This window comes from Schistocerca americana, chromosome 3, assembly GCF_021461395.2.
Source record: "Schistocerca americana isolate TAMUIC-IGC-003095 chromosome 3, iqSchAmer2.1, whole genome shotgun sequence".
Lineage (NCBI taxonomy): Eukaryota > Metazoa > Arthropoda > Insecta > Orthoptera > Acrididae > Schistocerca > Schistocerca americana.
Genome location: NC_060121.1, coordinates 987,893,464 through 988,181,821, shown reverse-complemented (window position 1 = coordinate 988,181,821; position 288,358 = coordinate 987,893,464). Strand labels below are relative to the sequence as shown.

The 288,358-nt window shown below is 43.5% G+C and overlaps 1 protein-coding gene across 1 annotated transcript; it reads left to right on the top strand.

The window, feature by feature from the left end:
• Positions 1–51,965: 51,965 nt before the first annotated feature.
• On the top strand, positions 51,966–269,117 carry LOC124605772. The gene is made up of 2 exons (XM_047137656.1): positions 51,966–52,077; positions 267,224–269,117. The coding sequence occupies exons 1-2, from the start codon at positions 52,049–52,051 to the stop codon at positions 268,803–268,805; spliced, it is 1,611 nt and encodes a 536-aa protein (XP_046993612.1). The 5' UTR covers positions 51,966–52,048; the 3' UTR covers positions 268,806–269,117.
• Positions 269,118–288,358: the final 19,241 nt, after the last annotated feature.

The following is a 288,358-nucleotide window of genomic DNA, read 5'->3' as shown; positions in this document are numbered from 1 at the left end:
CTGTATTTGTTATCACGCCATTTAGTTTCCGGTAAAGTCGTATGTAATTTTAGCGATGTGCCGTATGAGTATCAACGGCTCTTTTTTAAAAAACTTCTCGAAAACATAAAGCGCAATATGTTTCTCACCGGTAAATCATGCCTTCCTTTCGTTGCTGAGTACCAAGGAACATCACACATACGAATGACCAAATAGGCCTCTGTGCGTCATTCGCGCTATACTAGCAACAAAATACCTAATGTGTAATTAGGACCTACTTGTAGTTGCATTACAACACCCGTAAATGTGCAGCGTGGAGGACGACCAGTGGCTGAATCTGCGTTCGTTTACGCTAAGGCTCAACTATGGAGGACAAAAAGTAATCACCGCAAATCGAACCGTGGACCTCTCATTAGAAGCCAGCAATGCTAACTTGTAGACCACGGACACGGGCTACAGCGGGGTATGGCCTAGTTCACATAAGTGGTAGAGCCGGCTTTGAAGCAACGCTGTAGTGTAAGTAGGTGGTTTAAAACAACCCTGACAGATTCAAACTCGGTACCGAACCGGCACACGAACCTAGAACATTGGTAGTCTCTCACAGTGGTAGTATCTCAGTATGTCTCAAGACAGGGCGAATTTCACTACAAAGTGAAAGATTCTTTCTGGAAACGACCCCTAAGCAGCGAGTTGGTCATATCATTTCCTATAGCGCTCTAGTCCTGCGAGATTTGCAAGAAATCTGTAATGACTGAAAAGTAGGATATGAATTTTCACGGTAAATGATGACAGCCAAACAGTAGTTAAAATTAAAACGTGCTTGACACAAGGACACAGGCAAACTGGTGTTCATATTTTCAATTGTATATAAGTGTTTTAAATGGTTCTGATATGTTTTATTTATTAAGACAGAGGGTTTGAATTGGCACACCCTTAAAATTTTGACGCGCATGAATATTTATCCCTGGGTTTTAATGTGCGCGAGTGTCTCGCGCATACCATAAGTGCCCTCTCTCGGTGAATCTGTCTGCCCTAGGGCTTCCACACCCTCTTCACGCTGGTTCACAGGCTAAGTACTGACGATATGCCGTGTTCGCATCGACCATCTCTTTATAACTACACTCCTGGAAATGGAAAAAAGAACACATACACCGGTGTGTCAGACCCACCATACTTGCTCCGGACACTGCGAGAGGGCTGTACAAGCAATGATCACACGCACGGCACAGCGGACACACCAGGAACCGCGGTGTTGGCCGTCGAATGGCGCTAGCTGCGCAGCATTTGTGCACCGCCGCCGTCAGTGTCAGCCAGTTTGCCGTGGCATACGGAGCTCCATCGCAGTCTTTAACACTGGTAGCATGCCGCGACAGCGTGGACGTGAACCGTATGTGCAGTTGACGGACTTTGAGCGAGGGCGTATAGTGGGCATGCGGGAGGCCGGGTGGACGTACCGCCGAATTGCTCAACACGTGGGGCGTGAGGTCTCCACAGTACATCGATGTTGTCGCCAGTGGTCGGCGGAAGGTGCACGTGCCCGTCGACCTGGGACCGGACCGCAGCGACGCACGGATGCACGCCAAGACCGTGGGATCCTACGCAGTGCCGTAGGGGACCGCACCGCCACTTCCCAGCAAATTAGGGACACTGTTGCTCCTGGGGTATCGGCGAGGACCATTCGCAACCGTCTCCATGAAGCTGGGCTACGGTCCCGCACACCGTTAGGCCGTCTTCCGCTCACGCCCCAACATCGTGCAGCCCGCCTCCAGTGGTGTCGCGACAGGCGTGAATGGAGGGACGAATGGAGACGTGTCGTCTTCAGCGATGAGAGTCGCTTCTGCCTTGGTGCCAATGATGGTCGTATGCGTGTTTGGCGCCGTGCAGGTGAGCGCCACAATCAGGACTGCATACGACCGAGGCACACAGGGCCAACACCCGGCATCATGGTGTGGGGAGCGATCTCCTACACTGGCCGTACACCACTGGTGATCGTCGAGGGGACACTGAATAGTGCACGGTACATCCAAACCGTCATCGAACCCATCGTTCTACCATTCCTAGACCGGCAAGGGAACTTGCTGTTCCAACAGGACAATGCACGTCCGCATGTATCCCGTGCCACCCAACGTGCTCTAGAAGGTGTAAGTCAACTGCCCTGGCCAGCAAGATCTCCGGATCTGTCCCCCATTGAGCATGTTTGGGACTGGATGAAGCGTCGTCTCACGCGGTCTGCACGTCCAGCACGAACGCTGGTCCAACTGAGGCGCCAGGTGGAAATGGCATGGCAAGCCGTTCCACAGGACTACATCCAGCATCTCTACGATCGTCTCCATGGGAGAATAGCAGCCTGCATTGCTGCGAAAGGTGGATATACGCTGTACTAGTGCCGACATTGTGCATGCTCTGTTGCCTGTGTCTATGTGCCTGTGGTTCTGTCAGTGTGATCATGTGATGTATCTGACCCCAGGAATGTGTCAATAAAGTTTCCCCTTCCTGGGACAATGAATTCACGGTGTTCTTATTTCAATTTCCAGGAGTGTATGCTGTACAGATGGAGGTGATATTTTAATTTTAATGTAACTTCGGCACGATTGTTTTATGCATCTCCACTGCAGAATGTGATTTTAGTAAGTGACTGAAAGTTTTTTTGCTTCTAATACTTTGTTAATTTTCGTGGTTACTTAAAGACCTAAGTCGAAACAAGGCCACGAGAGTAGACAACATTCCATTACAACTACTGATAGCCTTGGGAGAGCCAGTCCTCACAAAACTCTACCATCTGGTGAGCAAGATGTATGAGACAGGCGAAATTCCCTCAGACTTCAAGAAGAATATAATAATTCCAATCCTAAAGAAAGCAGGTGTTGACAGATGTGAAAATTACCGAACTATCAGTTTAATAAGTCACAGCTGCAAAATACTAACGCGAATTCTTTACAGACGAATGGAAAAACTGGTAGAAGCGGACCTCGGGGAAGATCAGTTTGGATTCCGTAGAAATGTTGCAACACGTGAGGCAATACTGACCCTACGACTTATCTTAGAAGATAGATTAAGGAAAGGCAAACCAACGTTCCTAGCATTTGTAGACTTAGAGAAAGCTTTTGACAATGTTGACTGGAATACTCTCTTTCAAATTCTGAAGATGGCAGGAGTAAAATACAGGGAGCGAAAGGTTATTTACAATTTGTACAGAAACCAGATGGCAGTTATAAGAGTCGAGGGGTATGAAAGGGAAGCAGTGGTTCGGAAGGGAGTGAGACAGGGTTGTAGCCTATCGCCGATGTTATTCAATCTGTATATTGAGCAAGCAGTAAAGGAAACAAAAGAAAAATTCGGAGCAGGTATTAAAATCCATGAAGAAGAAGTAAAAACTTTGAGGTTCTCCGATGACATTGTAATTCTGTCAGAGACAGCAAAGGACTTGGAAGAGCAGTTGAACGGAATGGACAGTGTCTTGAAAGGAGGATATAAGATGAACATCAACAAAAGCAAAACGACGATAATGGAATGTAGTCGAATTAAGTCAGGTGATTCTGAGGGAATTGGATTAGAAAATGAGACACTTAAAGTAGTAAAGGAGTTTTGCTATTTGGGGAGCAAAATAACTGATGATGGTCGAAGTAGAGAGGATATAAAATGTAGACTGGCAATGCGAAAGAAAGCGTTTCTGAAGAAGAGAAATTTGTTAACATCGAGTATTGATTTAAGTGTCAGGAAGTCGTTTCTCAAAGTATTTGTACGGAGTGTAGCCATGTATGGAAGCGAAACATGGACGATAAATAGTTTAGACAAGAAGAGAATAGAAGCTTTCGAAATGTCGTGCTACAGAAGAATGCTGAAAATTAGATGAGTAGATCACGTAACTAATGAGGAGGTATTGAATAGGATTAGGGAGAAGAAGAGTTTGTGGCACAACTTGACAAGAAGAAGGAACCGGTTGGTAGGTCATGTTCTGAGGTATCGAGGGATCACAAATTTAGCATTGGAGGGCAGCGTGGAGGGTAAAAATCGTAGAGGGAGACCAAGAGATGAATACACTAAGCAGATTCAGAAAGATGTTGGTTGCAGTAGGTAGTGGGAGATGAAGAAGCTTGCACAGGATCGAGTAGCATGGAGAGCCGCATCAAACCAGTCTCAGGACTGAAGACAACAACAACAACAACAACTGAAAGCTATAAGTGTTTGTTTTGTTGTTCTATGTCAGTTATGTTGCAAAGTTTTTTGCTGATCAAGATGTCTTCCTGTTCAGGTGTATTTTTGCTTCTGATGAAGGTAAATTAAGATATACCGAAACCGTGATCAAGGATTTCAATAAATGTTTATCCTGCAACTGTTTGGCTGTTATCATTTACCGTGAAGATTTTCAACAGTTGCTGCTTCAGCCATGTCTAAAATTTTGAAATAGGAGACGAATGCTGGCACGATTGAAGCAGTGAGGAAAATTTCAAAACACCGCACATGGTGTTTCCGAGTGAAAGATTCACTCTGCCCCGGTAGCAGCTCTACTTCGCAGCCTCCTGTGTGAGGCGGCGTGACGTAACAGGAGGGACCTTGGACCGCTGGCGTGGGGAGGAGGGCAGCCATAATCCCTGGCAGATGTTTTTGAAGTCGATGCGGCAAACGTATCGACTACACTGAGTGCTGCGGAGTGCGGGCTCTGCTCCAGAATCCGCTGACCGTGGCGTAATGCGGCGTTTCTCCAGGCTGCGCTAGCGACTGCTTGCTGCTCCTGTTGCTTCTATGGTTAGCGTCTTACCGTCTGTCGGTGCATCACATCCACGCCCGCTAATTTTCGCTCTGTGATGTAGGCTGCTGGCAGCACCGACACGGGTCAGTGCCTGCAGCGAACAGCTAGGGGCCTAAAGAGAGACTTCTCAAAAGTACACTACTGGCCATTCAAATTGCTACACCACGAAGATGACGTGCTAGAGACGCGAAATTTAACCGACAGGAAGAAGATACTGTGACATGCAAATGATTAGCGTTTCTGAGCATTCACACAAGGTTGGCGCCGGTGGCGACACCTACAACATCCTGACATGAGGAAAGTTCCCAACTGATTTCTCATACACAAGCAGCGGTTGACCGGCGTTGCCTGGTGAAACGTCGTTGTGATGCCTCGTGTAAGGAGGAGAAATGCGTACCATCACGTCTCCGACTTTGATAAAGGTCGGATTGTAGCCTATCGCGATTGCGGTTTATCGTATCGCGACATTGCTGCTCGTGTTGGTCGAGATCCAATGACTGTTAGCAGAACATGGAATCGGTGGGTTCAGGAGGGTAACACGGAACGCCGTGCTGGATCCCAACGGCCTCGTTTCACTAGGATTCGAGATGACAGGCATCTTATCCGCATGGCAGTAACGGATCGTGCAGCAACGTCTCGATCCCTGAGTCGACAGATGGGGACGTTTGCAAGACAACAACCATCTGCACGAACAGTTCGACGACGTTTGCAGCAGCAGGGACTATCAGCTCGGAGACCATGTCTGCAGTTACCCTTGACGCTGCATCACAGACAGGAGCGCCTGCGATGGTGTACTCAACGACGAACCTGGGTGCACGAATGGGAAAACGGCATTTTTTTTTCGGATGAATCCAGGTTCTGTTTACAGCATAATGATTCTCGCATCCGTGTTCGGCGACATCGCGGTGAACGCACATTGGAAGCGTGTATTCGTCATCGCCATACTGGCGTATCACCCGGCGTGATGGTATGGGGTGCCATTGGTCACACGTCTCGGTCACCTCTTGTTCGCACTGACGGCACTTTGAACAGTGGACGTTACATTTCAGCTGTGTTACGACCCGTGGCTCTACCCTTCATTCGATCCCTGCGAAACCCTACATTTCAGCAGGATAATGCACGACCGCATGTTGCAGGTCCTGTACGGGCCTTTCTGGACACAGAAAATGTTCGACTGCTCCCCTGGCCTGCACATTCTCCAGATCTCTCACCAACTGAAAATGTCTGGTCAATGGTGGCCGAGCAACTGGCTCGTCACAATACGCCAGTCACTACTCTTGATCAACTGTGGTATCGTGTTGAAGCTGCGTGGGCAGCTGTACATGTACACGCCATCCAAGCTGTGTTTGACTCAATGCCGAGGCGTACCAAGGCCGTTATTACGGCCAGAGGTGGTTGTTCTGGGTACTGATTTCTCAGGATCTATGCACCCAAATTGCGTGAAAATGTAATCACATGTCAGTTCTAGTATAATATATTTGTCCAATGAACACCCGTTTATCATTTGAATTTCTGCTTGGTGTAGCAATTTTAATGGCCAGCTTGTTCCTTAGCTCTGTCACATACAGGGGCTGGACAAAAATATGGAAACTCCGCGAGAAACGCAGGTTTGAACACAAACGCAGATTCTAGCCAAGCAAGTTGTATTTCACCACGAACAGCACCTGTGCAATGTTCTCAGTATTTTGTGTCAGCCGTGGTGAGGACAGCGTTTTGCGCAGTTGTGAGTGCATTACGTCGCAACTGAGCGAATTGCAATCTGGGCAAATTGTTTGTGCTCTTATGATGGGTACTTTGGTAACCAAAGGAACCGAAGTGTTCGGTGTTTCAAGACGCACCATATCAAAGATTTATCACACATAGGAGGAGCGGAAGAAACACCATCCACTAAGTTACAACGCGAGCGAAAGTTTGCGGATTCAGTGGTTGTGATGAACGGTCATTGAAGGAAACTCTGACCGAAAAATAAGACGGCGACAGCTCCAAGAGTCACTGTAGAACTGAATGTCGCACTCGCGAACACAGTCAGCACCGAAACAATACGGACGGAGCTCCATAAGCAGGAAACTGTAGGGCGAGCTGGAATTCGAAAACCACTCATCACTGTTGCAAATGCCGATACAGGAAAACGTATACCTTGGACTATGGAGCAATGGAAGAAAGTAACTTGGTCGGATCCGTCTTGTTTTACAGCGTTTCCAGCTCATGGGCTAGTTTATGTCCCGAGAGTTGGTGGGCCTTCGGTGATGGATTGCGCAGCCATGTCGTGCTGTTCCATGGACAACTTGGTTACTCTCAAAAGGTCGTATTACTGCTAAGAATCATGTGACCATTCTGGCTGACCAGGTCCACCCCGTGGCACAATCTACAACTCTATCTACGAGATGTGTTAAAAAAGTAAGGCGACATTATATTTTTTGCAAAAATATTTATTTATTCATCAATATTGTCCCCTTCAAAGCAATCCACCTGAAGGCTTCTTCCAATCCTTAAAGCACTTCCCATAACCACGTTTTGGTACAGCCTTGAGTGCTTCCAGTGATACAGTTTTTTTATTTCCTCAATCGTAGAAAATCTTCTTCCTTTCATAGGTCTCTTCAGTTTTGGGAACAGGAAAAAGTTGCACGGGGCCAAATCCGGTGAATATGGTAACCGAGGCATCTTGCTGTGTTGTTTTTGGCCAAAAAAACTCTCACAACCAACAATGAATGAACAAGTACATTGTCGTGAAGCAAAAGCATTAATTGTTTTTCCACAGTTCCAGCCTTTTTTTCGTAATGCTTCTTGCAAACGGCGCATAACGTCAAATGATGCACAGTGCCACGGTAATTTAAAAAAACAGTGAGCAAAACTTTGACATTTTATCTAAAATGGCGCGCTTTTTTGGGTCTTGGCTGTCCAGGATGCTTCCATTGGGTCGACTGGGCTTTGCTTTCGACGTCATAACCCTAAACCCGTGTTTCGTCGGCAGTTATGACCCTTTTCAGGAAACCAGGATCATGACTGACGTCATTCAAGAGCTGCTGAGCGATGCCCAAAACTTCTCTGACACACGTCTCATGCCCAAAACATCTGAAAAAAATTCCATGAGGCGATCCGACTGATATCCAGACATCCTTAGCAACTACTCTTATGGTAATTCGACGATTTTCCAAAACCATTTTCTTCACAGCTACGACGTCATCATCTGTTGTTGACGTGATGGGACGTCCAGAGCGGGTTCGTCATTAGCATTTTCTCGGCCATCTTGGAAGCGCTTGTACCACTTGTAAGCATTTTTTTTTTTTACTTAGAACAGACTCACCGTATGTCACTATGAACATTTCATCTGTTTTAGAGCACTTGATTCCATTTTTCACACAAAATTCGATGAAAATTCTTTGCTCCATTTTTTATAATAATCGAAAATCACCGAGCACACTAAAACACATCTAATCATTCTGTTAAAAACAAGCGAAATATGCTGTACACTTGGATTTTAACTCGTTGCTTGAAACTGTGAACATATGTTCGGGACACGTGTACCAACATAACAAAAAAAAAATGCTCGATAATCCGATGTAAGTTGCCCGCCCGATGTAAGTTGCCCGCGCAATTTGAAAACTTACCTTACTTTTTGAATAGTATGAGGTGACAGGCTTTGGAGGACGGATGGGAAACAGCAGTTTCCGCAGTAAAAATCGCGGCAAAGTGGCGGTCGAGAATCTGGCGTGTTTACATCTAAGGTGTGTGTGTGTCAGCCGTCTTGACACCAGCAGAATCGTCCTAGTTTCGGCACTGACCGGCAGATGGCGGGACTTCAAAATGAGTACGGCCAATATGGCGTCCGGCCACGTGACGGGGAAACTCAACGGCCGGCACGCCGGCTCATGGCGGGCTTTCTCCGGGCCGCTTTTAGCATAGAGCTGAGCGGAATGTATGATGTAGAAATAAATAAAAACTTATCCCAGCGTGGCACAAAGGAGCTTGTAGGCTCATTTTAAAACAGAAAATTAGCCGGTTGTGCTCTTATAAACGCGCCTCCAGTCGCTCTGGTAGTTTTTTAATTATAATAAATTGAATATTTTAATAACTAAGTAAGATTGTAAATTGGACATCTTGGAGATGCTTTGACAAAATTTTACGAATGTGGAGTCAAATGATAGGTCTGAATGAGTAGTATTAAGATATCTATGTAACTTTTTTTTACATGTTTTAAAAATGCAAATGAGGAGCTGGAATGCTGTTTTCGTGATTAAAAATGCAGTATTTTGATAAATAAAAAACATGAACTATGAAGACAGCGGCAGTACGGAAAAGTAGACATAAGGAAATAGGTAATACAATTATAATATCAGTTATTTATGCATTGAAAGTATTTTACATAATGAAAAGTTCTATACGGAGAATACATAAATTTTAATAATATGAGAATAAGATCCGGTACGGAAGTTCTGATGGCGAATCTGAATTCAGAAAATTTCTGTCTGAACAGAAGTGTTACCTACATTTTATTGTATCTGTATTAAGTGTAAAACTAAATTGTATGTGCAAACAAACTTGATTTGACTTCAGAGTGTTCAAAACCAGGGCTTTTAAGGACAGCCATTTTCTGTGGTGGGGACAGTCATTCAGTGGAGCTGAAATGGATAGCATGTGTGACTCGAAAGTCCGTGCACGTATTGGACTTAGAATATTTTCGGACCGCTAAGTCGTGTGGAACTTGTGGTTTTCAACAGTTGGCTGCTGCTGGACTTCGAAGAATTCTCGTTGGTGTGTTTGCGAGACTTGTTGAAAATTTCGCGCACGAGTTGAACTTAAAATATTTTCGTACCGCGAAATCGTGTCGAACTTTGACCCTGAACAACTGCTGGGGGACATAGTGATTGCAGCTTACGGTTGGACTTCGGATTGTGTTTGGTTTATTATTATCTTTCGAGAAGTAATCTCCGCTCGGAATTTTATTCATCTTGGGGTTTCAGCTATTTAAAAAAAACATTAAGTGAATAGTTGCTGAATGATTGTGAACAATACGCTACTGGCCATTAGAAGAAATCCAAATGATAAACGGGCATTCATTGGACAAATATATTATACTAGAACTGACATGTGATTACATTTTCACGCAGTTTGGAGGCATAGATCCTGAGAAATCAGTACCCAGAACAACCACCTCTGGCCGTAATAACGGCCTTGGTACGCCTCGGCATTGAGTCAAACACAGCTTGGATGGCGTGTACATGTACAGCTGCCCACGCAGCTTCAACACGATACCACAGTTGATCAAGAGTAGTGACTGGCGTATTGTGACGAGCCAGTTGTTCGGCCACCATTGACCAGACGTTTTCAATTGGTGAGACATCTGGAGAATGTGCTGGCCAGGGCAACAGTCGAACATTTTCTGTATCCAAAAAGGTCCATGCAGGACCTGCAACATGCGGTCGTGCATTATCCTGCTGAAATGTAGGGTTTCGCAGGGATCGAATGAAGGGTAGAGCCACGGGTCGTAACACATCTGAAATGTAACGTCCACTGTTCAAAGTGCCGTCAATGCGAACAAGAGGTGACCGAGACGTGTAACCAATGGCACCCCATACCATCACGCCGGGTGATACGCCAGTATGGCGATGACGAATACACGCTTCCAATGTGCGTTCACCGCGATGTCGCCGAACACGGAAGCGAGCATCATTATGCTGTAAACAGAACCTGGATTCATCCGAAAAAAATGCCGTTTTCCCATTCGTGCACCCAGGTTCGTCGTTGAGTACACCATCGCAGGCGCTCCTGTCTGTGATGCAGCATCAAGGGTAACCGCAGCCACGGTCTCCGAGCTGATAGTCCATGCTGCTGCAAACGTCGTCGAACTGTTCGTGCAGATGGTTGTTGTCTTGCAAACGTCCCCATCTGTTGACTCAGGGATCGACACGTGGCTGCACGATCCGTTACAGGCATGCGTCATCTCGACTGCTAGTGACACCAGGCCGTTGGGATCCAGCACGGCGTTCCGTATTACCCTCCTGAACCCACCGATTCAATATTCTGCTATCAGTCATTAGATCTCGACCAACGCGAGCAGCAATGTCCCGATACGATAAACCGCAATCGCGATAGGCTACAATCCGACCTTTATCAAAGTCGGAAACGTGATGGTACGCATTTCTCCTCCTTACACGAGGCATCACAACAACGTTTCACCAGGCAACGCCGGTCAACTGCTGTTTGTGCATGAGAAATCGGTTGGAAACTTTCCTCATGTCAGCACGTTTAGGTGTCGCCACCGACGCCAACCTTGTGTGAATGCTCTGAAAAGCTAATCATTTGCATATCACAGCATGTTCTTCCTGTCGGTTAAATTTCGCGTCTGTAGCACGTCATCTTCGTGGTGTAGCAATTTTAATGGCTAGTAGTGTATTTGAATGACGCTGTTGACGGAGCTCAGTAAATATCTGAGGTCGAAGCAAGAACACTTAACAGTATTTCAGTCAAATCAGTCCTGAACAAGCTAAAATAAACTCCAGTTAGTTAAAACTGCGTTGTGTTCACTAAAAATTATTCCTGACCGCTAATATTTGTTTTTATTAACTTGACATTAATTTAAAATTACTGGGGATTATGCAGCGGATGTGGGTGGCAGCCCTCAGACCTAACGTAGCCAATTTTATTAAGAAGTCCAACCACATTTCACGGAACCGCAAGGGGACGTATGCTATGTAGGTGCTTGGGTGATAATCGTTTTCTTTGTTGTTTTTTTTTTTCGTGCAGAAGCACGTGGGGGCTCGAGCCATCTAGCTTTACTAGATAAGTGACTTTGAACTAAAATTATTGTGATCACCCTGTGCAAACAGTGTGTTTCTCCCGATCTAGCGCATAGAGAGAAACCGTAGCACGTCGCAAATGGGTATCTCGACCCATTGAAGCTCGCAAATGGGCATTTCTCGTCCGTAGTAGCTCGCAACAGCCCTCGTACAGCTACACAGATACTCTGCAAATCACACACAAGTACCCGGCAGGGGAACACCTTCTCAATAATTCTCTATTATATGAATCCTGAACAGCGCGTGGATAAAAACAAACACCTATATCTTCCCGTGCGAGCTCTGATTTCCCTTATTTTATTATGAAGATCGTTCCACCCTATGTAGACCAACGATAACAAAATATTTTGCATTCGGAGGAGAAAGTTGTTGACTGAAATTTCGTGAGAAGGTTCCGCCACAACGAGAAACGCCTTTATTTTAATTATGTCCACCCCCAATCCTGTATCATGTCGTTGACGCTCTCTCCCCTATTTCTAGACAATACAAATCGTACTGCTCTTCTTTGATCTTTCTCGATTTACTCCGTTAACCCTGTCTGGTAAGGATCACAACCCACGCAGCAGTACTCCAAAAGAGAACGAACAAGCGTAGTGCAGGCAGTCTCTTTAGTAGATCTGTTGCAGCTTGCGTTACGCCAATAAAACGCGTTCTCCACAACATTTTCTATGTGTTCTTTCCAATGTAAGTTGTTCGTAATTGTAATTCCTAGGTATTTAGTTGAATTTAAGGCATTTAGACTTGATTGATTTATCGAGTAATTGAAGTTTAACGGATTCCTTTTAGCGCTCATGTGGATTACCGCCGGCCATTGTGACCGAGCGGTTCTAGGCACTTCTGTCCGGAACCGCGCTGCTGCTACGGTTCAGATTCGAATCCTGCCTCGGGCATGGATGTGTGTGATTTGCTTAGGTTAGTTAGGTTTAAGTAGTTACAAGTCTAGGGGACTGATGACCTCAGATGTTAAGTCCCATAGTGCTTAGAGCCATTTGAACCATTTTTTGTGGGTTACCTTACTCTTTTCAATATTTGGAGGCAACTGCCAATTTTCGCACCATTCAGGCATATTTTATAAATAGTACTGCAATTTGTTTTGACCTTCTGACGACTTTACTATATGATAAACGACTGCTGAAACTGTCTCCCAAATCTTTTACGTAGTTAAGGAACAGCGGAGGGTGTATAATACTTCCTTTGGGAACGCCACGTATTAATTCTGTTTTATTCGATGACTTTCCTTTAGTTATTACGAAGTGTAACCTCTCTGACAGGAAATTACGAGTCCAGTCACACAACTGAGAAGGTACTCCATAGACGTGCAATTTAATTAAATTCGCTTGTGAGGGACATTGTCAAAAGCCTTCTGGACATGTAAAAATATGGAATCAATTCTACGTCCCCTGTCGAAAGCACTCTTTACTTCATGAGAATAAAGAGGTAGTTGTGCTTCACAAGAACGATATTTTGTGAATGCGTGTTGGCTGTGTGTCAGTAAATCGTTTTCTTCGAGGTACTTCATAATGTTCGAACACAGTACATGTTCCAAAACCCTACTGCAAATCGACGTTAGTGATATGAGCGATATGAGTCTGTAATTCAACGGATTACTCCTATTTACTTTCTTGTGACTTGTGCAACTTTCCAGTCTTTGGTTACGTATCTTTCCACGAGCGCGATAGATAGATAGAGAGAGATTGAGAGAGAAAGAGAAATGTAATAGTTCGACGTGTCACGTGATATGTTACTTCTGCATATCTCATCTGAAGCTGAGCCTTAAAGGGTCGAAAACAAGTTAATGGAAATAGATAAGTACACTGACGGTAGTGGTATGCGTTATGCGTTCCTCCATGAACACCTTGATTGAAAGCTACCATGTGGAATATCTTGATTAAAGTGTCACCCTCATCAATTTTTTTTTTTTTTCAGTACAGAAAATAGACTTTGTTAAAGGTGAAGAATGGTATGAGTACATTATGTCCGTCGGGTGTGTCTACCATTACTGGAAATTTCCAGGTGGACACTGCAACACAACACAGGAAGAGAACGTTCACGTGCACCTTTTAAGCTTAGACGCAGGTCAAATCAGGGATATGGGAGCATCATACCAACACATCGTGCAGCTCGTTGTGTAAAAGATAAAAGCTCTTGTGGGGTTGATGGAATTTCAAACACAATTCTGAAAAGTTGTTCCAAATTAATAAGTAATGTCCTTAGTGATACGAGGCCAAGTCAATTATTATCCGCAATGTAGTTATATTTTTGTTTATTTTGGTAGTACTGTCGTTTTACGTTGATGACGCATGCTTTGTTCATTTGTTGTTATATCTTTGCAATTTTCAAGCTGCTTGCTGATAATCATGGCTGAACCGATGTCTATTTGCACCAAAGTAGAGCAACGTTCGGTGATCCGTTTTTTCTACATCGACATCTACATCCATACTCCGCAAGCCACCTGACGGTGTGTGGCGGAGGGTACCTTCAGTACCTCTATCGGTTCTCCCTTCTATTCCAGTCTCGTATTGTTCGTGGAAAGAAGGATTGTCGGTATGCCTCTGTGTGGGCTCTAATCTCTCTGATTTTATCCTCATGGTCTCTTCGCGAGATATACGTAGGAGGGAGCAATATACTGCTTGACTCTTCGGTGAAGGTATGTTCTCGTAACTTTGACAAAAGCCGGTACCGAGCTACTGAGCGTCTCTCCTGCAGAGTCTTCCACTGGAGTTTATCTATCATCTCCGTAACGCTTTCGCGATTATTAAATGATCCTGTAACGAAGCGCGCTGCTCTGCGTTGGATCGTCTCTATGTCTTGTATCAACCCTATCTGGTACGGATCCCACACTGCTGAGCAGTTTTCAAGCAGTGGGCGAACAAGCGTACTGTACCCTACTTCCTTTGTTTTCGGATTGCATTTCCTTAGGAGTCTTCCAATGAATCTCAGTCTGGCATCTGCTTTACCGACGATTAATTTTGTATAGTCATTCCATTTTAAATCTCTCCTAATGCGTACTCTCAGATAATTTATGGTATTAACTGCTTCCAGTTGCTGACTTGCTATTTTGTAGCTAAATGATAAAGGATCTATCTTTCTGTGTATTCGCAGCACATTACACTTGTCTACATTGAGATTCAATTGCCATTCCCTGCACCATGCGTCAATTCGCTGCAGATCCTCCTGCATTTCAGTACAATTTTCCATTGTTACAACCTCTCGATACACCACAGCATCCTCTGCAAAAAGCCTCAGTGAACTTCCGATGTCATCCACCAGGTCTTTTATGTATATTGTGAATAGCAACGGTCGGAAGGCGTATCAGGGGCCGAAATTCATCGACGACTTTCGGTACAGTACGGGAACAGTGTTCTGCCACAACAGTGTGTCTACGAATGGATTGAAAAATTCCAAAATGGTCGCACAAGTGTTACGCACGATGAAGGAGACGGACGACCGTTTACCGCCACGAATGAAGAAGCCATTGAGCGTTCACGTGAAATGATTCTCTTAGACAGATGATTAACTATTGACAAAGTGGCACATCTTCTGCAAATAGTCACGATTCTGCCTACGAAATCATCCACAACAGACTTGGGTTTCATAAAGTTTGGGTCTCAAAACAACTCACCGAGTTGCATGAACAAACGCGCTTGGACATCTGCAAAAAAACATTTGGATCGCTATGGGAACGAAGGGGACAATTTCTTAGACAGTATCATTACTGGTGACGAAACATGGATCCACCATTACGAGCCGGAGAATAAACGGCAGAGTATGGAATGGAAAGATCCAAATTCGCCGGGCAAGAAAAAGTTCAAGACCCAACCGTCCGCAGGAGAATTGATACTTACTGTGTTTTGGGACGCACAAAGTCCAGTACTGGAACATTATGGGGAAAGGGGCACAACAATAAACAGCGTGCGTTACAGTGAGATGCTCACTGCCAGGCTAAAGACTGCAATTCGAAGCAAACGCCGAGGATTGCTGTCAAAAGATGTTATGTCGTTGCACGGCAGTGCCCATCGGCATACTGCTGCCCACACTGCTGAAACGCTCCAGAAACTCAAATTTGAAGTACTGGATCATCCTCCATATAGTCCCGATCTGCCCCTTCTATCACTTGTTTGGTGCACTCATACAGGCATTAAGGGGCAGCCGATTTGCCTCGGACGAAGCAGTGAAAGAAGCGGTGCATTCCTGGCTAGCAGCTCAACCGAGAACCTTCTTTTATGAGGGCATCGGGAAGCTTGTACAACGATGGACCAAGTGAGTTGAAACGCAAGTCTATGTCGAAAAATTATGTTCTCGTAAACTTCCTGTTTGATTACAATAAAATTTTATAAGTACTTTGGGGATAATAATTGACTTACCCTCGTACATGCAATGCATCACTGGCACTTAAAGTTTCCCCAGACAGATTAAAATATGCAATTGTGAAACCACTTCATAAGAAAGGTGCAAGACAGTCTTAAACAATTATCGTCCAATTCCCTTACTAACATCTTTTTCCAAAAGTTTGCTCCACTGAGAATGTTGCTTATACATTTACTCATCAAATAGTACAAGGGAAACATTCCCTTAGAAAAATTTATGAATGACACTGCTGGTAAACCCCTTACGTTATATGATTTTCAAACAGCTGAGCAAAACTGAACGTACTCAGACATTACTCTCTTTACTTATACTGATCAACACTAAACTGACACACAATATTTTTAGCGCAACGCAATCTGACTTTCAAAAATCCCTACAAAAGAATGGCCCTGACTAACAATAACCTATACCTTTCATGAATCACTTACCTCACAAAAATCTTCGTTACTCCAACTACTGCAATACAGCGAGCGCCACTACTGCCAGCTAAATAAAAGATTCTAATTACTGAAGGCACTAACTACTGATAGGCATAGTTAGCAAATGAAAGATTTTGATAGAGAACAAACAATGTATTTACCTTAATAGTGTTCAAAAGTCATAATATATATATCAGTTCATGATATCCAGTATTACAAATTTACTCCTTCTGACGGACACACGTCCAGATCGTCCGCTCTTAAAATTCTGCCATCTCTCTCCCCACATCCACCACTGTTGGCGGCTCACCTCCAACTGCACAACGCTACGCGCTGTTCACATCCAACTGCCCAACACTACAATAGCGAATATTTCAACAATGCCAACCAGCCACAGACTGCACACAGCATAGTCAGTGATTTTCATACAGAGTGCTACGTGGCGTTACCGACGTAAAAACCTAAACAGCCTACTTACACAAGCCTTACATAATAATATATCTCCAGATTTTTTTTGTTATCTTTTCAAGGCTTTCGATTGTGTGGATGATGATACTCTCTTAGAAAAAATCACGTTTTATGGAACTGATGGTGTCACGGCGTAACGTCAGCGCCGGCACGCCAGTCGGGAACGGAAGAGAAGAGAAGGCTGTGAGAAGAGGTCAGCCAATGGCGCGCTGACCGACCTCCTTCCAAGACGACAACGCGACGGCAGCGGCCCCTATGCGAAGAGGACATGAGCGCCGCGCCCGGCTGGTGGCGGCTCACTTGGGCAGCAGCGTCAACGTCAGCCACTTCGTTAGGAATCTCTTTGTAGCAATGACTTGTGTTTCTCTATTCAGAAGAAGACTGATTATTTTGAATGTCGCCCTTTGCTTGCGACACATATCATAGTTCAGTATCGTAATTGTCTTATTGTAATAAATCTCACTAATACGAGTTGTTTGATTATTTGTCTAGCGAACCGAATATGCAGAATTCTTAGACACATAGATGGTTTGAATCATACTTGACAAACAGAATGTAGAAGGTCGTGCTGAATAGTTCAGGCAATGTTGGAAAGGTAGAAAATTTCCGTGATTGGGGTAAAATCAGAAATCAGAAAGGGAGTGCTACAGAGTTCAATTTTCGGTTAACTTCTATTCTTAATATATGTGAATGACCTTCCACTTCACATTTATCAAGCAAAATTGGTACTCGTACTTTTTGCAGCCTATACTAGTGCTATAATAAATCCCATTACAGAGAAAGAAACAGAAGAGTTAGTAAATGATTTTTTACAAAGAATTATGACGTGGTTCTCGGAAAATAGTTTCTCCCTAAATTTTGACAAAACACACTACATTCAGTTCTGTACAACAGACAGAGTCATAGCAACACCTGATGTAGCACGTCAGCGGGAGACAGTAAATGGGATGGAATGCTCCAAATTTTAAGGTGAACGTGTTGATGAAAACTTGATATGGAAAAACTTGAACTGGAAGAAGCATATTAGTGATCTCCTCAAGCAGTCCAGCCACGCTTGCTAATCTTGGAAACAAACACTCCGTCTCCTGACTTATTCTGCATATTTCCACTCAATAATGTCGTACGGGATAATTTTCTGGGGTAACTCATCACTTACAAGGGAACCTCCCCATCGCACCCCCCTCAGATTTAGTTATACGTTGGCACAGTGGATAGGCCTTGAAAAACTGAACACAGATCAATCGAGAAAACAGGAAGAAGTTGTGTGGAACTATGAAAAAAATAAGCAAAATATACAAACTGAGTAATCCATGCGCAAGGTAGGTAACATTAAGGAGTATTTGAGCCAAGAAGCGCCATGGTCTCGTGGTTAGCATGAGCAGCTGCGGCATGAGAAGTCCATGGTTCAAGTCTTCCCTCGAGTGAAAAGTTTACTTTCTTTATTTTCGCAAAGTTATTATCTGTCCGTTCGTTCATTGACGTCTCTGTTCACTGTAATGAGTTTAGTGTCTGTGTTTTGCTACCTCACCGCAAAACCGTGCGATTAGTAGATGAAAAGACGTGCCGCTCCAATGGGAACCGGAAATATTTGATCGCAAGGTCATATGTCAACCGATTCCTCCACAGGAAAACACGTCTGATATATTCTATACGACACTGATGACGGCATGTGCGTCACATGACAGGAATACGTTGTCGACCCACCTAACTTGTACACTAGGCGAATGGGTAAAAAGATTCTTCTACCTTGCCCCATTTAGGTGTTCTTGTGGATGTGATAATCACTCCCAAAAAAGTGATGAAAACATAAGAGTTTGTCACATAAACTGCAACAAATGAATGCAACAGTTTCACAGTCGCACAGTTTTCCCTGTGCTCTGTCGAAACATATGTTTTTAACGTTATCAAATTTTTCCGTGTGTAGACCGTCAAATCCTGCATATGTCGAAGAAAATCTGAACATGTCCTAGAAGTCTGGAGAGCGAAGTTGATTATGTGTGAGTGCCTGAACTTTGATAATTGTGTCAAAATAAAAAATTAAAATTTTCGCTCGAGGGGAGCCTTTAACCAAGGACTTCTCGTTCCGCGGCTTATCGCGCTAACCACGGGACCACAGCACACCTGAGCTCAAACAGTCCTTGTTGTGGCCTATGATGCGCATGGACTACTCAGTTTGTATATTTTGCTTATTTTTTTCGTAGTTCCACACAACTTCTTCCTGTTTTCTCGATTGATCTGTGTTCAGTTTTTCAAGGTCTATCCACTGTGCCAACTTATAACTAAATCTGAGGGGGGGTGCGATGGGGGGGTTCCCTTGTTAGAAAGAAAGTATTGATTCCACAAAAGCGAGCAGTAAGAATATTATGTAGGTCCCTCTTAAAGGAGCAAGGCATTTTAACTGCGCCGTAGCGATACATTTACTCGCTAATGAAATTCGTGGTAAATAATCCATCACAATTTGAGAAGAACAATGATGGCCATACGTACAACACTAGAGCGAAGAATGACCTTTATTATCCAATGTTAAGGCCATCAGCGGCTCAGAAAGGAACTCAATGTGCAGAAATAAATATTTTTGATCATTTACCCAATAACATAAAATGGTTGACAGGCAGCGAAACAAGTTTTAAATCTGATTTAAAAGAATTCCTCCTGGACAACTCCTATTCCACTGAAGAGATACTATTTAAAAACTGGTAGCCAGGAGGACTGGACTATACGATGAGATCGTAGGACTGTCTGACTGCGTCTGAGGTACAAACAGAAATCTGGGCATACGTTAATAGCACAATATCGCCACGAACCACTGGAAAAAGATTACTGGAAGTTGATTAAGTTTTCATAACTGGGATTCACGGTCACGTGAAATTTCAAGAAAGACATCATGTGTGTTCGCACTACTTAGCAGCGTTACGAATGTATGTAACAGCAAATGACGACGACATATAAATGTGTCAGCTTGTATAAAGTAGATATGGCTTAAAGCCAAATATCTGCACTTGATAATGGCCTTAGGCCGAAATTGCAGTAGTGGAAATAAAAAGTTTAACGGTCACTGGCGTAAACATGACGACTTTCAAGAAATTACTGGAAGTTGGTTGGGACCTTGAGTTGCCATGAGCCGATTACCGCTGACACTGTACAACAGACAGCAAAGACTGTAGAAGTCCGTGTCAATTAGGATACCGAGTGGCATTCTGTGGCGTCCAGCTCCTGAATGTGGCGGTCAGATGGACATTAACATATCCGTATACGACCTACTGTAAGGTCACAGGGCAGCAGCGATTCTCGAGGCTTGTACCTGTACATCCCTTGAGATAGCGGTGTAGGGAGTTATTCGATATGTCAAAAGGACTGATTTCGTAATTGCTGATGGGAGGCTGTGGCAAGAAATGGTAAATTCCGCTATCATACCCTTCATGATGAGGGTACCAGATGGCATATTTCAGCAGTACAATGCTGACCGGTCATGTTCATACAACAAACGCCTTTAGGACTATATGGAAGCCCGCATCTCGTGGTCGTGCGGTAGCGTTCTCGCTTCCCACGCCCGGGTTCCCGGGTTCGATTCCCGGCGGGGTCAGGGATTTTCTCTGCCTCGTGATGACTGTGTGTTGTGTGCTGTCCTTAGGTTAGTTAGGTTTAAGTAGTTCTAAGTTCTAGGGGACTTATGACCACAGCAGTTGAGTCCCATAGTGCTCAGAGCCATTTGAACCATTTTTTGACTATATGGATGCTTGGATAATATGTCTCGTGTCCTGATTTGTCACCCACTGAGCATGAGTGGAATGCGATGGAAAGACGTGTTCTTCCACACCGGCGTCCATTTGGCAAGGAGTGCTGTTCACTTTCGTAACACAATGAATAGAAGAGCGTATTCGTGCTCGTGGAGGTCCCACCTCACTCCGATGTTTATGATGGCATCAGTTCCACATGGGTGGGAAGTTTAATCAAATTATCAAACATTTATGGAGTTCCAACAAAATGTAGGCGCAAGGACCAGCAACTAGGATTACCAAATTTTATTGTATCTCATGAAACAATATGGTTCCAGAGGTCTTTTCAAGTCTCAAACATCTACGATGTATATAAGCATATTGAAGCGACGTATTAAAATTTGTACCAAGTTCGGGATTTGAACCCGGATCTTCCGCTCACTAGGCAGATGTGCTAACCTCTATGCCACACTGGCACGTGACTGAAGTTCCTGTGCCTGGGTTTCGGCAGGATCCTCCGTTTCGTACGACGCTGCTGTGCTACTCCAATACAGTTGGAGAGCCTGCACAGTGCTGTTCGAGTTTCGAGGAAACACCAAGTGGGCCGAGGCGTGGATGGGAATTTGGATCGCGGAAAGAGCCGTGCTAGGGTAGTCCAACCAGTCGTGCAAAGTCACTGTGCCAGGGTGGTGTGCTCGTCATTGAATCACCCTAGTCAGCAGGAAACACCATTTCTAATCCTGACCTTGGTACAAAGTTTCATTCGTCAGTTCCGTATGCATATATATATTATCTATTTTCTCACTTTCCATTACAGCTGCGTTCAAACATTTTTATGTATGGTGATTAGGTTTGGACTACGATGTCCATTCTCAACCCACAGCCCCCATAGCTGTTAGTTTAATTTTTTTTCCTTTATTGTTATTTCATGCCTCAGATGAGGGGGGCCGGCGGCAGCCTACATATGCCACTCTTCGGCCAATAGACACAACATATAGGCATAGAACATAAAAAGCATGGTACTACATGATGAACATTACACGATATATTAGAAGCTGTTCGATGGAAAGCACGGTACACAAAGGGCGTCACCAGTACAACAGACAAAGACATCCAGATGGAGATGCGAACGTAAGACAACACCGATGAAAACACAACAGAGAAATACTGATGCACGGAAACACTGGACACTCACAAACACACTGATGAAGGGGGGGGGGGGGCTGCCTCCAGATGGAAGGAGAGGTGGGAGTGCGGGAAGGAGGGGGTGGAGCCAGTCGAGAAAGAAGGAAGAGTGGGGGAGGGGAGAGGTGAGGGGGGTGGAAGCGGGAGATGTGGGAGAGAGGAGGGGGGAAGAAGGAAGGTGAGGAGGGAAAGGGAGCTCCGGGGGAAAAGGGGGGGTATGGGAGCTGGTAGGAAGGATAGATGGGCGAAACAAGGACATCACCAGGGAGGGGGAGTTGGTGGAAGCCACCTTGGGTAAACGTTACGTACCTTCGCTTTCAATGTTATCACACATTTACACCATTTCACACACATACAATAGCCATAACAGGGATTTTTACAGGTACACATTAGTAATGCTTATTCTGAATCCAATAACTTCAGAAAGACAAGTATTGAAAGATCCGTTGAGAAGTTTGTGATATACTGACAGTCCACACTAAGACCATGTCAAAGGAAACTCGATAGAGGTCGCTAGTGGCTACATGTGATATTACGTGCTTCATGCTTTTACAGTGGTAATCACCTGCTTTACATTAATAGCTATAATCCAAGTACAAATTTGTCGACACCTAATACAACCTGCTAAATAATTATAACGTACTAATTAAAACTGCCAAAGTTCAGGAAGCATACACGCATACAACAGCCGTAATGAGGTGTGATCAAACGTCTGAATCGGCTGTAAGCCGTGATCAAAACGTAACTCTAAGAAATTGAAAAATAAATATTATAATGAGCAGTCTGAGTTCAAATATAACAGTCACTTTGCCCTTTTCAGAAAAAAAAAATCAATCGAATCTACACTTTCGTGGACAAATAAAATTCATTTATAATGACTTATTATCTTCATGTACTGGAAATAACTCTGCATTTTTATAATTATTTTTTTTGTCACAGATATTTTACATTAAATTTTTTTTTTTTAAGTTTTAAATAGCGAATATAAATCTGTTGTCGCAAACATGACAGTAATATGCCATTAGCATGGCATGTTGTAATGCATCAGTCTATCCGTTACTGACTATGCGCCATTTTTATACATATATATATATATATATATATATATATATATATATATATACTGATGCATTACAACATGCCATGCTAATGGCATATTACTGTCATGTTTGCGACAACAGATTTATATTCGCTATTTAAAACTTTAAAAAATAATTTTTTAATGTAAAATATCTGTGACATATATATATATTAGTTTTTAGAGCCGCCTTTTGATCATGGCTTACAGCCACTTTAAATGTTTCATCTCATTATGGCGCTGTATTTTTAATGCTTCATGACAAAATGGTTCAAATGGCTCTGAGCACTACGGGACTTAACTTCTGAGGCTATCAGTCCCCTAGAACTTAGTACTAATTAAACCTAACTAACCTACGGACATCACACACATCCATGCCCGAGGCAGGATTCGAACCTGCGACCGCAGCGGTGGCGCGGTTCCAACTTCATGACATTTAACAGCTTTAATTAGTACATTATAATTTTACTGGGTGTCATCAGATTTGTACTTGGATTTGTGCTATTAATGTACAGCGGAGGATTACCACTGTACAAGTATGGAGTAAGTAAGCTTCGCAGGGCGTAGGAAAATCACATGTAGCCACCAGCGACATCTGTTGAGTTCACTTTGACATGGTCACAGCATGGACCACCCGTATACCACATACTTTAGTAGAGAGATTTCAGTACTTGTCTTTGTGAAGCTACTGGATCCAGAGTAAGCATGGTGCGAGCTTTCAAAAAAAAAATTAATGGTGGCCCTCAACTATGTATCCTCAGACTCAGAGTTCAAATATTAAAAGTTTTGGCTGGTTTTGTTGTCAAGGGGCTGAGATACGTAGTTGCTGCATTACAAGCCAAATACTGCTGAGTCTGCATATGTGGTGTCACCGCCAGACACCACACTTGCTAGGTGGTAGCCTTTAAATCGGCGGCGGTCCGTTAGTATACGTCGGACCCGCGTGTCGCCACTATCAGTGATTGCAGACCGAGCGCCGCCACACGGCAGGTCTAGAGAGACTTACTAGCACTCGCCCCAGTTGTACAGCCGACTTTGCTAGCTATGGTTCACTGTCTACATACGCTCTCATTTGCCGAGACGACAGTTTAGCATAGCCTTCACCTACGTCATTTGCTACGACCTAGCAAGCCGCCATATTCAGTTACTCGCAGAATGTATTCTGAACAGATAATATTGTGAATCATGTAACGTCAAGAGCGACGTTCATCATTAATGGATTAAAGTTAAGTATCAAACTAATTACGTCCGCTTTCTGAATTATCATTCCTTGTCATGTTCCAGACCTCACATCAGTATAGTCCTTCCCTCCTCACGCCATCCTGTTGGAGCTAAAACGCGTGCATTTCGGCCCCCACTAGTAACACGGTGTTGGCTCTTCTGCCAACACTACAGTATACACTATGAATATACACATGAACCAAATGGTCGAAGGTTCCAATCACTTAGCAATTGCATTTTTGAATGTAACATAGAAATTTATAAATGAAAGATTGCAATTAAATAATACCTTCAAGTCGTATTTTAACGACATTAAATGATGAATACGACAGCAGAAGTACCTTTAATCATGATGTTTATTACTGCAAAACACTTACTGGTGTCGATGGCCCAGCAATTAAATAAAATATAAGTTGAATAACAGGGAAACAACAGAAGCCTACTTCACGTAATTAGTTATGAACAACAACGTAGCTCGTGAGATATTCACTTCTAAACACATACTACGTCTTCACTGCAGAAGCCACAGAAATCTCACAAGTGTACAAGTCGGCACTATGAAATATTTCTATCTCCCGCGACCACGCGCAAACTGCTCAACTCTCTCCAAGTATTTCCTGCGACTGTCCATCGTGTTTCCCGTCCAGCACACTCTCCCGTGTCGTGTGCGACCCCCCCCCCCCCCCCACTTCCATACAGTCTCACCTACCATAATAACGAGCGCTGTGATTGGCTAGAGCTCTCCCGCCATGTCTCCAAGCCAACGGACGCCCACAAACATATTGAAACACGAAATACTGGATTTACATTTAAATAACTTGAAATTAGATAAGTATTCGTACAGCTGAACCATGAATACGTTCTAACACACAGTATTAAACACATAAACAAAAAAAAAATAAACATATATCAAAGGAATAGAAACAGAAGTAGGCCAGTAGCGTAATGTCTCTGTGCTTTCAAAACACAGTAAATATTTGACCAATTTCTTCATGAATGGTATATATCGGATATAAACAAAGACATAGATGATAAACATATTTATAAGCATGCTGCTACCGTTTTTTCGTGTAACTGTGGAGTGTTTATGGCCTGACGTGATCAATAGTAATTGGCCACTTTGACCCCCAATAACTCATGTACTATTCAAGTTAAATGCCTGTAATTCATACCAATTTAGGTTTACACTAATAGCTTTCTAAAGACACGTCGATCGACAAAATCGGATTAACCGATTAGATTTTGGAAATTGGTTGCTGGGTGTTACTTGTATAATTTACAGTCAGATGCTAAATTTTAAACTAATAAAGATATCGAAAATGTGATTAGACCATCAGAATCTTCGTGCAAATAATGGTAATGTACATGTCACAACAAGGAAGAAGAATAGGCCAAATGTGGATATAACTTGTGGAGGGGAAAAGCTACAAGTAGTAGGGGACTTCAAGTACCTGGGAAGCATGATTGAAAGTAAGGGGGGAAACGCAATGGAAATAAATGAAAGGTACAGAAAAGGAGGGCAGTTCTACAAATGCATTAGGGGGCTTATTTGGAGCAAGGAGGTGCCACAGAAATCCAAGGGAATCATATACCGAACCTACCTTGTCCCCATATTGGCATACGGAAGTGAGACATGGGTAATGCACAAAAGCGACAAAAGTAGAATACAGGCTAGTGAAATGAAGTTCCAGAAGAGCAGGTTGAGTGTAACAAGACGAGACAGATTGCGAAATGTGTATGTGAGGGAAAGACTAAAGGAGGAACCAGTACAGGACAGGATAGAAAAATCAAGACTGCAGTGGTATGGTCACATGAAGAGAATGGATGAGGGAAGAATTCCAAAGAGGATGTTTGATCTGCAACTGGAGGGGAAGAGGCCCAGAGGAAGACCAAGAGATAGATGGGTGAAGGGAGTGAATGAATGTGTGACGAGAAGAGGAGAGAACTGGACGAAGGTGGAAGAGGGGGAATGGTGGAAAGACAGAACACGATGGAGAGGCTTGTGTTCCCGACAGACCCAGCCAGTGGCTGGAAACTGTCCAAGATGATGATGATGATTATTCCTCTGGCTACTATTAATTTGTACATGAACTGTGAAATGTGTGCCATTGTGGTTTCACAAAGTCCGCCATCTTTGGCATCCCCAGCATACAAACCTCCTTCATCGACACAAAGCACCGTCCTCGACACAGCTCAACACGGAATGTTCAGCCACGCGGTCGGCCTGGACCACCCCTCTTCCTCCGGCTGATGTTCAGTTCAACCACGCGGTCGCTGACGAGCACCCGTCTTGCCGAGCACGCCCACTCCGAACTTGGAGTATTTTCAGCGCGCCACAGCTCGTCCGTTACCTCACAATGGCTGATGTAAATACGTTAAAATACCATTTAGGGCTATTGCATGTGTCTGCAGTGGTGAAAATTTATGTAAGCTTTTACAAGGAAGGTAAGTAATGTTGATTACTCTAATGAACGTTGTCTAATTTTCTGGAATGTAATTTATTTCAAAGATTACACTAACAGCTATGTACTGTTTGTAGGCTATTGTTTGAGAATCGACAACGTAGCCCGAAACTACTCATCACAAATAAAAATTTTTGAGCGCATCTGTGATGGTAACTGAAAAATAACACCTGTTGTGTGATGAACATCTCCACAAAGTGTGATAAATACTGGTGCTTCAAGGTTTACGAGTTTTCAGTTCTATCACTGCATTTCATAAGTGACTGGTCACAGTTGTCTGTATTTATATTCAGTTTTAGTGGTCCTCTTCATACGTGACAACCAGGAAGTAGGTTATATAAAAGTTACTACATTGATAATCAGGCGCGGATTCTGGTTTTAAGTATGGGGGAGGGAAGCCACAGTTTGTTACTATCTCTGTCTCCCTATCCTCTTTCTCCCGATCTTTTCCCGTGTCTACATATACGTCTAAATCTACACGGCTACACTTCAATTAACGCTGAACTGCCTGGCAGAGGGTTCACTGAATCATATTCAGGCTATTTCTCTACCGTTTCACTCTCAGACACCGCGTGGGAAAAACGAACACTTAAATCTTTTAGTGCGAACTCTGATTTTATTATGATGATCATCAAAATGATTCAAATGGCTCTGAGCACTTTGGGACTTAACATCTGAGGCCATCAGTCCTCTAGACCTTAGAACTACTTAAACCTAACTAACCTAAGGACATCACACAGATCCATGCCCGAGGCAGGATTCGAACCTGCGACCGTAGCAGTCGCGCGGTTCCAGACTGTAGCGCCTAGAACTGCTCGGCCAGCGCGGCTGGCTGATGATCATCTCTTCCTATGTAGGCTGGTGCCAATAAAATATTTTTGCTTCGACAAGAGAAAGTTTGACTGAAATTTCGTGAAAAGGACTCACCGCCATCTCATTTCACTTACCATATCCGTGGTTCTCCCTCCCCCATTTCGCGATAATATAAAACGACCTGCCTATCTTTGAACTTTTTCTATGTTCTCCGTCAATCCTATCTGGTACGGATCCCAAACGCACAGCAATAATCTATCAGAGTGTAGGGAAGCAGCCTACTCACGCCCTATAAAATTCACATCAGTCTTTCCATTGTGTGCCAGCCTAGTCCGCTGTAACTAGCTCTGACGTCATAAATGTTGCACAATACTTTAAAAATCAAGTAAATGACCTGAAACGTTTCTAGCATGTCATGAGTAATACTAAATCAGTATGTGTTGAATATCAGTTCAATAACTTTAACCATTTTCGAAATTTGGATGTTTTTTCTGTAAAAATCTTTGGCGCAACAGAAAAGAGCTAGAAACTTAAAAATTTGTATTTAGATTCCTTTTGCATAATAATTTAGTAGAAACAGTATTCTGGATCTCACAAATTAAAATTTGTGTTTAAATTCATGATTTTCTGGTTTTTGTCTCAGAAATTAAGGAAGCAAGATAGATTAAGTAGGCTAATAAATAAGGCTAGGGTGTTTAAATTTAAGTAGAAGGGAGATCCGCTATAATCATAAAGATGTGAGAACTTTCAATTCAATAACTATAAAACTATAGCGATAGCGTATCTCAAAAGGGCAAGTTCAGAGCTCGTCTACTGCGTGTAGTGTAATTAAATTAATTCTCTCGCCCAAAATATTTGACTTAGTCACGTCAGACTTTTATTATGATTACTTACCTGTCTGCTGAATGCACATTTAAATTGAGAGCTTCATCGGCCATCAGCAAAGGAAGCGATGATTTATTCAATAACTAAAAGTGGTGCATTACTAGCCCAGCGGCTAGGCGGGAGAGCCGATTTGATCAGGCGTTCCCTTAGCCGTCCGCACCGCGGCTTTATATATAAGAACGCTGCGCGAGAGAAGGAAGGCCCCAGTTCTCTTCAGACGCAGAATAGCGTACCACCTGTGCTGGGAGTCGCGTCGCGTCGGTATCATTGCTATAAACTAGAGATAGGCAAACTGAAACACCTAACTGTTTCGAAACAAATGAAACAGTACAATGTAATGTTTCGAAACAGTGAAACAGTTTTTGTCTTATAATAGTATAGGCCATCACATTATATAATCTTGAGTCTCTACTGGATAAATATTGTCATAAAAACACAAATGAGGTGCGAGACCGCCAATCATACCGCAGAAAGTGTGAAACTTTCACTTAGGCGTCTTTGCAGTTCCATATTTCGTGTAGCAGCAAATGCACTGCTTTCGTGTCATGTGACTTTCATACTTTCCAATTGGTCGAGGTCAGACTTAATATGTTTGACATAACAGATTTTGCCAAACTCGTTTCCCTGTATTCTAGTGCATAATTTTGATAGGTTTTATGAGTGATAATCTGTATGTGCTCTTGAAAAGGCTTATCATGAGATATAATTTATTGAGATAACATCCTGGAAGCGAGGCACTGAATTAACATTTATGAGCATGCCACTCACACTTTTACTACGCGCAGATAAATTTTCCATTGTTTGTCACACAGAGCAGGATGCAAAGTGACTGATGCACACAGATCAAAAATTTACCGTAACAGACTGGAGGATATAGCGCAATGGTCAAGTATGGCAGTTTCTCATCAAACATTCACAAGTTAGCTGGATACATCTCATAGTAAGAACACTTGATAGAGTAGGAAAACATTTCAAGGTAACTGAAATGCAGAGATTCGTATGTTTCTTTGAAGTATAAAATCCAGACGAAAATTTATAGCAGTTCCTACAGTGTAATGCCTTTGTTATACATGTATCATGGCAAATCTGCCTCTACACGACTTATAGTTCTTGCTAAAGAAGTTTGTTTGAGGTACAGGTACATGGAGTTCCCTCAAGTAGTCACAGCAAGCAGATGTATTACCATTTTATTATATACTTGCCCAGGAAATCAGAGATGAAATTACGTTGTTGTAGAAATGCAATTTTTATCACAGTATCTGAACGCCAAAAACAAAAGTATCGAAGTACAATTGTTCATTTGCCTGAGAATTTTTTATCATACACAAGTGTCAAGATGCCTATAGTGTAATAACCAAACACAGCACATTTACAAAAATATACACACAAACATATACATACACAAATCAGATAATTATTCTCAAACACATAAATGAATAAACAACATACTAAAAAAAATTAAACTCACTGAATGGTGAGCAAAAACGTGTCTTCTGTGTGCAACAAATTTGAGAAAAATGTTCTTGTAAGGTAGCTACATGCACAGTTTAGTGGACTAAACAAAATACAATCAAATATAAATTCAGTGCACTCTGTCCAGAGAAGAACAAAATCAATTGAAATTTTCCTGTTTCATTTCTGAGTAGATCTGCTGTGCCTATTCTAAGTTGTAGTTTAGAAATATCATTTTTGATACTTTTTCGCTTGAAAGACGGGATCGTCTGTCTGTTACTGTTTGCGCTCACATGGAACAGAGGTGTCCATTATACAAAGACGTCGTTTCATTATTTCAAACAGTGTAGGAAACAACACACGATTTTCTTTCCACCACAGCAATGGATCTTGTGATCTGTGTATCAGTGGCATCTTCATATATTTATCAAGCTCGACTATACTTGCAGCACGTGGATTGTCTACACTTTGGATCAGGCCACCTACAGCTTGGTCAAAATCTTGCCAAATCTTGCCACTGCTAGAAGTGAATGTGCTCACGTCAACTGGTTTGGCTGGTGGCGGATTTTCTGTAGAACACCGAGTGGGTTGCTGTCGTATTGCACAGCACTTGTTAATTATGGCATCTTTTGTTTCTTTTAATCGATGCCCAGTTTTTGGAAAACCATGCCCCCTGAAGCGAGGATCCAGTAATGTTGCCTCACAAGCAATTGCTTTATCTGCAAACTTTTGAACGAGGCGGGTACAGATTCCGTCCTCAAGTTCAGCAATTACTGTATTAGTGGCTTCATTGCTGTGATCTGAGTCTTTTAGTCTCAGACAATGACTTTGTAAACCTTTGTTTAATAAGACAACTTTTGACAAGGTTACATTTCTTTCACTGCTAATTTCTGTTGTGACTTGTTCAAAAGGAGATAGTATTTCACAAGATTTTTCAATAACTGACCAGTCTTCATTGGACAGTTTTGTCTGTGAATCGACACTGAGAATGGCAAGGGTTCTTTGCAAAGGCTCTTTGATTTTCAAAAGCCTGTCAAACATTTCATATGTGGAATTCCATCTCGTAGAGCAATCTTGTTTCGGTGTTAAAATAGGAACGCCCATTTGCTTCTGAATATTGTGTAATTTCTCAAGTGCTCGAGGACTTCTTTTGAAAAATTCCACTATTGACTTCACCTTTGCCCTTGTGTCTGTAATTGGTTCAAGGCTTGCTTGCACGATTAAATTCAGTGTATGTGCAAAACAAGGTACATGCCACCATTTGCACATCATCACTGCCTTCACCATATTAGGTGCGTTACCTGTAGTGCAAGCTACAATTTTATTGGTGATACCCCAAGTTGAAGTCACATTTTGTAATTCATTGGAAATGTTTTCTGCTGTATGCTTGTCATGGAATTTAAAACTAGATAACAAATATGACTTCAGATTGCAGTTTTCACCAATGAAATGAGCAGTCACTGCAATATAATTCTCATTTTTCACAGATGTCCATCCATCAGTTGTAATGCAGATGTAGGATGCAGCTTGCACTGCAGATCTTACTCGCGCTAGTGCGCTGTCGAACACTTGAGAGAGTAAACTCTGGGAGAGTGTTTTTCTACTAGGTGGTACATAGTTTTCGTTTAATAAATAAGTCATTTTTCTAAACTCTACACTCCCAACTACATTAAATGGAAGGTATTCTTTAACAACAAGTCTTAAAATCTGTTCGTCTCTTTTGGCTCGTTTGGATGAAGGAACTGGTCTTGATGCAAATCCAGTAATCTTTGTTTGTCTACCACACCTACCCAGAACTGAACTCGTGGAAGTGCTGGTATTTCTGGCACAGATTGTTCATCTTGACGCACAGGCACTGGAATGGCAGATTCCTCAACAGTTGCTGTGGAAACTGAACTGGTTTCGTCACTGCCCCGATTCATAAAAACTGATTTCGAACGAGTTTCACTTAAATTAACTGTTGGATGCTTATGTCGCAAGTGTCAGTTTAAGCAAGGAGTTGAACTACTTTTAAACGACAACACTGCCGAGCACAAGTTACATTTAATTTTCTCAGGATTTATCTTCATAAAATAATCCCACACCGGGCTTCGTAACGCCATAGCTGAAGACAGAAGAACCAACACGAACTGTACTGGAGGCTGGAAAAAACTGCAGAAACAATGGATACGCTACTGGGATTCCCACATTTCGTTAGTATGGATAATATATGTATAAGCGGCCTGCTAATATCCATGCACACAAAAGAAATCATTGTGGAGAATAGGCACATTGACTATAGACTCACAAATAAAGCCACATAATTCGAATAAATGACAAAATATAAGAGAAAAAAATTTTTGTCCCTTAAGGTGTTTCGAATCATTACTATAAATCCACCATGCTTCTCAGCCCTTCCCGTTCACCATTACATCATCAATGATCCGTCAATCATATTGCTTTTCAAGTGCATCCAATTTACGTATATGTCTAAAAATTGCCACTCTAAGCCTTTTCTAATTCTAAATTTTGTAGGTTTACTTGAGTTTTTGAATATGATTACTGTACATCATCAGCAGATAAGCATATGTTATAGGAGATGTGTAATTTAACTGAATGTTTTTCACACTTTTATTATTTTGAATGCGAATAGCGTGCTTTATTTTATTGTTTGTTAGTGTTTGTAAAGTATATATTACGCCATTTCGGAATAGAGCAGTCAATTAGAAACGAAGCTTTATTTTCGGAAATCTTAATCTTCATGCTGTTGTGTGTCAAAAGGATTTCGACACTCTTGAAAGAGTTCGATGAAGTAGAATATTAAACGTATTTCCGTATCTGTGCCGTGCCCGAATCTCGTCCGAGACAAAGCGAAATGAAACGTCACTGTTTCGATACAGTTAGTACGTTCCAAGCACAAGTGGTCTGAAACAGCGTTATTTTGAAACAACGATACAGTTTCTGTGGCTGGCTCGAGATCGAATCAGGTCCCGTTATCCGACACAGAGCGGAATGAAACACCACTGTTTCGAAACAGTGAAACATAGCCGTTTCGAAACACTGAAACAGTTCCACGTATCGATACACTGTTCCGAAACATAGAAACAGTAGCCAAGTCTACTATAAAGAGCCTCGGATGCCGTAATAAGTTACTCGGGATACGCGTAACCATGAAATCATTTTCGAGTAAAGTGTTAATTCTGGGATGACTTTAACGATCTATGTCCAGTTTGCGTATGTCGTATTTTCACGTGCCGTCGCGGGACAGGAGTTCTACCATTACATAGCGTGGCGTTTGATGAACATTATCATCAAATTATGGCGAGCATTCACTTAAACATTTAATTTGAACAGTTATAGTTGCATCAGCGCATTAGACTCTGAACTGCTCTGGTAGTTGGATTGTGTGGATTCTTTTTGGTTTGTGACTTTCAGAATATAGTGAACCTTTTATAGAGAATCGTTTTTGATTATGAATCCCAGACAATCTCCTAATTCCTCAGAGCTATAAGCTGTAACTATAAGTGTATTTCTCAGACGAAGTGAGCACTAGGAATTCTAATTACAGGCTTAACGTTTTGCTAATCACTTTCTGGTTGCCAATATTGTAGTTAGAGAGCCAGTGTTGAGAACGGCAAAAGACTGCATAAATAATAGGAACATTTTTATAACAATTAATTCCACCCGCCGCCCCACATATGGTTAATCGGCCGGGAAATGCATCTTTTCTACTTTACATTCTACATATATTAACAAATAAGTTCAACCCGCCGCTCCACAAGAGGACGGACAAGAGTAGTGTTTAGAGTATCTTCACTACACTGTTGTATCTTGTATGTGTTCTTTGGTTAGCCTTATTTTCTGTGTGATGGTTTCACTTCAGGTTGTTCGTAGTAAGTTGTCATTCCTAGGTATTTCAGTGAATTAATAGCCTTTAGATTTGTGTGACTTATGGTGTAACTGAGATTTAAGAGATTTCTATTAGTACTCACGTGAACGAGCTCACACTTTCCCTTACTTTGAGTCAACGGCATTTTTCGCACCATACAGTTATCGTGTCTAAGTCATTTTGCAATTTGTTTTGGTCTTCTAATGATTTTACTAGACGGTAAATTAGAGCATCATCTGCAGACAAGGAAAGAGGACTGCTCACATTGCCGGCCGCTGTGGCCGAGTGGTTCTAGGCGCTTCAGTCCGGAACCGCGCGACTGCTACGGGCACAGGTTCGAATCCTGCCTCGGACATGGATGTGTGTGATGTCCTTAGGTTAGTTAGGTTTAAGTAGTTCTAAGTTCTAGGGGACTGATTACCTCAGATGTTGAGTCCCATAGTGCTCAGAGCCATTCTTGAACTGCTCACATTATCTCTAAATCGTTTATATGGATTGGCAATACCAGAGGGCCTATAGGAATTCTTTGGGGAACGCCATGTATCACTTGTGTTTTATATGAGCCGCAGGTAAGCAATTTGATTAGATGTCTCTTGTGAGAAACGCTGTCAAAAGCCTTCTGGAAATCTAGAAATATGAAATCAATTTGAGCTCCCCTGTTGATAGCACTTCGCTACAATTTTGCAGCGCTGCAATTTTCTGTATACAACAGCATCACCTGTGAATAGCTCACGGAACACCGGACGTTATGTACTAGGTAATTTATTGTATATTGTGAAAAGTAAAGGTTCTATAAAACTCCCTTGTAACACGTTCGAAATTACTTTTACGCCTGAAAATGTCTCTCCATTCAGAATGACATGCTGTGTTCTGTTCCCTAGTAACGCTTCATTCCACTCACCAGCTGAAGTAATATTCCGTACACTCGTATTTTGTTCGTTACGCGACAGTGCGAAACTATCAGTACAACGAAAAACCAGTCCAAAGTTGCAAATTTTATTTTTTTGTTCGCTCCATGACTAGCTTCGGGCGGAGACCCAGTTTCGCATTATCGTGAAATAGCCAAAAATAGTATTTCCTAAGATGAAAAAACCATGTGAAAAATGTACAATTAACAGTTACAGCGCATATAGATAACGGCCAAGATACTAAACGTCTTTTTCCAAACTTGTTTTACAGTGAAGATCGCACTGCATTTCCTCCTTTAAATCTTCGCACGGACTGAAAAATGGCTGTATGCGCTGTAACCGTTTGTATCACATTTTTGACATGGTTTTCACATCTTCGGAAATACCATGTTTGACTATGTTACCGCGATTTGAAAATGGGTCTCGTCCAGAAACTAGTCATTGAGTGAATAAAAAAGTAAAATTTGCAACTTTGGACTGGTGTTTCGTTGTACTGGTTAACAGAAGTTGCCGACCAACAGCTATTCCAGCATGATGAAAGCTCGTATAAAATGCGAAACTATATCGAATGCCTTACGGAAGCCAAGGAACATCTACTGCTTTCTGAGTCTCGCAGACGAACACAGCGAGCTGGCTTTCACACGATCGTTGTTTTCGGAATCCATGAGGAGATTTACGGTCTCCAGAAATGTCATAATAAGCGAGCATAAATCACAATGGTGAGCAAGATGTATCAAACAGGCGAAATACCCTCAGACTTCAAGAAGAATATAATAATTCCAATCCCAAAGAAAGCAGGTGTTGACAGATGTGAGAATTACCGAACAATCAGTTTAATAAGCCACAGCTGCAAAATACTAACACGAATTCTTTACAGACGAAAGGAAAAACTAGTAGAAGCCGACCTCGGGGAAGATCAGTTTGGATTCCGTAGAAATACTGGAACACGTGAGGCAATACTGACCTTACGACTTATCTTAGAAGAAAGATTAAGGAAAGGCAAACCTACGTTTCTAGCATTTGTAGACTTAGAGAAAGCTTTTGACAATGTTGACTGGAATACTCTCTTTCAAATTCTAAAGGTGGCAGGGGTAAAATACAGGGAGCGAAAGGCTATTCACAATTTGTACAGAAACCAGATGGCAGTTATAAAAGTCGATGGGCGTGAAATGCAAGCAGTGGTTCGGAAGGGTGTGAGACAGGGTTGTAGCCTATCCCCGATGCTATTCAATCTGTATATTGAGCAAGCAGTAAAGGAAACAAAAGAAAAATTTGGAGTAGGTATTAAAATCCATGGAGAAGAAATAACAACTTTGAGGTTCGCCGATGACATTGTAATTCTGTCAGAGACAGCAAAAGACTTGGGAAAGCAATTGAACGGAATGGATGGTGTCTTGAAGGGAGGATATAAGATGAACGTCAACAAAAGCAAAACGAGGATAATGGAATGTAGTCGAATTAAGTCGGGTGATGTTGAGGGTATTAGATTAGGAAATGAGACACTTAAAGTAGTAAAGGAGTTTTGCTATTTGGGGAGCAAAATAACTGATGATGGTCGAAGCAGAGAGGATATAAAATGTAGACTGGCAATGGCAAGGAAAGCGTTTCTGAAGAAGAGAAATTTGTTTACATCGAGTATAGATTTAAGTGTCAGGAAGTCATTTCTGAAAGTATTTGTATGGAGTGTAGCCATGTATGGAAGTGAAACATGGATGGTAAATAGTTTGGACAAGAAGAGAATAGAAGCTTTCGAAATGTGGTGCTACAGAAGAATGCTGAAGATTAGATGGGTAGGTCACATAACTAATGAGGAGGTACTGAATAGGATTGGGGAGAAGAGGAGTTTGTGGCACAACTTGACCAGAAGAAGGGATCGGTTGGTAGGACATGTTCTGAGGCATCAAGGGATCACCAGTTTAGTATTGGAGGGCAGCGTGGAGGGTAAAAATCGTAGGGGGAGACTAAGAGATGAATACACTAAGCAGATTCAGAAGGATGTAGGTTGCAGTAGGTACTGGGAGATGAAGAAGCTTGCACAGGATAGGGTAGCATGGAGAGCTGCATCAAACCAGTCTCAGGACAGAAGACCACAACAGCAACAAATCACAATCAAAAATCCTACCACAAACGGACCTCAGAGATAAAGGTCTATATTTTTGTGCGTCTGTTCCACAACCCTTCTTGAAAACGGGAATAACCTGAGCTTGTTTTCAATGATCAGAAACGCTTCGCTCCTCCAGAGAACTGCGGCACACAGCTGCTAGAAGAGAAGCGTACTGCACGTAGAATCGAATTGGCATCCCGTCAGGTACAGTGGCCTCTCCTCTGTTGAGTGATTTCTGTTGGCTTTCTATCGCGAGGTCAGCTATTTCTATGTCAGCCATTTGACAATTTAAAGGAGGACCTGCAGTGTGACCTCAATGTGTGAAATAATTTTGCAAAAATATGTGTAGTATTCGGCTGTTTCTGTGTCGTCCTCTGTTTCAGTGCCATTATGCTCACAGTGTTTGAACAGATAGTTTCGATCCGATTAGTGATTTAACGTAAGAGCAGAACATCTTAGGATTTTCTGTCAAGCTGGCAGATACAGTATTATTTTAGTATTCGTAGAACGCTTCATGCGTAGCGCTCCTTACGCTGATGACGGCGTCGTTGAAGTTTTGTTTGTGAGGCTTTGGCTACGTTTAAATATACAGTGAAGATCTCTTTGTTTCCGTAGCAGTTTCCAAACAAGGTCGTTGAACCACGGAAGGTCTTTTCCGTCCCTCACAATTTTTCTCGGAATATACTCGTCTAAAGCGTATTGTACGATGCTCTTGAACTTTGTTCGTTGGTGCCCAAAATTGTCTGTGCTGGAGACGAAATCTTCGTGATGACCTGTCAGGTAATCTGAGATCTGCCTTTTTTTGTCGCTGTAGCTAATCAGCAAAATCATCCTGCCTTTCTTTGTATTGTAATTTAGAGCCCGCATTCAGCAATGCTGTAATGGCCTTATCATCACTGATTTCCTGTTCTACACTGATTCGAAAACATCGGGTCCGTTTTTCACGAGCAGGTTTAAGATCTTATCTTCATCAGTCGGTTCTCCAATTGACTGCTCAAGATAATTTTTGGATAAGGCACTTAAAGCAATGTCACAAGGGTCTCATTTCCTGCCACATGTCCTAATTACTTGAGTTCCCAGTCTATAACTGGTAAGTTAAAATATACAAGTAAAACTATAACACGACCAGGAAATTTACGTGAAATATTCAAGTTTCTCCTCAACTGTTCCGCCACTACTGCTGCTCAGGCAAGGGTTATACAAAAACACCCGAAGACCATGTTTGATCCACATTTAACACTTATCTCCACCCAAATTATTTCGCATTCTGAATCTGTACAAATCTCTCTCGTATTTTTTATTGCTTTAAGCTCTCCTCCACCACCACTGTTCAACCTATCTTTGCGATAAACATTCCAGTCGGAGATTAGAATTTCACTGCTGTAAACCTCTAGTTTTTGCGAACCAAAAATGGTTCAAATGGTTCTGAGCACTATGGGACTTAACATCTGTGGTCATCAGTCCCCTAGAACTTAGAACTACTTAAACCTAACTAACCTAAGGACATGACACACATCCATGCCCGAGGCAGGATTCGAACCTGCGACCGTAGCGGTCACGCGGTTCCAAACTGAAGCGCCTAGAACCGCACGGCCACACCGGCCGGCTTTTGCGAACTGTCCCTAATACAGTGCAGGCGTTGTTACCGTTCATAAGCGAGAGTAGTTCAGGAACCTCTTCGTAGACGCTCCTGCTGTTAACTAATACGATGTTAACGTTTTCTTTCTCCGATCTGCTATGACGAATGCTAGCCTGTCTGGACCCTTAACGCATCATATCGAGCCTGTGGAGGGATTTCTCTATCTTAAAAACCCTGTATGTGCACACCACACCTACTCCCCTACGCTAGTATTTGTTTGCTGCGTTAAGTGCACTCCTGACCTATTAAGGGAGATCCTACATTTCTCCACCGAGGAGCGGAGGTCGAGAAATCCCCATCCGAGATCGTAACGGAATGTCTGCTGATTCTGTGAGTAAAGCATGTTATCGTGGAAGAACTTCATTGGTTTTCAGCTTAAAATATGTTCTAGTATCCTGTAACAGACGGACATTGGCGATTTTGAGCTATAATTCTAGTGATGGGAAAAAGCGACCGGTTAAAATCGATACCTGTATAGTAGTTGTGAATAACCGGTGCTTTTCAATATTTGCTCGGTCTAGGTTGTAACAGACTTCTCTTTCCATTTTTCACTAATAACTGGCTAAAAAAAAAACCGGCATATCAATTGGCCATAGCAACAGAGCTGCTTCTTTATTTTTTAAAAAAAAAAGCGAGTAGTGTTTATTCGCAAAATTTTTATTGCTTTGAAAGACTGGGTTTTTAAAGAAACTGGGAAAAGCGAATGGTGTTGTTATAATATCAGGTCTGACAAAAAGGAGCAACATACGAATCGGTATAGGAGTGCTGAGAAAACGCTGCATGTGTTGATGGTAGCCGGCCGCGGTGGCTGTGCGGTTCTGGCGCTGCAGTCCGGAACCGCGGGACTGCTACGGTCGCAGGTTCGAATCCTGCCTCGGGCATGGGTGTGTGTGATGTCCTTAGGTTAGTTAGGTTTAAGTAGTTCTAAGTTCTAGGGGACTTATGGCCTAAGATGTTGAGTCCCATAGTGCTCAGAGCCATTTGAACCATTTTTTTTGTGTTGATGGTCCGGGTTTACGTGGAATGTACAAGACATGTGCCGACCTGGTCTAGGCGATAGTTTGTCGCTGTCATCGACGGACATCGGTTGTATTTCAGAACGACATTTCCCTAGTCTGGAAGTATTTTACGAAGTGCGGTAGCAATGATGATGATGATGATGGGGTCCCAGGAGCGTAGGGGACGATGCGGGAGACCCACAGCGCCATACTAGGCAAGGTGCTAGCGGAGGTGGTTCGCCATTGCCTTCCTCCGACCGTAATAGGGATGGATGATGATGAAGATGACACAACTGAAATGTGTATTCTTCTAGGACAACTATCCAAGGAGTTGCACCCAATAATATCGAAACAGAAGACTCTGTACACAATTTATTAAAATGCCAATAGTAAACTCTTTTAAATAACAACAAATACATATAACTCACAGAACTTAACAAACTGTTAAAAGAGTGAGCTTTCAAAACAATAACGGCGGCTTAGCACCATAAAATCAAAGAACCTTTTACAATAGTGCTTTTAGAGTCTACCCAAAAGACAAAATCCAATAATAAGTTAACTTGGCATTACAATTTAAAATGATTTATATAAAAGAAAAACTTTGAGAAAGATAATGCCGCTTGGCACCATAAAATGAAAGAAGCGCAACACACAACCAATAAATATAATAACAGAATAATAATTTGATACAACCAAAGGGCGAGGGCAACTCCCAACGCAATCACAGACGAGAGAGCTCTCAACACTTGGGAGCCTTCCCACCAGAAACGGTCCTCGAAATAAACCGCTGAGAGCTCCCCGACATGCCTCCCACAACTGCCCATCACTTACGCACCTTGGTTATGTTCCGTAACACACGGCAGATAATATCAACACAAGATAGAATTCAAAAATCAAATAACAATATAACATCCCGACAGCACATGATAACCACGGCTCCGTTAACTCGGGTGCCGGAAGCCAACACACAAAAATCTTAATAAACAATTCTCGCTTCTTAAAACAAAACAATAAAAGCCAAGCGCACATGAATAGTCAAACCACAGTCTTAGAAGAGCCTTAACGACACCAAACGTGACTATTCCACCAAGTTAATAATAACACAGTGAGAAAAATACAGAACATACTACCAAATGCTGTTACACAACCAAATTGACGAGATTGTGTTGTTCAGGTCCCAGAAGACCACATATACCAAGCAGCAGTAATGTACTATGTATATACTGTACAAAACCGCCTTTCTTAGGCAGACTTTACCTAACACATCAAACGCCAAATATACCATACATGAACGCCGCCGCGCGGGATTAGCCGAGCGGTCTAGGGCGCTGCAGCCATGGACTGTGCGGCAGGTCCCGGCGGAGGTTCGAGTCCTCCCTCGAGCATGGGGGTGCGTGTGTTTGTCCTTAGGATAATTTAGGTTAAGTAGTGTGTAAGCTTAGGGACTGATGACCTTAGCAGCTAAGTCCCATAAGATTTCACACACACACACACACACACACACACACACGAACGCAACTCCGGGCATGACTCCAGTTGAGCAAATAAACTAGTACCAACAAATATCGTAACGAGTCACACACACACACACACACACACACACACACACAGCAAAAAGTTCCAACAACGCCGTCCCACATCAGAATGAAGTTCAGAAACCGCTGCTGGAGCTTCCAGGGGTAAATCTGACTAGCCAAACGAGCCCACACCCTAACCTGGCAGACGACTCCAAAATTCAGCAACTAGTTGTCTCCGGGCCAAAGTATCACAGGACCCCACCGGACCTCCACATCAGACAGGCAGGCAGAACAAGTACGCCGACTCCAATTAATCACCACCGCATGGCCAGCACAGCGGCGAGTCGCCTCCGCCCCAGACCACTCTGCTCATGTAGCGAGGCACAACAACCTTAGCGCTAGTCACCACCAGGTCAGGCAGAGCGAACTTCACGTTCCGTGCAGTACCCGGAAAACCGACTACCGTCTCGCTTTCCGCCGGCCACCGCAAACACACGCCAGTGACATCATACCAAATCGCCACCGGAGCGTCACCCGCACCAGGACAGCGAACTATAATCGGTTACAGTGCGCGCTGTGAAGAAGATCACAGGATAGCGGCGCGCGCCATATTAACAACAATACCCAGTCATGTCGAGGCACGGAAATCCCTGACCCCGCCGGGAATCGTACCCGGGACCCCGTGCGCGGGAAGTGAGAACGCTACCTCAAGACCACGAGCTGGGGACGGTAGCAATGAAGCGTTTGTTTTAAAAGATTGAAAACGGGGGGAGGGGGGGGGGGCACATCATACCTGCGACATAATACACTGAAGAGTCAAAGAAACTGGTACATCTGCCTAATATAGTGTATGGCCCCCGAGAGCACGCAAAAGTACTGCAAAACAACGTGGCATGGACTCCACTATTGTCTGAACTAGAGCTGGAGGGAGTTGACGCCATGACTCCTGCAGGGCTGAGTCATAAATCCGTAACAGTACGAAAGGGTGGAGATCTCTTGTGAACAGCATGTTGCAAAGCATCCCAGATATAATCAATAACGTTCATGTCTGGGCAGTTTGGTGCCCAGCCGAAGTGTTCAAAGTCAGAAGAGTGTTCCTAGAGCCAGTCTGTAGCAATACTGGACGTGCGGGGTGCCGCATTGTCCTGCTGGAATTGACCAAGTCCATCGGAATGCACAATGGACATGAATGGATGCAGGTGATCAGACAGGATGGTTACGTACGTGATCACTCCAACTGCACACGCCCCACACCATTACAGAGCCTCCACCAGCTTGATCAGTCCCCTGCTGACATGCAGGGTCCGTGGATTCATGAGGTTGTCTCCGTACCCGTACACGTCCATCCACTCGATACAATTTGAAACAAGATTCGTCCGACAAGGGAATGTGTTTCCTGTCACCAACAGTGCAATGTCGGTGTTGGCGGGCCCAGGCGATGCGTAAAGCTTTGTGTCGTGCAGTCATCAAGGGTACAGGAGCGGGCCTTTGGCTCCGAAAACCCATATCATATCGGTGGTGTTTCGTTGAATGGTTCGCACGCTAACACTGGCTGATGGCGCAGCATTGAAATCTGCAGCAATTTGCGGAAGGGTTGCACTTCTGTCACGTTGAACTATTCTCTTCAGTCGTCTTTCTTACAGGATCTTTTTCCAGCCGCAGCGATGTCGGAGATTTGATGTTCTACCGGATTCCTGATATTCACGGTACACTCGTGAAACGGTCGTACGGGAAAACCGCAACTTCATCGCTACCTCGGATATGCTGTATCCCATCGCTCGTGCGCTGACTGTAACACCACGTTCAAACTCAATTAAATGTTGATGACCTGCCATTGTAGCTGCAGTAACCGATCTAACAACTGCGCCAGACACTTGTGTTACATAGGCGTTGCCGACCGCAGCGCCGTATTCCGCCTGTTTCCATATCTCTGTATTTGAATAAGCATGCCTATACCAGTTTCTTTGGCGCTTCAGTGTAATTCTGTGTAACATATCTACTCTTCTCTTTGGGTTCCGTTCCTCACTGTAAAAATGGAACCTTACAGGATCGTTCTGTTACAGTCTGTCTGCTTCTCTATCTGTCTGTCCGACTCTTGAGAACCCTTTTTCTCAGGAAAGGGTCGAGTGTCAAGTTCAAATTTACTTCACATAGTGAGCTCTATGGTGTCTTGGCAGGGTAAGAATTTGAAGCTTCTAAGTCACCTCAGTAAAAGATATGGCCATAAATGTCATCTATTTTGATATTGGGAAACTAATTCAGCAAAACCTATAGGCTGCTTCTCCATTGAAGTTGAATCATGATATTTGGCAAGAAGCAAAGTTTCACAGTACACTTAAAGGGCAAAAAATCAGGGAATCGTCAATTAGTAATTATATCACAAGAAAATTTATTTGTCTTTCGTTATCATATTGTCTGTCTGCCCATTCGTCTTTTAAGACCGATTTTTTTCAGGAACAGCTAAACGTATGAAGTCGAAATTTATGACACATACTAAGATCTGTCTATGGTCGCTTGGCACTATAATAAACGTTAGCTACTAAGTCAATACCGTCAAAAGATACGGCCTTTCATGCAACATATTTTGATACTCGCAAACTCATCAAAATATAGAAGGCACTTCCTGTTGGCCTAGAATCATGAAATTGGGCAAGAAGCAAGGTTTCACTGTACAAGAACAGGAAAAAATTGGAAAACAGTTAATTTGTAATTTTATCACACGAAAAAATAATTATTATGACTTGTTATCCACCATCGAACTTGAAATTAAGACATTCACCAAAGACTTGGAATAACTGGGACCGATATCTTGGCAGTATTAATGTCGATAACTGGCGAAACTTGTCGAGTTTCTCGGTTCCCGACATGGATGAATTGTCTAGATACATAATTAAGTTTATTATTATTATTATTATTATTATATTGGTTAACATCGAGTACAAATTTAACCCATTTCTGCCTAGCATAACACATATGTCATGGAACAGCCTGTCATTGTTTTCTCTCATTGGCAACAATGCCTGCGTTTGGAGTGGCTATTGTTGTATGGCTTTCAGATAAGGAGGCTTTGTTGTTCATGTTTAGGTAGGTTTCAGTCAGTTGCAAGCATTAAGTGGTCAGTGACTGGTGCTTCAAGTACAGAAGACTTTTCTGAGTAAGATTATGTCTTGGAATAAGAAGTAAGTACCATTTTTTGTCGTAAATTATAGTAAAATTTGCTTAAATTATGGTTGATTATAATGTTAAAAGTACTGAAATTTATGTTAATGGTTATCTACAAAATGCAATTCTTATTTTTGTGGCTCCAAATACAGTAGCATATATGTCACGCTAGGCAAAACAGTGAAAATAACGATTCGTTCACTTGAGAGGTCTATCTCTCCATGAGATCCTGACTATTCTTGAAGGGGAAGAAGAAGATGCAACAGATGTATTTATTGAACCTCCTGAAGCTAATGTGGATTCGGATGAAGATTCTGGGGAAGAAGATGGGGGAGGAAGCGTCGATAATCTTGGATCAAGGCAACTCCAGGCTGGTGCAGAAGTGGTTTTAGCAAGTAAAAACGGGTTAGGTAGTGAACCTGAGATTAATTTCTCTCCTGATGATAAACCAGATGAACAGGAAAAGTCACAGATGTTAAAAACTGTAATCAGAGATTGGAAAAAAGACGATCTGCGTAGTGTTAGTTCTGTATTTCCTGACAGTGATTATAGTAAATACAGAAACTTGTCTCCAGTTCGGTGCTTCGAATTATTTTGGAACGACGAAGTAACTGAATTTCTTGTCACTGAATCGACAAAGTATGCTTTGTACAAGAACTGCTCAGATCCAAAAATAATATATGAAGAGATAAAAGGTTTTCTAGGAATTCTAATTCTTTCTGGCTATAACCCTTCACCTTACTGGGATTCTATATTGGACATGAGAAATGAAATGGTCCACAGCACGATGAGAAGGGACAGGTTTGAAACAATTATGAGATTCATTCACTCGTGTTGTGACAACACAAAAATAGATGCTAATGATAGAATGTGGAAACTTCGCCCATTAATAAATATGCTAAAAAAAATTTTTGCTCCTCACTTTCAGCCTGAGCAGTGATAAAGTATTTTAGCAGACATGGATGTAAACAGTTTCTGAAAGGTAAGCCCATTAGATTTGGGTACAAGGCATGGGGTCTAAACACAACCATGGGTTATCTAGTGGACTTTCAAATATACCAAGGAACTGATCCTCAGAGGAATGAAAAATATGAGAAAGCATTTGGAAAATGTGCTGCTCCTTTGGTTCAAATGATCGATTCTCTTCCTGAAAAGAACAAACATCTTCCCTACAGGTTTTATTTTGACAACCTGTTTACATCACAAACATTGTTGATTCACCTTAAGCAACGAGGTTTTGGTGCAACTGGGACCATTCGTGAAAATCGTCTGCCTAAAGAGTGTCATCTCATACCTTCTAACACTGTGTCCAAAAGGAATAAGAGAGGAGATTTTTATTACAAGAGCAGCAAGGAAAGTGGAATAATCGTTGCCAGATGGCTAGATAACTCTACAGTAACAATTGCTTCCACAAGCCATGGTATCAGTCCAGTCAGCACCGTTGTCCGATACTCAAGACAAGAGAAGAAAAGAATACCTGTACCTTGACCTAATGTGATTGGAGAATACAACAAAAAATATGGGAGGAACTGACCAAATGGATGAAAATGTAGCGTTATATAGAGTGAGTGTCAGAGGAAAGAAATGGTGGTGGCCAATTTTTACATGGCTTCTAGATATCTCTATACATAATGGGTGGCTTCTTCATAGAAAGACTGGTATAAATATGCCTCAGCTGCACTTCCGGCGCTACATTGTGAAATGTTACGTGACTTCCAATGCTGCAGTACCAAGAGGTCCTGGACGCCCTGCAGGTAATTATAACCAAGGCAGAGTGCTGCATGCTATTATATATGATGAAAAAGATCATCTGATAGCCATGGTGCCACAGAAAGAAAGAAGACGCTCAGCGGCTGAAACCTGCAAAGGAACCCCAAGAACAAAAATGGCTCTGAGCACTATGGGACTCAACCTCTGAGGTCATTAGTCCCCTAGAACTTAGAACTAGTTAAACCTAACTAACCTAACGACATCACACACATCCATGCCCGAGGCAGGATTCGAACCTGCGACCGTAGCGGTCTCGCGGTTGCAGACTGCAGCGCCTAGAACCGCACGTCTACTTCGGCCGGCGAACCCCAAGAACAATGTGCTGCAAATGTGATGTTGGTTTGTGCATAGAATGTTTTGTGCCATATCACAGATAGTGAGTACTGTCGCCTGAACTTGATGTAAGTCACATACAGTGTATTATTTTACTTGCTGTCATATTTTCTGCCTAAAATGTATGTTCTGCCTAGAGTGACATATATGTTACGCCCTTTTTTGTTTCAATTATTGATTATTTTTTTGTTTTGATTGTTGTATTGCTTTTCTTTGATGACAATAAACGTATAAATATCTAATTTGTAGAAATCGGAAGAAAAAAATAATTCAGGCAGAAATGGGTTAAGTGTCAGGAAGTCTTTTCTGAAAGTATTTGTACGGATTGTAGCGATGTATGAGTGTGAAACATGGATGATAAACACTTTAGACAAGAAGAGAATAGGAGATTTTGTAATGTGGTGCTACAGAGGAATGCTGAAGATTAGATGGGCAGATCACTTAACTAATGAGGAGGTACTGCATAGAATTGAGGAGAAGAGGAATTTCTGGTATAATCTGACTAGAAGAAGGGATCGGTTGGTAGGAGACATCCCGAGGCTTAAAGGGATCACCAGTTTAGTGTTGGAGGGAACCGTGGAGGGTAAACATCGTAGAAGGAGACCAGGAGATGAATAGACTAAACAGGTTCAGAAGGATGTAGGTGTCAGCAGTTATTCGGAGATAAAGAGGCTTGCACAGGTTGGAGCAGCATGGAGAGCTACAACAAACCAGTCTCTGAACTGACGACCCCAACAACGAGATAATTAAGTTTGTACGAAACCCGCAGTGTCTGAGTCCTACTCCCAATTTTTTAAATGGGACTGACCTGTGGTCTTATAGAGCCGCACGGGACTGTTCTCTGCGCTAGCGAGTCTCGATAAATATGAGCTAGGAAAGGAGCTAATCCGGTGACGCTCTCAAAACAAAATGGAACTGCAAATCGCCAGCACCTGTCACCTTGGTACCGTTAAGAAATTTTAATTATGCTTATCCATTACGCATATTTTAGAACCGTGACTGTATACTGAATGTAAATAAGTTATACAAAACTGCAACCAGCCCCTTTTTTGAATAATTATGTTTTATTCCATGGACCGGTTTTCGAACCTTTTCAGGTTCATCTTCAGATGGTTTCAGGAAGTTACATCATTATTGCTAGCATAATTATGGGTGCTGGCTCTATGACAAAAAGATGGGACACACTAAAATGTATCGCCACGACTGTAGCATATCTGTGGATATGGATGTAAATTTAGTTTTTTACTTACTGCGACAGTATAGGTGGCTTTTTTCGGTTAGTGTCCATCTGTCTACCTCCATTTTGATGTCTAGTTGTTGTATCACTACACACTTATTAATATAGTTTGTGTGGAACTGTGTGTAATGGAAGTGCGTGGAAGTGTGTGTAGTGATACAACAACTGGACATCAAAATGGAGGCAGACAGATGAACACTAACCGAAAAAAGCCGCCTATATTGTCGCAGTAAGTAAAAACTTAATTTACACCCATAATGCTGGGTACTGGCTCTATGACAAAAAGATGGAACACACTTAAATGTATCGCCATGACTATAGCTTATCTGTCGATATGGATGCAAATTTAGTTTCTTACTTAGTGCGACTGTATAGGTGGCTTTTTTCGGTTAGTGTCCATCTGTCTACCTCCATTGTGATGTCCAGTTGTTGTATCACTGCTCACTTATTAATATAGTTTGCGTGAAAGTGTGTGTAGTGGAAGTGTGTGAGGTGATACAACAGCGGGACATCAGAATGGAGGCAGACAGATGGACACTCATCATGATCATCATCAGAGTTCTGTCAAAAGGCAGGTTTCCACATGGTAGTTCTCCAGGTTGTCCGGTCTTCTGCCATCCTCTTCAGGTCTGCATAATTTCCTCTTCCCTTTATGTCGTCTATCACCTTGTATCTCCTTCTTCTCTCAGTCTTCTCCCACAAACCGATCCTTCCAAAGCACCTGCTAGCAAACACTCCCTTCTCAGTGAATGTCCCAACAAGTTCTTTTTCCTTTCTCTCACAACCTTCAGCAGACATCTTCTCTCACCAACCCTTTCCAATACTCTTTCATTACTCACTCTTCCCATCCAGCTTATTCTCTCCATTCTCCTCCACATCCTCATCTCAAATGCTTCTAACCTTTTTCATCCTCTCGTCTCAGTGTCCATGTTTCTGCCCCATACAGTGCCACACTCCAGACAAAACACTTACCAAGCCTTTTCCTTAGTCCTTTATCTGATTTGCCACATAAGAGTCTCCTCTTTCTGTTGAATGCCTCCTTCGCTATGGCAATTCGAGATTTCACCTCCTGGTGACATCTCGATTATTCAGTTATTGTGCTTCCGAGATATTTAAATTCACTTACTTGGCTAATGGTAGTTCGTCCTATTTTAATATTGGACAGTCTGCGTCTTGCACTGATGACATTACTCTTTGTCTTTGCTGTGTTTATTTGCATCCCATATTCCGCACAAGCTTCATTCAGATCTTTGAGCATGTTATTCACTGCCCGCTCACTTTCTGCCACTAGTACCATGTCATCAGCAAATCTTATACATTCTATTCTCTTTCCACCAACACATATTCCTCTTTTCCCATCTAAACGTTTCGCAATAATCTCTTCAAGGTATACGTTAAACAACAGTGGGGAAAGGTAACAACCTTGCCTAACACCTCGTCCAATGCTGCTTCCTTCTGACATTTCATTTCCAACCTTTATCCTCAATTTCTAGTGTAAATATAGATTCTGTATCAGTCGTCTCTCTTTCCAATCTACTCCTTTCCTCTTCAAGATATCCATCAGCTTGTTCCACTGAACTCTGTCAAAAGCCTTTTCTAAATCTATAAAAACAGCAAAGATTTCTCCACCCTTTTCCGTATATCTTTCCCCTATAGTTCTTAGCAGGCCAATAGCATCTCTTGTTCCTTTTCCTCTTCTAAATCCGAACTGCACATCTGCAATCCCTCTATCCGGCTTGCCATATAACCTTCTATTCAACACTCTCAGCAAGACTTTAGCTGCATGAGAAATTAGACTGATGGTGCGGTGCTCTTCACATTTTTTAGTATTTCTCTTTTCCTCTACTGGTATCATAACTGTAGCAGCGAAGTCCTCAGGCCATTCCCCTTTGTCATATATCTCGTTACAGAGGTAGACTATTTCTTTTCTTGCCTTGTTTCTCAGGCACTAACCGAAAAAAGCCGCCTATACTGTCTCAGTAAGTAAAAAGTAAATTTAATCCATATCGAAAAATAATTCCAATCCCAAAGAAAGCAGGCGTTGACAGATGTGAAAATTACCGAACTATCAGTTTAATAAGTCACGGCTGCAAAATACTAACGCGAATTCTTTACTGACTAATGGAAAAACAGGTAGAAGCTGACCTCGGGGAAGATCAGTTTGGATTCCGTAGAAATATGGGAACTCGTGAGGCAATACTGACTCTACGACTTATTTTAGAAGCTAGATTAAGAAAAGGCAAACCTACGTTTGTAGCATTTGCAGACTTGGAGAAAGCTTTTGACAATGTTGACTGGAATACTCTCTTTCAAATTCTGAAGGTGGCAGGGATAAAAGACAGGGAGAGAAAGGCTATTTACAGTTTGAACATAAACCAGATGGCAGTTATAAGAGTCGAGGGACATGAAAGGGAAGCAGTGGTTGGGAAGGGAGTGATACAGGGTTGTAGCCTCTCCCCAATGTTGCTCAATCTGTATATTGAGCAAGCAGTAAAGGAAACAAAAGAAAAATTCGGAGTAGGTATTAAAATCCATGGAGATGAAATAAAAACTTTAAGGTTCGGCGATGACATTGTAATTCTGTCAGAGACAGCAAAGGACTTGGAAGAGCAGTTGAACGGAATGGACAGTGTCTTGAAAGGAGGATATAAGATGAACATCAACAAAAGGAAAACGAGGAGAATGGAATGTAGTCTAGTTAAGTCGGGTGATGCTGAGGGAATTAGATTAGGAAATGAGACACTTAAAGTAGTAAAGGAGTTTTGCTATCGGGGGAGCAAAATAACTGATGATGGTCGAAGTAGAGAGGATATAAAATGTAGACTGGCAATGGGAAGGAAAGCGTTTCTGAAGAATAGAAATTTGTTAACATCAAGTATAGATTGAAGTGTCAGGAAGTCGTTTCTGAAAGTATTTGTGTGGAGTGTAGCCATGTATGGAAGTGAAATAGAAGCTTTCGAAACGTGGTGCTACAGAAGAATGCTGAAGATTAAATGGGTAGATCACATAACTAATGAGGAGTTATTGAATAGAATTGGGGAGAAGAGAAGTTTGTGGCACAACTTGACTAGAAGAAGGGATCGCTTGGTAGGACATATTCCGAGGCATCAAGGGATCATCATCTTAGTATTGGAGGGCATCGTGGAGGGTAAAAATCGTAGAGGGAGACCAATAGATAAATACACCAAGAAGATTCAGAAGGATGTTGGTTGCAGTAGGTACTGGGAGATGAAGAAGCATGCACAGGATAGAGTAGGATGGAGCGCTGAAGCAAACCTGTCTCATGACTGAAGACCACAACAACAACAATTATATCACAAGAAATGTTTTTTGTCTTTTGCTATCAGATTGTCTGTCTGCCATTCGTCTTTTAAGCCGTTTTTTTCTCAGGAACGGCTAAAAGTATAAGTCGAAATTTATGACACATATTAAGGTCTGTCTATGGTCCCTTGGCAGTATAATAAACGTTAGCCTTTAAGTCAATACAGTCAAAAGATACGGCCTTTCATGCGACTTATTTTGATACTCGCAAACTCATCAAAGTCTAGAAGGCACTTCCTGTTGGCCTAGAATCATGAAGTCGGACAAGAAGGAAGGTTTCACTGTACAAGTACAGTAAAAAATTGGAAAACTGTTAATTTGTAATTTTATCTCACGAGAAAATAATTCTTATCATTTGTTATCCAACATCGAACTCGAAATTAAGACATGCACGAAAGACGTGGAATACGTGGGACCGATATATTGCCAGTATTAATGTCGACAGCAGGCAAAAATTGTCGAGATTGTCGGTTCCCGGCATGGATGAATTGTCTAGATACATAATTAAGTTTATTGTTACTATTATTATACTTGTTAATGTCGAGTATGAAATTGAGTGTCAGGAAGTCTTTTCTGAAAGTATCTTTATGGAGTGTAGCCATGTATGGGTGTGAAACATGGATCATAAACCCTTTAGACAAGAAGAGAATAGAAGCTCTTGGAATGTGGTGCTACAGGAGAATGCTGAAGATTAGATGGGTAGATCACGTAAATAATGAAGAGGTACTGAACAGAATAGGGGAGAAGAGGAATTTGTGGCGCAACTTGACTAGAAGAAGGGATCGGTTGGGAGGACACGTTCTGCAGCATCAAGGGATCACGAATGTAGTACTGGAGGGCAGCGTGGAGGGTAAAAATCGTAGAGGGAGACCAAGAGATGAATACACTAAGCAGATAGAGAAGGTGTAGGCTGCAGTACGTACTGGGAGATGAAGAGGCTTGCACAGGACAGATTAGCATGGAGAGCTGCATCAAACCAGTCTCTGGACTGAAGACCACAACAACAACATCGACAGATAAGCTATAGTCATGGCGATACATTTAAGTGTGTTCCATCATAGAGCATTATGCTAGCAATAATGATGTAACTTCCTGAAACCATCTGAAGATGAACCTGAAAAGGTTCGAAAAGCGGTTCATGGAATAAAACATAATTATTCAGAAAAGTGACTGGTTGCAGTTTTGTAATTTTAATTGTTTTTCAATGTCTCCTCTACTTTTGTGTGGTGGTGGAGGTAGTGGTAGATGGATAGGGGGAGGGGAGGGTGTTCGTGACCTCTATGACATCCCCGTCGCATCGGATCCGCGCCTGTCGATAATCGATCAAACGCTTTCCCCTGCTGGGGGCGGCGGCGGCGGCAGCTGCGCTCCCGGCGACAGGAAGCGCAGTGGGGGCGCATCGGCGGCGGGCAGCGGCCGCTCCGACCGAAATAGCAGCAGCGGCGGCAGCGGCAGAGCCAAGCTGTGGCGCAGGGCGGGCCGCGTGACGTCACGGCTGGTGCAGCGCGGCGCGCCGCCGCCCGGCCAGTCTGGCGCGCGCCGGCCCCGCGGCAGCAGCAGCAGCAGCGGAACAGCAGACAGCAGACAGCGGCTGCAGCATGGCGCTGTTCGCGGCGCGGGTTCCCAGGTGAGAGGCCGGAAGCCCCGCACCCCGCCCTGCTATTGATCAGCAGCAGCGCGCCCACGTGCCCGGCGCCCCCTGGCGCAGCGGCGAGAGCAACAGGCGAGCCAACCCCGGCGCCGCTGCTTCCGCCCGAGGACGGCGCCGCGATTCGCCGGTAGTCGCGCCGGCAACCGGCCTCGCGAGTGCTGTAATTGAGTGCTAAACGTGCCAAACGATCCAAGTTGCTCCCAGTTTAGAGGCCGCTCCCTTCCCGAACCGTCTGCAAATGCGCGTCTCGGCGTATACTGTTCACTGTACCGCGTGACAAGTGCCTATTTATATTTTATGGAGTGAGGGGTGCAAAACACGACGATCTCAAACTGGTGCATATATTGGCCAATTAGCGCGCGTGTGCAGATGCGTGTGCGTACTCACTCGCCAGTTTACAAGTCACAAGTAGCGCCTCAAGTGTCGAGACTACGTATTCAGAATTCGTGGTTCCATTCGAGTTCGATGCTAACACCTTTTTCTACCTTCCACCAACTGCGACCAAATCGCGTATACAAAAAGTGATCCAATACTGTAAAATGCTTTTTTATTCCAGTCTCTGATCACAATATCAGTTCTCAAGACGATGACCGGTTTCGGTCCGTAATGACCATCCTCAGATCTTTTTTGCACCATGTCCTAACGTAATACGACCACAATGGCATCGTCAAAACGTATAATCAGCGCAGCATCGTCACATAAATCTAAAATAAGGTGTAGAATAGGCCACATCGTCCACATACTGATTATTGCAACTAGCCATCGGTCATCGTCTAAAGAACTGATATTGTGATCAGAGACTGAAATAAAAAAGCATCTTTTTCTACCGTTTACCACCATGTCCATCTCTAGAAGCGCTTTGTGTTGTGAGCAATACCATGGCGCATTACGGATTCCACATTACAAGTACCCGCTAAAGTTACTTGACAGAGTAACTAAAAGACCCAGTAGGACGAATGTTAGTAAAATACTGTGCTGGGCTCCACAGTCCCAATAAATTTGAAGAAGGACGTTATTCCACCAAGCTGTGTTTAAAATTATTTTATTTACTTTACTAGTTTCGGGTACTGCCCACTCGCAAGCAGCAGATGTTGATACATCGTCCTCGGTTGATCAAAAAATCACATCCAATGCGTATTTGTGCACAGCAGGGTCTCCAAAGGCCCTCATGTTGTAATGTTTACTACAAATCACTCTACACACACTTGTGCACAAATATGCATGGCACCTGATTTTTTGACGAAACGAAGACGATGTCTCCTCGTCTGTTGCTGTAGATGCTTTTTGAGAATGGTCAGTTCTCGAAACTAGTGGTGCAGATAAAATAATGTGAAACGCAGACTGTTGGAATAATGTTCTTCTTGAAAAGAATAATAGCTCTTTGTCTGTCCGTCTAGTCTGAGCCTAACTGCTTGTATGTCGTTGCGTGAGTTACGTTTTAAATAGTATGTAATAATTTTCAAACGATATGTCAATATGCGAACACAGCGTGTTCATTGCAGTCAACGTTCGTTTAAGTCATTACTAGTCCTGAAGCCCGTTTCAAATTAAAATCAAATGCAGCTATCGAAGGGCGCGCTAAATCGATTGTTACCAATAATGGCGAAAGAAAAATGTTTGTTTTATTGTAAGTGGATCACATCATTTTAAAATAGCGCTATATAATGATTTGTTACTGACAGACGTCCGTGGGTGAATGAGTAGGCCTAGTCAATGCGTAATTAAAAACTGTCGGCTTCCTTGCGGTTAGCAATGAATGCGAGAACAACCGTCTAACAATCGCCAAAAAATGCTCATTATGGCTTAGTCAAAGATAATCTGCCAGACAACAATTTTTTGGCCACATGTAAGTGTTATGCGATGGAATGAAACAAAACACGGTCGGAAGCATTTGTGCGATGACTATTTCCAAGCTTTACACTGCAATAGGGCAAATATTTGTTAATATGGCCCCCCCCCCTCCAATGTGTAATGACCTGGCTGTGGCAAACTGTGTAGTTAATACACTCACCGAGTTCGATCCACCGAATAAATATAAAGTGTATAAACTTTCTGAAACTAATTGTGTCCTCTCCTAGGGCATCGTCCGGTCACGATCTTCGATATCTTTCTGGCACATTGCAGTGAGTCAAGTAGAATAGACAGCCCCAATGTTGCTCTTGTCTTTACACGTTTCTTATCCCTTGTTAGCCCGCCCAGATACGTACGTAACTTACGGCGGTACGTCGCAAACCGAGTTTACGAGGAGTCTTTTCTCAGGAAGAGCTGACGGTGAACGAGAGCCTGCCGCTGCTTCATTCAGAACCAACTTCTAACCCACCCACGTAACCGGCTCCAGCATGGAGCCAGAGAAAATGTGATGCCAGTGATGAAAGACAGTCAGCTTCGAAATTTTTCAGATGACGTGAGGGAAACTCAGACATCCTAATCGGCAGCGCTCGGACGAAATTTCACGAGAAATTAATAATAAAAAAAAAACTGTGAACAAGCTATCTTCAGGGAGGTGCAGAATTTGCCGTCATCTAGAACCTGTTTCCAGAAATTTGGCGATGAAATGAAACACAGCACGGGCAGAAGCATCCGTGCGATGACTATTTCGAAACTTTTGCTTTCGATAATGCGACGGGACAAATATTTGTTAATGCTGGCGTCCCCTGCAACGTGCATTGACATGGCTATGTCAAATTGTCTGCCGTGATTAAAAACTGGCTGCAATTACAAATTTCGAACGAGTCAATCGCTTATACTTCAGCGATTACATACTAACAATACTATTTGCTTTAATGTGAAATATTACTGGCACGAATAAACTGCTATTGTTAAGTCTTCTGGCAATAATACTGATGGTTCCTACCAACGACTACCGAACACGACCAGTAAGAATCGTTGTACCTTCCTCAAAAACAATTACCAGATCCAACAGTTCTATGTTTTTCTTATTTTTTCTCACGCTGGGCGAAATATTTGATTAACTTGATGTGCTAAATATAACACACTAGGGGTTATCAGTCAGAGAAAAGCAGATATCCTTCAAACATTCTTCCTAGCAGACGGACTTAAAGATTACAGCAACAGGTGGCTTCCGCTTTGCAGACCTTACCTAAGGTATTGAATACCTGCGTAGGTCGCTTTCGTTTACGCTAGTGCCTCCGATTCTACAGAGAACGCGGCGGGAATTCGTGGGTTTTGTAACTAACAGCAGGCTGGAAACTTAGGTACCCAACGCAAGTGAATTGTAATGCAGAACTGTCGACGATTTACATAGTGTCGTGAAGATTGTCGAAAACAGCCGATGTAACTTTTGTAGGGAAATTTCTTTTCGCTTAAATCTACACTGCTCATAGAAGAAAATTCTTAACGCGGTGGATGCGTAAATAGTTTCCGTGGACTAACTTACCTAAAGAGCTCCACTACACGCAGAACTCTAGGAGCGGATGTTTTCATCACCTAACTGGTGTTATCCTTTCTTTCTTTCGGCATAGTCTTTGACAGAATTTCCGTATAAATAAATTTGTTTGCTGTTCGTCTACATGTTGTCGCGCTCTCCATCACATTTTTCTTGTCGAGAAAGGCCACTTTTCACTAGGTGAATACAGCATTCATTACCAGTTAAGGTAGTCACGACGCTTTAGTAGAATGCTGCAATCTCCAAGTGCCTAAACAAGTCTTTTACGTTGAACTCCATATATCCAAAGCACACACCTTGCTTTCAAAAGTGATATTTTTGCCTGATGGGTCACTTAGATAATGTGACGACATAATTCCACCTCTACCCAATAATATAGAAGCATCTAAGTCAATATTTTGAGTCATTGCTTATTTCGACAACAAATTTTAGGTAAAATCGTCTCCTTGCGTTTACTGCAGATGGCGTAAGGATTTTACTAAATAGTAGTTGTGAAAACAAGCACTGTTTCGACACAGGCATGTAGATATTACTATTCCTTAAGGAATCGAACCCTCATGTATACAACAGTTAATATGTTAAATATTTTATGCCAAGCATGTGAGCCAGTAAAGTTTAAAAAAAAAGGTTTGAAATTATATTTAAATATTTTTGAAAGCCGCCAAGAGCTCTCATTATCGAATACTGGATGACTGCGGTTCGCGTAATACCTGTAAGCACTCGGTTTCAAGCAAAAACTAGTTTTTCACGCATGTCATTGTTTATGACGTCCTATCTCCTGAGCTATGTATCGTACAATGATATAATTTTGCAGATACATTCAGTGGTATGTATGCGTACTGTGTGTACAATATGTTACGAATAGAGTTAGTAGTAAAGAAGTAATAAATTGAAACGTTGTTCCTGATGCTGAAGATTTACTGCTCGGACAGCCAATGAGGAAAAGTTTGATAAAGGTTTGAAATTGCGTGTAAAGTTTGTTGGGAGTCGATAAGGCCTTTCATTCTTAAATACCGGACGAATATAATCTCTAATTCGCGCGTCGAGAGCCTTTTTAGTGCATTACTTATGTTACTTTATTAAACCTTTAACATAACACTGTACTCCTTAATGAGTGGATGATGATAGTACCTTAAATTCAGCCAGTAATTACGTAAACGAAACACTGAAGATATTAGGAAAAGCATAGATTGCTACTCACCGTAAAGATAACCCGTGGAGTTGCAGACAGACACAACCAAAACACTGTTGCACATTCTGGGCCTTCAGCCAAAACCTTCTGTAGCAAAGAAAACCTACAGACATTGTCACAGGCATACATGACCACTGCCACCGGCAGCTCCAACTGAATGTGTAGTGGTGGAAATGATATGTTTTCACGAGCTACCATTTAGTCAAACTTTTGCTTCTCACATAGCGAGATTTTCAGGTCACGAATACAGAAGTTACAAAAGAAACATGTGTAGCTCATGCAGTCTTATTGCATTCCCAATAATATAGCAATTACTTTTATATTCATTGATTTTTCCAACTCTGATTGGTAGAACAACTTTATATCATTAAATGAAAGGCATTAAACTGTGATAATATCTCATTTTACTAAGGTTTGAAGCTCCTCTTTTCGTAGTAGCAGATTAAGACACCAGCCAGGGACACGAAACAGGACGGAAAATGTAAGTACAGAAACTTACATAACCTCTACCCTCGAATCAACTCTCCACAAATATGCAGTAATTTTCTTCAAGGTTAGTATTCAGATGACACGCTGTCAAAAGAACAACGAAAACGAGCACTAAGATCAGTGTACAATAATACAGTTCAATTAGCGATGTAATTTTAAGGTGAGTGTGCAAACAAAACGAAGCAAATTGCAAATATTGTATTTCTTAGGCCTACAGTAGTTAAATTATTACAAATGTGACCTTGTACTTTACAGAAACCAAGATTTAACCTACAGAAGATGACACATTGGTGTGAAAACATGTCTGGGGAAATATAAAAATAAGCTAATTGTGTTTGCATAAGGCTGATTTCCAAAACAACCCAGTGATAATATCTTGTAAGCCAAAAATTGGTTACCTAAATAAACTGATACTGCAGGACATTCACATTTTTTGTTCCTCATTTGCAAAAATTACGCGAATAAATACAGTAGTCAGCCACTTTTTCTGTCGCTTTATTTATGCGTTTCGGGCCTTGGCCCATCTTCATTTATATCTTCCACAATATAACATTTTTGTAGACTGCATTTTGAGCACAGTAACTGTCTTTTTCCCCGACTTCTTTCGACGCAAGAATAAAAAGTCTCAACGCTTATAGGAACCGTAGCCCTGACGACGAAACGATATACATACTGACGGAAAAAAAGCCGCAACGCTAAGAAGGAGTTGGGCCACTTAGATAATGTCACGACATAATTCGATCTAGAAGGTGGTGTCTATTCAAATCTGGCGCTAGACGCATAAGAGTGGCGCTAGAAGCGCCATTATGAGGATGCCGATCAGATCTGCTTTAAATATACGCTGTAACGATCGTGAGCTTCATTTGCCTTTGAGCTTGGCCGTGGTGACTTTATGGTAGTCAAGAACGCCTTAAAGGCGACAAAGACACCGTTATCAGCACCTTACTGAGTTTGAACGAGGTCGTGTAATAGGGCTACAACCGGCTGGATGTTCCTTCTGTGATGTTACAGAAAAACTTGGCAGGAATGTAGCCACTGGACACGTGTGCCCACGAGAATGTACGGTCGCAAGAAGACCGGGCTACAGACGGCCAAGGGGTAATGCCGAGATGGAAGACCATCGTGTTCGGCGTATGACAATGGCGCATCGTGCAGCATCTCAGACAAAAAGCAGTTGGCACAACGAACTGTTACCAATAGGTTACTTCAAGGACAGCTCCGACGTACACACCCTGTAGAGAGTATTCCACTGATTCCAAACCACCACCATTCGTGACTTCAGTGGTGACAAGAGAGAGCCCATTGGAAGGCTGGTGGTCTCAGATGAAAGCTGGTGCCAGTCATGGTCGTGTGTTGGTTGGAAGGGGGCCAGTTGAGGGTTTGCATCCAACATGTCTGTGTGATGGACAGACACACCTTGGAGCTACAGTCTGGGTGCGATTTTGTATGATGGCAGTATCACTCTCGTGGTTATCCCACAATCGACATGTTGTCTCGGACTGCTCAATCACCAGATCTGTCTCCAATCCAGCACGTATGGGACATCATCGGAGGACAAATCTACAAACAGCCTTAGCCGTCCCTGTAATGGCCGACCAAGTGCAACAAGCATGGAACTCCATCCCACAAAGTGACAACCGGCAACTGTACAACACAACGCATGCACGTTTGCATGCTTAAATTCAACATTCTGGTGGATACACCGGTTATTAATGTACCATAATTTCACAATAGCAATGGCTTATCTCGCGCTTACATTAACGTGTCATCTTCCAGTAAATGAAATGAAATGTCGTGTGGCTAAGGCCCCCCCCCCCTCCCCCCGTCGGGTAGACCGTTCGCCTGGTGCAGGTCTTTCGATTTGACGCCACTTCGGCGACCTGCGCGTCGATGGTGATGAAATGATGATGATTAGGACAACACAACACCCAGTCCCATAGCGGAGAAAATCTCCGACCCAGCCGGGAATCGAACCCGGGACCTTAGGATTGACATTCCGTCACGCTGACCACTCAGCTACCGGGGCCGGACTTCCAGTAAATGGAAACGAGCGTTTGGCGTCATTGGTCTGGAGGCCCCTTGCGGGGCAGGTCCGGCCGCCTTGGTGCAGCTCTTATTACATTCAATGCCTCATTGGGGGACCTGCGCGCCGGATGGGGATGAAGACAAAACAACACCCAGTCCCTGAGCGGAGAAAATCTCCGACCCAACCGAGAATCGAACCCGGGCCCGTAGGACGGCAATCCATCACGTTGACCACTCAGCTATCGGTTCCAGTGTTGAGTACTAAGTATGGTGCCTAGACAAATGTATTCCCGAAATTTCATTACGCCGCATTAATTATTATTTCGGTGTTGCGATTTTTTTCCGTCAACGTATATTTAAGTTTTCGATGATTAATTTGTTTAGAATCCCAAAGTTTCATATCAGAAATAATATAATTAGTAATCGTAGTGCACACATCCCTCACGGATTATGCCATAGGTCTGTTCCGACTGTCGCATACAAGGCAGTACGAGGTGCGATCTATGGTCGTGGGAAACGTGATCAGCATTTTGCCAACGGTACATCCAGATGGGTACTCTGCAAACCACACTTAATTGCCTAGCAGTGTGTTCGTCGAACTACCTTCACAATAATCTCTATTATTCCACTTTCGAAGAGGCCGGGAAAAAAACACCTATATCTTCCCGTGGGAGCTCTGATTTCCCTCATTTTATTATGATGATCGTTTCTCCCTAAGTAGGACGGCATCAACAAGATATTTTCGCATTCGGAGGAGAAAGTTGGTGATCGAAGTTTCGTGACAAGATTCAGCCGCAACGAGAAACATCTTTGTTTTCATGATGTCCACCCAAAGCCCTGTATCATGTCCGTGACACTATTTCCCCCATTTCTCGCTAATCCAAAACGTGCTGCTCTTTTTTCGAACTTTCTCGATGTACTCCGTTAATCCTATCTGGTGAGGATCCGACACCACGCAGCACCACTCCAGAAGAGGACGGACAAGCGTACTGCAGGCAGCCTCTCTAGTAGATCTGTTGTATCTTCTAAGTGTCCTGCCAACAAAACACGGTCTTCGGTTCGCCTTCCCCACAACATTTTCTATGTGCTCATTCCATAGTTGTTCGTAATTGTAATTCTTAGGTATTTAATTGAATGTACGGCGTCGATTGGTTTCTCGTGTAACCGAAGTACCGGGTGATCAGAAAGTCAGTATAAATTTGAAAACTTAATAAACCACGGAATAATGTAGAAAGAGAGGTAAAAATTGACACACATGCTTGGAATGACATGGGGTTTTATTAGGATGGCGCTCCACCCCATATTGCTAGACGCGTGAAAGATCTCTTGCGCGCGTCGTTTGGTGATGATCGTGTGCTCAGCCGCCACTTTCGTCATGCTTGGCCTGCCAGGTCCCCAGTCCTCAGTCCGTGCGCTTATTGGCTTTGGGGTTACCTGAAGTCGCAAGTATATCGTGATCGACCGACATCTCTAAGGATGCTGAAAGACAACATCCGACGCCAATGCCTCACCATAACTCCGGACATGCTTTGCAGTGCTGTTCACAACATTATTCCTCGACTACAGCTATTGTTGAGGAATGATGGTGGACATATTGAACGTTTCCTGTAAAGAACATCATCTTTGCTTTGTCTTACTTTGTTAGGCTAATTATTGCTATTCTGATGAGATGAAGCACCATCTGTCGGACATTTTTTGAACTTTTGCATTTTTTTTCTTTTTTTTACGGATATCTTTCCTAAATCTTTTAGCAGTTTGTTTTGATCTTCTGATGACGTTACTAGACGATAAACGACAGCGTCATTTGCAAACTACCTGCGACGGCTGCTCCACCAGCTACTACCAGTAGATGAATCCTGGTGACGTCACTTCTTCTATATTACAGCATCTCCTCGTGTAGAAAACCCTGTCTAGTTCGAGAAGGCGCCTTGAATCGAATCCGGTTCCTTCGGCACCGAAGCCACGCTAACAATTCTGCCATTCGTAAATAAATATTAACCCTTAAACAAGCAAATTATCCTGCAACTGTAGTAACTACAAGCGATTTCTTATTTGATCAGCCGGCCAGGATGGCCGAGCGGTTCTAGGTGCTACAGTTTGGAACTGCGCGACCGCTACGGACGCAGGTTCGAATCCTGCCTCGGGCATGGATTTGTGTGATGTCCTTAGGTTAATTAGGTTTAAGTAGTTCTAAGTTCTAGGGGACTGATGACCTCAGCAGTAAAGTCCCATAGTGCTCAGAGCCATTTTTTTATTTGATCAAAATTACAAAATTTATCACTGAATTCTGGGCATACAGCACGGTCACAAAGCGAGGCCTTGCGCAGATACTGCGAGCGGGACATCCCTGTCTGGACGCGTTATCAAGTGAGCAAAGAGCTTAGGACCACAGCCCTCCCCCCCCCCCCCCCCCCCTTACTGTTTCGCGTAGTGTGGCAGGGACAAGATCGTCTTATCGGGCGCGCTATCTTATCTTCACGAATTTCTATCCCGATAAAGCCTTCCCCTCGGGATTTGCTGGCTGCTGGCCGAGGTGCGTATCTGCATAGCCCAAAAAGACGCCGTTCTTATCATTTCAAGTGCGAAGCCTTACTGCTGGCGTGTTCCACTGGATAAAACTTTTGCACGTGCACGAAATCAGGTGACATCCGAAATGAACGTATAAAACACGTTGATCTATTTCGTAAGGTGGCGCTTTCATTTTCCATCATTCGATTACCAGCCCAGTTTCCTTATTCGAAAGCGAGAGTTAATGTACGTCTGTCAAAAGAATTTCAGTTGGTGCTGTTTGTCTTAAATTTGCACGTGTACCACTTTGCAGACGGCTGGTCACAAATCAGATCAAGATTTCTCGTTTTACGTGTCAGTGACTCTATTATCCTCCTAGATCGTAGTGCGCAATCGATTTTCTGATCGCAACTGGGCTAGCCAGCTGTGACAGATGGCTTCAGTCGGCGGCTTAAAGCAGCACCTCATCGATCGCCGGCTGAATCCACGATTCAGCTTCAGATATTTCCTGAAGGTAGAATGTGATGCCGGAGGCGACAGACTCATTCTAGATATTGTATACAGTCGATTATAGAGAGATCTGTTGTCCGAATGTAATCCGCAAGTTTTTTATACACACCGCGCGGATATCAAAATTTTCTAAACACTTTAACGTCGTACTTGTACGGCTACGTCTCAAGATACGTCACAAGCCACTGTAGAGTGCGTGGCGGAGGGTACCCTGTACCACTATGTGTCATTTCTTTCCTGTTCCACTCGCAAATACAGCGAGGGAAAAACGACTCTGTATATGCCTCCATATCAGCCCTAACTTTTCGTATCTTATCTTCGTGGTCCTTTCGCAGGGTGTATGTTGGCGACAGTAGAATCGTTTCGCTGTCAGCTTCAAATGCCGGTTCTTTAAATTTTCTCAACAGCGTGTCTCGAAAAGAACGTCGTGTTCCCCCCAGAAATTCCCCTTTCAGTTCCCGAAGCATCTTCGTAACAAATGGTTCAAATGCCTCTGAGCACTATGGGACTTAACTTCTGCGGTCATCAGTCCCCTAGAACTTAGAACTACTTAAACCTAACTAACCTAAGGACATCACACATATCGATGCCCGAGGCAGGATTCGAACCTGAGACCGTAGCGGTCGCGCGGTTCCAGACTGTAGCGCCTAGAACCGCTCGGCCACTCCGGCAGGCCATCTTCGTAACACTTACGTGTTGTTTGAATCTACTGGTAACAAATCTAGCAACCCGCCCCCGGATTGCTTCGACGTCTTCCATCAATCCGACGTGGTACGGATCCAAAACACACGACCAGTACTCAAGAATAGGTCGAAACAGCGTCCTACTCTTTCCCAAAATCGTCCCAATAAACCAAAGTCGACCTACCACAGTTCTGACATGTTCGATCCACATCGCTTTGCCAATATTTGACAGCGTCAAGCAGAACACTAGTAACACCGTATCATACCATTAAAGGTTTGATCTTCTTACTCATCCACGTTAAGTTACATTCTTGCACATTTAGGACTAGCTGCCATTCATCGCACCAACGGGAAATTTTTACTAACTCGTCTTGTACCATCCTACAGTCATTCAACTTCGACACCTTACCGCACACTACTCCATCATCAGCTAAAAACCACAGATTGCTGCCCGCCCTGTTCGCCAAATCATTTATGTACAGGGCTATTACAAATGATTGAAGCGATTTCATAAATTCACTGTAGCTCCACTCATTGACATACGGTCACGACACACTACAGATACGTAGAAAAACTCATAAAGTTTTGTTCGGCTGAAGCCGCACTTCAGGTTTCTGTCGCCAGAGCGCTCGAGAGCGCAGTGAGACAAAATGGCGACAGGAGCCGAGAAACCGTATGTCGTGCTTGAAATGCACTCACATCAGTCAGTCATAACAGTGCAACGACACTTCAGGACCAAGTTCAACAAAGATCCACCAACTGCTAACTCCATTCGGCGATGGTATGCGCAGTTTAAAGCTTCTGGATGCCTCTGTAAGGGGAAATCAACGGGTCGGCCTGCAGTGAGCGAAGAAACGGTTGAACGCGTGCGGGCAAGTTTCACGCGTAGCCCGCGGAAGTCGACGAATAAATTGGCTCATGCCACAACTGGAGACCGACAGCGCCGACTTCATCTTTCAACAGGATGGAGCTCCACCACACTTCCATCATGATGTTCGGCATTTCTTAAACAGGAGAATGGAAAACCGATGGATCGGTCGTGGTGGAGATCATGATCAGCAATTCATGTCATGGCCTCCACGCTCTCCCGACTTAACCCCATGCGATTTCTTTCTGTGAGGTTATGCGAAAGATTCAGTGTTTAAACCTCCTCTACCAAGAAACGTGCCAGAACTGCGAGCTCGCATCAACGATGCTTTCGGACTCATTGATGGGAACATGCTGCACCGAGTGTGGGAGGAACTCGATTGTCGGCTTGATGTCTGCCGAATCACTAAAGGGGCAAATATCGAACATTTGTGAATGCCTAAAAAAACTTTTTGAGTTTTTGTATGTGTGTGCAAAGCATTGTGAAAATATCTCAAATAATAAAGTTATTGTAAAGCTGTGAAATCGCTTCAATCATTTGTAATAACCCTGTATATAGAGAACACACATCCGTGGAGCACTTCTGACGATACCCTTGTCTCTGATGAAGACACGCCGTCAAGGACAACGTACTGGGTTCTATTGCTGAAGAAGTGTTCGAGCCACTCACATATCTGTGAACTTATTCCATGTGCTCGTATCTTTGTTAACAGCCTGCTTTATGGAACTCTAGAAATACGGAATCGCTGTTGCCCTTCATAGTTCTCGTATATCATCTAAGAGAAGGGCAAGCTCACTTTCGCACGAGCGGTGCTTTCTGAAACCATGCCGATTCGTGGACATAAGCTTTTCAGTCCCAAGAAAGTTTATTACAAAGGATTCCGGAGCAAACAGAAGTTAAGCGATATTGATCTGTAATTTTGCTGGTCCATTCTATTACCCTTCTCGCATACTGGAGTCACCTCCGGTATTTTTTTCCCACTCGCTTCGGACTTTGTCAACGAGAGATTCACGATAAATGCAAGCTACGTAAACAGCCAGTGGCGACGAATATTCTTCGTAAAATCGAACTGGGATTCCATCCGGACCTGGTGATTTATTTGCTCTGAAATCTTTCAGTTGTTTCTCTACACCAGATATGCTAATTACTTTCCGATGTGATGCAGGCTTATGCCAGACCTGAATCTTTGTTTGCTGAGGCCGCACTTCGTCATTCTATGAGGGCCACGTCTTAAGACAAAAACCTGTCGTACGCTTATACGTTCAATACGTTACCGCTTTCTTAGGAAACGGAAACGTATTTTGTGACTTTTTTTGCAGAACATTTCAGCTCCATTGAGGAGTCAAATGAAGTCGAGTAACAAGTTAGATGAGAAATCTTACAAATTGTCAGATGATATCAGAATTTTACCAATATATGTGGTAATTCACCATAATGTTCAACCATGTTAACTGGCTACATTCATCTGTGTGTTAATTGTTGTATTGTGTACTTGGAAGTATATTTCAGAGAAACGTTGACAGATTCACTGTCTTTATACCAAATATTAGTTGTGTCATAAGACGTAAAGCCAGATAGCGAATCAAAGTTTCGAGTGGATAGTGTTTTCTAGAACAACTTTCATGTCGCTTGGTAGCAGCTTCGCAAATAGAGTAAATAGCCTCTGTTTCTGTAAACGAAACAGAAATGGCACAGAGCTAAGGCCGCTGCTGGTCTTATGGAAAGAGGATAAGCGTGTGCAGTTGTGGTAAGCCGCGCGGGGTAGCCGCGCGGTCATGGGCGCCTTTTCACGGTTCGCGCGGCTCCCTTCGTCGAACGTTTGACTCCTCCCTCGGGCATGGGTGCGTGTGTGTGCGTTATCCTTGGCGTAAGTTAGTTTCAGCTAGATTAAGTAGTGTGTAAGCTTAATGACCGATGACCTCGGCAGTTTGGTCCCATAAGACCTTAGCACAAATTTCCAACTGTGGTAAATGAGGAAGGACGACTCGCCAGCATCTTTTGCCTTTGCAAATGTCAGAGACGGAATTCTCTTCTCCTGCCTCACTGCTGACTCAAGGCAATTAGGGGAAGGCTCTTCCGAATGTTTAATTATTATCTACTGCGTGTAACACAAGTACACGAGGATCGTAGGTCTAACATTATCCTTTAACTTTCACCCACAAAGAGACTATTACAGCTGATATCCGTGCCCATGTAGACCTCTATGCAGCTGTCTGCCCGAAAGTGATGTTCGTTTTCACGTACGACGTACATCTGGAGCGTTTTCGCGTACGACGTACTTCTGGAGAATGCTGGCTCGTAGAGTGCACTCGTCGAGGATACATTGGCCCCATCACAGTCCTTAGGGTCTTGGGTGCTATAAACTACGTCTTTCGTTCATGTTTTGATGATTCTAGAGGGGACGCTAACCAGCTCTCGGCACGTGCAGAATGTCGTTATATTGTTTCTTTTGCTGTTCTTGCAGTATGGTTAATATTCCAACCTGGAGTTTCCATTGTTTAAATACAGGAAGTCAAATGTTTGTTGTAGAGATGGGCAAACTGAAACACATAACTGTTTCGAAACAAATGAAACAACACAATGTAATGTTTCGAAACGCTGTTTCGAAACAGTGAAACAGTTTGTGTTTTGTAATAGTACTGGAGGCGGGAACAAACTGCAGAAACAACGGATACGCTACTGGGATTCCCAAATTTCGTTAGTATGGATAATATATATCCGGCCTGCTAATATTCATGCACACATTGTGGAGAATAGGCACATTGACTATAGAGTCATGAATAAAGCCACATAATTCGAAAAAATAACGAAATATAAGAGAAAAAAATTTTTGTCCCTCAAGGTGTTTCAAATTATTACTATAAATCCACCATGCTTCCCAGCCCTTCCCGTTCACCATTATATCATCAATGATCCGTCAATCACATTGCTTGAAAGTACATCCAATTTACGTATATGTCTAAAAACTGCCACACTACGCCTTTTCTAATTCAAAATGTTGTAGGTTTACTTGAGTTTTTTTAATGTGATTACTGTACGTGAACAGAGAAGCATATTTTATAGGAGATGTGTAATTTAACTGAATGTTTTTCACACTTTTATTATTTTGAATGCGAATAGTGTGCTTTATTTTATTGTTTGTTAGTGTTTATAAAGCATATATTACGCCATTTCGGAATAGAGCAGTCAATTAGAAACGAAACTTTATTTTCGGAAATCTTAAGCATCATGCTGTTGTGTGTCAAAAGGATTTCGACACTCTTGAAAGAGCTCGATGAAGTAGTATATTAAACGTATTTCCGTATCTGTGCCGTGCCCGAATCTCGTCGGAGACAAAGTGAAATGAAGCATCACTGTTTCGATACAGTTAGTCCGTTCCAAGCACAAGAGGACTGAAACAGCCTTATTTTGAAACAACGATACAGTTTCTGTGGCTGGCTCGAGATCGAATCTGGTCCCGTTATCCGACACAGAGCGGAATGAAACACCACTGTTTCGAAACAATGAAACATAGCCGTTTCGAAACAGTGAAACAGTTCCACGTATCGATACACTGTATCGAAACATAGAAACAGTGGCCAAGGCTAGTTTGCTGCCCCTGGATGCCGTTAGACAGCCAATCGTACACCAGGTTAGTGTGGCAATACAGATATTACGTCTCTCCTTTTAATGACCAACAACTCTACAAAACGTCTCTTCCTATCAACATTAATGATAGGAACTGGGATAGGACTGGGATGCGGTCATCTTGTACATAACCTTAGTGGTACATTAACAAATAATTATACCGCGATTACAGACATTTAATGCAATTTAAAATATTTGGACTGCATCTGAAGGTGGCACATTATCGCTAAAATACGGAGTGTCAATATTAAATGAAAGAGACGACTCTGTTGTACCGAGCTAATATGATTCCTTGTTTACAGTCACAGAACTCTGTTACTATCTAAAGAGAGGATCAATAAAGAATAAGGTCGTTTTGCTAAGTCTTTGCTATTATTCCACTATGTGCCGGCATGGACGTCCAGAATATCGTCTATGGGTGCGTGAATGCTCGCGTGACCACTGATAGCAGCATCGTTGCACGTCTGACACAACACATTCAATTTGGGTGACAATTCTCCAACAGGACCACGCCGCCACTCGGAAGACCACAGTTCTTTTCAAATTCGGTGAGTTGTCTGTAGGAAGCACGAGTGCGTCTCCGTGGCATGACTGCCGGCTTGCTTCACACGTCTGCTCCCTCTGTGCTTCCTCGCGGCCAGCATTCTCTATTAAATAGTAGACACAGACGGCCCTCTGGTAGCTATGCAACTACGTCATCCGTTGGCGACGGCGTTGAAACTATTACCAGTACGTCTACTATGCTCCACAAAATCGACGTCGTCTTTCCAGACGTACTTTTGTTTTCTGGCAGTGTATGTACTGATTTGACCGGCAGAGCTAAATGCAGTCCGAAGATGTTAGCGTCGCCGTGCGAGTATCTGGTCGTTACTCGCTGAATCAGAGTTCGACCAATATTTCTTATCCCCCGTCATGGTAGGTGTCAACGGCCTTTCTGTGGCAACTTCTCCTGTCTAGGAGAGTACAACAAATGTGCGTATTATTTGCAGTGTTTAAGAGAGTTATTGTATTCGATCTAGCATAAACCGTTTCACAAAACTCACAAAATGTTAAAGTTCATCCAAGTTATTTGAAAGACATTCATTTTAGAGAATATTTTTGAGGAGTAAGTGATTTTAGGTCAATTAGACTTCCAGCAAAACATTATATTTTTTTTACGAAACTCGTATTTCAAATGTAGGAGAGCTTAATTAACGAATAATCATCAGATGCCTTGGCACGGTCCGCAGCTCGTGGTCTCGCGGTAGCGTTCTCGCTTCCCGCGCACGGGCTTCCGGGTTCGATTCCCGGCGGGGCGAGGGATTTTTTTCTGCCTCGTGATGACTGGGTGTAGTGTGTCTTTCATCGTCATTTCATCCCCATCGACATGCAAGTCGCCGAAGTGGCGTCAACTCGAAAGACTTGCACCAGGCGAACGGTCTACCCGACGGGAGGCCCTAGCCACACGGCATTTCCTTGGCACGAATGAAACTGGTAATGATGTACTTCTTTTTTCGAATGATGCACTCCAATGTAAGCGCCAGGCTCAACAGCAACTCTTTTGCCCTTTTATTAGGGAACACTGACAGTCACTATCACACTCAGTTTTGCAAGGAATCAGGTACGAAATTAAGTTAAAAAAGAGAAAGTTTTGATCGTATGCGTAAAACTACACTCCTGGAAATTGAAATAAGAACACCGTGAATTCATTGTCCCAGGAAGGGGAAACTTTATTGACACATTCCTGCGGTCAGATACATCACATGATCACACTGACAGAACCACAGGCACATAGACACAGGCAACAGAGCATGCACAATGTCGGCACTAGTACAGTGTATATCCACCTTTCGCAGCAATGCAGGCTGCTATTCTCCCATGGAGACGATCGTAGAGATGCTGGATGTAGTCCTGTGGAACGGCTTGCCATGCCATTTCCACCTGGCGCCTCAGTTGGACCAGCGTTCGTGCTGGACGTGCAGACCGCGTGAGACGACGCTTCATCCAGTCCCAAACATGCTCAATGGGGGACAGATCCGGAGATCTTGCTGGCCAGGGTAGTTGACTTACACCTTGTAGAGCACGTTTGGTGGCACGGGATACATGCGGACGTGCCTTGTCCTGTTGGAACAGCAAGTTCCCTTGCCGGTCTAGGAATGGTAGAACGATGGGTTCGATGACGGTTTGGATGTACCGTGCATTATTCAGTGTCCCCTCGACGATCACCAGTGGTGTACGGCCAGTGTAGGAGATCGCTCCCCACACCATGATCCCGGGTGTTGGCCCTGTGTGCCTCGGTCGTATGCAGTCCTGATAGTGGCGCTCACCTGCACGGCGCCAAACACGCATACGACCATCATTGGCACCAAGGCAGAAGCGACTCTCATCGCTGAAGACGACACGTCTCCATTCGTCCCTCCATTCACGCCTGTCGCGACACCACTGGAGGCGGGCTGCACGATGTTGGGGCGTGAGCGGAAGACGGCCTAACGGTGTGCGGGACCGTAGCCCAGCTTCATGGAGACGGTTGCGAATGGTCCTTGCCGATACCCCAGGAGCAACAGTGTCCCTAATTTGCTGGGAAGTGGCGGTGCGGTCCCCTACGGCACTGCGTAGGATCTTACGGTCTTGGCGTGCATCCTTGCGTCGCTGCGGTCCGGTCCCAGGTCGACGGGCACGTGCACCTTCCGCCGACCACTGGCGACAACATCGATGTACTGTGGAGACCTCACGCCCCACGTGTTGAGCAATTCGGCGGTACCTCCACCTGGCCTCCCGCATGCCCACTATACCCCTCGCTCAAAGTCCGTCAACTGCACATACGGTTCACGTCCACGCTGTCGCGGCATGCTACCAGTGTTAAAGACTGCGATGGAGCTGCGTATGCCACGGCAAACTGGCTGACACTGACGGCGGCGGTGCACAAATGCTGCGCAGCTAGCGCCATTCGACGGCCAACACCGCGGTTCCTGGTGTGTCCGCTGTGCCGTGCGTGTGATCATTGCTTGTACAGCCCTCTCGCAGTGTCCGGAGGAAGTATGGTGGGTCTGACACACCGGTGTCAATGTGTTCTTTTTTCCATTTCCAGGAGTGTATTCACAGAAGCAGCAGACAAAACGGGAAAGCATGTGCAGAAGAAAAAAAGCATCAAAATGAAATTGAGTAAGAGGGAACCAATGTCTGACGACGAACTTAGAAATGTTGGTCTCGAAGTAAATTTACAAATACCCTGGGAAAAAATAAGTTCAGCCATTCAACGTAATGGGACTGAACAAGACATTTAAACTCCGTCAGAAAATATTTATGAAGATCTGGTTGGACGTGTATAATGATCCTAAAGAGATGAGCAGGTTAAGAATTGAAAGGACAAGCGTGGAGAATGGTTATCCAACGTAAAGTATGGTACTTTACTCCGTGCCGGCCGGTGTGGCCGAGCGGTTCTAGGCGCTTCAGTCTGGAACCGCGCGACCGCTACGGTCGCAGGTTCGAATCCTGCCTCGGGCATGGATGTGTGTGGTGTCCTTAGGTTAGTTAGGTTTAAGTAGTTCTAAGTTCTAGGGGACTGATGACCTCAGATGTTAAGTCGCATAGTGCTCAGAGCCATTTGAACCACTTTACTCCGTAATTTGCAAGGAAATAGAACCCAACAGTGTAGGTGGCTGGAGGTATGAAACTAGAGATGCTAGATGACGGATGCAATGCTATTTGCATTACCGTAATTAGCACGGAATTTCAGAAAAATGACTATATGTTCTAATTTGACATAGCTTTTCATTTACCCAAAAGATACTATCATTACTGAAAAGGATTTTGAATATACAGGAAAGGTGCGTATTACGGGAGAGTTCGCTAATGTGAGACAGCTAGATTCTGTTTAAAGTAAATGCTCAGCTTTATTGGGAGATGCCAGAACTTGGTTCTCACAGTGCATGAGGCGTAACAGTAAGACCATTGCGGACCTGGATATTGTGGAGAATTCTTGATTGTAAAAATGTTGGAATCGAAGTTTCTTGAGCGTATGTGTCTGTAGAGCTTTAATGACAGAAATTGGGGAGCTGCTGCAGCAGTATTCATATCCCTGTATTTTTCACAAAGTACTCTTTCGTTCACTATAGTGAATTGCCCGGCAAACAGAGTAACGTAACTAGGGCACTGGGTTCCTACTGTAAGACGGCTTACTTCAAATATGCAATAACGGCATTCGCTGACAACAGCAATTCCATTAGGCAGTTTTGTCAAATGAAGACACAGTTGGACAGTGGCGGATATACATATGGGGGGGGGGGGGGGCGAGTAGTTGTACTTTCCTATGTAGCACGCGCGTCCTCGTCATCGTACTTTAAACTAATGAGAGAGATTCTTGAATACAATCTAACAGGTATAAACGCCCTTTATGATCGTTATTCTGTTGTGCAAGCGTTGTCTGTTTATGGTTCAAATCAAATGGCTCTGAGCACTATGGGACTCAACTGCTGACGTCATTAGTCCCCTAGAACTTAGAACTAGTTAAACCTAACTAATCTAAGGACATCACAAACATCCATGCCCGAGGCAGGATTCGAATCTGCGACCGTAGCGGTCTTGCGGTTCCAGACTGCAGCGCCTTTAACCGCACGGCCACTTCGGCCGGCTTCTGTTTATATTTGTTTGGCTATTTTCATGTATTGCTACAGTAGAAAGTTTTTCAACGTTGCGGCGTACAAAAACATGGCTGAGGTCGACAATGAAGGAGGATCAACTTACAATTTGCCAGGAACAATAGGCGCATAGAATTCATCATTTAAGGAAGAGAACCAGAATTGTAACTTTTTTATATCATAAGATGGCATTGTCTTGTATACGTGTATAATCAGTTTAAATAAAACTTTCTTACACTTTACATGTGACTTGACTATGGTAAAAGTAAAGGTAGCTCGAAATATCTTTAGCGTCCCCTCCTTGAGGTTTTTCTGTATCCGCCATTGGTTGGAGACCGTGGCTGTTATGTGAAACAAACGCAGACCAACGCAACGTATAGTGAAAATACGAACATGTTTGAGAATGTGTTTGGTTTGGAGAAAAATGCTTAAACAAATGCACCAGTTGGACGTTTTACGTAAGTTGCAGTCTCACACAAGTCTGTACCGCACCCATTGTTGTGACACGTTCGTGGCTGTGAGTTATCGTTAACCGTGCGGCAAATCACAGAAAATCAACGTATCATTTGTTTCGATGAAAGCCACCTTATGATGAATTGCGAAAAATTTGAAACCGGTAACGGTACTTTTTGAATAAAGTAACCTATAACTAATTTGTGGCTGGTTGCTGTACTCCCTCAACAACTTATTTAATTCCGCAAGGGCTTGAAACCGTCTGACTTAGAAAAGGCACGAGATTCTACGACATTTCCTCCCATCCGCCGGAGAGGGGGCCATTAACTTTGAGCGTGGGTCGCTGACATCAATAAGGGGTCTCCGTACACGGTCCCTCTTTAGCCCAACGACGCAACATATTAAAGTTAATACTAAAGCCTTACAGTAGCGAATAATTTAATATAAGATGTACTGAGGTTGCATCTGTTCGTTGAAATCCCGAAGGATAGTAACATTGCTCAAAACATATTAGTTTTAACTTTGAGCCGGCCAAAGTAGCCGCGCGGTTCTGGCGCTGCAGTCTGGAACCGCGAGACCGCTACGGTCGCAGGTTCGAATCCTGCCTCGGGCATGGATGTGTGTAATGTCCTTAGGTTAGTTAGGTTTAACTAGTTCTAAGTTCTAGGGGACTAATGACCTCAGCAGTTGAGTCCCATAGTGCTCAGAGCCATTTGAACCATTTTTTTTAACTTTGATATAAATCCCTTTCATCTTTTAGAGAAACACAACGTACGCGAATGGTGGCCACATACAAATAATTCATTCAATAACTGTTCAGTACCACCTGAGCAAATTTCGGTATTACTTTGTGCAGACTTAGCATTTACAGCCAGCAGCATGCGCTAAATAATGAAGTGCAAGTCCCCGTACACGAAAACATCATTCGCGGCATATGTACCGGCTCCAGACCTCGCTTACACTCCAGATGCAAGACGACAGTCCAAATACCACGAGTTCTGCCTTGTCGCTTGTCTAAAGCTTCGGTCACACGACCATTCCTCGATTCAGCGCAGATACTTTTATCCTGACCATCGTTCGTAATTTTCATAATAATTTCGTATAAATACTTATGATAAGAACCACGAACATCTTTCCAGTCATTTTGCAATCTCTTAATAAGCTCACTTGTATATTATTTCAAAGATTTTAAACAAATCTCAGATACACAAATCGCCACATCCTTCACTCTAGTCAATACATTAACTTGACCTGTATTTATAAATCACAACTACAGTTAAAGGCACATCGAAAGTTACTGGAATGTTAAAGAAGGAAACCCATGCTGAAAACATCATTTGAGTCTCTGTAGATGATTTAATAGTTGTGGCACAATTTACGTAATCAAACTAAACTATTTACAACATTCTTTTTATATCTGTTTAATCAGAAAAATAATCTGTTCATCGTATTGTAGGCATTATCCTTGTTCATTTGATGTATCGCATGTGTGGCTTTCTTGATGGATTCGAGTGTTACAGTTTGTTATAAACAATAATGGTAACAATGTTAATAACTTTTCGACTGTTGAATATTCAAACATGGATTTAAGTTCAATGAGCTCGTCCCATTGCTGCGGATCGAAAACTGTCATCAGTTTTTCTCTAGTACACTTGCATCTCATTTTACGTACTTTCATTACTTTTATGTTACTGACGACGTTTCAAGTCACAGGTCCCTCCTTGTTAAGCCGACTTCACTCGTTGAATAATATTGTCAAACAGTCAATATATTCCAGAATGAGATTTTCACTCTGCAGCGGAGTGTGCGCTGATATGAAACTTCCTGGCAGATTAAAACTGTGTGCCCGACCGAGACTCGAACTCGGGACCTTTGCCTTTCGCGGGCAAGTGCTCTACCAACTGAGCTACCGAAGCACGACTCACGCCCGGTACTCACAGCTTTACTTCTGCCAGTACCTCGTCTCCTACCTTCCAAACTTTACAGAAGCTCTCCTCGCGAGGAGAGCTTCTGTAAAGTTTGGAAGGTAGGAGACGAGGTACTGGCAGAAGTAAAGCTGTGAGTACCGGGCGTGAGTCGTGCTTCGGTAGCTCAGTTGGTAGAGCACTTGCCCGCGAAAGGCAAAGGTCCCGAGTTCGAGTCTCGGTCGGGCACACAGTTTTAATCTGCCAGGAAGTTTCAGTCAATATATTGACTGTCCGAGGGCGCGTATTGGCACATTGTCAATACTAGGAATATTGATGAGCGGTATTGATGGACCTCAAAGTATTCTCATTATTGTCAATGCATACTGAACGTGTGAGGTCAAATATTGACGGTTCGACAATATTCTGCATTCAGATGTCGACAGAGCTTCAGGAAACGGTAACGCGGCGTTAGTATGCACTATTTATTTTGTTCAATTCGCCGTTGTGTATATAATACCTCAGATTCTATTTTTAAGGAGTCTTTCAGCACAAAATAATTTTAATGGGTCCATGCAAGGGTAGTCATTGTAATGCCACTTTAGGACGATTAACTGAGGATTCTCTACGACATTGCTTGCTTCATTAATTTGAAATCGTAGTATATTTTGTTACACAGCGGTTTTGGAAAACGGTCCCGACCCGAAAAATACGTCGTGTATCTGCAATGACTAATAGGAGGTCTGAGAAATGATTGTCAGTTTCACCAAATTATCAAAAAGTGTAAAAAAACTGTTTTACGCTAATTTCCTGAACAGTTGCTTGCCAGGCAGATGTAACTGCTTCACAGGTTTCAATGTAATTTTACTGATTATGTTTGCTGGTATTACAGAACTAAACTTCGAGCATTAGAATGACTTATCAGTTGCCAAACATCTCGAATTGACTCCTAATCTCTTGTCGAATGCGACTACCTCTTTCAGTAACGTATTTTGTTTCTCTATTTTAGCCGGTCCTTGTGGCCGTGCGGTTCTAGGCGCTTCAGTCTTGAACCGCGTGACCGGTACGGTCGCAGGTTCGAATCCTGCCTCCGGCATGGACGTGTGTGATGTCCTTAGGTTAGTTAGGTTTAAGTAGTTCTAAGTTCTAGGGGACTGATGTCCTCATAGTCCCACAGTGCTCAGAGCCATTTGAACCATTTTCTCTATTTTATCCCCTATCAATAATAATAACTTGTCGGACGATGCAGAACTGATCGAAAAATAATATATGAAATCTTTCGGGTCCGTGATTCTGATTTCAGTGAGACAATTAACACGTTATCAGCCTGGGGCCCATTCCCTCTTCTTCGTTGTTTCCTGTTGCTTGCAAGCTGTAGTTAATATCAAAAATTTTGTACATGGCTGCACGTTCAGAGACTTTGAATAGCTACAATTGAAAGAAAAACAGGCCTCGGTCACTATTTTTAACACATTAAGTTGGTTTCAACACTGCTAGGAGTGTCTTCCTCAGAATTTAAAACAGAGAATGGTCTGTATTCTATAACATGGTTACAGAATTATGACTAAAAATGTATGACAGGGTATAAGTACGGAATCATCGTTAAAGACTGGCAGTACTTATATATATGTCATTTATAAAAAATAAATATACCAAAGCGGCGTTAGTAGTTCATATAACTGCCGCACACGCTTCGTCTTGGGTATTCGACATTTTAACCTTGTACAGTCGAGTTGTCAAGTGACAGATTTTGTCAATGTTACTGATATGTTCAGGTCGCTTCAGTATACTGAAAGTTCGACAAGATAGTATTGTCAATAAATACTGAACGCGTGCACGCCCCTTTTTCTCGTCCCGCTACAGAGCACACCCCACTTTCCGCCTGGTAGAGCGCCGGGGGCCCCGTGGCTTATTGGCCGCCTCTACTTCCTCTCAGCTCCAGCTCGCCTGCCCCACTCCGTATGACAGCTGGCCGCTCCAACAAACATTCACGCCGGCCCACAGCCGACCTATCAGATCCAGTCCGTTCTGTGGCAGTCGCTTCTAACGTTACATCTCGCCTCAAATCCCTGTCGGTTAAGATCGAGTCACTGCCACTGCTCTTACGCCGTGGTAGATGACGTTCTTTGTACACGCGTTGGACAGTCCGTGTTGACACCCCAACAAATAGAGTGGTTACAAACCCGACAGCTCTTTTCTGCCACTTACTGACACGGCCCTATGCAGATGTTTGTTACTGCACTGGAGCTACACAACCGACTGGCACGTACACACCAATTCACGGCCGTGACTTGTTTCCGTGTTTGACCTGCCTGCTCCAGATTTGCACATCGTACAGCGTTCCAAACTGACCACTGTGGTCGCTTAAGTGGATGACTAGTATTTCGTGCGGTGAGCTTAAAAAAATGTGTGTGAAATCTTATGGGACTTAACTACTAAGGTCATCAGTCCCTAAGCTTACACACTTTTTTTTTGTTTTTTTTCTTTTTTGTCATCAGTCTACTGACTGGTTTGATGCGGCCCGCCACGAATTCCTTTCCTGTGCTAACCTCTTCATCTCAGAGTAGCACTTGCAACCTACGTCCTCAATTATTTGCTTGACGTATTCCAATCTCTGTCTTCCTCTACGGTTTTTGCCCTCTACAGCTCCCTCTAGTACCATGGAAGTCATTCCCTCATGTCTTAGCAGATGTCCTATCATCCTGTCCCTTCTCCTTATCAGTGTTTTCCACATATTCCTTTCCTCCCCGATTCTGCGTAGAACCTCCTCATTCCTTACCTTATCAGTCCACCTAATTTTCAACATTCGTCTATAGCACCACATCTCAAATGCTTCGATTCTCTTCTGTTCCGGTTTTCCCACAGTCCATGTTTCACTACCATACAATGCTGTACTCCAGACGTACATCCTCACTACTTAACCTAAATTATCCTAAGGACAAATACACACGCCCATGCCCGAGGGAGGACTCGAACCTCCGCCGGAACCAGCCGCACAGTCCATGACTGCAGCGCCCCAGACCGCTCGGTTAATCCCTTGCGGCGCGGTGATCTTATGTACGCGGTATGTTCAGGTAGTAATCATCATGACACGTGATGGGCAGTCAAGTGAATTCAATCGAAAATAACAGATTACTGCAGGAATCTCAGGGGGAAAAAAAAATAAAAAAAAAATACGCGTGACTGTTTAAAACATTGTACATTTTCTCATGTTAATTTTACTGCTTTATTACTGTAAATGTCCCAGTGGCTGTTCATAACGAGTGATTTTTCTCTTAAATCTACTTTCACATTGCCTCCAAATGGGTATTACAAAGTTTAATAACTTATTTATGCAGAGTAATTTGGTAAGCATCCAAGAGTGAAAAGACGGCCTATATACAGGGCGGACAGTAATAAAACTGACAAACTGCAGGGACGGGTGACTGGAAATGGAGGATAAAAGGTCCTACGAACGTGTGTCCGGAAATGGATGGTGTGCGTGCAACGACAATGAATCGATCCGGAACACGGAACAGAACCGCATCGCACCCACGTCACAACAGATGTTCAGAGTGGCCTCCATGGGGTTGCAGGTGACAGCGGTAGTAGAGGTAGTCATGCAGGATACACGTAATCGTACTTAAAGGCTCACACCATGTCGGCGCGCCACTTGGCTAATACTAGGGTTCGTCTCAACATCCTGCAGAACCCGGTCCTTCAGATCTGGCGTACGCACACTGCCGCCTCCCTGCACGTTCTTCTGCCTGTAAGGACCCGTGATCACATAAAAGCCCATAAAGGGCTTGAAATGTTGTGTGGTGTGGTTGGTGTCTGTGAGGGTAGCTGTTTTGGTACACCCGTGCTGTCTCTCGACCGTTCCCGTCTACTTGGCCGTATACAAACAACACATCGGCTTGTTCCCGAAGTGAATACCCGACCATTCTGCTGCATACAGTACGCTCCGTCAACCACGGAGCCTGCAGCACACAAAGAACACACGGCACTCGATCATAGGAACTGTAATTCATCAGCGACATCTACAGCGGCAACGATACGTTTCCGGACAAATGTTCGTAGCACCCTTCTTCCTCCATTTCGTGGACGGTTCTACGTATCGCAACGAGGTCTTCGGCAAATGACAGTACGCTAAGGAAATGTACTTTGGTACGCGATAATGTGTCTTAACTCTTCTATCGATCGAGATGATGAAGCAAGTGTATATATATATATATATATATATATATATATATATATATATATATATATATATATAGAATTATGTAGTTACGTTAACGGCATCCGAAAGCGCTTGAAAAATGGTTCAAATGGCTCTGAGCACTATGGGACTTAACATCTATGGTCATCAGTCCCCTAGAACTTAGAACTACGTAAACCTAACTAACCTAAGGACAGCACACAACACCCAGTCATCACGAGGCAGAGAAAATCCCTGACCCCGCCGGGAATCGAACCCGGGAACCCGAGCGTGGGAAGCGAGAACGCTACCGCACGACCACGAGCTGCGGACGAAAGCACTTGAAAAGGCAAGTAGAGTGATATAACGCTCGTCAATGTTGAGGTTGAAACCATTCGCAAAAGAATCCGAGAAATGTACCAAAACTGGAAATTTATGCGGCCAGAGGCAGCGACTGCGATATAAACACCGCCAAGCATAGCTCCTGTGGTTATATGCGGCAAGACAGGCCTAAGCTACTGAGACAAAACCTCATTTCCTATACGACGTAGATTCAGGATAAGCTATGATTCTTGAAAATGGAACTTGAGCATACGTTAGCTTCTGATGCATCAGATGGGGCTCAGGAAAACTATTTCAAATGTATGTGTGTTTTAAGGTTTTTTGTCGGAACAACTGCAGTTTCGTCAGGCAGTTATCCATTCAAACCCTACTCGTTGCTGCTTACTTGTCAATGCCGAAACAGAAACGTTGGTCATTTATAATTCATACCGACAAAGAGCCCTCTTCAAGGAAAAAAGGAAGCTATTGTATAAACTTTTTTAGATTTGAAAATAATAATAATAATAATAATAATAGCTGATCTGTCTTTTCCGGGGGACGCCTGAATGCTTCTTAAAGTAAACAACCTGCTGTCGGTCAAATGTGTCTATAAGTACTATTCGAAATTGTAATTAGACGAAATACACTTTAAATAAACAGTTTATTCACACTTGACAGATGACATGTCACCCACAAAATAAATACTTTTCTTAACGAGACGTAGTTTTACACTTCACTTAAGTACCATCGACTGCAAGGCATATTTGCAATCACCGTTCGAGAGGTAGATGAACTGACGGAAGTTCATTGGATGATGTGCCGTTGCATGCTGTGGCGATTCGACGGCGCATACCGTCTGGCGTAATTGGGGCTTCATAATAGACTGCATCTTTCAGTGCTCCCCACAGAAAAAAATCAAGAGGAGTCACGTAAAGAGAACTGTCCAGCTATTGTAGTGCAGCATTCCGTCCTATCCAAGAGCCAGGGAACTTTTTATTAAGTATTTGCGTTGCAGCACGGAAAGGGTGAGCTGGACAGCCATAATGCTGGAACCCCATACACTGTCGCTTATCCAGTGGTACCTCTGCTAGAAGAACGGACAGAATGTTCGTCAGAAAGCGTGCATTCGTGTGTCCCATCCCTGGGATGAATTACGGCCCCACAGTACAATTTCCTACGACGCAGCACCATAACTTTACGCTTCACTGTCGCTGCTGTCGTACCTGACGAAGCTAGCGTCCATTCTCAGCTGTCCCGTGGTGCATGTTGCGTAAATTTACACTACCGTAGTTCGTAAACGTTGCTTTGTCTTTTAAAGAGCACACGTTGAAAAGCGCTAGTGTCGTTTCACAAGCGATGGAAAGCGAACCAACAAAATTACATACGACTTCCGAAATCACGGCCTCCGAATGTCTGACGTAGAGACAGATGATAACGGTGGAATGTATGTTCACGCAAGATGCGAACGACGTGCCTCTGTGTGAAGCCACATTCCTTGGAGATACGCCTCGTACCACCATTCACCATATAGAAGTAGCGATGTTTAACTTATCCTCAATGGTGTACATTTCTGCATACAAGGAATGCTGAAGCAGATATTATATTCCGATAGGCTACTCAATTCCTGCTAGTTCTGCACTCCAGACAAGTAAACTGTCTAAAGGCTTGATACAACGACGTAGGCTGGCATGAGCGTGTTTACAACGCTATACCCGATTCCGGCCGACTTCCTTTCAGCTTTAGAATATTTTTGTGACTATTTTGCGAAGAGCCTCAACCTCGATATTAACAAGTATTACAGCACTATACTCGTCTTTTCAAGCGCTTTTGGATGCTATTAAAAAACTATATCATTCCATTTAAAATAATCATACTTGCTGGAACATTCGATCAATGTTAGAGTTAAAGACTCTTTATCATATACCAAAATACATGCCTCTTAGCGTACTATCATTTGTCGAAAACCTCGTTTCGATATCTGGAACCGTTCACGAAATAAAAGGGGTGTTACATCTTACGTGAGTCACCCTGTAGATGAGGAAATCTTGTCTACGTTAACGTTTATAGGTAAGGCATTTACGTGATAGTTGGCTTTCTTTAACTTTTAGGATAGGCACAAGGAGCTTAATATGTTCATTTACGTTGAGAAACAAACTACTCGATGAAAAGCTAGTAAATTAAAATAAATGGCGAGGTTATATAACATGTCGTACGCTTCAGTATGAAGATAAACAGTGGAAATACCAGTTGTGTAAGAGAAAGTTGCTCCATAATATTCACAGAACGAAAAAATGGCAACATCACACGTGTTGATTGCCTTGCTGAGCACGTGTATCGCATTGCTGTCCAAATGAGTAATTTATGTAAATATAAATCAATTGCCGTATGTATGGAAGATCACCATCTGAGAATGGTTTGATCGATTTGGTTGATTTTTTTGTTGTTTTGTTCGTTATTGTGAGGACAAAACCTGTATTAAACAAGATTTGGAAAATACTCCGGAAAAGCCGAAAATCAAAATCAATTATGTAAGATCATTACTTGAGACCTCCTCGACCAATTTGGTTGATTTTTTTTTTTCGTAGTGGTGGATCCTATGAAGAAGAAAATAAAAGAAATTTTGCGTTCAGTTTGACAGTTCTGCTGTCACATGTTTTCATAACAAAAAATAATCAGTTGAATAGTTATATATAACGCATAAATACCTATGTAATACATAAACGGGTAACGTTGGAAAGGTTGTCACCGAAAGTCTCGAAAATATCTTTACGAATTTACTTGAAATTTTTACACGATATTCTACTTAACATTCAGATGGTAATGGACATAGTGGAGATGGAGGACGTTATAAATGGAGAAATGGCAGAAGGAGACGTACAGGAAGAAAGGGAGTGGTGAGAAGGTGGGCAGAGGGAGAGGCCAAGAAATTTAGGATGTATATGCAATTCCCGTACGTATTTAGCAGTTGCAAAGCATTGCCGGGTTCACTAGTATGCAATAGAGAACACATTGTTATGAACTGTCGTCATTTGCTAACTTGTGCAGCTGAAACATTGTGTTGGGAAAACAAATACATATTTGCCAATGTTAACAGCATTAAATAAACAAGGCAAACAGCATTGACAAACAATGGGCATTAAACACTGTCTCAGACAAGTGGAATATGCTCACAAATTCTTCCACAGTTTGGTGGTTGTTGCCTAAAGATGCAGTCGTTAGAATTTTGTCTATATTACGAAATGGCTAATCTGAGGTACTGTCCAAGTTGCAGGTTGCCTATCTACCAGCTTCCAGATGTAACAAAAATTTGGCCTTCAGTATTTCAGACGGATATGACCGAACATAAAAATTTAAGATACAGTCATAAACTACTCTAACAAACATTATACATAATTTCGAACTTTGACACACACACACACACGCACACAAAATAATGAAAAGAAAAAAAGTTTATCACTTACTAACATATTCGCTGTTCATGCAGTAATATTTCTGCCCGGCCAGAACGCTTTAATTTATTACTTCTTTATTACTAATTCTAACGGCGATAAATTTTGCAGTTTCCATTTAGATCACGGAATGTACTGTACCTGCAAAATTATATCATTGTACGACGATAGATGACGTACTAAACATTAAGATGCGCAGAAACTAGTTTTCTTAAAATGGAGCTCAAATTACCAGGAGTATGCTCATCCAACGGTCGGTAATGAGAGCACTTCAGCGACCTGCCACAAACTTTAAACAATTTCAAACATTTCCTAAACCTCTTCTCGCTTGCAGCCCGACAAAATATTGATACGAAAACAATTTATCGGCTACTAAATGTTTGCTGCTCGTGCGGTAAAACTTCAGCATCAAGGACGACATTTTAATTTAGTATTTCTTTACTGCTAACCCTATTCGCTACCCATTTTGTAGGAGTATCCATATATATCATCTACAAAATTGCGTCATTGTAGGAAACATAATTTAGTTCACAGTATCGTTTGCATAAATGTTTATAGAATTAAAACAATATGTATTAGAAGATAGTCAACTGTTTACCAAATTAGCGCAGTTGTAAAGGCATCGAATGTGTGAAGCCGTTTTATGCGCGAGAGTTCGCAATTTTAAAGAATTGAAGGGGCGGTTACTTATTTTTAAAAACCTTCTACTTCTACATCTACATCAATGCTCCGCAAGCCACCTGCCGGTGTGTGGCGGAGGGTACTTTGAGTCTCTATCGGTTCTCCCTTCTATTCCAGTCTCGTATTGTTCGTGGAAAAAGATTGTCGGTATGCCTCCGTGTGGGCTCTAATCTCTCTGATTTTATCCTCATGGTCTCTTCGCGAGATATACGTAGGAGGGAGCAATATACTGCTTTACTCCTCGGTGAAGGTATGTTCTCGAAACTTCAACAAAAGCCCGTATCGAGCTAGCGCGCTGCTGTCCATTGGATCTTCTCTATCTCTTCTATCAACCCTATCTGGTACGGATCCTACAGCGGTGAGCAGTATTCAAGCAGTGGGCGAACACGTATACTGTAACCTATCTGCTTTACCGACGATCAGCTTTATATGATCATTCCATTTTAAATCACTCCTAATACCTACTTCCAGATAATTCACGGAATTAACTGCTTCCAGCTGCTGACCAGCTATATTGTAGCTAAATGATAAAGGATCTTTCTTTCTATGTATTTGCAACACATTACACTTGTCTACATTGAGATTCAATTGCCATTCCCTGCACCATGCGTCAATTCGTTGCAGATCCTCATGCATTTCCGTACAATTTTCCACTGTTACAACCTCTCGATACACCACAGCATCATCCGCAAAAAGCCTCAGTGAACTTCCGATGTTATCCACAAGGTCATTTATGTATATTGTGAATAGCAACGGTCCTACGACACTCCCCTGCGGCACACCTGAAATCACTCTTACTTCGGAAGACTTCTCTCCATTGAGAATGACATGCTGCGTTCTGTTATCTAGGAACTCTTCAATCCAATCACACAATTGGTCTGGTAGTCCATACGCTCTTACTTTGTTCATTAAACGACTGTGCGGAACTGTATCGAACGCTTTGCGGAAGTCAAGAAACACGGCATCTACCTGGGAACCCGTGTCTATGACCCTCTGAGTCTCGTGGACGAATAGCGCGAGCTGGGTTTCACACGATCGCCTTTTTCGAAACCCATGCTGATTCCTACAGAGTAGATTTCTAGTCCTTCGAGTGAACTAAAACATTCTTGGTGATGTGAATGGTACATCACAAGGGTAGAGAAATGCAAGATGATATGCATAGACAGCTAACAGTCGGATAGTTTAAACATCAGTTATATGCTTCTAGACAAAAAAATGGTTCAAATGGCTCTGAGCACTATGGGACTTAACTTCTGAGGTCATCAGTCCCCTAGAACTTAGAACTACTTAAACCTAGCTAACCTAAAGATATCACACACATTCATGCCCGAGGTAGGATTCGAACCTGCGACGTAGCGGTCGCGCGGTTCCAGGCTGTAGCGCCTAGAACCGCTCGGCCACCCCGGCCGGCGCTTCTAGACACTGTCCTAGAATTTTTTGCTATATCTGTAGCGCTTTCGCGTTTGTTAATGCTGTCTGTGTTGTGCGTGTATATGTGAAACATCAAAATCAATAGTAAAAGGACTAGAACATGTAGTAGTTGTGAAATGACAGGTGGCAGATGCATACACAGAATTACATGGAAGATGAGCGACACATTTTCATGGAAATAAGTGTGAAGAAATTCAGAACAATTTAGTATTCTCTCACATGGTGAATCTAGTGGCAGCTATCTCTAAATGTGTATAAAAGCTATATAATGCTCCGAAATAAGATGAAGTACAACAGTAACTTTTTACAAGACTATCGTTAAACTTGTGGAGTCTTTCATATTGTTTAGACACGTAGCGTTAATATTGCGACGCGCTATGAAATGTTACACATACGTGACTTACTGTAGTCGGGTAGGCGAACAAATACTTGGGTTCATTGGGAGGATTCCAAGAACAGGCGGTAAATAAGTCGAGGAAACAACACAAGAGACGCCAGTGCGACTTATTTCAGCGTACTACCTCAGTACGTTAGACGTTCTTAGGTAGTGGTACCGCGACATTCTTGTAGAATCTTCCGAACGAGTCTTTCGGTATTGTTGAGGCCTACTTCCGGTAACTGGCTCCACAATGCGGAAGAAGGTTTCAGAAAGACGACCGAAGGGTCAGGTCGGAAGTTTCTACAAGAATTCCGTGGTACCAACAACTAAGAACTTTTAACTCCATCGACAAAGGCCACCGAAGTGTACGTCCCTAATCGTACATACTAAATAAATGTTTGGAACCCTTACAAACGAACCCCAACAGTTTACCTCGAAGGAACTCAGCTACGCTAGGATGTGAACGCAATGACGAGCCAGTGTAAACCATACAAACGCGAAGCAGAGGAAATCAGAGAATTTAAACGGGCAGGTTGGGATGAAAGTAGGCGCTGAGTGACTTTAAACGGTCAGTTTGGGATGGAAGAGAGCATTGTTCTTCTGATACCCTGTTGGATAAATTTAGAGAACCAGTATTCGAAGCAGGTTGGGAAACAATTCTACTGTATCCGTCGAAAATCTCGAGTTGGGAGCATCAGAATAAGATAACAGTGATTATGGTGCGTATGAATGGATATAAGCAGTGATTTTTCCCTCGTCATATTGGTGGATGGAGTAGTGCAGTTAGTGACTAATACTGGAATAGTAGCACGCCGTGAACAGTGGCTTGCGAAGCGTCTAACTGAATAAAACTGTAAATTAAAGAGAGGCGAGGTGAATCCGTGAAGGAAATCAATAGTTTACAGAATCTACGTGCTACCCGGTATTCCCAACGATATTCCGTTGTTCGACTCCGTGCAAGTCGCAATCGACGTGGGACTTTCTCACGAATGTTTGTTTACGGCGGAAACGCTAACAGCTGTACGACATTCTTCTTGGTGAAGTATATAGTTTCAGAAGAGCTCTAAAGTGTTTCTGCTGTCTGCGGTGTATCTTTCGCGTGATGTCTAAAGAACTTGATAAGCGAGATAAGGTCGCTTCTTGCGTGCGGGTCCATTCCGAGGTATTTTTTCGCTGCTCCGTCCGTGAACGCAGCTGAGAAAGGAAAAAAAAAGGAGTTACTAATACTGTTAACTCTCCACCACGTAAGTGATCAGCAACTTACCGATTATTCCACATTTCTGTCTTAACTGCGCATGAAGTAAAAAAAACTAGAGCCTAAAAAACCGTGAAGGTGGAAAAATATACAACGCACTGTGGCACAGTTGCAGATGTGAATTGCGTAGCTTCTGTACCAAGCGAGAAGGCGCACTACCTAGGACAACAGACTCGTACTGCGGAGGACTAGGAATAGGTTCTCAGTGGCTCCCTTGAAAACTGTGAATTCGTGGTTCCTTAAAACACAATAAATTCCATTTTCTTCTGGCACCGGTGACCAGTTGACGTGGTCTTTTGTCTCCAATAGCATCGTCGAGGATGAGAAATTACATTCTAATACAGATATTTGTCGTGACTCCGTGAATGAACCGATAAATAAATGAGTGCCCATGCTCATTTTTATTTGATTAACAGATTCACTTTCGTGGTTTTCCTGCTTCTCTTTTCACACTTTTCCATAAAAGTGGCGGGCTAGTTCTTCACCACAAACTCAAAAACACAAGTTAAAGTACAAAACACGCAGAATTAAATTAACAAGGTGAACAGACATATAAGGCACACCATTTTCCTTCTACAGGATGCTTTTAAACGAAAGAAATTTGCATCAACGACCTGTGTGAAAAAAACTGAAAGTTCGTTGAGAGATGTGGAACATCCAAATGGGAAAACTAGCAGGCTACTTGTATGACATACCACGACAAAATCGCTAAGAAATACCTGTTACGCACAGTGAAGCTGTATTTTGAGGCATTAACGAGTTCACACGTGGCAACTATCACACGAAAGTAACTGCTTATTACATCATTATAAAAAAATATTGTACGTAAATGAAGCAAGCGTGTAACGCCTACGGGGATACACATTTTACTAATTATTTTAGTTTTTATACAAGGTGTACAACTTTGCTTCCGCCGTTTTTTCCCCAACATTTGAGGCTTTAATGTAACAGACTGGTTACACATGTATCATTCAAAGTACTTTCCATCGGTGGCCACTACTTTGTCCCATCTTTCGCGCAGTGAGCGGATCCCGCGTCGAAAAAATTGTTCATCTTTTGAAGCGATCCACGAATCGATCCAATTTGTGACTTCTTCATGAGATCGGGAGTGTTGGTCAGCCAGGCCATGCGCCATTGATCTAAACAGGTGATAGTCAGAGGGAGGAATGTCTGGAGAATATGGTGTGTGGGGCAGGACTCCATTTTTAACGTTACCAAGTACTTTTAGACCTCTTTTGCAACGTGGAATCGAGCGTTGTCGTGCTGCAAAATCACTTTATCGTGCCTCTCGCTGCATTGCGGCCGTTTGTGTTTTAATGCTCTGCTGAAACGTATTAATTGCTTTCGATAACGAGCACGTGTGATTGTTTCAAAAATGTGTTCAAATGTGTGTGAAATCTTATGGGACTTAACTGCTGAGGTCATCAGTCGCTAAGTTTACACACTACTTAACCTAAATTATCCTAAGGACAAACACACACTCCCATGCCCGAGGGAGGACTCGAACCTCCGCCGGGACCAGCCGGTGATTGTTTCACTTGGTTTTAACACTTCATAGTACACGACGCCGAGATGGTCGCATCAAATGCAGAGCATGATCTTGGAGCCGTGAGTATTCGGTTTGACCATCGACGTGGAAGCATGGCCGGGATATCCTCATGATTTTTTACGTTTAGGGTTATCGTAATGAACCCATTTTTCGTCCCCGGTCACAATGCGATGCCGAAATTCCTTCCGTTTTTGCCTCTGAAGCAAGTGTTCACAAACACACAAACGCCATTGAACGTCTCTTGGTTTCAACTCACACTGGACCAAAGTTCCTTCTTTCTGAATCGTGCCCATAGCCTTGAGACGTTTTGAAATGGCTTTCTGTGTCACTCCCCACTAATCGTGCCAAATCTTCTTGAGTTTGACACTAGTCTTCACTCAGCAATGTCTCCAATTCTGCGTCTTCGAAAACATTGTCTTCCGCCACTGTGCCGGTCTACGAGGTTAAAATCACCGTTCTTGAAGCGCTGAAACCACTCACGACACGTTCTTTCACTAATAGCGTCCTTACAACACCTGCTTGAGAGCATTCGACGAGACTCAGCCGCTGTTTTCTTCATAAAACAGTAACACCTCCCGCAAATGACGAGAATTAGGCTCGTAAACTGACATTTTCAATCAAGAACAACTTTATGATGCAGACAGAAATCGACTAATGTTTGAATGAGGTTATGTTGACCGAGGTCCAAGCTAACTGCCTGACATCTGCGATCTGTTTCTTTCGACCGCTGCTTACCGTTGTCGCCAACAATCGGCAAACGGCGGAAGCAAAGTTGTACACCTTGTAAATAAATTGAGAAGCAAAGATTTCGCTCTACGTGATCGTTTAACTCCTCAACGTTCCTCAGGCGATTTTTATAAAACTTTTCGGCTTAAAATCTTCCATTTTTACAGTCATTAGTATCACATAAAATAATTGCACTTACATTATGCGTTATAGTTACTATTTTGTTGTTGTTGTTGTTATTGTAGTCTTCAGTACGAAAACTAGTTGTTGCAGTTCTCTAAGCTAGTCTGTCCTGTTCAAGCTGCTTCATCTCTGCATACTACTGCATGGTCTTTCGAAATTGATAGATGAATGGTAAATAACCAAGTTACTCAACATAAAAAGCGCTCACCATACCCCGATGCCGTTTAGGCCATACATTTTTGTGTATGAAATGTAGTTAGTGCTTTTAATTGTTCTTAACTAGGAAAGGAAACAATATTATTTGGGTTTGTCTAATGCCTGGAGAACGTTACCTGCCTCCATGTGTAGAGCCAACAGTGAAGCACACACGAGATGCTGATACAGTACGGGGTTGTTTCCCGCGGTTAGGGTGTGGTCCCCTTACTGCGCTTAATTCGAAAGAATATGAACACATATTACAGCACTGTGCACTATACACAGTAGAGGAACTGTTCCAAGACAATCATTATTTGCATCGCCATGACAATGCAAGCTGTAAAAACAGCAGCGTCTATGATGCAATGGTTCGTGGACAATAAAACTCCCGAAATGGACTGTCCTGCCCTCAGTCCTTAACTGAACAGAATGGAACATCTTTGGGATGAGTTAAAACGTCGACTTCTCTCCAGACTCCATTGTCCAGCACGACTACCTTCTCTAGTTTCAGCTCCCGAGAAACAACACACTGCCATTCCTCCAGAGTTATTCAGACACCTCCCTGGAAGTGTCCACAGCAGAGTTCAAGTTGTCACAGCGGTGAAGGGTGGACACACCCCACATGAACATCCACTAATAGGTGTCTCGATACTTTTCATCTGACAGTATATATAACACATATCGCTGGAAACAGAAAAAAGAAATATTTTTACATGTAGCTGAATGGAAAGGAAGCCACTAATTTAAAAAGAAAACTAACCACTTAAAGTCAGAGAAGAAGACACTCGTAAATATTCGGCAAGAATGCAAAAATATACGATTTCAAAATGTTTGTATAATGTCAAAATGTTGAAAATGATATCTCAGAAATATCAGTAAATCTGCACAGCAGTATGTGTAATATATCACGCAAAAAACAATGCTCATAATAAATAACAAGACCGTGTTACATTTCTCAAGTGTTTGAATCTTACCATTTGGTGCTATATGGGCTTAATGCAATTTAATATGTAATCTTCAACCATTACCTTCAGAATGGCCTGACATTAAAAAAAATATTTTAAGTAAAAAGTGCTTTAAAGTGTGAGAGTAAAGATAGTGAAAAACATCAAAATATTTTCCTTAACTCTCTATCTTATAAAATGTTTGTATGTATGTATATATGTATGTACGAGGGTTATTCAATAATTAAATAGACAAATTGGTCTGGGGAAAAAACTGTTAGTGGGACAAGTTTGGTACTTTTATGGCTTTAAGTTGGCATCACTGGGATGAGCCCTCATCAGCTGACCTATCAACTGTGTTTTGTTCATAACCTCAAAAATACATTTCAAGATGGTCAGTCCGCTTGAAACGTCCACATTAGTCGAACAACGTTCTGTTATTCGTTTTTTATTTGCTGAAGGCGAGAAACCAGTGAATGTATACTGAAGAATGTTTAAGGTTTATGATGTAGGTTGTCGCGACTCAGTGACTGATGAACACCATTCTGGCCGACAATTGATGACAGTATTCGTGCCGACCGCCGTGTGACTGTGGAAATGATAGTTGATAAGGTTCAAGTTAGTATTGGTACAGTTTATAACATTATCTGTAACAAGCTGAAGTACCGCAAAACATGTGCAAGATGGGTCCCAAAGGAGTTGACGAGACTACACAAGGAAACAAGGTTGAGAGTGTGTACAGAGCAAAACGAACGTCACGAAAGAGAAGGTGAGCACTTCCTCAACTAAATTTTAATTTGTGATGAAAATTGAGTTCTCTATTATGAGCTAGAATCAAAAAGACAAAGCATGGAGTGGAAGCACACCAACTCACCTGTCAAGAAAAAATTCAAAACCCAAGCATCAGCAAGAAAAGTCATGTTGACGGTGTCTTGGGATGGCGAAGGTCCAGTTTTTTGTGATTATCTCGAAAAGCAGCGTACAATGAACAGCCAATACTGCTCGGATTTGCTTTTAAACGAGGTGAGGCCAGCCACGAGAGAGAGAGACGTTATGGATCTCAGAGGAGAGGTGTGATTCTCCAGCAGGACCACGCACGTACTCATATTGCTCAACTAACCCGTGAAACCATCGAAAAAATTGGCTGGGAAGTAGTGCCTCATCCCCATTACAGTCCTGATTTAGCACCTAGTGATTTCCATTTGTTTGGTGCACTCAAAGAGGCATTACGTGGGAAGAGGTTCCTGGACAACGAGGACGTGAAACAGTTTGTGGGAAATTGGTTCAGATATTAAGATAAAGAGTTCTTTGCAGCCGGAATAAAAAGGCTTTCAGCCCATTGTTCAAGGGGATTATATCGAAAAGTACTGTTTTGTAAAAATAAACGCTTTTTTCTCCAGACCAATTTGTCTCTTTAATTATTGAGTGACCCTCGTATGTATGTGCGTATGTACGCATTTGTGTATGCACGTTCGACCTCTCCTCCTGAATTTCTGGACAGATTTCGAGTGAACTTTGTACACATATCAGTTGTTACATGGAACTGCGGGTGTAAGAACCACCTACCGCTGTAAGGAGTGGCGGTGAAAAAGAAGCGTAATGCATCGCACGCGTGTACATATAAAATATTCATCCAATATTTGAAAATGAGAGCACTCTCAGCGACTTGCAACAGACTTTACACACAGTTACAAACCCATACGAAACTTTTCACGCCGACACATCTCACGAAATAGTGAAAGCAAAAAACTTTGTCGCTTATTAGCCTACACTTTCGCAATAGAACAGGCTTGAATTTTTTATTTTATTACTTCTTTCTACTAACTCCGTTCACAACACATTTTGTAGTCGGTATCCACAAGACTGCTAGAGGTGCCTACAAATTAAATCATTGCACGGCACATAGTTCAAGAGTTATGACGTCATAAATACTGAGCTGCGTGAAAAACTGCTGCATCGGGCTAGACGTTTTCAGCTTATTGCTTCTTTACTGCTCTCTCTCTTCGCAACAAATTTTGCAGACAGTACCCACATACACCGCTGAATTTACCTGCAAAAGTATTAGTTACTCTGAAAAACAACTGCATGCTGAAACACGCTCACGCCGCTGTGTCTCATTAGAAATCCTTCTTTGTATCTCATCCTCTGCGTCTTCTTACTGTCAGTTGAAAGTGGCACCCAAACATTTCCATGCACAGTTATAATAAAATAATGTGACATCGTTAGCTGCTGTTTAAGAATAGTCTAGTTAACATACACTTCTTGACACAAAAAGCTATGTATTTCCCAATTTCCTCATCTAACTGGACTGGCCAAAAGTTGCTAAAAATATCAAAGCTGGTAGGACATTTGGCGCTTTTAAAACGTTGAAATAATTGCTCTAAGCTTTGTGTTTGATCCCTTTGCATCAAAATAATTCTGTTAATTGCCCTTGCATCTAACATAATTTTGATAGATTTGTCCTGTTTATATTAGATTTGTCCTGTTTATATTGGCCGTGCGGTTCTAGGCGCTACAGTCTGGAGCCGAGCGACATGGATGTGTGTGATGTCCTTAGGTTAGTTAGGTTTAAGTAGTTCTAAGTTCTAGGCGACTGTTGACCTCAGAAGTTAAGTCGCATAGTGCTCAGAGCCATATTCAACCATTTGTCCTGTTTATTAACCACTTGTATTGGATTAGAATAGTGACCTCTCAATAATATTCTAACACGGCATTCATTTAATTTCAACATCTACAATTTGACGCTTTGCATGTGGTACTGGATAACTTTTTCTTTGGAACACCTCCTATTATTTCACTTTCAGCTTACTTTGACAACCTTCAATACATCCTGACGAAGTACTTCATTTAATTCTTCTTTCTTGTCTCCCTACAAATCAGACATCTCTTGAATTTTGTTACGAATTCGAGAAAGAACAGTTTCTACATTGTCTTTCTTGAGGGCGCTCTCTTCTTCTCTAACATAATCAATAGCGCTTACCTGAGCCGCAGCTTCCTCCTCATCCACGTTAATATATCGTAAATTCACGCACATGGCGTTCTCCTCTTCCTTATTGATGCACGCTGTAAACAAAACTTCCCTTTCCTCATTCCGCATCAGAGTATCTAATTTCCCGCACTATAACCCACATTCATTCGGCATCATACAGTCTGTCTCTAAAATACACCCCAACAGATAATGAATGGACTACCACGAAACTTGCTCGTATTCTTTGCCATCGATGTAAGACTTCAATATCTGTTTTTTAATCGGCCTGGATCTGTTTCCCACAACAGTATTAATACGTATGCTACTTGTAACCTCCCCCCTCACTTATCGACCTTAATGACAGTGAAAAATGAAACCGCGTGTACCTAATGGAAGTTTTGGAAAAGCAATCGTCACCGAAGTTAATCTATCGGTAAAGAGGGAGGAAAGGGTTACATCTAAATGAAAGGAAAAATGCAAATGAAACTGGTGGAAATTAATTTTGAAAAGGGGTAAAGTTAATAAAGAAAGTAAATGTGCGGCCGTTACGTTAACAATTAACTAGCGGTAATTAGATATTTGAGATTTGGGGGAAATCACGGTCGCCAGTCCTAAGGACAATTACTATAGTAACTGAAAAAGAAAGGTTATTACACATATAATTAACACTAGAAGCGTGGCAACTGAAGGTTGACACGTGTAGTGTGAAGACTGAAAGTTTGTCAGAAGTAATAAATTTCGCTACACTCTGACTTAGTTTAGCAAAAGAATTAATAAAACCGGAAAATCGAAAATTAATTTAGTGACTGAAGTTAATAGTGAGCTTTCTTTCTGAAGCACATCGAAATCCAGTAAAATACGGTTAGTCTTGGACTACCTCAACAATCATTTCAAAAGCTACTTGAATTAAGCAGTTTAAAAATAAGAGATTTAACTTTGAACTTGAATTAAATGATTCTGAACTATTAACAATAGTAAAATTTAGTACGTACCAAGCTGAGCTGCAGTCACAGGTAAGCTAAAATACGGTAACAAAGCTCGCACTCTTAATTCGTGCTTGTGTAATCTGAATATTGTAGCCAGCTCTGAGACTTTAACTGAACTTTGAAATTAAAGCAGCGAAATAGAATATTACTTTAATGCTGGCGTTTGAATTTCAATGACACTCGGGTTCATTTCGGAAAAGGAAGGGACCCTGCTTGGCAATGCAATTGGGACAATGAGCAACAAAGGTTCATGCTAAGTTGCTGTAATTTTGCGAGGCAAATGGAACAATTTGAAAAGCTGAGGTCTGCCATACAGTTCTGAAACTTTACGTGCTTTTAGTCTTCCTTGTTTGTTGATTGAAGGTTTGAAGCCGTCGATCGAGGAGGTGGCGACAGTCACTCATTGTCGGCCGTGGCTGTTGCAGAAGCTGGATGTTGGCGCGCCTTCTTCTCGACACGGTCACCAGGCGAAACGGGCTCTTGATGTGCGCCAGCTAATGCTTCCCGTCCGCGACACCATGTCAGAAACTATCATCGCGAGTCGAGCGCAATTACATGCTGCCAAACCCCGAAAGCGCGGCAACTCGCGGGAGCGTCACACAACACACCTGCTCCACTCGCTACTCCAGCCAGACTCTCTCTCACTGCTCTGCCCGCGCTCCACGCGGCAGAGTTAACCCTACCAAAGATCCTACACACTTTGATTCTTCACACGACCTATCGATGTAATCGTTCGATAGCAGTGTTCCCTAGGCAAGACCCGGCGTAAAAATACAAATAATCTTTACACAACAAACCAATTATACATCGACATGAGTGCATAAATATATATATACAAACAGTAAAACAGTATCAATATATAAAGAGACAGAGATGTCATATCTTGAGGTAACAAAACAAGGAAAAAAAAATAATAGTACAATAGATGGAAATAGGAGGATATGCATTTCCGGCGTTACACGTGCCCCACATTGTCTGAGGATGTTCGTGTAACGTAAACAGACTCAGAAAATGTCCCAAAAAAGAAACAACGGAAATGCATATGCTCAAAACATCAACAAAATTTAGCATTCGTCTAATTAATCATAAATCAATTTTTAGACCATAATAACTGAGTGGAGACACTCCTAATCTTATTCCACTCTGTCGTCTTGCACAAAATAAAACAGGTTGACAACATATTAAAATTCATAGAAGATATAGAAAATGGTTTAGCTATTCCAAAATCGTCAAAATCCGTAACACTATCATGAAATGGAATACTATTTACAAAATTAATCAGAGTACATGGTCATAGAAACAGGTAGATCAAAATACGCAAATTAATTATTGATTACATAGAATACACATTTTATATAACCTTTTCGGAATTAATACGCTTGTCACGAGAATCTACTTAACGCTAAACAAGAAAATAATATTCAGTAGATCGAAAAAAACATAAATATTGACAGCAGAATTCTTTCACATCAGCTGTCCGGGAAGAAAAACTATTCCGCCTTCAGTACTCGCAAGTACAAAGAATGCCGACAGCGGCACAAGAGCCGACAGCGGCACCGCCTCGCCAGTATTGTTGCGTCCGCCTGTGCGGCACGCTTGATCTCTCTCGCCCTTGTAACGGCATTTCCAGAACGTCCGTTTCACTGAATTCTTTCGGTAAAACTCACTCCCGAGTAATCTCAAGGAGTCCCTTAATACTATCACAGTGGATAACTCAACACTGTCCATCATCACACCCATGTACTAGCCTGAAACTTAAAACAGCGTCTAAGTACATCGGCAATGACTAGTAGAACACATATTCATGGAATCTTACAGCTATTTACAAAATCATATTTACATTCCTTAATCTACTGTGACTCAGCTGAAAACTTAAACTAGCAGCTTGGATTTTTCAGTTGATTAGATCATGATTAAATTGATTAAAATTAAATTGATTAATCAAAATTAATTACTTATTAATTACAACTTCTTTAATGACCTTGGTCAGTCAAAAGCATGGCAATCTAGCAAATCTTAAATCTTACACTCTATATTTACATATTGTACAAATTACGCATTGTGTGGTATTAATCGATCCTAGGTTGGTACAATTTCAAGTCTACTATATTCCGTATACCTAATCGTTTTCTAGAGCTTGGATACTCTAAGCAATAAGCATTTGTGTGAGGTATACCAATGACTTTATATGGTCCATTATAAACAAACTTAAATTTAGAGATTTCATGGTCTATCTCGCTCGATTTCTCATGAGCTTTTACAAGTACTACGTCTCCGATTGCAAACTTAGCAAAACGCGCTTTAGCGTCATGGCGACGTATGCGAGCATCGGCTTTTAGCTTCATTACTTCTCGCAAACGATCTTTTTTCACACCAATACTAATGTCAATCCGTGGAGGGAATTTGATTATCTCTTCCAATTCACTTTCTACACTTTTGTCAATGCCGAAATTCCTCACATTACAGTAGTTCAAACTCATTCCTACGCCAATGTCATCCGGCCAGTTAACAATGTGTATAGGCTGGTATTGCCTATGCACACCGTCTCCTGCCTCGTCAAAACCAACTACCATTGCTTTATCTTGTGACGTACATGTCAAAGTTTTGCTTTCGCAATTAATCACTGCACGGTACTTTAATAGCCAATCTAACCCGATAATTACTTCCGTAGTTAAGTCTGGCACGACGACAAACTCTTGTTCAAATCGTGCCCCACAACTCTCGAAGTTGACAAAAATTTGTTTCGTGACCGGTTTACTGGCCTTCCCAGTAGCACCGATAATTTTCATTCCTGTTACTGGCATAACTACGATGCCAGGTCTGTCTTTCAGTAACTCAAATATTTTGCCAGATACAGCACTCAATTCTGCACCGGTGTCAATCAACACGTTTAGTTGTAGGTCGTGCATATTAACAGACACTACTATCTGTCTACACTTGTCCTCGACTGTTTCTTTATTTTCCCACAGTAAATCCTCGTCTATATCCAGGTCATTCCAGAAAAAACCATCCGGCTTTGATCCTAAATCCGGTTTATCTGGCGGCTTTTTCAGCCTCTGTTCACATACAGTTTTAATTTCAACACGTTTGTCCTGAGGCTTAGTCTGTAGCGTCGCCTCCAATACCGAAACCTTTTCCTGTAACTCGTCAACTAGTGAGTGTTGCTTTGCTATCAATTCACTAATTGTCACCTTCGTTGATTCCTCTTTAATCAGATTGATCTCATCTGCCAAGCCACCTGGAGGAATGTGCCCAGTCGCATCTGAAATTACTTCCTCTGGATCTGCGCAACCCACACTGCTACCGTCTGACCGCATAACGTCAGCTCTAACCTCATACACGCTGAAATCTATGTGCTTTTCTACCAATTGTGTCCGGCTATCACTAAAATTTTCGTAATCTTTCCCCTTAATACTCTCGCAATGTTTAAACTGGAGGTTTGCGTCGGATGGGTCGGCTACTTCTACCACTATAACTTTCGGTAAAGTCTGCCGGTTAGGGCCAGAACTTTCCGTTACTCCTTCAACATCTAACTCCTGCGGGACGAAACACGACGAATCTTGCTCGTGCTCCCCATTAACATCAACTATTTCTGGTAAAGTCTGCCGGTTAGGGCCAGAACTTTCAATCACTTCACAAATACTATCTTCCTGTGGGACGAGACGCGGCAAATACTGCACGCGCTCCCCATAAACACTTCTCCCATACAGACCCCTATAATCTCTTAGTTCGTCGTATAAGCGACCGAACTGCCTTAACCAGACCTCATCCCTCTCTGCATCCCCTCGCTCGATGACGGACGTTTTATCCGACATCTGATCTTCTCTCAACAATTGCGAATCATTCTTAAACTCAATCTCCAGTTCCGCTGTGGGTATTACAGCTGGCACCTTATAATCGATTTCCGGAACACTACTTAAATTGTTCTCACTGACAGTGAATGTACCTTCTACTGCCGTGTATACAGCTGATCTACTACTTGTGGGCGCACTCCTTTCTCTTAACACTGGCACACTCTCCCGCCGTTGATTATTCCACACGGAATTTTCATACCGACGACACCTGGGTTTTCTCCTGCTATTGGGCCGCCAAAATTTCTCCACGCCCGGTCGGCCCCTCACCGGCGCGGCTAATGGTTTCCCTGTCTCGTCCCAGCAGATACGCTCCCCGGATGCTGCTGAGGCGGCTGATCACACCCTCTGGCGTTATTACTATTCTGTGAAGCCCGTATCACGTTAGTATGATACTGGTTTCCGTCATTCCTGCTATTATTTGCATTGTACCGATTGTTATTACGGTCCGAACCATTATTGTTATTGCTGCCATGGTTGCGGTATGCATTATTCCCATGGTTATCGTTGGTGTGGTTGCTGTGGTACCCGTTGTTGTTACCACGGCCTCTACCACTGTCGCGATTATTGCGCCAATAGTCCTCGTCCTCAACTCTTCCCAGGAAATCATTGATTGTCCTGTGATTGCTCCCTACGTAGCGTTTTGTATCATCTGGAAGCTTTTTGTAGAGTTCCCAGACTATTTCGGATTCCGAGCGGCGGTCACGCAAATATTCCAACTTGCGGATCCAGCCCTCACAAAACTCCTTCATCGAACCGCGCGAATTCGCATCGAAAGGCCTCGATACGACAAATTCGCGCCAGACACCTTGCTGTTTCTGCTCTGACCAGTATTCAGCCAGAAACAAATTTTTAAACTCGTCAAAAGTCAGGTTCGTAATGTTGAGGTTTAAGCCCCAACGCTTGGCATCACCAGCCAACACATCAATAACCGCATTAATTTTTCTCTCATTAGTCCATGATCTGGGTAAAACTCTTTCACAATTTTTAATGAAATCCGTCGGGTGTATACTGCCTTTTTTCAAGGGGTCGAACCGCTCCTCTTTCGTCAACAACTCCGAACTATGTGCACAGATTGGCACATAGCTCTGTTTTTCGTCAAGTTTCCTTTCTAATTCCGACACCCTCGTAATCACTTGGCAAGTGGTTGTCGCAAGCGTTTCCACTTCCCTCTTTTTCTCTTCGCAGGTGTTAGCCTGCTTCGTCACTTTGGTATCTACTTCGGATACTAAAGCCTTTAAAGTTTCCACCTTCTGTTGATCCTCTTTTCTCACTAATTGAATTTGTTCCGTCACCTTATTCTCGATGATCGGAGCAACTGCGTCTCCTACACTTTTTTTCGATTCTGCTAATTTCGGAATCAAAACGAGTATTTATGCTCGCAATTTCCGCCTGAACGCCTATCATTTCCTGTTTAAGGTTACCGATTTCGGTATTAATCACGACAATATCGTCTTTGATTTTATCAACTTTTGTGTTAACAACTTCAACATTGTTGTTAACAACATTAATAGCTTTGTTCTGATTGTCTAGCATTCGTTCAATTTTTTCAGACAGAGCTACTTGCTTGGCAGCCTGAGCTGCTTGCTCGGCAGCCTGAGCTTCTTGCTTGGCAGCCTGATCTTTAATTACTGCCGATTGACTCTTGATTTCGTTAATCAAAACATTCAATAAATCAGTTAAATTCCCGGAAACCACCGATTTTACTTCCGTAGCGGCTTCCTCTTTCATTGTCCCCCCGTATTCGTCATCAAGGGATTCAGATTTGATTTTCACTTCCGATTCCGAAACATTTTCTAAAGTCTGGAATTCCATTTCTGCTCTTTGTTGCGTTTCGGCGGTCGCATCTTTCATGCTAGCCGCCTGCCCCGGAACAATGGGTACCGCTGTGCGCGTTTCCCACTGTTCGACCGATTGTTCCGTATCTAAGTCTACCAAATTTTGGTAATTGTTGCCTTCACTCATTTTAATAATTTTCAATATAAATGCAAAATCTCAACTCTAATTAGGATTCCTCACACGAATATTCTCGCTGACGTATCGACCATTTCGTAACCAGTACTTTGTTACGAGATTTGCACAATGCAAAATTCGTGTCCAGAACAACCTCAAATTTGAAGATTGTCCTGTCACCAGGTCGCCACGTGTAACCTCCCCCCTCACTTATCGACCTTAATGACAGTGAAAAATGAAACCGCGTGTACCTAATGGAAGTTTTGGAAAAGCAATCGTCACCGAAGTTAATCTATCGGTAAAGAGGGAGGAAAGGGTTACATCTAAATGAAAGGAAAAATGCAAATGAAACTGGTGGAAATTAATTTTGAAAAGGGGTAAAGTTAATAAAGAAAGTAAATGTGCGGCCGTTACGTTAACAATTAACTAGCGGTAATTAGATATTTGAGATTTGGGGGAAATCACGGTCGCCAGTCCTAAGGACAATTACTATAGTAACTGAAAAAGAAAGGTTATTACACATATAATTAACACTAGAAGCGTGGCAACTGAAGGTTGACACGTGTAGTGTGAAGACTGAAAGTTTGTCAGAAGTAATAAATTTCGCTACACTCTGACTTAGTTTAGCAAAAGAATTAATAAAACCGGAAAATCGAAAATTAATTTAGTGACTGAAGTTAATAGTGAGCTTTCTTTCTGAAGCACATCGAAATCCAGTAAAATACGGTTAGTCTTGGACTACCTCAACAATCATTTCAAAAGCTACTTGAATTAAGCAGTTTAAAAATAAGAGATTTAACTTTGAACTTGAATTAAATGATTCTGAACTATTAACAATAGTAAAATTTAGTACGTACCAAGCTGAGCTGCAGTCACAGGTAAGCTAAAATACGGTAACAAAGCTCGCACTCTTAATTCGTGCTTGTGTAATCTGAATATTGTAGCCAGCTCTGAGACTTTAACTGAACTTTGAAATTAAAGCAGCGAAATAGAATATTACTTTAATGCTGGCGTTTGAATTTCAATGACACTCGGGTTCATTTCGGAAAAGGAAGGGACCCTGCTTGGCAATGCAATTGGGACAATGAGCAACAAAGGTTCATGCTAAGTTGCTGTAATTTTGCGAGGCAAATGGAACAATTTGAAAAGCTGAGGTCTGCCATACAGTTCTGAAACTTTACGTGCTTTTAGTCTTCCTTGTTTGTTGATTGAAGGTTTGAAGCCGTCGATCGAGGAGGTGGCGACAGTCACTCATTGTCGGCCGTGGCTGTTGCAGAAGCTGGATGTTGGCGCGCCTTCTTCTCGACACGGTCACCAGGCGAAACGGGCTCTTGATGTGCGCCAGCTAATGCTTCCCGTCCGCGACACCATGTCAGAAACTATCATCGCGAGTCGAGCGCAATTACATGCTGCCAAACCCCGAAAGCGCGGCAACTCGCGGGAGCGTCACACAACACACCTGCTCCACTCGCTACTCCAGCCAGACTCTCTCTCACTGCTCTGCCCGCGCTCCACGCGGCAGAGTTAACCCTACCAAAGATCCTACACACTTTGATTCTTCACACGACCTATCGATGTAATCGTTCGATAGCAGTGTTCCCTAGGCAAGACCCAGCGTAAAAATACAAATAATCTTTACACAACAAACCAATTATACATCGACATGAGTGCATAAATATATATATACAAACAGTAAAACAGTATCAATATATAAAGAGACAGAGATGTCATATCTTGAGGTAACAAAACAAGGAAAAAAAAATAATAGTACAATAGATGGAAATAGGAGGATATGCATTTCCGGCGTTACACGTGCCCCACATTGTCTGAGGATGTTCGTGTAACGTAAACAGACTCAGAAAATGTCCCAAAAAAGAAACAACGGAAATGCATATGCTCAAAACATCAACAAAATTTAGCATTCGTCTAATTAATCATAAATCAATTTTTAGACCATAATAACTGAGTGGAGACACTCCTAATCTTATTCCACTCTGTCGTCTTGCACAAAATAAAACAGGTTGACAACATATTAAAATTCATAGAAGATATAGAAAATGGTTTAGCTATTCCAAAATCGTCAAAATCCGTAACACTATCATGAAATGGAATACTATTTACAAAATTAATCAGAGTACATGGTCATAGAAACAGGTAGATCAAAATACGCAAATTAATTATTGATTACATAGAATACACATTTTATATAACCTTTTCGGAATTAATACGCTTGTCACGAGAATCTACTTAACGCTAAACAAGAAAATAATATTCAGTAGATCGAAAAAAACATAAATATTGACAGCAGAATTCTTTCACATCAGCTGTCCGGGAAGAAAAACTATTCCGCCTTCAGTACTCGCAAGTACAAAGAATGCCGACAGCGGCACAAGAGCCGACAGCGGCACCGCCTCGCCAGTATTGTTGCGTCCGCCTGTGCGGCACGCTTGATCTCTCTCGCCCTTGTAACGGCATTTCCAGAACGTCCGTTTCACTGAATTCTTTCGGTAAAACTCACTCCCGAGTAATCTCAAGGAGTCCCTTAATACTATCACAGTGGATAACTCAACACTGTCCATCATCACACCCATGTACTAGCCTGAAACTTAAAACAGCGTCTAAGTACATCGGCAATGACTAGTAGAACACATATTCATGGAATCTTACAGCTATTTACAAAATCATATTTACATTCCTTAATCTACTGTGACTCAGCTGAAAACTTAAACTAGCAGCTTGGATTTTTCAGTTGATTAGATCATGATTAAATTGATTAAAATTAAATTGATTAATCAAAATTAATTACTTATTAATTACAACTTCTTTAATGACCTTGGTCAGTCAAAAGCATGGCAATCTAGCAAATCTTAAATCTTACACTCTATATTTACATATTGTACAAATTACGCATTGTGTGGTATTAATCGATCCTAGGTTGGTACAATTTCAAGTCTACTATATTCCGTATACCTAATCGTTTTCTAGAGCTTGGATACTCTAAGCAATAAGCATTTGTGTGAGGTATACCAATGACTTTATATGGTCCATTATAAACAAACTTAAATTTAGAGATTTCATGGTCTATCTCGCTCGATTTCTCATGAGCTTTTACAAGTACTACGTCTCCGATTGCAAACTTAGCAAAACGCGCTTTAGCGTCATGGCGACGTATGCGAGCATCGGCTTTTAGCTTCATTACTTCTCGCAAACGATCTTTTTTCACACCAATACTAATGTCAATCCGTGGAGGGAATTTGATTATCTCTTCCAATTCACTTTCTACACTTTTGTCAATGCCGAAATTCCTCACATTACAGTAGTTCAAACTCATTCCTACGCCAATGTCATCCGGCCAGTTAACAATGTGTATAGGCTGGTATTGCCTATGCACACCGTCTCCTGCCTCGTCAAAACCAACTACCATTGCTTTATCTTGTGACGTACATGTCAAAGTTTTGCTTTCGCAATTAATCACTGCACGGTACTTTAATAGCCAATCTAACCCGATAATTACTTCCGTAGTTAAGTCTGGCACGACGACAAACTCTTGTTCAAATCGTGCCCCACAACTCTCGAAGTTGACAAAAATTTGTTTCGTGACCGGTTTACTGGCCTTCCCAGTAGCACCGATAATTTTCATTCCTGTTACTGGCATAACTACGATGCCAGGTCTGTCTTTCAGTAACTCAAATATTTTGCCAGATACAGCACTCAATTCTGCACCGGTGTCAATCAACACGTTTAGTTGTAGGTCGTGCATATTAACAGACACTACTATCTGTCTACACTTGTCCTCGACTGTTTCTTTATTTTCCCACAGTAAATCCTCGTCTATATCCAGGTCATTCCAGAAAAAACCATCCGGCTTTGATCCTAAATCCGGTTTATCTGGCGGCTTTTTCAGCCTCTGTTCACATACAGTTTTAATTTCAACACGTTTGTCCTGAGGCTTAGTCTGTAGCGTCGCCTCCAATACCGAAACCTTTTCCTGTAACTCGTCAACTAGTGAGTGTTGCTTTGCTATCAATTCACTAATTGTCACCTTCGTTGATTCCTCTTTAATCAGATTGATCTCATCTGCCAAGCCACCTGGAGGAATGTGCCCAGTCGCATCTGAAATTACTTCCTCTGGATCTGCGCAACCCACACTGCTACCGTCTGACCGCATAACGTCAGCTCTAACCTCATACACGCTGAAATCTATGTGCTTTTCTACCAATTGTGTCCGGCTATCACTAAAATTTTCGTAATCTTTCCCCTTAATACTCTCGCAATGTTTAAACTGGAGGTTTGCGTCGGATGGGTCGGCTACTTCTACCACTATAACTTTCGGTAAAGTCTGCCGGTTAGGGCCAGAACTTTCCGTTACTCCTTCAACATCTAACTCCTGCGGGACGAAACACGACGAATCTTGCTCGTGCTCCCCATTAACATCAACTATTTCTGGTAAAGTCTGCCGGTTAGGGCCAGAACTTTCAATCACTTCACAAATACTATCTTCCTGTGGGACGAGACGCGGCAAATACTGCACGCGCTCCCCATAAACACTTCTCCCATACAGACCCCTATAATCTCTTAGTTCGTCGTATAAGCGACCGAACTGCCTTAACCAGACCTCATCCCTCTCTGCATCCCCTCGCTCGATGACGGACGTTTTATCCGACATCTGATCTTCTCTCAACAATTGCGAATCATTCTTAAACTCAATCTCCAGTTCCGCTGTGGGTATTACAGCTGGCACCTTATAATCGATTTCCGGAACACTACTTAAATTGTTCTCACTGACAGTGAATGTACCTTCTACTGCCGTGTATACAGCTGATCTACTACTTGTGGGCGCACTCCTTTCTCTTAACACTGGCACACTCTCCCGCCGTTGATTATTCCACACGGAATTTTCATACCGACGACACCTGGGTTTTCTCCTGCTATTGGGCCGCCAAAATTTCTCCACGCCCGGTCGGCCCCTCACCGGCGCGGCTAATGGTTTCCCTGTCTCGTCCCAGCAGATACGCTCCCCGGATGCTGCTGAGGCGGCTGATCACACCCTCTGGCGTTATTACTATTCTGTGAAGCCCGTATCACGTTAGTATGATACTGGTTTCCGTCATTCCTGCTATTATTTGCATTGTACCGATTGTTATTACGGTCCGAACCATTATTGTTATTGCTGCCATGGTTGCGGTATGCATTATTCCCATGGTTATCGTTGGTGTGGTTGCTGTGGTACCCGTTGTTGTTACCACGGCCTCTACCACTGTCGCGATTATTGCGCCAATAGTCCTCGTCCTCAACTCTTCCCAGGAAATCATTGATTGTCCTGTGATTGCTCCCTACGTAGCGTTTTGTATCATCTGGAAGCTTTTTGTAGAGTTCCCAGACTATTTCGGATTCCGAGCGGCGGTCACGCAAATATTCCAACTTGCGGATCCAGCCCTCACAAAACTCCTTCATCGAACCGCGCGAATTCGCATCGAAAGGCCTCGATACGACAAATTCGCGCCAGACACCTTGCTGTTTCTGCTCTGACCAGTATTCAGCCAGAAACAAATTTTTAAACTCGTCAAAAGTCAGGTTCGTAATGTTGAGGTTTAAGCCCCAACGCTTGGCATCACCAGCCAACACATCAATAACCGCATTAATTTTTCTCTCATTAGTCCATGATCTGGGTAAAACTCTTTCACAATTTTTAATGAAATCCGTCGGGTGTATACTGCCTTTTTTCAAGGGGTCGAACCGCTCCTCTTTCGTCAACAACTCCGAACTATGTGCACAGATTGGCACATAGCTCTGTTTTTCGTCAAGTTTCCTTTCTAATTCCGACACCCTCGTAATCACTTGGCAAGTGGTTGTCGCAAGCGTTTCCACTTCCCTCTTTTTCTCTTCGCAGGTGTTAGCCTGCTTCGTCACTTTGGTATCTACTTCGGATACTAAAGCCTTTAAAGTTTCCACCTTCTGTTGATCCTCTTTTCTCACTAATTGAATTTGTTCCGTCACCTTATTCTCGATGATCGGAGCAACTGCGTCTCCTACACTTTTTTTCGATTCTGCTAATTTCGGAATCAAAACGAGTATTTATGCTCGCAATTTCCGCCTGAACGCCTATCATTTCCTGTTTAAGGTTACCGATTTCGGTATTAATCACGACAATATCGTCTTTGATTTTATCAACTTTTGTGTTAACAACTTCAACATTGTTGTTAACAACATTAATAGCTTTGTTCTGATTGTCTAGCATTCGTTCAATTTTTTCAGACAGAGCTACTTGCTTGGCAGCCTGAGCTGCTTGCTCGGCAGCCTGAGCTTCTTGCTTGGCAGCCTGATCTTTAATTACTGCCGATTGACTCTTGATTTCGTTAATCAAAACATTCAATAAATCAGTTAAATTCCCGGAAACCACCGATTTTACTTCCGTAGCGGCTTCCTCTTTCATTGTCCCCCCGTATTCGTCATCAAGGGATTCAGATTTGATTTTCACTTCCGATTCCGAAACATTTTCTAAAGTCTGGAATTCCATTTCTGCTCTTTGTTGCGTTTCGGCGGTCGCATCTTTCATGCTAGCCGCCTGCCCCGGAACAATGGGTACCGCTGTGCGCGTTTCCCACTGTTCGACCGATTGTTCCGTATCTAAGTCTACCAAATTTTGGTAATTGTTGCCTTCACTCATTTTAATAATTTTCAATATAAATGCAAAATCTCAACTCTAATTAGGATTCCTCACACGAATATTCTCGCTGACGTATCGACCATTTCGTAACCAGTACTTTGTTACGAGATTTGCACAATGCAAAATTCGTGTCCAGAACAACCTCAAATTTGAAGATTGTCCTGTCACCAGGTCGCCACGTGTAACCTCCCCCCTCACTTATCGACCTTAATGACAGTGAAAAATGAAACCGCGTGTACCTAATGGAAGTTTTGGAAAAGCAATCGTCACCGAAGTTAATCTATCGGTAAAGAGGGAGGAAAGGGTTACATCTAAATGAAAGGAAAAATGCAAATGAAACTGGTGGAAATTAATTTTGAAAAGGGGTAAAGTTAATAAAGAAAGTAAATGTGCGGCCGTTACGTTAACAATTAACTAGCGGTAATTAGATATTTGAGATTTGGGGGAAATCACGGTCGCCAGTCCTAAGGACAATTACTATAGTAACTGAAAAAGAAAGGTTATTACACATATAATTAACACTAGAAGCGTGGCAACTGAAGGTTGACACGTGTAGTGTGAAGACTGAAAGTTTGTCAGAAGTAATAAATTTCGCTACACTCTGACTTAGTTTAGCAAAAGAATTAATAAAACCGGAAAATCGAAAATTAATTTAGTGACTGAAGTTAATAGTGAGCTTTCTTTCTGAAGCACATCGAAATCCAGTAAAATACGGTTAGTCTTGGACTACCTCAACAATCATTTCAAAAGCTACTTGAATTAAGCAGTTTAAAAATAAGAGATTTAACTTTGAACTTGAATTAAATGATTCTGAACTATTAACAATAGTAAAATTTAGTACGTACCAAGCTGAGCTGCAGTCACAGGTAAGCTAAAATACGGTAACAAAGCTCGCACTCTTAATTCGTGCTTGTGTAATCTGAATATTGTAGCCAGCTCTGAGACTTTAACTGAACTTTGAAATTAAAGCAGCGAAATAGAATATTACTTTAATGCTGGCGTTTGAATTTCAATGACACTCGGGTTCATTTCGGAAAAGGAAGGGACCCTGCTTGGCAATGCAATTGGGACAATGAGCAACAAAGGTTCATGCTAAGTTGCTGTAATTTTGCGAGGCAAATGGAACAATTTGAAAAGCTGAGGTCTGCCATACAGTTCTGAAACTTTACGTGCTTTTAGTCTTCCTTGTTTGTTGATTGAAGGTTTGAAGCCGTCGATCGAGGAGGTGGCGACAGTCACTCATTGTCGGCCGTGGCTGTTGCAGAAGCTGGATGTTGGCGCGCCTTCTTCTCGACACGGTCACCAGGCGAAACGGGCTCTTGATGTGCGCCAGCTAATGCTTCCCGTCCGCGACACCATGTCAGAAACTATCATCGCGAGTCGAGCGCAATTACATGCTGCCAAACCCCGAAAGCGCGGCAACTCGCGGGAGCGTCACACAACACACCTGCTCCACTCGCTACTCCAGCCAGACTCTCTCTCACTGCTCTGCCCGCGCTCCACGCGGCAGAGTTAACCCTACCAAAGATCCTACACACTTTGATTCTTCACACGACCTATCGATGTAATCGTTCGATAGCAGTGTTCCCTAGGCAAGACCCAGCGTAAAAATACAAATAATCTTTACACAACAAACCAATTATACATCGACATGAGTGCATAAATATATATATACAAACAGTAAAACAGTATCAATATATAAAGAGACAGAGATGTCATATCTTGAGGTAACAAAACAAGGAAAAAAAAATAATAGTACAATAGATGGAAATAGGAGGATATGCATTTCCGGCGTTACATACTCAAGTGATAAGACGGAATCCGTGCAATCTCACGTAACTGTAGATACAATCTGTTCGATAGGACGTGGACCTGGTTGCTGCTGTCCAGAAGACAATCAGTCTTAATACCGAGAACATTCCTCGATAATGAATATCAACGCATCTTCAGCATTCACTTCCCGGTCTAGCACCATAATGCGTATCGTACTGGATACTATTAATGGGAAGTACTGACTCGTTCGGTTTCGGACCTAGCCTCATTCGAAATTTTAATTAGTTTAAAAGGCGAAGGTAGGGCTGGCAAGCATTCGTCATTCCTTTCCCGATCTAGCGACCTGTCTTCAGTTCGTCTATTACTCCGCGGCTGATAATTCTCGTCCAACAATTAAAATATTCCATACGCTGTCTAATCTATGTTTCTGCGTGGTCGATCTTCCCTTCTGTCAAAATGATCTGATGGCTTGCAATTTCTGTGCCTGTCTCCATACGATAAAAAACGTGCCTCGCGATTTCTTCCACGAAAATTCCCTCTGTCGCATTGTCTCATTTCTTGATCAATATTCTTCACGCGAGCTATATGACACAGATTTCTTCAGTTTCGTGATGCAAAGACAAGGCCAATTTTTCTCGCACCACAAAAGATAACATTTGAATTAAAATTTCAATTAACCCGTAATCTTTTAATGGATCATCTAAATATTCATTTATTATTCCATTGCTTTTGTAAACATTCTCGGATGACTCCCTCATTCCATACGTAAGTTAGTGATGGTAATAATGATGCTTTAATAGCCTACTGACAATTTTGTGACTAACATTTGTTCAAAAAGCTATTTCAAATTGTTTTAAAATTTTCATATTTTTCCGAAGTTTCACTGCCCTCCACTCAAGTACCATCTTTTAAGCTGATAATAAATGTGTATATTTTTTATCTTTCTGGACACGTTTAACGGAAAGCTTTCCGAAATTGTGTGATGAAAATCATTGGATGTATGTCACAGACGGGTTTCAGTTTCTAAAGTTTTTCAAATTTTGACTGTGATACATGACGATTCTGGGTGTGGTAATAACGCATTCGCTATTCCGTTTATTTAATACTGTATTAATCTCATTCTTGAAAATTTAGCAATCAAATTTTACTGCATTGTCGACACAACTGCGTACAACTCTAATTATATCATTAAATTTTGTTTCTAATTCAAGCTGTTTACCATAAGCTTGGTCTCCACAAAGCATTTTCGTCACAGCATTTAGACTGAGAGTGCACTTTTGCTTTACAGAAGCTATTTGTTGATTCTGCTGTTTGAGCTAACCATTAGTTTAAGCTACAGAGGTTTGGCACTGATCCTACTGTTATTGGTACTGTGTTTTTACCAGGATGAATTCACCCTCAAGATCATCGCTTTTACAGTGAAATTCAGCATTATTCTGTCGCGAAATTAAATCAACAAGCCGCTGGCGGTAACCAACGACAGACACAACAAGGCAATCAATGAAACGCGCTTGGCAACTGGCACACGATTTTTTAGAAATTCACATTTTTTTCAGATTTCTTAATAGATATGCTCATATTTCTAGATTTCTCTGTACGAAATTTGAACTGTTCTGCAGAGTTTCGTGAAGAAAACAACAGTGCCCTGGAAGATAATAATGTCGAAGAAAAAAATTCATGGCAGTTTGCGAAAGAAAGTATGATCACAATTCCGAATAACGCACCGAGTGAAACCTAATGACATTTTATGCAGATAATAGTTATGAGATAATTACAATAATGAGGCGCCCCTTTTATCTTCTGCTGAAGCAGGCACCCTACTTTCGATAAATATACGAGGCGTATTTCAAAACTAAAGTCGGTTTGCTGTACTTTTCTACACAATCGCCGTTCACATCTGTGTACTTTTCGGTAAGGCTGCACCAGCTCTGCGTAGAAGTCTGTCGCCTGGGAATTAAACCAGCTGGTAACGCCAGTCTCGAGTTGATCGTCGTTTTGAAACCGTTGTCCACCTAACCACTTTTTCAAATGCAGGAAGAGGAAGTAGTTGCTTGGTGGAAGATGGGATCTGTACTGAGAGTGCTGATAAAGTTCCCAACGAAAATCTTGGATCTCCTCCTTGGTTCTGGCAGTGCTGCGAGGGCGTATATTGTTGTACAGCCTACAAAATAAATACCCAGTCTTTGCAAGCTGTAACATCCGTCAAGTATCTGGGTGTGACTATTCGAAATGATCTCAAGTGTAACGATCAGATTACACAAATAACGGGTAAGGCGAACTCTAGATTGCGATTTATTGGTAGAGTCCTGAAGCGATGCAGTCCTTCAACAAAGGAAATTGTTTACAATACTTCAGTTCGTCCAGTCTTGGACTATTGTTCGTCTGTACTGGACCCTTACCAGTTGGGTCTGATTCGAGAGATTGAGAATATGCAAAGAAGAGCGGCAAGATTCGTGATTGGTACATTTAGCCATCGCGAGAACGTTACAAATCTCATAGAACGGGGCTGTTCACTAAATTCCAAAATCCGATCTTCGACGAGGCTGTAGAGCATATATTATTACCACCAACTTTCAAATTGTGCAATCATCATTTTTCAAAGATAAGGGAAATTAGAGCTCGTACTGAGGCGTTCAGAAAGAGGGTGGGGGTGGGGAATATGGATCGAATAGTGTCCTGTGCCACACACTGCTTGAGGCTAGCGGAGTATATATGTAGATGTAGATGTTGTGAAGGAGCATTATGCCAGACGACAGTTTCCTCCCTTCCCTCCTCCTCCCCCCCCCCCCCCCCCCCCCCGCGTCGATTTTGAATTGCACATCTCAGTTCGGTTAGCGTTGCACAGTACACGTCAGCTGTAATTGTTGGCCCACGCGCCACTAAATCAATCGAAAGGAGCCCTTTTTCTTCCCAGAAAACGATGGCCATCATTTTTCGATTTGAGGACGGAAGTTGCTTAAAGTTTTTGGTTTGTGTGAACTTCAATGGCGCCGCTGCATTGACTGTTGTTTGGATTCTGCGCTGGTATCCGATATCCACGCCTCGTCTGCCGTAACAATGTGGGAAAACAAATCATCTCCATCTTGTCTATAGCGCTTCCAAAACTGTTGTGCTCTACGCACTCTCTGGTCTTTGTGCTGATCAGTGAGCATTTTTGAAACCCACCGCGCACGCAGTTTGTGATATCCGAGCTTTTAAACAATAGTCCTGTAAACTGAGGTTCGAGCAACATTTCGGAATTCATTAGCCGGACTAACAAACGACAGCCGCCGATAAATTCGAAGTTGAATAGTTGTTTCGATGACGTTTTCGATTCGATATTGTTTACGGTATCCGACACTTTTTGAAAGACAGTTTGAGACGAAGTAAAGAGAATGCTGCTATCGTCGATCACTTTAAATTCTGCCAAGCTGAGAAGGCGTTTTCATTCTGGAAGATTGTACATTTTATCAATGTTATGATTCATAAATACCAGTTACACTAGAATGACGAGTGCACAAGAGCACAAACAGAGTGAGTGTAACGATATTGTTCAAACGAGCGTGAATGGTATCGTTGCGTATACTCCTTACGTCCTTCATAACTAAAGTATTCTTCGTTGTCTTACATACTCCTTAGGAATAAACTTTAAAGAAACGTCATCCATATCTTCGCGTTTTCTTTTGAGAGAATTCAGTGATACCTTTTCTGTTTAATAAATATTCTGTAGCTAGTGTGTGATTATGATCGTCTTCCAAACGTGAAAATACGGTTTCACTGCCTCCAGTAGAGAATTAAATGAGCACCGCGATTCCTGCCGCAGCATCTCCATAGTACTTCAGAATCTGAGACGCTGCGCAATGAAAATTAAACGTACATTATCACCACCATTAAAAACGCTGCAAATCAACCTCTGCCACAATTTCACTTTGAATGGCTGACTTAAATTAGACAAACAATCACTGTAGAATACTGCGCAGATGGCTAATAGTTGGGGGTCGGGTCATTCTGCTACCAGAGGACAAAATTTTCCGAGTTCGAGTATAACTCTTGGAGAGCTATCCGGTGCTGTAATCAGACCTGTTGCAGGCTATGTATTCTTTTATGTAGTGAAATTAGGTCCCTCATCACTGCAGTTTTCATAAACTTATCTACAACAAAAAATTTCATTAGTGTATTCGATAGAGCTCTTAGGGTAAAATGAAATGTCATCAGAAACTCTAGTACGACTTTGTATATTTTTAAGTACTTAAAGTTGGCCCTCGTTATTGCAGTTATCCCAAACTAATATCTACACAAAAAAGTCATTAGAATTTGTTGCAGAGGTCTTGGCGAGCTATTCAGAATTGTTATCACGTTTTTTTCGCAAATTCTAAATTCTTTTTTTGTAAGATTAAAATTTTTCCTATTACTATTGTTTTCTTCACGAAATTCTGCAGAACTTCAAATTTTGTACAGTGAACTCTGGAACCACATCATATCTATCAAAAACTTTGAAAAAAAAGAATATTTCTCGAACGTCGGGTGCCAACTTCACAAGACTAAGTTGCAGTACAGCTGCGGTAGTTTTAAATTCGTCCCTGTTCTCCGGAGAATGTATGTTAATGCGTGTTGCAAGTACAGCAGTGTATTTACCATGAAACTGTACGAAAGAAAGGGAAAGTTGCCATATTTTAACGACTGTTCGCATTCAGTTTTACCGAATAGATCTGATGGTGTCCATTAATTGAACGTCATTTCAGGCTAGCCCCTAAATAGTTACTCAACCATTTTTTTGTGTGGGAGGCAAACATATTGTGCAGAAAATTGCGTTACCTGCTTCATCCGTAAAACTCATACTGATGCACACAAACTTGTTCACATTTTACATGTACTGTATTTCGCCGGTATGAATTACTTACATCCACACCCTAGTACTTCAGTTTCACAGCAAAGCCTGTTGCTGTAACCATCTATAACTTTTCTTATCTTGTCGCCCCTGCAATGTCAGGTGTAATGTTTTCAACGTAAACTGCCTATTGGCTTCTGTCTCGGGTTCTTCGGCCGACGTTCATCTAATGATTTTACTGACGTTGCCAGTTCACCACCGGCAATGGAGGGTGAAGCTTTGACAATGCCAGCCACTCGTGCTGGCGAAAGGTCAGTAAAATCATTAGATGAACGTCGGCCGAAGAACCCGTGACAGAAGCCAATAGGCTGTTTGTCAACAAGTGGCCACGAAAGCCTTAACAATTTTGTATTTTCAAAGTTAAGTCTCTTAACTTGTCCGCACCCCTATGGACAGCTGCGAGCGACAATTGGGAGTCATCTGATCCTCGGTGCATGAGTTCTGAGAGGAAACTATTTATTGCTACGTGGCTATAGTAAACAACATAGTAATGTGCTACTATTTATACGCTGTTAAATATAATGGCTATAACTTCCAATCCCTGCCGGTCACGGACTGCCCATGAATGGCTGTAACCCAAAGATGTGTAGTTGGGTTAAACATTTTACTAGAAATTGGCTACGCAGCCGAAATGACGTAGTACGCAAAATAAAAACGAAATGGAAAGAAATAACAACCGATACAAGAAACATTTCTTTCAAGGAGTTTATCATCGCTGTGGACACTGTTACAGATAAATTACTTGAAGTAGCTTTTACTTTGGTTTTTCGTCCATATTTATGAACAAGCATCTACTTAATTTAACGTATGAATAAAACTGCCGAAACGGTCAGTGGCGTGGGAATGAAACAAATTATATGACTAGATAAAAAGATATCTTCCAGATAAATTCAATGTAATTTACAGCGTCCGCAAGGATGATTTGTATTCTGTATCTATACTGATAAGAAATTCGAAGAAAATTAACGACTGATGACAAGTTTTTCTCACGAAATAAATACCTCTGGCAAGGGATAGTCATTTATCGAAAGAGACCTATCCGTGATGGTTGCAAAACAGAACGACTGATAAAGTCTTAAACTTGGCTGCGATTCAGTAACTGTAGAAACTTTAAGAGGTTGAAAAAATCAGCCAACCAGTTGCAGACCAAAGGTTTATTTAGCCCTTCGCCTAGGTTTCCGTATTCATAAAAATGTCTTCCTCAGAAGGAGAGTGTCCCAAAAATTTATGTAAACAGTCTAAACTATTTATACATATATAACAAAATAATAATAATTGAAAAATAATTGTTAGGTAAGCATACTCACTTGTTACCTCGTATTGTGGTAAATTATATTAGCTGAAGCCGAGCGGCTTGTCATATATAAAATTTGTATGAAACCAGAAACATCACATGCCATGGTTTAAGACAGCAGCCAGATTACACTCAGCGTACGTCAGAATAAATGCATAAATGTATTCGCTCTTTGGTAAAGGCTCTTGTCTACATAAAATTATAACAAGAATCCAAAGAACAAAATATTTGCATAACATATTCACAATGCCAGACACAAAGGCCAACTGTTGAAAGGTACAGACCCAAGCGATAAGGAAAAATTGGGATGCAGAGGACGAAAAATACATGACGTACGACTAGGCCTTACTTTTGTTAAGTAAAAGCATATTACATCAAAGTAAGAGTGAAAATTTCTTCAATAACGCTAAAAATAATGCAATAAATTTACAGGTATAAATTACGAATAAGATCTCTAATATACCGGGTGATCAAAAAGTCAGCATAAATTTGAAAACTGAATAAATCACGGAATAATACAGATAGAGAAGTACAAATTGACACACATGCTTGGAATGGCATGGGGTTTTATTAGAACCAAAACAATATAAAAGTTCAAAAAATGTCCGAGAGATGGCGCTTCATCTGATCAGAATAGCAATAATTAGCATAACAATGTAAGACAAAGCAAAGATGATGTTCTTCACAGGAAATTCTCAATATGTCCACCATCATTCCTCAACAATAGCTGTAGTCGAGGAATAATGTTGTGAACAGCACTGTAAAGCATGTCCGGAGTTAGGTGAGGCATTGGCGTCGGATGTTGTCTTTCAGCATCCCTAGAGATGTCGGTCGATCAGGATACATTTGCGACTTCAGTTAACCCCAAAGCCAATAATCGCACGGACTGAGGTCTGGGGACCTGAGAGGCCAAGCATGACGAAAGTGGCGGCTGAGCACACGATCATCACCAAACGACGCGCGCAACAGATCTTTCACGCGTCTAGCAATATGGGGTGGAGCGCCATCCTGCATAAACATCGTACGTTCCAGCAGGTGTTTATCAGCCAGGCTGGGCATGATGCGATTCTGTAACATATCGGGGTACCTCTCACCCGTCACGGTAGCAGTTACAAAACCAGAATCACGCATTTCCTCGAAGAAAAAAGGCCCGATAACGGTAGACGTGGTAAATCCAACCCATACCGTGACTTTCTCGTCGTGCAGTGGAGTTTCCACGACAGTTCTAGGATTTTCGGTAGCCCAATTTCTGCAGTTGTGAGAGTTGACAGACCCTCAGAGCGTGAAATGAGCTTCGTCTGTCCACAACACGTTACTCAACCATCTTCATCTTCCGCCATCTTTTGAAACGCCCACACCACAAATGCCCTCTACTTCACTAAATCGCCAGGTAACAGTTCATGATGCCGATGGATTTTGTACGGATAGCATCGGAGGGTACGCCTCAGTGCCAACCAAACGGTAGTGTATGGAATGCCGGTGCGACGTGCGACTGCACGAGCGCTAACTTCCCCGTGCTTAGAAGAACCCGCTACAGTCTCCATTTCTTCCTGAACTGTCCCAGCAGCATTACGCCTCGTGCTCGGTCGGCCACTACGGGGTCTATCGTCTAAACAACCCGTGGCTTCAAACTTCGAAATCATTCCCGCCACAGCTGCATTTGTCAACGGACCTTTACCCGTTCGAATCCCCTTCCTATGGCGGTAGGATCGTAACGCTGAACTAGCACATTCCCCATGCTGATAATACAGCTTCACTAAAAGCACCTTTTCAGGTAACGCCAACATGCTGCGACTGCTGGCGCATATGATTCTCTCTCTCATTACAGCTCCTTTTATACGCGGTTGTCATGCGCAGTCACTGAGGTTTTGCTGTCCAGCGCGATCTATCGGACATTTTGTGAACTTGTTTTTGTTCTAATAAAACGCCATGTCAATCCGAGCATGTGTGTCAATTTTTACCTCTCTATCTACATTATACCGTGGTTTATTAAGTTTTCAAATTTATACTGACTTTTTGATCACCCGGTATTTGCTGACAGCGTGATACTGTATGTACAGTTCAACGGGAAGAAGCTACAGTTCTATTTACAAAGGGCCACTGTTACAAATACATGCGGAAAGAAGAGCAAATATGGGCTAAAACAACGTCACTAAAAATAAGGAGAAACTTCCGCTTAACACTACGGAAGCTTAAGCTATAAGGAAAAATTGTAATGCAGTGGACGCTATATACATCCGCATAAGCTCAGCTTCTTGCCAGTGTTAGGTAACAATTTCACATTAAAGCAAAATGACAATCTCTTGTAGAAGACCAGTAATACATGCACTAATTTTAGAGTTATATATTAAATATACAATTATTTGTATAACATCTATGTGACTGAGTGATACAGCACGTAAATTTCGCGTGCAGAAGATAAGAATTTTTTGTAGTAGAATAAGGAAGGAACATATGAAAAACATTGACATGAATAAGGGAGAGGGTGATGGGACACATATTAAAGCAACAGGGAATAACTTCATGGTGGTACAGAGAACCATAGAGGATAAATGCTGTAGGGGAAGACAGAGGTTGGAACATATCGAACAAATAATTGAGGATGTGGGATGCAATTGTTACTCTGAGATGAAGAGGTCAGCGCAGTGGGTTGCATCTTGCCATTTGTAAGCACTGTACTGCAGTTAAGTATCTACATCTACATAAACACTCCGCAAGCCACTGAACCAGTGCCTGGTGGAGGGCGTACCGTACCAGTACATCTCCATCTACATACATACTCCGCAACCCACCATATAGTGCGTAGCGGAGGGTACCTCGTACCACAACTAGCATCTTCTCTCCCTATTACACTCCCAAACAGAACGAGGGAAAAATGACTGCCTATATGCCTCTGTACGAGCCCTAATCTCTCTTATCTTTGTGGTCTTTCCGCGAAATATAAGTTGGCGGCAGTAAAATTGTACTGCAGTCAGCCTCAAATGCTGGTTCTCTAAATTTCCTCAGTAGCGATTCACGAAAAGAACGCCTCCTTTCCTCCAGAGACTCCCACCCGAGTTCCTGAAGCATTTCCGTAACACTCGCGTGAGTATCAAACCTACCAGCAACAAATGTAGCAGCCTGTCTCTGAATTGCTTTTATGTCCTCCCTCAGTCCGACCTGATAGGGATCCCAAACGCTCGAGCAGTACTCAAGAATAGGTTGTATTAGTACTATCAATCTTCTAAAAAGCACTCCGTCTTGAGGCCACCAGTGGCCCATCGGGAGCATCCGACCGCCGTGTCACCCTCAGTTGAGGATGCAGATAGGAGGGGCATGTGGTCAGCACACCGCTCTACGGTTTTCTTTGACTTGAGCCGCTACTATTCGGTCGAGTAGCTCCTCAATTGGCATCACGAGGCTGAGTGAAACCGAAAAATGGCAACAGTGCATGGCGACCCGGGTGGTAACCCATGCAAGTGCCGGCCACGCCCGACTGTGCTTAACTTCGGTGATCTGACGGGAACCGGTGTATCCACAGCGGCAAGGCATTTACCTATCAAACTTGTATCCTTTTCCATTTGCGTACTCCTCAGTAAGTGACCTAATGTTTCTTATCTTTTTCTCACAATCCCTGTTCGATATATATTCTGACGCAGCTCAATGGTCGCACAGTCATCTTCGAGTATAGATTCTCTAACTTCACGACACATGCTTTCACGAGAACTACATCGTCATTCTACGATTGCCGTTTAAGTTGCCGAGCATTTCTATTACACTTTCATGTGGGCTATACAGACTTATGACACTGGCATAGTAACCAAAGCCGCCGATTCCAAGTGTGGCGGAATCGCTGTTGTAGTTTAAACATCCGAATCGCCTGTAATCGAACCGTTTTTTTAACATTACGTAGCAGGGAAATGAATGCTTTTTAACAACGAACGTGACAATATTTAATAATACTACACATTAATATTGCTTAATGTGGAATTAATAATGCAAAGACTATTTTTTTCCAGAAGTGAAAATACGGCGTTGGCCATGCTATGTAAAGTGAACGCGGCCGGTGGTCAAATTTACGACAGCAGGCGTGTGTACTCTTAGCCACTGGTACTGCCTCACAGAAAGGAACTTTCGTCCCTGTGTGCTGCTTCTCAGAAAAATACAGCTTTTCGTTCACTCAGCAGAGAACTTTCATTAAAACTGCTCAACACTGCACTGTTTTTACCAACATTAACAACAATCTCTAACAAAAATTTCGACACGTGCTGTCATTAGCAAGGCAGCTGCTTATGACTTAAACTGCGCTGGAAAGCGAGGTGTGGATAGTGGGGCTCGATTTTCAGGTTTGGTAGACCACACAAGTTATTGCACACACAACACTCTACATGGGCTACCTGGATTTGGCCTTATACACACCCCCATAGCAAACAGATAGCAGCTATGCACCCTTACCTTACGACAGGGCCACTGAAAGAAAAACTATATCTATGAAGATTGTTTTTTTTTCTTTATTGTTATTTTCAAACCTGTTAACAGGCAGGCCAGCAGCAGCGTGCTACGCCGCTCTTTGGCCTCAGAGAACACACAAGATACAAATGAAGACATCGAGAGAAAAAAACAAGGTGGACATAGAAACGGAGATAAACACTTTTAAAAATACATGGAGCCGTTCACGGGCCTAGTGTCCAAGATAAAATTTGTTCAGACACTTGGACAGAGACGAACAGTGTCACACGTGAACGTAGGTGCACAAAAACGAATAACACTGAACCACTTAAGCACAAAACGACGACACACACAGAATACGAGGCGTTGATCTCCGGCGCGCGAATGTTCACTAACAGTGTACGAATCCGGGGACCTGCCAAGAGAGGAGGAGGGGGGTGGGAGAGGGAGAGGGGAGAGCAGATGCCATGGGCAGGGGAGATAGGGGGAGGGGAGGAGGGAGGGGACGGGGGAAAAGGAAAGAGGAGGGTGCCGAAAGGAAAGGACACAGGAAGAGGGTGGGAGGATCAAAGTTGATAGGAGGGGTAGATGGAGGGGAGGAGGACATCATCAGGGAGGGGGAGCTGGCGGAAGCCACCTTGGGAGAGGGTAAGGAGGGTGCAGAGATGGAGACCGGGTGGGACGTGGGAATACAGGCGCGGGAAGCGGGTGGGGGTGGGAGAGGATGAGCGAGACAAGCGGATGAGGAGGATCGAGTTTGCGGGAGGTGTACAGGATCCGCATCCTCTCGAGAAAGAGGAGGAGGTGGGGGAAGGGGGTGAGATTGTACAGGATCCGCGTGGGGGAGGGGAGGCGGATGCGATAGGCGAGGCGGAGAGCATGGCGTTCAAGGATTTGGAGGGATTTGAAGATTGTTTTGGTTCCCAGCTCTTAGAAATATTTTCTGTCAGATTATGTTTTTGAATGTACTAGAAGTAAATGTACGTCAATTACATTTGCGGCAACGGTTTTGCTTGGAAACAGGATGGAGACAGAATGAGGCATACAGGGTGGTCCATTGATCGTGACCGGGCCAAATATCTCACGAAATAAGCGTCAGACGAAAAAACTACGAAGAACGAAACTTGTCTAGCTTGAAGGGGGAAACCAGATGGCGCTATGGTTGGCCCACTAGATGGCGCTGCCATAGGTCAAACGGTTATCAAACAGCGTTTTTTTAAATAGGAACCCCCATTTTTTATTACATATTCGTGTAGTACGTAAAGAAATATGAATGTTTTAGTTGGACCACTTTTTTCGCTTTGTGATAGATGCCGCTGTAATAGTCACAAACATACGACGCACAATTTAGGCGAACAGTTGGTAACAGGTAGGTTTTTTAAATTAAAATACAGGACGAAGGTACGTTTGAACATTTTATTTCGGTTGTTCCATTGTGATACATGTACCTTTCTGAACTTATCATTTCTGAGAACGCATGCTGTTACAGCGTGATTACCTGTAAATACCACATTAATGCAATAAATGCTCAAAATGATGTCCGACAACCTCAATGCATTTGGCAATACGTATAACGACATTCCTCTCAACAGCGAGTAGTTCGGCTTCCGCACTGACGGAATGTTACGTGATACCACGTACTTGTACGTTTGTGACTGTTACAGCGCCATCTATCACAAAGCGAAAAAAGTGGTCCAACTGAAACATTCATATTTCTTTACGTACTACACGAATATGTAATAAAAATGGGGGTTCCTATTAAAAAAAAAAACGTAGTTGATATCCGCTTGACCTATGGCAGCGCCATCTAATGGGCCAACCATAGCGCCATCAGGTTTCCCCTTCAAGCTAGACGAATTTCGTTCTTCGTAGTTTTTTCGTCTGGCGCTTATTTCGTGAGATATTTGGCCAGGTCACTATCAATGGACAACCCTGTATATTCTTACACGCCTTAATGGCTGCCATCTTTACTATGAATAATTTATTAAAGCTAATATTGTACTAAAGGAAATTTAAAGGTAAGAAATGTCATGAAATTCATCTTTACTATGACACATCAAAGTGACCGCACTTATTACCTCTTCAAAATGACAGTTAGCAATTACTCTTGGAAATTACTTTCATACCACACTGAAAGATGCTCACAACATCAAAATTAATTAATTATTATCTGCTGACTGTACAGAATGACACAAATGTACGTTTGACATATTGGACAGGGAACTTTGGATCTGTATATGACTTTGGGATAATGATTCTAACAAAATTGTATTAAAAGTTCGGGCAAACTATGGGGTTGACTGTAACATCCTGATTGACTGCTAAATACAGTTAATACGAAAATGTCTTGTCTTTATGGTTGCAGTCGTATCGGTGTTGAAGTTGCTGCATTGTTGTCGGACAAATTGTCGAGATATATTGGTGGCAATACGCAATTTCTTTGACCCATGTAAAGGTACATTAGAACACACTCCGGGAGTTCAGTGTTTACGTAATGTCGGCCCCTCGCAAAAGAGACCTTGTGCTCCCGATACCCTGCAGATGGCGGCGCCTTAGCCGCTTCTCCATGGCATCCACGTCCGGCGAATATGTGGGGCATTCCAGTCGCGCCGCTGGCTCATCAATGCTGGCGGCTCCCTGAGAACAGCCGCCGTCGTTCATGAAAATGAAGTCAGCGCGGAAAAGTCGAACACATCCTCCCTTCCTCTGGACACGAGACCGTCCGCCGGCGACCGACCTTCCCGCGAAGACGTCTTCTCCCACTCGTCACCGTAGTCCTCAGCGGCGGCTGCCACGGGTACTGACGATGCGACGGAGGTAAAGAAACGCAGTTTCCCTCAAAACTCCGCCGTGGCCCATTACCCCCTGTTGCAGTCAAGAAGTTCGATAAACCGCTGCTACGCAGCGCGCGAGTCAGCGGAGAGCATCATACGGCCTTGCGGGCGTAATCTCTGACACTGCGCACCGACATAGTCTGATTTAAAGCAGCTGCCATCTGGCGATTAATTTACAACGTCGTGACATTGGTAGGACATGTACAGTTAAGTTTGCAGCTAGACGCCCTCCTCGGCGATAGAAAATTGCTTTAAAATCTCCATCTCCCACAAAAGTCTCGTGAAAATATCTGAAATTCACGTAGACCTCTCTAGCGTCTCTAAATGTGTCAAAAATCTGTTCTTAATTTTAACTAGGGACATAGTTACATTAATTCCTTTGAAACTGGCGAAATTATCCCGTCCGGGAAACAGTTTCGCACGTCAGCACCTCATATCTCGAAGTGTACTGAATTCCTTGAAATACTTATTTCTTTCGTTGATAACAAAATACCTGGCTCGACAACGGATCTTTCCAAAGTCGCGTATCGCATTGCGTTTTCTTCGTATAAGCTTCCACAAAGAGTGCTTTTTTCCTTGCAATTTTGTCAACCATCAAGTATCAACCGTTCGCTCGACGAAAGATCCGTACCCAAAGACTGGAAAGTTGCACAGGTCACACCAATACTCAAGTAACGTAGTAGGAGTAATCCACTAAACTACAAGCCCAAATCGTTGACGTCGATATGCATTAGGATTTTGGAACGTATATTGTGTTCAAAAATCATGAATTACCTCAAAGAAAACTGTCTATTGACACACGGTCAACACGTGTTTAGAAAACTACGTTCCTGTGAAACACAACTAGCTCTTTATTCACATGAAGTGTTGAGTGCTATTGACAAGCGATTTCAGATCGATTCCGTATTTCTGGATTTCCGGAAGGCTTTTGACACTGTACCACACAAGAAGCTTGTAGTGAAATTGCGGGCTTATGGAATATCGTCTCCGTTAAGTGGCTGGATTTGTGACTTCCTGTCAGAGAGGTCATACTTCGTAGTAATTGGCGGGAAAGTCATCGAGTAAAACAAGTGATTTTTGGCGTTCTCCAAGGTAATGTTATAGGCCCTTTGGTGTTCCTTATCTATATAAACGATTTTGGAGACAATCTGAGCAGCCGTCTTAGGTTGTTTGCAGATGGCGCTATCGTTTATCGACTAATAAAGTCTTCAGAAGATCAAAACAAATTGAAAAACGATTTAGAAAAGATATCTGAATGGTGCGAAAATTGGCAATTGACCCTAAATAACGAAAAGTGTGAGGTCATCCACATTAGTGTTAAAAGGAATTCGTTAAACTTCGGTTAACACGATAAATCAGTATAATCTAAAAGCCATAAATTCAAGTAAATATCTAGCTATTTCAATTACGAACAACTTAAATTGGAAGCAACACATAGAAAATGTTGTGGAGAAGGCTAACCAAAGACTGCGTTTTATTGGCAGGACACTTAGAAAATGTAACAGACCTACTAAGGAGGCAGCCTACACTACGCTTGTCCGTTCTCAGCCAGCCAGTGTCGCCGTGCGGTTCTAGGCGCTCAGTCCGGAACCGCGAGACCGCTACGGTCGCAGGTTCGAATCCTGCCTCGGGCATGGATGTGTGTGATGTCCTTAGCTTAGTTAGGTTTAAGTAGTTCTAAGTTCTAGGGGACTGATGACCATAGATGTTAAGTCCCATAGTGCTCAGAGCCATTTTTTGTCCGTTCTCTTTTAGAATACTGCTGCGCGGTGTGGGATCCTTACCAGATATAACTGACAGAGTAGATCGAAAAAGTCCAAAAATGGGCAGCACGTTTTGTATTATCGCGAAATATGGGAGAGAGTGTCACAGAAATGATACAGGATTTGGGCTGTACATCATTACAACAAAGGCGTTTTTCGTTGCGACGGAATCTTCTCGCGAAATTCCAATCACCAACTTTCTCCTCCGAATGCGGAAAAATTTTGTTGACACTGACCTACATAGGGAGAAACGATCACCACGATAAAATAAGGGAAATCAGAGCTCGTACGGAAAGATAACAGGTGTTCATTCTTTCGGCGTGCTATACGAGATTGGAATAATAGGGAATTGTGAAGGTGGTTCGATGAACCCTTTGCCAGGCCTTAAATGTGATTTGCAGAGTATCCATGTAGATGTAGACGTAGTTTATGGGCCTGCAACGTGCAAAAATCGTAAATATTCTAAAATTCCTATCTGAAATGGACCTCTATGCATCTTTAAGCGCATCGAAAGCCTATACGTCATATTAATGAAGGCCCAAGTTACGTTTTTTGTTGTAATGGGTGACACTTCCGCGTCCGAAAATGTCAGCCGCCTGAGAGCATACACACGCAGTGTTTTGCGCAGCGGGAGAGACGGGAGCCGACAGTGCCAGCACAGCTCCCATTGGTGGGTTTTCGGCGGGAGAAGTTTAGCCCGCTAGCTGTCAAATGCCAGCTGCAATAGTTTGGTTGGTTCAGCGTGAAACGCTGGTGCGCGAAGAACAAGCAAAATCCGAGGCAACTAACGTAGGAGCACCGTCTAAAGCCACCAACTACCACAAGCTTGAAAATGAAGTCAGCATTGCACTTCACGCGTAAACTTTCTTTTTTCTTTTTCAATTATACAGATTATTTGATGGTAGCAATTCTGTTACTCAGACACGGGTTATAACGCAATATTACTACAGCAATTGGCCGATAATCCTACTCCTATGGAAGGAATTTAATTTGACAGTTAACTTCTGCTAATGAAAATGGTATCGGACTTAGTTTCGTTATCCAAAAGATTATCTTTGATAGGGAGCAGTAGTTGAACTAGCGGGAATCGAACCAAGGTTCTGGTAGCTGTAAAGTAAACTGGAATTACGTAAATGAAAATGGCTGCTAGCCTAATTAGGCAAACTAGTACCAAGAGTTTACCCAGTTCATCAAGAAAATTAACTACTGTGCATAGCTTTACTTGGTACTAAATCTGTTTTTCAGACAGGACCCGAAACTGTAGCATATCTCTTAAGGGTTGGAACAGCAGTTTGTCATGAGCAACCCAGATGTAAACATGTAATATTCTGACATAAACTGTCTCTCACTAACATATTCTTCCTGTGTTCAACAATAGAAAGCTAATAAATGTAAACTTGTAATATTCTGACAACGAACTGTGTCTCACAAACACATACTTTCTGTATTCAACAATACAAAGCTAATACACGTTTCATAATGTAACTACACAAGTCAAGAGCACAAGTAATTTCTATATGAGAGACTTTTACACATTAATTACGGTAATACATTGACCTAGGATTGATCTTCCAATGGTTATATTAACTGATCTGATTACGATATGTTTCCTTAGGGAGCATTTACTTCTTTGCATTAAAGTGAAATATGGACTCCCTAATCAGTTATGGTCTGAACAGTTGCAGCCAGTTAATTTTTCAAGAACACAAAAGCTATTATAATGATTGCTGCACTTCATAAGAACTTTTACTGTAATAATAACCGTAATACTGATTCAACATTTAGCATGGGGACCCAGTAACTATTCTGTCGGTTGACTGCGATCATAACCAAAGACTTCTGGTAAGACACAATATGAAAACACTTTTAAACACAACCACACGAATATAAACACTTCATTAACCTGTGCAGTAGGTACTTATTAGTGTGGTCCTTATACTGCAATGGCCAATAACCATTTATTATAATCACAGATCTATTCAGTTATTTTTAATACTGAATAGAGATCATATGGAGCTTTTAATTAAAATAATTAGTTCTTTTCTTTGAATCTACATTTAAGCAGAACTTTAGCTCTTCACTTATGAAAAATGTACATAGAATATTTCAGAAAAAAAAACTAACCGGACACTGAAGGTATTTACTAAACCACAAAAGTTAATGAGCGCTATTAAAGCAATAGTACAATCGGATATATTGCATCACCAGGAAAAGGACCTGTCTCGGTAAAAGAGGAATGATTCAAGGTTCTCAACACCAATTTGAGCTAAAAACAAGTATTATTTGCAAGTAAAGCAAATAGCTGGTTTGTACCCGCCAGGTTATCCGAGGGCGCTAATCCGCTGCTTCCTGGACTCGGGTAGGCGCACCAGCCCCGGATCGAATCCGCCAGTGTGCCGGCCAGCTTGGATGTGGTTTTTAGGCTATTTTCTACATCCCAATAGGTGAATACCGGGTTGGTCACTATGTCCCGCCTTAGTTACACGATTCGAAGACATTTGAAAACGTTCGCACTATTCCATGGCTCACACTAGAGGCAGACAGTTGGGGTGCATCCAGCCACCCTCTGACACTAACACTGCCAAGTCCGCGGTGACAAGGACGACCCCGCGTTGAAGTGGAACAAAGGCCTAAAGAAACTGACGATGAAAGCAAATAGCTGGTTCATGCAAGTCAGTTTAGCCCTAAACTATTACCTGAGATGCAGGTGGTGGAGCTGGCAATCTTCTGCGGCTAAAATAAAGGCGGCAAAACGTACACATGGCTATTGATGTACGAAAGGCTCTGAAAATTATCTTCTTGGCACCGGAGTTTCGTGATTCAGAACCAGCCAATTAATTTCATGAATAAATACCTGTACTGTTCCATATCTGAGGCATCATTAATCACTCTTGCTGCATTCCTAGCATATTTCAGCACACAAGATGCTGACAGTTTACAAGCTATCTACTGACTCAATGAGCCGCAAAGACTCCTTGCGGTTCGACCGTCAAATCCACGTTTTCTGCCCTCGCCATGTGGCTATTGTAGCGGAGGGACATCCCTCCAGGTTTTACATAATTACAAACGTACATGCCCTATTCATGAACCAATTATAAATTACTATTTTAACAGCATTTAAACAGTGCATAAATTGGAAAGTTACATGCTCAGATTAATTACAGTGAGATAAATTGACAGAAAATATGAATAAAAACTACCTAGACGCTTAATCAATGAACATGGCGCCACAGATGTCACATTAAGCGTAAGAAGACAAAGAAAATATGTGCTGACTACGTTTACATGCGACACGTCTTCCGAAAGACGAAAATAGAATTTCGGAAACCTTTTTTCGCTGCTGTGTTTGCATGCTAAGGTCTGGTTCAAAGATTACTCTGTTTGACTAGTTGGATTATCTTCCTTGTATCGACTTGTATCGGCTTCATGGGATTTACGTGCATATAGTTTCCTTATTATTGTCAACTTAGGGAAGTATTATTCAGCAGAGATATGTTAGGAAGCTTCGTCAATTACGTATGTAGTGAGTAACAGTTTCCTTACTTAACATAGGCTAACAGCAAAAGTTTACGCATTTTAATTCTGTAACGCTGATGTCAGTAGGCCAGTCCGGCAAGTCAAACAATGTAATCTTTGCGTCAACGATGCGGTCCTCTTACTTGGTGTTTTACTGGTATCGGATGACAATGAACAAGGAAAGAAACTAATCGCGAAAATGAAGAGAATACGTCTGCAGCTTTGGTGCAATAACTGCGTCTCCCATAAAATATGTTGATAAGCACAGTATTTAAGAATTTCAAAATAATGTAAGAATATAATGGTTGCTCTAGAAGCAGCGGCTTTCTTCAGTTGCGGAAACACAGTTTATGAGACTCCCTTCGTAGTAGAAAAGTTGGAGTACTGTGCCCCGCTTCAAGCCCGTTATAGCTTATAATTGCTCAGATTGTTCCCTGTTATACTCCAACATAACTAAGAATTTGTAAAACACCCAATAGTGGCACAATATATCTAATTCCTTTTTCCATCAACACTACCGGCGACGATTCTTTTGAAAACCAAACTGTCACCGAGCGAGGTGGCGCAGTGGTTAGACACTGGACTCGCATTCGCGAGGACGACGGTTCAATCCCGAGTCCGGCCATCCTGATTTAGGTTTTCGATAATTTCCCTAAATCGGTCCAGACAAATGCCGGGATGGTTCCTTTTAAAGAGCACGGCCGACTTCCTTCCTAATCCGATGAGATCGTTCACCTCGCTGTCTCGCCTCCTCCCCCACAACAACCCAACCACAACCCAACGTAACTGCCAAATTCCTTTCCCATCCTTCCCTAATCTAGCTTCCGCTACGTCTCTAATGACGTCGCTCTCGATGGGTCATTAAACCCCAATGTTACTGCATTGCAAAATATTTTCCATAAACAGTGCTACGTAGATGAAATGATCTCGCGTTGTCAGCCGAGTCGTGACGTAGCTCTGTTGCAACGTTTCGACGAGTTTCCTACACGTCATCTTCAGACTTGGCCTGCAGTGCAGCAGATTTCCCAGTTCTTAAACAGGGATGAAGCAAATAGCTTCCCTGAATTATTGTCAGGCTCACACTAATTTTGGACATGACGGAATACAGTAACATGAGGACGCCGTCTAAGGTTTTTAACAGCACTTTATCTGCGTTTTGAGAAAACAGTTGAACGTAGTAGATACAGCGATGAGCCACAACATTATGACCACATATTCAATAGTTCCACTTTTCGAATACAGTACAACAGAGATTCTGCTAGGCATGGATTCTACTTGACAGGATTCCGGAAGTATGCGGCACCAGATGTCTACGAATATGGTGGTTTGTGGGAACACAGCTGGCGTCCAATATGTTTTCCAGTAGTTACAGATCAAGCGCACTTTCTTGCCGGGACGTCAATGTGAGTTTTCTATGAACCTCTGTAGCACGATTCTGACCTTGCAACGCTGCCTGTTATCCTGCTGGAAGATGTCTTCGCCATGGGAGAAGACTTCAAGCATGAAGCGATGCAGGAGGTACGCAATATAGTTCACGTATTTCACTAGTATCATGGTGCCTTCGATTACCACCACAGATTCCGTGGCAGCCCAACTCACTGTACGCCCTAACATAGTTCTGCCTTCACTGGGTTACATCTGTTGCGCAGCGCATGTTTCGTGCAGCCATTCGCCTGGATGACGGTGTGTAACGACCCAACCACCGACCTGGTGTAACAAGAAATGTGGTTCATTCGACTGGCGACACGTTTCTACCCATCCACGGTGAAAACTCAGTGCTGCTGTGGCCGCTGCAATCATAACTGATTATGTCATTGGGTCAACACGGGAATACGTGGGGTCCTGTAATGTGGAGGTCCATATTCAACAATGGACTTTGAATGGTGTGCTCCAAAACACGTGATCCTGCACGAGCATTCATTGTACTCCGCCATCAGATCTACCACAAATCACTGCCTATCCTGGATTACACCGTGGGAGATCTTCCGACCTCTACGTTTTGAGATCAGACGTGGTCTTCCAGTAGCATACGGCCTACTGAGGTTGTTCCTTGCGAGGTACAGTATATATATATATCAAAGGCTGGAACGTTTTTACGAGGGTAATCCCAAAAGTAAGGATACCTATTTTCTTGTAAGTACATAGACCTGTTTATTTCTACAATGGTTTACATCAGTTTACAGCTCGAACATTTAGCTATTTTTCGACATAATCACCATTTCTGTTGATGCATTTTTGTAGACGCTGTGGCAGTTTTTGTATGCCCATGTCATACCAGCTAGCCACCATGCTGTTCAGAAAGTTATAAACCGATATATCAGTGCTTCCGTTAAAATTCTGTGAGCGGTGCTTCGGGAAACCTCAGGAACCAACGTGCAGAGGTCATCCAGGGTGATCCGCTTATCTTCACGCATGCTTTGCTCAACCTTCAACTCTGTCTCCTCAGAAATTGACGGTCTCCCGCTTCTTTGTTCGTCGTGAATTTCGGTCCGACCAGCTGCAAACTGTCTACACCACTAACGAACATTTTTGACATCCATGCAAGACTCACCGCCCGCATCTCGTGGTCGTGCGGTAGCGTTCTCGCTTCCCACGCCCGGGTTCCCGGGTTCGATTCCCGGCGGGGTCAGGGATTTTCTCTGCCTCGTGATGGCTGGGTGTTGTGTGCTGTCCTTAGGTTAGTTAGGTTTAAGTAGTTCTAAGTTCTAGGGGACTGATGACCATAGATGTTAAGTCCCATAGTGCTCAGAGCCATTTGAACCAAGACTCACCATACACTTGCGTCAATTGGCGATGGATTTCAATAGGCGCAGTGCCGTTTGCGTTCAAAAACCGAATAACTGCGCGCAGTTCGCACTTGGCGGTTAACATCCAACGGGAGCTCCATTCTCAACGGCTGCCAAGGCAAGACTGAACGCCTCAGCGCGGCGTGCGCATGTTTACACACAGCGCGTGAAGCACTCTTCATAACAGGGTGACCAACTGCCACACAAACAGAGCTCTGTACTTATATATAAAAAAGGAGACCTCACTTTTGGGATTACCCTCGTAATTTGTGACTTGAGATTGTCTGCTCGAAACTTCGACTATTGCCTTCTCGCAATGTAACTTTATGACTAAATTTCATTCTAATGAAGGCATCCTTGGAGGTGTCGAAACATAAGTCAGTACATCAAACAATTATCTGGAACCGTTTGGCTGTGTTATTTCTCCGTCGAGACTCGAACATCCATTATCCCGCACAGGGGAGACATTTTAATCGAAAGTCGCTTGCCCCGTGTTGACGGATAAAAACCATTTTGCAGTGCTTGTGTTCTTCAGAACAGTAGTGGCTGGACTTTAAACACCAGCGATCTAATACGGTGTATGCAATACTGCAGTGCCCGTAGTACGATGCAATGTTCCGCATTGCTACATCGTATTAGACCGCTAGTGTTTCAAGTCCAGCCGCTACCACTGTTATAGCTCTGACAATAAGAACACTATATGAAACACTTTAGCGGGCAGTACAACAAGTAGTGAATGTAGTGTCACACTACGAGGCTTGTTCGTTTCGGACCCATCGCGAGAGCTGCCTACCACTCGTTCGAAGAATCGCCAAGTGAAACGAGGAAAAAGAAACAGGGTAACAATTATTGAATTATACTAAGAAAAAGTTTTGCTATTTGGGGAGCAAAATAACTGATGATGGTCGAAGTAGAGAGGATATAAAATGTAGACTGTCAATGGCAAGGAAAGCGTTTCTGAAGAAGAGAAATTTGTTAACATCGAGTATAGATTTAAGTGTCAGGAAGACGTTTCTGAAAGTATTTGTATGGAGTGTAGCCATGTATGGAAGTGAAACGTGGACGATAAATAGTTTGGACAAGAAGAGAATAGAAGCTTTCGAAATGTGGTGCTACAGGAGAATGCTGAAGGTTAGATGGGTAAATCACATAACTAATGAGGAGGTATTGAATAGAATTGGGGAGGAGAGGAGTTTGTGGTACAACTTGACTACAAGAAGGGATCGGTTGGTAGGACATGTTCTGTGGCATCAAGGGGTAATCAATTTAGCATTGGAGGGCAGCGCGGAGGGTAAAAATCGTAGAGGGAGACCAAGAGGTGAATACACCAAGCAGATTCAGAAGATGGAGGATGCAGTAAGTACTGGGAGTTGAAGAAGCTTGCACTGGATAGAGTAGCATGGAGAGCTGCATCAAACCAGTCTCAGGACTGAAAACCACAACAACAACAACACGAAGCAAATAGTAAATTAGTTACAAACTACGGCGGGCACACACTTTATTCAACACCTAAAAGTCACTACAGATATTCAGATTTAGTTTACGACATGTTCGATATGCCTGCCTGCCAACATTGGAGATGATGTGGTGCGGACGAATAACGAAATTTTGTATGACCCCCTGAAGTATGGGAGCATCGATGCCGTCCATGACCTCCTGAATGGCTGTTTTCAGCTCAGCAATGGTTTTGGTGTTATTGCTGGTCTTTAATATAGCCCCCAAAAAAGGAGTCGTATATGTTCAGATCGAGAGCATATGGCGGTCAATCGAGTCCCATGCCAGTGGCCTTTGGGTACCCCAGAGCCAGAATGCGGTCCCCAAACTGCACCTTCAGGACATCAAACACTCTCCTGATTCGATGGGGTCGAGATCCGTCTTGCAAGAACCACATCGTGTCGAAATCATGGTCACTTTGGATAATGGGGATGACACCAACTTCGAAAATCTTCACGTATCATTCACTAGTCACCGTCCCAAAATATAGCATAGATTATTTTGTGATTAGACATTCTCGATCGCGAAATTCGCATTCTCAGGCCCCCAAATGCGCCAGTTTTGCTTATTGATGAACCCATCCAAATGAAAGTGGGCTTCGTTGCTTAACGAAACCATACGCGGATACTAATTCCCATCATGCCCCGCGGCCTATCGTGCAGTTTGAACGTCCTAACACAAACTGTTCAGAAGTCATGACGATTTTATTAAATACAGTTCAATAATACTGTCACCCTGTAAGTAACAATGTCGCCGAATGCTACTTCTGAGAATGTTTCTCTGGACTGATGCGGAATTTACACAAAATACCATTAATGAAAATGAACATGTCAGTAAGGCTCATCCACGAAACAAGTATTCGTTACTTTCTATCTTAATATTACGTCCGTGATGTAGGTCATTGACACGTTAAGTATTGTCAAAAATATTCAAATATGTGTGAATTCCTAAGGGACCAAACTGCTGAGGTCATCGGTCCCTAGACTTACATTCTACTTAAACTAGCTCATCCTAAGAACAATACACACACCCATGCCCAGTGGAGGATTCGAACCTCCGACGGGATGGGCCGCTCAATACGTGACATGGCGCCTCAAACCGCGCGGCCAGTCCGCGCGTGTAAGTATCGTCAGAAGGTACTCGTGTTAATTGTGTTTTATTTATTGAGACTCCGTCGTCGACTGCGGCTAGGTGAGCCACAGAGAGTTCGTATGATACCAACTCTGCGGGTTGCTGCCCACCGCCGCTGTGCTCGCCACAGCAGTCTTCGTGCTGCACGGATCTCACTTCCTCCACTCACCCCTCCAATCTCTGCAAGCGATCGGTAAAGAGCCTTAGATGTCGACAAGACGCTCTCTTTCCTCATTTCATCTCTCTGACAACCAATTAAATGGTTCAAGTGGCTCTGAGCACAATGGGACTTAACATTTGTGGTCATCAGTTCCCTAGATCTTAGAACTACTTAAACCTAACTAACCTAAGGACATCACACACATCCATGCCCGCTGGAGGATTCGCACACCGCTCTCCCGGTCGTTACGATGGTATTCTTGACCGGAGCCGCCACTATTCGGTCGAGTAGCTCCTCAATTGGCATCACGAGGCTGAGCGCACCCCGAAAAGTGGCAACAGCACATGGCGGCTGGATGGTCACCCATCCAAGTGCCGGCAACGCACGACAGCGCTTAACTTCGGTGATCTCACGGGATCCGGTGTATCCACTGTGGCAAGGCCGTTGCCCATACATCATCTGTGTAAGCGACTAGTAAACATGTCGGTAAGAAGTTGAAACTGCGAGCTAACATCCCAAAGATGTTCAGGCTCACATACGGTTCGTCTTCGTCGAGATGTCTTGGCTCGAACTCGTCTAGGGGTTGAACCGAACGTGTCGCATTACACGTCCTAAATTAGACACTTGTGACCCTTTGGTTAAATTGTCTGGCTGATGGCAAGTTTGCGAAATACAATGTTAATGTAAGTTACAATAACAGTAAATATAATATCGGGAACTAAATTAACGATCCATAAATGATGCAGGCCACACAGTTGCGATTTGGTTAGAATAATGTTTATTCAGAAAGCAAACTCTTAGCGAAAGTGGTCGTATTTAGAGTTACTGTTACAATCGAGCGCATATCCGTCTGACACAGTTCGATCATTCACAATCTCATCATGAATTAAAAGTTCAACACTCCACCTCGTTAAGTACGCGAAAAGTTAAGAGTTCACACCAGGTGCGCGGCTGCTCACCGCTCAGAGACTAAGTCCCGCGATAGCACACAACGCGACATTTTCTAAGTCGTTTCACTCCTAGCTGCCTAAAGACCGACTTCCCGCTTTCGCGTCTCAATCCGAACTGTACTCTTTTGTGTGTAGACCAGAACTGCCCTCTGCCCGTCTCTGACCGCGTTTCCCGCGCGCCGAACATCTTCGCTCAACTGGCTAGCGCAGTTCCCTTTGCTGAAGCCGTCCATCTGATTGGCTACAGCTTATTCTACATTACTTTACGTTTTAACATATTTAAATAATCAAAGCTTGGCCACTTTCGCGTTCTAAGTAAAGTAACAATAATATCCATTACATAATAAACCTTAAATTCTTTAGCCCGCATCTCGTGGTCGTGCGGTAGCGTTCTCGCTTCCCACGCCCGGGTTCCCGGGTTCGATTCCCGGCGGGGTCAGGGATTTTCTCCGCCTCGTGATGGCTGGGTGTTGTGTGCTGTCCTTAGGTTAGTTAGGTTTAAGTAGTTCTAAGTTCTAGGGGACTGATGACCATAGATGTTAAGTCCCATAGTGCTCAGAGCCATTTGAACCATTTTTTAAATTATTTTACATAAAACCAATACAATTTCGTTCTTAACTTTGAATGTCAGGGCCAGTAGCCTTGCACCAATGTGCTTTGTGATAAATAAATAAAGAACAAAATTAACTATTATGCACTGAACTTTACAACAAATATTCTATTACCTAATGATTCAATGAGGTGCCATGCTGTCATCGTTCATTGTGTTTTGTGTGGAGGAAATGATGATCTGATGCTTAACTGAAAATACTGATAATTTAAATTTACTATATCTTTTAAACAAAGAAAGCTACAGAGGTGATATTTACAATGTTTGTCATTTTAATCATGCGCTTCTATATGAAATATCGATCGTTAAAATCTACCAAAGCGTTTAGTTTTTAGCATGCAGGTCTTTGTTACAAAACTTATTAAACTCACTTAAACAGTAAATCCTAAACTGTTATGGATACATTCAATATTCAAGTTTTATTGGGATCACGATGAAAATTTATGGAGGATGGCGGATTAAAATTACTGTAGCTTCATTCCCTGCATTACTACAGAATGACGTAGTTTCCATAAATACACTCCTGGAAATGGAAAAAAGAACACATTGACACCGGTGTGTCAGACCCACCATACTTGCTCCGGACACTGCGAGAGGGCTGTACAAGCAATGATCACACGCACGGCACAGCGGACACACCAGGAACCGCGGTGTTGGCCGTCGAATGGCGCTAGCTGCGCAGCATTTGTGCACCGCCGCCGTCAGTGTCAGCCAGTTTGCCGTGGCATACGGAGCTCCATCGCAGTCTTTAACACTGGTAGCATGCCGCGACAGCGTGGACGTGAACCGTATGTGCAGTTGACGGACTTTGAGCGAGGGCGTATAGTGGGCATGCGGGAGGCCGGGTGGACGTACCGCCGAATTGCTCAACACGTGGGGCGTGAGGTCTCCACAGTACATCGATGTTGTCGCCAGTGGTCGGCGGAAGGTGCACGTGCCCGTCGACCTGGGACCGGACCGCAGCGACGCACGGATGCACGCCAAGACCGTAGGATCCTACGCAGTGCCATAGGGGACCGCACCGCCACTTCCCAGCAAATTAGGGACACTGTTGCTCCTGGGGTATCGGCGAGGACCATTCGCAACCGTCTCCATGAAGCTGGGCTACGGTCCCGCACACCGTTAGGCCGTCTTCCGCTCACGCCCCAACATCGTGCAGCCCGCCTCCAGTGGTGTCGCGACAGGCGTGAATGGAGGGACGAATGGAGACGTGTCGTCTTCAGCGATGAGAGTCGCTTCTGCCTTGGTGCCAATGATGGTCGTATGCGTGTTTGGCGCCGTGCAGGTGAGCGCCACAATCAGGACTGCATACGACCGAGGCACACAGGGCCAACACCCGGCATCATGGTGTGGGGAGCGATCTCCTACACTGGCCGTACACCACTGGTGATCGTCGAGGGGACACTGAATAGTGCACGGTACATCCAAACCGTCATCGAACCCATCGTTCTACCATTCCTAGACCGGCAAGGGACCTTGCTGTTCCAACAGGACAATGCACGTCCGCATGTATCCCGTGCCACCCAACGTGCTCTAGAAGGTGTAAGTCAACTACTCTGGCCAGCAAGATCTCCGGATCTGTCCCCCATCGAGCATGTTTGGGACTGGATGAAGCGTCGTCTCACGCGTTCTGCACGTCCAGCACGAACGCTGGTCGAACTGAGGCGCCAGGTGGAAATGGCATGGCAAGCCGTGCCACAGGACTACATCCAGCATCTCTACGATCGTCTCCATGGGAGAATAGCAGCCTGCATTGCTGCGAAAGTTGGATATACACTGTACTAGTGCCGACATTGTGCATGCTCTGTTGCCTGTGTCTATGTGCCTGTGGTTCTGTCAGTGTGATCATGTGATGTGTCTGACCCCAGGAATGTGTCAATAAAGTTTCCCCTTCCTGGGACAATGAATTCACGGTGTTCTTATTTCAATTTCCAGGAGTGTAGTTTCCGATGTTAGGTCCGCCATATTGAACACTGCTACGTCTCGTCGGCTACAAAAGGCTCCTACTGGGTTTCCCTGTGACGTATGTTCTCGTCTGTCTCACTCGCATACTACAGCACTTAGGCCTCAATAGATAACAGACGCCTGTGAGTTTCCACATCTTGTGGTGAATCTGCGCCCTTTGTGACACACGGTCCTGGACGACAGGGTTCGTTTCACAATTCCTGCCATATACTTAAATGAGAGCCAAACTCTCGTTAACTCACACAACTTCGCTCCTCTTCCTTATTTCACTTTCGGCAAATACAGGGTGTTTAAAAAATGACCGGTATATTTGAAACGGCAATAAAATCTAAACGAGCAGCGATAGAAATACACCGTTTGTTGCAATATGCTTGGGACAACAGTACATTTTCAGGCAGACAAACTTTCGAAATTACAGTAGTTACAATTTTCAACAACAGATGGCGCTGCAAGTGATGTGAAAGATATAGAAGACAACGCAGTCTGTGGGTGCGCCATTCTGTACGTCGTCTTTCTGCTGTAAGCGTGTGCTGTTCACAACGTGCAAGTGTGCTGTAGACAACATGGTTTATTCCTTAGAACAGAGGATTTTTCTGGTGTTGGAATTCCACCGCCTAGAACACAGTGTTGTTGCAACAAGACGAAGTTTTCAGCGGAGGTTTAATGTAACCAAAGGACCGAAAAGCGATACAATAAAGGATCTGTTTGAAAAATTTCAACGGACTGGGAACGTGACGGATGAACGTGCTGGAAAGGTAGGGCGACCGCGTACGGCAACCACAGTGGGCAACGCGCAGCTAGTGCAGCAGGTGATCCGACAGCGGCCTCGGGTTTCCGTTCGCCGTGTTGCAGCTGCGGTCCAAATGACGCCAACGTCCACGTATCGTCTCATGCGCCAGAGTTTACACCTCTATCCATACAAAATTCAAACGTGGCAACCCCTCAGTGCCGCTACCATTGCTGCACGAGAGACATTCGCTAACGATATAGTGCACAGGATTGATGACGGCGATATGCATGTGGGCAGCATTTGGTTTACTGACGAAGCTTATTTTTACCTGGACGGCTTCGTCAATAAACAGAACTGGCGCATATGGGGAACCGAAAAGCCCCATGTTGCAGTCCCATCGTCCCTGCATCCTCAAAAAGTACTGGTCTGGGCCGCCATTTCTTCCAAAGGAATCATTGGCCCATTTTTCAGATCCGAAAGGATTACTGCATCACGCTATCTGGACATTCTTCGTGAATTTGTGGCGGTACAAACTGCCTTAGACGACACTGCGAACACCTCGTGGTTTATGCAAGATGGTGCCCGGCCACATCGCACGGCCGACGTCTTTAATTCCCTGAATGAATATTTCGATGATCGTGTGATTGCTTTGCGCTATCCGAAACATACAGGAGGCGGCCTCCCTATTCGCCAGACATGAACCCCTGTGACTTCTTTCTGTGGGGACACTTGAAAGACCAGGTGTACCGCCAGAATCCAGAAACAATTGAACAGCTGAAGCAGTACATCTCATCTGCATGTGAAGCCATTCCGCCAGACACGTTGTCAAAGGTTTCGGGTAATTTCATTCAGAGACTACGCCATATTATTGCTAGGCATGGTGGATATGTGGAAAATATCGTACTATAGAGTTTCCCAGACCGCAGCGCCATCTGTTGTTGAAAATTGTAACTACTGTAATTTCGAAAGTTTGTCTGCCTGAAAATGTACTGTTGTCCCAAGCATATTGCAACAAACGGTGTATTTCTATCGCTGCTCGTTTAGTTTTTATTGCCGTTTCAAATATACCGGTCATTTTTGAAACACCCTGTAGTTACAACACATATGATTACACAAACTACGTTTTGTACAGATACAGGCTAAAGTTCACCATTGACTCATAATGAATTTCTCCAGTCCATGTCATCGCCACTCTACGAAAATTTTAATACTACATTACGAAAGGAGGGAGATTAGATTTTAAGGTGGAGATACGACTTTATCTTTCCAAATAAACCTTCCTGGTATTTTACGACATAAATTTTCATGTGTCGCGAACAGCTGACGTCAATGCATAGTCGGAGAATGCGAATCTATTTCGTAATCGTTTATGATAGTGTCTGCTCCTTCAGACATGTACGGCTGTGTGAAGGGCACGGTACTGCGCAGTTACAGACACTGTAAAAACACATTTAACTGTCAACAATATGTTCGTTCGGTTGCCCCCACACATCTGTTTCACTCAAAAGGAAATAAAGGTCCTAGCGGAGGTGGTTTGCCATTGCCTTCCTCCGACCGTTAGTGGGTATGAATGATGATGATGCAGGTAACACAACAACACCCAGTCATTTCCTGTCCCCACCGGGAATCGAACCCGGGACCCCGTTCTCGTGAAGCGAGAACTCTACCGCAAGACCACGAGCTGCGGCCTTACAGGATCTATGTGAAGCTTACGTAACGTAAAAATCAAAAGTTTTTTCATTACAGAAACTATTAATCAAAAACATTTGATTTTTACGTTACGTAAGCTTTATATGTCAATTTCGTGGTGAAGTGCCCATCATCTCGGTAACAGTCATATTACATCTGCAATTCGTTTTTAAGTAAGTTTGCAATGAAAAATTTGGAACGCTGTGATTTTGCTTTTGGTGCACATTACACTATATATTGCTGCAAACGAAACTTAGCTAAGACATTGAATCTTTCCTTAGACTTGCAAAGAGGCCTCTATCTGACTCCAGTCTGGAGAAAATGAAATTTATGTAGCGCGTTCACTTTGCACGCGAGAATGAAATACTCGTAGCGTCCCTCATATCTCCTAAGCCTTCCGAGATATCGATACGACATTTTGACAGGTGATAACACGCAAAGAGAAGAGTATTTTGCTATACGGTTAACATACAGAACTTGCTTATCCATAGCGATATAGCACAAAGTATTGCTTTTATTTTATTTTTTTCCCTCCAGGACTATAATTCTTATAAGACTCTTTGATACCTATTGAAAAGAGAACTTCCTAGTATGTTATTAAACATGAAATTCCTTCCCTTGTGTTACTATAAACTGAAACAATTTGGTTTTCCATAAGCCGTTGATCTGTCTGGTCGCCAGTGGCTTGTTTAAGTGTAAAGAACAGAAAGAAACAGTCTGGTAGTCTGCTTGCCAACTCACTGCGCTGTCCAGTGGAGCTATTCGCACCTACAGTTGCACACAGAGAATGCTGGTCGGGGTGATAGCTGTCTGTGGTGCAGGTGTGTGCCATTATGGGCAGAATCCCATGCGTGTTCGGTTAGCTCTGCAGCAACTAGTCATAAAGAAAATTGAGTTTTTTGTTACATATGGCTTTATATGCCAGCTTCATTGTGAAGTGTCCACCGTCTCGCTAATATTCATTTTATTGTGATATTTGCATTTAAGTAAGACACTGTGCAAATTGCGAAAAATTTTGCAATGAAAAATATGGGTCGCTATGGTTTTACGTTTTGTGCATATTACACCCAAAGTTGCAGGGAATGAAACTTAGCTAAGATATTGACTTTTTCCTTAAAGCTGGGAGGAGGTCTCCATCTGTCTCAGAGTCTCGAGAAAATGGAATTTATGCAGCACGTTCACTTCTGACTGCAAGTGTTTGAGAATCACATCTTTATAACATCCCTCACATATCCTAAACCGTTCGAGGTATCGAAATAAAGTTTTACATATGATCACACACAAAGAGGAGAGTATTTTGCCATGTTCTTCCTCATGTATGTCAATATAGCTGAAGATACAGCTTTTGCTTGATTTTTTTCAATTGATTAACGTAATTTTTAAAAAGTCATTGACAGCTAGTGAAAAGAGAATTTCCTAGTACGAAAATAACCACGAAATTTCTTCTCTTATGTTACAGCAAACCGACACAATGACTTTTTCTGTAAGGTTCTGCTCTTTCTGGTCGCCTATTGCTTATTTAATAAGATACTCTGTTTCAAGATTTTGTCGCAATAGCTAGTGCAAGGTGAGTTTATGAAACCGATACCGTGTCTTGACAAAATTAAATTTAATATGGCAGTTTGATAAATGTATGCATTACTTAAAACTCGTCTCTGATGACAATCCTCTGAAGTAAAAAAGTTTAACAACTCAGATGAAAATAAATCGAACATTTTTTTGCAATTTCAGGGGAATCCTGTAACCCAGTATATCTTTAATAATGACTAACTTATCAGTGACTTATCAAAGGATTTTCTATCTACACTACTGGCCATTAAAATTGCTACACCACGAAGATGACGTGTTGCAGACGCGAAATTTAACCGACAGGAAGAAGATGCTGTGATATGCAAATGATTAGCTTTTCAGAGCATTCACACAAGGTTGGCGCCGGTGGCGACACCTACAACGTGCTGACATGAGGAAAGTTTCCAACTGATTTCTCATACACAAACAGCAGTTTACCGGCGTTGCCTGGTGAAACGTTGTTGTGATGCCTCGTGTAAGGAGGAGAAACGCGTACCATCACGTTTCCGACTTTGATAAAGGTCGGATTGTAGCCTATCGCGATTGCGGTTTATCGTATCGCGGCATTGCTGCTCGCGTTGGTCGAGATCCAATGACTGTTAGCAGAATATGGAATCGGTGGGTTCAGGAGGGTAATACGGAACGCCGTGCTGGATCCCAACGGCCTCGTATCACTAACAGTCGAGATGACAGGGATCTTATCCGCATGGCTGTAACGGATCGTGCAGCCACGTCTCCATCCCTGAGTCAACAGGTGGGGACGTTTGCACGACAACAACCATCTGCATGAACAGTTCGACCACATTTGTAGCAGCATGGACTACCAGTTCGGAGACCATGGCTGAGGTTACCCTCGACGCTGCATCACAGACAGGAGCGCCTGCGATGGTGTACTCAACGACGAACCTGGGTGCATGAATGGTAAAACGTCATTTTTTAGGATGAATCCAGGTTCTGTTTACAGCATCGCGATGGTCACATCCGAGTTTGGAGACATCGCCGTGAACGCACATTGGAAGCGTCTATTCGTCATCGCCATACTGGCGTATCACCCAGTTTGATGGTATGGGGTGCCACTGGTTACACGTCTCGGTCACCTCTTGTTCGCATTGACGGCACTTTGAACAGTGGACGCTACATTTCAGATGTGTTACGATCGGTGGCTCTACCCTTCATTCGATCCCTCCGAAACCCGACATATCTGCAGGATGATGACGACCTCATATTACAGGCGCTGTACGGGCCTTTCTGGATACAGAAAATGTTCGACTGCTGCCCTGCCCAGCACATTCTCCAGATCTCTCACCAACTGAAAACGTCTGGTCAATGGTGGCCGAGCAACTGGCTCGATACAATACACCAGTCACTACTCTTGACGAACTGTGGTATCGTGTTGAAGCTGCATGGGCAGCTGTACCTGTACACGCCATCCAAGCTCTGTTTGACTCAATGCCCAGGCATATCAAGGCCGTTATTACGGCCAGAGGCGGTTGTTCTGGGTACTGATTTCTCAGGATCTATGCACCCAAATTGCGTGAAAATGTAATCACATGTCAGTTCTAGTATAATATATTTGTCCAATGAATACCCGTTTAGCATCTGCATTTCTTCTTGGTGTATCAGTTTTAATGGCCAGTAGTGTACACTTCAGTTATATTTGACACGTGAGAAGGTACATCAAATGGTATACCATCTGCCTGTTCCAATCCATGTATAAAATGATGGAGTTTATCTGCTTACTACAAATATCTGACTTTCAGAGATCGTTGGCGAGGTTCTGCAAGTCGTCGATATTCTTTAGAGTTACGAAAGAGTTTCACTGGGTCACTTTTACACTGCAGCAAAAACGCAGCATTTTCTTACTAGTATTAACAGATTTGGTGTCTTTGTACCTGCGGATAACAGGATTACAAAAACATGATAATCATTGCTTTATGAACCACTTGAGACTACTCATTAAAGTCAAAATAGATTACAAATACAGATAATTCATCTTTAATACATCGAAAGACAATTGAGGTGAAGAAGATCAACACTCCACTCTGAGTGGTGACAGGAACAAAAAGCTTGTTTCTACTTGCTGTGAATTATTTTCATATTTCTCTATGCAGAATAGGGAGAAAATCCTTTGATAATTTTCCATTCCAATGGTTCACTATTAAAAAGATGATGGGTTACTGGATTCTGCCAAACCTGCAACAGAACTGCCGAGCTATTTTTGTCTGAATTGTTAACCTTTTCTCATTAGAGAAAGCATCATCAGTTATGAGTAATGGCTAAATTTCTCTTGTTGACAGGTTTAATTTTGCTTCTTCTGCCAAAACACAGACAAATTCCATAAACCCACCTTGCAATAGCTATTGTGACAGAATCTTGAAACAGAGTATCTTATTAAATAAGCAATATTCGACCGGAAAGATCAAAACCTCTGTTTTCTGTAACATAACAGAAGAAATTTCAAGTTTATTTTACTAGAAAATTGGAAATGACACCACTCCGTCTTTTGACTAATGGTACAGAAATCGCTTGAGATGTTCAAGAATGAATGGGCAGCCTCGGTTCCAATCGAGACTGCCTACTCTTTCGTGTGCTAGAAAATTCTTTTCTACTAGCTATGAATGACTTATTAAAAATTATAGTACTCGATTGAAAAAAACCGAACACAAACTGTATCTTCAGCTATTTCGATGTACATAAGAAAAGTTCTATACATTGACAATATGACAAAATACTGTCCTGATTGTGTGCTACCACACAAAAATCTCATTTCGATATCTCGAATGGTGTGGGTAATACGAGGTATGTATTGAATATTTCATTCTAGCGCGCTCTGCAGTCGGAAGTGAACGTGCTACGCAAATTCCATTTTCTCGAAAATGGAGACAGCTAGAGACATCCTCCCAAGTCTAAAAAAAAAAAAAAATTCAATATCTTAGCTAAACTTCATTTGCAGCAACACATGGCGTAATATGCACCAAAAACAAAATCATGGCGTCCAATTTTTTGATTCCAAACTTTTTTGAATTTCGCACAGCATCTTACTCAAAAGCAACTATCACAGTAAGTACGACTATTAGCGAGATGGTGGGCACTTCACCATGAAGCTGACATATACAGCTGCACGTAATGTAAAAATCAAATTTTTTTATGAATAATTGCTGTAAAATCGCGTGAGAAAGACTGCAAAGCCAACAGAACGCACCTGACATTCTACCCGTAATGGCAGTGCTTCTCCTCAACTAGCAGGCTAACCAAGAATCTGTGTGCAGTCGGTGGAAGTCAGCTCGCAGACTACCAGCTTTATTTCTGTTCTTTATACTTAAACAAGCCATTGGCCACCAGAGAGGCCAATAACTTGGAAGACGTCTTTATTTCCATTTGTAGTAACATTAGAAATTTCATGTTTAATAATATAATAGCTAATTTTCTTTTCAATAGCTATCGATGACTCTTATAAAAACTATAGTAATGGATTGAAAAATAAAAAGCATAGCTTTTGCTATATCGCTGTGGAGAAGAAAGTTCTGTATGTTAACCATTAGCGAACTACTCTCCTCGTTGCATGCTGTCACTTGCCAAAATCTCGTATCGACATCTCGAACGGTTTAGAAGATATGAGGGATGTTATGAATATTTCATTCTCGTGCTCATGCTGTCGGAAGTGAACATGCTGCAAAAATTTCATTTTCTCTAGACTGGAGTCAGATAGAGACCTCTCGCCAAGTCTAAAGAAAAATGCAATATCTTAGCTCACTTTCATTCATAGCAACATATGGTCTGGTATGCACCAAACGCAAAATCAGAGCGACCTCTATTTTTCCTTGCAAACGTTTCAAATTTCGTGCACTGTTGTGCTGAAATGTGAATATCACATCAAGTCTGACCGTTATCGATGTTTTGGGCACTTCTCCATGAAGCTGACATAAAAGCTAAATGTAATGTGAAAATCAATTTTTTACTGATTAGTTTCTGTAAAATCGCTTGAGAAAGGTTGAAGGGCGTGCACCTTGATTCTGTGAGCACAACGTGTCGCCAACTGGCGCGCCGGAAATGAGCACAGTGTGTGTCTCAGTCACTCCGACTCGCTGGCAGGCTTAGGGCGACGCCGGTCGGTGTCGCCACCCGGCTGCCATTGTCTGCTGCTCCGTTAGACAACAAGGGGACGTTTTCCACGCTGGGTCAGGCCGCCTCGCACTGCCCCCCTCCCCCCTCCCCACACCCCACGCAAAGGTAGCCCACCCTCTCTCTGTGTGCACCCTTCTTTCTGAATGCGACTCACAGCAGGTATCTGGACCACTGCCTCAGCCCGTCCTCTTCGCACTGAATTTTGTGCAGCTACCGTTCCTTTATGCAACCTATTAATGGTAATACTTTGACTGCAGAATCCGAAATATCATCATAAAGAACACAGTACAACCCACAACAAAAAGGAATAATGATTCTTATAGCTATGTGTTGCAGACTGATTCGTATTTAACATGCACAGAATTTTCCAATGATGTGTACGCTGACAGCATAGTTCCCTACTAGTAATTATACTCTTTACATGACACAACGAAGTTCTTACACTGATTACACTTCTATCATTTCAGTTCCCTTTGGAGTAATAATTCAGAGACCTTTACCAGCTATGTAACAACTGCAGCAAATACCACCTGTGTGTGCTCAAATAATGAGTCATGGAATACTAAGATGAATGTAGTACATACAGTTCATGAAGCGTAAGTGTGTTCGACAAAGATATCATGGTAAAACACTGCCTTGGCTTATCTGCAGTTCATGGTGCACAACGATCAACATATCTTTCACTTGTAGTCCATTTGATCAAATTGTTCAGTTCCCTGACTTTTCAGAAATTCACTCTGATGTGAAATTAGAAGAACAATTCCCTGTGAATACTCTCAAGAAAAGGAAGAGGGAAATGCAAAAGACAGGTAGAAGGAAAAGCAAATGAAGAAGGGAAAGGAAATGGAGAAGGAAAAGGAATGGGAACCAAATGGAGAAAAGATAGGAAAGGGGAAAAGAAAGAGAGAAGAGAAAAGGAAAAAATAAAATGGAAACGAAACAGAAGGAAATGTAGAAGAATGTGAAGAAAGAAAGGCGTGGGAAAAGGAAAATGGTCTGGAAGGAAAGAAGGAAAAGGGAATGGAAAAGGGAAGAGAAATGGAAAAGGAAAAGAAAAAGAAAGAGGGAAAGAAAAGGGAGAAGGAAAGCATGAAATAAAGGGAAAGGAAAAAGAAGAAGCAGAAGCAAAACATTTGGGCAAAGGAAATGGAGAAGAAATAGGAAAGGAAAAATGAAAGGGAGAAGTAAAAAGGAGAATGAAAAGGAAACAGAGAAGGATAAGGAGAAGGAAAGGAAACAGAACAGGAATCCGAGATGGAAAGAAAGTGGACAAAGAAATAGAGAAAAATAGCGATAACAAAAACGAAAGGCAAAAGGAAATGGTCAGGGAATAGAAAAGGAAATAGAAAAGGGAAAGAGAACCGGGAAAAGAAAAGGAAAAGAAACAGGGAGAGGAAAGGGAAAGGAGAAGGCAAAGGACAGGGAAAAGAGAAATAAATGCAAATGGAAAAGAGAAAGGAAGAGGAAAGGGATCGGGGGAAGTGAAGGGAAATAGAAGTGGAAAGGGGCAAGGAAAGGAAAAATTATGAATTAACGCCCCTTTGACATTGAGCTCATTTGACATGAACTCGATTATGGAGAGACTGAGGATGAGAAGAAGATTGCTGTATAATTTTCAAATTAACCATCCTGGCATTCACCTCAGTGGAATGAACAGACCATGGAAAACTTATATATGGATGCCCAGAGAGTGTTCTAAATCCTTCTCTTCCATATGTGAGTCCAGTCCCTTCTTTAATCAATTCGCCAGCTTATTTGGTTTTTGTGCTTGAGTCTTTAAGTTTGCTCAGGAACTCCAAGAACCTCTCGTATTGTCAGACAGAAATTGTATTATGTGTAATACGATATGTGTTTTGACTGGTGGGTCTAAAACTTTTTTCTCTATACACAGGGTTTTGGAAAAAAGGACCCAATATTTACAGAAGATGTAGTATACAAGAAGGGGAGTGAAAAAGTTTCCATAAGTACTGGTCGTCAGCCTCATACCTTCAGAGTTATACTCTGCTGTCACTACCATCGACGATCACTGTGTCTCTGCGCTACTCTTCACAGCATGTGTTTGATGAGACTGCACACACCAAGATGTTTACAGGTCTCCAAAGCCAAAACTACACAGGGTTAAGGTCAGGAGAATGGGTAGGCCAAGGTATTGGCCCTCCCCGACCGATCAATTGCTCCCGAAAGACTCATGCTACGCATCACCTTATCTGAAGCTGAAATTGGGCCAGTGCTACACCATGCATATACCTCATTTGGAATCATTCATGTGTTGGCACTTACTCCAGCAACATAGGTCATTGGTGCCAAAAAGAGTGATGATACCTAGCACCATTCTGTGTGCTGTACAGAACATAGGAACCTAACAATCTGTCCCTGCGGATGCCTACCCAAACATTGATACCAAATGTGAGCAGGCATCACCTCTTTTGAAGTGCATTTTGCGTTGCATCAGCCTATATGTGTCTATTATGGTAATTTATTACACTGTCTCTCAAGAAGCCCACATCAGTAAACAACACCTTTGCTGTGAACTGCAGATCATGAGCACAAGTTTGAGAAACCATTGGCAGAAATGCAATCTGGTGGGTTGATCACATGGCAGCAGAGCTCGGATTCACTGTGCGTGGTAGGGTGAGACCAACTGTCCATGAAGGACTGTCCAGAGAACAGACTTAGCAAACACCATCTGCCCCAGCTGTTCTTCAAACACCCATCCCTGGGCTATCCTCCACATGTTGTAATACTCGTTGCTCCATATCATGCATATGTGGTATTCAATGTTTGCCACGACGTGTTCGTGTTGCAAATAATTCTGCTTCTGAAAGTCGGTGGAATACGGTGTATGGGGTCCTGGATATTGGGCACCACAGAGGTTATATGTGGGTAGCCTGATTCCATCTGCTTGCCCATAGCAGAACACCATATCTGCCATCTCCTGTGTTGAATAGTAGATCTTCCTAGGAACTGTACATCCAGTGATGGACATGAAAACAAATTACAGTAATTTACTACTGCGTCACAACAAACAAAGCGTCATATGAACACTACAGTTACACCAGATGAAAATAACATACCTGACCAAAGCATTAAGTACTGTAGTACACTGTGGAATACTGTAAGTATTCTTATGTTGGAAGTGCACTTGATACCAATGCAAACACATTGTGCTGCATAAGTGTCTAGCATGAACCAAAGAAGTTAGAATAAGGGGAAGTGGCAATATGTACGCTGTGCACAGCCATCAGCTGAAGCCAGGGGCACCATCTTGCTGAGCCCAGGAAGTGAGTTTCTCGGATAAATACTGTGTTACACTTGCCCTCTTAGCTTTCATACGTCTAATAGGCAGTCATTTCTGAGTATGTATTTTGATACACTACAAAATATCACTGCAATGGCGTGTGCATACTCGCTGACACCAAATGGTATGGGCACACCAATATGGCGGCGGTGATTTCACTTTTGTGGCATAAAGGCATCTCCCCTTATTTTAACCTCTTTGGTATGTTTGCTGTTTCCTCATCTGACCCATGGTTTATAACCAACATTTATAACAACTTTTTTCCTTCCTTTAATGCATACTACATCCTCTGTAAATATTGGAACTTCTTTTCGTCCTATATGCAGGATGAATCGCCTAAAACTTGCACCGCAAATATTGCGGAAATGGAAAGTGCTACTTGATGCACAGTTTTCACAGAAAGGATTGGCAGTTAGGGACTCATATCGTTAGCCAATCAACAGATTGTAGTGATACTTAGAAGGTATATTTCTATAGAAACATACGCTTTTTTAAAGTGGAACAGTGCCTATTGAGCTTAACAAAATAAAAGCAAGTTAAATTAGAATGTCGATGGTTGCAGGATTCTAGTGAGTCGTTTACAAGATAGATACCGTATTTTGAAAAGTTCCCACGCCGACACTCGTACAATACCTGTGATAGCAAACACTAAAGAACAGAACAAGTACATCCACTACTTATGTGGATTCTGTCCAGTAATGAGACAACTGGCCACCACAGGTTGTGTTCAAAATGACCACACACTTCCAGTCTGGTATTGAACACAGATGCTAGCATTTCAGCGGACATGTCCGAGCAGGCTGCGGCAATACATCGTTGCATATCATCGGGTGTAGTTGGTATGACCTTGTAGACAGCATCTTTCAGCTTCAGTCACAGAAAAAAGTCTGTCTGTGTCAAACCTGGGGAACAGGCTGGCTAAGGTACATGTCCACTGCATCCAATCCAACGTTTGGAAATAATCCGTGAAGACATTCTGTAGTCCTTCATGCACTATGGGCTGGACAGCCATCATGTTGGTACCACAGGTTCAAGTTCCCATTGGTCTGCAGACGAACGTCTTCTAGCATCCGTGGAAGATGGTCTGTTAGGAGGCTGCGATATTTGTGCGTGTTCAGTGCTCCATCTATGAACAATGGGCCTATGAGCTGATGGTTCGCTATCCTACACCACACGTTTACACTCCATGGGTGCTGACGTTCCACCTGGCGGAGCCAACGCTGACTGTCAGCAGACCAAGAGTACATGTTTCGGCGGTTTACCTGGCCACGATTAGTAAGTGCGGCTTCATCACTAAACGAGATACACGGTAAACGTGGAGTATCCTGTCTTAATGCCCACGTACAGAAGTTATCACGATTCTCATAATCGTTTCCATGCAGCTCATAATGTGAGAAGAGTGATAAGAATGGAACCTACACTATGTGATCAAAAGTATCCGGATACCCCCAAAACATACGATTTTCATATTAGGTCCATTGTGCTGGCACCTACTGCCAGGTACTACAGTGATCTCTGTAGTCTTTAGACATCGTGAGAGAGCAGAATGGGGCGCTCTGCGGAATTCACGAACTTCGGGCGTGGACAGGGTGTCATTTGCGTCATACGTCTGTACGCGAGATTTCCACACTCCTAAACATCCCTAGGTCCACTGTTTCCGACGTGATAGCGTCTTGGAAACGTGAAGGGACACGTACGGCACAAAAGCGTACAGGCTGACCTCGTCTGTTGACTGACAGAGACCGCCGACAGCAGAAGAGGGTCGTAATACGTAATAGGCAGACATCTATGCAGACCATCACACAGGATTTCCAAATTGCATCAGGATCCACTGCGAGTACTATCACAGTTGGGCGGGAGGTGAGAAAACTTGGATTTCATAGTCGAGCGGCTGCTCGTAAGCCACACATCACGCCGGTAAATTTCAAACGACGCCTTGCTTGGTGTAAGGAGCGTAACCATTGGACGAGTGAACAGTGGAAAAACGTTGTGTGGAGTGACGAATCACGGTACACAATGTGGGGATCCGGTGGCAGGGTGTGGGTATGGCAAATGCCCGGTGAACGTCACCTGCCAGCGTGTGTAGTGCCAACAGTAAAATTCGGAGGCGGTGGTTTTATGGTGTGGTCGTGTTTGTCATGAAGAGGGCTTGCACCCTTTGTTGTTTTGCGTGTCACTATCACAGCACAGGCCTACATTGATGTTTTAAGCATCTTCTTGCTTCCCACTGTTGAAGAGCAATTCGGGGATGGCTATTGCATCTTTTCAACACGATCGAGCACCTGTTCATAATGCACGGCCTGTGGCGGAGTGATTACACGACCATAATATCCCTGTAATGGACTGGCCTGCACAGAGTCCTGACCTGAATCCTAAAGAACACCTTTGGAATGCTTTGGAACGCCAGCTTCGAGGCAGGCCTCACCGACCGACATCGATACCTCTCCTCAGTGCAGCACTCCATGAAGAATGGGCTGCCATTCCCCGAGGAAGGTTCCAGCACCTGACTGAACGTATGCCTGCGAGAGAGGAAGCTGTCATCAAGGCTAAGGGCGGGCCAACACCGTACTGAATTATAGCATCACTGATGGAGAACGCCACGAACTTGTAAGTCATTTTCAGCCAGGTGTCCGGATACTTTTGATCAAGTAGTGTACACCAAGGAGAATGCGTAGGCACTTTCCTGACTCATGCCACTTCCTCGTGCGCTTGCGCAATAAACGTGCGAATCAACAGCTCCACTTTCACGTAACTGGTCTATCGGAATATCTTACCGCATACACCGTACAAGAACAAACTGTATTCTTCCTACGCTCTCCCAGCACCATGGGCACGTCGGCTTTTTCAGCACTGATAAATCCCATCGTCCACTCATGACGTCACACACTAACTGACTAACAAGTGCACTGTAAGTAAACATAACAGCATCGTACCTAGCAAATGCAGACTCCTGCAACAAACACCACAGACTTTCTAATATGTCCTACTTTTAGTTTGTTAATGTCAATAGGCACTGCTCCGTTTAAAATAGCATATGTTTGCACAAAAATAAGTATTATTACAATCTGGTGATTCGCTAACAGTACGAGCATCTTATTACCAATCCATTCGTTGAAAGCCGCACATCAATTGCACTTTCCAGTTCTGCAATATTTGCGGTGCCAAGTTTTAGGTGATTCACCGTGTATAGGCCCTATACTAGTAAACGTTGCGCAGAGAACTTAGGATGGAGAATATAAGAAAACTAAAATTCAGGAACTTTAGTTTTTGTCGGCTGTCTGACATCGTTAAAATGATTGATGGTTCGATGAACAATGTCTAACAGATAGAAGTGGTCAGTGGTTAAGACAATGGAATCACATTAAGAAGCAACACGGTTGAGTTATCCGTTTTGATAGCCAGATTTAGGTTTCCCGAAGTATCCCTAAAACAATTAAAGCGAATGCCTCGACGATTCCTTTGAAATGACCGCCGCTCGGTTTTGTTCTCCGTCCTTTAAGAAACCCAGACTAGCGTTCCCTCGCTAATGAGATTGTTCAGTAGTGTGAACGCACATAGGTACGTGGAGCAGCCGTAATGTATTGCCCTGTACGTACGGCTAGAAAGAAAAAAGTCCTTCACATCCCGTTTACCCACATCACGCCACTTCTTCCTGGCCGTTGCAGGCGGTCTCAGAATGAAATATTTATTTCTGAGGCAGATGTGCTACCTTGCGATTGGAATACCAATTGCTCTTCTTCCGGTCGCCGTGTCGTCGGTGAGCGGGCTCCAGCGTCTTTTCCACTCGTCAGTTCTCTGTCTACCCTGCTGCATTTCGTACACAGATTTAAACTAACGGGATCAGATTAGGAAAATTCTTACGACGGTTCAATAGCATCGACGAAATGACTAGTTTGAGCGACTACTATACATGAAATTTTTGGAAATAAGGTTATCGTAGGTCAATCCTGTATGGTTTTTTCCACCATCTACGTGGTGACGGTAGACTACGGTAACTAAACTAGTTTGATATGCTGAGTCACTTTTACGTATGCTATACGGTTACGAAACTTCCTGACAAATGAAAACTCTGTACTGGGACAGCGATCGAACTAGGACCCTTGCCTTCCACGGGTAATGCCCTTACGGACTAACAGATCCAGGCACGAACCACGAACGCCTTCAGCGTTTAAGTGGCAAGAGTTGTTGTTGTTGTTGTGGTCTTCAGTCCTGAGACTGGTTTGATGCAGCTCTCCATGCTACTCTACCCTGTGCAAGCTTCTTCATCTCCCAGTACCTACTGCAACCTACATCCTTCTGAATCTGCTTAGTGTATTCATCTCTTGGTCTCCCCCTACGATTTTTACCCTCCACGCTGTCCTCCAATACTAAATTGGTGATCCCTTGATGTCTCAGAACATCCACATACAACCAACCCCTTCTTCTGGTCAAGTTGTGCCACAAACTTCTCTTCTCCCCAATCCTATTCAGTACCTCCTTATTAGTTAAATGATCTACCCATCTAATCTTCAGCATTCTTCTGTAGCACCACATTTCGAAAGCTTCTATTCTCTTCTTGTCCAAACTAGTTATCTTGACATCTTTCACTTCAATACATGGCTACACTTCATACAAATACTTTCAGAAACGACTTCATAACACTTAAATCTGTACTCGATGTTAACAAATTTCTCTTCTTCAGAAACGCTTTCCTTGCTATTGGCAGTCTACATTTTATATCCTCTCTACTTCGACCATCATCAGTTATTTTGCTCCCCAAATAGCAAAACTCCTTTACTACTTTAAGTGTCTCATTTCCTAATCGAATTGTCTCAACATCACCTGATTTAATTCGACTACATCCCATTATCCTCGTTTTGCTTTTGTTGATGTTCATCCTATATCCTCCGTTCAAGACACTGTCCATTCCCTTCAGTTGATCTTCCAGGTCCTTTGCTGCCTTTGACAGAATTACAATGTCATCGGCGAACCTCAAAGTTTTTATTTCTTCTGCATGGATTTTAATACCTATTACGAATTTTTCTTTTGTTTCCTTTACTGCTTGCTCAATATACAGATTGAATAACATCGTGGAGAGGCTACAACCCTGTCTTACTCCCTTCCTAACCACTGCTTCCCCTTCTTGTCCCTCGACTCTTATAACTGCCATCTGGTTTCTGTACAAATTGTAAATAGCCTTTCGATCCCTGTATTTTACCCCTGCCACCTTTAGAATTTGAAAGAGAGTATTCCAGTCAACATTGTCAAAAGCTTCCTCTAAGTCTACAAATGCTAGAAACGTAGGTTTACATTTCCTTAATGTTTCTTCTAAGATAAGTCGTAAGGTCAGTATTGCCTCACGTGTTCCAGTATTTCTACGGAATCCAAACTGATCTTCCCCAAGGTCGGGTTCTACTAGTTTTTCCATTCGTCTGTAAAGAATTCGAGTTAGTATTTTGCAGCTGTGACTTATTAAACTGATTGTTCGGTAATTTTCACATTTGTCAACACCTGCTTTCTTTGCGATTGGAATTATTATATTCTTCTTGAAGTCTGAGGGTATTTCGCCTGTTTCATACATCTTGCTCACCAGATGGTAGAGTTTTGTCAGGACTGGCTCTCCCAAGGCCATCAGTAGTTCTAATGGAATGTTGTCTACTCCCGGGGCCTTGTTTCGACTTAGGTCTTTCAGTGCTCTGTCGAACTCTTCACGCAGTATCATATCTCCCATTTCATCTTCATCTACATCCTCTTCCATTTCCATAATATTGTCCTCAAGTGCATCGCCCTTGTATAGACCCTCTATATACTCGTTCCACCTTTCTGCCTTCCCTTCTTTGCTTAGAACTGGGTTTCCATCTGAGCTCTTGATGTTCATACAAGTGGTTCTCTTATCTCCAAAGGTCTCTTTAATTTTCCTGTAGGCAGTACCCCTAGTGAGATAAGCCTCTACATCCTTACATTTGTCCTCTAGCCATCGCTGCTTAGCCATTTGGCAAGAGTGTTACCTGCTAAATGCAAGGGATCGGAATAGAGAGCTGGCACAGAGTCTGAATGTGTCAGGGTACTTCCATGACAGTGCACACATAGTACCAAAGCGAAATATTTAGTGGCAAATCTTTACGGTAATGTGCGGCAACAAGCTTCTCCTTTCGGCATCCTAATAATTCAGCCAGGCAGGTGCTAGATATGTGAAAATATCACACGATTCTCATAATAGTACAGTGAAAAATAATGTTAGTATGTCACAAGATTCACATAAAAGCACAGTAAAAAATAATGTTAATATACTGCTTTGGAATATCAGGGGATTAAAAAACAAAGTAGATGAGCTTCTTGTTTGTATAGAAGATTTAAACTGAGGGTGGAATAGATGTACTATGGCTGTCTCAACATCATATAGTCACAGGTATGGAAACGGTAAATGTAGGTGGATATAAGCTTTCAGCACATGTAAGTGGACACACTATGGAGAGAGGAGAAGTTGCCATATATGTTAAAATCAGTCATAGTGTGAAAAATTTGGAAACTAAAAAATTTTGGGTAGAGCAACACATACAAGCATGTGCATGTCAGTTTTAACTAAATAAAGGCACTTTTATAATTGTAGCTGTGTATAGGTCCCCATTCGGAAATTTTCAACTGTTTTTGAAAAACTTGGATTCTTTGTTGTGCTACCTGACAGACAAAGGAAAGTAAATTATTGTTTGTGGGGATTTCAACGTGGATTTTCTGAAAGAGTCAGATAGAAAGCTTGACCTTGAAATATTACTTGGTTCTTTCAATTTAACATCAGTTATTGGTTTTCCTACTTGGGTGGTACAGGAAAGCAGCACACTGATACATAACGTTTTCATAGACCAAGATAAATTTAATCAAATAAAAACTTTTCCTGTTATGAACGGTCTGTCTGATCATGATGCACAACTAGTTACAGTATGTGATATAGCTCCATACAGTAATGCAAAACAGTCCTCCAAAAATAGTGCATTCCATTAACAATTTAACACTTCAGTAAATGGCATAACACCATTGATAAATATAGACTATGAACGGAAGTCTGTTGCTAAGGTAGAATACTCTAAATTTCTGGGTGTGTGCATTGATAAGAAATTGAATTGGAAGAAACACATCGATGACCTGCTGAAACTGTTAGGTACAGCTACTTATGCTATTAGGGTTATTGCAAATTTCGGTGATAAACATATCAGTAAATTAGCCTACTATGCCTATTTTCATTCACTGATTTCATATGGCATCATATTTTGGAGCAATTCGTCATTAAGAGAGAAAGTATTCGTTAAACAAAAATATGTAACCATAATAATAGCTGGAGCCCACCAAAGATCACCTTGCAGACATTTATATAAGTAGCTCGGGATATTCACAGTACCTTCGCAATACATATATTCACTTATGAAATTTGTCATTCATAACCCATCGCAATTCAAAAATAACAGCGAAGTGCATGGCTACAACACTAGAAGAAAGGATGATATTCACTATTCTGGATTAAATCTCACTTTGGCACAGAAAGGGGTGAATTATGCTGCCACAAAAATTTTTGGTCATTTGCTAAATAGTATTAAAGGTCTGACAGATAGCCAACCAACATTCAAAAGCAAATTAAAAGAATTTCTGAATGACAGCTCCTTCTATTCAATAGATGAATTCTTAGATATGAAGTAGTAACTGTAAAAAAAATATATTTTGTGTAAAGAAAACTTATCTTAAAGTGACACGTTCCACATCATTACGAAATGTCGTATTCATGATCTATGGAACAAGGATTAATGTATGTATGCATGTAGTGATCGAGTTTACTTTTGCGGATGACGAATCCTGTCCTTGTGATCACAATGTCACATTGGAAGTCCTTGCTGTCAATAGGTCTATACCTAACAGAAAGGTAGAAATCGATATCAATAAATCCCCAAACATCTTCCTTCATTGGAGGTCAAAAAGGCCTTGTATTCTTCACCAACCAAGTTATCTTCAAGACACAGACGAATTAACAAATAATATTTCAAAAATAAGCTGTTTTTTGAGACTTGAGTTTTTTCACTATATTGACAAGAATACGCAAATACAAATTTCCCTTCTAAAGGCCATCACATGCCTTGTCCCTTATGACTCCGGTGACTTTTTTTCTTTTTTTTTTTTTGTAAAAGTGAAGTCGATAGTAAATACTACGCATGAGATATTTCTTGCTATGTACAGGCCAATGAGAACGTAGTTTTAACTCCTGTTATAAAATGATGAGAACGTCATTTTAACTCCTGCTATAAATAAAATGTAAGCACTCCGTCTTCTGGCTACAAGTGGCCCATCGGGACCATCCGACCATCGTGTCATCCTCAGTTGAGGATGCGGATAGGAAGGGCGTGGGGTCAGCACACCGCTCTCCTGGTCGTTATGATGGTTTTCTTTGACCGGAACCGCTACTATTCGGTCGAGTAGCTCCTCAATTGGCATCACGAGTCTGAGTGCACCCCGACAAATGGCAACAGCGCATGGCGGCTGGATGGTCACCCAGCCAAGTGCCGCCCACGCCCGACAGCGCTTAACTTCGGTGATCTCACGGGAACCGGTATATCCACTGTGGCAAGACCGTTGCCAAATAAAATGTTACCCAAATCGCGATTTAGAGACCCCAATCGATAGCGCAACCTTAGAGTGGCGCCATATTCAGGCCACGGATACTTATTGACCAGAGTAGCGAAACACGACGAAGATTCTGTGTTATAGCGGAGACTCTGTGTTATAGCTGAGACTCTGCTTCCGTGCTGAATTTAGACACATCTTGCACTTCACAACTTATTTTAGATATTCAAAATACAATGGATATTACAATCATGTAGTTAGTTAGAAAACATAATACATTTTGATCTTATCTGCTACAGAATCGCTGAGTAATGCACAAAATGATTGTTTATATGACTTTTGTTTGTCAGCTAATCATCGTTTTTGCTGTGTTCAGTCTGTTACAAAACCAAAGTGATTTCATGATGAAACAGTTAACGCACAATTCTGAGTTCAGTTACGTATCTTGGGTTTTTCTACCACATGAGTTTGACAGTACTGATGCAAGGAGTTGGACATTTACTTCGTCAGTTTTACAGTATCTGTGTTTTCCGTCTTTTATTTTAATTTAACTACTTCCGTTGCTACTATTGTGCACGTCTCATTGATTACCATATTCACACGGCCATAAGACGACGCTGAATGTAAAATGATCCCCCTACCTCTATTTTGAATAGGTTTCTTAACAGTTTTATTACTTTTAACAAATCCTGATGAGTCAAGATCATAAAGTGTCTTATTAATATAAAATATCTTAAGATCCACAAAAAAGTTACCATTATCAATCATCAAGTTATGCAATTATTGGTTGCCTAAATTTTGGAGAGAAAAGAAGTAAAAACTGCATTTTACTTTCACAAGGAGTTCGATATGAAGAATTATTTGAATCCTTGCGCTATGGATTTGTTTGAGATTCTCTTACATGAAGAATAAGGATCTTTTTTCCCAGTGTGGGAGTTACGGGATTCTTTAACGTACCCCTCGGAGTCGGGGCACGATGAGATGGTTCTCCAGACGTCTTAGATAATCCTTGAAAAGCCTAACCGTCTACTCATCCATGACTTAAAGTTCTGAATTATGTGGAATTAGTAGTACGTAAGTCTGTTCTGCCCTTTGATATCAGGTGCATAACTTTATAGGTGAGGTGTCCCATGAAATCGTTCTTTTGTTCCAAACAACATTCGACCAATCAGGCAGCAGGTCATTCGCCATACAAGATTTTCTTTAGCATGTGAAGCTGCAGCTTCACTTTTGGCATCTTTCCCCCTCGAATAATCGCATGTGTTTCCATAGACTGATGGAAGTCTTCATGGTTGTCTGTACTCTACGCAGTATAACCATTTGAAACTTATTACCATAATCGAGTCTTGGACTCCCTCAACAATTTTCCTCCCCTCCACAGTTCCCTTTGTCTTCAAACTAATTATTCCTTGATGCCTTCCGTACATCTTATTACCCTGTTTCTTCTTTAAGACAAGTTGTGTCATAAACCTCTTTCTCCCGATTCGGTTCGGTGCCCCATCATTAGGTATCCGACGCATCCATTTAATCATCAGCATTCTTCGATAACACAACATTTAAAAACGCCCCTATTTTCATCTTGTCCATCTATGATTAAAAAATGGTTCAAATTGTTCTGAGCACTATGGGGCTTAACTTCTGAGGTCATCAGTCGCCTAGAACTTAGAACTACTTAAACCTAACTAACCTAAGAACATCACACACATCCATGCCCGAGGCAGGATTGGAACCTGCGACCGTAGCGGTTCCACACTGTAGCGCCTACAACCGCTCGGCCACTCCGGCCGGCCCCATCTATGAATACACTCCAAGCAAATACTGGCGTAAAATACACCCTAGCACTTAAACTACCTACAGGAAGATTAATAAATTTAGTTATTACTTATTTACTGCAAGGATCTCTATAGTCGGTACTTTGCGTTAATACAAACAAATTCATGAGGTTAGTTTCAGTGGGCCTAATATAGTACGCAATCATGATAGACAATCACAATTCGCATGTAAAACGTAGTTTGAATATATTTAATAATAATTTGAATAACGACATCTCTGCCTATGTACTGCCTATCCTATTACTACTTAAGCTAATAAACTATGTAATTTAGGTAAAACATAAAGCTGTTCATTTTGATAACAATACGTACGTATAACAAAGAGATAGAGAAATGAAAGAGTGGAGAGTAGACGAATGTATGGATCAGAGGACGGCCGTGGCACCCGCGGATTGTAAGGACAGCATCCAACCACGTGGCAGAGCAAACTGCATGGCTGTTATTCTGGCGTTTTCATTGCCAGACCTTCTGATAACAGACTTTCTAACGCCCTTCACGTCAGCCATAAACAGGAGTCTGGTCGGCATTGACCGTACGGCCTAGCCTAGCACATAGTCACGTCGTTTCCTCAGTCTGATTAAATGACACTGAATACAATTGCTTTTTCGTGAGACAGAGGGAAATCACTGCGCTTTCATCTCACGCACAAGCCCGTTCTCCTACTAATTCCAGCGAGACGCTGTTGAAAATTTCCCTTTGTCTCTAGTGTCTTCATTCTGGTAACTTCTGCCGTAAATTTTTCAGTTAATAAACCGGGGCAGTAAACCATTCTGGGCTTGTCAACGCCACGCAATGGCGGCTGTTTACTGACAGTGGGAGAGCTCATATTAAACCCACTGGACATGAAATAATCCACCGTCAAGATATTATCACGCTAATACCACGTAACATCGCCTACGTCTTCATAATCGGCGCACCTCGACTTGTATGGCAGTTTTTCAAGTCCGCCTGATCCAGCTTAAGCCAAACATTATTAGATGCCATACAACCACAAATTGCAGGGATGTTGACTGTCGACGTCTGACCCCCTGTTCCGTAATGTATCTGAGGTATTAAGACCGGTAGTGTTCCTGTAACCGCGAAAGTAAGCCTGGAGTTCTGTGAACACGGCTGTCATCATCTTGGAATACAGGAGTGTCGGCAGCCACGAAGACGTCAGTACACTGGTTCCCGTCAGATCATAGAAGTTAAGCACCATAGGCGTGCCCAATACTTCGATGGGTGGACCGTCCTGGTACGTCGCATGCTGTTGACAATTTTCCCTTTGCCTTTACGTCAGAGGTGGTGCCGTAAAGTCCCTGATCACCAGTGTTTGAGCCAATGTACTGTATTGTTTGAAAGTATCTCCGCAGTGTCCATTAAGTGAGGGCATGCGACCCAGCTGGTGGTGATTCGTCCGTCGGATGGGGATGCTGAACTCGGCTACCCTGTTGTTCTTAGAGACGAATAGGCTGAGTGCCTGCTTATCTCCAACGTGAACACAACACCACACACACACACACACACACACACACACACACTCATTACAGTCACTTCCGCTTGATAGCTACACTGCCAACGGCCTTGTCACGTTGGTAACACTGGTTCCAGCCCGACCACCGAAGTTGAGCAACGTTGGGCCTGGTTAGTACTTGGGCGGATGACCATCCGGAGAAAACCGAATGCCGTTGGTCTTAAGGACATGCAAATCGCGGAAGTGGTGTCCAATTGAAATGCCTGTACCAGGCCGTGGTACCACACGACATTTATTTAATAGATACAACTACGCACGTAATGCGCCCTTTCCTATTAGGCTGCTGAAACTGCCCTTTCCATTTTTCCAGCTATTCACGCCGTAAGTCTTTATTTTAATACAATCGTATCCATAGTATACTCTTCATGAAGAAGTAGCAGACATGGTAACACTCGGTCACGGAGATGTTGAAATAAACATTCTGGTTCATACTGAGAATAATCTGAATGAGTGGGACACTCCAAAACCATTACCACACACTTTCAACCCGAGCTGCAACCTCAGAACGCTGAGGACCAACAGCCTCATTTGCCCTTGTCCCTGCACTCGCTCGAACTGTCCAGAATGTTCTTCAAACCATTCACCAACAGTTGTTCAAAAATGGTTCAAATGGCTCTGAGCACTATGGGACTTAACTGCTGTGGTCATCAGTCCCCTAGAACATAGAACTGCTTAAACCTAACTAACCTAAGGACATCACACAACACCGTCATCACGAGGCAGGATTCGAACCTGCGACGTAGCGGTCACGCGGTTCCGGACTGTAGCGCCTAGAACCTCACGGCCACTCCGGCTGGCACCAACAGTTGTGCCCCGGTGACATGCCGCACTGTTATCCATAAAACCTCCATCGTTGTTTGGGAACACGAAGTCCACGAATGGCTGCAAATAGTCTCCAAGCAGCCGCAGAAAACCAGGACCCTGTCCATTCCATGCAAACACACACCACACCATTATGAAGCCACCACCAGTTCGTATAGTGCTTTGTTGACAACATGGTTCGATGGCTTCGCGGTGTGTGCGCCACACGCGAGTTCTACCATCATCTCTTACCAACTGAAATCGGAACTCATATGACCAGGCTATGGTATGCCATTAGTCTATCGTCCAGCCGATACGGTCAGAAGCCCAGGAGAGGCGCCGCAGGGGATGCTGTGCTCTTACCAAAGGCACTCGCTTCCGTCGTCTGTTGTCATAGCCCATTAACTCCATATTGGCAGCGCTGTCCTAATGGATAGCCACGCGGGGAAGCCGCGCGGTCTTGGGCGTCTTGTCACGGTCCCGCGCCGCTCTCCCCGTCGGAGGTTCGAGTCCTCCCTCGGTCACATGTGTGTGTGTGTGTGTGTGGTCCTTAGCGTAAGTTAGTTTAAGTTATAAATGATAATTAATTGAAACCCTCAGCTGCCGACAGGTGTTGTTGATATACCTCGATGTGACAGGTGAAAATGTGTGGCCCGACTGGGACCCAAACCCGGGATCTCCTGCTTACATGGCAGATGCTCTATCCATCTGAGCCACCTAGGACACTGCAGGGACTTATCCCTTGCACGCTTCCCGTGAGACCCACATTCGCAACTGTCCACAATCTACATACGTAATGTACCTAATAGATATTTGCCCATCTACTGATTACTCGCGCAAAGGTCTTTCGAGAGCAGTTACTATCTTCATATATAGTAAAAGCTACCCGGCCATTGACCTTAGTCTGTGCTAATGCGCAGAGGTTGCCCGAACTTGTTGTTGTTGTTGTTTTTGGGGAAGGAGACCAGACAGCGAGGTCATCGGTCTCATCGGATTAGGGAAGGACGGGGAAGGAGGTCGGCCGTGCCCTTTGAAAGGAACCATCGCGACATTTGCCTGGAGTGATTTAGGGAAATCACGGAAAACCTAAATCAGGATGGCCGGACGCGGGATTGAACCGTCGTCCTCCCGTATGCGAGTCCAGTGTCTAACCACTGCGCCACCTGGCTCGGTTTCCCGAACTCATACGGGAATCGTCACCTTAGTAATCAGTAATCAGTAATCAGTAGATGGGCAAATATCTATTAGGTACATTACGTATGTAATTTGTGGACATTTGGGAATGTGGGTCTCACGGGAAGCGTGCAAGGGATAAGTCCCTGCAGTCGCGCTATTCATCTGTGTCCTCGGTGGCTCAGATGGACAGAGCGTCTGCCATGTAAGCAGGAGATCCCGGGTTTGGGTACCGGTCGGGGCACACATTTTCAGCTGTCCCCATCGAGGTATATCAACAATACCTGCGGCAGCTGAGGGTTTCAATTAATTATCATTTATTCTAGAGAGGCTGCACGATCATCAATGGTATCTGTTTCTTCGAAAGCAGTTACTACTATCTTCATATTTAGTTTAAGTTAGATTAAACAGTGTGTAAGCCTAGGGACAGATGACCTCAGCAGTTTGGTCCCATAGCAACTTACCACAAATTTCCGAATTTTTCCTAATGGATACGTTCTTCGTACGTCTTACATTGATTTCTGTGGTTATTTCAATGTAGTGTTGCTTGTCTGGTAGCACTGACGCCGCTGCTCTCGGTCGTTAAGTTAGGGCCGTCGGCCACTGCGTTGTCAGTGGTGAGAGGTGACGCCTGGAATTTGGTATTGTCAGCACGCTCTCGACACTGTGGATCTCGGAATAATGAATTCCCCAACGATTTCCGAACGGGAATGTGCCCTGTGTCTTGCTCCAATAACTATTCCGCGTTCAAAGCCGGTTAGTTGGCGTCGTGCGGTCGTAATCACGTCGCAAACCTTTTCACATGAACCACCTGAGTACAAATGACAGCAGCCCCAATGCACCGCCCTCTTATGCCTTGTGTACGTGATGCTACCGCCTTCTGTGTATGTGCGTGTGTTATCCCATGACTTTTGTCACCTCAGTCTGTACTACTATGACAGTGGCCTTCAAAGACGTTCCTGACTCCAGAGGTCCATTGTATGCAGTCCCCATCGGAGTCTTCTCTCGCAAACTGGTTGAGATGGACCCGCATTCGGTGACAGCAGCGATTCCTGTCAAGTTTGAAACCGATTGTCGTTCGCAAGTCGTGGCATTCGTGTCTGGACTCTACCATTTACGAACTTTCTACGACCTCTGTTCTTATCCCGTGTTACATGGGTGCGAGTGCTTCACCATTCCCTGTAGAGACGCTGAATAGCACGCTTTGAGACACCAACAAGTCGGTCGTTTCCTTTACGCTGTGGTGCTCATTAGCGCGTCCAAACACGACAGTTCCTTTCTGCCACTCTGTCGCATCTGCACGTCGATCCAGGTTAGTGCGCCAATTCCATACAACCACCTGGCATAAAAACACCATTTCTCTGCCATGACTTACGTCAGCGGTCGAGGTTTGCACGACAGCCAGGTACCAGATCTGCAGCGTCAACAACCGCGCGGGATTATTCGACCGGTCTCAGACGCTGCAGTCATGGACTGTGCGGCTGGTCCCGGCGGAGGTTCGAGTCCTCCCGCGGGCATGGGTGTGTGTGTTTCTCTTTAGGGTAATTTAGGTTCAGTAGTGTGTAAGGTTAGGGACTGATGACCTTAGCAGTTAAGTCCCATAAGATTTCACAGACATCTGAACATTTTGCAGCATCAACAGCGCTCCAAAGCGATCAATATTTTTCCCGTGCGCTTATTTGTTACGACAGTATGTGCACCTGGTATGTTCCAAAATCCCCCGCATAAAAATGAAATTTTCCGGTGCTCGTATGTCGGATTCTGTTGGTGATAAAAACGTAGGGTCAAGCGCTCTGGATAGTCCTTGGACCATTTTTATATCCAATAGAAGGAACGTCTTAGTGCCGCTATTCTACAATACAGGACCAAAATACAAATATTACACACTTCCTCCCATTTAGACCAATGGAGAAAATCGGTTGATTATTCTTGCATTTGATGTCATCTGCGGTGGGCTTGATGGGACTTACGGAGGCACCAGTAGTTCATGAGCGATTTCTCGAAAAACCCAACACCAGCAAACCAAAACTCAGCCGGGCAGTTCAAGATGGCTATGCACAGCAAACGGCTGAAATTTTTACAATATATTCCCAAGATCCCAACCTCGATATCGTCACCCGTTTTCAAGACAGGGTTCCAAAGTTACCCTACTTCCACATGTAGAACCCGGTATGAAGCGAAATCTAAATGATAACCGCAGCAGATTGCTCATATTTTAACGGTATATACTCCAGGCATTTAAGAACAGCCATCTACCCGCTTTCAAAAATTTTTAACCGTTATCGAGAAACACTCCAACAACGTGGTGTTTTTGGTACCAAAACCCAGCCACGAAATCCGAGACGCCCATGCACAGCAAATGGCTGTAACTTTTACGATGTATTCCTAAGATCAGGCCGAAGAAGAGAAGCCAAAAATCGCCTACCTACGTCATCCTGGCCCAATATTCGCAAAGATCGGTGGACTCCTACAGGAACATGGCATCCAGGGAATTCGCTGCCCTCAACTAAGATAAAAAGTGTTCTTTGTCATGTTAAAAACGATCTAGATGTCTGAAGGCCGGGTGTATATCGCATTCCACGCGGATATAGCACGTCTTACATCGGGGTAGACTATCAGAGCAGTCGAGGAGAAATGAAACATACCCTCGTAAAACAACCAAGCGTGTCAGCTGTCGCCGAGCACCGCCTCGATTATAACCATGAAGTGAAATGCGATAAAACTAGTATCGTGGTGCAAACGCCAATTTTCTGGGGCAGCGTAACTATGGAGTCCGTCGAACGAAAGACGTCAGAAAACCTAATAAACAAGGACGGCCGATTTCAATTTAAATGACGCATGACGTCCGGCATTCAATTTATTAAAACCTCGCCGGCCCTCGCATCCACCAGAGCTGGGAGACGCTGAGGCAATTTGCGTTCCACGGAATATCAGCGCGCTCTCTGAGAAACAAAAGCGCATCAAAGGGAGCAGTGGGCGTCTCTGATGGAACTCGGCAGTAAACAGAGGAGTGTGGGACCGACATCAGCCCACAGTCTGGTTGTGGGTCCTAGCAGAGACTACACGTAACAGCAAAACTCGCAGGACCGAAGAAGACGACTGGGTCAGTTGTCGCAGAAATCAACGTAAATGGAAACAACAGCTCCGCAGGACACCTGGAAGCACACTATTAATCAGTTCGCGCCGAGAAACCTGAGAGATGCTGCTGGTCCCGGCAGAGGTTCGAGTCCTCCCTCAGGCATGAATGTGTGTGTTTGTCCTTAGGATAATTTAGGTTGGGTAGTGTGTAAGCTTAGGGACTGATGACCTTAGCAGTTAAGCCCCATAAGATTTCATTTTAACATTTTTTGAAACCTGAGAGACCTGTGAAGAAACTATTCTGGTCCGTGGGGGATTCGAGTATGACCCTTAACAGCAGTACATAACTAGGTCACTTACTACTGTCAAGTAAGACTAGAGCAGTGGTGGTCGGACTTTTTGCCTTGACAGTAAATACTGACATTGCAGGGCGCATAGAAAGCGTGCTAGAGAGGGGGCCACTCAAGGAGAAATTCAGTTTTCACCAAACCACGGTTACTGATAGAAGCTTACCACTTGCACATTTTGAATCGACCTATTGTGAAGTATCACACCAAATATTCTTAAGTAAAAAGAAAGTAATATATTTGAACAGCATGTTTGTTTCTGAGGGTTTACAGGGCGACCAATTTTCCTTACCTAAGCGGGTATTGTGGCTAGTGCCATAAAAACAGTATCCCACGTTTGTTTTCCTGATTTCATGGCACATTTTCTAGGCGTCTTCACGTCCTGCTGTCTGAAAGAATACCAACCGTCTGCATCGGTCCGTTTCCAGTCGGACTTCTGTATTAGGTCAAAGAGAACGGAGACGGTTTTAAATAATATTTATTTAATAATTCAAAATCACCATAAAGGGATAGAATGGCGGATGACAGCTTTGCATATAAACGGATTTAGAAATCAGTTTTATCTACATCTACATACATACTCCGCAATCCACCATACGGTGCGTGGCGGAGGGTACCTGGTACCACAACTAGCATCTTCTCTCCCTGTTCCACTCCCAAACAGAACGAGGGAAAAATGATTGCCTATATGCCTCTGTACGAGCCCTAATCTCTCTTATCTTTGTGGTGTTTCTGCGAAATATAAGTTGGCGGCAGTAAAATTGTACTGCAGTCAGCCTCAAATGCTGGTTCTCTAAATTTCCTCAGTAGCGATTCACGAATAGAACGCCTCCTTTCCTCCAGAGACTCCCACCCGAGTTCCTGAAGCATTTCCGTAAGACTCGCGTGATGATCAAACCTACCAGTAACAAATGTAGCACCCCGCCTCTGAATTGCTTCTATGTCCTCCCTCAATCCGACCTGATAGGGATCCCAAACGCTCGAGCAGTACTCAAGAACAGGTCGTATTAGTGTTTTATAAGCGGTCTCCTTTACAAATGAACCACATCTTCCCAAAATTATACCAAAGAACCGAAGACGACTATCCGCCTTCCCAAAAACTGCCATTACATGCTTTTCCCACTTCATATCGCTCTGCAATGTTACGCCCAAATATTTAATCGACATGACTGTGTCAAGCGCTACACTACTAATGGAGTATTCAAACATTACGGGATTCTTTTTCCTATTCATCTGCATTAATTTACATTTATCTATATTTAGAGTTAGCTGCCATTCTTTACACCAATCACAAATCCTGTCCAAGTCACCTTGTATCCTCCTACGGTCACTCAACCACGACACCTACCCGTACACCACAGTATCATCAGCAAACAGGCGCACATTGCTATCCACACTATCCAAAAGATCATTTATCTAGACAGAAACCAACAGCGGACCTACCACACTTCCCTGGGGCACTCCAGATGATACCCTCACCTCCGATGAACACTCCCCATTGTATTATGATCGTTTTTTGGAGGTGACTGACTCGTTTTGGGGTGATCAACTCTGCGATTTTTCCCGAAGAGTACTGTGGCTACTTTTCACGATCGGCCGCGCTGTCGGCTTTAGTGGTTCACAGGAAAACTTGTTGTTGTTGTTGTGGTCTTCAGTCCTGAGACTGGTTTGATGCAGCTCTCCATGCTACTCTATCCTGTGCAAGCTTGTTCATCTCCCAGTACCTACTGCAACCTACATCCTTCTGAATCTGCTTAGTGTATTCATCTCTTGGTCTCCCTCTACGATTTTTACCCTCTACGCTGCCCTCCAATGCTAAATTTGTGATCCCTTGATGCCTCAAAACATGTCCTACCAACCGATCCCTTCTTCTAGTCAAGTTGTGCCACAAACTTCTCTTCTCCCCAATCCTATTCAATACCTCCTCAGTAGTTACGTGATCTACCCACCTTATCTTCAGCATTCTTCTGTAGCACCACATTTCGAAAGCTTCTATACTCTTCTTGTCCAAACTGGTTATCATCCATGTTTCACTTCCATACATGGCTACACTCCATACAAATACTTTCAGAAACGACTTCCTGACACTTAAATCTATACTCCATGTTAACAAATTTCTCTTCTTCAGAAACGATTTCCTTGCCATTGCCAGTCTACATTTTATATCCTCCCTAAATAGCAAAACTCCTTTACTACTTTAAGTGTCTCATTTCCTAATCTAATTCGCTCAGCATCACCCGACTTAATTCGACTACATTCCATTATCCTCGTTTTGCTTTTGTTGATGTTCATCTTATATCCTCCTTTCAAGACACTGTCCATTACGTTCAACTGCTCTTCCAAGTCCTTTGCTGTCTCTGACAGAATTACAATGTCATCGGCGAACCTCAAAGTTTTTACTTCTTCTCCATGAATTTTAATACCTACTCCGAATTTTTCTTTTGTTTCCTTTACTGCTTGCTCAATATACAGATTGAATAACATCGGGGAGAGGCTACAACCCTGTCTCACTCCTTTTCCAACCACTGCTTCCCTTTCATGTCCCTCGACTCATATAACTGCCATCTGATTTCTGTACAAATTGTAAATAGCCTTTCGCTCCCTGTATTTTATACCTGCCACCGTCAGAATTTGAAAGAGAGTATTCCAATTAACATTGTCAAAAGCTTTCTCTTAGTCTACAAATGCTAGAAACGTAGGTTTGCCTTTTCTTAATCTTTCTTCTAAGATAAGTCGTAAGGTTAGTATTGCCTCACGTGTTCCAACATTTCTACGGAATCCAAACTGATCTTCCCCGAGGTCCGCTTCTACCAGTTTTTCCATTCGTCTGTAAAGAATTCGCGTTAGTATTTTGCAGCTGTGACTTATTAAACTGATAGTTCGGTAATTTTCACATCTGTCAACACTTGCTTTCTTTGGTATTGGAATTATTATATTCTTCTTGAAGTCTGAGGGTTTTTCGCCTGACTCATACATCTTGCTCACCAGATGGTAGAGTTTTGTCATGACTGGCTCTCCCAAGGCCATCAGTAGTTCTAATGGAATGTTGTCTACTCCCGGGGCCTTGTTTCGACTCAGGTCTTTCAGTGCTCTGTCAAACTCTTCACGCAGTATCTTAGCTCCCATTTCGTCTTCATCTACATCCTCTTCCATTTCCATAATATTGTCCTCAAGTACATCGCCCTTGTATAAACTCTCTATATACTCCTTCCACCTTTCTGCCTTCCCTTCTTTGCTTAGAACTGGGTTGCCATCTGAGCTCTTGATATTCATACAAGTGGTTCTCTTCTCTCCAAAGGTCTCTTTAATTTTCCTGTAGGCAGTATCTATCTTACCCCTAGTGAGACAAGCCTCAACATTCTTACATTTGTCCTCTAGCCATCCCTGCTTAGCCATTTTGCACTTCCTGTCGATCTCCTTTTTGGAGACGTTTGTATTCCTTTTAGCCTGCTTCATTTACTGCAATTTTATATTTTCTCCTTTCATCAATTAAATTCAATATTTCTTCTGTTACCCAAGGATTTCTATTAGCCCTCGCCTTTTTACCTACTTGATCGTCTGCTGCCTTCACTACTTCATCTCTCAGAGCTACCCATTCTTCTTCTTCTGTATTTCTTTCCCCTATTCCTGTCAATTGTTACCTTATGCTCTCCCTGAAACTCTCTACAACCTCTGGTTCTTTCAGTTTATCCAGGTCCCATCTCCTTAGATTCCCACGTTTTTGCAGTTTCTTCAGTTTCAATCTGCAGTTCATAACCAATAGATTGTGGTCAGAATCCACATCTGGCCCTGGAAATGTCTTACAATTTAAAACCTGGTTCCTAAATCTCTGTCTTACCATTATATAATCTATCTGATACCTTTTAGTATCTCCAGGATTCTTCCAGGTATACAACCTTCTTTGTATTACTGTCTTTGTAAATAATTTTACTACAGAGCAAGAAACAAATACACCCGTCAGAAGCTCTTAACGTTACTTAGCGCTCTGAATTCTGCTGTTAGCTGCTAGATGCATGTCGTGACAAAGTACGACTGAGAACCGCGGGTGGCAATAATACTTGATTCTGGCCGCATGCCGCCCAAGGGATGCAGTATCACAACCACGGCACTAAACTGTGCAGTGGCCACCCGAAAATTGTGGTTGCACATAACTACGCCGTTTTCAGGTCGCCACTGATCAATCTAGTGTACCAGACAATGCTAAATGGCGTCGTTTATATTGCCAACGAGTGTCATGGCTACAGCTTTCGCACTTACGAGATCTGTTCAAAAAATTCCGGAACTTTGTCCGCAAAATTTTTCTGCTCTTACCTTTTACTTATTGTGCACGGTCTCCTCCGAAATACTCTCCTCCACAATATTGATATGACGCTTCACGCGACATTTTCCACTTCCGGAAGCAGTCTTGGTACGCCTCTTGCTGGATCGCACGAAGAGCCGTTTGTGAATTTTCTTTTATCTCGTCCTTTCAACAGGTTTTTCAACTCTGGAAATAAAAAAAGTCTCCAGGAGACGGGTCTGGAGAGTACGGAGGCTGAGACAGGACAATGATTTCGTTTTCTGTGCAATAGTCGCGCACAGAAATGAATGTGCGGGTGCGTTACTGTGATACAAGAGCCACAAATTGTCTCGCCACGTTTCACGCCGTTTCCTTCTCACATTTTCTCACAGGCATCGCAACACGCCCCGGTTGTACCATCGATTAACAGTTTGTCCCTGTAAGTACTATCCTTCAAAGTCAAATAACACTATCAGCATGGTCTTGGCATTTGACCTGATCTGACGAGGTTTTTTTTTTTTTTTTTTTTTTTTTGGTCTTGGAGAACTTTTCCCGACCCACTGTGAAGATTGAACCTTGCTATCAACATCATCACCATTTATGATTCTCTTAAAGAACATATAGTTCTCATTTGCTCGAACCAAAAGCTCTTCACAGATTGCGACGTGGAGGTCTTTCTGCTCCTGACTCATGAGCTGTGGAACGAACTGGACGGCAACACGGGCCATTCCAAGGTGCTGTGTCAGCATTCCATGACAGGACCCAACTGAGTTGTTACGTTCTTCTGCAATCTCTCGGACAGGCAGTCTTCGACTGGCATGCACAGTTTCATTGACTTTCCTGACATGAGCGTTGCCGGTAGACATCGAAGGGCGTCCTGAGCGAGAGCCATCTTTAACTTCCGTGCGGCCATTTTTAGACCGTGTGAATCATTCTTAACGCCGAGTACGGCTTAAACCAGGCCCCCACAACCGCACGAGTGGTCGACTGTGAAGAGCGGACAACTTGAATAGCTGGCCGGCGGCCATTAGAGTGGTAAACTGACGCGCGGAGTTCGAATGTTTATACATCGCTTTTGGTTATAAAACGCCTTCCCTTGAGCTAGGTCACAAACATAATGCCTCATTTAAATACGTTACTACAATATACTTTTTAATTTATGAACAAACAGCAACTAGTCACTGTTTATGAATTTATCTTACGTACTACATGGAATCTGCCGTAGCTAAAAAGTTACATACTGGACCCCTAGCATTTTTCGTAGTTCATTTACGATAGATGTACGCAAAATGCATCAAAATACTCGAAGATTTGCCCACTATATTAATAGATATTTTCTGACTCTACCTTGCTTTAGATTTTATGACGAGAAGTGCGTTATATATGGCATAGTGCTTTGGCAACTCACGACCAAATTATCAAGTTTCAACCTAACCTAGACCATGAAAACACTACAGATCAGCCAACTTTCTTCAAAATGATCAGAACATATAAAATGGTATTCTGTCGGTCGGAAATGTTGCCCCCTGTCAGCGTGTAACCATTTTTTGTAACAGCTATGGGTTTGAGAAAGGAAACCTGCAAATAGATGCACAGACATTATGGTAACACCGTGTTACAAAAACATTTATTAAGCAAGTGCACTGAGATACAAAACAACTTAAAATATTCACATATCTGTGAAATGTAATAGTCGTTCCTTTCTCGAATTTATTTCTACAATTAATAACTGCACAATTCTTCACCATTGTACTTCTTTTGATTGGAACGTACAGACAGTAGAATTACGAGTAACAAATACTGTATGTATGTCCCAACAAATAAACAACGTTCAATCAGGGTCTTCATAAACAACAGTACTACACAACACATCAGATTACAGTCACTATAATGGCGTCCAGCCGAAGGTTCAAATTATCCCGCGACTGCAGCGCCATCAGTGAGTCTAGTTATTTTTTACAAGGTCCTTGGCTTAAACACTCGTCACCGTAAGCTTCCTGCATCAATTGGATGTCTCTGTAAAGGTTTTCTTGATTTTGACGCAAAATTTTATGCAGACGCTAACTCTACCATCTCGAAATTCGCCAACGGTGCGACACAACATTCTACTCAAACACCACTCAACAATAACCAATAGACATATAACAATGAAACTTGCCGCAGATAAACATTAAACACAGGCGTGTGCAGGGATGCCAACCGCATTTCGCTCCAACAAACCATTGGCGCGAAATTACGAATGTTCCGGAATTTTTTGAACAGACCTCTTAAATGCTTGTCGCGAAACTGATTACCGCATGAATTGATTTCAGAAGCACTGTTATTTTCGTTTTTATACGATGCGTAAATTTTTATAGGATCGTAATTATCATCGAGATCAAAAAACTGTAAGTGGGTCACGTGGATGGTCATATTTATGGCAATAGCCGAAAAGTTTCGTTAGCGTCGATTATTACTTTGTGAGATCTCTTGGAATATGAATTCGAGTGGACACACTGAGCGAAACAATGTTAGATTGTAAATATCGTGACAAATTTACTATTAAAATCGTATTAAATATCATTTCCAATTGCTTCATCGGGTTTTCTTCTCACATGCTATTCTTTTAGCAGTTTTGACACTTTTCCGCTACGAAAATGATTTCTGTCTAATTTTTTGTGTTTCCTTTATTTAGAGAAGTGGCCTTCTATAATTGCGTAGATCTGCGGCCAGAGTCAGTCGACATAAAAGTTTTCAGGGTTTGGTACCGCGTCATAATGTAAAAAACTACTGCTGCTATAGAAAAACCAACGTTTTTCTGCTGGTTTTTCTATAGCAGCAGTAGTTTTTTACATTATGACGCGGTACCAAACCCAGAAAACTTTTATGTCAAGTGGCCTTCTGTACAAATGATGCTCTGCATTTCATAATGCCAGATATCTGCGATGTTTCGAGAATGTTCTCAGTTTTCATCTCCGCTGGAGGAAACGCGACGAGCTTCTACAGTATCGAAAAGCGTCATCTAGACCGGTCTTATGTCCTCTGTCGCATACAATTCCCACTCGGGATTCCCGCAAATTGATAGAACAGAATTACCCGTGACGTCAAAAGCATTAGTTAACTGTAACAAAAACAGTTCGCTTGTCAACCGTCGATCGGTGGACGCCGTTTGGGATTTTCCCTCAACTGGAACTTGCGACACCAGCTTTTATCGACGAGCTGGCGCGGCAGCGTCGTAATTCATTTGCTATTTCTCTCGACTAATTGCAAGTGGAGACTGATGCGCGCCTCATATTATGCAGATGAGTTGGATAACGAGAGCAGCAGCCAAGCGAGCGAGAGCCCGCCCAGCGCGTGTCGAGGCAGCCCGGCCGGTGCGCCTCGCTACGTACCCACGTTGCGAAAGCGGCGGAGGCAGCGTCGCGGCGCTAACACCTTGGACTTGTGATCCACATGTGGCGGCTATTATCGTGTCGGGTCGCGTGCGGCCGACACATCTGCTCCGCATCTTTGCTCCTGGCGCGTCACCTCAGCACCTTGAGCGACGGATGCGTGTCTGGCGCCATTCCCAGCGTCTTCAGGCTGAGCATTATGTAGCCACAGAAGGATTTGCGACAGTGCTACACGCGCATTTACGAGGGCTAATCATAAGCTTTCAATTGTCATACAGAACAAATAAGTTACGTAATTAAATTTTTATATACAGGGTGGTCCATTCATAGTGACCGGGCCAAATATCTCACGAAGTAAGTACCTAACGAAAAAACTTCAAAGAACGAAACTCGTCTAGCTTGAAGGGGGAAACCAGATGGCGCTATGGTTGGCCCGCTAGATGGCGCTGCCATAGGTCAAACGGATATCAACTGCGGTTTTTCTTTTTTAATAGGAACGCCCATTTTTATTACATATTGGTGTAGTACGTCAAGAAATTTGAATGTCTTAGTTGAACCACTTTTTTCGCTTTGTGATAGATGGCGCTGTAATAGTCACAAACGTATAACTTCGTGGTATCACGTAACATTCCGCCAGTGCGGACGGTATTTTCTTCGTGATACATTACCCGTTTAAAATGGACCGTTTACCAGTTGCGGAAAAGGTCGGTATCGAGTTGATGTACGGCTATTGTGATCAAAATGCCCAACTGGCGTGTGCTATGTATGCTGCTCGGTATCCTGGACGACATCATCCAAGTTTCGGGACCGTTCGCCGGATAGTTACGTTATTTAAGGAAACAGGAAGTGTTCAGCCACATGTGAAACCTCAACCACGACCTGCAACAAATGATGATGCCCAAGTAGGTGTTTTAGCTGCTGTCGCGGCTAATCCGCACATCAGTAGCAGACAAACTGCGCGAGAATCGGGAATCTCAAAAACGTCGGTGTTGTGAATGCTACATCAACATTGATTGCACCCGTACCATATTTCTACGCACCAGGAATTGCATGGCGACGACTTTGAACGTCGTGTACAGTTCTGCCACTGGGCACAAGAGAAATTAGGGGACGATGACAGAGTTTTTGCACGCGTTTTATTTAGCGACGAAGCGTCATTCACCAACAACGGTAACGTAAAACGGCATAATATGCACTACTGGGCAACGGAAAATCCACGATGGCTGCGACAAGTGGAACATCAGAGACCTTGGCGGGTTTATGTATGGTGCGGCATTATGGGAGGAAGGATAATTGGCCTCCATTTTATCGATGGCAATCTAAATGGTGCAACGTATGCTGATTTCCTACGTAATGTTCTACAGATGTTACTACAAGATGTTTCACTGCATGACAGAATGGCGATGTACTTCCAACATGATGGATCTCCGGCACATAGCTCGCATGCGGTTGAAGCGGTATTGAATAGCATATTTCATGACAGGTGGATGAAGCACCATACCATGGCCCGCGCGTTCACCGGATCTGACGTCCCCGGATTTGTTTCTGTGGGGAAAGTGGAAGGATTTTTGCTATGGTGATCCACCGACAACGCCTGACAACATGCGTCAGCGCATTGTCAATGCATGTGCGAACATTACGGAAGGCGAACTACTCGTTGTTGAGAGGAATGTCGTAACACGTATTGCCAAATGCATTGAGGTTGACGGACATCATTTTGAGCATTTATTCCATTAATGTGGTATTTACTGGTAATCACGCTGTAACAACATGCGTTCTCAGAAATGATAAGTTCACAAAGGTACATGTATCACATTGGAACAACCGAAATAAAATGTTCAAACATACTACGTTCTGTATTTTAATTTAAAAAACCTTCCTGTTACCAACTGTTCGTCGAAAATTGTGAGCCATATGTTTGTGACTATTACAGCGACATCTATCACAAAGCGATAAAAATGGTCCAACTAAAACATTCATATTTCTTTACGTACTACAGGAATATGTAATAAAAAAATGGGGGTTCCTATTTGAAGAAAACGTTGTTGGTATCCGTTTGACCTGTGGCAGCGGCATCTACCGGGCCAACCATAGCGCCATCTGGTTTTCCCCTTCAAGCTAGACGAGTTTCGTTCTTTGTAGTTTTTTCGTTTGACGCTTATTTCGTGAGATGTTTGGCCCGGTCACGAACAATGGGCCGGTGGATGACTGCAGTCCTGGAACACATCGAAGTCACGCAGCCACGGGGATCTCAGTCTGTACCAGGATAGCAGACACTTACCTGGAAATAAAGAAGAAATTAATTACGTAACTTTTCGAGGTGATAATTAAAACGCACTCGACTTTATCGTTCTAAGTTCTAGGGGACTGATGACCTCAGATGTTATGTCCCACAGTGTTCAGAGTCATTTGAACCATATGAAGGACAGTAACACGTGCAAACATGTAACTCTTTTGTATAGGTTGTTCGTAAGTAGCTGCCACTATTTAAGTTCCAAACCTCGTACAAAGCAGAGCAACGGCAACGATAAACAAAGCAAACATTGTATTATGTCTACAGCCACAGCTGCCGAAGTTGACATTTTGTCAGAAAGGAACCCAGAGAATTTCGCAGATCGAGAAAGAAGTGTCAGATGAAATACTAGCTTTTCTGCAAGGCGAGCGAGTACATCATCTTTGTCGGACAGGAAGCCACAAATCCCGTTTCCAGTGAAACATAGTAAAGGACAATCATTGCCCAAGGAGCGGATACTAAACATAATTACGTACATGGAAGACCATGCGCAGCATAGTAAGAAACCGATTATGAACAGGTTTCAAATAAGTCCGCAGCAGCGCTTAAGAAAAACTACCTCTGTTTGAGGGAAGACAGGGCGCACTTGTCACAACTGTGTGTTTGCGTGTTTCGAGGATGTTCGATACAATTTACAGGATGTGCAGAATAGTGGCCTACTACTTGCACGCGACATAGATTACAGTGATTTCAAGGGAAGTAGTGGACGTTCGCATAACTTCAGTGTTAGAGAACAGGAAGACATAAGATAACGAAATTTCAAACAAAGCACCAACTTGACAATGCACAGCAAACTGCGGAATCGGCCCGAAAATTTGTAGATGAGATAAACAAACTTATCCGATCGTTCAGTAAGGAATTTGTTTTCAATTACGACCAATGGGAATTTGAAGAGCAAGTGCAAATGAAAGGAACACTGGAAAAAAAAGTGGCTCTGAGCACTATGGGATTTAACTTCTGTGGTCATCAGCCCCCTAGAACTTAGAACTACTTAAACCTAACTAACCTAAGGACATCACACACATCCATGCCCGAGGCAGGATTCGAACCTGCGACCGTAGCGGTCACGCGGTTCCAGACTGAAGCGCCTTTAACCGCACGGCCACACCGGCCGGCGAACACTGGAAATCAGCGGTACCAAGAGACTTGTATAAAGATCAACTAACATCGGTGCCCTAATGCTGTCGTATACAATTATGCCGACTGTTAATCTTAATAGTAAACTGCTTGGAAAGTTGTTTATTGTGCCGTGAGAATTTGGAGGTTCTTTGCCTCCTATGATTTTTTCTTGCGTGCTTCACCTTGCAAGGGCAGTAGGGAATATTTACACCACACCAAGCAAGAGTGGGGAAATCGGCGTAAGAGAACTAAAATTATGGTATGGCGACTGCTGTTGGCCAACAGCTGATCGAAATGACTTGCTTTTGATTGATTTCTAGTCAGCATATAAAAAACCTACTCCTTTAGAGTAAACTATCCCTCCTGAAAAGCTTGCGACAGTGCAGTTCATACCACCTGGAACGACTGGACAAATTTAGCCCCTGGATGTTTGTTTTTTTTTCAGTGCCTATAAAATATATTATTCCACTATATGCAGCTTCGCCTTAAAGGACAGCCAGTTTCACGATAAGCTCCACGACAGACTGTTTCGCATACGGTGGCACGCCATCACATTCCATCAGTTCTTATTACCCAGTTACACCAATATGATTCTACAGGGTTAGTCACAAACTATTGCCATCAGGAATAACTGCGTGAGTATGATAGGAGCTGAAAAGTTTGTGGGACAAAAGTTGCATGGGACAATGGGGATCATAATATGACGTTGGTTTTTTGTTGCGTCAGAGCTGAAGGTAAATTTTTTTTAATGGGATGCTCCAGTGTGGTACTTATTTTCTGACAGCGGCTATCGAGACGAATCCAGTAATGTGCAACAGTAAGGTTTTTGAAGGTCATGGTATTACTTATCACATCGGCATTTATCGAAGCACATGTTCTGACAATTCTCTCTCCCATAACTTCAGGTGTAGTTGGAACGTCTTTATAAACAATGTCTTTTACGAATACGCCCGTGACACATCTCCTCCGCGTCGAAAAATGTGCCGGACACCCATCGTGTTGATACATTCTATTCCTTGTTCCTAAAGGTATTTCTTCCAATAACAGACCTAATGTTTCTTACAGGAATGTGGTGTAGTTCCTACCATTAAGATTTCCTTCGATGAAATAGGGGCCCGTAATTTTGTCCTCCAGAATCCCACACCATACATTCACCGACCACAGTTTTTGGTGTGACACCTGCCGCAGCCAAGATGGATTTTCAATTGCCCAATTCTGCATGTTATGCAAATTAACATTTCCATGGTTCCTGAATGTAGTCTCGTCAGTAAATAAAATCAAATTAATAAATGTGTCATCCCTCTGAATCTGAAGTTGAGCCCATCCGCAGAATTCAATGCGACGCATCAATCCGTACCAGCTGATATTGTAAAGATGTATTTATGGCGATGCAAAACACGAACAACACTACTCTGGATCATGCCAGATTACCCTGCGATTTGACGCGAACTGACTCAAGGATCTCGAACCACAGTGGCAAGAGTGCCGATTTCCGTTTCGTCAATAGTAACTTTCCTTTGCGGGATATGTTTCCGATGCGTTAAAGATCCAGTTGTTCTCAATTTATCAAAAATTCAAATGGCTCTGAGCACTATGGGACTTAACATATGAGGTCATTAGTCCCATAGAACTCAGAACTACTTTAACCTAACCAACCTAAGGACACCACACACATCCATTCCCGAGGCACGATTCGAACCTGCGACCGTAGCGGTCGCGCGGTTCCAGACTGAAGCGCCTAGAACCGCTTGGCCATAGCGGCCGGCTCAATTTATCATACACACATTTAAATGTACGACGTGTAGGGTGAGTAGTAGAAGATATCTTTCAACGTGTTAGTCTCTAGCTCTCACTGAATTTCGTTGGCATTCTCCGTAAATGAGAAGCTTATCGACTTGCTCTTCGAAGGAATACATCATTCACATTCGCTTGATTCGACGATACTAGTCTTACCGTTCCTATTAGCGTTGTATTGCGAGACCGTCGAATGGTGTTTACATGTCAATGGCACGTTAGATGCGTAGGCCGTATTCGGCGAATATTTTCTATTTGCACCATATACGAGAGAGAATTGTCAGGGCGTGTGATACGATAAGTGCCGAAGTAATAAGGAATTCCACTCAATCCATGATAAGAAGATCGCAGCACTACATTGATACCAATGGACATAACTTCGAACACCTTCTGTAAACAGACGTCAATGCCACCTTTGTGACCTTCGTTGACCTTCAAAGACCTTACTGTTACATATCATTGGATTCCTCTCGATAACCGTTATCAGAAAATAAACACCGAACTATAGCATCCCGTTTGAAAAAACAAAGTTGACCTTCATATCTCTGACGCGACCCCACCTACCAACAAAAGACTAACGTCATATTATGGACCCCGTTGTTCAAAATGGTTCAAATGGCTCTGAGCGCTATGGGACCTAAAATCTGAGGTCATCAGTCCCCTAGAACTTAGAACTACTTAAACCTAGCTAACCTAAGGACATCACACACATCCATGCCCGAGGCAGGATCCGGTCGCCGGTTCCAGACTGAAGCGCCTAGAACCACTCGGCTACACCGGCCGGCGACCCCGTTGTCCCATGCAATATTTGTCCCGCAAACTTTTCAGCTACTGTCATACTTTCGGAGTTATTATAGGTGGCAATAGTTAGTGACTCTTATCCCGTATATGCATTCTTTAAGAGTGGATACCTAGCTGAACGTCATACACGCTGTGTAACTCCCAACGAGTTCGCCTTCCATCTTGATGGTGCGAAACTTTGTGATCACTGTGGCTCGCCATTTATCATTCGGTGTTCATATTAATGGTTTGTTTTGAACATTTCTTGAAAGTCGACGATGTCCATTTTGTGAAGTGTAATACATTCAAATCTGCACCTCCTGCCCATTATTTTCTGTCTCCCTCCTGATGCAAACGGTGAGTCAACAGCAGCTAATATTTTTCCTGTCATAACTGTTAACACAACATTTTGCAAAGAGCCTTACTAAAGAATGAATTTGCGACCTTGCACTCAAGGGATTCCTTGCTAGGCAATTACTGTCTGCAGTAGAACTTCCGTCGACACTACTGCAATATCTGTAAATATTGAGGAAAAGTCTTCGAGAGGATATGAGAAGATGTCACGAAAATATGATATGAGAAACAATCGAAAAAAATGAAAACACGAAGTAGGCAGGAAAGAAAATGTATGCTGGATAGACTCCAGATTTCATCAGTTAAGATGGCACAAGCATAGTTACAAAATACACGGAGAAAACTGTACAGACATTCTTAACTTCCTTAAATCTTTGTATAGTTCAAGGGTTCATCCGGAACACACAAGTAACGTAGTTTTTCGGGTCAGCATTGCTGAATAAATGCTTCACGAAGCTCTTCCCGCGAAATTGTATTCAGTCTCGATCTTACGACGACTTCCTCCGTCGACATGATCACGAGATTTCATTCGGCCGTTAGTTGAAAGACAACACTCGTTTCACAAGACTTTCTACAAACGTGCTGTCATATCAATGGCACGCGCAATATCAACAACCGCAGGAATTGCTGTCGACTATGTGACGAGGGAGAAAATGAACGGTATTGCTCCTCGTTTCACTCGCAACAGTTTAATCTGTCCTCTTAGGCTAGTACCTAACCTCACTCTCGGAAAACGCCAAATATTTATTCATCCTACCTTCTGTGTCACACAGAAATGTAAGTATCGTCGTATACTGCAGAATATACATGCATTCATAAGAGTCCCGGAATGAGTTAACAACTCTAAGATAAAAAGAACTGCATTAAGCGGGATGCGAACCTACATTCCTCGCCATAATCATTTACGCTAGAACTTCATCATGCGATAGCAGTCTCCTTTCTTGGTTAACAATGTACGTCTTGAAGGCTTATATGGTTGATGCATTATTAACTGAAATTTAATGATAATGGTGACATATTTGCGATAAATTTTCAATGCTCCGTTTGTTGAAACGGCGTGCTACAAGTTATAATACAAGTGTGTTTTATGGTTAATTTGTAAATTATGGACGATAACAACTCGCTCCTGAGAGAGTACTCTTATACGAAAGCATTAACCGTCGGTAAATCAATATGTGACATTTAATTATAAAAATATCAATCTAAATCGTACCAAGAACTACGTGTTTTTTATAAATCTCCGATACGCGTGCATTAATTCTTGTGAGGGTTTTGTATCGAACACTAACGAAAGTCGACAGCAGTTGCTGCGGTCGTCGATATTGCGCGTGACGTCAAAACGGCGTCACGTTTGCAGAAAGTCTTGTGAAATGGGTGTCAGCCCTTGCCGAATTCTGTCATGGAGACGTCATGAAGTCACAGAACTTCCATATGTCAATGTCTGTCACTGATGAACATTGGTAGCGGTGCCGATTTCGATAGCCCTTGAATGACTCCGCACATTTCTCTGTTGCCTTTCAGCTTAGCGTTTAATATTTCCGTTTTATCAAACATAATCGTGTGTTCTTTCGTGAGGCTGTGTGTGGGGGCAGCAGATTTGTCGAAATCGCAATATTCAATGTGGTTAGCATTCTGCAGTCGTTCGTACTGACTGACCAAAGCAACTGCTACCATATTTACAACCTATTTCATAAATTTCGGTATCACCAAGACCAATGCTTATTCTTCTGGGGGCAGCATCTCTCTAGTTTTCTTGGGTGATCGGAAAATGGACTGAATACAATATCTGCCCAGGAGTCCACCTGTTTCATTTGACCTTAAGAAAGGAAGGAATGTTACGAGCTGATCACATTCTGATCATTGAGCGTCTCTTTGTTTTAGTTTCTTATAGATAGCTAAGTTAACCTTCCGATCGCTACAGCCGTTCTTCCAGAACGCGTTTCTCAGGAACCTATCTCGGGCTCTAGGTGTTCCTTGTCGTAAATATTTGCAGCTCTGTTTTATCAGCTTGTTTAAAACAGCTTCTTTTGCGCTGGATAAGAAAGCTTTCTACGCTGAGATGTACGTCAGTCAATACGTGCTCGCTTCCGGTAAGAGGTTCAGCTCTGTTTATCAGCTTGTTTAAAACAGCTTCTTTTGCGCTGGATAAGAAAGCGCTGAGATGTACGTGCTAGCTTCCCGTAAGAGGTTCAGATCTGTTTATCAGCTTGTTTAAAACAGCTTCTTTTGCGCTGGATAAGAAAGCTTTCTACGCTGAGATGTACGTCAGTCAATATGTGCTCACTTTCGGTTAAGAGGTGAAGTTGATATTAGGGTGCATGTTATTCATACGATCGAAGAGCAGATGATGGGCTTCGATTCCAAGTGGGCAGATCAGGAATGTTTCTTGAACATAGCGAAAGGAGTAAGATGAAAGAAGAGGAGATGAATTTAAGGCGTGTTTTTCGAAATGCTTCACAACGAAATTAGCCATTGCCGGAGATAGTGGGGAGGCCATCGCTATTCAGTCTGTCGTTTCATAAAATTTATCACTACGCAACAAGCAGGTGGTGGTCAAAGTATGGTGAAACAGTTTGATAGTTTCGAGAGGGAAGTGGTCTGGTAACTGTAATGTATCTTTCACAAGGTCCCATGTGAACAAAGAGACCATACACAAAGTGACGATAATTTCATCTGGATTGATTCTGAAGGAAGGTCAAATGAGGTACATAAACCCAGTCGAAGTATGACGAAAGAGAAGGCTCCTGGAGATAATTGTGTTTTAGTATAAATGATTAAAGTTTGAGAAAAATCTTAAACACTAGTAATTTGCAAAATTATTTACAGAAAGTTTGCGGAAGCAGACAAATCCCCCCAATTATAACAAGGTTGTAATTTATTTGCTATCACGAGGCAAACGAGAAAAAATTATCTTTGGACATATTACTCTGTCATAAGTATTCACAAATATTATTACCAATTGCATGTTGTTGTTGTTGTGGTCTTCAGCCCTGAGACTGCTTTGATGCAGCTCTCCATGTTACTCTATCCTGTGCAAGCTTCTTCATCTCCCAGTACCTACTGCAGCCTACATCCTTCTGAATCTGCTTAGTGTATTCATCTCTTGGTCTCCCTCTACGATTTTTACCCTCCACGCTGTCCTCCAATGCTAAATTGGTGATCCCTCGATGCCTCAGAACATGTCCTACCAACCGATCCCTTCTTCTAGTCAATTTGTGCCACAAACTTCTCTTCTCCCCAATCCTATTCAATACTTCCTCATTAGTTATGTGATCTCCCATCTAATCTTCAGCATTCTTCTGTAGCACCACATTTCGAAAGCTTCTATTCTCTTCTTGTCCAAACTATTTATCGTCCATGTTTCACTTCCATACATGGCTACACTCCATACAAATACCTTCAGAAACGACTTCCTGACACTTAAACCTATACTCGATGTTAACAAATTTCTCTTCTTCAGAAATGCTTTCCTTGCCATTGCCAGTCTACATTTTATATCCTCTCTACTTCGACCGTCATCAGTTATTTTGCTCCCCAAATAGCAGAACTCCTTTACTACTTTAAGTGTCTCATTTCCTAATCTAATTCCCGCAGCATCACCCGATTTAATTCGACTACATTCCATTATTCTCGTTTTGCTTTTGCTGATGTTCATCTTATATCCTCCTTTCAAGACACTATCCATTCCGTTCAACTGCTCTTCCAAGTCCTTTGCTGTCTCTGACAGAATTACAATGTCATCGGCGAACCTCAAAGTTTTTATTTCTTCTCCATGGATTTTCATACCTACTCCGAACTTTTCTTTTGTTTCCTTTACTGCTTGCTCAATATACAGATTGAATAACATCGGGGATAGGCTACAACCCTGTGTCACTCCCTTCCCAACCACTGCTTCCCTTTCATACCCCTCGAATCTTATAACTGCCATCTGCTTTCTGTACAAATTGTAAATAGCCTTTCGCTCCCTGTATTTTACCCCTGCCACCTTTAGAGTATTCCAATCAACAGTGTAAAAAGCTTTCTCTAAGTCTACAAATGCCAGAAACGTAGGTTTGCCTTTCCCTGATCTAGCTTCTAAGATAAGTCGTAGGGTCAGTATTGCCTCACGTGTTCCAACATTTCTACGGAATCCAAACTGATCTTCCCCGAGGTCGGCTTCTATCAGTTTTTCCATTCGTCTGTAAAGAATTCGCGTTAGTATTTTGCAACTGTGACTTATTAAACTGATAGTTCGGTAATTTTCACACCTGTCGACACCTGCTTTTGGATTGGAATTATTATATTCTTCTTGAAGTCTGAGGGTATTTCGCCTGTTTCATACATCTTGCTCACCAGGTGGTAGAGTTTTGTCAGGACTGCCTCTCCCAAGGCCATCAGTAGTTCTAATGGAATGTTGTCTACACCTGGGGCCTTGTTTCGACTCAGGTGTTTCCGTGCTCTGTCAAACTCTTCTCGCAAATATCATATCTCCCATTTCATCTTCATCTACATCCTCTTCCATTTCCATAATATTTTCCTCGAGTACATCGCCCTTGTATAGACTCTCTATATACTCCTTCCACCTTTCTGCTTTCCCTTCTTTGCTTAGAACTGGGTTTCCATCAAAGCTCTTGATATTCATGCAAATGGTTCTCCTTTCTCCAAAGGGCTCTTTAATTTTCCTGTAAGCAGTATCTATCTTACCCCTAGTGAGATAAGCCTCTAAGGTCGACTAGAGCTCAAAGCATAGTTTTAATTTGTGATATGTTACGATACAGCATTACCGATATGTTCTGGTCTGAGTTGGTGAGGCAGTAAATTGCGCTTCGGTTGGCGGGTGTGGCTGTGGGACTTGCGGTCCTGTGCCACCTCATGACGGTAACTATACTACATCAATCACGCAGATAACTTGAGTAACTTGAGTCAACATCCTTAAATTTGTTCTCTAGCCATCCCTGCTTAGCCATTTTGCAGGAAATTATTAAGCTTAAATTTTAATCAAGTAAATTAAAATGCCCGCCTCAGAAGCACTGGCGATAATTTGTAAGGCATGAACGAAACAATAGCACGAAACAATTACTACGAACTACCATTTGGAATACAATTCAAACGTTCCGAGAACTGTTTTGAGTCAGTTTCAACAAAATCTGTACTGCCAGCCTTTGAGGAACATGGCATACAATCTACATATGTTGATATTCCGAAGAATGTACTTAATCGTCACTGCTGCAACTTGCATTAGAGTTCACCACAGTAGGGAAAAACTCGGATTTCAGAGAGGACGCGGGCAAGGAGACTCCGTACGACCAAAACTATTCGCAGCAGTCAAAAATGGTTCAAATGGCTCTGAGCACTATGGGACTCAACTGCTGAGGTCATTAGTCCCCTAGAACTTAGATCTAGTTAAACCTAACTAACCTAAGTACATCACAAACATCCATGCCCGAGGCAGGATTCGAACCTGCGACCGTAGCGGTCTTGCGGTTCCAGACTGCAGCGCCTTTAACCGCACGGCCACTTCGGCCGGCTGCAGCAGTCCTAGATCAAATTTTCAATTTCTTAAACTGGGAAAACGAAGAAGAATTACGTTTTAATGGAATATATGTGAACCACCGTACACTAATTAAAGGTATCCGGATAAATATTAGTGGAAATTTACACTGAAGCGCCAAAGAAAGTGGTATAGGCATGCGTATTCAAATACAGAGATATGTAAACAGGCAGAATACGGCGCTGCGGTCGGCAGCGTCTATATAAGACAACAGGTGTGTGGCGCAGTTCTCAGATCGGTTACTGCTGCTACAATGGCAGGTTATCAAGAGCTAAGTGAGTTCGAACGTGGTGTTACAATCGGCGCAGGAATGGTGGGACAAAGCATCTTGGTTCTGAGCACTATGCGACTTAACTTCTGAGGTCATCAGTCCCCTAGAACTTACAAGGGAACCTCCCTATCGCACCCCCCTCAGATTTAGTTATAAGGTGGCACAGTGGATAGGTCTTGAAAAACTGAACACAGATCAATCGACAAAACGGAAAGAAGTTGTGTGGAACTATGAAAAAAGTAAGCAAAATATACACACTGAGTAGTCCACGAGCAAGATAGGCAACACCAAGGACAATATGAGCTCAGGAGCGCCGTGGTCCCGTGGTTGGCGTGAGCAGCTCTGGAACGAGAGGTCCGTGCTTCAAGTCTTCTCTCGAGTGAAAAGTTTACTTTCTCTATTTTCGCAAAGTTATGATTTGTCCGTTCGTTCACTGACGTCTCTGTTCACTGTAATAAGTTTAGTGTGTGTGTTTTGCGACCGCACCGCAAAACTGTGCGGTTAATAGATGAAAGGACGTGCCTCTCCAATGGGAACCGAAAACATTTGATCGCAAGGTCATAGGTCAACCAATTCCTCCACAGGAAAACACGCTTGATATATTCTATATGACACTGGTGACGGCATGTGCGTCACATGACAGGAATATGTTGTCGACCCACCTAACTTGTACACTTGGCCAATGGGTAAAAAGATTCTTCTACCTTGCCCGATATAGGTTTTCTTGTGGATGTGATAATCACTCCCAAAAAAGTGATGAAAACATAAGAGTTTGTCACATAAACTGCAACAAATGAATGCAACAGTTTCACAGTCGCACAGTTTTCCTTGTGCTGTCATAACATATGTTTTTAACGTTTTCAAATTTTTCCGTGTGTAGACCGTCAAATCCTGCATATGTCCAAGCAAATCTGAAAATGTCCTGGAATTTTGGAAAGCGAAGTTGATTATGTGTGAGTGCCTGAACTTTGTTAATTGTCTGAAAATAAAATATTAAACTTTTCACTCGAGGGAAGACTTAAACTAAGGACCTCTCGCTCCGTAGCTGCTCACACTAACCACGGGAGCACGGCGCTCCTTAGCTGGTGATGTCCTTGATGTTGCCTATGTTGCGCTTGGGCTACTCAGGTTGTATATTTTGCTTATTTTTTCATAGTTCCATACAACTTCTTCCTGTTTTATCTATTGATCTCTGTTCAGTTTTTCAAGGCCTGTCCACTGTGCCAACTTATAACTAAAGCTGAGGGGGGTGCGATGGGGACGTTCCCTTGTTAGAACTACTTCAACCTAACTAACCTAAGGACATCACACACATCCAAGCCCGAGACAGGATTCGAACCTGCGACCGTAGCGGTCGCGCGGTTCCAAGCTGTAGCGCCTAGAACCGCTCGGCCACTCCGGCCGGCGGACAAAGCATCTCCGAGGTAGCGATTAAGTGGAGATTTCCCTGTACGACCATTTCACGAGTGTACTGTAAATATCAGGAATCCGGTAAAACTTCACATCTCCGACATCACTGCGGCCGGGAAAAGATGCTTCAAGAACGGGACCAACAACGACTGAAGAGAACCGCTCAACGTGACAGAAGTGCAACCCTCCCGTAAACTGCTGCAGATTGCAATGCTGGCCCATCAACAATTGCCTGGTCGGAGGAGTCTCGTTTGAAACTGTATCGAGCGGATGGACGTGTATGGGTATGGAGACAACCTCACAACCTCATGAATCCATGGACCCAGCAGGTCAGCAGGGGACTGTTCAAGCTGGTGGAGGCTCTGTAATGGTGTGGGGCGTGCGCAGTTGGAGTATTATGGGACCCCTGATATGACTACTTACGTAAATATCCTGTCTGATCATCTGCATCCATTCATATCTATTATGCTTTCCGACGGACTTGGCAAATTCCAGCAGGACATGCGACACTCTAGAGGTCCAGAATTGCTACAGAGTGGCTCCAGGAACACCCTTCTGAGTTTAAACACTTCCGCTGGCCACCAGGCTCCGCAGACATGAACATTATTGAGCACATCTGGGAGTCCTTGACGCGTGCTGTTCACAAGAGGTCTCCACCCCCTCGTACTCTTACGGATTTATGGACAGCCCTGCAGGACTGATAGTGTCAGTTCCCTCCAGCACTTCTTCAGACATTAGTCGAGTCCATGCCACGTCGTGTTGCGGCACTTTTGCGTCTTCGTGTGGCCCTAACGATATTAGACAGGTGTACCAGTTTCTTTGGCTCTTCAGTGTATATGGGGCGTGCCGCCCTTCTTCCTCATGACGGCTTGAACTACGCTGGGGACACTTTCAGTGAGACGCCTTGATGTCCGTGGAGGAATGCCAGGCCATTCTACCTCAAGAGCCTAGACCAGATACAGTAATGATATCGGGCGCTGGGGTCTGGAGCGAAGTCAGCAGCCTAACTCATCCTAAAGTTGTTCCACTGGGTTCAGGTGGGGATCCTGGGCAGGCAGTTCCAGTCCAGGAACGCTATCGTCCACTGACCAGCGCTTCACAGACGCTTCTTTATGACTGGGTACATTGTAATGCCGATACAATCAATCTCTGAACTGTTCCTCTACAGTATGGTGTACACAGTGCTGCAAAATGTGTTCATTTCCTTCCGCACTTAGCGTTTTCTTAAGCGCAATAAGCGAACCGTACCCCAACCACGAAACAACCTTCCATCCCCCGTAACACCACCTCCTGGGAACTTCACTGTTCTCCCTACTCACGATTGAAGGTGACGTTCTCCGGCCGTGCTCCAAACCCAGACACTTGCACTGGATTCTCACAGGGTGTAGCGTGATTCATCACTCCACATCACTTGTTCCCGGTCATCCAATGTCCGGTGGGTTCTCCCTTTACACCACGCCATGCATCGTTCAGCATCGTCTACAGAAATGTCTGGCTTATGAGGATCTGCTCGTCCACTGACTGCATCCCATTCTTTTTAACATCCTACACCCAGTCACTGCGCCAGCTGAACTGCTGATAGCACTTTGCAAGTCACGAGTGACTCCGTCTGCTGGTTTCATCTGATTTTTTTTTATAACTGCCCCCCGCAACGCTGGACTGTCCCGGGTCGTCAGTACAGGCCATCTGCCTGGTCTCTGTTATACCTGTGGTTGTTCCTTCGGCTTTATCATCCACCAAGTCGCATGTAGACCGCGCTGTACCGACCTACCTCGATACACAGGGTGTTCTAATACTGATACCCTGACCAGCACGTTCTTTAGGTCTCTCGCCGACTGGAGACTTCGTAGTTACACGTTACCGAGAGTATGGGACACCGCCACTCGCCAACCACTACGATTTATTAATTCTATCATAGACAGGAAGCATTTTATGACGTTACCGTATTTGTCATTGAAGCTTGAAGGCTACGGTTGTTTATGTTGTGTATGAAATGAAACGTACCCTTTGAAAAATTAAGAATGACAGTGCTGGAAAAACTCTTATGTTATTTGATACAGAAACAAAAAATGGTTCAAATGGCTCTGAGCACTATGGGACTTAACATCTGAGGTCATCAGTCCCCTAGAACTTAGAACTACTTAAACCTAACTAACCTAAGGACATCACACACATCCATGTCGTAGGCAGGATTCGAGCCTGCGACCGTAGCAGTCGCGCATTCCGGACCGAAGCGCCTAGAACCGCTAGCCCACATCGGCCGGCTACAGAAACAACTGAGTAAAACTCAACGTACTCAGTTTTCTCTTCACTTATTCTGATCATCACTAAACTGACAGATCGTCCGCTTTTAGTAACCTCTCAAAACTCTGCCATCTCTGTCCCCACATCCACCACTGCTGGCGGCTCACCTCCAACTGCCCAACGCTACGTGCTGTTCACATCCAACTGCCCAACACTACCCAAGCGAATATTCCAACAATGAGTCCAACCAGCCACAGACTGCACACAGCGCAATCAGCTATTTTCGTACAGAGCGCTACGTGGCGTTACCAACATAAAAGCCTAAACAGCCTACTTACAGAAGTACCACTAGGGGGGCCGCGCGGGATTAGCCGAGCGGTCTCAGGCGCTGCAGTCATGGACTGTGCGGCTGCTCCCGGCGGAGGTTCGAGTCCTCCCTCGGGCATGGGTGTGTGTGTTTGTCCTTAGGATGATTTCGGTTAAGTAGTATGTAAGTTTACGGACTGATGACCTTAGCAGTTAAGTCCCATAAGATTTCACACACACTTTTGAACCACTAGGCAGTGCCCGTCCAACTTCAAAATGTGGTAGGGAGATTCGTGAAGATGAGGGATTGGGGTTGCGCGTGTGTTTTCATTGCGTTTCGTGTTTTGTGTGTGCGCTGTTGGTCACTAAAGTGGCACGTAAGACTTGATTTTGGGCGTTTGTGAGAAGCTGCTGGTGGTTCGTGTCCCGAATTTTGAATGAGAATTTGGGGCGAAAAATGTCGTAGAATTTTGTGGATTTGTCCTGAATAAGTGTTTAAATGGTGTGTTGCCCTAAAAAGTCTCTTATGTGTGTGTTGGGGACGTATCTGCGAGCCCCTGAGGTGCCAACGAAAACTTATTTTTGGAGACGTTCCAGTCGGGTTAGTGCTGTGTCTGACGCCATAGACCACACTTGTGAGTCGTACAACATGGCCGGGAGTATGAGCTGGCGCCAGAGGAGGGGTTAACCCGTCACCTTTCAGCAGGGAATGCAGCCTACAGAGGAGGGCGCAGTGTTTGTTTCCTGCGGTGGTGAGATGCCAGTACCGCTGTAAGGCCCAGGTAAATTACTGAGATTCTCGAAGTCGATTCTCTGCCGTCACTGATGAGTTGACGAGCACGGAGATTGATTCTGGGGGGTGAAATAGTGAAATAGATCTCCTGGCACTTTGTGGAGTTGATCTTTATCTTCCATCGGTTACTTCACTGTGTAATCTTGTCGAGGTGTCGTTGCAGGTGGCGGTGTATTTCGACGAGGCCACGACGTCTTCTGAACATGGCCTCTCCGCCGATTTGTCTAGGAATACCATTCATGTATACTGTATAAAGAACAGGACCTACAACCGAGCCTTGCCGGACTCCTGCCGCGCTCCGCAGCGTCTGGCTGGACTTGTCTCCGTTCCTTACGAAGAGCTGTCGTCCTGTATGGAAGGAGTGAATGATCCAGATTGTGTGTACTGGGCGCCCTGTCTGATCTACGAGGGTTGATCGAAAAGTAATGCCTCCACCTTCGTAACTCTTCAACAGTTGGCAGCATTGGTATGCGACAGGTACTGGCTTGTTCCGTAGCCTCTTCGCTACAGCTCCAGTTGGCGGGAAGCCTTAGCATTGGACGGTTGTGTTGTTACAGTGTAAACTATGGAATCCTGCGCAGACGCCCGGTCAATGCGATTTAAGCAACGCGCAGTCATTGAATTCTTGACAGCAGAAGGTGCCACCCCAAAGGAGATTCAGTAGTGAATGAAAGCAGTTTATGGTGATTGTGTTGATGTGAGTACTGTGCGTCATTGGGCGAGTAAGTTTAAATATGTTGAGGCGGGAACATCTGACGTGCGTGACAAACAAAGAGTTGGACGTCTTGTGACAGTAATCAGCGAGTTTCACAAGCAAAGTGTTGACAGATTGATTCAGGACGAGCGTCGTATCACTCAGAGAGAAATTGCAAGCACAATCGGCGACTCACAAGAACGTGTGGGTCACATTATTGCTTTGCTTGGCTACCGGAAGATCTGTACACGATGGGTACCCCGTATTCTGACTCCTGAAATGCAAGCGCACATGCTTGAAATTTGCCAGGAACTCCTCTCGCTTTACGAGAATGAAGGTGACGCCTTTCTCCACTCAACTGTGACAGGAGACGAAACGTCGGTCTATGGAATATCGACACTAAGACTCGCCCTACAAAAAGAAATTCAAGACGCAGCCCTCAGCTGGAAAAATTATGGCCACAGTGTTCTGCGACGCAGATGCTGGTAAATTTTCTTGATCGTGGAACAACAATAAGTTCAGAGCGTTACATCACAACGCTGCGAACTCTGAAACCCTCTAGCAAGGGCACGAGAGGAAAAGGGAAATGTTTTCCTGCAGCATGAAAATGGCCAACCACACACTTCACGTGCCACCACAGCATAACTTCAGAGACTGAATCTCACCACCGCACGGCATCTCCATACAGTCCAGATTGAGGACCGTCTGACTTCCACCTGTTCCCGATAATGAAAGACAATCTGCGGGGACAGCTTTATGCTTCTGATGAAGACGTTGAGAGAGCTGTTAGACTGTGGTTGCGGAGACAGAGCGTCGACTTCTTCCGTGACGGCTTCAGAAATCTTGTTCACTCTTGGCAGAAATGTATCCAATTGGCTGGTTGATTATGGTGAAAAGTGAATATTGGTAATTAGGGATCACATTCTAAGGGTTATTTGTGCGGTTGATTTATTAAAATATTCCCATCCAAACCCAATTAACGAAAATGGAGGCACTGCTTTTCATTCAACCCTCGTAGCTTATAAATTAGGCCATCATGCCAGACGCGATCAAATCAAATGGTTCAAATGGCTCTGAGCACCATGGGACTTAACATCTGAGGTCATCAGTCCCCTAGAACTTAGAACTGCTTAAACCTAACTAACCTAAGGACATCACACACATCCATGCCCGAGGCAGGATTCGAACCTGCGACCGTAGCGGTCGCGCGGTTCCAGATTGAAGCGCCTAGAACAGCTCGGCCACACCGGCCGGCAAGCGATCAAATGCTTTCTCTTTGTCCAGAAACACTACTCCTGTTGCTTCTCTCCTTGCTCTGGCCAGACAGGTGTGTTTTACTGACCGGAGGGATTGTTGGATAGTGCGGAACCCAAACTGTTCGGGCATAAGGGTATTGTTTTCAGTCACGAATTGACGGAGGCGTGAAAGGCTTATTAATTCTAGGCTTTTACTGAGGCTGGTTATTAGGGAAATAGGCCTGTAGCTTTGGGGAAGGAGCAGGTTTTTGTTCGGTGTGGGTAGGGTGTCGACCTTCGCAGTTTTCCACTCTGAGTTTGAGGCAGGCCTTATAAACGCTTGCTAGATAGAATGTGGCGGCAGGGGAATGTGTTTTAGGAGCGGGGTACGGATTCGGTCGGGCCCAGGAGCCTTTTGGTTACCCTGACACGTGATGGGTGCACATATTGTAGGTTCGTTAACGGGCACGAATACTGTCATTGGTCACGTGTTTCTTATCTGAGTCCTCGTGCGATAACTGTTCACTCCCGCCTATCGCCCTCGTCATCGTGGATAACGGGAGTTGGGAATCGAAGCTCAGTTCGACTCAGTGTCCAGCCAGATCAGAGCTGTTGCAGTTGTCAGGACTGGAAGGTCTGTATTCCCCACAAATTTTATCATGCATGCTCGTCCGCAGCTCGTGGTCGTGCGGTAGCGTACTCGCTTCCCGCGCCCGGGTTCCCGGGTTCGATTCCCGGCGGGGTCAGGGATTTTCTCTGCCTCGTGATGACTGGGTGCTGGGTGATGTCCTTAGGTTAGTTAGGTTTAAGTAGTTATAAGTTCTAGGGGACTGATGACCATAGATGTTAAGTCCCATAGTGCTCAGAGCCATTTGAACCATCATGCATTCTTCTTAATGCCATGTATACGTACAAGCAAAATTTCATTATGTTATGACCAGACGAAACTACAGTTGTTCGGCCATGATTGTGGGTGCTTCGTTTGTTCTGGATGAGGGCTCATCGAACTGGAACATACGAAATATTAGTTCCACTTTATTACATGCATGAGTAAAACATTTACTTAACTTGGCACAATCCTTTGCCACAGGAGTGCGTAGCATATTTACAACTGTCATTGACTATTTAAGCATTATTCGATTCGCTAATTAACAAACTGTTGTCTTGAAGTACAGTGTTCAACATTTAACAAAAGTATATTTTCATCTGAGACTTTGTAACATTATGTGATTGCCTTATCATTTTAAATCATTCACTAATCGAGCAGTCGCTCGGCAACAGCTACAGTTAGCAAATAATGTTGCGAGAATGTAAAAGGTGAACGACCTGTGACGTAACTTGTTTATTGTCGAAGCGCCGTCAGAGATGCAGTGAGTTATTGACTTTGAAAACCGCGGCGCGAAAAACGGACAGAAGAAGAACACTTTTACCCTTTTTTTTTTTTTTTTTTTTTTTTTATGTACGAGATATTCGCGATGAACAGTTACTCATTCTTCTCTTGTCTCTTGTAACTTGTGTCGGACGCGCATGTCTTGCCGCCGTATTATTATCGTTAAAAAATAATATTGTTTTAGTGTAAAGAAAATGTGTAATACTAAAAGTGCCTAGCAGTAGATTTATTGTGCGACGTGTATGTGAAAACGTCATAGGAATTGTTTTCATTACGAGAAGTGCCGATCAAAACGGCATCCATGTTAAATCCTTCATTGCAGTGTAAGTTCGTCTATTAATTGCCATAAATTCAGAGTTAAATGGAACTGGTGTATGGACTATTTATTTAATATAGAATCTATGTGTCACTCCTTCATGAAGTTATTTAATTTTCTTTATGTTACTGCCAAATAGAGAGTTCACAGTCACGAATTCTTTCGTCGAAATCGGACGGAAGTTGTACGCGGCGAAATATTTTCTCCGCGCCATATTCTACTGGTAAATGCATGATAAACTACGGTCCCTTAGGAAATTCATGTTGAGCTATCCAAAAATAATTATATTTTGAATAGGCATTTACTCTCCTCTGCAGTGCAACTTCCGACTGATCAGACGATCAAACAAGAAACAGCCGCACACGGTCGGCGTTCGCAAATATGTTTCCACCGCTGATTATAGCTATATGTTACAACTTGAACGACTCTTTAGTCCTTCTTGATGATATCGACTGCTTCAGCTAAGGCTGCGAACTGGATCAAAGCGCTTCCGAGCTCGCCTCTATATTGACCTCCGTGCCAGGGCGCTGCTGTGCTGAGGGGGAGAGAGAGAGAGAGAGAGAGAGAGAGAGAGAGAGAGAGAGAGAGAGAGAGAGAGTTGTTATTCTACCATCTGTTTGTTATTTTCCTTACTGCAATAGACATAGGAGTACCAGAATTGAATGCCAGGCCCATTGTAGATGAAACAGTTAAACTAGTATGGGATAGCAAATTGGACCACATCTTTCAGAATTGCTCATGACAGTATACGAGTTAAGTGAAGGTGATTTAAACCAGGATAATCGAATGGGAATTGAATCTAGCCTCGCTCAAAGGAAGGAAGGATGGAACATTAGCACTTAGCGTCCGACGGGTTGCAACGTCATTAGAGACGAAGAGGAGGCTCGAGTAGCACAGTGGCGGAATAGGGAATCGGCCATGTTGAATTTCGAATGAAACGATTTAGGGAAACCACGGAAAAACTAACTCTGGACGGTAATTGAAGCCTACTCCTCCAGAATGCCGGTTCAAACTCTCATTCATTGCGCCACACTGCCCGTGAAGTTCGAAAAATTCGTAATTTTGTTTATGTTTGTCCTGCGTGCAATCAAATCAAGCATCGTAACGTCTTTCGTGTTTTTGAATTCTTTCGAATTCTATACAGATGAATGCAAAAACTGGCAGAAGCCGACCTGTGGGAAGATCAGTTTGGATTCCCGAGAAACGTAGGAACGCGCCAGGCAATATTGACCGTACGACTTTTCATAGAACATAGCTTAAGGATGGGCAAACCTACGTTTATAGCATTAGTATACTTAGAGAAATCTTTTGACAATGTTGACTGGAATACTCGTTTTCAAATTCTAAAGGTGGCACGGATAAAACACAGGGATCAAAAGCCTATTTACAATTTGTACAGAAAGCAGATGGCAGTTAGATTGGAGGGGCACGAAAGGAAAACAATGGTTGAGAAGGGAGTAAAACAGGGTCGTAGCCTATCCCCGATGTTATTCAATCTGTATATTGAGCAAGCAGTAAAGGAAACAAAAGAAAAATTTGGAGTAGGAATTAAAGTCCAGGGAGAAGAAATAAAAATCTGAGGTTTCCCGATGACATTGTAATTCTGTCAAAGACAGCAAAGAATTTGGAAGAGCAGTTGAAGGGAATGGGCAGCATCTTGAAATGAGGATATAAGATTAACATCAACTAAAGCAAAACGAGGATAATGGAATGTAATCCATTAAATCACTTTAAGTAGTAAATGAGCTTTGCTATTTGGACAGCAAATAACTCATGATGGTCGAAGTAGGGAGGATACAAAATGTAGATTGGCAATGGCAAGAAAAGCGTTTCTGAAGAAGAGAAATTTGTTAACATCGAGTATAGATTTAAGCCCCAGGAAGTTCTTTCTGAAAGTGTTTGTAGGGAGTGTAGCCATGTATGGAAGTGAAACACGGACGATTAACAGATTAGACAAGAAGAGAATAGAAGCTTTTGAAATGTAGAGCAACAGAAGAATGCTGAACATTAGATGGGTAGATCATGTAACTTATGACGAGGTACTGAATGAAACTGTGGAGAAGAGAAATTTGTGGTACAACCCGACTAAAAGAAGAGAGTTGTTGGTAGGGCACATTCTGAAGCATCAAGGGATCACCACTTTAGTACTGATGGGAAACGTGGGGGGGGGGGGCAAAAATCGTAGAGGGAGAACACGAGATGAATACAGAATACACTAAGCAGATTCAGAAGGATGTAGCTTGCATTAGTTACTCGGAGATGATGAGGCTTGCACAGGATAGAATAGCATGGAGAGCTGCGTCAAACCACTCTTTGGACTGAAGACCACAACAGCAACAGGAACACAACTTCTTCGATAATTTGTTCATTGGTATTCGTGTCCTGCGTATAACAGATGTTAAAAGATTAGCGCTAATGTAAACAGCTGGTGCAGCGAATGGATTGAAGACATGCCTCTAGAAACCAGAGCAGTGGTGGAGTCAATTTGGTAAATAATTGTTATTATACGGTTTACTTTGCGGTAACTATGCTTCATAAATTTTATTAATTAAAGTAAATTCACGACTTTGTAAATCACCATTACTATGGAACCGGTGGGCGGTTAGGAAATTTTACTACTGATAGGGATACAAAAGTGGCGGTAGGTAAAAAAGGTTGACTACCCACGCTCTAGAGTCTATATTGTCTCGACATCACGTGGTACTATGTCTTCTTAAATATTGGTTACCACATACTTACGATAAACAAAGCTTTACACGATTGCAAAATTGTGTGATAATATACAGCTCAGCAGCAAGGAAAAGGGTTAACCATTGACATACTAAATAGAACTAAAATTCATTTGCTTATTGACAAAAAACCGCCGCAACTGTTATAAATCCTTTATTAAAGGCACGACCGGTTTCGTAACTTGAAACTACGTCATCAGGTGTAAATCTGAATAAAAAGAAGAAAGAGACAGTAAACAATTGCACGCAAAGACCAAATGACAGTGCCAAAGCCTCCGGAGAACCAATACTTATATTATTTGATGAGACCACTTTTATAGTCCAATGACAACCTTTTCCTTAATATTTGGGAAATGTCGCAGAAAGCGATAGTCGTGGATTTAAATACGCGCGTTGAAACTGGAACCTATGAACAAATGAGGCGAGAGAAAGGATTATAAAACACAGCAGCAGGAGTGGTTGGAGGGGGGAGGGGGGAGACAAAGTATAGAGTAAACAAACAGTACCTCAGGTAAAGCCGCAAAGGGACAGAGCGCAGCGACTGCATACACGGACTGATTGGCTGTCAAAACGTGGGCTCCCAGGGAAGCGGCGCATGCACGGAAGCCTGAATAACCTCTGATAAAGTTGAAGGAAAGGTTTGGAAGCAAGCGTCCAAAAATAAACGTACTAATAAAATATCAACTGTTGAGCGAATATTTAGTTTTTGAATCTGCAGCTCTTGCTCTTTCTTTCCGTGTTTACAATTGAATTATAGGATATATGTTTCGCCTTTTTTAAAACAGACTGTTGTTTCTTTTAACCCAAACTTATAGACAGATATGAAGACGAAAGCCCAGAACCTGTTGTGGGCCATTTATAAACATAACATTTAGAATGAAAAATCTCTAATATTGTTACAATTCCTTTTAAAAAAATTTAAGAAATAGAAAAAGGATTTAAAAAACATTTAAAAAACGGGAGGGAGAACTAGTCCTAGTGAAGGCACCAAGAAAGAAGCAGATGAAGCAGGCTATTAATTTAAGTAATCAAAGTTGGTCAAAATGGCTTTGTGCCTTAACTGAATTTGAGACGTTAGTGTTTGGTCTGGAGGTTTTCTTAATACACGAAAGATCTGCAGCTCTTGCAAAACATTAAGAACGTAGCCCTTTCGTTCCGTACGCAAAATGGTGAGACCAGATGCACTACGATAAAGTGAGTGACCAGCTCCGGATAAATGTGAACTCAAGGCCGGACCGGAACCCGAACCACAAACATGTTCCTTAAACCTAACTTCAAAGGACCTTCCAGTTTGGCGTGTATACTTAGACTGGTAATCTTCGCAGGTGGTGCTGTAAACGCCTGACGACTTGTGGAGCTTCCGTTTCTTCCTCTCCCTGGTTCAAAAATGGTTCAAATGGCTCTGAGCACTATGGGACTTAACTGCTGTGGTCATCAGTCCCCTAGAACTTAGAACTACTTAAACCTAACTAACCTAAGGACATCACACACATCCATGCCCGAGGCAGGATTCGAACCTGCGACCGTAGCGGTCACGCGGTTCCAGACTGAAGCGCCTTTAACCGCACGGCCACACCGCCCGGCCCTCTCCCTGGTTTGTTTGCCTTCAGAGATGTTGTTGTCGTCTTCAGTCCAGAGACTGGTTTGATGCAGCTCTCCATGCTACTCTATCCTGTGCAAGCTTCTTCATCTCCTGTTACCTACTGCAACCTACATCCTTCTGAACCTGCTTCAGAGATAACATAGCAATATTTCGGAACAACAGATAAGAAGTGAACTTCTCCATCAAAAGCATCACCATCATATACTGAAAATTAAACACAATATTTTTAAAAATGCTGCAATATTAAACCGTGAACCTTATACCGAGAAAACATCTAAATTAGAAAAGCGATTAAAAAACCACTTGAAGGAGTACGAGACGAATTCGAAAAGTGAGAAACTTCCTGGCAGATTAAAACTGTGTGCCCGACCGAGACTCGAACTCGGGACATATGCCTATCGCGGGCAAGTGCTCTACCATCTGAGCTACCGAAGCACGACTCACGCCCGATACTCACAGCTTTACTTCTGCCAGTATCTCGTCTCCTACCTTCCAAACTTTACAGAAGCTCTCCTGCGAACCTTGCAGAACTAGCACTCCTGAAAGAAGTTTGGAATGTAGGAGACGAGATGCTAGCAGAAGTAAAGCTGTGAGGACCGGGCGTGAGTCGTGCTTCGGTAGCTCAGATGGTAGAGCACTTGCCCGCGATAGGCAAATGTCCCGAGTTCGAGTCTCGGTCGGGCACACAGTTTTAATCTGCCAGGAAGTTTCATATCAGCGCACACTCCGCTGCAGAGTGAAAATCTCATTCTCGAAAAGTGAGGTTTATATTTAAATTATGGTAGCCCAGAGCAAAGTTGGACGAATACCCCGTCATCCATTGATTGTTTGATCTGCATCTCCTCACGTTCAAGAGGGGTTTACGCACTTTGTGGTCCTCTAGTAATGAGTGAAGCAAAGGTTAGACAATGGTGTGGCCATACAAATGTATGGAGTAGCAGGTCCAGTACCAAGACCGGTGAAAACCGTGCAAGTGGACCAACAACTGCGATTTGATAGATGATTGATGATTTGTACTCCGTATAAAGCACCATTATTTAGGAGATTATTCCTTGAGGGTTGGATATTGTAAATTATGTGAGGATGTGAATCGGAAATGCTTACAGGCTAACGAAGAGAAAAGGATGTCAAGAGGACGAACGTTTTTGAACTGAAAGATGGAGATTTTACGGCCGACGAGACACGATGTACTACATCAGCGTGAACACTGTTCGAAATGCGTTTACGTTCAATGGACTAGCAGCACTCTTAAGCATGTGGTCATGGAGAAGCACAGATTAAACCTGCGATTTAATGTCATCATAAGGGTGTGTGACTATATCAGTCAACACCTGAAGTACCTGTTACTAATACGGTACCTTTATGGTACTTATATGTGAAAAATAACGTTGCCTCCTTTGACGAATTTTGATTTACATCCGCACTAGTGACAGTCGCTGTTACCAAGTAAAGGTGTGAAACAAGACAAATTAAGCTAATTTTAAAGTTTCGTTCTTAGGGTAAAATGTTAACAAGAGAGTCATATCAATCACACATGACTATTTCGGTCTGATGTTGACGACATGCACTTTATGACCTATGTTCGCTTCAAGGACATTCCCCATCTACGTATCATTTAACTGATATTAAACCCATTAAGTTGTAGTCTACGTAAATCCACGTGTATATCAGAACTTAATTACTTTGGAATATACGATGTTTCAAGCTTCATGACGCACGGCTAACAAGACTTTCTGCGTAATTTTAACGTCACACGCTATATCGACACCCGGACCAATTGCTGTAGATTTTGTGGCAAGGAGGAATATGAATATTATTGCTCCTCGTTTATTTCGCAGCAATTTAAGCTGCCACCTCAAGTTTCTGCGTGACCGCCCACTTGGAAATCGCTACATTCTCGAAAGTAAGGAGTCAAATATTTGTGAGACGGAAGAATATGGATTTTTTGCTGCTTCGTTCAGTCGAAGGAATTTAAGCTATCATCTTAGGTTCCTGCCTAACCACACACTTGGAAATCGTCAGATATTTACTTCAGCTTTCATTCTCTAATCAGTCGGAAATATAAACAACATCGAATATCGCAGAACATACTTGTATTACATTCATTAGAAAGTCACAGAATGTATTAACAACGCTAATATAAAAGAAAAATGTCGCATGTAGTGACATGCGAACCTACATCCTTCTACTCCACAAACCACATTATCCATTGCACTAGATTGGGTTTTCTTTAAATTATTCTTTGATTGATTTCATTATCCATCATCTAGCGCTTGGTTTATTATTATTATTATTGTCATCCATTTCTACATCATCTCGTTCTTATATTATTTAATTTTGTTGAGCTAATCAGAGATATAGTTTACGAAAAACGTCGACGTTAGACAATATGTGTTCTGAGTCTCCTGTCATGGAGGCTATTACGGTTATTATAGTATCTCTTGAAGGTTTATTCCTTGAAGCCTTGTTAACTGACATTTGATAATGGTGACGCGTTTGTGGTAAATTTTCAGTGCCTTGAAACGGCAACCTGCAAGTTATAATACGAAACATCCAAATATGCCAAAATGAATATGGTGCCTGCCGCTTCGATTGCCGATATTGCGTGTGACATCTAAATGACATCACGTTTGTAGAAAGTCATGTGAGATGAGTGTTTCCCGATGACGCACGGTCTATGAATTGACCATGAAATACCTTTCATTCGGATATGCTGCGAAAACGGAAAATACAGGGTGATTCAAAAAGAATACCACAACTTTAGGAATTTAATACTCTGCAACGACAAAAGGCAGAGCTAAGCACTATCTGTCGGCGAATTAAGGGAGCTATAAAGTTTCATTTAGTTGTACATTTGTTCGCTTGAGGCGCTGTTGACTAGGCGTCAGCGTCAGTTGATGCTAAGATGGCGACCGCTCAACAGAAAGCTTTTTGTGTTATTGAGTACGGCAGAAGTGAATCGACGACAGTTGTTCAGCGTGCATTTCGAACGAAGTATGGTATTAAACCTCCTGATAGGTGGTGTATTAAACGTTGGTATAAACAGTTTACAGAGAATGGGTGTTTGTGCAAAGGGAAAAGTTCTGGACGGCCGAGAACGAGTGATGAAAATGTAGCACGCATCCAGCAAGCATTTGTTCGCAGCCCAGGAAAATCGACTCGCAGAGCTAGCAGAGAGCTGCAAATTCCACAATCAACTGTATGGAGAGTCCTACGAAAAAGGTTAGTTATGAAACCTGAACGTCAACTACCCGAGGCGATGGATCGGTCGCCAGGCAGCCCGTAACAGAGCACTTCATCACTGGCCTCCAAGAAGCCCTGATCTTACCCCCTGCGATTTTTTCTTATGGGGGTATGTTAAGGATATGGTGTTTCGGCCACCTCTCCCAGCCACCATTGATGATTTGAAACGAGAAATAACAGCAGCTATCCAAACTGTTACGCCTGGTATGCTACAGAGAGTGTGGAACGAGTTGGAGTATCGGGTTGATATTGCTCGAGTGTCTGGAGGGGGCCATATTGAACATCTCTGAACTTGTTTTAGAGTGAAAAAAAACCTTTTTAAATACTCTTTGTAATTATGTATAACAGAAGGTTATATTATGTTTCTTTCATTAAATACACATTTTTAAAGTTGTGGTATTCTTTTTGAATCACCCTGTATTTTATAACATGAAAGTGTCAGACTTCTATATTTTTATCTCTGAAGCTAACGATCTTATATACCGTGCATATTAAGAGAAAAAAAGACAAAAGAAACAAAAAAAAACTAAAGGCAATCTCCACCATTTTCTGAGTGAAGCAACACAGTTTAGCCTCCTTTAGTAATACATATGTGAGTTTAAATGGTAGACGTTCTTGCACTTTTACTTCAGATATTATTACTCTTGCACTGCGACTAGCAGAGCACTCAGGTAGACCAACATTTAGGAATATATGTCGCTATTTTGATATCACGGAGGTAAAGATAAGTGGAGTCGCCATTATAGGCCAAGGTCTGTGGTTGTAATGACGCCAAAAACTTGAAGCCAACATTCGCCAATTTAGTTGCCCCAAAACATTACCTTCAAGTGTTTTGATTGTTTTGAGTCGTCATATGTGTAAAATATAGATTTTCCAGAAGAAAGAAAATGTATATTGAATTAATGGAATTATAGCTGCCTCCTGTAATATGCTTCATTAGTTGAAATATTAGGAAGCGAAATTATCTTCTGGTAATCCATGCAGATTGCTTTCTTAATCACATGTTTTTGGTACTTCAAACGTTCGGGACATTTAATGACGTAAAACTTGTCTGCTTTCCTTTTATGTAGTGGAATTTAAGTCATTAGATGTTGTTTCTGCTTATTCAGAATTATAATCTGAGCTGCATCTTTCTCCTTGTCTATCTGTAAATCAAGTTTAGAACAGTTCTCTCTAACTGTGTCAGTTCTGGGGCAACCAAAACTTGTACACTGCCTAAATAAATATTAGTACACCTGGAAAGACGACGTCGATTTTGATCTGCGGCATATGCGACTGGGGGGGGGGGGGGGGGTAGCAAATGTACTAATAACGGTTTTACCGTCGTCCGCCAGCAGATAGCGTAGTGGCACAGCTACGAGCTATCTGTCTCTACCTTTTAATAGGGAATGATTACAGCTAGAAGGCTCAGTGTGATGCAAACGTGCAAAGCAAGGAGACACATTCGTGCTTCCTACAGACAACTGAGCGAGTGTGAAAGGGGTCAAATCGTAGACTTCAGAGTGCTTGGCGATGCTAACACAAGCCGTACATGCGACGTCAGTTGTGCAATGATGCTGGTATGAGTGGTCACGTGAACATTCTCACACGCGTAGAGCAGAATCTGGTCGCCCACACAGCACAGACGCCAGACTAGATCGTCGTTTTGTGAGGGCAGCAGCGGCAGATCGCACAGATACAAGGGCTTGTGACCTAACAACATTATGCTTTGCTACACACCGTGAAACTCAGCCTGCTCTGCAAGGCGTGCAGCAACTTCCCTGACCAGCACCATCTCGGCACTTGTCTCGAATCGAACACGTGTGGGATGTGATGGGACGAGAAATGGCTTCTGCGACTCGTCAACCAACAACTCTTACAGAACTACAAGAGCAGATCGGGCAGAAGTGGAATAACGTATCCCAGGACCGTATTCGCCGTCTGCACGACCGACTAGATTTCAGAGTCAGCTCCTGCGTGTACTAATTTTCTTTCCAGCGTATAGGTAGTCACAATAATCAGTCGATATAGTTCGTATGACACAGGATTTCGAGAACTTTTCTCTGAATCTTTCGAATATTAAGTTCTTCTGGTAAATATATCCGTTTGTTATGAATGCTGTAACGTGATTTGCGACCTGGCAGTGACTGTATATGCTGATGCATTTTGGGTAGGGTTTCCTATTTAAGTTTGTTTGGTTTTGTGTTATGTTTTTCTCTGGTCTCCTCAGGTGCTTTCCCTGCAGTAACCAGCGTCTTTTTAAGAATGACAAGACGTCTGTTGCTAATGTCATGCAATGACATACCTGAACATCTCGTAGTTGTCACTGTTAGTCCGCAGCTCGTGGTCTAGCGGTAGCGTTTTCGCTTCCCGAGCACGGCGTCCCGGGATCGATTCCCGGCGGAATCAGATATTTTCACCTGCCTCGAGATCACTGGGTGTTGTTATGTCGTCTTCATCATCATCATTCATCCCCATTACGGTCGGAGCAAGGTAGTGGCAAACCATCTCCACTAGAACTAGTTTTCGGGCTACAAATGTCTGAAGATGGCCTTGTAAGCCGAAAACCTGTTAACAATAAAAGTAACAGGTTGTTCAGATTATAACTAGTGACTGAGAAATGCAATCACAATCAAAGAACTGAACCGGTTAACATCTAAATCTAACCACAAGGTCCCTCTTTTGTTTAACGGCAACCTGTGTCTTAGTACAATAGCTCCGGCTGTATTTACGACCAAGAGCTGATTCCTTAGAACATTAATGATCGGGCACAAACCAGAAAGGAAAGGCAATATAATAGCGGGACAAATTTTCAAATGACAGCTAGTGTCTTTGTACAATGCTACGGCCTATATTTAAGACCAAAGAGCCGATTGAGTAAAACTCTGAGGATCGGGTGCAAACCAGAAAATAATAAGGGGGGCAGGCAGACAATGACACAAATCACCATGAGCACTGGAGAATGTTGCTCCACTTTATCAGCAAGCAGTTCCCACGGATCCACGGTGCGTCGCAGCAGTTATTGAAAGATGTCAATGAAAGCCAGGTGGAAGAGTGCAGCCAGGCCACGAGCGGTCGCCCGACACGAATGTTGGCAACCAACCGCCGGGATGCCGGCCTGCTGCTTGTCGCCGACGCTGACCCCGGTGAAGTACTCCGGCGTCTTCGCTGTGCGCAGGCCCTGCTTGCGCAGCTCGTGGCTTCGGCCGCTCGGACTCCGTGACCACCTCTTGTCGCGACGCTACCGCCGTTCCGCAAACTTCGTGCCTCCATCTCGGGTCAGCGAACCCCGTATATACAGGGTGTTACAAAAAGGTACGGCCAAACTTTCAGGAAACATTCCTCACACACAAATAAAAAACGATGTTATGTGGACATGTGTCCGGGAACGCTTACTTTCCATGTTAGAGCTCATTTTAGTTTCGTCAGTATGTACTGTACTTCCTCGATTCACCGCCAGTTGGCCCAATTGAAGGAAGGTAATGATGACTTCGGTGCTGGTGTTGACATGCGACTCATTGCTCTACAGTACTAGCATCAACCACATCAGTACGTATTGTTCATCACGAACGTGGTTTTGCAGTCAGTTCAATGTTTACAAATGCGGAGTTGGCAGATGCCCATTTGATGTATGGATTAGCACGGGGCAATAGCCGTGGCGCGGTACGTTTGTATCGAGACCGATTTCCAGAACGAAGGTGTCCCGACAGGAAGACGTTCGAAGCAATTGATCGGCGTCTTAGGGAACACGGAACATTCCACCCTATGACTCGCGACTGGGGAAGACCTAGAACGACGAGAACACCTGCAATGGACGAGGCAATTGTTCGTGCAGTTGACGATAACCCTAATGTCAGCGTCAGAGAAGTTGCTGCTGTACAAGGTAACGTTGACCACGTCACTGAATAGAGAGTGCTACGAGAGAACCAGTTGTTTCCGTACCGTGTACAGCGTGTGCAGGCACTATCAGCAGCTGATTGGCCTCCACGGGTACACTTCTGCGAATGGTTCATCCAACAATGTGTCAATCCTCATTTCAGTGCAAATGTTCTCTTTGCGGATGAGGCTTCATTCCAACGTGATCAAATTGTAAATTTTCACAATCAACATGTGTGGGCTGACGAGAATCCGCACGCACGCAATTGTGCAATCACGTCAACAACACAGATTTTCTGTGAACGTTTGGGCTGGCATTGTTGGTGATGTCTTGATTGGGCCCCATGTTCTTCCACCTACGCTCAATGGAGGACGTTATCATGATTTCATACGGGATACTCTACCTGTCGTGCTAGAACATGTGCCTTTACAAGTACGACACAACATGTGGTTCATGCACGATGGAGCTCCTGCACATTTCAGTCGAAGTGTTCGTACGCTTCTCAACAACAGATTCGGTGACCGATGGATTGGTAGAGGCGGACCAATTCCATGGCCTCCATGCTCTCCTGGCCTCAACCCTCTTTACTTTCATTTATGGGGGCATTTGAAAGCTCTTGTCTACGCAACCCCGGTACCAAATGTAGAGACTCTTCGTGCTCGTATTGTGGACGGCTGTGATAACAATACGCCATTCTCCAGGGCTGCATCAGCGCATCAGGGATTCCATGCGACGGAGGGTGGACGCATGTATCTTCGCTAACGGAGGACATTTTGAACATTTACTGTAACACAGTGTTTGAAGTCACGCTGGTACGTTCTGTTGCTGTGTGTTTCCATTCCATGATTAAGCGTTTCCGGACACATGTCCACATAACATATTTTCTTTCTTTGTGTGTGAGGAATGTTTCCTGAAAGTTTGACCGTACCTTTTTATAACACCCTGTGTATCGGCAAGCAAAGAGCCTCTAAGTGCACAACCCACAGAGACTACCAAGTCTTCCTCATAGAAATTGACAATGGGGCTGCAAGAGGGATAGTCGATACTAGGCCTGAGCCATTGGTGCCAGACAGGTCGACTAAATCAGTGGCGCCAGGGCTCACTACATGCTATTCATTATATCTTTATTAAAATATGTGTGGAATACCTGTTACAGAAATGTGTAGGAATGCGTGGTACAGAGGTTAGGCTAGCATTACTAAAGAAAATGAGTTCCATTTTTGTTGAAACATAACATCTGTTTTAAAGGGTCGGGGCTATTGAGACCATACTGTTATTCATAACGCGTCTTTTTTGCACTAGCTAATCATGCATCATAAACATGTAGGAAATAGGTCGGCAACAAGATGAAGACATTATGGGAGAAGAAAAACAGCAACTAATTAAGTTCACTCGTGCTATTTAAATAGGGATATCAATACAAATAAAAGCACTACATTCAATTAGTGCTATACCATCCTGTAAGTGATTGTTTTTGGAAGCAGCTAATAAAACTACTCTTTTTAGTTGAATTCTGTCTTGCGCTCGTTGGAATAGAATGAAATTGCTTCTTGCCAGACATTAAACTTTATAGGCTTCTAGCTAACTTTTAACTGGAAATTAGATGCAGAAATGATATAATTCATTTAGTATTCAATTTTGCTTTTATGTCCTGTGGTAAATGGTACTAGCTAATATAGGAGGTTTTAGTTTAAACGCTCGTAAATACCATTAGAACTGTCTACTGGTGATATTTATTGAATTGAAAATTGTTGGTACATGCTTTCAAAAATTAATTTATCGTATTTTGCTGTTATTAGCCACTTCATACGGAAGATTTCAAAACAAGAAGATGGCTAAACTGCAATTACGGTGATGCACTGACAGTCTGATAGAACAGGAACTCCGTTCCGCATGGAGGTATACTTCCATTCAGTTCTGTTCCTTCAGCATTTCAAGAATCTTTCACTTTGTTGACATCCACAAGTCATGATAGAACGCTTTTCTTGTTTTTTTCCTCACTGCACACATTTACCGGCTAACAAAGAAATAGTAGATAAATTTTTTTCAATGGTAAAATTTGACGTTTAGTGCTGTGGTTTAAAGAAAACTAAATATTGCGGATTTGGACTTTCATTCAATTTTAATATAGACTATTTTACCATCTTTGATTTTAAATTGTTTGATTGTTCTTCACATTATGTGCACGTCATTTAGGTGTGGTTGCCCGATCTATACGGTTATTTGCAGTAACGAGTAAGAATCGCTACCAGTAAGCAAACAGCATTGTCTGTGGAGTTCTAGCTTTATCAGGTATTTACGTAAATATAGTAGAAGAGGCTTTAAATGTACTACGAAAACATCCATTTCACGTCACGTACTTCGTTCTTCTTTATCTCAAATGTGTAAACTAAAAGAAAGTTACATTTACGAGGGCAAATATGTCGTATTACTGGATCAAGCATGCCTTTTAGATCAGAAAAAGGTTTGAAAATGCCTTCGTGACACTATATTATTCGTGCATGCGCTCTAATGTTTACTATTTAAAACAAGTGTCACGCGCATACGACAGAAATTACGGACAAAAAGCAAACGTGAAAAATCTCGGTATGAGCAACAGTCTGTTAAAGTTTGGGGCCTCTAATATGGCGGCAGCGGCTTCAGCATAAGTCCGTAGCGCCATCTCCCCTCTTACCTCCATGCAGACCGATCACATCTCGTAACATCGCTGACATTGTGAACAGCTGACAAACACGGCAGTGGGTTGTTTAGATACAATTATAGCGAATCTGTCAAATGAAATCCACATGTCTTAGGTACGTGTGCAATTAGGCTTCCATGAAGCATAAACGAGAGAGTTAATGACAGTGTCTGTCGACGATTCTCCATCTTTCGATACGCAAGAAAAACTGTAAAACATGGTTCGATCACATTTACGCAACTCGCAACATGAAACTGGAGTGCATAAATACCTAAAAATCAAAAAATGTCTACTACTGACGAATTTGTCATAAGTAAGAAGACAAACCCATTATATTCAAAACTGGCTTCGATAGAATGCAACAATGAACAGTTAACATTCTTGCGAGTGAAATGACAAATCTGAACCGTAAAAGCAACGCACGGCTTAATAAATGACCGTTACACTGGAAACGTCTTGGTGCAGAACAAATGTGCGGATTGATCAGCGGCTGATGAAACTGTACGCCTTCACATGCTGCAGGTGTTATTTGTCACTGGGCAGCGGGATGAAAGCCAAGTAAGTCTCTACAGCTACGACTCTTAGTGCTGAATTGTATACTTTATGTTTAGTCCGCTTCAGAATGAACTTTCCATCCTCGTAGACATTTAACATAGGGCCTATAAGTAAAACTTAAAAGTGAGGCGATTATGGTTCTATCTGCTGCATGCTGTAGATATATCTGTTTAAAGTTCACTACAGTTATGTTGTGAGGAAGCAACGTGCGTAGCCTAGTTCCAATTGTACCAAGCTAGCCAAATTATGAATTCTTTTGCACATAGCTATGAAACGATTCACTTATGTTAAATAGTGTATACAATATCAACTCACTAATTTTTAAAGAGTAACAATCTTACGCGTTAAGTCAGTAGAATAAAATCTTACCTGTCGCAATAATGTATCATTTGCCACGGGACATAAAAACAATCTTATGCAAAAGTCAATAGAATGAAATCTTAACTGGCGAAATAATGTACCATTTACCACAGGACATAAAAGCAAAATTGAATACTAAATGAATTATATCATTTCTGCATCTAATATCCAGTTAAAAGTTAGCTAGAAGCCTATAAAGTTTAAATAATGTCTGGCAAGAAGCAATTTCATTCTATTCCAACGAACGCAAGACAGAATTCAACTAAAAAGAGTAGTTTTATTGGCTGCTTCCAAAAACAATCACTTACAGGATGGTATAGCACTAATTGCGCGTAGTGCTTTTATTTGTATCGATATCCCTATTTAAATAGCACTAGTGAACTTAATTAGTTGCTGTTTTTCTTCTCCCATAATCTCTTCATCTTGTTACCGACCTATTTCCTACATGTTTATGATGCATGATACACATTTTTACATAAATTGATGATTATCGATTAACAATTGGATTTTAGCTGTGTCCTGTACAGTATCCTCTGTAATACCTACCGCTTCACGTCTCATTCGTTTCAAGCTGGGTGAATGGGAAAGGTTGAAATTTCTTTTGATAAGTCTGCAACGATTGATTACTTTCGTAACGTGGCTGCAAAATTTAAGATGTTTCTTATTGGAAGTGTTGAAATATTGTCTCAGGATGTTGGTCCAATCTTACGGTTTTCTTTTCAAAGCCATACTGATTAATAGAGTAACTGGTCGAAGCTGAAGGGTTGTATCGTATTCTTCAATACCTCCGACATAATTATGTAGCGTCTCAGGCTGTGGACGCAGTGACTTCATGAAAAGTTTATGCAGTTGAACTAGCATTTATTAGTATTTAAACAAAAAGTCTGAAACGTGCAAAGTATTACGACCAGAGATAGTATCGCTAAATATGTTCCTTTGGTTTGTTAGAATATGTTAACGCAAAACGATATTTGAAAATCCTGTGTAATCGAGGGACATGCATCATTGTCTACGGGCTAATCTACTAAAAAGTACAAATTACTACAGTACTTATTCTTACATTGGTCAAAATGGTTGAGGTTCAGGTAACATAGCCTGGTACATACTGAGGAGAATGTGTCTGCAGTAGCTTGGAGTTTCTTGACACTTTCAGTTACAGGATGGTTACGAGGAATAATATAAAGCTGCTTCACTGGGCGAAACATAAAATCCACGAAATTTCTGTCACATAACCATTACGCGACGATCGCTTCATACAAAAAATTTAAAATATTGTTATAATCTACTCATAAGAGATATAATCATACATTGAAAACTAAATGCAATAAGGAAACTATTACAGTAGTTTATCTCCAGGTAATGTAACTGACGACGCACTAATGCCTGGACTTCATTCATCCAGTACTTTCGCTGCTGATCCAGTAAAACTTTAGCTTCCGGCACGACGTTTTAATAAACTACTTCATTACCATTAACTCTCTCCGTAACACATCGTGCAGACAATATCCCCATATACCACTGACTGTACCAACAAAATTATATCATTGTACGAAAAATAATTCAGGCGACATGACGTCATAAACATCGAGATGCAAGAAAAATTAGATTTGCTTAAAACTGTGCGCACATTACCCGGACTATATTTATCCATTCCATTCCAACAGAGTTGAAACATAATTTACAACCTGGCTAAAGTGTCGGTGGCTCTTAACGTTGAATGCGGATGTTGACAATTCGTTGGCGTTGATAGTAGCCAATCGGGTGGTAATATACGGTAGCCAACGAGGGTCGCTCAATCGAATGCTTCCGTTCGGCAGAGTATAGCAACTGACTACATTTGTTTTCGATATGAAGAGCGTAAGAACTTTTACTCATCTATGGTTGCTGATTAATTTTAGCATTTGTTTCGTGACTTGAAAAACCAAACTTTGCTGACGGACGGACCTTTAGTAAAGCCTAAGGTCTAGGTTAGTTGGAATGTGACAATTGGTTTGTGAGTTGGCGGATCCAACGAATGTAGAAGCGGGAAAAGGTGGTTGTGGTGAGAGACCGTTCTGCATCTTAGCCCGAGGTCTAGGTTAGGCTGGAAGGTAATAATATGCATCTTAGCTGACATACCCAACGAATGTCAACACTCAGATACGATTGGCGTAATAGGCTGATATGTAGCGTAGCCCGACATATACATTCATCATTGCGATAACCGACTTGCACGTCATATTTACGATTTTTCCGATAATTCCTCCGATGTGGTTAAATTCTAACCTTATATAACAAAATACCAGCTAATTTCATTTATAAACCATAGGAAAGTTGCGAAACAGAAACTCATTGCCTACCTACATCTCTCTCACGATTCGTCTACACGACACACGCATATGTTATTATGGACAGAGGTAATTGTTTTTAAGGGCTCTGTATCTCAAACGGTTAAAACCTTCCAGCATCACTTTGTTGTCGATCTTTCTGACCGTCCGAGTATTAAAAATCCTTTTTGGCATGAATGGGTTGATTCAGTAGGATTAAATTAATGTCACATGCTGTGCTTTATGGCCCCATGGCAGTGTTGTCGACCTTTCTGACCGTCCGAGTATTAAAAATCCTTTTTGGCATGAATGGGTTAATTCAGTAGGATTAAATTAATATCACATGCTGTGGTTTATGGCCTCATGGCAATGTAAAACTTCTTAGCTAAGTAAAGCTCCTAAGTCAATACAGTCGGAAGATACGTCAATGTCATATATTTCAACACTCACAAACCCACTCATCAAAGCCTATAGGGTACTTCCCGTTGGCCAAGACTCATGTAATTTGGAAAAAAAGAGAATCAGTGCAACCAAAGGAAAAAATCCGAAAACTGTACATTTGTAATTATATCACAAGAAACTTCTTTTGTCATTTCGTATCGGACTGTCTTTCTGGCCTTCCGTCTGTTAAGACCCGTTTTCCTCATGAAAGGGTAGACGTATCAATTTGAAATACATGCCACATATTAAGGAACGTAGGACCCTGGCGGTGTAATAAATGTATGCTTCTAAGTCAATGCAACCGAAAGGCACGGCTATTTAGATCACATAGTTTGATACTCGCAATCTCTCTCACCAAAAGCTATAGCGTACTTCCCGTTGACACAGAATCACGAAATTTTTGGAAGAAGCAAAGTTTCACCGTAAAAGTAAAGGAAAAAATCCGAAAATTGTTAATTTGTAATTATGTAGTACGAAAAAAAATATTTCTTTTGTCATTTGTTATCGGCCGTCATATTTGAAATTAAAACAGTCAATAGTTCTGCATTCAGGTTGACTGGGTTGGAATGGTAAAAGTCAAACATCAGGCAAGGAATGACTTTATTGCTCATACGACGTTTTTCGGAATTTATGCATCATCGGATATCCATGGCCGATTCGTCCCCCACTCGCCTTTGTCCGGTGACTCTTCTGTAACTTGCTGCTAATTTGTCCTTCCTTATAATCGAGCATTCCTACTAATCTTCTTCCCCTTTCTCTCTCCCTCTCTCTTCCCTGCAAAGATTCTTCAGCGAAGCCAATTTCTTAGCAATAGATGGTGGCCAGAAAGCCCCTTTACACTGGCTAGCCGGCCGGTGTGGCCGAGCGGTTCTAGGCGCTTCAGTCTGGAACCGCACGACCGCTACGGTCGCAGGTTCGGATTCTGCCTCGGGCATGAATGTGTGTGATGTCCTTAGGTTAGTTAGGTTGAAGTAGTTCTAAGTTCTAGGGGACTGATGACCTCAGATGTTAAGTCCTATAGTGCTCAGAGCCATTTGAGCCATACACTGGCTATTATTTCATTACAACTTTAGGAACACTTATTTGTCCAAAGCGGTCTTATGTGCTGCGCCATTATCTCTGCACAGCTTGGTACGCCTACATGGGTTGGCCTACTCGTCCGCTTTAGCAGCCGCAGCGTCAGTTTTCATGTTGAGCTGTGCTTCTTTTAATTTTTGCATCACCCTTTGTGGTCGGCTTGTAAGGAGAAGTAACGGACGAACTTCAGCAATTTTTCCCTTTGGGGTGACGGATGAACCAGAACGGAAGACATCCAAAACACTTCCCCTGCGAAAAGCTTTCTTCTCCCACGTGATAAAAGTCTGACGACTTGGTGACGCATTCCCAATGTGTCATATTTTCGTTGTTGTGCTTCCGTTCTGGGACTCACACACTTCTCAGTAAGCGTTTCTCCAAAGTGAAGTCGATACTACCTGTCGTCCTCCGCCTCCGAAAGACTAGGCGAACAATAAACTGGCCAACGCACAGACTTTATTCTCCTCTCCAGGCAGTCACGCAGCAGTTTCATGGCTACGCAATCACGTTGGAATCCACGTGAGGACACTGTTGCCGTATCAATGATTAGTATGGGAGGTTCGAATCTTAAATATGTCGCCGTCTTACACTATTACACACATTTAGTGAGGTGTAAAGAGGCTATTTTGCTCTACTGTATATGTATCAGTCAAGATGTTTTCCTCATTCCTATTGCCTCTAGTTCCTTTCCCTCCTATTCTTAGAAGTACTGTTTTAACCATCATCCTGTCAGAGCATAGTCTCCAAATACCACACTTCTCAAACCTCTTTTGTAATTCTACCGCAATTTTTTATGCTGTTAAGAAACTTTGGCGTCTTCAACAGCTGTTTTAGCGCATACATGATTTGAGAGAAATACAGATCTCAGCTGCAGTTGGGCATTGAATTAAATTCAAAAATTTGTGTCGACCGGAACTCAAACTCGGATTTCCTACTTCACGCGAGCAGTCGCCTTAATCGCTTCGGCTATCCGGACACGCTTCACGTCCATTCCAAACTCTCAACTTGTCGAACACTACATATGTAGCGTCCACCGTCGATTATCCTCATTGTTCGCAGGCTTCTTTGAAGTTATCGTTACCACAAAGGCGCATATACACTGATGAGGCAAACCATATGACCATGCCCACCGCGACCTTGGATGCAGGCTGGTGACGTTGACGCGGTATCAAAAATACGAGGTGCGGCTAGAAAAAAACAGGACTGATGCTGGAAAAAACATTTATTTACAATTATTTACAATTCCATGTTATCTCCTTCAATGTACTCTCCTCCTCGGTCTCTACACCGCTCCATACGAATTTTCCACTGTTCATAGCAATGCTGCAGATCATTTTCGGTAAGTCCATACATTACTTCCGTCGCTTTTTCTTTTACTGCTTCAACAGTCTCAAATCTAGTTCCTTTCAAAGCTGACTTGACTTTACGCAAAAGAAAAAAGTCACAGGGGGCCAAATCAGGTGAGTAGGGTGGATGATCTAAGATGGGAATGTTGTGTTTTGCCAAAAACGTCTTCACTGACAACGCACTGTGAGCTGGGGCATTGTCTTGGTGAAGGATCCATGACTTTTTTCTCCACAAATCGTTCCGTTTTCTCCGTACTCGCTCCACGTAGGGTAGCCAGGACGCTAATGTAGTAATGCTGATTCACTGTTTGTCCCTCTGGTACCCAATCAATGTGCACAATCCCTTTGATGTCAAAAAAAACAATCATCATTGCCTTGAATTTCGATTTTGACATTCGTGCTTTTTTTTGTCGTGGAGAACCAGGAGTTTTCCAATGCATCGATTGGCGTTTAGTTTCGGGATCGTAAGTAAAAAAACCACGATTCATCGCAAGTAATAACATTTTGTAAGAAGGTGGGATCACTTTCAATGTTTTCCAGGATGTCAGAACAAATCATTCTTCGGCGTTCCTTCTGTTCAATTGTGAGACACTTTGGAACCATCTTTGAACACACTTTGTTCATGTTGAAACTTTCATGAAGAGTCTGCCTAACACTTCCCTTGTCAACTCCTGTTAACTCAGACACTGCTCTGATTGTTAAACGGCGATCTTGTCGAACAAGTTTACCGATTTTTTCAATGTTTGCATCAGTTTTTGCTGACAATGGTCTGCCAGTGCGAGTGTCATCACTGGTGTCTTCGCGGCCATCTTTAAATCGTTTAAACCACTCAAACACTTGTGTTCACGGTAAACAATCATCGCCGTACACTTGTTGTAACATTACAAAAGGTTTCACTTGCAGATTTTCCTAGTTTGAAACAAAATTTGATGTTAACACGCTGTTCTTTCTGTACACTCAACATTTTCCGACGCACAGACAAAGCGTCAACTACTTAAAACAGACGCCACGGGCAGACTGAGTGCAGGAGGCAGATGAAACTCGAGCAGTAGGCGGAGCGAGAGTCACGTGACAGGCCACGCGACTTTCAGCCTTATTGCATTCGTTTTATTGTTTCACCAGTACTAGTCCGGTTTTTTTCTAGTCACACCTCGTACACTGATGAGGCAAACCATATGACCTTGCCCACCGCGACCTTGGATGCAGGCTGGTGACGTTGACACGGTATCAAAAATACGTAAGAGGAGCAGACACGGCGATAAATAACTTCGACAAAGGGCAGATTATTATTACGCAGAGCCTGTGAAGGATTATCTCGAAAACGACGAAGCTGGTCGAATGTTCACGTGCTACTCTCGTGAGCGTCTGCGGAAAGAAGTGGAAGGACAGGGAAATTACATTAGGCGCTAAATGGTTAGACGTCCACGACTCTTCACAGCACGGAGGGTTCGGAGGCTTGTTTACTCCGTGAAGTAGGACAGATGGTGGCCTGTGGCATCTCTGCCGAAAGAGCACAGTGCTGGTGCACGCACAAGTGTTTCGGAGTACACAGTTGATCGTACATTGTTGAACGTGGAGCTCCGCAGCAGACCACCCCTACGTGTCCACTTGTTGACCCAACGACATCGTCAATTACGATTGCAGTGGGCACGGGAGCATCGGGATTCTAACGTCGATCAATGGAAAGGTGTCGGCTCTTCGGGTGAGTCACATATTTGCTACCGTAGGTCGACGGTCGTCTCCACAAACGGCGTCATCGAGGTGAATGGCGGATCGAAACGTGCAGTGCACCACGTGGGACCAGTATTATGCTATGGGAGACATTCTCCTGCTCTTGCATGGGACTTGTAGTAATCGCAGGCACGCCGACAGTTGCGAACCACTTGCAACCCTTCATATTTGATGTCATCCCCGACGGCTATGCCATCTTTCAGTAGAAGTACCAGTATTCTCCTGTAGAATCCAGATTTTTTAAACTCTTCTCACTAATTATGTTATTATCGAGGCTCATACCACTATTTCCCCCCCATGAACCATGGACCTTGCCGTTGGTGGGGAGGCTTGCGTGCCTCAGCGATACAGATGGCCGTACCGTAGGTGCAACCACAACGGAGGGGTATCCGTTGAGAGGCCAGACAAACGCGTGGTTCCTGAAGAGGGGCAGCAGCCTTTTTAATAGTTGCAGGGGCAACAGTCTGGATGATTGACTGATCTGGCCTTGTAACATTAACCAAAACGGCCTTGCTGTGCTGGTACTGCGAACGGCTGAAAGCAAGGGGAAACTACAGCCGTAATTTTTCCCGAGGACATGCAGCTTTACTGTATGATTAAATGATGATGGCGTCCTCTTGGGTAAAATATTCCGGAGGTAAAATAGTCCCCCATTCGGATCTCCGGGCAGGGACTACTCAAGAGGACGTCGTTATCAGGAGAAAGAAAACTGGCGTTCTACGGATCGGAGCGTGGAATGTCAGATCCCTTAATCGGGCAGGTAGGTTAGAAAATTTAAAAAGAGAAATTTGTTAACATCGAGTATAGATTTAGGTGTCAGGAAGTTGTTTCTGAAAGTATTTGTATGGAGTGTAGCCATGTATGGAAGTGAAACATGGACGATAACTAGTTTGGACAAGAAGAGAATAGAAGCTTTCGAAATGTGGTGCTACAGAAGAATGCTGAAGATAAGGTGGGTAGATCACGGAACTAATGACGAGGTATTGAATAGGATTGGGGAGAAGAGACGTTTGTGGCACAACTTGACTAGAAGGAGGGATCGGTTGGTAGGACATGTTTTGAGACATCAAGGGATCACAAATTTAGCATTGGAGGGCACCGTGGAGGGTAAAAATCGTAGAGGGAGACCAAGAGATGAATACAGTAAGCAGATTCAGAAGGATGTAGGTTGCAGTAGGTACTGGGAGATGAAGAAGCTTGCACAGGATAGAGTAGCATGGAGAGCTGCATCAAACCAGTCTCAGGACTGAAGACCACAACAACAACAACAAAACCACTATTTCAGCATTACTGATAGTCAGTTCTAAAGAGTGAAAACTCAGTTGCAAGAACTATATTTTCCACGTTAATTCATATGTTTTTAGAAGTTGCAAGCAGATAAAGGCATTTTATGTAAACGCATGTAACGGATTAGCTACTGTCTATTTTTCATGTAAACTATGAATGAATTTAAACTTCCTGGCAGATTAAAACTGTGTGCCGGACCGAGACTCGAACTCGGGACCTTCGCCTTTCGTGGGCAAGTGCTCTGCCGACTGAGCTACCCAAGCTCGACTCACGACACGTCCTCACAGCTTTAATTCCGCCAGTACCTCGTCTCCTACCTTCCAAGGTTTACAGAAGCTCTCCTGCGAACCTTGCAGAACTAGCACTCCTAGAAGAAAGGATACTGCGGAGACATGGCTTAGCTACACCCTGGGGGATGTTTCTAGAATGAAATATTCACTCTACAGCGGAGTGTGCGCTGATATGAAACTTCGTGGTAGATTAAAACTGTGTGCCGGACCGAGACTCGAACTCGGGACCTTCGCCTTTCGCGGGCAAGTGCTCTACCGACTGAGCTACCCAAGCTCGACTCACGACACGTCCTCACAGCTTTACTTCTGCCAGTACCACGCCTCCTACCTTCGAAACTTCACAGAAGCCCTCCTGCGACCCTTGCAGAACTAGCACTCCTGAAAGAAAAGATATTGAAACTCGCCACTGTCTTCCTCGAACGACTCCATCACACTCCTGGTGTTGTGACGTGGCGCATTATCTTGCTGAAAAATGCCGCTGCCGTCGGGAAACATGATCGCAATGAACTGGTGTGCGTGGTCTGCAACCAGTGTGCGATACTCCTCGGCCGTCAGGGTGTCTTGCACCAACTCCACTGGACCCGTGGTTGTTGTTGTTGTGGTCTTCAGTCCTGAGACTGGTTTGATGCAGCTCTCCATGCTACTCTATCCTGTGCAAGCTTCTTCATCTCCCAGTACCTACTGCAACCCACATCCTTCTGAATCTGCTTAGTGTATTCATCTCTTGGTCTCCCTCTACGATTTTTGCCCTCCACGCTGCCCTCCAATACTAAATTGGTGATCCCTTGATGCCTCAGAACATGTCCTACCAACCGATCCCTTCTTCTGGTCAAGTTGTGCCACAAACTTCTCTTCTCCCCAATCCTATTCAATAGTTCCTGATTAGTTACGCGGTCTACCCATCTAATCTTCAGCATTCTTCTGTAGCACCACATTTCGAAAGCTTCTATTCTCTTCTTGTCCAAACTATTTATCGTCCATGTTTCACTTCCATACATGGCTACACTCCATACAAATACTTTCAGAAACGACTTCCTGACACTTAACTCTATACTCGATGTTAACAAATTTCTTGAGAAACGCTTTCCTTGCCATTGCCAGTCTACATTTTATATCCTCTCTACTTCGACCATCATCAGTTATTTTGCTCCCCAAATAGGAAAACTCCTTTACTACTTTAAGTGTCTCATTTCCTAATCTAATTCCCTCAGCATCACCCGACTTAATTCGACTACATTCCATTATCCTCGTTTTGCTTTTGTTGATGTTCATCTTATATCCTCCTTTCAAGACACTGTCTATTCCATTCAGCTGCCCACGTGGTTGCCCACGTTAATTTTCTCCGGAGCATACTGGCGCCACCGCCAGCTTGTCTCCATCTCGCAGTACAGGTGTCAGGGATCTGTTTCTCAGCAAGAAGAGGGATTCGCGCCCTCTCATCGGCATGATGAAGAAGGTATCGGGATTCGTCAGACCGTGCAACGCTCTGCAACTGCACCAACGTGGAGTGCCGATGGTCACGTGTCCATTTTAGTCGTAGTTGCCAATGTCGTGGTGTTAGCACTGGCACTTGCCCAAAAGTCGTGCAGTTTCCGAAAAGCTCGTGCCGAACCTCCGGGCCATCCCAACCTGCCGTCGGTCAAGCTCCCTGTTCTACACACGGACACCAAGCTCACTGATACTCCATACACCGTGCGTGTGTGTAACTAGCAGTCATTCCTCGCCGGGTGACGCTGCTATCGGTCTGCACGGGTTTATATCGCTAGTAGGTCAGTGGTTATAATTTTCTGGCTGATGTGCGTATATGCCAGTATGATTAGTGAGCGCTCGACAGATGACTTTGACCCATTTACTGGCCTTACATATGTTCGAAATTTGAGGATTTTCCCCATACTCTTAGGCAGAAATTTACTTCCGAATGCATCTCAAGGCTTCCCTCGTTCCTCACGTTACGTTCATTCGTCAGCAAGATTTTGACTTTGTTTACATGTGTGATGAATAGGACTGATGTGTCAGCACAGCATGTAATTGAACTTTTACACAAAGACACAAGCTCAGCACAATACGCTGTGGGGTGTAGCTTCAAATGGGTCTGAGCACTATGGGACTTAACTTCTGACGTCATCAGTCCCCTAGAGCTTACAACTGCTTAAACCTAACTAACCTAAGGACATCACACTCATCCATGCATTAGGCATAATTCGAACCTGCGACGGTAGTGGTCGCGCGGTTCCAGACTGTAGCGCCTAGAACCACTCGGTCACCCCGGCCGGCTGGGTGGTAGGACTCGACCAAGTGGCACATCAGGCAGTCACCATTCACAGTTACACTGAACATTCATTTGGCACATTTAAACAAGACAAATAACAAAACCATCAACACTTTTTTAAAATAACCATTTAGGTGAGGGCACGTTCCTTCAAAATTTAAACATTCATAAACCAAGGCATTTATGGCCTATTATAAATTTAGTGAAATGAGTTAAAAATTATTTACTAAAAAAACCATCATCAAACTGAAGACCAGTTTACTAAGATTTAACGAGGAAATGTAGTCTTTCGTTACTGTAGTGATTGGTGTTATCAAAGTAATTCAGAGTGCAGGCAACAACAAATCAGATACCATGGCACACAACCACGTTATCTAAATGGCAGCCACCCTACAATGTAGGATCTAAAATGTAAAATTTCATGTGACCAGGCAACCTCGCGGGATTCAACAAACTACGCCCAGAAGCGGACGCACGCCCACACAGCTGTTTCCAATACAGGCTCGGCATGGGCCTCCAAACGGGAGCAGAAGCGGAAAATACACAATAACACAAGCAGGACGCAACCCAGGACCCTGCAGCCACTACCAAGACAAGCAGCAGAACTCCCCATAAAACGAAATCCAGTGCAAGTAACTAGCGTGCAGGCTAACGGTATATAGAGACTGCCCCCCTCCCCCCCCCCCCCCTCCCGGCGCGATACACAAGGCGACTTACAGCAAATAGCCACGCTTAAATGTGTGATAAAATGAGAATTACCATATCCACATACTGTCATAGAAGGAATTCTTGTACTTTGATTAAAGGAATAGTTTCAAACTATTTGAGCAAACAATAACAAAAAAATGTTCAAATGTGTGTGAAATCTTATGGGACTTAACTGCTAAGGTCATCAGCCCCTAAGCTGACACACTACTTAACCTAAATTATCCTAAGGACAAACACACACACCTATGCCCGAGGGAGGACTCGAACCTCAGGACCAGCCGCACAGTCCATGACTGCAGCGCCTACACAATAACTGGCCTCTCAGCAAGATGTAAGAATATATGAAACTACTCATTTAGAGCTAGACAAGTGTCTCTCAGACACACTACCACTTCATACAGAAACGTAACGGTAATGTTATTGCAATTCGCAGAAAATATATCGAGGCACAATTTTATCCATGTATACCTATAGCATTCAGAGGGATGTAAGTTGCAGTAGGTACTGGGAGATGAAGAAGCTTGCACAGCATAGAGTAGCACGGAGAGCTGCATCAAACCAGTCTCAGGACTGAAGACCACAACAACAACAACATACCTATAGCAACTGGCCAGCTTAACTCCGTCGTGTGTATATACTATGACCAGGCGGCACTTAGACAAGGACCAGCCGAACTGTTTTCAATGGCGGTAGCAGTCTACAAACAGAATGTCTCAGCACTCCAGGCCCTAGTAAATCTTAATCATCACAAAACATACAGCTCTCACTAGAATCTTGCGTACTAAGCAATTTGAAATTAACACGTTCGAGGGCAGACTCTGTAGGAGTAGCAACAGCCGGCCAACAAAATGAAGTCAACAGCACAGAACGCAGTAGTCGATTCCGGCCACAATTTACTGCACAAGCTTGCTTGTTCGACGAAGCCAGCCGCCGCAGATCCCGGTGCCAGGAGACACGCAGGAAGCGAAATACACCGACGGCTTCCCAGTAACGTGACTGCTTGCACGCCGGCGATATTTGCTACGGCGCCGCCACCCGGGTAAACAGCCCCTTTTAGATGTGCTCTTCCTGCCGCCTCGCACGGCGCCTGTACTGTCCGCTATAGTTCCCAAACGACGTTACTGCTAGGCGTCCCAAAGCAAAGTCGGCCGAAGTGGCCGAGCGGTTCTAGGCGCTACAGTCTGGAACCGCGTGACCGCTACTGTCGCAGGTTCGAATCCTGCCTCGGGCATGGATGTGTGTGATGTCCTTAGGTTAGTTAGGTTTAAATAGTTCTAAGTTCTAGGGGACTGATGACCTCAGAAGTTAAGTCCCGTAGTGCTCAGAGCCATTTCAACCCAAAGCAAAAAAACTCCGCTACTTGCTAGAGCTTACCGCTCGCTCCCCGATCGGCCCGGTGGGAGCCGCCACCGCGAGCTCTGCACACACCGCCCGAAAGATGACGCATACCGGCGGCGGGAATATTGCTGATCGAGCCACACATCTCAAGGACTCTGCTATCGTACTAGTTTCCGAACACGGCTGTTGATGCACGGTGGGTCTTTCCGGTCAGTCAAAGTCTAGCTCGAGGCATATTTGGCAGATACATGTATTGCAAATACTCATGCATTTCTCCATCTACATCTACATTTATACTCCGCAAGCCACCCAACGGTGTGTGGCGGAGGGCACTTTACGTGCCACTGTCACAACCTTCCTTTTCTGTTCCAATCGCGTATGGTTCGCGGGAAGAACGACTGTCTGAAAGCCTCCGTGCGCGCTCTAATCTCTCTAATTTTACATTCGTCAACTCCTCGGGAGGTATAACTAGGGGGAAGCAATATATTCGATACCTCATCCAGAAACGCACCCTCTCGAAACCTGGCGAGCAAGCTACACTGCGATGCAGAGCGCCTCTCTTGCAGAGTCTGCCACTTGAGTTTGCTAAACATCTCCGTAACGCTATCACGGTTACCAAATAACCCTGTGACGAAACGCGCCGCTCTTCTTTGGATCTTCTCTATCTCCTCCGTCAACCCGATCTGGTACGGATCCCACACTGATGAGCAATACTCAAGTATAGGTTGAACGAGTGTTTTGTAAGCCACCTCCTTTGTTGATAGACTACATTTTCTAAGGACTCTCCCAATGAATCTCAACCTGGTACCCGTCTTACCAACAATTAATTTTATATGCTCATTCCACTTCAAATCGATCCGCACGCATACTCCCAGATATTTTACAGAAGTAACTGCTACCAGTGTTTGTACCGCTATCGTATAATCATACAATAAAGGATCCTTCTTTCTATGTATTCGCAATACATTACATTTGTCTATATTAAGGGTCAGTTGCCACTCCCTCCACCAAGTGCCTATCCGCTGGAGATCTTCCTGCATTTCGCTACAATTTTCTAATGCTGCAACTTCTCTGTATACTACAGCATTATCCGTGTAAAGCCGCATGGAAGTTCCGACACTATCTACTACGTCATTTATATATATTGTGAAAAGCAATGGTCCCATAACACTCCCCTGTGGCACGCCAGAAGTTACTTTAACGTCTGTAGACGTCTCTCCATTGATAACAACATGCTGTGTTCTGTTTGCTAAAAACTCTTCAATCCAGCCACACAGCTGGTCTGATATTCCGTAGGCTCTTGCTTTGTTTATCAGGCGACAGTGCGGAACTGTATCGAACGCCTTCAAGAAAAATAGCATCTACCTGGGAGCCTGTATCTAATATTTTCTGGGTCTCATGAACAAATAAAACGAGTTGGGTCTCACACGATCGCTGTTTCCGGAATCCATGTTGATTCCTACATAGTAGATTCTGGGTTTCCAAAAACGACATGATACTCGAGCAAAAAACATGTTCTAAAATTCTACAAGAGATCGACGTAAGAGATATAGGTCTATAGTTTTGCGCATCTGCTCGACGACCCTTCTTGAAGACTGGGACTACCTGTGCTCTTTTCCAATTATCTGGAACCTTCCGTTCCTCTAGAGACTTGCGGTACACGTCTGTTAGAAGGGGGGCAAGTTCTTTCGCGTACTCTGTGTAGAATCGAACTGGTATCCCGTCAGGTCCAGTGGACTTTCCTCTGTTGAGTGATTCCAGTTGCTTTTCTATTCCTTGGACACTTATTTCCATGTCAGCCATTTTTTCGTTTGTGCGAGGATTTAGAGAAGCAACTGCAGTGCGGTCTTCCTCTGTGAAACAGCTTTGGAAAAAGGTGTTTAGTATTTCAGCTTTACGCGTGTCATCCTCTGTTTCAATGCCATCATCATCCTGGAGTGTCTGGATATGCTGTTTCGAGCCACTTACTGATTTAACGTAAGACCAGAACTTCCTAGGATTTTCTGTCAAGTCGGTACATAGAATTTTACTTTCGAATTCACTGAACGCTTCACGCATAGCCCTCCTTACGCAAACTTTGACATCGTTTAGGTTCTGTTTGTCTGAGAGGCTTTGGCTGCGTTTAAACTTGGAGTGAAGCTCTCTTTGCTTTCATCGATTGATACTCGACCTTGTGGTCACCAGAGATGAATGTTTGATGATGACTGCTGAACTGTGTTTTCTGTCGTACTTGCTAAGTAGAAATATTTTTGTATTTGCTTAGCATTCCTTTGAACATCTGCAATCATTGATACTGTGATACACTTATGATTTCTGATTGCACGCGCGGATGCAGTATTTAGTTCTGTGTTGGTGGATTGTGGGTGGGTGGGGGGGGGGGGGGGGAAGAGGAGGGGCAGGAACGCTGTTTGTTACTACCTTCATCCCTCACCTTAAAGTACCACAGATACCTTACTTCAGTATCTTGATCGATACAAGTGTTAAGACACATACCAAAATACACTCCCTTATTGTGCTGTCATCTGCCGAAGACGTCGTTTCGGTACTTGGAACCGTTCATAAAAGAAAGGGGTTACGCCTTACGTGACTCTCCTGTATCCATGGTGAAGATTAATAAAATCGACAAACTGCAAGGACGTATTCCTGACCGGAAATGGAGACCTGTGAAAATGGGCCCGGAAATGCATCGTTGCCACGGCAGATGGCGCTGACAAATGAAAGTCCTCTGGCCATGCGCCTTATGTTTATTGGGTGTTGCAGGGTGCGTGATTGACGCAGCGTACTGTAAACAGCAGAATGGTCCGATATTCGTGTCGGGAACAAGCCGGGATTGTGTTTGTGTACGGCCAAGCGGATGGAAACGGTCGAGAGGTAGCACGGCTATACCAAAACAAATACCCTCTGGGACACCAACCACATCTCACAGCATCTCAAGGCCGTAATGGGCATTTGTGTGGTCATGGGTTCAGGCAGGCGACGGACTGTGTGTTCACGAGATGTGTAGGACTGAGTTCTGCAGGGTACTGAGACGAACCCAAGAGCAAGCTCCAGGCGAGTCGCCCGCCGACATGGTGTAAGCCAGGGCTTCACAACATACGTGCTCGCGGAGCAAGCTGTGAGCAGCAAGGCGCGAGCACGGAGCAGCGCGAGCACGCTACCCCCACTACCGGACCAGAGCGGAAAGTGGGGAGAGTCACGTGGGGCACACAACAGCTGCCGCCAGTCGATGTAAATCCGCGGCCACCTGCAGGGATATCACTCACCCATTATTACTGCGACAAATGAAACAAATAAAGGAGAATGTACACGTGCCAGATAATTTTATTAGCTTGGTGTATGCCTCTACATTCGCATTAATTTGTGAACTGTTACACAATAAAAGGTGTCACTGAAGTGTGGGATTCTCGGTTATCTTGTACTTTTTGCCCTTTACAATTGCGTCTATGTTCGGAGTAATTGTTCTTGTGCATTTTAGGCGCAGCGTGCAGTTTAAATTTCGATCAGACAACTCGTTTCTCACGCGCGTCTTGTTACATTTCATTGCAGAGAACAGTTGTTCAGAAACATACGTGGAACCGAACATTGATATTATTGTAGCCGCCAGTTTGTGCAAACGAGGAAATCCATCCTGAGGGAAGTGTCTGTAGAATTCCAAAATGTTTTTCTCGTTCTGAAATTTGTCTCTGTATTCTCTGTCACACTGCAGGTCAATAATTTGTTGCTGCAGCTCAGGACGAATCTCTTAAATATTCGCTGAATATGGAGAGAACAGATTAAAATCACTGTCTAGTGCTGTCAGATCTTGAAAGCGCTGATCAACTAAACTATGTGAATAACGTTCACAGTCTTTGTGAACATCTTGCATGGATGATAATTTAGGAAAATGAGCTACGTTTCCTGTTTACAGCTGACTCACCCAAAGTGTCAATTTCATTTTAAAATCTCGTATTCGATCTATGAAATGAGTAATTAGCAGATCTTTACCTTGTAGTAAAATGTTCAAAGCATTCAGATGGCTAGTTAAATCTGCTAAGAACGCGAGATCACATTCAAACGTGCGCGCGCATTTCCCCTCCCACCCTACTCCGGGACCTTGCAGCTGCTCGCGAGCACGTGCCTGAGCAGACGCCAGTACTCGCGCTCAAAACCGGCCAGTTGTTAAGCCCTGGTGTAAGCTAAAGTAGGATTATGTGTGTCCTGGATGACAACTGCGTGCATTGGATTCCATGGAGGCCACTTGGAACATCTGTTGAGACGCGCATGCTATGCCTCTCTGTACTGTGTCCCGGGACGATTTGTTGTCGTTGAACGCACACTGTCCATTCCTGGATACATGTTCATAGCACCTTTTTTCCTCCATTACCAGTCAGGAATCTCCCTGCAGAGTGTCGGTTATAATAATAATAATTGGTATTGGCTTACAGCAATACTTAGTACATTGCTTGAGCATAACATCCAGGAAAATGCAGCTCAGAGAAGCATTTGAAACGCGTTCGCCCGAATATTTGAGAAGAACTTGTGTCGTGCGTAACAGCACGAACTGTCAAGAACTATTATAATAACAAACTTTTACATCTTTGACAGAGTCATAGCTTACACAACACAAAATCGAAGAGCCCACTCACCACTATCTGAAATTCACTTAGCTCTGCGACTATGAATGCAGATCTCAAAATTACGACTATTGAAATATGCTGATTCTTTCAGTCGTTTCCACCTACGTTCGGGAAGTCAGTCTTCTTGTTGCACCTTTTTTATTTTTTATTTGTGGAGAGCCTTTCCCTACCTGTCTTCCTTCCTCCAACTTCCTGTGGTTTGCCGGTTCTACTTACGGAGACACGAAGCGTGTCGTACTTGTTGGTAGATGATACGGTCAGCATGAGAATACGCGCCTTTACCTGGCTTGAATGTTGTCAGCCAGAGCGAAAGCCCATCCACATCGGGATCCCCTCACAGAAGCAACTGTAAAGTACCCAATGTTAAACATAGCTTGTAATTTGCAAAATATCTTGCCATTTTCGAGATTCTTTACTTTTCATGTTACCATATTCTCTGCAGGTTATGTGTCAAATTTGTAAACTGATATATGTAAAAATATAAACGCTTATATTACGTCTTTTTCTACTATTTTGGGGGAGGGGAGGGGGCGAGAGGTGGTAGATCGGCTGATTCCCTCCCCATTGTTTGGTACCAGCGTATATAAGACGCTACCTTTTCCAGAGTCGACTTTTTTAACTAAACGCTCAAAGTTATATTCAGAAAAGATGTTTAGTAGGACTCTGCGTGAATCTAGGTACATGTTTTAATTACGCGAGTCTCGCTGTCCACTCTTGGAAAGCTAAAATCCCTCCCTATTAACACACCACGATCATGAAATGTGTGCGCGTTATTCTCCAGCTTTCCCTGAAATGCACAGCTCCTGAGGAAGGCCCTATTATTATAACTGGCCTTCATCTGCCGCTCACCTTCACCCAGGTAATTTCACACGCAAAATATGAAGCAACCTCACTAGATTTTACCGCGCTGTTTACACCTACAAATACACCGCCATCATTGGCATCCGGACTGTTCTCGCGATAAACATATTCCAATCAGAACTTGAAATATTGCTGCATTAATGTATTGTTGTTCGCAGGGTGATACAATTCCGTCGAAGTCGCCGCTCTTTTCATAAATCCCAGATCGACTACATATTATCGACCTGAATACAATCCATTGCGTTACATTGAAACTGCTGTGTAAAGCGTAACCTACAATTTTACGCAATGTAAGTTGGTTTTGATGTAACATACCAGACGCTTCTGATTACAGCATAAGATTCCTTAAAATTTTACGGCTGTGTGCATAGTGGTCATTTTATCTACATTTTCCGTACAACTCTTAATTGTGTGATTCAAATGCTCGCGTTTGGCATCCTTTTTAAAAATTATGCCAAACATGATGAACATTTTGAATTCAGAACCATCCCTTATTCACAGTAACATAATAGATTTTGTGGGCGTAGTTCTAGGAACCAGCCCCCCCCCCCCCCCACCCCTGTGACAAGGGAATTGCTCATCTTAATCCTTGTAGTAGCAAAGTACTTTCAGTAAGGTGTGTTACCAAGGTGATTGGGGGGGGGGGGGGGGTTGAAGGAGAGGGGGAGGGGAACTTTATGCCAACCCTGGAACAAACAAAATTCGTTAATTGTTGTTTACTTTTATTAATAACATACTTTTTACAGAGGAACAGATGTGCAAGTAGGGTCCAGAACCAGAAAAATCTTTTAGCACCTTCTTAGCAGTACCGACGCACTTTCAGTGGCGTGCAGTGCGAAGGAGTGGGTACTTCATGACCACCACAGAAGATAAAAAAATTAAAATTTCGTTACTTGTTGACTTTTACTCATAACATGCTTTTCAAAGAGACATTGTGGAAGTGGAGTCCAGAAACTTAAAATGCTGAATATGACATCCATTGGGAAATGTCACAGCTCCTAGCGAGACTAAAACTTTGGGTTAAGTTTAACTGGAAAATTTAAAACGTCTATAGAAACTGGTAGAAAACTTGATTAAAACAATAAACATTTGCTTCAAAATTTTAAAATATAAAATACGTCAATAGATTACGACACTTTCAAAAGGTGGGCAAAAAGTACCCCGTCCCCCTCCCTTGCTATGCGAGGGTAATTCTGACACTTTTAACAAGCCTTTTGGTGTACTTTTGGAATTTCAGTCGAAGCATGATGTCAAAATACCTCATATTCTGATACTAATTTTGTTTAAAAACGGCGTTTCAATTACTATTAATTAATTAAAACACCAATAAAAATACGTACAGATAACGCTCGTAATTCTTTGCCTCGACAAAGTCAAGTTTCAGTTTTGTAATCCTCTGATAAAACGGAAACATCTGATATGCATCAAAACAACATTCTATTTGAATATTATTTTGGCATTTTTCTTGTGATATTTGTTTTTGTACGACTTTAGCCATTCTACCATCTGTTGTAGTTGTTGTGGTCTTCAGTCCTGAGACTGGTTTGATGCAGCTCTCCATGCTACTCTATCCTGTGCAAGCTTCTTCATCTCCCAGTACCTACTGCAACCTACATCCTTCTGAATCTGTTTAGTGTATTCATCTCTCGGTCTCCCTCTACGATTTTTACCCTCCACGCTGCCCTCCAATGCTAAATTTGTGATCCCTTGATGCCTCAGAACATGTCCTACCAACCGGTCCCTTCTTCTGGTCAAGTTGTGCCACAAACTCCTCTTCTCCCCAATCCTATTCAGTACCTCCTCATTAGTTATGTGATCTACCCATCTAATCTTTAGCACTCTTCGGTAGCACCACATTTCGAAAGCTTCTATTTTCTTCTTGTCCGAACTAGTTATCGTCCATGTTTCACTTCCATACATGGCTACACTCCATACAAATACTTTCAGAAACGACTTCCTGACACTTAAATCTATACTCGATGTTAACAAATTTCTCTTCTTCAGAAACGATTTCCTTGCCATTGCCAGTCTACATTTTATATCCTCTCTACTTCGACCATCATCAGTTATTTCGCTCCCCAAATAGCAAAACTCCTTTACTACTTTAAGTGTCTCATTTCCTAATCTAATTCCCTCTGCATCACCCGATTTAATTTGACTACATTCCATTATCCTCGTTTTGCTTTTGTTGATGTTCATCTTATATCCTCCTTTCAAGACACTGTCCATTCCGTTCAACTGCTCTTCCAAGTCTTTTGCTGTCTCTGACAGAATTACAATGTCATCGGCGAACCTCAAAGTTTTTACTTCTTCTCCATGAATTTTAATACCTACTCCGAATTTTTCTTTTGTTTCCTTTACCGCTTGCTCAATATACAGATTGAACAACACCAGGGATAGGCTACAACCCTGTCTCACTCCTTTCCCCCGATTCAGTGAACATAATAGTAAACCCGATTTCCATGCGATCAGAACGAGAGATTGTGAGGGATTCCTTATGTCATTTAGATCCACTGAATTATCCGTGTAACTGGCCATCAAGCAGAGTTAAAGTTATGTGAAACTTAATTTAAGTCAGAAGACCCTACATAATTTTCACGTATAGCTTCGTTGAATTCATAACAATTACAAGCTACCATTTTAAAAGCAGAACCCTAAGCTGGGGGAAGAGCCTTGGCATGATATCGACGGATATAGCAAGCTGACATTTTGTCAGCTACAGATGCACACATTTCCAAGATGGCAATGAATTCCTTTTGCCTAGTGTGAAGGTGACAACACTGAGGCAGGGAAATATTTCAGTGCATCAGATTTGTGTTGTTGTTCATGCCTGCAAGCCAAAGAAACAAACATTCTGCGAAGTTTTTGTTTATACCATCTAGCCTCTACAATTATTTCAAACATAAAATGAATTGCCGGACCTGCAACCCTGAAAGAAAATGCAATCAATCAAGATACGTTTATCATGTCAGGCAATACAGGTCTATCCACAGGAGTTGTGGCTTTAGGATTCTACACTATCAGTGGGAGGGCGTATAAATGGCATTTCAAGTGAACATACAAACCAGAAGAATTTTTGTGAATTGCTTTGGAACCATTATCTTTGCAGCTTGATGTTGCTGTGAGTGAGGTCCCGGAATTTTAATCTCCCTTATAAGCGGTAACAATGCCCACATAGTACTAGGGTCAGAAAGCTGGCTGAAGCCAGATGTCAACGGCAATGAATTTCTAAATCCGATAGTGTATCGCAAAAACAGGTTGGACGCTGGTAGTGGAGGCGTGTTTACGGCCTTAAAATACGAAATACGAGGTTTGTCCGGAAAATACGTATAAAAGTTGAATAATGTCTTTGCGTTACAAGTTGCAGTCACCGGCAGGTGGGACTACTGCTGTAATCAATCCCATCAACGCTCAGTTCGAGTCAGAGCACTCTGCGTGAAGCTTGTTGACAGTCGCCCTTTTTCACCCGCCGTCTGTCACCTGACAGAAAGAATCAACGATGGCCTTGAATGGGAGTCACGTGGCATGTGACGTCCGCCCTGACAAAATGCCACGAGTAAAAACGAACGAAAGAAGGGAAAAAGGGTGAAGTGGGGGGGGGGGGGGGGGGGGAAGTAGCAGGTTCGCGTCCATCTCCTTCAAAAACTTTTTCACCTTCTGTTTTCTGAAAGATTCTGGGTCTTTCTTACTCATTTAATGTGAAGTATTACCTCGAAAGTGGATGTTATTTATTATAAATAAAGTATTTGCTGCAATTCTTGTTGCAAAGACCGACGACTGCAATGTTTCCCCAGTAGCCAGAAATCTTAACGTGACTGCCAGTCTACGTCTGAAAGTGAACACAACTTGTGCACTGGAGGGGTTTGCCATTATGAAACTTTCTTTGAAATACAGGGTGTTACATAAAGGTACGGCGAAACTTTCAGGAAACATTCCTCCCACACAAAGAAAGAAAATATGTTATGTGGACATGTGTCCGGAAACGCTTACTTTCCATGTTAGAGCTCATTTTATTACTTCTCTTCAAATCACATTAATCATGGAATGGAAACACACAGCAACAGAACGTACCAGCGTGACTTCACTTTGTTACAGCAAATGTTCAAAACGTCCTCCGTTAGCGAGGATACATGCGTCCACCCTCCGTCGCATGGAATCCCTGATGCGCTGATGCAGCCCTGGAGAATGGCGTACTGTATCACAGCCGTCCACAATACGAGCACGAAGAGTCTCTACACTTGGTACCGGGGTTGCGTAGACGAGAGCTTTCAAATGCCCCCATAAATGAAAGTCAAGAGGGTTGAGGTCAGGAGAACGTGGAGGCCATTCCAATTGGTCCGCCTCTACCAATCCATCGGTCACCGAATCTGTTGTTGAGACTGAAATGTGCAGGAGCTCCATCGTGCATGAACCACATGTTGTGTCGTACTTGTAAAGGCACATGTTCTAGCAGCACAGGTAGAGTATCCCGTATGAAATCGTGATAACGTGCTCCATTGAGCGTAGGTGGAAGAACATGGGGCCCAATCAAGTCATCACCAGCAATGCCTGCCCAAAGGTTCACAGAAAATCTGTGTTGATGACGTGATTCCACAATTGCGTGCGGATTCTCGTCAGCCCACACATGTTGATTGTGAAAATTTACAATTTAATCACGTTGGAATGAGGCGTCATCCGTAAAGAGAACATTTGCACTGAAATGAGGATTGACACATTGTTGGATGAACCATTCGCAGAAGTGTACCCGTGGAGGCCAGTCAGCTGCTGATAGTGCCTGCACACGCTGTACACGGTACGGAAACAACTGGTTCTCTCGTAGCACTCTCTTTTCAGTGACGTGGTCAACGTTACCTTGTACAGCAGCAACTTCTCTGACGCTGACATTAGGGTTATCGTCAACTGCACGAAGAATTGCCTCGTCCATTGCAGGTGTCCTCGTCGTTCTAGGTCTTCCCCGGTCGCGAGTCATAGGGTGGAATGTTCCGTGTTCCCTAAGACGCCGATCAGTTGCTTCGAACGTCTTCCTGTCGGGACACCTTCGTTCTGGAAATCGGTCTCGATACAAACGTACCGCGCCACGGCTATTGCCCCGTGCTAATCCATGCATCAAATGGGCATCTGCCGGTCCTATTTGTAAACATTGCACTGACTGCAAAACCACGTTTGTGATGAACACTAACCTGTTGATTCTACGTACTGATGTGCTTGATGCTAGTACTGTAGAGTAATGAGTCGCATGTCAACACAAGCACCAAAGTCAACATTACTTTCCTTCAATTGGGCCAACTGGCGGTGAATCGAGGAAGTACAGTACATACTGACGAAACTAAAATGAGCTCTAACATGGAAGTTAAGCGTTTTCGGACACATGTCCACATAACATCTTTTCTTTATTTGTGTGTGAGGAACGTTTCCTGAAAGTTTGGCCGTACCTTTTTGCAACACCCTGTATAAACCTTGGTTTAAGAACTGAATCGTGGTTGTATCTTGCGGGTAATTATCTTTTTCAATTATGGCTAGCAACTTCGAAAAAATCTCGTCTTCCATTAGAATGAAATTATGAAACGAATCTCGATCTTGAAACGTCTGTGATGAAGTACGTTATCTCAGAGTGCTGGTAGTCAATGCGACATCGAGAATATGGATATTACGCTTGCGCATTAGATACTATACCTTCACTATATACAATTTGAAATCGAAACAGGATGAAAATTCAATTAAGTTAACGAATAAAATTTACTATTCTGTACCTCAAATCATTGTACAGCGTTATTAGTGTTCCTCTATCAGCAGTTTGCTGTTCGAAGCCATCGACAGGTCAAGAATCTTCTTCGCGATTTTTCTCCGCTCTTCTTCGGCAGTCGCTAACAGAGTTAATGCAGCTATTTCACTCGCGTCTATTTTTTTAAGGAAACTGTTGTGGTTGTCGAGCCAAATAGAGCCGGCCACGGCCGCTGGGGGGCGCAGATCACGTTAGCCAGCCCGTCCCGTGTGTCTCGTGAGGTCGGATGTCCCGTCCACGCCCACTCCAACGTTGGCTGCCTCGTCCCGTGTGTGGACGGCTTAAACGCCCCCAAATGAACGGAAGGACTCAAAAATTCATCGAACGACCGTTCCGTTTAACATCAGAAACTTCGATGCCGTCTCCGCTCCTTTCGGTTATATGCCCTTCACCTTCAGCAGCTTTGGTCTGACACATTTTTGTCTGTCACTAAAAGTGGTCGTGTTATTCGAGAGATCTGCCTAGTGTGTCTCGTCCTCTTGATGTCAAACTTACAGTTTTACTTACAGAAATATCCAAGATGGTTCAAATGGCTCTGAGCACTATGGGACTTGACATCTGAGGTCGTCAGTCCCCTAGAACTTAAAACTACTTAGACCTAACTAACCTAAGGACATCACATACATCCATGCCCGAGGCAGGATTCGAACCTGCGACCGTAGCGGTCGAATATCCGAGATACTATGTATAAACCCGTGCCGTTTAACATGTAATGAATGTTGTAATTCACATTTTCAACTGGAAAGAAGAAAGGAAACAGAGAAACACGCAATACTGAGAGGAGATATTTTCGTCCTAATGCAAACACTGTCGGCCGCAATTTAAGCGCCGCTCTCGTGCGCATGCGCGTGGGAGACATCTCGGCTGCAGATGTTCCCTCCTGCGCGCGCAGCTTTCAGGAGACGAACCTCACCATTCTTCGGCGTCTGGGCAGGTATCGCATTTCGCCGGCCCCTTCTTTTGTCAGCTTCTGCACGGGCCGCTTTGGTTCCGCGCCGGCTGGGGTACCCGCTGTAGTCGGCAGATGCTTATCGTTTCCATTACTGAGCCGAGATGGGGGGCTTTTAGAGGCCTCTTATCGCATCCGGCGCCAAATGGCGGGTTCTTTGCTCGTGGGCAGATGCTTAGGTCTGTCAAGAACTGCCCTCCCACGTCTCACTTAACGTCACGAATATTTAGCAAATCTTCTGAGTTTTCTGTGTTCCGTATGAGACGGTATTAAAGTAAATGAATGTTGAATAGCGTTGACGGCTGGAAGGCTCTCTAGGCAACCGTCAACACCACATCAACAGCCTTATCACCACCACTTCTTGCTTCAGTAACATCGCCGATTTTGCTCTAGTAGCATCTTCGTCCATCCTCCTAAACCTAAAAGCTTCCACGAGAAATGTATAATTTGAGTGATAAACCGCAAAAAATCACGGTTCAAAGGCTTCTTTGGTGCACACTGCAGGAGCTATTCTTTTACTTTCGACTCTTTCACTGTAAAGTGTTACTTATTTGCACGAGCTAAGGTAAATCTTTTGATTTCGTGTTTTTTATTTTTTTTTAACATCATTGTGTGAGTCATGTCGCATGTTCCCATAAAACTGTAGAAAAGTAAACTAAAGAAATATATTTTATAAAACAATTGAATATACCGTATTGATGTTCACAGTAGTATTTATTTAATACTTTGCGATGAATCGGCTTTCCGTTTTCTTGCCCATTGTCAGATAAATTGGTACTGAACAGATAGTCCACACATCTGCAAGAATTCATAGCTGTACAAAGACTGATCTCCAAAATATCTGACATTTTAGGACTACATACGGTGTTAAGGTTATAAGTGCAGATCTTGTGATCATCGGTGCTTTAACATGTATCCACTTGGGCGTGTTAGAGTGTCATACAATTTACTACCTGATGTTTTCTGGACGGTCGTAACTGCACCACTAAGTGGACTACTCCTGTCAGTATAGACTAACCGTTTTGAGTCCACACATCCGCACTTCAACAGCTCACCTGTTGCCCAGTGGAATATAAGCATTAATGGCCTGCTCTTGTAACACATGTACTTGGAGGTGCAGGTTTAGGCAAATAAAAGTGGCCCGGACTTAGCCTCGTTAAACTGCCAGCATTTTGGAACCATTTGTCGCAGCAACGGAATAGGAGGAAAAAACCCACTGTTATTTCCAACAGGATGGAGCAACTGCCCATACAGCCGACCGAAACTCGAACCTTGGAGCACATTTACGCAATCTTCACGCCTGACAGGGATGTTGGCAGAGGTCAGTCTGGTCTAGATGAATTCTTAGACATGAAGTAGTAACTGTAAAAAAATATTAATTATTTTGTGCAAAGAAAACCTATTTTACAGTGACACGTTCAATATCATTAAGAAATGTCGTATTCATGATCTATGGAACAAGGATTAATGTATATATGTATGTCGTGGCCCTAGCTGGCCATCCAGGTCACCTGATCTGTCAGTCTGCGATTTTTTGTGTGGGGCATCCTCAGGTCTAAGGTGTACTGCAACAACCCTCATAGTCTTCAGGAACTGCAGCAGAACATTTCTTATGAGCTTGCAGTAATTCCAGCAGTCCAACTTCGATCTGCCTTTAGCAACTTGTTGACCAGGGCCCAAAAGTGCCAAGAGATGAATGGTAATCACTTCCAACAGAGGCTATAGTCAAGTTAGTACTGCATTTCCTTTCCTCTGCTGTGTTTCTTTGTACCTTTTAATCTTGGTTCTCTGGGCCTCTTTCATTTTCCCCACCCTGTACTAACCAAACTAAAAAACATTACTCCTAATAGCTGTGATTGTTAGTCTGCAAACGAAGTAAATACTGGCGCAATCTCGTTGCGTACACTCTCCTCAATCACCAATAAGGATATGTGCACTTGGAAATTTTGAAAGTTTTTAGTAAGATGCTAAGGAACCAAACTGTTGAGGTCATCGGTCTCTAAGCTTACACGCTACACAATCTAACTTAACGGTAAGGACAACACACACACACACGCCCGAGGGAGGACTCGAACCTCCGACGGGGACAGCCGCGCGAACCGTGACAAGGTGCCTTTATGCACTTATACCAACACCCTGTATAACAGCACAAAAACACAAACGTAATGTAATTCTCAAAGATGCTCTGAATAAATAAGTCTCATTTTACTACATACTCATAGATGAAAAGTATAGGAATGTACAAGCCAAAAACTTTGTATGAGTAAGTAGGGGTACAGACTCCTATTTTACGAGGGCTATCCACAAAGTACATTACGTTTTGGAATTAAAAATAAAGTATTGGAAAATTTTTTATTATATACAGATGAAAGCCACGCTGAAATACTACTTTTCTACATAGTTGCCATTTAAATTAAGGCACTTATCGTAGCGATGGACGAGCTTGGAAATTCCTTCGTCGTAAAATTCGGCGGCCTGCGCCTTCAACCACGTGGTTACCTCTTCTTGAAGCTGTGCGTCGTCATCAAGACGCTGCATCGCCAACCACTTCTTCATTGCTGGGAATAAGTGGAAGTCGCTCGGTGCCAGGTCGGGACTGTACGGCGGATGAGGAAACAACTCCCACTTAAAAGATTCGAGAACTTCACGGGTGGCATTTGCCGTGTGGGCCCAACTTTCCCCTGCGCTTGTTTTGTATTGCTCTTCTGAGGTTGTGCAGAGTTTGGCAATACCTTTGAGAGTTTATTGTAGTGCCTCTTTCCAGGAAATCCACAAAAATCACACCTTTTCTGTCCCAAAAGAGGTAACCACGTGGTTGAACGCGCAGGCGGCCGAATTTTACGACGAAGGAATTTCCAAGCTCGTCCATCGCTACGATAAGTGCCTCAATTTAAATGGCAAGTATGTAGAAAAGTAGTATTTCAGTGTGGCTTTCATCTGTATATAATAAAAAAAATTCCAATACTTTATTTTTAATTCCAAAACGTAGTGTACTTTGTGGATAGCCCTCGTATATTGACAAACTGGTGAATGTGATTTACAATTTGAAAAAATGGAGGGGAAAGAAGTGTATGGAATGTTGGTGTGGAACAATTACAATAGCCATATCATCTGGTGGTAAGACAAATATTAACTGGCTGCTGCTACTTTAGTAATGTGTGTTTGGTCACTAACGATGAGTTCAGGATTCTTTGAGTGGTGTTTCTCAATAGCTACAGTTTCGAGTAATATCAGTTTTCTGCCGTTAGTGCTTCTATGGAAAAGGTCACAAAAATGGTTCAGATGGCTCTGAGCACTACGGGACTTAACATCTGCGGTCATCAGTCCCCTAGAACTTAAAACTACTTAAACCTAACTAACGTAAGGACATCACACACACCCATGCCCGAGGCAGGATTCGAACCTGCGACCGTAGCGGTCACGCAGTTCCAAACTGAAGCGCTTAGAACGGCACGGCCACACCGGCCGGCAAAAGGTCTCATTTAATATCATAACAATGACATTCATCCACAGCATGTTTAGCAAAGGTTTCAGTCTTCCGTTTTCAGTCTCCAGCCCCTATTACGCTCTGTCGGTATGATGGTTATAGCCCTGTTTGACTGACTTCCATATACTTTTCCACACAGATTACAGGAAACCCTGTAACTTCCAGTCCGTTCTAAAGGTGGAATCTTGTGTTTTCTGTCGAACATAATGTGGGCAACAGCATTCCTATTGTAAAAAGCTGCAGTATGCCTACATGTAGCATGGGGGACCATTTGTTTTCAGTGTGGTTTGGGGCTTTCTGAGGACGATACAGAAGTGCTGTTATCCTCTGTCTCTTCTTTCTACTGAATGTGCTGCCAATTAAGGTAGGATTGTAACCATTGCTGTATGCCATTTCTTTAATTTCAAAATGTATTTGGTTTCTGGTGTAGATAGTACGCGGTGCACCACGGACTGGAAGGGTATCTGTTTATGTTGTAATGGATGCTGTGAACCGGCGGGTATTACTACGTGTGTCAGTAGAAATTACTTTCCTGTGTACCTTACATAAATACTGTTGCTTAGTGATGTCAGTGGTAAGGTCTAGGAAGTTGATAATGTCCCCTTCCAACTCCGTTTTAAAATTAGTTTGACTACGGTTTGACTTTAAATGTTGAATGACTTTAGCTAATTGTTTCGCTGTCGTTTGGGCTACCCGTTTCGTATTGTGTTACCTGCGATGGCACAGAAAGCAGAAAGCCGGTGGATAACGAACCACTAAATAAATATTATTGTGAAATATCAATACTATTTTTCAAGTTTTTAACATGTCTGTGTTCCTCCAAGTACCGATGGAATATTCAGTAAATATATTTTACATTGATAACGACGTTTTTCATCTTATGTACTATACATATGCACAAAACACAGTAACGACGGGTGTGAAACACACGCCTGATGGTCAGGTCCTGCAGAAAGTGTCATCACTTCTGTCTCTAAGCTGGTCGTAGGTTGTGTTCCAAAAATGAGCAGCTTAGAGACAGAAGTGATGACACTTTCTGCAGCACCTGACCGTCATTTTACAGGACAATGCTCAAGCACGTACAGTGCAAGCTGTTGGTGATTTGTTTGACTGATGGGGCTGCCAACTGCTATACCACCTACTGCACTCCCCTGACTTAAGCCCTCGTGAGTTCAACTCGATTTCTGAACTGAAGGAAACACTTCGCGGCATTCGCTGCAGAACTGCTACAAATTCGTCGGGCAACAGGCCGCGCCGCTCGAACTGTCAACACAAGTGGCAGTGCTAAGAGTATCCTACGACTTCCACATCGCTGGCAACATGTTATACACAATTTTGGTGACTACTTTGGAGGTCAGTAAAACTTTGAAACACGTATATATTTTGTACGCGCTGTAAATAAATAGTTGCCACTATTAAAAAAAATGGTTCAAATGGCTCTGAGCACTATGGAACTTAACTTCTGAGGTCATCAGTCCCCTAGAACTTAGAACTACTTAAACCTAACTAACCTAAGGACATCACACACACCCATGCCCGAGGCAGGATTCGAATCTGTGACCGTAGCGGTCGCGCGGTTCCAGACTGTAGCGGCTAGAACAGCTCGGCGCCACTATTAAAGTTCCAACCCTCGTATGTAGACGCATCGTTGCAGAGCGACATGAAACGGAAAAGGACGTAAGGTTGGTTGTAGACAAGCCGAATGACGAACTTCGATTTATTGCTGGAGTTCTAGTAAAGCGTAGCTCATCTATAAAGGACACGGCGTGTAGAAGTCTTGTGTGGCCAATTCTTGGATTATAGAAAGACAATGAAGCTACTCAGAGCCGTACTACTAGATTTGTTACCGAAAGGTTCGATCAACACGAGAATATTACAGAAACTTTTCGTGAAGTCAAGTGGGAATCCGTGGAGGGAAATCGACGTTCGTTTCGCGAAACTTTATTGACGGTTTAGAGAACTGACATTTGCAGCTGACTCAGAACAGTTCTACTGGCAACTACGTATATCTCAGGCAATAACCACGAGGGCAACGTAGCAGAATTCAGGGCTCCTACAGGCATATAGATAGTCGTTTTTCCTCGCTCCATTTGCGAGTGCAACAAAAAAGCAATAGATTCCATTATTCACCGTGTAGTGGCTTGTGGAGTACGTGTGTAGGTGAAGAAATGAAACACTCGGGTGCTTGTCTTAAGCGATTTAGGAAAAACACGGAAAATCTAAATGTGGGTGGCAGTGCGGGGATTTGAACCGTCGTCCTCACGAATCCGAGCCCCGTGTCTTAACCACTGCTTCACCCCGCTCTGTCAACAGCAGTTACTGCGTGAAATGCCGCCACCAACGTGGCGATGTCCCGCCCACTTCGCACACATAATTACAGACGTCGTCAACAGAACGGTCGGACATCGTTGCGTCGGCCGTTCGGGACACGAAATGGCGTGCACGCTCGGCAATCATAACGCCTCTGGACTTTTATCTGTGCGGAGAGTTAAAACGAGGGGGCTACGAGGAAACATCGACGACTCCCGAAGACAGGAAATGCCATATAACATGGCCGTATGCTGCGGTAAATACAGATGAAATACATCGTAGAGTACTTTTTTCTTTGTAACTGCTTTAAAGTACGCAACGATGCTAAGGGTCAACAGTTTGAGTGCTTTGGTGTGACAGTCGGGATAACAAACACACGCACCGTACTCGTCTTACGCGATTGCTTACGTTTGGTGCAGTGGAGCAGATGTCTTTACAGCTCACGGCGAGACAGTGGTTAGTGCCGCTATTATTTTGTTACTATTTGATCAAGTTCCACACATGTAATGTCCCTGAAGTACTCCTAAAGGCCCTCTCCAACGAAAGGAAAAAGCTATATAATTTGATTAAAAAATGATCACATTGTCGACTATTACTTAGGGAAAAACGCACCTCGATATACGCTCTAAGACAAAAAATAAATAAATAAAAATAAAAACGATCATTAAGAAGGAATTATTCGAATGGGGCGGAAATCGGTAGATGTGATGCATATGTAGCGACGAACAAATTATTGCGATCTCAGAAAGAAATGGATGATTTATTCAAGGAAAGAGCCTCACAAATTGAGCAATTCAGTAATGCGCTGGTCCACCTCTGGTCCCTACGCAAGCAGTTATTTCTCTTGACATTGATTGATAGAATTGTTGGGTGTCCTTCCGAGGGATGTCGTGTCAAATTCTGTCTAACTGGCTCGTTAGATCGTCAAATCCTAATACCGAAATTGTTGGAGATCCCTACCCGTAGTGCTGCAAACGTAATTGGGGGTAGATATACGGTGCTCTTGCTGGCCGAGGTAGGGTATGGAAAGCACGAAGCCAAGCCAGTAGAAACTTTTCTCGTTTGCGGTCTGACGTTATCTTGCTGAAATGTAAACCCAGGATGGCTTCCCATCAGGGGGAAAACAACGGGGCATAGAATATAGACGTGTACCGCTGTGCTGTATGGTTGCCAAGAACGGCGTGTTATGAGAATAAATGGCGCCGTAGACCATCACTTTTGGTTGTTGGGCCGTATCGTGGGCGACAGTGAAGTCGGCATGCGCCGCTGCCTCGGGAGTCTCCACACGCGTCGTCGCTGGACAGTGGGGTTCACTTCGAAGCGAGACTCGTCACCAAAGACAGTTCTACTCCAGTCAATGAGATTAAACACCGAAGACATGTGTGGAGACTCCACGGGCAGTGGCGGCATTCTGACCGGACAGTCAGCCACCACACGGCCCGACAACCAGGAGAGATGCTCTGGGGTGCCGTTTCAATTTTGGAGCAGGAACCCTTCGGTTGTCACATGCGACACCCTTAAAGCAGAGCGATACGTGGACGGTTCAACAAGGAAATGCCCAGCCGCACACGGCGAGAGTTTTTACTGCCCGTGTTGGTGCTTGCCAAACCCTTCCGTGGCCAGTGAGATGGTCAAATCTCTCTCCAATTGAGAACATGTCGAGTATTACGGGCAGTGCCCTCCAAGAAGTTCGGGATTTCCGCCATCGGGTAGCGCGCCAGTTGGACAGAATTTGGCACGATGTACTTCAGGAGGAAACCCAAGGACTCTATCGCTCAGTGTCAAACCGAATGTCTGTACATGTACGTTACATCTACCGTTTTCTTCCCATTCTGATAATTCCTTCGTGATGCGTCGTTCTTGGTTTTTTTTTTTTTTTTCTTCAGGGCGTATTTCCTCTTTCTGATTATGTTTAGGACGGGCTTTCTTAGTTAAGTGTCACGAGAATATGGCACAGTACGAATCCTAACTGTCGCTTGCCAAACATGTCGTAAGGCGGACTATGTACTGGGTCTCTTCGCGGAAAGCAAAATGTGTAAAAAAATAGCGCAAGAAATTCGAAATTTCTTACAAAACTGTTCTTCGTAGCTGAACTTAAAATGCGCTGGCGGGGGACAACGGCACAACCAAGAGGCCTCTCTGTAACAAGGACGAAATTTGCTCTGTGGCAGGAGATGAAATTATCTGCTCCAATGAAGAAATAACGGAAACATCCGCATGATGTCGCTAGTTATAGGGTGATAACAAGGTTAAGTTGTGCATTGAAATTCTTGGAAAGAATATTAATGGACAGACTCCAGTGGTGCTACGAGTGTAGTGTCCTGCTCCTTAAGACACCCTTCGGTTCCGGTGAAGGCTGTGATACGAACGAAACATTGACACACATAATCGCCGATGTACTATTTGCAGTTGGTAGTAGTTGTAGATGTCATTAACGAATTACACTGAATCGCCAAAGAAACTGGTATAGCCATGCGTATTCCAAATACAGAGACATGTAAGCAGGCAAAATACGGCGCTGCGGTCGGCAACGCCTATATAAGACAACAAGAGTCTGGCGCAGTTGTTAGATCGGTTACTGCTGCTACGATGGCAGGTTATCAAGATTTAAGTGAGTCTGAACGTGGTGTTACAGTCGGCGCACGAATGATGGGACACAGCAATTCCGAGGTACCGATGAAGTGGCTATTTTCTGTACGACCATTTCACGATTGTACCGTGAATGTCAGGAATCCGGTAAAACATCAAATCACCGGACACTGCTGCGGCTAGAAAAATGTCCTGCCATAATGGGACCGACGACGACTGAAGTCAATCGTTAAACGCGACACAAGTGTAACCCTTCCGCAAGTTGCTATAGATTTCAATGCTAGGCCATCAACAAGTGTCAGCGTGCGAAACATTCAACGAAAGATCATCGACATGGGCTTTCCGAGACGAAGGCCCACTCGTGTACCCTTGTTGACTGCATGACACAAAGCTTTACGCCTCGCCTGGTTCCGTCAACACCGACATTGCATTGTTGATGACTGGAAACATGTTGCCTGGTCGGACGAGTCTCGTTCAAAATTTTATCGAGCGGACGGATGTGTACTGGTATGGAGACAACCTCATGAACCATGGACCCTGCATGTTCAAATGGTTCAAATGGCTCTGAGCACTATGGGACTCAACATCTTAGGTCATAAGTCCCCTAGAACTTAGAACTACTTAAACCTAACTAACCTAAGGACATCACACACACCCATGCCCGAGGCAGGATTCGAACCTGCGACCGTAGCAGTCCCGCGGTTCCGGACTGCAGCGCCAGAACCGCACGGCCACCGCGGCCGGCGGACCCTGCTTGTCAGCAGGGGACTGTTCAATCTGGTGGAGGCTCTGTAATGGTGTGGGGCGTGTGCAGTTGGAGTGATATGGGACCCCTGATACATCTAGGTAAGACTCTGGCAGATGACACGTACGTAAGCATCCTGTCTGATCACCTGCATCCACTCATGTCCATTACGCATCCGACGGACATGGGCAAATCCAGCAATGAAATGCGACAGCCCCACATGTCCAGAATTGGTATACAGTGTCTCCAGGTACACTCTTCTGAGTTTAAACACTTCCACTGGCCACCAGACGCCCCAGGCACGAACATTGTTGAGCATGTGCTTCTTCATATTTTCGCGGTGCAAAGACTGATGCATAAAATTTCAGTCGTGCAGCCGCATAAATTCGAAGAAGAAGTCAAATTTATGGGGCTGCACGCCCGAAATTTTATGGATCATTGTTGAGCATATCTGGGATGCCTTGCAAAGCGCTGTTCAGAAAAGATCCCCACCCCCTGGCACTCTTACGGATTTATAGACAGCCCAGGAGGATTGATGGTGTCAGTTCCCTCCAGCACTGCTTCAGACATCAGTCGAGTCCATGCCACATGGTCATGCGGCACTTCTGCATACTCGTGGGGGCCCTATAGGATATGAGGAAGGTGTACCAGTTTCTTTGGCTCTTCAGGCTGCGAATCGTAGCTCACAAAATGCGAGCGCACAGTGCAGGGCTTACCAATCAAGTTTATCACATGACTGCTCCACACATACGCGGATACAACAGTGCTAAGCAAAACGCTGCTCAGTCATGCAGGCCTTGGAAGAATACGTCTAGGTCTTACAGAATAATCCGTTCCGTCCTTCGTGTTACGTAACATCTTTACGACAAACCTTCATGAAGCAGTAGGTTCCGATCGAAAACTGAAACAATAGGCAGACGGCTTGTGTGTTTATGCTACGAGTGTTACACTGGTGAAGGGACTGGAAAAGGAGGGGGAATCCATGTGCGTCCTGCCTAAATACTTAAGATCAAAACAGGCTGTGCATATGAGAAAGCAAACCTTGGTAATCATTTTCACAGGGCTCCATCTTTTTGTCACACGCTACTTGATACCAATGTCTTCTGAAATCGAAGTTAAAAACTCCATTAGTAACCTAGGACTATTAATCGATGACAACTTCAACGTGAATGGACACATAAAAGAAGTTATGGAAGAATGTGAGAGAGGCGTTAGTATCTTACGTGCGGTGATGGGTATTAAATGGGTAGCCGACCAACATGCTTACCTAATGGTCAACCGCGCCTCAGTGAAGCTGCATTTCCACTTCGAATGCCTCTGTGAAATCTGACGCAAATCTCCACTGTCTTGATAGATAGCAGTACAAGGCATTTCGAATATGCCCTGAGAGCCACGTTCTCCATCGCGACAAATACTCTGTTATCAGTGAACTAAGTCAATATGAGGTTGTATAATCGTGTGGAGTTTGCTGAAACACGCTCAGTTCATAGAGAACAACGCTTGCGCCTATAAGACATGCCACAAATTGAGACAGCCATTAAAGAAGGAACAAAAAATAAATAAATGGGCAAATGTGTGTGAAATCTTATGGGACTTAACTACTAAGGTCATCAGTCCCTAAGATTACACACTACTTAACCTAAATTATCCTAAGGACAAACACACACACACACCCATGCCCGAGGGAGGACTCGAACCTCCGCCGGGACCAGCCGAAAGAAGGAACAATATCTGTTGAGAGACTGCACGTGCTATGAGCTACAGTTCTTGTGTGTGTGTGTGTGTGTGTGTGTGTGTGTGTGTGTGAGAGAGAGAGAGAGAGAGAGAGAGAGAGAGAGAGAGAGAGAAAGCGACAGAGAGAAACAAGGCGTGTATAAAATCATACATATTTAATTTGATTATAATACGTTCCGTAAGTAACATGTCAAACAATATATACATGTACAGGTTTATTACAAATGATTGAAGCGATTTCACAGCTCTACAATAACTTTATTATTTGAGATGTTTTCACAATGCTTTGCACACACATACAAAAACTCAAAAAGATTTTTTAGGCATTCACAAATGTGCGATATCTGCCCCTTTAGTGATTCGGCAGACATCAAGCCTATAATCAAGTTCCTCCCACACTCGGCGCAGCATGTCCCCATCATTGAGTTTGAAAGCATCGTTGATGCGAGCTCGCAGTTCTGGCACGTTTCTTGATAGAGGAGGTTTAAACACTGAATCTTTCACATAACCCCACAGAAAGAAATCACATGGGGTTAAGTCGGGAGAGCGTGGAGGCCATGACATGAATTGCTGATCATGATCTCCACCACGACCGATCCATCGGTTTTCCAATCTCCTGTTTAAGAAATGCCGAACATCATGATGGAAGTGCGGTGGAGCACCATCCTGTTGAAAGATGAAGTCGGCGCTGTCGGTCTCCAGTTGTGGCATGAGCCAATTTTACAGCATGTCCAGATACACGTGTCCTGTAACGTTTTTTTCGCAGAAGAAAAAGGGGCCGTAAACTTTAAACCGTGAGATTGCACAAAACACGTTAAATTTTGGTGAGTTGCGAATTTGCTGCACGAATGCGTGAGGATTCTCTATCGCCCAGATTCGCACATTGTGTCTGTTCACTTCACCATTAAGAAAAAATGTTGCTTCATCACTGAAAACAAGTTTCGCACTGAACGCATCCTCTTCCATGAGCTGTTGCAACCGCGCCGAAAATTCAAAGCATTTGACTTTGTCATCGGGTGTCAGGGCTTGTAGCAATTGTAAACGGTAAGGCTGCTGCTTTAGCCTTTTCTGTAAGATTTTCCAAACTGTCGGCTGTGGTACGTTTAGCTCCCTGCTTGCTTTATTCGTCGACTTCCGCGGGCTACGCGTGAAACTTGCCCGCACGCGTTCAACCGTTTCTTCGCTCACTGCAGGCCGACCCGTTGATTTCCCCTTACAGAGACATCCAGAAGCTTTAAACTGCGCATACCATCGCCGAATGGAGTTAGCAGTTGGTGGATCCTTGTTGAACTTCGTCCTGAAGTGTCGTTGCAGTGTTATAACTGACTGATGTTAGTGCATTTCAAGCACGACATATGCTTTCTCGGCTCCTGTCGCCATTTTGTCTCACTGCGCTCTCGAGCGCTCTGGCGGCAGAAACCTGAAGTGCGGCTTCAGCCGAACAAAACTTTATGAGTTTTTCTACGTATCTGTAGTGTGTCGTGACCATATGTCAATGAATGGAGCTACAGTGAATTTATGAAATCGCTTCAATCATTTGTAATACCCCTGTATATTGCGTAGTAGCCTTCTAACTAAATGTAGCTGCCTGAGAGAGTTTCCGCTCAGCTACCATGGAATTAAAAATCGCTAATAAACGATTCTTGCGAGGATATTGCTGCCAACTTATCGAGGAAATGGGCAAACCTTGTCAATTACTGACAACTATGTAAAACGTGAAGGAGAACTGTATGTGAATGGGTCCTTTGACGCTGCGTTGCGCTTGGAAACGTAATCGTCCGGTTTATCTACGTTTGTGCGACGGTGCAACGCGTCGCAGCGTGGACCACGCAACCTGAATCACAGAGCTGATAGTCCCACGTGGAGGAGATAACATGTATCTGTTCGCTGATGTAGCGAAGCACGATGCCGCAGACTCGGTGGCCTGGCTCCGTCTTGTCGAAGCAAGGAAGCAAGATCAGTGGCGCACGTCCCATCGGCCACGAGGACATTAGGTACAGATCAGGAACTCGAACTGGTGAAGGATGGCGCAGAAAGGGACCGCCTCCTTCTCAAACGGACCATCTTGACATTTCCTCTAAGCATGGAGGCTCTACATCCTGCCGGTCTCCCGCGATACGAGTCCACAGTCCTAACACAACGAGGTCTCAAGTCACCGCCGCTCTATTGTAAAGCAGCCGTCGCGTCTTCGAGCTCCATACCTCCACTACCGGTCAAAAGTTTTCGATCGCCCATGATAAAAACCTGTATGCTTTATTTCAAAAAACAAACACATCGTAGAAACTAAATAGATCATCAAAGTAAATATTTTCTCTGTCTATCATTAAGTACATTTCATAAAAATTTCATACTGTGATTTGTATTCTTGTCAGATAAACCTAAAGATGCGTCTATACCGACGTCAAACCGATAGTTGCGAATAGAGGACCTCCGTACAGCTATGCGCCTTTTAGAAACAGCTCGTCATTCTTGATTTTTCTAATTGTTATAATTTTGTTATTGAGATTTCAGTGTTTTTTATTGTTATTGGCAATGACTCTGAGCTGTGGTTGCCCTCCCCAGAAAGTTGTTTGTAGGTTCAGTACAAGATGATTTAGATTTTAGCCTCTTCAGAGTTCTCACCGTTTGCCCCCCTCAGAACAGCTGCACAACGCTCTTGGAATTCTGGAGGTAGGAATTTGTATTGTTTCTACAGATACTGAAATACAGCACGCCTGTAGTAGATGACCTCAGTTTCCTGACTTCTCTGCCAAGTTCATATCATAAGAGTTCAGTGGAATTTAAATCAGGTAACTGACTTGCCCAAATCATATTGTTCAGTTCCCTACGTTTCTCTTTCCTATTGCCATACCCTCTGCACCATTTAGAAGCATGTTTGGGGTCACTGTCCTGCTGCAGAACATACCCACGACTACGAAACCTATTGCCAGATAGAACTGCATTGTTAATTATTTTGTGATATCCTCCCTTCTTTACTGTTCCATTAATTCTCTCTAGATCACCGACTTTATTACTCGCAAAACATCCCCATACAATGACCGACCCTCCACCATGCTTCACCGTTGGCATAACACTGACTCTTCATACGTTCTCCACCAAGTCGACGGACCAGCATTCGACGATGACTCCCAAATACTTCAAACTTAGATTCGTGCGTGAATAACGCCTTAGACCATTGCTGCACGGCCCATTTTTTATGTCGCTGTGCCCATTGCAATCGTTTCACCTTATAGTATTTGCGTAATAAAGACTTTTTGGCCACGATGCATCCCTTTAAACCATGTTCAAGGAGACGACGTTGCACTGTTGAGAGGGAGATTGCTCCTGCTTGCTCGCTCACAATTTACTTCCCGCGAGTTTTAGGCGCAGTACCAGTCCTGTGAGGTTTACTCTGTACGCACATGAAGTGATCTTCCCTCTATGATGTTAGTCGTACTCTTCTGGATCACGAAGCACTTGTCCTGCCACCAGTTTGTTTGAACCGCTGCAGCGTGTGCAACACTGGAGATAGGACTAGGCCGATTTTTGTTGCTGTTGTCTTACTAGAATAGCCTTCCAGACACTCAGCAAGTTTTTCAGTGCTGTTTCGTCCAAAAGTGACATGGTGAGGCCGTGGCCGTGGGTTGATTCTTACAAAGAAGAAGACAGCAATACTGCTATTTATTTGAGTACAGAGCGCCGGAACCTGTTTCGAACTGACAAGTTCATCATCAGACGGCTGTTCACAAGATTCACAAGATGCACTGTACATAATTGTCAGTTTTCGATTTTTATTCTCCCACTGTAGCGAAAAAATAGAAACCTGATGATTATTTAAAGTTCGTCTAGTGAACAGCCGTCTGATTATGAACTTGTCAGTTCTAAACAGGTTACGGCGCTATTTTCTTAAATAAATAGCATAATTAATAGTGGCTGGTTGCTGTCTTCGTCTTTGTGACAATCAACCTACATTAAGTTTTTCAGTTCCAGTTTCCTGTTTCGTCCCATTAAGAGCTAACACGATATGAATCTTACCAGGTATAATAAGACACTGCTAGACGCATACGATGTTCTGTCAACTAATACCAACTGATTGGTACACAGACAGCAGAAGAAACGAGGTCTGTTGTAATGGAGTAGCCGTAGGTAAAGACACGTTGTTGTTGTGGATACTCATCGGCTCCCCTCTAGGTGAATAACAAGTCCAATACACAACAGAGGCACTTAGTTAGTACCTTTTTATACTTGTTTCATTATCATGCTGAGGAATAATAGAGTATTCAAAACGAAATGCCTGTTTTAACCATATATCCATCGTTGTAATAGGTGATCGAAAACTTTTGACTGTCAGTTTGATCCTCAACGCAAGTAAATTTAATGTAAGACGCGTCAGTAGGTGAACAGGTCGGGTAACGTTGGAATACGCTGTCGACGACCAGTCAGAGGAACCAGCACACAGTAGTTGGCTTGCAAAACCGTCGTCAGACCTATTTTTGTACAAATTTTGACGGTTTGGGACGTTTGCTAAGTCAGTTTACTGGAGGAGACGCAGAACAATTTAAGTAGACCCGCTAGCTTCGCCATGGGTTTGTTTAGTCAGCGTCAGAATGTCGCAGAAATACTAAGGTATGTGCAATGGGAGCCGCTACAGGAAAGAGGTTCCCCTCCAGGGGGTCCACAACTCTTTTGTGGACACGTGCGTAGCGAGCACGGGACCCCGAGCTAATGTGGCCCTCCTTCCTTTCCGGACTGCATACCTTCCCTTCCCTTTCCGCATCCCTCCCCGTCCCCCATCTTCGCCCCCCCCCCCTCACCTCTGGCTCTTTCCTTCCCTTTCTCCCTCTCTGGGAGTATGGTTTGTGCCTACGTCCGGAGACGGACGCTCGAAACTGTTCCAAATTCCTTGCTTTTACACTTGCAAGTCCTCGTCCTTCCTCTGTCCTTCTCTTTTCCTTCCCTCTTCTCCTTGCCCTTTTCTCCGCTGCGGCGTTTGAGACCCCCTTTTCTTTCCTTTCCCTTTCTCTTTTTTCCTCCCTGTGCGTGTCTGAAGGCCGACCCACGCACTTCCATGCGTAGCCGGTGACGGGGTAACGCGTAATTCCCCGCCCCGGGTAGACAGGTAGGACACGTACGTACCCCCTGGTAAAGGCCAGGCCCAGGGAGGGGTGATTACCCGAGCTGATACCTTCCGAAAGTGCCGATTGGTCCCTCCGTCCGTTTGTCGGGAGGTGTGACCTGAGGTGTGAACAATCACCTAAGGCGGGTGTGCCCTCGGTGAGGGCCCCCACAAGGGAGGAGCGCGCCATCGGAGACGCCGGTAATCATGGGGGATTCTTCCGCAATGGTTTCCTCACCTTCCACTATGTCTGCTCACAAACGTAAGTTCACTGAGTCTCAGCCACAGACGGTTCTTCCATCGTTGCCACAGTTCCTTGTTGTTTCTCGGTCTGACGAAGGTCACGACTTTTCCACGGTCAACCCTTTCATTATTCAGAAAGGTGTCGACGCAATTGCGGGTCCTGTAAAGTCTTGTTCCAGATTACGGAATGGTACCCTGTTGTTAGAAACACACAGTGCCCTCCAGGCTCAAAAATTGCTGCGTACTTCTCTGCTCCACACCTTCCCTGTCCGGGTGGAACCGCACCGTACCTTAAATTCCTCGCGTGGAGTCGTTTATACACGCTCCCTCGATGGATTGTCTGACGAAGAAATTCAGCACTACCTGTCTGACCAGGGCGTCACCGCTGTTCATCGGGTTATGAAAAGGGTTGACTCGAACATCATTCCAACCCGCACTGTCTTCTTGACATTTGACAAAGTTCAACTCCCATCAAAAATCAAAGCAGGCTATGAGATAATTTCCGTTCGCCCTTATGTCCCAAACCCTACGCGTTGCTATCGATGTCAGCGGTTCAATCACACCAGCCAGTCCTGTTCCAATCCGGCCAAATGTGTTACGTGTGGCAGGGATGCCCATGAGGGTGCTTGTCCACCTCCATCCCCTCGCTGCATCAACTGTATGGGTCACCACGCTGCTTCCTCTCGAGATTGCCCTGTTTTTAAGGACGAAAAGCTGATCCAGGAAATAAGAGTGAAGGAAAAGGTGTCGACCTTTGCTGCTCGAAAGTTACTCGCCAGTCGACAGCCCACCGTGCCTCAGAAAGGAAAATACAGCGCTGTCCTTGCTTCTCCTCGGCCAACAAAGGAGGCGGCCACGCAGACTTGCGACCTCACATTTAGTACCACGGTCGTCAGATCGGCCAGCGCAAAGATCGCCCGTTCAACCTCACCTCTTTCGCCTGCCCACTCTATGGCTCACCCTTCGTCGGGTTCAGCTAAATCTCGAGCCCAAAAGTCAGACGCCAAGTCTACAAAAAAAGAGCATTCTCGTGAAGAGTTTTTACGTACTGCAACTTCACAACCATCGGTTCCTCCTTCATCTAAACATACCTCCAAGAAGGCTACGAAGAAACACAGTTCCTCTCCTTCTCCGCCAAGGCGTGTCCCATCTACAGCACCACCTGGCGGAAATCGCCCTCGGCCATCTTCTGTGTCGCCGAGGCGCACTGTTGGTGGCCGGTCAACTGGCCGATCGTTGGTGGCAGGAGCTGCTCCTGACCAACCTATGGATCAGGATCTTCTGCCTTCGACTGAATGCCATTCCATGCTGTCGGTCGCAAGCTCTGAGCAGTCGTTGAGTTGACAGCACCCTTGGTGACGTTCCTCCATTTTCTGTTCACCCTATGTCCATTATCCACTGGAATATCCGCGGCATTCGCGCCAATCGGGAGGAATTGTCGATCCTCTTACGATCCTACTCGCCGGTCATCTTCTGTCTTCAGGAAACAAAGCTGCGTCCCCATGACCGCTTTGTTCTCCCTCATTTTCAGTCCGTCCGATATGACCTCCCCTCTGTTGAAGGCACTCCAGCCCATGGAGGACTCATGATTCTGCTCCATGATACTCTCCATTATCACCCAATCCCCTTAAACACTTCCTTCCAAGCTGTCGCCGTCCGTCTTTCCCTTTCTGGATACACGTTCTCTCTTTGTTCGGTATACATTCCATCGTCTACACCAATGGCACGAGCTGATCTCCTTCATCTTCTTGATCAGCTTCCACCCCCCTATTTGCTGGTTGGGGACTTCAATGCCCACCACCCGCTTTGGGGATCTCCACATCCTTGTCCACGTGGCTCACTATTGCTAGACGTCTTCCACCAAGCGGATCTAGTCTGCCTCAACACTGGGGTCCCTACATTTTTGTCTGCCTCCACGGCAAATTTATCCCATTTGGACCTTGCGGTCGGTACTGTTCCGCTAGCTCGGCGCTTCGAATGGTTCGCCCTTGATGATACACACTCGAGTGACCACTTTCCATGTGTTCTTCGACTGCAGCCTCAACTGCCATATATGCGCTCGCGACGCTGGAAGTTTGCCCAAGCCGACTGGACACTTTTTTCGTCTCTAGCGACATTCGATGACCGTCGCTTTCCCAGCGTCGACGATGAGGTCACACATTTTACCGACGTTATTCTCACAGCTGCGGAACGTTCAATACCACGCACCTCCGAATTGCCCCGGCGCCCTCCAGTTCCTTGGTGGAACGAGGCATGCCGTGACGCAATACGTGAGCGGCGACGTGCTCTTCGCATTTTCCGTCACCATCCAACTTTCTCCAACTGTATCCGATATAAGCAGCTCCGTGCGCGATGCCGTCGCGTCATCCGCGATAGCAAGAAGGCAAGCTGGAAATACTTTACTAGCTCATTTAACAACTTCACTCCCTCCTCGGAAGTTTGGAGTCGGCTTCGACGGTTCTCAGGCGCGCCTAGTTTCTCCCCGGTCTCTGGGCTCACTGTCGCGCATGATACCTTAGTGGACCCCGTCGCAATTTCTAACTCATTGGGTCAGCACTTTGCTGAGATTTCGAGCTCTTCAAATTACCCGCCGGCGTTTCTCCCGAAGAAACGTGCAGCGGAAGTGCGACATCTTGCTTTCTCCTCTCAAAATCGCGAAAGCTACAATACTGTTTTCCATGCGCGAACTCCAACATGCACTCTCTTCTTCTCGCTCCTCCGCCCCAGGACCGGATGGTATCCATGTCCAAATGTTGCTGCATTTATCAACCCATAGCCTGCGTTACCTCCTTCGCCTTTATAATCGAATTTGGACCGACAGTACCTTTCCCAGGCGATGGCGGGAAGCTATTGTCGTTCCCGTTCCGAAACCTGGAAAGGACAAACATCTCCCCTCTAGCTATCGCCCCATTTCTCTCACGAGTAGTGTCTGTAAGGTTTTGGAGCGTATGGTGAATTACCGTTTAGCTTGGTGGCTGGAGTCCCGCAGTCTTTTAACACCAGCCCAATGCGGATTCCGAAAGCATCGTTCTGCTGTTGACCATCTTGTTGCTCTCTCCACTTATATCATGAACAATTTTCTCCGGAAACGCCAAACGGTAGCAATATTTTTTGATCTGGAGAGAGCGTACGATACCTGTTGGAGGACAGGCATCCTCCGCACACTGTTCTCTTGGGGCTTTCGAGGCCGGCTGCCCCTTTTTCTTCGCGAATTTATGGCAGAGCGCACATTTAGGGTGCGGGTGAACACTACTCTCTCCCGTACTTTCTCCCAAGAAAACGGGGTACCCCAGGGCTCCGTGCTGAGTGTTGTACTGTTTGCCATCGCCATTAATCCAATTATGGATTGTCTCCTTCCTGATGTCTCGGGCTCCCTCTTTGTGGACGATTTTGCGATCTACTACAGCTCTCAAAGGACCAGCCTTCTTGAAAGACGTCTTCAAGGATGTCTCGATCGCCTCCACTCGTGGAGCATCGAAACCGGCTTCCGTTTCTCACCCAGTAAGACCGTTTGTGTTAATTTTTGGCGACGTAAGGAGTTTCTTCCGCCCTCCTTACATCTAGGTCCTGTCAACCTTCCGTTTTCCGACGTCGCTAAATTCTTGGGTCTTATGTTTGACAGAAAACTGTGCTGGTCCTCCCACGTTTCCTATCTTTCGGCTCGCTGTCTGCGTTCCCTTAACACCCTCCGTGTCCTGAATGGTACCTCTTGGGGAGCGGACCGGGTGGTCCTTCTCCGCCTCTATCGCGCCTTAGTGCGCTCGAAATTGGATTATGGAAGCATAGTCTACTCCTCTGCTCGGCCGTCTATTCTTCGGCGTCTCGACTCTATCCACCACCGTGGATTACGTTTAGTGTCTGGAGCTTTTTACACCAGCCCTGTGGAAAGCCTTTATGCTGAGACTGCTGAACCTCCGCTGTCCAATCGGCGGGCAGTCCTTCTGAGTCGTTATGCTAGCCATCTGTCTTCCATGCCTGCTAATCCAGCCCATAACCTTTTTTTCGACGCCTCCTTTGATGTCGGGTATGCAGGCCGCTCCTCCTCCCTACTACCCCCGGGAGTCTGCTTCCGTCAACTGCTCCATTCTCTTTCCTTCCGCTTTCCTAAAACCTTCTTGACAACTTGGGGTACAGCACCGCCTTGGCACCGTCCCCGGATCGACTTGCTCAGAGACCTATGTCAATTTCCCAAGGATGGTACCCCTACACTTGTTTACCGTCGGGCATTTGCTGCTCTATGTGCACAAATGACGGAAGCCACATTTATTTACACCGATGGCTCGAAAACATCGTTAGGTGTAGGGAGTGCCTATATTGTTGGCGACACCCCAAATCACTTTCGGCTTCCCGACCAGTGTTCGGTTTATACTGCGGAGCTTTACGCTGTTCTCCAGGCTGTCCACTACATCCGCCGCCATCAGCGGATACAGTACGTAATCTGCTCAGATTCTCTCAGCTCTCTCCTAAGTCTCCAAGCTCTTTACCCTGTGCACCCTCTGGTCCACCGGATTCAGGACTGTCTGCGCTTGCTCCACCTGGGGGGCGTCTCAGTGGCGTTCCTCTGGCTCCCGGGACACGCTGGTATCTGTGGAAATGAGGCGGCCGATATAGCGGCCAAGGCTGCAGTCTCTCTTCCTCGGCCAGCTCTTCAGTCTCTTCCGTTTACCGATCTACGGAGCGGTTTATGTCGCCAAGTTACTCATTTATGGCATGCGCATTGGTCAACACTTCCCCACAATAAATTGCGGGAAGTGAAAGCCGTTCCTTGCGCTTGGACCTCTTCCTCCCGAACGCGTCGTCGGGAGGAGGTAATTTTAGCTCGACTCCGGATAGGGCACTGTCTTTTTAGTCATCGACATCTTTTAAGCGGTGATCCTCCCCCACTCTGTCCCCACTGCTCTCAGCTGTGGACGGTCAGACACCTTTTAATTGAATGCCCCTATTTTAATCCGTTACGCTCCCGTCTACAGCTATCGCCTGATCTATCGTCGATTTTAGCAGATGACACGCGCTCAGCTGACCGCGTTCTACAGTTTATTAGTGACAGTGAAATGACGTCAGTCATTTGAAGCTTTTTTTTGGGGGACAACCAACCCCTTTCTATAGTGGACTTTTAAGCATTCCTTCTGCCTTTAGTTTCTCAAATTTTCTGACTTTGTTTCCATTGCTGCTGATTTTAAATTTCGTTTTTTCCTGCTTTCTACGTCACGGGCTGGGCGCCAATGACCATAGAATTTTTGCGCCCTAAAACCACAAACAAAAAAAAAAAAAAAAAAAAAAAAAAAAAAAGGAACGAGGTTCGGCATAACAGAGAGCGTTGCTCACACCCCAACCTCCAGGACGAGTCAAGACACATACCACGTCGTCCAACATACGTACATACCGAGCGAAGTGGCGCAACGGTCAGCACACTGGAATCGCATTCGGGAGGACGACGGCTCAAACCCGCGTCGTGCCATCCTGATTTAGGTTTTCCGTGGTTTCCCTAAATCGCTTCAGGCCAATGCCGGGATAGTTCGTTTGAAAGGGTACGGCCGACTTCCTACCTTCTACCTTCGCTTATCCGATGGGACCTATGCCCTGGCTGTTTGATCCCCACCCCCACATCAATAATAAACTAAACTCCGCCCGAACAGGCCATGAAGGTGCAACGGTACCGACCGGCCGCCCTGTCATCCTCAGCCCACATGCGTCTTCGGATGCGGATATGGAGGGGCATATGGTCAGCACACCGCTCTCCCGGCCGTATATCAGTTTACGAGACCGGAGCCGCTACTTCTCAATCAAGTAGCTCCTCAGTTTGCCTCACAAGGGCTGAGTGCACCCCGCTTGCCAACAGCGCTCGCCAAACAGGATGGTCACCCATCCAAGCGCTAGCCCAGCTCGACAGCGCTTAACTTCGACGGACTGACGGGAACCGGTGTTAGTACTGCGGCAAGGCCGCCGGCTCTTCCATATCAACCAACATGCATTTTGCGAAATGAACGTGACACTAAAAATCAGAGAAAGTCGTGTGCATACAGAGGTTTGACCATATCACTTCCTTGCGTATACAATTGATGAATGGAATAACAAGGGGCGAAACGATTCTAGTACACGTGTTACGGAGCAAGGAAAGGTCGCTCCAAATACACTGACTGACAACAAAAGTGGAACGCCCAGAAGACGTAATCGCATGTCAGTATATGTTCTATATGTAATCAAGATCGGCGGCTCTGTAACTGAATAAAGTTGCAGTTCTGTGTGACAGACAGAACGGCCACCAGGGTTCATAGCTGTTACTCGTGTTTAGTGTTGTTACCAGGTCTGGTATGGTGACAGCGTCAGGTGCTGAGCGTTCAGTGTGAGACGGCGGAGATGCTGCTTTACCTGTTCCATTGAAGCTGCGTCATTAGCACCTCACGGAGTTTAAATGGGACCTCATTACGGGCCTCCATTTGGAGCTGGTCGAATCGTGCAGTATCCAGATTTGTGAGACGTTCCTATGTGACGTTGGTCTAATGTTGGACTGCATGGGGACTTGAGGTCGGCCATTCTGGTCGTCAAGTTTCTGGTCCCACCACCACAACAGAGGATAGTCGTATTGTGGACTGAGCTCATCGCAACACCTTCACACGTGCGCCTGCCATCAGAGAACGAGAAATGGACTCCGTACAACACTCTGGTCATCCCACATCATTGCTCGAAGGGTAGCAGCCGGACCAGGGAATTGCTGTCCCATCCGTAGCTTACCTTTAGCTGCGCTTCGAGTGATGACGGGACCGGAAAGCGCGGACTGCTAATGGAAGGCGTCGCAGCGCGGTCAGCGCTGAATCACGTTTTGCACTGCCTCAGGGGACCATCGCCGACGAGGACATGGGCGACCTGGGAAGTGGTCCCATTCTTACAGTGTTTTGGGGAGGCACCGCACGCAACAGGACAAGTAGTCCTGCTGACGGAAAAGCCACGCGCAACACCATTTATGCGGGGAATTGTGCATATAGTACAATCTTACCCCTTTCACAGGATTTGACCATGATGTATGACTAACGGATATGGAAATCAGACTGTTAGTCCCCTTTCCTAAGAGTTTCCTAGCTGTTAGAACGAAACGCAGTAAAAATGGAGTAATACTGAATACAGGACCTTCCTGCGTCACGTTCATTGAGTGGTTTGTCTAGTGGACTTACGGTCGCCAGTCTAACTAGGGAAAGACATTGTTAGGTTTCAGAAAAAGCAGAAGAAGTAAATTTGGCCTACTTTCCTACTGCTCTCTAGCATAGCTGACAAATGAATATGACTTTGACGATACAGTTCTGAGAAACACAAGAGAATTATTTAACTACTATACCCACATAAAGTCCGTGAACACTTTCAATTATTTATTGCACAAGATCCAAACATTGTACAGATATCATACATACATCATTTTGAAGAGAAACCCTGAAAGTTTTTTTTTTTTCATGAATACCGCCACAGCGTAGTATGGTAATCTGCCGATAGTCAGCGCTAGTTGCAAACATGGCGAGTTGAGGTACGGAGCCGGCCGGAGTGGCCGTGCGGTTCTAGGCGCTACAGTCCGGAACCACGCGGCCGCTACGGTCGCAGGTTCGAATCTTGCCTCGGGCATGGATGTGTGTGGTGCCCTTACGTTAGTTACGTTTAAGTAGTTCTAAGTCTAGGGGACTGATGACCTCAGATGTTCAAGTCCCATAGCGCTTGGAGCCATTATTTGATATAGTCGACGCACAAACAATGGGGCACAGCACCTCCGACGTAACGATGATTTTCGCGTACGACCATTTCAAGACTGTACCGCGAATATCAGGAATCCAGTAAAACATCAAATCTCCGACATCGCTGCGGCCGGAAAAATGACCGAAGAGAATCGTTAAACGTGACACAAGTGCAACCCTTCCGCAAATTGCAGCAGATTTCAATGTTGGACCAACAATAAGTGTCAATGTGCGAACCATTCAACGAAACATCATCAGTATGGGCTTTCGGAGCCGAAGGCCCACTCGTGTAACCTTGATGACTGCACGGCACAAAGCTTTACGCCTCGCCTAGGCCCGTCAACACCGACATTGGACTGTTGATGACTGGAAACGTGTTGCCTGGTCGGACGAGTCTCGTTTCAGATTGTATCGAGCGAATGGACGTGTACGGCTGTGGAGACAACTTAATGAATCCGTGGATCCTGCATGTCAGCAGGGGACTATTGAAGCTGGTCGAGGCTCTGTAATAGTGAGGGGCGTGTGCGGCTGGAGCGATATGGACCCCTGATACGTCTAGATACGACTCTGACAGCTGACACGTACGTAAGCATCCTGCCTGATCACCTACATCCATTCCTGTCCATTGTGCATTCGTACGGACTTGGGCAATTCCAGCAGCACAATGTGACAGCCCACACATCCAGAAGTGCTACAGAGTGGCTGCAGGAACACTCTTCTGAGTTTGAACACTTCCGCTCGCTGTTGAAAATTATTGAACATATCTGGGATGCCTTGCAACGTGCTGTTCAGAAGAGATCTCTACGTCCTCGTACTCTTACGGATGTATGGACAGCCATGCAGGATTCATGGTGTCAGTTCCCTCCAGCACTACTTCAGACATTAGCCGAGTCCAAGCCACGTCGTGCTGCGCCATTTCTGCACGATATTAGGCAGGTGTACCAGTTTCTTTGGCTCTTCATTGTATTTGCATATGAGATCGACCGTGGGACAAATGTATTAACAGTTATTCAAATTACTTCTGAAATAATAAACAATATATTTACTTTTCGCCATCTGTCTCGTTTTCATTTGAATGCCCCTTATATATTTGCTAGGAAAGAAGTTAATTCAGTGCCATATTCAATGTGAAATCTAACAGACGGAACATTCCGTAAAAATTAACTGATATCTTCTGGATTTGGTAGCTTTAAGTAGCCTCGATGATTTGTCAATGCTGGGGAACTGGGGATTTTAATGTCGAGCTCACTCCTCTGTGAGTCTGCGCGGCGGTAAAATATTGGCACAGTAGCATCCTCATACGTAAATATACAATATTTTTAAATACCTAATTTAAAATTTATGATTTTGTCTGCTGTCATGAGTTTCGACACCAGTCGGATCCACGAGAGACTGGATGGAAAGCTTTCATCAGTTCATTAACTTCATGTATTACCGGAACTTCCTAGGATCTTCGGATATATCGTTCGCCAGCATTTGACTGCATAAATTATTGGTGGCTCCATGTATGGCCCTAGCTAGAGGTGCACAAGTTGCCATTAACGTTCCTCTGTCAGAATGCACGCAATCTCTCTTGTAGCGCGAGTGTAATGGATGTGTTTCGCAACATTCCTCGATTGGTACCTGTTGCTGAAGAAATGGGAACAATAACATTCGCAGGTGCCAACAGCCTCCTTCGGCCTGGTTGATGGAGAAATGGTGAACACTCGACGACTACGGAAATACAGATTACTGGGCTAATGAGTAGGTCGTCTTACTGCGCAGGAAAGTGCATTCGTGGAAAATTTAATCCTACGGAACCAAAAAGGGAATGTAGGGCGGTGTGCCGTCGCTTGGGACGTGTTGCACGCCGTCGCCTTGGAGGACAGCCGCTAATTCGCCAAGGCCGGGCGTTTCATCACTTCCGGCAAAAAATGGCGCGTGTCGCGTGTCTCAGGTAGCGCGAATGTCTTCAAACCCAGAGGGTGACGATCGACTTTCCTTCACTCATAATTTTCATTAACAGCAATGAAAGGAGCAGGATTGCTCACTTCCTCCCTTGAAAGTCACAATTAATAATAACTTGTACCGCCTTTGTAGTGACGGAACGAAGGAAAAAAGGAAGGGCTTATCGGGGCTCTCTATTAACAAAGATTTCTCGCTAAAAGGGGTAAAATTGTGAGGGACAGCTGGCGACCTTATAAAGTACAGACTTCGAACCATCAGCAGATGAGCTCAAGATTGATAGGATTTCTACACAGATGTGACGCGATTTCCCACCTCCCCAATTTCTTCTGGTGAAACGCATCCTGGTGCATAATATCGATTCGGATATTACCCGTTTTTCACACTTTTTGGTACTTCATCTTAAGTGCATTTGAGCGCAAGCCACAATCTCGCTTGCTTCAGCCACACTTCCGCAGTTTAACATTGACCTGTGTTACGACCGATTGTTCGCCTTGCCTATTGATCATAAAAAGCTTTACCGCTCTCCTTAATAGTGTCTCTAAACTGAACATCCACACTTGCTATCGCGGAATAATGGATTGTAATTCTGTTATTGTCTCAAAAAAAAAATAAATGTAACAGACTCATTTCCGGACACTCTGTTGAGTTATAGGTATCATTTTACACATATGCAGCACAAAGTAAGGTGCTGGCTACATAGTATATACATAAAACAACAATAAAAAATATTCCAATAAAATTAATGGAAACAGAATATTAATTTAGGAGGTATTTTCTTGGGACTGTAAAGTTGTGCTAGAACGGATCAGTTGATAGGACGTGGTGTGAGGTGTCAAGGAACCGTCGGTTTGCTAACCAAGGCCAGTATGGGGGTGGGAGGGCAAAAATTGTATAGGCAGACCAAATTTTGACTACAGTTTGTAGTGAAGAGTTTATTACAAATCTGTCACAGTTGCAGTACACATTTTTTGGTGACTAGCTTCGAACCGTCTGGTTCATTCTCAAGCCCGACCCACTAAGGCTGCACTGAAAGAGCCCGGGGTTTTAACGACACCCGTCTAAAACTGCCAACACGTGCCTCACACCGTGATGTTAATGTCGAGCTCACTGCTCTGCGAGTCTGTCACAGTATACGTATGCCCACTGTACAAGTCAGAATCAAACAGCAGCTACGGTCAGGTACTTGGACTTTCAGTGCAGCCTCAGTGTGTCAGGCTTGAGGATGAATCAGTCAGTTTGAAACTAGTCGATAAAATATATTCACTGCATCTGTGACAGATTCGTAATAAACTGTTCATGAAGTAAAAGGGTTGCTGGTGGTACAGCAACAAAATGTTGAAATTGCACACAGTTAATAGGTTGTGTAACAGTTGATATTTTCTGTAGCGTTTCATTGTAGTACCCATTATTTTCTGATTGAGGTGGGCCATATGCCACACTGAGTGGAAAATCTACAGGTGCTGTCCAGTCAAAAGTATAGCTTGTAAACATCAATTAAAGCCACTTCCTATGCTACTGTCCATATTTGTGCTTTGCAAACATCAGATGAACTACCAAAACTCCTCTTGCATCAGTGGGTCCGAGCTGCCATCAGCTACATGTCCATACTCGGCTGACACCCATCACGGTCTGTGACCCCTGTTTATAACTTCTTAGCAGACTGTAATGTCAGATGCGTCACTTTTCATAATATACTCAATTTTGATATTTTAATGCTCCACACTTGTTCCTCATGCATAAACCCTGTCATAACCCTTCTTATAATAATTTTTGCGACCACTCTATCTATTCCAAAACATATTTTAATATTTATTTGTAAATGAATTAATGACCTCTGAGAAAAAATTGATAGGCGTGTGATGCCAGTCTGAAGAGCGTGTTCGACCAGCCTACGTGGTGGGGCGACCGCTCACGATAACTTCGAATCTCGGTCCGGCACAAATTTCCATACGTCGCTTTAGGCAGTACATCTACACCCAACACATTTAAGCTGAATTTCAGGAGTAAATTTCGCATATTTTTTGACAGGACTACTTTTCTTCTCACACCCTTCAGGGCCAGGGACGACTTCATTCGACAGCTGCTAAGGGGTGTCTTCCCACCGAGACTGCGTCTCATGTTGACTTTTTTACGGAAGTATTCCTGTGCCGAGCTTCCAGAACGGCCCAGACGCTTCGTTCTTACCTCTCTGTGTTTCCACGCCACGTCTGCACCCACCAACATGACAGTGGTCGATTGTGGCTGCCACTCACGGACTTGTCACTCGCAAATGAGCATGGTCAGTGAAATAGCGTATCACTACCGCGTCCCGAGTAAGCAGGTTCAAGACGGTGTAGATTACAGTAGATACACACAGATCAAGAGACTTACACAGTGCAGAACACCATGCAGAGCTGCATCAAAGCAGTCTTTAGCCTGAAGACCACAACAGCAACACTTCTTATAAAACGAGCTGACTTAGTTCATTTAACAGAAAGTGTATTTGATGAACGTACGACTGGAGAAGCAGCGTGTGCTCACTAAAAGATAGTGCCATAGGGTATCCAAAAGTCATGCATACAAATCCTGCATGGAGGATAATCCTCCGAAACTCATGGTGTTAAAAAAAAGTTACGGGTTACAGTAAATTGTGCTTTTAATGGATGTTCATAAGAGTACGGACAAACCCAACGTGAAATGTTCGAACTTTTAGGTCAATTAATGCAAAGGGAGAATCCCGTGTTCGTGCTATGCAGCACATATGAAGGGCTTATTTCAATAGTGGTACAAGTCCATTACCTCCACTTTTCTGTCTATAATGATCCAAACAAACGGAAAGAAAGGTTCATTTCTAGCAAGAAGCCATATGCTTGAATATTTCTGGTATCTCAACTGCAGATTTTTCTGCGCTCATTTAACTTTACGACTCTGTACCTCACAATGAACAAAAATGGACTTGCACCAGTATTGAAATAAGCCCTTCATATACTTGTATCAGGGAGTTTACATAAGGGTTCTTCAATAAATTTAGACAAATTGACTCGTATAGTTTGAGTTCTTGTTTAGTGCAGTTCGATGTGACTTCTGTTCGTAACCCTCCAAATGGTTTATCGATGCTCTAATTACGGCAGTCGCGATGGAGTACTTCGGTTGCGACGAATTAAACGGTGCCATGATTTGCATTTCAAGATGGACAGCACTGTCTGAGCGAAGATTGTATCCAGTTCGCTTGATGTATATTAAGAGCTAATATGTACAATATCAACTCCTACTATGAAGCTTTTATTTCTGTAATTCGCGCCATACTTCTTTCGTTGGCGCTGTGCTTTCTAGACGCACATTTGGCGCAATAGTCACCTGCATTACTACTGGATTCTGAATCAAACGCTCGCTGGTGCTCCGCTATCTGTTTTGTGTTTAATCTCTCTGTTGTTGTGGTGGTGTCAGACGAAGTTTTCCTGTGAATTCTCTATCCTGTCTTGGCTCCTTATACGACAGCTCTAGAAACTTCAGTGCACTGTTGATTATTCTTAAGACTTCACTACATTAAAGGGACATTAACAAGAAGCTGGCATTGATCACCCCTTGACAGTTTCCTTCCTCCTGAAATATGTCAGTACTACAGCATAACAGTCAATGACGTACTGATGCCTCAGTACAATTTCAGAGAGTGAAGAAACACACATACGATGTCGTTAACATCAAAGCCTGCATATTTCTTCCTTCACTGAACTAGCAGGCGTTGCACTTATCGTAATGGGTGGTTACAAAAATCACGTAATATGTCATATAAATAAAAATTGATATTTATCGTTAGATTTTCCCGCTCATGCGTTTTCGGTGTTTGCTACATCCAGTAAAAAAATGGTATATATGTTTTTGTGTCTTTTTTTACATCTCCACATAAACCACTGGATCTATTCCAACCAAACTCGTTGTATGGAAAGAAGTGCTGCAGGGGAGACAATCACCTAGCACCGATAGGGGTGGTGATGCAAAGGGTTGGTAATGCTTGACATTTCAGTTGCCCTGCAGTACCCACATGTTGTGCAGGAGGTATCGGAATGTAGTACATGCACAGACCAGTATGGCTGAATAGAGAGATGTGGAGGAGGAGCAGGATAGTGACATGGAAGGAGGAGGTCGAAAAAGAAAGGAAGAGGAGGAGATCGACAGATGGAGGAAGGAGTAAATGGAGAGACAGGGGGTAGAGGTGGACAGAGAGAGAGAGAGAGGAGGGAGGAGGAGCTGGAAAAGGAGAGGGAGGAGGGAGATCTGGGAAGAGAGAAGGCGGAGGATGAGGTGGATAAAGAGAGAGGAAGAGGAGGAGAAGTGTGCAGTATGGTTCAAATGGCTCTGAGCACTATGGGACTCAACTGCTGAGGTCATTAGTCCCCTAGAACTTAGAACTAATTAAACCTAACTAACCTAAGGACATCACAAACATCCATGCCCGAGGCAGGATTCGAACCTGCGACCGTAGCGGTCTTGCGGTTCCAGACTGTAGCGCCTTTAACCGCACGGCCACTTCGGCCGGCAGTGTGCAGTATATGTGACATAACAAATGTCAGTGGAGGTGTGGCTAGAAAGCTAGTCTACCAATATATAAAGCAGCAAGTGTGTGTCTATGTCCAAAATCTCCTCCCAAAGCCCTGGATCGATTTCAACAAAATTTGGCACACAAACAGAACATTTCACAAGTATCAGTACTGTGGGTGTTAGAACTTCCATAGGAGCGGAGATATAAGCAAAAAAGGTTTTCATCGCTGTCGTGAATACTGCCGTGCATGACAGGCATGTTTTGTAGGTGTTTTATCTGCACACCTTATTCAACTGTTTTGTAGGACGCCCTATACATCAGGGACAAGAAACGGTTTTTCAGCTTCTGATGTGTAGCTGCCTTACACAACAGGAAATGGTATTGGTGTAGTATTAGCTTGCTTCAGACACCTGCTTTGCATGGCATCTTATATGTCAGGGGCAAAAAATTGGTTTCCAAACGCCTCACATGTTGGCTGCCATGCACAAACGTTATGTTGTGGAAGTAATATCGGCCTGATTTATCACCTGTTTTGCAGGGTCTACATGTACTTATGAACACAGCTGGCAGAAGATTGAAATGTGCAGGCCGTGTGGGGGGCAGGGGCAGGAGGTCTTCGAAAGAGACAGCTGGCAAAGAAGAAGTGGATGCAGAGAGGGGCAGGACGGAATGGAAAGAGAGGTCTGGCAGGAGGAGATGGACAGAGGGACAGGCAGAGGAGATGATGGACTGAGAGAGGGAGGAGGAGAAGATAGATAGAAGGGAAGAAGGAAGGGAGAAAGGCAGAGGAGCTGATAGACAGTAAAAGGAAGGGAGATGATGGACAGACAGAGAGAGGGGAAGAGGTAATAGACAGAGATGGAGGAAGGGGGAGATGGAAAGAAGGAGGGCATGGGGGCATAAACAGGGTGAGGGGACAGATGAGATGGACACTGAGAATGGGGATGATGGAGAGGTATGGGAGGTAAGTGAGGGGTGTAGAAAGGTTGTTGGCAGTTGCGTAAGGAAAAGAGTGTGAGGAGGCAGGTGGAAGAAGGAGAGGGTGTGAAGTGAAAGAGGGAGAAGGTGTGAGGCTGCAGGAGAAGTGAGAGAGGCCATAGGCAGGCAGGGTGAACAGAAATAGTTTGCAAAGAAGCAATATTTTTGTCAGCTTGTTTCTGAACCAAATGTGATACCATATGGATGAATACCACAGATAAATTTAACGTCCTCTCTGGAGTCATACAGTGTAAAGCAGCAGAGATTGCGACACATGTATGTGTACTATACGTATGGCATACACACGTGTGGCTGAAGCCGCTGGTGAAAGGCTAGAATGTTACACTAGGTAGCAAGCCATTGGTTAGACTATTGTTTTGGCAGTACTTAACATTGTCTCATTAAAAATTAATACTTATAACCAAAATTGTATTTTAGAATAAATGCCAGGGTTTTTTGTGACAGTTCATCCGAGCATAGGGGAGACATACAACAATCTACAACAAACATGTTGGACAGCGCTGGTGGTCACTACATATTTACCATGAACTATGTATGAACAATAATCATACTTAAAAATGTAATAAAATAAAACCCATCACAGTAATACAGTCAGATATTGTTGGAAGGAATAGGAGTAACATGCACGGAGTGTGGACTGAGCAAGATGATTAGCTACTCGTTGGATATAATCTGGTAAGAAATTCAACAGTTAGGGCAACCACAATCGAGAGTAGATAACAAAGTCTGGTATTTATTTTCATTAAATCTAATTTCTTGCTAAAGCCGAGATTGTAAGATTAATGTAAATGATTAACTCCTCATGATTAGGGTTCACATTCATGTAGAAGGGCCGCGCGGGGCAGCCGTGCGGTCTGGGGCGCCTTGCCACGGTTCGCTCGGCTCTCCCCGTCGGAGGTTCGAATCCTCCCTCTGGCATGGGTGTGTGTGTGTGTTGTCCTTGGCGTAAGTCAGTTCAAGTTAGTGTAAGTAGTGTGTAAGCCTAGGGACTGATGACCTCAGCAGTTTGGTCCCATAGAACTTTTTCATGTACAAGTTTTTAAAGGAAATCACTAGCCATTGGCTGTAGAAACTATTTCGCAATTGCAATTTCGGCTTTTAGACCAGTATCAAGTGGTAATATTGCTCCAGAACACGTCAAACGTTAAAATCTTCTGAGAGGTATGCGTGTCATCATCCGACTGAGCCTTCTCCCTATAAGAATACAACAAGAGAAAATGAGCGCAAAGCTCCATACGTTGTAAAATGATAAAAACCACATAAACTATGGTCTGTGTTAACATCCTTGACACAAACAACAATGAACCGAATGTTCTTACACACTATTTACACACAAACAATGAGTGCACACACACCTATGACATTTAACGACGAGGCATTACAGAATTTACATACATGAAATGTTATGCAGTGTGTGTGTGTGTGTGTGTGTGTGTGTGTGTGTGTGTGTGCGTGTGTGTCTGCTTGTGACTTGCGTATTTTGATTAGATTTGCTGGTATTTTGTTGTTGATTATATGAAATATATTTTGTGAATGTTGTAGAGGGCTTTGGGCCATAGTTCCGATTGGTAATTACTGATTATATACAGTATTTTTTTAGTGTAGAGCATGATACAGTCTCTTCTTTCCTAGTTAATTGGTGCTTTCTAAGGTGATGACAGTCTATTCTATGGATCACCAATAACAATTCCTCTGATTGAAATGACAACACCTTATGCATATTTTACATGTGGAGATACCACTGTAACACTTGACAAGCATCGTAGAACAATTCAAATATGGCGATACGTTGTGCCTTATCGAAGAGTAGCCGTAATTAATTAGATTCTTCCAATAGTTGGCAGTAACTCATTCTGCCTATTTGTTTGGCTATTAGCCTGCTTAGTATAATATTTTGGCTAACATGTATTTTCTGTAGTTATAAGCTCAGTCAGGTTAGTTTTAGTATATTTCTCTCTTAGGCCTAACTTGAAATGTAAAACTTTGTTTAGCGTATTATTTGGGCGATAGCTTTGGGACAGTTACTCTGGGATTCAAATTTATGTTTTAGGGACCATTTTGACAGATGTGTGAATGTGTGTGTGAGTGTGTTTGTGTAAAATAACATTGTGATGCTTGAATTAAACTGCATTTTTCGTGTTGTTGACATTCTTTTGCAGACATTTCAGACATGGGAAGAAGATTGTGACACTCGAAAAGTGTCATAGTACAATTTAGATGTGGAATATAATTAATCTGAATGTCTGTTATGCCCCACACTATGTAATTGTACAGTAAACAAACTAAGAACAGAGGCATAACGCAATACTTGATTTCATTCCTCATTTCCAAGTTTTCCAGAATAGTAGTTGAAGTAAAAGTCATCTTTAGCAGCTATGTATTTCTGATTTTTTTAACTGCATTGAATAACCAAACTTTAGTTTTTAACTATTATTGACAGTATGTTTTGTGCTCATTCTCATATTCAACGGCGAATGCTACATAGTTTCCAATGACATTTACAGATGCAAGTTGGGAATTTACCGATAAGACAGTGCAGTGTTTGACATAAACAGTTCTCTAGTGAAGAATGAAGACACAGTTGATAATATTTTTTAATATGACGGCATTTATACAATTGACTTTTTTAAAGTTTCTTTGTTTGTTTGTCTGTGTATGTGAGAGTAATTTTTTGAAGAAACACTTTTGAACAAAAGGCAGAAAAATTCAAATTGTTTGGATACTTAGAGCACGGCTAAGTTTGCTGCCCTGGGGACTACATTGTGATTGGTTGTTTCATTTTAAGGGACTGTGAAGTACTGATACGTGACTAAAGGGAAGAGGAGGGTAGGGGAGAGGAGGGGGAAGATGTCGAGGGGCATAGCTTGTCTTGTGGTGGTGATGACACCATTGATGTATGTGATGTCCCCACTGATAGGTGTGATGACATCTGCGATAAGGGGGAGAAGGCCTTGTGGTGATACGAGATTTCATTCCTTTAATTGTCCTACATATACGGTTCAGCTGATGATAAGATTGGTGAAGAAATCACCTCAGTATTTGCCTAAACGATTGAGGGAAATCCCAGAGGACATGTCTGGGTTTTGAAATGGAGATTTGAAAATGCAAGTGCAATGTCTCAGCCAGTGTGTCACATGGTTCAGTCTCGTAGTCGACGGTCCACTAAGCTGTAATCTTCCTTCTCCCGTCTTCCTCACAAGAAATCTTTAACACTGCTTGTTTTTGTTGCAGGAGGATGAACAGATGGCACTTTGCGTGGGTGGGCAAGGCGATGGCGGCGGCCCTGGTGGTGTGGCTGGTGGTGGCGACGGGCGTGGTGCGCATCGAAGTCCCGCACAGCCCCCTGTCGCTCGGCGCCGTCGCCAACACCACCCCGTCGCGCGTCGTCTTCGCCGACTCTCCGACGCCGGTCGCCGCCGTCAAAGCCGCGCAGGAAACGAAGAACACAGTACCGCCGACTGTTCTGTACAGCGCTATGAAGCAAGTCTCCAACGTCCCTTTGGATTTCTGGGCCAAATACTCTGGCAAGTCGCTGCAGCTGAACAAGACGTGCGCCAAGTTCCCCAGTGTTCTCGAATTGGACTTCAACAACCTTTACTGGCAGAGGACTGTGACTAGCAACGGTACCGTGTACCTGTTCAGTGCGTACGTCGATGTTCGTAAACAAAACAAGCAAGCGCCGACCGTGCGGCTTATCGGTATGATCGACAGGATTGAGCCTAAAACCAAACTGACCTGTCAGCTCTGGTTCGAAGGGCAGAAGGCTCCAGTTTTCTCTCAAGTCTACGAGTACAAGTACATTTGGAACGCAAAGTGGGGCAACTACAAACAAGGCATCCTGCAGCCGTACCTGATCAGTTGCAAAGTGCCGGATTCTCACAAGTCTAAAGTGCCGTCAGCAGTATCCGTGGTAGAAAATCAGTGCGATACGGCCACGACCAGTCTGCGGATAATCCACGAGAAGCCGGAGAAGAAGAAGGGCTTTGCTGTGTGCGTCAAGGGGCTGGACTTCAGGCACGCAGACATGACCCTCCGCTTGGTCGAGTGGATCGAGCTGCTGGGCATCCTCGGAGCCGACAAGGTGTATCTGTACGAGCTGCAGACGCATCCCAACATAAGCCGCCTCCTGAAGTACTACGAAGGCACGGGACAAGTGGACGTGAAGCCCCTCACGCTGCCCGCTTTCCAGCCCAACGTACACCCGCTGCAGCACATGTACCTCACCAGAAAGCTCGTCCACAAGCGCCAGAACGAGGTCATACCGTACAACGACTGCCTGTACAGAAACATGTACAAGTACGACTACATAGCCCTGCTGGACACGGACGAGGTCATCATGCCCGTGAAGGCGCTCGACTGGCACGAACTGATGCGGTCGATCAAGGCCGACGCCACGAAGAGCAGGCAGCCGGACTCTTACAACGTGCGCAACGTCTACTTCTTCGACGACGCGAAGCACGCGCACGGCTGGTTCGCAGACATCCCGCCCTACATGCACATGCTGCAGCACGTGTACCGCGCCAAGAACTTCACGAAGGCGGGCCAGTTCGTGAAGTGCTTCCACGACACGGAGAGGGTGCTGGCGCTGCACAACCACTTCCCGTTCCACTGCCTCGGCGCCTGCCACTCGTTCTCCGTGCCGACGGAGGCGGCGCAGCTGCAGCACTACAGGAAGGACTGTGTGAACCAGTTGAAGAACACGTGCAACGACTACCGGACTAATGTGCTAACCGACACTACTGTTTGGAAGTACAAAGAGGAGCTGATTGCGAGGACTGCAGCTGTTCTCGACGCTATAGATTACACAGCGTAGCTGTAGTGGCTGCACTGCGCTCCTTTCCTACAGCCAGTGCTCGGAGGTGGACAACAGACCTACAGACTGGTCCGGCGAACTTAACTGTGGCTACGAAAGCGCCTGTGCTATATTTATTCCAAAGAGGAAAAGACTGAGTTTCGCTTCCTAAATAGAGAAAGTGCTAGTTTCGCTACATTAAAGTGCAAGTGATTGTAGACCAAAGATACTTAATATTCTGAGAAACTTATTTGTGCTGTCCAACGTAAAAGTACATTATGTATGATAGTTTAATGGATCTTCAAGTAAACGATCTAATATTTTTTTACAAAACTGGGAAAAGTATTTGTGATTTTTTTTTAAATTGTTACTTGACAAATATAAGCATAGTTGTCTTCACAATGAGAAGATTAAATTCGCATCAGGCTACTGCCCTCTTATCTGCTTCGTTCCTGGGCTGTTCATAACTAACAAATAATGAGAATTTATTATGACACGTTCCAACAACCCTACCACAACAAAGGTCAAAAATTAATTATGATTGTAGTGTTGCTCACGCTGCTAAATACTGCATTCTCGGGCAGCAACAAAGTTATATTATGTGGCAGGTGTCACTAGAGCACAGTTAGTAAAGTTATTTCTTGAAATAATGGATAAACTAGGCACTCATCTTTTCGTGTTTCCCACGCTGGTCTCGTTGTGAACTCGTGGCTCAATCGTCGAAAATCTAGGTAGTGATGGCTCCAAGCTCGGATGCAAAGAGGCCTAAGTGTTATTCTGCGATATTCAAAAGTTTTATAGACGTGTTTCATAAACTATTCTTGAAGATTAAACTTTAGCAAGTTAGGACAATGGTGATGTAAAAAAAGTAATCACCGAATTTAAGTTACACTTCTTTTTTATTACTTTTGTTGCAATATCACGTAACTCGTTCCAAAACATCACTTCAGAATATAAAACATACTTGAAAATATCTTCCTCACTGTTAAAGTTCACATTTCATAAACTGGCTACAATTTGCGTCTTTTTAACATGACGACCAAAGCTTGACTCTCTAATAACCGCTTACGCACCCAGAAATCAGAGTTACAAGTATGTCAAAGATCATCGTGACAAAAGAAAGAATACACATAAGAATAATATCATTGCAAAATACAGGGTGTTACAAAAAGGTACGGCCAAACTTTCAGGAAACATTCCTCAGACACAAATAAAGGAAAGGTGTTATGTGGACATGTGTCCGGAAACGCTTAATTTCCATGTTAGAGCTCATTTTAGTTTCGTCAGTATGTACTGTTTCCGTACCATGTACAGCGTGTGCAGGCACTATCAGCAGCTGATTGGCCTCCACGGGTACACTTCTGCGAATGGTTCATCCAACATTGTGTCAATCCTCATTTCAGTGCAAATGTACTCTTTACGGATGAGGCTTCATTCCAACGTGATCAAATTGTAAATTTTCACAATCAACATGTGTGGGCTGACGAGAATCCGCACGCAATTGTGCAATCACGTCATCAACACAGATTTTCTGTGAACCTTTGGGCAGCCATTGGTGATGTCTTGATTGGGCCCCATGTTCTTCCACCTACGCTCAATGGAGCACGTTATCATGATTTCATACGGGATACTCTACCTGTGCTGCTAGAACATGTGCCTTTACAAGTACGACACAACATGTGGTTCATGCACCATGGAGCTCCTGCACATTTCAGTCGAAGTGTTCGTACGTTTCTCAATAACAGATTCGGCGACCGATGGATTGGTAGAGGCGGACCAATTCCATGGCCTCCACGCTCTCCTGACCTCAACCCTCTTGACTTTCACTTATAGGGGCATTTGAAACCTCTTGTCTACGCAACCCCGGTACCAAATGTAGAGACTCTTCGTGCTCGTATTGTGGACGGCTGTGATACAATACGCCATTCTCCAGGGCTGCATCAGCGCATCAGCGATTCCATGCGACGGAGGGTGGATGCATGTATCCTCGCTAACGGAGAACATTTTGAACAATTCCTGTAACAAAGTGTTTGAAGTCACGCTGGTACGTTCTGTTGCTGTGTGTTTCCATTCCATGATTAATGTGATTTGAAGAGAAGTAATAATATGAGCTCTAACATGGAAAGTAAGCGTTTCCGGACACATGTCCACCTAACATATTTTCTTTCTTTGTGTGTGAGGAATGTTTCCTGAAATTTTGGCCGTACCTTTTTGTAACACCCTGTATACATATCGACGTATCGAAGTACCTCTACATTAATGAAATCAAATCTGAATGTTGTCACAGAAATATGTTAACTACACTCCTGGAAATTGAAATAAGAACACCGTGAATTCATTGTCCCAGGAAGGGGAAACTTTATTGACACATTCCTGGGGTCAGATACATCACATGATCACACTGACAGAACCACAGGCACATAGACACAGGCAACAGAGCATGCACAATGTCGGCACTAGTACAGTGTATATCCACCTTTCGCAGCAATGCAGGCTGCTATTCTCCCATGGAGACGATCGTAGAGATGCTGGATGTAGTCCTGTGGAACGGCTTGACATGCCATTTCCACCTGGCGCCTCAGTTGGACCAGCGTTCGTGCTGGACGTGCAGACTGCGTGAGACGACGCTTCATCCAGTCCCAAACATGCTCAATGGGGGACAGATCCGGAGATCTTGCTGGCCAGGGTAGTTGACTTACACCTTCTAGAGCACGTTGGGTGGCACGGGATACATGCGGGCGTGCATTGTCCTGTTGCAACAGCAAGTTCCCTTGCCGGTCTAGGAATGGTAGAACGATGGGATCGATGTCGGTTTGGATGTACCGTGCACTATTCAGTGTCCCCTCGACGATCACCAGTGGTGTACGGCCAGTGTAGGAGATCGCTCCCCACACCATGATGCCGGGTGTTGGCCCTGTGTGCCTCGGTCGTGTGCAGTCCTGATTGTGGCGCTCACCTGCACGGCGCCAAACACGCATACGACCATCATTGGCACTAAGGCAGAAGCGACTCTCATCGCTGAAGACGACACGTCTCCATTCGTCCCTCCATTCACGCCTGTCGCGACACCACTGGAGGCGGGCTGCACGATGTTGGGGCGTGAGCGGAAGACGGCCTAACGGTGTGCGGACCGTAGCCCAGCTTCATGGAGACGGTTGCGAATGGTCCTCGCCGATACCCCAGGAGCAACAGTGTCCCTAATTTGCTGGGAAGTGGCGGTGCGGTTCCCTACGGCACTGCGTAGGATCCTACGGTCTTGGCGTGCATCCGTGCGTCGCTGCGGTCCGGTCCCAGGTCGACGGGCACGTGCACCTTCCGCCGACCACTGGCGACAACATCGATGTACTGTGGAGACCTCACGCCCCACGTGTTGAGCAATTCGGCGGTACGTCCACCCGGCCTCCCGCATGCCCACTATACGCCCTCGCTCAAAGTCCGTCAACTGCACATACGGTTCACGTCCACGCTGTCGCGGCATGCTACCAGTGTTAAAGACTGCGATGGAGCTCCGTATGCCACGGCAAACTGGCTGACACTGACGGCGGCGGTGCACAAATGCTGCGCAGCTAGCGCCATTCGACGGCCAACACCGCGGTTCCTGGTGTGTCCGCTGTGCCGTGCGTGTGATCACTGCTTGTACAGCCCTCTCACAGTGTCCGGAGCAAGTATGGTGGGTCTGACACACCGGTGTCAATGTGTTCTTTTTTCCATTTCCAGGAGTGTATTTTAGAGAAACACAGTAGAATATTGCTGGTATCGAGAGGTTGAGGTGAGGTGCCGTAATGGTTACGTAATTCAAGTACCATTACAGGATCGAACCACAGTGCCTCAGCTGTTCTGGTTTCCTTTTCTTGGCCACTATTTCAGGTAAAGCATACAAAACATCTCTGACGTGTGGCGTCATCACTACGGCCACTATTGTTTTCTGTCTGGCTAACAGAAGAAAATGAACGTAATCTTCCCTTCTCCGTTGTCTTACAAAAAGGGAAATATTAGGTTTCAGGTGGATTAACACACTCAGAAACTCCAACAAAAAACGGAAAGACAACACAGGATCTTCTACCCTTTACGGTTATCTCATTTCCCCAAAGACCGGCAGACTTGCAGCAACAAAGTTTCTGCTCTTCAGCTGGATAGATATTGAGCACAATAAAGTTGACTGTAAAAAATTGTGAATTTCATCAATTTAGTCGATGATCTGTACGTCTCGACGACTGTCTGCAATGATGACGGAGGTGACGTTGTAATGCAGCTGATGATGTCGACGTTGGCGCCGCTGTATTTTGACTAGAGGTGGCTCGATTTCCTGCACTACGTAAAAAATTCAGATTGGAATGGGTCCGAGAAGGTGAAACATGGGTGGCGAAATGGAGTGAGAGTGCAATGAGTTTCAAGTATGTACATCGAGGTCTGGGATTACGGACTTGGATCTACTTACGCTTATGGTGGATAATCAGTGCAGGAGGACGGGGGTTTGCTGCGGGTTGAGATGAGATTTGGATTAGACAGGGGTATCTAAACGGGAGAATATGAAGTGGTTCTGGAAATACGTGGCTGTGGACTTACGTTGACGTGTGGAACTGGCTGCTAGTGTAGTTTCCTGAAGGGTTTGTGAAAGGGATGAATGTTTTAGAGCACTGTGATTACGAAACGGACTATATCTTTGGAGGTGAGCACAGACTGTAAGGAATTGTTTGTGCTGAATAGTGTATCGATAGAGCGGATAGGGATGGTTAATTCAGGATTAGTGGAAGGAGGCTTATTTTTACATTTATAGGAGTCGGTTGTGCAGGATGGCTTGGATGTGTTACATAGGGGTGGAAGTTTTAGGTGTGATCATTTTTTCAGAAGATGGTTGACTTTGTGGTGAGAACAAGTGGGAAGGTTTTTACAGTCTTGAGTGTGGGGATTATCATAAGTTAGGCATTTGAGACATTGATTGATTGGACTTGAATCAGGGAAATTCAGCACAGTGTCTGTGGTGGCACATGAAAGCGCGACTGGTAATGAGGTGATTGATAGTTGAATGGGATATTGAGAACAGGCAGACTACGAATATCGGACTATAGTTGCTGCGGATGTGTAGAACTTTGTCTATTTGTAAGTTATGATTGGTATTTAATTCCTGTTTAGCCTCATCTTGGACTGGAATTGTTGCGATTGTGTACACCTTTGTCGATTTAGGAGTTAGGATTGGTATTTAATTCCTGCTTAGCATCATCATCTGTGATATCTGGACCAACGCCCTTGATCAGAGCAGTGATGGTAGTCGGGTGCTGGGGAGTTTGGGGTTATTTGGGGCGAGGGTGACTGATTCAGAGCAAGGATACATTATAACCAAAGGTAACGTCAGTGAGTCTAATCATTCTTGATTTAAGCAATTTGGATCAGATCGAGACAGAACAAAGGAACGAGTTGCAGCAGAGATTTCGGGGTTATGGGAGTGGAGATAGGTTTGGAGATCTCATGTTGTATGATGTCTTTTTTTGGTTTCTGGAATGGGCGAGGAGTCAGTGTTTAATCCTTTGTGGGGATTCTTTTGGGATATGGTTTGTGAGGCTGTTGGTTGGCTCAGTGGATTGGATTTGTTGAGGCTTGATGTCTTACCAGGTCCATTGTCTGTCAGACTGTATGAGGAAGCCGATGGATTTGGAGGTGCTATGGATGATGGTGGAAAAGCAGTGAAGGGTGCATATGATGATGGTGTTGTAATGCTATACATGATGTGGTATGGCTGTGGTTATAGCATGTGATGTTGGTGTGGACGTGGCTGCTGTATACACTACTGGCCATTAAAATTGCTACACCACGAAGATGACGTGCTACAGACGCAAAATTTAACCGGCAGGAATAAGATGCTGTGATATGCAAATGATTAGCTTTTCAGAGCATTCATAGAAGGTTGGCGCCGGTGGCGACACCTAAAACGTGCTGACATGAGGTAAATTTCCAACCGATTTCTCATACACAAACAGCAGTTGACCGGCGTTGCCTGGTGAAACGTTGTTGTGGTGCCTCGTGTAAGAAGGAGAAATGAGTACCATCACGTTTCCGACTTCGATAAAGGTCGGATTGTAGGCTATCGCGATTGCGGTTTATCGTATCGCGACATCGCTGCTCGCGTTGGTCGAGACCCAATGACTGTTAGCAGAATATGGAATCGGTGGGTTCAGGAGTGTAATACGGAACGCCGTGCTGGATCCCAACGGCCTCATATCACTAGCAGTCGAGATGACAGGCATCTTATCCGCATGGCTGTAACGGATCGTGCAGCCACGTCTCGATCCCTGACTCAACGGATGGGGACGTTTGCAAGACAACAACCATCTGCACGAACAGTTCGACGACGTTTGCAGCAGCATGGACTATCAACTCGGAGATCGTGGCTGCGGTTACCCTTGACGCTGCATCACAAACAGGAGCGCCTGTGATGGTATACTCAACGACGAACCTGGGTGCACGAATGGCAAAACGTCATTTTTTCGGATGAATCCAGGTTCCGTTTACAGCATCATGATGGTCGCATCCGTGTTTGGCGACATCGCGGTGAACGCACATTGGAAGCGTGTATTCGTTATCGCCATACTGCCGTAACACCTGGCGTGATGGTATGCGGTGCCATTGTTTACACGTCTCGGTCACCTCTTGTTCGCATTGACGGCACTTTGAACAGTGAACGTTTCATTTCAGATGTGTTACGACCCGTGGCTCTACCCTTCTTTCATTCGATCCCTGCGAAATCCTACATTTCAACAGTATAATGCACGACCGCATGTTGCAGGTCCTGTACGGGCCTTTCTGGATACAGAAAATGTTCTACTGCTGCCCTGGCCAGCACATTATCCAGATCTCTCACCAATTGAAAATGTCTTCAATGATGGAATGCTGTATCGTGTTGAAGCTGCATGGGCAGCTGTACCTGTACACGCCATCAAAGCTCTGTTTGACTCAATGCCCAGGCGTATCAAGGCCGTTATTACGGCCAGAGGTGGTTGTTCTGGGTAATGATTTCTCAGGATCTATGCACCCAAATTGTGTGAAAATGTAATCACATGTCAGTTCTAGTATAATATATTTGTCTAATGAATACCCGTTTATCATCTGCATTTCTTCTTGGTGTAGCAATTTTAATGTCCAGTAGTGTATAATGGTGGTGTCAGCAAAGAAAGTCCTGAATGTCCAGAAATGTCAGACGCTGCCAAAGATATAGCAGATGATTTTGATGAATGTGAAGATGTGAAGTGAGAGATTGTATGGATTGCCCTTCTGCTGGGATGACTGGGCAAATGTCGGAGATCTAAGAGGAATAATTAACATGCTGTAGAATATATGATAGTAGGGATGGAGTTGAGGTAGGTATATATAATAGTTGAAATTATGGTAGTAGATATATCCATTGATGTTGACGCATAGAGGTAGTGTATGATAGGCGATGGTGACAACAAACACCCAACATGGAGTGATGGTGGTTGTAACGTGAGTAACAGACATGGCTGCTGTGACGACACAGACGAGGAGAAATCATGGAGAAGCGGCTAATAGGACGATTGTGAATGCACAGTTTCAGTGGCAACTTGAAAGATGAACAGCATGTGAGGAAATTCTATGTGAACGTGGAGATAACCCATCAATAGTCTAGGATAGTGATACCATGAGTGAAAGAGGGATTCCAACCCTCAAGAACAAAAAAAGACTTGCAAATGTACTTCTCTATACAGGTAAAGTGAAGAGAACGATGCAAATAAGGAGCACAACAGGTAAAAGAAATTAATCGCACTCACAAGACATCACTTTAATACAGTGTTATGCCACCTCTAGCCTTGATAACGACCACAGTTTGGCGAGGAAGAAAGCCCACAAGTTTTTTTCAGTTATGCCGTATCCAGCTGAAGCCACTTATTTATGATTAGATCCGATAGGGATATCAAATTGGGGCGACCTTGATTGTTGTATTCCACCATTGTACCACAAAGTCCCAAAAAAATTTGTGAGATTAAGCCTGAATTATTTAGTTGGCCATTCGAGGAGAGGGAGAGAGAGAGAGCCTCAGTGTTTGTCAAACCAGGAACGTTTGCAGGCTGTCCTGTGAACATGGCTGTTGCCGTCTTGGAAGGCGGGAGCACCCGTGGCATACACATAACGAAGATGTAGAAGACAGAGCAACACCTTTTTATGTAAGTAATCGCTCTTCTGGTTGGTTCGATATGGCCCACTACAAATGCCCCTCTTGTGTCAACCTCTTCATCTCAGAGCAGCACTTGCACTCCACGTCCTCAATTATTAGAATGAAATTTTCACTCTACAGCGGAGTGTGCGCTGATATGAAACTTCCTGGCAGATTAAAACTGTATGCCGGACCGAGACTCGAACTCGGGACCGGTTCGCAGGAGAGCTTCTGTGAAGTTTGGAAGGTAGGAGACGAGGTACTGGCGGAATGAAAGCTGTGAGGACGGGGCGTGAGTCGTGCTTGGGTAGCTCAGTTGGTAGAGCACTTGCCCGCGAAAGGCAAAGGTCCCGAGTTCGAGTCTCGGTCCGGCACACAGTTTTAATCTACCAGGAAAATTTCTCAATTATTATTTCGATGTAATCCAGTCCCTATCTTCTTCTGTAGTTTATAGCATCTATAGTTCCTGCTAGTACCGTGAAAGTTATTCCCCGTTATCGTAACACATGTCCTCTCATCCTGCCCCTTCCTTTGTCAGTATTTTCCATATACTCTTTTCGTCGCCAATCCTGCGGAGAACCTCCTGCTTGCTTATCTTTTCAGTCTACTTGCTTTTCAACATCTTTCTACAGCACCCCGTCTCGGGCACTTCGATTCTCTTCTATTCTCGTTTTCCTAGAGTACATGCTTCACTAGCATACAATGCTGTGTTCCAGACGTACATTCTCAGAAGGCTTATGTTTAATACTACCAGATTTCTCTTCACCGGGAATAAGCTCTTTGCCTGTGCTAATCTGCATTTTATGTGCTCCTTGCTTAATTTGTCATTTGTTTTCTGCTTCCAAGGAAGCACAATTTCTTAACTCAGTCTATTTCGTGGTCCCCCAATTTTAGTGAAGATGCTGTGATATGCAAACGGTTAGCTTTTCAGAGCATTCACACAAGGTTGGCGCCGGTGGCGACACCTACAACGTGCTGACACGAGGAAAGTTTCCAACCGCTTTCTCATACACAAACAGCAGTTGACCGGCGTTGCCTGGTGAAACGTTGTTGTGATTCCTCGTGTAAGGAGGAGAAATGCGTACCATCACGTTTACGACTTTGAGGTCAGATTGTAGCCTATCGCGATTGCGCTTTATCGTATCGCGACATTGATACTCGCGTTGGTCGAGATCCAATGACTGTTAGCAGAATATGGAACCGGTGGCTTCAGGAGGGTAATACGGAACGCCGTGCTGGATCCCAACGCCCTCATATCACTAGCAGCCGAGATGACAGGCATCTTATCCGCATGGCTGTAACGGATCGTGCAGGCACGTTTCGATCCGTGAGTCGACAGATGGGGACGTTTGCAAGACAACAACCATCTTGATGAACTTTAGTATCGTGTTGAAGCTGCATGGGCAGCTGTACCTGTACACGCTATCCAAGCTCTGTTTGACTCAATGCCCAGGCGTATCAAGGCCGTTATTACGGCCAGAGGTGGTTGTTCTGGGTACTGATTTCTCAGGATCTATGCACCCAAATTGCGTGAAAATTTAATCACATGTCAGTTCTAGTATAATATATTTGTCCAAAGAATACCAGTTTATCTTCTGCATTTCTTCTTGGTGTAGCAATTTTAATGGCCAGTAGTGTATGTAGGGCCCTCCAACCATCTCGGGATTTTGACGAGCTAACGCATCAGTTGGGACAGAATTTGGCACGATATGCATCAGGACATCAAACAACTCTGTTAATCAGTACCAAACCGAGTAACCGCTTTCACAAGGACCACAGGCAGACCATCACGCTATTGACTTGTTCAATTTGTGAAGCTCTTTCCCTTGAATAAACAATCCATTTTTTGTGAAATTACAATAATTTATTTGTCTGTTCATCACATTTACCGATTTCCGGCCCATTGGAATAATTCATTCGCGGTGTGTCTTTTTTGTCGTAACGTGTGTATTAATATTCGCCCAAGATACAGCATGGAGTATGAATTGCCCTATGAATCCGAACTTCTGATACCCTATGTCTAAACTCCTTCCTCTTGTCCAGCTCCTCCAGTATGTCGACGCCACCGCTTCTTAGGCCTACACCACACTCTCTAGAAATTCCAGCGGTCCCTGCAGTTCTATCTTAACCATATTACACCAGCATGATGGTGAGTTGTACCGAAAAAGTTGGCTAAAAACTTTGTCTCAATCTACTTCACGACTTTTGAAGAAGACCTGAGATCTAAAAGTGTCAGTACATTACAAATATACTTGCGGTCCACACAAACCTATAATCAACAACTAAATTAATAGGGAAACGTCTCTTAAGTTCATCTCTTCAAGGACACAGTCTATAATTGTAGGACGAACACCTGCAACTCCCACCTCTATGACTTCTATCTCGCCATTTATAACCATCCTATCCGATTAACTAGAACTCTAAAATACCATTAAAAATGCCATCTACTAACAATACAACAGAGAGTTTACAATGGACTACTATTTAGCGTCCAAACACAGGAATTGCATCTCTTCATCATCCTCTACACCTACAAAACCTTGATCTGAGCTATGCTCCTCCATGACAAAACTGACAGAATTTCTGGTCCGAAAATTTCTGTGACGTTCTTTAAGTCTTCAAACCGTTTGCACCCCACTATCCGCCTCCATTTACCTTCCCTCATGGCAGTGCTGCATCACAGCCACAAACTGAACAGCTTCAGATCTAAATGATAATTAATTGAAACCCTCAGCTGCCGACAGATGTTGTTGATATACCTCTATGGGGATAGATGAAAATGTGTGCCCCGACCATGACTGGAACCTTCAGATCTCCCACGCCTATACTTCCAGCAAACGTAACAGCAACCTTGTGATTGTTTCATTCCCAGTTTACAATTCTCATGCTCTACAGAGTCTATACCAGCAATCTTACACCTATATGCAGTCAACCTCCCTATACTTAATCATAAAATCAATCTAGAAACCTGTTTACCATTCCAGCTGTAACAAAATTCTCTTTTTCCTTTCCAACTCAGGGCTGCAAATCTTGCCATTCTTCTCCTTCCCTTTCCATTAAGATGGTGGGTCCTCTTTCCAATCACTTCACCCGCTCCCTTCCTCAGTTTTCCGTACAAAACTCATATCACCTTCCACCAAACTCCACCTACTGCACAGTTCATCCGCAAAATCAACAAATGTTACTTTTCGTTCGTCCCTACTGTCTGATAATCTTCAACTACGCACCAACAACGGAAAAATCGGTGCATTACATCAACTTTTATCTATGTATACTTCATAAACTACTGTACTAGCAAAAATGGATATTTACATTTTAAGAAACTCAAAGCGAGTCATCACTATTTCAAATTATAAAATTAATTACATAAACTGACACTTCCTTAATTATTTAAAAACCACTTTTATTGTTGTTGTTGTTGTTGTGGTCTTCAGTCCTGAGACTGGATTGATGCAGCTCTCCATGCTACTCTATCCTGTGCAAGCTTTTTCATCTCCCAGTACTTACAGCAACCTACATCCTTCTGCATCTGCTTAGTGTATTCATCTCTTGGTCTCCCTCTATGATTTTTACCCTCCACGCTGCCCTCTAATACTAAATTGGTGATCCCTTGATGCCTCAGAACACGTCCTACCAACCGATCCCTTCTTCTTGTCAAGTTGTGCCACAAACTCCTCTTCTCCCCAATTCTATTCAATACCTCCTCATTAGTTATGGTGTCTACCCATCTAATCTTCAGCGTTCTTCTGTAGCACCACATTTCGAAAGCTTCTATTCTCTTCTTGTCCAAACTATTTATCGTCCATGTTTCACTTCCATACATGGCTACACTCCATACAAATACTTTCAGAAATGACTTCCTGACAATTAAATCAATACTCGATGTTAACAAATTTCTCTTCTTCAGAAACGCTTTCCTTGCCATTGCCAGTCTACATTTTATATCCTCTCTACTTCGACCATCATCAGTTATTTTGCTCCCCAAATAGCAAAACTCCTTTACTACTTTAAGTGTGTCATTTCCTAATCTAATTCCCTCAGCATCACCCGACTTAATTAGACTACATTCCATTATCCTTGTTTTGCATTTGTTGATGTTCATCTTATATCCTCTTTTCAAGACACTGTCCATTCCATTCAACTGCTCTTCCAAGTCCTTTGCTGTCTCTGACAGAATTACAATGTCATCGGCGAACCTCAAAGTTTTTATTTCTTCTCCATGATTTTTAATACCTACTCCGAATTTTTCTTTTGTTTCCTTTACTGCTTGCTCAATATACAGATTGAACAACATCGGGGAGAGGCTACAACCCTGCCTTATTCCCTTCCCAACCACTGCTTCCCTTTCATGTCCCTCGACTCTTATAACTGCCATCTGGTTTCTGTACAAATTGTAAATAGCCTTTCGCTCCATGTATTTTACCCCTGCCACCTTTAGAATTTGAAAGAGAGTATTCCAGTCAACATTGTCAAAAGCTTTCTCTAAGTCTACAAATGCTAGAAACGTAGGTTTGCCTTTCCTTAATCTTTCTTCTAAGATAAGTCGTAAGGTCAGTATTGCCCCACGTGTTCCAGTGTTTCTACGGAATCCAAACTGATCTTCCCCGAGGTTGGCTTCTACTAGTTTTTCCATTCGTCTGTAAAGAATTCGTGTTAGTATTTTGCAGCTGTGACTTATTAAACTGATAGTTCGGTAATTTTCACATCTGTCAACAGCTGCTTTCTTTGGGATTGGAATTATTATATTCTTCTTGAAGTCTGAGGGTATTTCGCCTGTTTCATACATCTTCCTCACCAGATGGTAGAGTTTTGTCAGGACTGGCTCTCCCAAGGCCGTCAGTAGTTCCAATGGAATGTTGTCTACTTCGGGGGCCTTGTTTCGACTCAGGTCTTTCAGTGCTCTGTCAAACTCTTCACGCAGTATCACATCTCCCATTTCATCTTCATCTACATCCTCTTCCATTTCCATAATATTGTCCTCAAGTACATCGCCCTTGTATAGACCCTCTATATACTCCTTCCACCTTTCTGCTTTCCCTTCTTTGCTTAGAACTGGGTCCATCTGAGCTCTTGATATTCATGCAAGTCGTTCTCTTATCTCCAAAGGTCTCTTTAATTTTCCTGTAGGCAGTATCTATCTTACCCCTAGTGAGATAGGCCTCTACATCCTTACATTTGTCCTCTAGCCATCCCTGCTTAGCCATTTTGCACTTCCTGTCTATCTTATTTTTGAGACGTTTGTATTCCTTTTTGCCTGCTTCATTTACTGCATTTTTATATTTTCTCCTTTCATCAATTAAATTCAATATTTCTTCTGTTACCCAAGGATTTCTACTAGCCCTCGTCTTTTTACCTACTTGATCCTCTGCTGCCTTCGCTACTTCATCCCTCAAAACTACCCATTCTTCGTCTACTGTATTTATTTCCCTCGTTCCTGTCAATTGTTCCTTTATGCTCTCCCTGAAACTCTCTACAACCTCTGGTTCTTTCAGTTTATCCAGGTCCCATCTCGTTAAATTCCCACCTTTTTGCAGTTTCTTCAGTTTTAATCTACAGGTCATAACCAATAGATCGTGGTCAGAGTCCACATCTGCCCCTGGAAATGTCTTACAATTTAAAACCTGGTTCCTAAATGTCTGTCTTACCATTATATAATCTGTCTGATACCTTTTAGTATCTCCAGGGTTCTTCCATGTATACAACCTTCTTTCATGATTCTTAAACCAAGTGTTAGCTATGATTATGTTGTTCTCTGTGCAAAATTCAACCAGGCGGCTTCCTCTTTCATTTCTTAGCCCCAATCCATATTCACCTACTATGTTTCCTTCTCTCCCTTTTCCTACACTCGAATTCCAGTCACCCATGACTATTAAATTTTCGTCTCCCTTCACAATCTGAATAATTTCTTTTATTTTATCATATATTTCTTCAATTTCTTCGTCTTCTGCAGAGCTAGTTGGCATATAAACTTGTACTACTGTAGTAGGTGTGGGTTTCGTATCTATCTTGGCCACAATAATGCGTTCACTATGCTGTTTGTAGTAGCTTACCCGCATTCCTATTTTCCTATTCATTATTAAACCTACTCCTGCATTATCCCTATTTGATTTTGTGTTTATGACCCTGTAGTCACCTGACCAGAAGTCTTGTTCCTCCTGCCACCGAACTTCACTAATTCCCACTATATCTAACGTCAACCTATCCATTTCCCTTTTTAAATTTTCTAACTTACCTGCCCGATTAAGGGATCTGACATTCCACGCTCCGATCCGTAGAACGCCAGTTTTCTTTCTCCTGATAACGACATCCTCTTGAGTAGTCCCCGCCCGGAGATCCGAATGGGGGACTATTTTACCTCCGGAATATTTTACCCAAGAGGACGCCATCATCATTTAATCATACAGTAAAGCTGCATGCCCTCGGGTAAAATTACGCCTGTAGTTTCCCCTTGCTTTCAGCCGTTCGCAGTACCAGCGCAGCAAGGCCGTTTTGGTTATTGTTACAAGGCCAGATCAGTCAATCATCCAGACTGTTGCCCTTGCAACTACTGAAAAGGCTGCTGCCCCTCTTCAGGAACCACACATTTGTCTGGCCTCTCAACAGATATCCCTCCGTTGTGGTTGCACCTACGGTACGGCTATCTGTATCGCTGAGGCACGCAAGCCTCCCCACCAACGGCAAGGTCCATGGTTCATGGGGGGGGGGGGGGGGCTTGCTCTATATACAGATTGGATAACAGCGGGGAGAGGCTGCAACCCTTGTCTCACTCCCTTCCCAACCACTGCTTCCCTTTCATGTCCCTCGACTCTGAAGTAGATAGGAACATGAAAAATCTGTTACTGCAACATGTGTGAACGCAGCAAGAATTAGTTAACTTACGCGTTCAGCAGACGACGGAACCAGATCAGCGCCAACACTCGTCATTTCCGCACTTGCTCATTCTACATCTATCTCTACATCCATATTCTGCAAGCCACCGTGAAGTGTAATATACTCAGGGTTCTGGAACTCCCCACTCGCCACAGTCAAAAGAGGCTACGATTAGATGCAAGGCACGTTAGTTAACGAGCAGTCGAAATCAGATGAGTGTTTTTGCTTCTGCACTTCGCGTCAGTCACTGTTGTTCGGAAGAAAGAATTGTATATTGACGAAGCAATTTGTTGGTTTTTCATTTACAAAAAGAGTTATAGAAAAATAAAATGCATACAGCCTACTTTCTATATATCACATTATATTCCATGCTAAGGGACGACGAAGCCAAATTCTTCAGGTACTTTAGGATGTTTATAAAACTGTTTGAAGAGTTACTTCAACATGTCCATGATGACATTTCAGTTGACAAGAATGCTGTCAGACGCTGTATATCGCCAACCTTATTATCACATTAAGGTAAGTATTTATTACGTTTTTTATGTTTAAGATTACTCAATGCCAAACTACGAATCAGGGAACAATTCAGATTGAAATTCATCGCTGGAAGCATTTGATGACGAAGTTCCCGGTGCTGTACTTTGATTATTCCGTTTACAGCAGTGAGCAGGATATTGTTGCACAGATCAATAGTTGGCAGGCAATTTAACGCTGGAGAGGGAAATACTAAATTTTATATTCTGGTTTTGATGTCGTCTTACGGAACTGTAAGTAGTGTTATTTTACCATTTTTAGCGCAGTCTGCGTAGCTGCCAGATTTCCAATGATCCAGTTTCCCAACCCACACAAGGTTGTCACATTTCGCCCCGCCCCTACGCCTTCCCCGTCCGTTTGTCGTTACAGTACAAGATGGTGGATGTAGTTCACTTGTGCTAAATTTAAAGCTGCGGAGAAATTAAATGAGTCGAAGACGGCAGAATTAGGCTAGTTGTGCGTAAAAGGGTGGAAAATTCAAAAAGTAGCCCACAAGCCCATTTGCCATAAGTTTAGAATCGCTGGAAATTCAAATTGTCCACTTGTTCTAATTTAAAAGTTGCGTCACATAAACAATGACGAGGTTTAAATAATTTTCCCCACCACAGGGGCCTATACCCACGACTCCGCCGTGTACGTAATAGTAGAGGAATGTGGGTCATCGATTTGTTTGTTTATTTATTTGTTTAAACAATTGTCGGAGTTGAACTCGCACCCGCATGTCAGATTTCTCGGGCCGCTGCCAGTCACCCTTCTAAGGAAATGAGTAGATAAATGAAAAAATAAAATAAATAAAAGCAGTAGTCATGTTTCGAAAACAGGAAGCAAAAGCGGAAAAAAAACCATAACGCTAGCCACAGCGCCACCATTTCAGCTTAAAGGCATCCAACTTACGTCGAAAACTTTGACGGTCGTTTCCTCAGAAACGGCCGAGTATCTACGGATAAGCCCCTTCCACTGAGCGAAGTTTCTGTGAAACTGAGTAATGGCACTCGCCGTGTTCTCCTTGTCAGTATTATTGGTGCCTGCGAGTGGCAGCTGCTGCGGCTGCAAAATTCTAAGTCACCTCGTCTGCACAGAAGGCAGCTCTCCCTCATACCAGGAATCGAAGTCTCCCTCTCTCAGCTGAAATGTCCCCTCTTGAGTCTCGGATGGAAGTCTTTCTACAGAGCGCTCCCAGCAAGAATTTGAATTTTTGCTTTTGCTTTTTGGGTATGACCCATATGCATGATTCGGTCACTATTGAGTGATTCTTCAGAGGGCCAACCAGTTACATCCGTTCTAATAAGGCAGCAGTCGCAATTGGATACTCAGTTTAAATATAATTAACCAATCGTGGGGGCTTTTTAGTGTTGAAGCACAGAAACAGGCAACCTCTGGCGTCCACTATCTACCCTACTTCGTGTTGAAAAGGAACTGAAAAATGTTGTAATTTAATCTCAAAGATACAAGAAGAAAATTTGTTCGACTGTCATACCAGAGGAATACTCTAAAAAGCTTTTTTATCATTGAGAGACAAAGGACTAATTTCGAGATTCTTTTATTACATCTAGTATTAACTACCTTTTTTGTTTTGATGTGCTGGCGTAAAGACGTACTGTATAGTTTCATGTCTATGTGTGTGTTAAATGATGAAAAATGTGTTTTATAATTTCTGTCAAGATCAAGCCTAAACCCCATACCAATGGAGTACAAATTATTCTGTTGGTTCGAGAAGGCGAATTTTAGATGGGGGCGACGGTCTTTACGACGGCGCTGCTCAACGATAGAGGTGAGTGATTGTACTCACTACTTCCCTTTGGTGGCCGCTAAGGTTAATTTCGATGTGTTCTTGCCGAGACATTCAGAACCTGCAATCTTCCTTTTCGTATAAAAATAGGAGTCCGATTCAAAAAGAAATATTCTTAAATCTAAGTAATTGCAATTCTTTTACCCAGGCCACGGGGAATGATAGAAAGTACGTGCCTCTACCCTGATTGTACGTTCGCAATCTCCGAGTGTGTTACGACGTAATTATTTTACACAAAAAAAATATTTAGATAGATCTTTCTCATCAGATCGCAACCACTCGTACGCGAGTGTACGTACCCTCTGGATGTGTCTAGTCAGTCGTGCGCATTGTTCTAAAGCTTTTCTGTTAATACTCTGTGGATTGCATCTCCGCAATTAATTTTTGTTTATGCCGCAAATCGCACTTCACGCGAAGTATTTATTACGCAAGTTTCAGGCTCCATTTAATGTCAAAAAATTCCGAAGTACGGCTGACTAAGCAAACCGCTACAATAATTTTATATCTCTACAACTACAATAACAAAAAAACAATAACAGAGAGAGGATACGTTACAGTGTTTCGGCCAATAAGGCCTTCTCCCCGTACGCACATGCGGGTTCAGTTCTCCCACTCCAGAACTTGTTTATGTTAGCCAGTGGTCTATGACTACATACTCCGCAAGCCACCGTTCGGCGTGTAGCGGAGGGTACGCTGTACCAGTACTAGTTGTTCCCTTTCTTGTTGCATTTGCAGATAGAGCGAAGGAAAAACGGCTGCATATATGTCTCTATATGAGCGCTGATTTCTCTTATCTTCTCTTCATGGTCCTTACGTGAAATATACGTTGGTGGCAACAGGGAACTTCAAATGCTGGTTCTCTAAATTTTCTCAGTAGTGTTCCTCGAAAAGATCATCGCCTCCCCTCCAGGGATTTCCACTTCAGTTCCCGAACCATTTCTGTGACCCTTATGTTCTGTTCAGATCTATAAATGACAAATCTAGCAGCCTACCTCTGAATTGTTCCGATGGCTTCCTTGGATCCGACCTGGTACGGATCCCAAACACTCTAGTGGTACTCAAGAATAGGTCGCACTGAATTAAATCATGTGACGATGAAGGGAATTAGATTGCAAAATGAGACACTTCAAGTAGTAGATGAGTTTTGCTATTTGGGGAGCAAAATAACTAACGATGGTCGAAGTAGAGAGGCTATAAAATATAGACTGGCAGTGGTAAGGAAAGCGTTTCTAAAGAAGAGAAATTTGTTAACGTCGAGTACTGATTTAAGTGTCAGGAAGTCGTTTCTGAAACTATTTGTATGGAGTGTAGCCATGTATGGACGTGAAATATGGACAATAACTAGTTTCGACAAGACGAGAATAGACTCTTTCGAAATGTGGTGCTACAGAAGAATGCTGAAGATTAGATGGGTAGATCACGTAACTAATCAGAAGGTACTGAATAGAACTGGGAAGAGGAACTTGTGGCACAACTTGACTAGAAGAAGGGATCGGTTGGTAGGGCATATTCTGAGGCATCAAGGGATCACCAATTTAATATTGGAGGGCAGCGTGGAGGATAAAAACCGTAGAGGGAGACAAAGAGATGAATACGGTAAGCAGATTCAAAAGGATGTAGGTTGCAGTAGGTACTGGGAGATGAAGCAGCTTGCACAGGATAGAGTAGCATGGAGAGCTGCATCAAACCAGTCTCAGGACTGAAGACCACAACAACAACAACAACAGCGACCTATGTCGGCCTCCTTTATAGGGTGAGGCACTCTTTGTAAAATTCTCCCAGTAAACCGAAATCGACCATTCGCCTAGCCTGTCTCAATCCCCACATGTTCATTCCATTTCATATCGCATCGCAACTTTAGGCCTGGATATTTAATCGAACTGACTGTGTCAAGCAGGGTACTACTAATTCCGCATCTGAACACTACGTGTTTATTTTTCCTACTCATCCGCATTAACTTAAAATTTTCTACGTTTAGTGCTAGCTGCCATTCATCACACTAACCGGAAATTTTTTCTAAGTCATCTTGTACATCCCACAGCCGCTCATCCGCGATACCTCATGATAACAACCGCAGACTGCTGCCCGTCATGTCCACCAGATCATTTATATGTATATACAGAACAACAGCGGTCCTATCACACTTCCCTGGGGCACTCCTGACTGTACCCTTGTGTCTGATGAACACTCGCCATGGAGGACAACATAATGGGTTTT

Bases quoted from the DNA above. Each gene is read 5' to 3' on its own strand.
- LOC124605772 (XM_047137656.1), top strand. From the start codon at position 52,049: ATGGCGCTGTTCGCGGCGCGGGTTCCCAG. The intron at 52,078-267,223 runs GTGAGAGGCCGG...TTTTTGTTGCAG, and splicing joins TTCGCGGCGCGGGTTCCCAG to GAGGATGAACAGATGGCACT.